This window comes from Manacus candei, unplaced genomic scaffold, assembly GCF_025592945.1.
Source record: "Manacus candei isolate 608988 ecotype Guabito, Panama unplaced genomic scaffold, ASM2559294v1 h1tg000003l, whole genome shotgun sequence".
NCBI classification, from domain to species: Eukaryota; Metazoa; Chordata; class Aves; order Passeriformes; family Pipridae; genus Manacus; species Manacus candei.
The window spans coordinates 2,314,584-2,542,316 of NW_026138051.1; the positions used below are offsets into that span (position 1 = coordinate 2,314,584).

Below are 227,733 nucleotides of genomic sequence, written 5' to 3' on the forward strand. Positions count from 1 at the left end.
GGTGGGGGAAGCTTGAATAGTTTAACAAGTACAAATGAAGAATTTGTAAGTGTCTTGTACAGAGCTGATGATCAGAGGCAGCAGGATTATGTCTTGAGAAGCACTTATTCTAACTAAACCCTGATCCTTTTTCTCAATGTGTATTGCAGACTGGGAAAGTGTAAATGAAGTCAGAAAGATGACATAACAGGTCTAGGGAAAGATCTTTGGCCTTACAGTAGACTTCCAGGCCTAGATTTAACATGACCATGGCCTCAGGCAGACATTTGCTGAGGATCATAACTCGTTCATCTGTTAAAATGTCCTTCAGTACTGGCCAGTGAGTAAGTTTCTCCTCAAACAGCAGGGTGGGTGTTGTCAGGGTGATGTAATGTTCACCTTCCTTAGATAAGAAACAGAACATGAGCTTTACAGCCAAAGATTTGCACACAGGTAACCATTTGTGTTGGTGTGTATATAATGTTTTCTTAGTTATCTTAATTAAATGTGCAGCTTGGAGTGAGGGAGAGCACAAACTTCAAGTTCCATGTGACAGCACTGCAACTCTTAAAAAGTATGGGAGATGCACAGGTAGGTATGAGTACTGTCCCAAGGAGGTAAAGTTGTTCTGTTCTGAAACCTTCAGATCAGAAGGGATGGAGATTTTACCAAATTTCCTTCCCCAAATTAAAAAACTCCGATACTTTTTAATTACTGAGCCCATTTGTAGGTAGGTTGTGGCTGACTTGTGCTATTAGAGCAAGTGTGTCTGCCTTTAACAAATGGGTGTATTAAATCAAAACACTCTTCTCCCTGCCCGGGATAGTCATGGATGTAGCACCAGGCAGCTGTGGGGAGGGTGTCCCTTCACTGAAGCGTGGGCCGGGAGGAAAACCAGCCCTAGAAGGGTGAATGGCAGAGAGCCAAGTTCCTGCAGTGTCCTCCAGGTCTGGGAGTGGTGCAGGGATGCTCATCCCTTAGCTCAGGTGAGTTCAGCTCCAGCAGCACCAGCCATGCTGTGAAGGGCTCATGCTGTCTTGAGCTCCCTGTTGCAGTGGAGGTGGTTCTTCAGCCTGTCCTGGAGAGCTGCTGGGGTGAGCATGGAGCTATGCAGGGTGCTCTGGAGGTAGAAAGCAAGTCATTACTTCCCCAGGAGAAAATCCCATCCGAATCATTGGCTGTGCTTTTGCAGTTGGAGACCTGGAAGAGCAGGACAGAGCTCCAGCAGCTCCCTGTGCCACGGGCACAGCTGGAGTGTGGCTGCAAGTGTGACAATGCTGATACTGGTGCCAGTAGCCACCTTGTGTCTGTCTGCTGCCTGCTGTTAATGCAGCAGGAGCAGGGAACACATCCATCAGAAGTCCTGTATCCCTGCCCAGCTCATCTTCCTGGGGAGCTGACACTAAGGCATAGGGTGGGAGCTGGGCTTACCAAGTCTGCCTTGCAAGGAGCAGGACTTGTCCACTGCTGGGAGCACGATGAGACATGTCTCAAAATAATTGTCATGGGCAGCTCCCTCCGGCCTTGCTGGTGTAAAGATAACTCCTTATTTCTTGGAGTCGGTGTTTCTATGATCTAGAGAAAGCAGCACCTTTCCTTGCTGCTACTGGGCAAGGGGGAAACAGTGCTAACAACCAGCCCTTCCCTAAATTGCTAAGAGCAGCAAAATGCATGGGAGGAATGAACCCTGCTATAAGACAACAGCTCCAGTATGCTGCTGCCTTCTTGGGGCTCTCTGCTCCTGCCCTGATGGATGTGAGGGGTCGTGGCAGGAGGCTGGGGTTTAAAATGAACAGAAGAAAGTGAACTGGCCCTGCAGAGTGGCTCACAGCCTGGCAGGGGTGGCTGGCTGCTGTGGTGTCCTGCAGGCAGAGAGGTCAGGAGGCTGAAAACACCTCCCTGATCAGAGAAAACCTCCTGCCTCCTTCCTGTACAGAGGAAAAGGCATTCCTGGAAATGGCCATTGGGGAGGCTATATCTGAGCTCTGGCAGCCTTGTTCTGTGTGAGATTTAAAACCCGTCTAAAATGGCTGGCAGTCAGTCTGTGCTGTTTCAGGTCAGGGCTGTTTCCCCCCATCTGTTGATGTCTCAGTTCTTTAGTTATAAATTATTGAAAGCAGAAATGCCAAAACACGTAAGAAAGAAGCTGGTTGTGCGGTTACAGGAGGCTTTGCTAATTTGTCAGGGGGAAAAGCTCTTGCTGGGATATAAGCTCCTTTCTTGTTCTTTGTGCAAGATGGGTTTTAACAGCTCCCCAGCAGCAGCCCCACCTCTCTCCTGCTGGCAACGCACAGGGTTGGCTTTAAAGCTGCTCTGGCCGTGGTTTGTGGGAGTGTGGTGGTGCCTGCGTGGCCGTGACTGGTTTGAGGAAGGGGGAGATCCCTTTTCCCTGCCTGCATGGCCACCGTGGTGGCTTTGTGCCCAAACAAAGACCCGGGATTTCCAAAGTGCTGCAGCATGGAGGGGATGCACCACATTGCCCAGGGGCTGTGCCTCGGCTGTGGGGGGTGATCAGGTTTTTGGGTGCAGCTGGTGCTGGCGAGGGGCTGTGCACAGGGAGGATGGGCATCAGGTTCTTTTGCACTCGCTGCCTGCCAGGGACAAAAGCTACAGCAGACTGCAGCATCCATAAAGGAGAAGCGTGTGGAGAACAGGCAGGGAAAGAGGGGGAAGCTGAGGGGAAGGTGTGCACAGCCGGAGAGTAAACACGCAGTAAAACACTTGTCTGACTATTTGCATAAAGGCAGAAAGGATTTCCTGCACTCATTTTGAAACTGCATGGGTGGTTTTTTGCTTGCTGGCTGTGCAGGGAAAATGAGCCTTTTCTCAGCTTGGGCTGGGCTGTGTGATGCAGGCTCTGCAGGGTGGGTTTACAGGATGCTCCTGGCTTTGTGGTACTCCCCAAACCTGGCCCTGCCAGGGGCTGCACCACCAAATCAGAACAGCTCTGGGAGCAGCCTGGCCTGGGGCTTCATCAGTGGCTTCTTCCTCCCTCCCCTGGGGGACAGGGAGTGGAGGCAGTTTGCTGTCCAGACTTCTCTCAGAGGAGCAACCTGGCCTTAGATCTTGGCCTTTGCCTTTTCAGCATTTGCCAGCTCTTGGTGTTTCTTGAATTCAGAGCCAGTTTTCTGGCTGGAGCAAGGAGGTGCCTCAGGGCTTGCGGCAAAGGGCCACCTCCGGCCGTGACCTGCTGTCACTGGAAGGCACCAGGCCCTCCTGCCAAGACGGCAGCCGTCTTGCTAAAGAACACAAAGCAAGTGTTTCCTCCGGATTGCTAGGGATTTGCTCTGCAAAATCTCCAGTAAGTCCTGAGAGAAACCCAGGCTTGGGAGGAGGTGGAGGTGAGAGCTGCTGCTGCAGAACAGCTGCTACCTGTGGTGCTCTATAAGAGATTCCTGCATGCCACGACACCAGGGTGGATACACCAGGATCTCTGTAGAAGGGTTTTGGCAAACCTCATATGCAGTCAAGATGCTTTTTCCATCCCTTCATTCCTCTTCCCCTCATTTCCTTCAATACCTACAGGACCCTACTGCCAGGCTTCCTAGCCCTCCAACCACTTTCCATCCTGGTGGCCAGGTGCCCCCAGGCTGCTGCTACCCTTCCTGCTGGGATGACATACGCTGCCTGCACTGACTCTTGGCTTTTTCCCACCAAAGGTATTTTTTCCACATGCACTCCAGCCCATCTGCACTGTCCTGACTGCTTCCCAGGCTTCCTGCACCCCTTGCCTTGCTGTGGTCAAGCAAGACCTTATGAGCAGGGTCAGCTTCTTGCCCACCCGTGCTGCTTCTTCTGCAACCCGATCTCCCCAGGAAATGCCATGGCCGTAAGGTGGGCACAGTGGCCGAGCATCTCTCACAAGTGTGAGAATATGGTGCTGATTTTAGCCCAAGAGTGTGCTTTCTTAACAATTCTGCTTCAGCAGCGGGTGCATCCCTGGGCACAGCTGCCTCCATTGCTGCGGGGCACCTGCTTCTGGGGCTGGGACAGTGGGTCACTCGGCCCCACAGGGACCAGCCTGCTGCCTCCAGAGCTGGCAACCTGGCGTGGGGAGCAGGGATGGCTGCAGGGCCTGTTGTGATGCTGGGGGGCACTGCAGGGTGCAGCTGGGTGTTCGTGCTTGCAGTGTGTGTGCACCAGTGTTGTGTGGGTGTGAGGGGTGTGCAGGGCACAGGGTGGGTGTGCACAGGGTAGGTGTGCAGGGGCTGCATTAGGGGCATGTGTACATGGAAGGGGGGTATGCGCAGGGTGGGTGTGAGGGGCTGGGTGTGGGCAGGCTGTGTGTGCAGGAGTGAGTGTGTACAGTCTGGGTGTGCAAGGCTGTGTGCGCATAGGACAGGCGTGTGCAGGGCTGGGTGGGCATAAGGGGCGTCCTGTGTGTCTGTGTGTGTGCAAGAAGCAGCAGGCGCCGTGTCCGTGTGTGTGAGGGGCTGTGTGCCCCGTGTCCGTGTGTGTCCCCATATCTGTGAGGGACTTTGTGCCCCATGTCAGTGTGCGTATCTTTGAGGGGCTGTGTGCCCCGTGTCCGTGTCTGTGAGGGGCTGTGTGCCCCGTGTCCGTGTCTGTGAGGGGCTGTGTGCCCCGTGTCCGTGTCTGTGAGGGGCTGTGTGCCCCGTGTCCGTGTCTGTGAGGGGCTGTGTGCCCCGTGTCCGTGTCTGTGAGGGGCTGTGTGCCCCGTGTCCGTCTGTGTGAGGGGCTGTGTGCCCCGTGTCCGTGTCTGTGAGGGGCTGTGTGCCCCGTGTCCGTGTCTGTGAGGGGCTGTGTGCCCCGTGTCCGTGCCCCTGTCCCGGGTGCCCCCCTCACACCCTCACTCTCTGCCCCCCTCACGCGCTCCCTCCCTCCCCTCAGCCCCTCTCGCGCCCCCGCCGCGGGGCACGGCGGGAGCGGCCGCCCCCTGGCGGCCCGCGCTTCCCGGCAGGCGCGGCGGGCGGGCAGCCAATGGGCGCGCGGGCTGGGCGGGGCCGAGGTATATAAGGCACCGCCCCTCACGGCGCGCGCCCCAGTCACACCTGGACGCGCAAAGAGTCGGACCGCCACCGGCAGCACATCGCACCCTCCGCACCGCGCCCTCCGCACCGCAGGTACGGGCTGTGCCGCGGGAGGGGCCACGCGCAGCACCGCTGCTGCAAGGAGGGGCTCGCCGGGGCGCCCAGGGGTGGGGGCGGCGGGTGCCCGGGGGGACGTGGCTGCCTGGCGCGGGAAGATTCCCCTCCGCGGGTGCGGGGATGGGGAGCGCTCCCCCGGCGGGTGCGGGCACTGGGGGCCGTCCCGCACGGCTGCTCCTGGCCCCGGGAGCGGCGCGGTGCTCGGGGCGGCGGCCGCCCCGCCCTGCGCTATTGTCCGCGGCGGGGCCGGGGGGGCCGCGCCGCCTTTGTCTGCCCGACCCCTGACTGCGGCGGGGGGTCTCGCAGGCAAAATGTGCGACAAGCCAGACCTCTCGGAGGTGGAGAAATTCGACAAGAAGAAGCTGAAGAAAACCAACACGGAGGAGAAGAACACGCTGCCCTCCAAGGAGAGTGAGTGCGGGGCCGGGGGCTGGCGGGGCAGTGCCCTCGGGGGCCGGTCCGCCCTTTCGAGGGCCAGGGGCGATTGGGGCAGCGGGGTTCTGAGTCGGAGGAAGGCACTGGCAGAGGTGTGTGCAGCCCGGGCACCGGGCATGGGCACACGGGGAGGGCTGTTGCTCCTAGCTGATGCCTCAGGGCATGGCTTTCCCGAGGACGGATGCAGACAAGTGCCCATCTTTGATCTCATGTTCGTGGGTATCTCATCACCTTCTAAGTCGAGCGTTCACCTACCCCACTTGGGGTCAAATTATAAAACTGGGTGCCAGGGCCTGAGTGAATCCTCTGAAACCTTCTCCAGTGGGTACTTCCACAATAAAAAAAAAAAGCACCAGAGACTAACTAACGGCCTTCTATTCTCTTGCAGCTATTGAGCAGGAGAAGGAATGTGTGAAGTCTTCCTAGAGAGAGATTGCCTGGCAGGAAGAGCGACTACTCCAATTATTTTGCTTTAAAATGAATCATGTGGGTTTTTTTAAATTTACATCATGTACATGTGTAGAAGACAGCTATATCACTTAACACACTGTCCCACCCTTCTGGCAGCCTTGGCAGGGCAGGGACAAAGCGTGGTTCTCTCAGTCCATCAGTAGCCTGACCCGATGCCATCTCTGCTGCTGAGCTGGCTCCTGTGACAGCACTAATCCTGCTCTGGTGCAGTGAGGAGATGAGCAAGGGCCATGGAGGCTTCTGGAGATGGACCCCTTCTGCCTGGGGGAGTGGGGACCCTTTCTGGCCTGGCCTCACCTCTGGCCTGGGTCTGTCTTGCATATTCTTCACTGACAGTGTTCTGTAGCCTCACTCACAGTTTTTTGTCTTCCTTGGGGGAAAAAATGAGAAGTTTATTATAAAATAAAAAAATGTAATGACTTACCTATGGCTTGTGGCTTATTCCCTGGCAAAGAGTCTGGCTGTAGCCTGGCTTGCCCTGGAGGGTGGGGAGGTCTCTGCCTGCTGCTGCAGCAGTGCTGGCAGTTTTGTGTTGCTCAGAGGAATGGTGGGTTGGTTCCCTACATAGTGAATCCAGCTTGGTGTTTGCCTGGGTCTCTGTTCCTGGTGGCCTGGGGGAACTGGGAGTACTGCTGGTGTGACCAGGGCCACTGTGCTCCACCACCAGAGTGGTTTCTTCTTATGGTAGAGGTTTAACTGGGCCTCACTGCACATGTGAAGGCTGAGCCTCCTGCTTTGAAAACCTTGGTGTCCCCTGCCTAAAACCATTGTGGAGCTGGGCTGGCTCCTCATCAGCACTGCTGGAGGTGCTGGCAGGGGGGATGCTGGCCTGAGTCCTGCTGCTGTGGTGGCCAGGCCACCTCTGCCCACCCAGAGCTCTCCCCTCACTGCCTGGGCACAGCCCTTCTCTTCCCCTTGAGCCAATCTCTGCCCCTGCCCTTGATGGAAGGAGGTTTTTGCAGCCCTGTAAAGATGGGGTTTAATGCAGTAAGTGCCTTGGGTACCCTCTGTGTTGATCCCAGCCCTGCCTTACAGGTGTGGAGATCCCTGGGTCCTGCAGTTGCCCTCCAGCACAGTGTGGGTGAGCTCTGACAGTGCCTCCAGGTCTATGCTGAGGCTTCCTGGCTGCTGCCAGGATTTCCTCACCTCCACCTGGCCTGCAGGGTCACTGAATGCACCAGGCCAGTTATGGAGAAAGTGGAGGCAGACTGGCCTAAACTTGCCAACTAACAGTTTTGGCCAATGTCCTTAGTGAGCCTGGTCAGCTGGGACAAACACGGGCTGTTGTGCCTGTCTGGACACGGTGCCTATCTGCCTACTGCCTCCACCCACGCTGCCTGCCAAGGACTGCAAATAACCTGCCTGTGTGCTTGCCACTGCCTTCACCCCTTAAAAAGTAGACTCGAAGGAGCTGCAGGTAAGAGGTTGATGTTTGTGTGCACACAGGGCAGTGTGCAGGGTTTTCTGTGGGGTGAGGGCAGTGGGAAGTGATGCTGAGGCCCAACTGGGGCTGCTGCTATGTTGGGCTGAGCACTGGGAAATCCAGCATGTGGGTGGCTGTCTCCCTTCCCCTTCAGCACCTTGATGTTGCTAAGACAGAACCCTATCCTGGACATGGGAATCCTTTTCTCAGTGCCACCTGCCAGGACAGGGGTGGCAACAGCTGCTCATCATCCCAGCAGGGCTTGTGTCCTTGTTTAGGGGTGGTTTCTCTCACCAGGCTGGGGCAGGCAGGCAAAGCCAGCCTGAACCCTTTCCCTGTCCCTGAGTGCCTGAGCTGAACCAAGAGGTGGATGGAAACAAGAAGTGACATCGCTGACTCCTCAGTGGCTGCCCACAGCACCCTGGCTGCTCCCGACACCGCCCCAGTGCCCCTCCCTGCTGCATGCTGCAACGGGCCCCTCTGCAGGCATGGAAAAGCACCAGGGTGCTTATCTCTCCCTGAGTCACATGGACTTCTGCAAGGCCACAGCAGGAGTGCCCCATCCCTGGCACTGCTGTGCTCACAAAAGCCTCCCCATCATCCTGTGCTGCACACACAGGCAGCAGAGACTGCCCAAGGGTGCTGGGCACCCCCTTCCTATGGGGACAACTGGTTTCCCAGCCAGGGCAAGGGCTGTGGCTCCCCTGCAGTTGCTCTAAATGGGAGGGTGGCTGGTGCCAGCAGCTGGTGATGCTCCAAGCCTATGGAAGTGGCCCACAGGACCCCTGTGCATCCCAGGAAGCTGCAGGGTGAGGATAGGGTTGTTGGTGCACTCGGGTTTGTGTTCTTTTTCACTGTGGCCACCCCAGGGATGCAGCAATACTGATTTAGACATGGGGTCAAATGCTGGCACAGCCAGGTCTATACCCTGAGGAAGCCACCCCAGGGGCTGGCAGTCCCAGCCCAAAGCAGGGAATCAGTTGGAGCTGGGGGCAGCTTCCCAGCCCCAGCACACACATCTCAGTGGGTTGTGTGGCCAATGTGGCTGAGTCCGCCTAAAATGAGGGCACCCACGTCCCTGCCAGAATGGTGCACAGGGAAGCACCAGACACCGCCCATATTCTGTGTCCTCTGGTCTGAGGGTAAAGAGTTAGGCATTTTGAAACCCAGCACCCAAAATGTTGCCAGCAGAGGATGAGCCAGCAAGGGGAGAACATTACAGAAAAGCTCTTTATATCAACACTTTCCCTCCCTACCCCAGACCTTCCCTTTTTTACGTCAGCCCACAGCTGCCAGTGGTGTGGGTGGCCAGGACAGCTGCCAGACTCTTGTCCCCTAGAAATGTGGTGGCTTCAGCAGCTTGGGCTGCCCCAGCAGCCACCCACGCACAGAGGATGCCATCCTGGGAACTGGACATTCCTGGCAGGGCTCGATGCCCCTCCCCTCACTGGGCAGCAGGTGAGTTACTTGTGTCAGCCCCTCTTGGCAATGCCAGGATAGATCCATGGGGCCCATCCTGTTGCTCCTGTGGGCAGTTTCCTCCTACGCTCCATCAGGTGGTGAGCTGTGGCCCCACTGCAGAGGAGGGAGGAGAAGGCTGAGTCACTGGCAGGAGGAATTTGGGCAAATACCTGGTGATCAGCAGCACGGGGTGAATTCAGATCAGAGGTGAATTCAGATCAGGGCTTGTGGCTGGGATGGGTGTCTGCCCCTGCCACTGCTCCATCCCCTCTGACTCAGCCAGGAGAGGATTTGGACCCACATACCCCTGTGTGGAGAATCATAACCCCATCTCTGGCAGGAGGTCCCTGACTCAGCCTGTGCGTGGCCCTGCACTGGGAACCCCAGTGCTCCAGTGCTCCCTGAGCAGCTGCAGCACCCTCCTCACCTCCCACAGCACCACCCTGGTTTGCAGCTCAGATCACCCTGGGCAGAGGAGGCTTTTGCTGCAGAAAGTGGTGAGAGCCAAGGGGCTTCAGTGACCAGGGCTTGGGGCACTCCTGGATGGCAGGAAATTGCCAACCACAGCCCCACGCTGTGGTCAGAGTGCAAGCAAACCCCACCTTGTAAGGTGTGTGTTTGTCACCAGAACAAGCAAGATAAGGTGAAGCCAGGCTGCATGGCCAGGTGAGGCAGATCCTGCCCACCCCTCACTCCCTGCACCCCTGGGGAAAACATGTCACCACTTCTGCATCACTCGGCTCAGCCTTTCCCTGCCAGGTCTCTGCTGTTTGTGTGGACACATTGCCAAACACAGAGCTCAAACCACCCTGTGGTGGCAGGGGTGGAGAGGGGAGGCAAGGGCCAACAATCCCGAGCTGCCAGGGAAAACCTCTGCTGGGAGTGACTGGGGAGGATATGTATGTGCATAGGGATAGTTGTATGTTTGGCTGTGAAAGAGGAAAGCAGAAGAGAATGAGCACTAGTGGGGAAATGAAAGTGTTGTGTGGGGTACTGACCACGGACCTTCGGCGAAGGAGTTGATGGCAGGCCACCGTGGGGTGTGAGAGTTGTGTGTCATGGGGACACTTGGTGACATGGAGGAGGAGGAACAGACAAGCTGTCCCCATCCTGTGGAGGGGAGCAGCACTGTGCTGGAGAGCCCCACAGCCATGGGGAGGGAAAGCTGCTGTCTCTGACCATCACAGTGAGCTGGGCACCTCAGGACACCTGCACTGGGAAGTTGGCCCACGGGCTCTGCGGTGGCCAGCACAGGCAGGCTGCCACACTCAGCACACCCCGACGCCTTCCCCAGCAGCAGAGAAGTTATTGCTGCTCTTTAAATAATGCCCAGGAGGTCAGGTTTACCAGCAGAAGCTTATTCATCCCCTGCCAGGGAGGGCTCAGCCGGAGCAATGATGAACCCAGAGCACTCAGAGCTTCCTGCTCAGGATCAGGCTTCTGCCAGCACCCAAGCCTAAACAAAGCTGGGAAGTTATGCACTGAGCCCCCCTGCACCCCCCTCACTCCTGCATTTGCCGGGGTTGTTGCTGGCACGGGGCACAGGTGGGAGCAGCCCTGCTGGATGCCTTCGCTGGGCGGCACACGCGCTGCTGGCGCCGGGGGATGCCGAGCCCTTCGGGGGCTCCCACCCGCTCCTGAGAGCGGCTGGAACTCATCGCTCATTTCTGAGCCCCCCCCAGTTGCATTCTGCAGATTCCCGCGGGCCCCAGGGGCCGTGCCCAGAGCTGCGGGAGCATGTGCTCCTGCAGGAACACGGCTCCGGTGTCGTGCGGCAGCGCCCGCACTTGCACCGGAGCTGGGGCAGCTGATGGAGCAGAGGAGTGCTTTATTTTAGGAAGCAGCTGCCTCACACAGGAGACATTGTTTATCATCTTTCTTGCCCCTGGTGTTTTATTACAAAGGATTATGGCATGAAAAGCCATTTTGTTTCCCTGTTCCCAGTGCATAGCTCTATCTCCGTGATTTATTCCTCTCCACAGGAAACAGCTGGGATATGGCAGCCTGGGAAGCCGGGGGGAGACAAAGGTGGGGGCTCAAACCCATGGGGTTGATGGCAGTAGGGATGCACCCAGTGCCCAAGCCATGGCACAGCTGGCTGGGGTTTGCCAGGAGGACCTGACACTGCTCATGCTCCTGTGTGACATGAGGAGACCTCGAGGGGTGGAAAAACAAAACCCAAGCCCTTCTGTGTGGGTGTCACCTCTAAGGCAATGTCACCTCACTCCATCTGGACAAGGCAGAGGTTGGTGTCCTCTCCTCAGGGACACTGCTGTCCCAAAGCCTGTATGCCCCACAGCCAATGCTGGTGTCACCCTGCAGTGTCAGAGCCCCAAACCTGCTCGAATGAACCCGTGCAGGAATGTCCAACTGCTCACAGGGAACTTGGAGGCAGGCTGGGCACGGACAGCATGGTGCAGGGTATGGGCTGGGCTGGGCGCAGGGTACAAGTTGGGGGGTCAGCTTGGGAATATGGTCCTTTGCTGCTTCACCCAGAATCACCAACAGGCAGGATGGAGGCACCTCCAGAGCAGCAGCAGGAGCAGTTTCCCTCTGTCCCTCTGTCCAGGCACTTTCCTCACCAAGAGGCAGCCCGGGTGCCATATGCCCCTCTGTCCCCCTCCTCCGTCCCTGCTGCCATGTGCCTTTGCTGTGAGTCCCAGAGCAGAGCCCATGGCAGCGCAGGTCGAACTCCCCTCCATGCAGCCGTCAGCTGGTGCCTGCCAGACGCCTCTGTGGCTTTCCAGGAACCAGCTCAGGAGCCATGGGCAGCAGATAAACATGTTGCAACAGATGCCTCATGATGTGTCCTGAAGCCCCAGCCTGCTTGTGTACCTACATCAGGGTAGAACTATGTCTGGTGCTTCCTCCTATGGTGCTACCTGCTCTGCCGCCTTGTCATCCGACATTGTCCCTGATAACTGGCCGAGGGGAAGAGCAGGGGGTGGACAAGCAGGCGAGGACAGAGGCTGTGGCAGTGGTGAGTGGCTGGGCCGCTGAGAGGCCTGCGGTTGCACTGATGGTCAGACAAGCCCCTGCTTGCAGTGTTGTGTCTCAGAGAGGCAGCTCTGCAGCCCAGGCATGTGCCCCTCCCTGCTGCCTCAGACCAGCTCACAGGAACTGCACAGGTCACTTCTCTAGGGCATGTTGAGCTGTGTGGGGTGGAGGGGGATGCATCAGGGGGTTTTCTCCAGCTTTGCTCCAGCTGTGGAGTTCCTTCTTGGGGAGGTAAATGGGTGGTGAAGTGCTTGTCAACCACTGCTCAGAGCTGTGGGCTTGGGGAAAACGGGGGCTGCCAAGGCAGAGGGTGGCAGGGCTGTTCATGGGGTCTGTGTGCTGGGGAGTGTTGAGAGCAGATGCCATGGGCAGGAGCTGCTGCTGGGCATAGCCCTTGGAGAAGCAGCTGTGGAGCCTTGCACCGGGGCTGGAACAAAGGCAGAGACCCAAGCCCCAGCTGCAGGGCAGGACGTGGGATGAATTAATCGGGGCATGAGCTGGCAGTGCTGTGTGACCATGGGCTGGCAGTTGCTCGAAGCTGGATCAGGGCTCCTTCACCTTGGCACCAGCATTCTCCCATTTGCCATAACACCCAGAGCTGAGAGTGAGAGCCAGGTGATGGCTGCAGCTGAGCTCTGGGGAGTAAAACCTCTCCTGCTGCAGGATCCCAGCACCCTGCAGCGTCCCTGCCCTGCTGCCCCATGCAGCCCCCACAGCCCTTGTACTCCCCACCCAGCACGTCTCCTGGCTCACAACCCCACTTCCAGAGAAATCCCTCTGCCCAGGGGTGCCCAGGACCCACAGGCGAGGTCCCATCCAGTGCCAGCTTTCTGTGCTCACAATGCAGTGCCCAGATAAGCCCGTTCCTTAGCCTGTGCTAAGTGTGCTATAGCTGTAGTATTTACTAAGCAGGCAGCTCCTGTCAGGCCACAGTTTGTTGGCTGCACTGCTTATCTCTTTGCTTTGCTGGGCTTGGGAACATGTTAGTACAAAACACTGCTCTGTGCTTTGCCCTGCACACTGATGGCCTTGCTCTGCTGGGGGAGCTGTCTCGTGGAGTGGATGAGGGAATACATCTCCCTCTCCCTAGCTGGGACTGGTGTGGGTGGCTTTATTGTGCAGGCTCCTGAGGTCCCTGCTCACCACTATGTGAGCTGTTTAATACTACTGATTACCACTGCAGCTATTTGTGGCCACAATTTGCAGTATTTTCAGGCATCTCCTCTCAGGTGTGAGGGTAAGGTATTAATTCAAGGAAGGTCTTGTGAACTACTCAGGAAAGTGGACCACCACAAGTGAAGGCACCCAGCATGTGAGAGAATTAACTGGTGCTGCAGAGTCATGTATAGTGATCTAGACAATCATGAGGTCTCCAAAGATCCAGAGGATGACCTGTGCACATGAACTGTGTGGAGGAAGGTGATTCAGAGTGCACTAGTGTTGTTCTAACAGCTTGGCAGTGATGGATACAGTGGATACACCAGCTGTGGAGACAGTATCTTCTTGGCTCCAGAACTTCAGAGAAATATCTATCCCTTCTCATCCCTATAGGCCAGTGCCTTGGCTGTCAGGGGCACCCCAAGAAGTCAGTCCCTTCCTGCCCTGGCCAGAGGGAAAGAGAGCCTCAGGTGCATGCTATGTGGTGTACTCTACAGGTTCTCCCTGCCTGACCAGGGGAGGACAATAGAGAGTGGAATGGGGAACCCACCTTGGAGCTGGAAGCCCATGTATGAGATTTGAGAGGGAAGAGAGCTGTTAAGAGGACACCCAAGAAGGCTTTCAGCATAGTTACTCTAGAGATACAAGAAGGCAACCATCTTTTGGAGCAACCACTATGTGTACTTAATCCCTACTTCCAGGGAAGCAGCCAGACATCACCCGCTGATGGGAAGTAGACAATAAATCCTTTGCAGTCTTTTGCTTCTACATGCGGCTTTTGCTTTATTAAACTGCCTTTGTCTTGACCCACAGGTTTTTTCTGTCTGCTATGTCCTGTCCTGCTGAGGAGGGGAATGATAGAGCAGCTTGGTGGGCATCAGAGTCAGTCCACCACAGATGCCAAACAGGTTGTTGCCCAGCTCAGCAAGGTAACCAGGCTGCAGAAGCACTGGGAGTCAAACCAGACCAGGCACATCCCTGCTCAGATGGGCAAGTTAGTCCCCAACAGCTGCAAGTGCCCAAGGATTAACCTGGAGATACATGGGGGCCCCTCAGGCAAGGGCACAGTCAGCTGGGGTCACTGGCCCTGCGGTGTCCTTGGCTGTGCTGCCCTCCCCAAACCCTGCAGGCAGCATCCCCTGAGGATTTGGTGTCTGCCAGCCCTTAGGGGGCTGGTCCAGGGTGTCAGGGAATGGCTGCAGAGCACCGTGCCCCAGTTGCCTTAGCAGAATCTGCTGTGGTGGCTCTTTCTTCCTCAGGAGGTGTCTCACCCCTTACATGCTAAATCAGGTCTCTAATTAATAAGTACTGGCAAATAACAGGATTAAACGGCTGCCAGGCAAAGGGAGCTGGCAGGGGCAAGTGTGCCATGCTCAGAGGCTCACCCTAGCAATGCATGGTCCTGTCAGGGCTGGCATGGGGACCCGGACTGGTTCAGAGAAAGCCCCAGCACGTGGTGCAGCCTGGGTCTGTCCCTTGTATTAGCAACATCCTGAGCTTCTGGCTCTGATGCTGGTGTGTATATTGGTGCCCCAAATACAGGTCCCAGGAGCACCCCCCTTTTACCCAGGCTCCCCTGATCCCAGGCTGGCAACATGGGTCCTCATCCTGGCCACCCCCTGCTTACCTCCCTAGGCTTGCCTTGTCCCCCTTCTCCTCTGACAGATCGAGGCTGGTATTAATATAATCCCTGGCTTAATTTAAATCCTCCTCCCATCTCATGCTTTTCCAGGGGGGAGGAGGGAATCAGTGCACTCCTGTGGCATTCACTTGGCCCTGGAGCTGGTGCTGGGTTTAGACAGCCAAAAGCTCTGGGTGTCCGTGCAAAGGGTCCCTGCTCTTGTCCCCCTGGGGAAGATGTCTGGGGGACAAAGTGAGATGTGTCCCCAAGTTTCGGAGGTGTATCTCAGGGGGCACCAGGCACTGGCAGGCAGAAGAGTTGACAATGCCTGCCAGGAGGAACCACACAAGTGGCTCCTGCTCCCCAAAACCCTTCTGCGGCCACCTCGAAGTCTGGTTTCACCCTCCCTCTCCTATCTCCCCTCACTGTTTGGCCCAGGCTGGGGTGACCTTGTCAGTATTTTTTCCCTTCAGCTCTCTGTGATGTTTGTATTTGCTGCTCTTCCCAGGAAACCTCTTTCTTTAAGACATTCTTGCTCCTGGTCCTGCTTGGCAATGGGGAGGGTGGAAGAAGTCGCACTCCTTTGGGCAGCTGTCACCGAAGTGACAAAGGGGGGACATGCGGGATTGTGAGGGGTGATGGGGGGCACTGAGGGGGCACAGGCAGAACATGTGGGTACTGTGCGGGGAGGGACAGGGGCAGGCAGTGAGGGGGCATGGGGGGACATGCTGGGACTGTGAGAGGAGTGACAGGGCACTGACGGATACAGGGGGCACAGCGGGCACTGTGAGGGCACTGATGGATACAGGGGGCACAGTGGGCACTGTGAGGGCACTGATGGATACAGGGGGCACAGTGGGCACTGTGAGGGCACTGTGAGGGCAGTGCCGGGGGGCACAGTGGACACTGTGAGGGCAGAGCCCAGCCGGGCGCTGAGGGTCCGGGGGGCGGGGCCTGGCGGGTCGAGGGGCGGGTCCAGGGGCGGGTCCCGGCCCCGCCCCGCCCCGCCCCGCCCGCGGCCGGCGGCGGGAGGCGCGTGCGCGGCGCAGGCGCGGGGCTGAGCGGCACCTGCGCCCCGCGGGCCGGGCGGGCGGAGGGCGCTGAGGGTGAGTGAGGGCAGGGCAGGGGAGCGGGGATGGACGGCGGGGATGGACAGACAGCCGCCCCTCTGCCCCCGCCGGGGGGCCCCTCGCGGGTACCGCTCCGCGGGCACCTCCCCTGGTCGCTCCCGTGGGACCCGCCGGGGGGTCTCGCCTCCGCCCAGCCGGGGCCTGGGGAGCGGGGAGGGGGGAGAGAGTCCTGCATGCCTGCCCTGCTGGTGTTCCCTGTGTTGTTACCTGCACACAGGTGCTGGCGGCCCTGCTGCAGTGGGGGTCAGCCGCTGGAATAGCTCACAGCGGGGCAGCCGAGGATGTGCTGGCGGTGTCACGGCTGTGTCATGGTTTCCACCGCCCCGCTGACCTGCGGGCTCCGGAGCGGCCCGGCATCACCTACTGGTCGTTCTTAAAACGAGTCACTTGCTAACAAACCATCTCTAAACAGAAAATGTGCTCTGGGCTGATGGCCTGTGGCCGGACCATCTTCAACCCGCCCTCAGCAAGGTTTGGGAAAGGAGCAAGAATGTTGAGCAGCTCACCTGCCCAGGGGAAGGTTCCCCCAAGCCAGCGGCCCCAGGGAACTGTGCTGCACGTCCTGTTTGTCTCTTGTGACATTTGCATTTTGTTCTTTGCTTTAGGACTGCTGGACCGTGCACTGCTACACAGATGTCCCATCAAGTTAGCTCAGCTATGCTTGGGTTTGGGCTGTTTCTGTGCAGGGAAGTGAAATTGGTGAGCCTTTTGTGCAGAAAGTGCAGAAATTCGCTAGAAGCAGAAGTTTCTGCTTTTGGCTTTGTGGTTACCACACTGTTTGGAAGGGGTGCAGAATCAAAGTTGAACAGGACTCCCCACAATTAGTGCAGAGAGTGGGGTTTGGCCTGGACAGAGTAGGAGTGCTGTTCTGGGCTCCTGCTTTGGTGGGTTGGAGGTGTCATCAGTAAGCAACACTTCTCATCCACACCCTTCCCGGGAATGTTGGTAGCAGGTGTAAGCAAGGTCCCAGGCTGTTGCCAGCTGGCTCACTCTCCTGGATAGCAGGTTCAGGTGCATGTTCCATCCTTAAATCAGATTGCAGAGTGTGTGAGTAGGCAGGCCAAGCAGATCACAGCTATCAATGTGCCCTGGATTGAGGGGAGGCACAGAGTGCACAGCCTGTGCCCTTCGGTTTATTCTGTTCTTATTTTGGGTGTAGCATCTACATGGTACTGGCTCTGCCCTGTCCAGGTGTGGGCTCTGTGTGGGCTCTGTCCCATTTCACTTAGGGCAAGGGAAACTCCTTGGTGCTTTGTTCTTGCCTGTTTTACTCCAGCTATCAATCAGTACTGCTCTTGCAGCTTCCTAGAGCTCTGCTATTGTTCTTCCATCCTGGATCAGCATCACAAACAAAGACACCGAGGGCAGCTCTGGCAACCTGGATGACTGATGTTTGTTTTTTAGTGACTGTTACACTGGAGGAAAGTGTTCCCTGGACACTCCCAGAGACAACTGTATCACCAGAGCAGGTACAGTACAACAGCCAAACAAACCTCTTATTCCATGTCAGGCCTGTAGAGCATCCCTGGGAGGGGGAGGATGCGTTGGCACTTGGCCTAGAGGCTGCTGACTAAGGAGCCTGTGGTGTCGGGGTTGTTGCAGTGTAAACTTGCACCTGAGCCCGAGCAAACTGGGCTGTGACAAGCATTGCCAGCCAGGAGCAGCAGAGCAGCTGGTCCCTGTGCCTGGGAAACCCCTTCTGAGCCGCGGGATCACGCGCAGCTCCGCTGGTGAGTCAGCATCCTCAGGGTGATCCAGAGCTGGCCTGACGAATCACTTGCATTGATACAGACCTGCACATTTGTTACATCCCTCCAGTGGAGCAAGTCAGATAGGAGAAATTATTTAGCTGGTGATGGTACAGTGGGAAGGAAGGCCTGGTGATAGGCACCCCTGGTGATTTTGTTGTTCTTGTGATAGCCTGAGGATGCAGGCCAGGAGAGATGTTTAACTAGTGATGATCTGTTTAGAAAAACTGGACAAGCTTATAGATGCAGAGTTTTCACTAAAATTAGTATAATTGATACTAAATTGTCAACATTGTTCTCATCTTGCACTTGCAATGGTGACCCACTGAATCCATTTTGGACCTGATGGAGGACTCATGTGCCTGAAAGCTCGTCCAGTCCCCAGCTGTAATCTCTCTAGTAAGAGAGATTAGAATAATAAGATCTCTCTCTAAAAAGAGAGATCACCTCCTATATAGGAGATTACCTCCTATATACAAAACTTGTTCAGAGATGGGGATTAAAATGCCATATTCTGTTCTTCTGTATGTGTCTTTCTGCAGAATCCACAAGTCAAATAGGTGTTTTGTACTGTTTCTGAACCCTGCAGATTGCCTTGGGACCCCCCCCTCCGTCCTGCTGCAATGAGTGGGAAGTCCTTGCTCCTGAAGGTCATTCTCCTCGGGGATGGTGGAGTTGGGAAGAGCTCCCTCATGAACCGCTACGTCACCAACAAGTTTGACTCGCAGGCGTTCCACACGATCGGGGTGGAGTTCCTGAACCGGGACCTGGAGGTGGACGGGCGTTTTGTGACCCTCCAGATCTGGGACACGGCGGGACAGGAGCGGTTCAAGAGCCTGCGGACACCCTTTTACCGGGGGGCAGATTGCTGCCTGCTGACCTTCAGCGTGGACGACCGGCAGAGCTTCGAGAACCTCAGTAACTGGCAGAAGGAGTTTGTCTATTACGCTGACGTGAAGGACCCCGAACACTTCCCATTTGTAGTCCTGGGCAACAAAATAGACAAACTGGAGAGACAGGTGAGCACGGAGGAGGCCCGGGCCTGGTGCATGGAGAACGGTAACTATCCGTACCTGGAGACTAGTGCCAAGGACGACACCAATGTGACAGTGGCCTTTGAGGAAGCTGTGCGACAGGTGCTGGCGGTGGAGGAGCAGCTGGAGCACTGCATGCTGGGCCACACCATTGACCTGCACTCCAGCTCCAAATCGGGGTCTTCCTGTTGTTAAGAGTGGCTGCTGCTTCGGGAACACTGCCGGAGCCAGCGGCTGGATGGGAACACGCGTGGGCAGCCCTGGGGCACTCTGAGGAGAGTGGCCACGAGGACAATAAGTGGTTTGTGCTCACTGGGGAGTTGCAACCTCACCGTCTGAATCCTGCCTGGAGTTCTCAGGCACAGAGCATGTATCCGCAGGAGGGAGCTGTTTAACAGAGCATGTGAGCGTAGTCTTGCTTCCATCTCTGCCTGTTTTAGCAGGTTTAAAGGACTGGGTTAAAGTCCTTTAAATTCACTAAAGACAGTAGTGATCTGTTCTGTACCAAGAACTGCCTGCAAAGAGCAAAGCTGAGAGCACTCTGAAGTATTTTATTCCTGAACTCAAAAAAAATACTAGACCCACTCATGACCATACTGCCAAAGGAAAGCCTGCTCAGCATCCTGAAAAAACTTGTTGTAAAGACTCTGGCCCATGTGACTGTGAAAAAGCCAAATACTGGAGAGGCTGGGGTGTGTGTATCTGTTGTTTGGGATAAGTGCATTGTGTCCTGAGACTGACTTGTGATGAGAATTGTTAGAGCTCTGATCTGGGGCAATATATGAAGGAGAGGTGGGCCTGTGTTTGAATGTGACAGCATTGTTTCTTTGTAGCTGCCTATTTCTGGTCTGTTTTTCCTCACCTTTTTTTGTCTTGTGTGAGTGTTATTTTTTGTTATTTATGTCTGTTGTTGTTTAATATATGTTTCCTTGTCTCTTGTGGAGGCTCAACACCAGATCTCACTTCTCATACCTTGAAGCCCTGGGTGAAAAATACTGTTGTGGACACTCACCAGGTCATGTCGAAGTGTTTGGAGCTACTCAGGAGATCTGCAGTGTGAAACTTCAGCTGGTTTCTGTCACAAGTAATCGCTGTGCTCAGATGATGTGCTCTGGCAGACCAGATGGTAGGTGGGTGGGCTGTCTCTTAGGTGTGCAGGTGGTTGGGGGACTCAGGCATGGTCAGCTGTTAAATCCCCTCTCTGTCTGGTGCCAGTGACCACTGTGCCTCATTAGCTGATGGATCCACGTCTTCAGTTGCTCCAGCACGGATGTTCCCATCTGAATGCTGCAACATGGAACCATTCAGTGTATCCTCTGTTGTGTCAGGTGCAGTGCTGCTGAGCACAGTTAACCCATGCCATTCCCTCATGGGAAATCCAGTGTGTGTTGTCTGTAATTCCTATGACAGACTTCACTGAGAGAAGACACTGAGAGTGTCTGGTCAGTTAACTGGCTGCTGTGTTCAGTCCAAAGGGGAGAGAGCTGCACCAGTTCCACCTCTGTTCAAGGTGGCTGAAAAATGGGGATGGGGGCCCAAAGTACCTTCTAGAAAGGATGCCAGGCTCCTGCCCCCTGATAGGTGTTAGTTCCAGGCTATCTGTATAGCAAAGAGATGAGTGCTTGCTGACTGCAGCCTTTGCCACTCAAACCTCATGTCCTGCAACTTCCCCTGCAAACGTTTGGCCAAAGCTGTGACTGCCCATGGGCACGTAGGAGCCCACTCTGGGCACGTAAACACCAGCTGCTGAGTATGATTCCCAGTCTGATGAGCTGCTGAATGGTAAGTTTTGCAGCTCAGATCAAGCAGTGATGCTGTGCTTTGGAGCAGGGCAATCTCTGCCCTGTGCCAGCAGCTTGCTGCCATCACGGTGCAGTCTCTGAGCATGCAGAGCATGAGCATTCCCCTGTTTCCTCTGGGGGAGCCCGGGGTGATTCTGCCTTTCTCTGCAGGCCAACTGTGCATGGAAGGGGCTGGAGAATTAATGCAAAGTTCTTTAGAGGGATCTGATTTCTGAACGGGGCTGAACACTCGTATTCATGGGGAGTGAATGCTATCTGAGCAGCCCTTGCAACCTCTGGAAAAATAGGTTTAAGGAGAAGGTTCTGTTGGTGCAAGAGATTTTTATAGGATGTTATTGTTTATTTACCTGTGTCTGACTTCCCCAGGCCTCTAGATTTTTCTTCAGTTAACATTGCTTGATATTTCCTTCAAGATCCCAGCCTCTGACCTGCAGTTCCAGTTTCCACCTCTGAACAGCCCCGTTCCCCTGGAGCTGGTTTCTGCAGGGGCCCAGGGTTGGAACAGGCTCCAGTCCTTTTGTGCTGGCTGACCCTGCCAGGGGGGCTGATGAGGAGCCAGGAGACGTTTTCTTTTCATAAGTTTCCTAAAGAGCAGAGGTGTTCAAAAGGGGGGGATATCACAGCTCTGCCAGGCTGGGACCACTCAGAGGCGGCAGCATCGGCTCCCACTGCTGTGCCAGGGACATGCACATCTCCTGGATGGCTTGGACACCTTTCCCTGCTCATCCCTTTGCTTTCTAGCCTGGGGCTCCCTCTGCCTGTCACTGCACTGTGCTTGCTGTCCACTGTCCCCAGGGCTGGGCCTCTGCAAACAGCATTGGGCTCCATTTGCTGGTGGCAGGGGGCATTTTTTACCATGCACTGTTTGTGCCAGGGCTGAAGGATGGACCTTCTGTAAAGCTGAGGTCTCTCCCTGCCTGTCCATCAGCAGGGCAGGGCAGCAGGACAAGGTGAGCTCTTGTGCATGAATGGGGAAAAATTTGGGGCTCCTGATGAGGGTTTGTAGCCAGACCATACCTCCAGGCATCCCTGGTACCTCCCCCTGGAGGTCCCAAACCCACCTCCCAAGCCCAGAGCACAGTGCCACATTATAAGGGAAGCAGTGTAAGGTTTTCCCTCAGCTCCTATCCAGCAGACCTCGGGTCTCACCTCCTCCTGCCTTAACAGCAGCTGCTGAGAGCATCTCCAAGGTACCCAGCACAGATCTCCTGCTCCAGGAGTTCCTACAACTGTGGGAACCTGTTGCCAGCTCAAGTTTTAAAAATCCTGATGGCTGTTAGACACACTGTAGAAAAAGAAACCAAAAAAAACCTCCCTGCTAATGCCAGGCTGGGATATGCTCTTTTCTAGCATCTCTTCCCAGGGAGGACATGCACATCCCAGCAGAGACCTGCCTTTGGGTTTTATCAGGAAGAGACTACCTGCTTGGTTTATTCTGTTCTCCTGAGGGATGTGGTTGGTTACAGCACTTGGCAGAGAGAAGTCACTAAGGGATCAGGGATCAGAGGGGTTGGTTATTCCTTAGTGTGCCTAACTAGACCAGGAGCTGAAGGAGTAGAACTCACGAGCTGAATCCAATGAGCACTCTTTTCAAGAGTGTATCAGAAAACACTTTCATAACAGAAACCTTCCACATTGCTTCCTTCTGTCACTACATTTTAAATTCTCAGCCTGGGCTCTCAGCAGCAAGCCCGGTTACTTTCCTTTGAGTTCTTCCTGTGATCTTGGAACTGATCCCTCAGGCTCCAGGGGGTTGTAACAAGGCATGATTTCCATAGGATGCCAAGAAGGAAATCAGCATATGGGGACTGTTCTTGTCCGCTGTCCTGCCAGGATGGCTGCTTATTTTGGGAGGCTTTCTCTGTGTTTGCAGAGCCTGTGCCTGCTGTTTCTTTTGGCAGAACCTTTTAGTTTATTTTCCTCACGGGTCTTGCCTGTCCATGATTCCAGGAGGTAGTGAAGGGTCCAAAGTCCTTGGAAATCATGCTTTTAAAATGTGGGCTGGAGTATCTGAGGGCCTCCAGCCCCTTAATTTGGCCATTTCAAAAGAGAGCTGAAAACAGACAGTGAACAGGATCCGGAGGGAGATGATTCTGGCCTTGGAAGCATCACAGGGTTTGGGTGAGGCTGTTCCACTCCTGGAACAGAGAAGCTGTGGGTGCCTCATTCCTGGAAGTGCCTGGATGGAGCTCTGAGCAGCCTGGTCTAGTGGAAGCTGTCCCTGCCTGTGGCAGGGGAGTTGGGACCAGGTGATCTTTAAGTTCCCCTCCAACCCAGGCAGTTCTACCATTCTATGATTCTATGACTTCCCACCAGCTATTCCCTCCTGGTATTCAGGCAATTCCCTGGTATAGCCAGACTGTACCCAGAGATGGAGAGAAAGCAGCTGGGTGCCTGAGAAGTGGCAGGTGAGGACTTCCTCCAGGGCAGGGAGGTGACAGTACCACACCATGGTTCTGGCAGGCAGGACTGCTTGCCTGGCACAGCTCACCCCTCAGCCCTTTCCCTGCCTGAACTGAAGTCAGGACCAGGCTGGGGGAGCTGCCCTGAGGAGCAACCTGAGTGTGCCCTGCCCTGGCTGCTGTGCCCGCTGTGCCCTCTGCCAAGTGTCAGTGCAGGTGGAAGGATGCAGGGCTGAGCCAGGGCAGCCCTGGGTTTGCCTCCAGCACTGCCCCCTTTCCCTGAGCCTTCCTGCTCATCCCACACCACCTTTCCAGGGCTGAGCCCAAGCCCTTGCTAAGAGGGCAAGACAGGAGACAGTACCTGCCTGTGTGGCCTCAGAGGAATGTGCTCTGTGGTCAGGGCTAGGAATGGCTGTGGCTGGATGTCCAGAGTAGCTTTTATGTACTGTTCCCATGCTGAGAGCTGTGCAGGACCGAGCCCATTGTAGAGAAAGGCTCTGGAGGGAGCCGCCGGTGGTGTTTCTGGTGTGTCCCGGTGGGCTCCCGAGGCTCAAGGGAGGGGTCCCCGGGGAGCACTGTCAGCCGGCGCGGTGGCCGGGCAGGGCAGGGAGGGGGATCGGGGCCGCGGGGGGAACAGGGGCTCGCCCCCGCCTTGTCCCCTGCCTGGGCAGCCGCCGCTGCGTCCGGCGGCCGCGGGGAGGAGCCGCAGGACCGGGGATGCGGGGCCGCGGGACGGGAGATGCGGGGGCGGCCGGCAGGAGCATCAACCCGGCGGCCCTTCGCCCCTGAGGAGGGCTGGGGACCCATGGTCATCACCAACACCCTCCCCTTCTCTCCCCTTTCCTCTCCTCTCCCAGGGGCGCGCAGGGCCATCTCCCGGAGCGGCCGGGCACAGGATGGAGGGGTGGGAGTCACCTTGCCCTTTTGCCAGCAAGGCAGCCCATGGGACCTCCTCCAGGGTCCCCTTCTCTGGTCCAGCCTTTGTGGGAGCAAAGTGCAGCCACAGTTCAGCCACTAGACTCCTCCTGGGAATTCTCCTGATGGGCTTTACAGAGATGTGCTTTGGTACGAATCAGAGTTTATTTATTCCCTGTCTTTTCTCAGCACTGCGTGCCCAGGAAAGGAGCTGTGAGGGCAGGACCCATGTGCCCAGGGTGGGTGGCAGCCGGGCACAGCCAAGGGCACACCTGAGGAGGCTGCATGTGTCCTTCAGCCGCCGGACTCGCCCGGTGCCCTGGCCATGCTTTCACACACCTCCTCGAACTGCTGTCCCCAGCCCTCACCACGGCCGGGGTGGGCACCAGTCTCCGCCAGGGGAAAGAGATGGTGTTTTGTTCCCCAGCTCGCTCCTGCCCAGTGGCTGATTGTGTACACACAGGGCCCTTTCAGCATGAGGAGAGGAGGGTGGTGGCATCTGGGAACGCCGGGAACAAAGGGCCCCGTTGATGCTGGCTGCAGCCCCACGGGTTTCTGTGAGCTGGGGCAAGGCTGAGGTGCAGGCACAGCTGTGCCACTGAGCTGGGGCAGCAGCAACCCATGAGCTAAACCTCTCCTGACCAGGATGCATGGGAAACTGCTGCCTGCCTGCAGGGGGCTGAAGCCAAGGGAGAGAGGGAAGGGTGGGATTTGGGCTTGAGTCCCACTTAGGAAGAGCAGCGAAGGTCCTGGCCGTGGGTAAGGATCAGCCTGACAGCTCCCAGCCCACTCTGCTGCTCCTGGGCACACAGCCATGTGCCTGAAATCTGCCTTTCAGACAGACCTGCTGCAAACTGGAGTGGTCCAGGGGTCTTAGCGTGGGGCTGGGAGCATCCTTCTGTGGCCTCTCTCCCTGCACAGCTCCTGGAGAGAATTTCCAAGAGAAGCAACATCTGAATCAATAATTTTTGAGCAGCTGCTGTGGAAACATGCACCTAAGAGCAGCATGATTCTGATCGGGGCAGAAAGGCAGCAGCCATCCCAGGCACCAGCACACTGTTAACAATCCTGCAGCAAGAGGCTGGACACATAGGGCCCTGTGACAGTCCAGTGTGCCCTTGTGCTTAACCAGGACCATCCCACTCCACACAAGACTCTCTACAAGTGAGGGAATTGCACACTCTGTGTGGCTCTGGACACGCTTGTCCCGAACGTGTTGCAGCTTGAGCCGTGCAGGTTGATTTTGCTGTGGTTGTGCTGTAGCTGCTGCGTAAGGAGACATGACAGAGGCTGTCACCATGTGGGCTGAGTATTAAAGGGCAGCAGCACATCACCAAACACAATCAAGCAGCTGCTACAAGACACCAGATTTCCTCTGGGTGGCTGGAAGAGAAATAGAGGTTTTAAGGGCTCCCCAGCTGGGAACAAAGATTTTGAAGTCAGGGTTATGAACCTCATAACTGGAGCGAGTTGATTAACTCCTGAAGGGACTGCTGGCCAGCAGTGGGGCTGAAAAGTGCTGCTCCTCTGAGCCCTTCTCCTCTGCAGCCTCCCCTTCTCCGCTTGGTTTTTTTTTTGGCTGTGGACAGGGTGGGGTTGGAAAAGCCAGCACAACAAACGGACAGGCAGACGTATACCTTGTTCAGAATGTTCTTAATTTTAATTTATTTTCTTTAATTTTTATAAAATACATCTTGTAAGATAAGTCTCTAAAAACTTGCTCCTTTTTATTGCTTGTTAACAAGTTGAAATTCTAGATCAGAAATGAAGGAAACACTTTCAGTCGATTAACTCTTTTTGCCCGTGTGTTTGTCTGTGTGTGTGTGTGCGTGTGTGTGTGCGTGTGTGGGGTCTGGGGCCAAGAGTGGGAAGGAGGATCTGGTTATTTTTTGTTAAATGGATATCAAATAAAACCCCAGCAAACCCCAAGAGAGATAGCGTTGATGTGAATTTCCAGATCTTGACTGGTTTCTCCCCACCCTGCCACCCCGTCCTGGCATCTCCCCCCTCCCCATCCCATGTGCGTTGGTAGCCTGGCCAACCTATTTCAGCATTCCCGGCGGCAAGGATCTTTCAAATTCACTGCTCAGCAGATCTGCCTCTTTATCCTTGCCCCTGCTGAAACCAGCACTTAAAAAATATATCACAATAATACAGACACAGGAAAAAAAAAAAAAAAGAAATCCATGCAAGATGGAGCTACAGTCTGCCACTGAAAGTAGTTTCTCCAATAAATAAACACAAAGATTAGCATTAAGGAGAGGCAGGGAAGAGCAAATCAAAATACCAGTTGTTGGGGGAGGACTGGAAGCAGCATTTTGGCAGGTCTGGCTGGAGCCATGCTACCCAGCCAGAGGGCTTTCCTCCAGCTGGAGAACAGTCGTGGAGGAGAGGCCACCTCCACCAAACCCCTTGCCCTGCTGCCCCACTCCATGGGGAAAGACTGACCTGGCACCAGAAAGGATCTGGATTGCAGAGACTGGCTGTGTTTCTGCCCCAAACCACCACCTTTCCTTCCCTCCTCAATTCCTCCACGGGTTTCACCTGGAAGCGAGATGCCGCCAGTCCCTCCCACCCTGGCAGTCACCAGGCAGCTGTGCTGACTTGTAGGAAAAGAGGGTGAGGGGACGAAGGGGACAGAGCGAGGGACGGTTACATCTGACGTGGGTGAGAAGCAGAGGAAGCTCTCCGGCACAGTGGAGGTTAGAGAAGCAGACATCACCCCAGAGAAGAGCACCATTGTGAAGGGCCGAGAGCGTGCGGCGAGGGCAGGGCAGGGCAGGGCACGCGGTCCTGAGGGTTACCCCCTGCCTACGGAGGGATGGCTCTGGCTCTACACTCCCAGGGCTTGCTGCAGAGATGTCCCCTCTCAGTCAAACCTATTTGCTGCCTCTCTGCTGCCTGGAGGGTAAAGCCAAGAGTACCCCTTTGTCTACAGAGACACCAAACTCCTTTAGGCTTTAATAGGGGCAGCTGGGTTAGGGCTTTATCGGCATTGGGGTCAGCACTCTCTTCTCCACACTGGGAAGATCCTTGCCCTGAACTCCCTTTGCCTTGGCTGCAGCAGGCAATTTAGGTTAAATTCATCTCTCTCTGCTAAGGAAAAAAAAAAATCCTTCTCTTATTCTCCATCCATGGGTGGTGACAGCAGACAGCTCCAGGAGAGTCTCTAGCAATGGTACCAGGACTGGGCCAACTTCCTTTTCTCTCTGGGTAGCCTCTTGCTACTCACGGAGCAACCTACATGGATTTCTTCCTCCCAGGAGCATGAAGGCGTTTGCTCATCCCTAGGCAACAATCAGGACACTGGAGTAAGTCCCTCCTCTTCTCTGGCTGGTTTTGACGGGCTTGGCTCTAGAGCGAACCGGTTACGGATGAGCAAAGAGAGAAAAGTGCATGAAGAGGTGTCCATTGGTGGGAAGCTCTCCTTCCTGGTCACGCTCAGCACGATGGATGCGAGGGAGGAAGAGGAGGGGAGTCATCAGCGAAGGCAGAGTTAAGGCAGGAGACCTGGTGTCAGGTGGCTGCAGTGTTAAAGCCTCGGGGTTAGAGAAAAGAAGGGCGCTTGGTCTGTGCTCCGCCGCGCGGGCTAGAACTTGGTGCCTCGGCCCATCAGCTTGAGGACTGCGAAGTTGTAGGTGGCGGCGATGATGAAGGTGAGCTGTGGGTGGGAAGAGAGTGATCGAGGGGGTGTCCCCCAGCCCCACACCCCAACAGGGCAGCGCCCTGCAGAGCCCCATGGCCCCACTGCACCATCAGGACACTGCAGTGTCCTTTCACCGGTGTAAAGCGAGAGGAGAGCTGGGGAAAGGCAGGGGATTCAGTGCATTGGCAGCAGGACATCTCCTTGTAGCTCTCCTAAAGCCTCTCCAGATCCCCTCCAGCAGCCACCTCCACCTTCTTATGGCCTCAGTTCACCATCTGCACTTACGTGCCAGAAAATGACACGAGCACAGGCTCTGTCCCATCCATGCCCACCACCTCTGCTGTCCTTTGCCCCCACTTCCGTGCCAGGCGGATGAGAACGGCTGGGCAAGGGGAGCACTGACTCACCAGTGAGACCAGCGTGGCAGCTGCCCCCACAAAGGCTGCGATGAAGAGGTGGAAAGTCATCTGGAACTGCAAGGGAAGAGAGGAGTGAGCTCCCAGGGTCCCATGTGCTGCCTGGGCAGGCCAGGGGAACTGAGGGCAACACACATGGAACGGCAGGAACCACTTACCTCACTGGTCTTGCAGATGGAGAGCAGGTTGGTGCCACACACCTTGCCAGGGAAAGCATTCCAGGGGAGGACACCTGGAGAGATGTGGGAGCCAGGTGAGCTGGGCACAGCTGCCAGCTGGCTTCCTTGCTCAGCTTCCCACAGCCACGTGTGTCATGCACACCCTGGTGTTTCAGGGCTCTTTAGCACTTGCCCTGCTTTATCCCAGCCTACTGTGCCTGGGTCCTCTCCTCCATCCCCTCTCCTCTGCCCTGAGCCCTAGCTCCTGGGTGGTGAACCCAGCACTCACCGTACATCCTGGCATCGGCACACAGGGTGCCAATGCTGGCCGTGGTCTTGGTGGGGTTGGCAATGGACTGGCAGGTGGTCCAAGTGTTAAAATAGATGTAGACGGGCACCGCAGAGCAGGCGAAGACCAGGAGCCAGATGATGGTCAGGACGTAGGTAATGCCCACAAACTGCAAGGGGCAGGACAAACCGGGGCAGAGCCGTGGTTACCGAGGGTCCAGGGACATGGACAGGGGAGCGCGAGGTTCCCCAGGCAGGGGAGGGTGTGGGGCAGGTGTGGGACTGCGATGCTGCTGCATCCAGCTCTGCCAAACCCAGCGTGTCCCCAGGCAGCCAGCACAGGGCAGCAGCCCCAGCCGGGAGCTCCTGTGGCTCATGGGGACAGTGCCAGTCCCGGATCCATGCCCAGCTACGTGTGCATGGGGGTGACCAGCGGCAGCAGGATGGCTGCCACTTTCGGTGGGGGGAGGGATAACCGTGGCCACGGCCAAGCAGGGTTTGGTCCCTGCGGGGGGGCAGCTGCAAAACTGCCTTGGCATGTCAGTGCAGCTCTCCTGCCCTCCCTCCATGGTGCCACCCCAACCAGCCCCCGAGGGAACCACAACCATGCCCCTCCGCTCCCCCAGGCCACAAGGTCCCTTTGCCAGCACTTTGTCATGGTTCCCAAGCTCAGCGGAGAGGACGATCCCAGGGGCATGAGGTGCCACAGAGCTTTGGGCTGCCAAGCACTGCAGGGACGCTCATGGCTCTCCCTGCCAATGCTTCAGCATGAAGCGATTTGACTAAACGGGGCCATTTGGGCTGCTTTGGTCCCCAGGGGCCACGGCAGGCCTGGGGGAGGGCGACCGGGCTGCGCTTCCCTTTGGGATACCCCAAAACCCGGACGGCCCCAGTCTCCTGCCCTTTGGCCACGCCGAGCGTGGCGAACCCGCTGGGGCGCGCGAAGGGGTGTCAAACCCCGGTTAAGATCACCTTGTCAGGATGTCCTAGCCACTTTCCCAAACACTGACACACCCGCTGCCACGAGTGAGCTCGCTGGGGGCCTCGCGCTCCCCTCCCTTTCGGGCCCCCAGTTACCGTAGCGCTGAGGCCCTTGCCGCAGATGGTGGTCCTGTAGTCCCCAAAGATTTGCCGGACGGCGCCGGTAGTGTAGAAGCCTTCGGCCAGCAGCAGGGATCCATAGAGGAAGAAGAAGGAGGCTGTGCCATAGATGAAGTACTGAAAACCATGGATGCTGCCAGGGAGAGGAGTGGGCAGGGATGTTCAGGTGATGGAGAGCTCAGCCCTGCGTGGCCACCGTGACTTACCCCTCCCCACGCCGCCCCAGGGGGACCGAAACGGAGGACGGAGCTACAAGAGGAGCAAGCTGGGGCAAAGCTGTGGCGAGCAAGGCTGTAGGCTGCCACCAACTCCCTCATACCCTCCATACCTACCCAGTGCAGAGGTCCAGCTCTACCCAGGGCACCTAGCGAGGGTCAGATAAAAATGGCATGAAGTGAAAACAAGTGGCCACTGAACCCTGCCATGGAGCTGTGGCACCGGCACGTGGCAAAGGCAGCTTGGGGTCTCCATGTCACTTGGTGACACCATTGCCCTGGCCAGCCCAGCTGGACCCCCCGTGCTGGCAAAGAACAAGACAAAGACACGAGGGGCTCCGGTGTGAGGGAGATGCCCTGCAGCAGGGTACTTACATGTCGATGAGATACTCATAGTCCTGGAAGTTTTTGGAGAAGTAGGTCTCGATGAGCTGCTCAGTGCCTGTGAGGGCTTCGTGCCCACAGCCACAAAACAGCGCTACCCCAAAGAAGCACAAGCCAGTGGCAACCAGTGAAGCAAAGGGTGCCCCGATGAGACATCTGGCACAGCACTCCAGTAAACCTATGGAGAAAAGAAGGGAGGTGGGACGAGACTGCCGGGATGAGGATTGCTTGGAGCCTACAGCTCAGGGGCAGGCAAGCTCAGGGGCAGAAGGGTGCCTGGCAGGAAGAGGGAAGCACATTAAAGGAAAGCCCAGAAATGATTCCTCATGGTGCTGGGGAGCCAAACCCAGCAGGTTCCCTGAGAGCTCTTTAAGTAGCACGCAGGAGCCCACCCAAGGGTGCCTGGGGATGGGGGTGATGGCAGCGTGGGGCTGTGAGAGGCCAAGGAGAGCCAGCCATGCAGACCCATGAGAAATGAGATGGAAATAGAGCGTGATACAGTGTAATGCCAGTGGGACCTGGCAAACAAGCTGCTAATGGGCTCCCCACTGCCGGCACAGCCCAGCGGCCATGCCAGCTGCCTGCAACATTCTTTTGCCATCAGAGATGGAGGGGAGCCCAGCACCTCCACAGAGGCAAACCCCAGTGGAGATCCAGCAATGTGGCACAGTCTGGGACAGCCCAGCAGGAGCCAGCATGCACCCCGAGCTCTCCAGGATTCCAGGTGGCACACTGGGCTGCACTTGTCCCCTCGCCTGGCACCCTGCGGGCAGCCGGGGCTGCAGCAGCCCCTTTGTGTGGGCAGATGTGCTTATAGAGAGGAGCTGTGACAGTTCCCTGAATGACAGCACTTGTGTAATAGATTTAGTCCTCCAGGAGCTGTGTGTGGGGAGGGAAAGCGAGGACACATGCCAGCGTGCTGCTTGGATTGCCTAAATGTTTTTCTTCAGCAGTGGGGCCACGGGCACCTGCTCCTCCTGCACATCAGGGCTCTAACATGCAGGAGGGTTAGCTCAGATTCCCAGTGGGCTGGGTTTGGAGTGCTCAGCCAGCCACTGCCCTGCCTGCTTTGGGGACAGGCAGCCAGGTGGGTTTGCAGCTACTGGCATCTGGGTCCAGAGCATCAGTTTGGCCTCAGCTAAGCTGGGACAACCTGCTGCCCTGGCTGTGGGCAGGGAAGCTACTCCCCTTCCCCAAGATGTAGGCTTTGGCACCCCACTGCCCAGGGCACAGTGGCTGCCTGTGCACATCCCATCTGGCCATAGCATTTCTGCCTTGAATGCCAAGAAGGCACCCACGCCAAACCCACGCTCCCTCCACGAATCCCACAGTGCTTATCTCCTCCCTCAGAGGACAAGGAAGCCATGGGGTCCTGGCCAGCAGCGTTGTCCCCTCCCCACTGGGAGCAAGGTTGCGCAGTGGCACCGAGGACAATGGGGGATTGTCCTGGCACTGCCACCCCAGGGGCTGCCCCATGCCAAGAGCAAACAGGGAACAAAGGCAGCGCTATAGGGGAGTGCTGGGACCCCTCCCTCTTGTTTGCCTTGGATGAAGCAGCTCCAGGGGGGGCCTCACTCAGCCTGGCCAGAGCTGCTCCTAAACCTCTCTGGGACCCACAGGGACGGCCCTGTGCACCCAGCGGGGTGCTGGGCCAAGCCTGCCTTTCCTACTTTTATTTTTAGCCACCTGGGGAGTGGTATGGCAGGTGCCTGTGCTGGGGCACAGGGAACGGCTCCATTCCCAGGAGACTGCGAGTCCCGGGATGCAGCAGTGCCCGACAGGCTCTTGCCACAGCCCTTTGGGCTTTGGGAAGCTGCACTGGGGATGCCTAGGGAGGGCAAAGGAGGAGAGAAAGAGCCCTTGTGCCGCACAGTCCTGAGTCTTGTACACAGGCTCAGCTGCTGCCAGCACCAAACAATGTGCTGCAGGCAGGAGGAGGAGGCAGCGTGCCAGGAGCACAAGGCACCCCTGGGAACAGGGCAGCCCCAATGTCCCGGGGTACGCTGGTGAGTATTAGCTCTGCTGTATCAGTAGGGAAACTGAGGCACAAGGAGTGTCTCCGTTTTCCCGAGGCTGCTGGCATACAAGTGGCACAAGCTGTGACAGGTCTCAGGGCCCTGCCTGGACCTCCCAGCTCCTGCCAACCCCCAGGCAGGACCTCTCATCTCTCCAACCCATGAGCTGAGGGCTTGGGTGGGACAAGCTGTGGGAATGGCATCTGTCCCCACAGACAGCTCATGAGCACACGGGGGACAGAAAACTGCTTTGGGAAAGAAAGAAAACGCCATCCCTGCCACGCCAAGGCATCCCCCCTGAGCAGCTCCTATGGCCAGCATGGCCACACCGGGGTCACCAGGACCTCACTGGTGCCAGAGGAAAGTTTCAGAGGGCTTGGCTCAGGGATAGGGTCCCCAGGGGCCCCCAGTGACAGCCCCTCGGGTGGCTGCCACCCTCACCCCATACTCACCCATGGTGCTGGACTTGGTGAACTGCCCCGACCGCCCGCTCGGCTGCTTCGGTGCTGTCTGCGGAGCCCTCGCCTGCCTGGCGGTCCCACGCCCTGAATTCCCCCCTCTGGGTGCCTGTCCCGCTCTCCAGCAAAGAAAAGGGCTCTCTGAGTGACAGCCACCCCCCTTAAAGGGACCGGACCCCGCCCTCCCCCGGCCCCCCCAGCACCCCTTGGCTGCCAGCTCCCGGGTGCCCGGCGGCTGCCTGGGCACAGCTGCCCCATGGCCCCCTCAGGGCTCTTGGGGGAAAAGGCTTTTGCAAAAGAAAATGAGAAGTTTGGGTGCAAGGGGGAGTGGTGAGGGTGTCCCCCCTCCTCGGTGGCTCTGGGGATGCCCCCCCCGCCCACTGGTCTGTGCTTGTCCCAGCTGCCCACTGTGGCAGTGTGGGAGACCAGCCCCCCAGGACAGCAGTGATGCCCCTCTGTCACCTCCCTGACCAGTGGGGAATAAGGGTTCTCTGTCCCAGAGACCTGCTTCCATCTTTGGGGGCTCCAGACTGGGAGCTTTCCCCTTTTTGGCAGGAATCCCACAGCTACTGTCCCCAGCCCCATGACCCCAACTGGGGAACAGCACTCGGGTGGGCACAGCCATGGGGTCCCCGTGGCTTCAGGGCTGTAGCAGGTGGATCCTGGTGCCTTGGGTGCCCCATGTCCCAGGGGCACCCCAGTTCCCAAGGGTGCCCCCCGCTCCCCTGTGTGCAGCTGTGGAGCCAGTACAGGGCCAGGGAAGCCTGCAGAGGGCAACCGGCCCCTTCCCGGCAGGCACAGGGTGGACAAAGCCCCGCTGTGTCCCTCAATGCCCCACTTTGTGCCAGGCAGCGAGGTGGCAGGGCCTGGCTGTCCCCAGGGCTGGGGACACTGGTGGGCTGTGGCAATCTAGGAACCAGGGTGGGCACCCTGTGGGGACCCCTGTCCCTTCCCTGCCCACCCAAACAGCCACCCCTCGGCTGGCCCACAGGTGGGTTGGGGGGAAAACACCACTTGGGCCTCTGTGCAAAAGCTGCTGGGGCTTCATGGTGGCCAGCTGCACCCTACACCAGGGGGACACAGCACCTGACTCCCCCAACACCACTCCCTGCCTCAGTTTCCCTTTGCAAGGCAGGATGGCAGAGGGAATCCTGGCATCCCCAACCAACTGTGGGATGGGAAGGGCTGAGGAGGGACAATAGAGCAGGGAGAGCCTCTGACACCTTGGGCACATCCCTTGGCCCTCAAGGTGGCACCCAGGTGGCCTGGTAGTGATGTCACCTGACCATGAGCACCTTGTAATGGCCATGGGAAGGTGACAGCCTTGCAACAACCCTTTGGAAATAACCATAACCTCTCTAGCCACTGGAAACCAGCAGGACCCAGCCTGAATCCCAGGGCAGTGAGAGGGACCCTTGGGCACCAGGAGGAAAAAATATGACATGAAACTCCCTCATAAATATAACAAATAAAATATAACATCATAGAAAAAGAATAAATTATGACATTGGGGAAAAACATACAAGCCCTTTTCTTTCTCTTCATAGAAATTCCAGTCCTGCTGACTCTGCCATTCCTGAACAACCTGGAAGAAAGTGGCAGCTTTAGTCCACTGGGCAGAAAGTGAGCAACTAAGAGAAACTGTGATTTCTGCACGAAGTGGCTTCAGTTCTTGGTTATTGGGCACTTTTCGTCAGCAAGGGTTTCCCTCCCGAGACAGAAAACCCTTGGCCCTGCCACGGGCATCACCTGCTGGCAGCAGGGACAAGCCACCTCCTGGCAATGCTCCACGGATGCTCCAGAGCAGAGCTGCAAAACAGGGAAAAGGGGGAAATCCCCTCCCTGGATTTCTAAGGCTTGAGGGAGAAGAAAATGTGCAGGAAAGTGGTTGGAGTTGCCTTTCCTCTGCCAGCAGGGTGGGAACCCTGCACTAGGCAGCTGGGGGGGCAGCCAACAGCGCACCCCAAACACTGCCCCGTGCCCACACAACAGGGACCAGAGCTCTGGGGGTACCCGTGGCCACGGGGGTGTTGGAAAGGCCTTCTTGCACCCCTTTCCCTTTGCATTTCAGCAGGAGAGCCTGTGAGATGCTCTGCTGCAAACCCTCAGTGCACAACCTCGCACTTCCCCGTGCTTGGAGCAATCCCGCAGCTCAGCCCCTTCCCGGGGGACGCCCCAGGGGGAGTGTGTGGCTGCAGGGAGCCTGCCAGCCCTCATCAAAATTTTCTTGTTGGCTCGTCCCTGCCAGAGAAAACACTGCTGGTTCTCAGGTGGGGAAGGGAGGATGCATCCCTGTTTGCCAGCCAGGAGAGGGACATTCCAGGCTGGTAAAAATAAACATGCTTATAGATCAATGCGGATCACCTTGTGATTTGTTCTGACCCTCGGGCAGTGGCCAATTATGTCCAAAACTGCCCCATCTCCCCCCAGAGCAATTAAGGGCTTAGCTACCTGCCCTCACAGTAGACCCTGGGACAGCCACGGTGCCCTTTGTGAGGTGTCACCTGGGGGCTGACATGGACAAAGCTTGGAGAAGGTTTTCCTTCCCCAGCCACACAAAATCTGCACTGAGACACTGCAATGGGCTGCACCAAAATGAAGTATTGAGAGGAACACACACACACATCTCTAAATACAACCCCCTGTGTGGAAAGGCCTCTCTGGAATGTTTGTGTGGTTCTCTCTTTGGTCCTCTCCACCACTGCAGCTCAGACTCAGGCTTTCCCTGGGCCATGGGGAAAGCAAGCTTGGGGCTGTGGGGACAAACAGGTGACATCAATGGCAAAGGGAGAGGCACAGGCACCACTGATCCATGCCACTGGATCTTTTAGGGCAAAGAAGTGAGATGGGAAAAGCAAGGAGCAGAATGTGGGGCAGGACAGAGGACCAAAGCATCCTCCCTGTCCCAATCCCCATAGGCAACCACCTCATCCGTAATCACTGCTGACTGTCACACTTGTCCCATCACTCTGATGGCACAGAAGAGCCTCCTGCTTGTCCTGGCCCCCCTGGCACACACTGGGCATGGGGGTGACCCTCCCTGGGGTGAGCCAGGAGGTGTCAGGGAGACCAGTTGCAGAGGGGCCAGCTAGGAGAAGGGGGTTTCCTGCAGTTTCAGGGAGGATTTGTTTTCCCCACTAATTAATTTCTTTGCTTACGATCCCACAGGCTCGTTTTCTGCACTCCCCAGGGCATGGGGCTGGGTTTTCAAAGATGCACAGTGGCCAAAATCAGCGTGTGCTGACTCTGCAGAACAAGGAAAGCGCCTCCACCCCGATCCCCCAAAATGCAGGCACAGCCCCAGGACACCCAAGAGGCACCAGCAAATGGCACGTGCTGTGCCCTTATCCATTATACATCTGTCAGCAGGAGAAATCCCAGTGTATCTTGTCACAGCTGAGAACCTTGCTGCTATTTTTAGGCAACTGCTCCCCCGGTCAGGCTGAATTTCTCATTCTCTGATGCTGATTTTAACTGTCCTTCTTCACCCAGCTCACTGCCCTGGTTCACCCATCAGCAGGGTAAAAACACCTCAGCTGGGGAACCTGAGACCTGTCCTGGCTCTGCTCTCCCCAGCAGCCAGGGATTCTCCTGCCGTGCAAAATCTCCTGTTTTCCCAGGCAGCCCCATCCAACCCAAGAAGAGATGATGTCGAGAATGAGTGTTTTAAGGTCACTTCAAGAATTTCTCGGATCATAGTGTGACCTGGGAGGGCCCTGGTGACCATGGGAACGTTGTGGCAGCACTGGCAGCATCTGTCCAGCTGCCCCCTCCCAGGGGTGCCAAGGACTCCCACCAGAGCCAGCCCTGCTCCCACTGCCCAGGCCTGGCTGTACTCACTGTCCTATTTGTATTCCTGGGCTGCTGCAAGGCTGCAAAATGTGCTAATAAAAATTAAATTAAAAAAAAAAAAAGAGGCTGGTAGAGGATGTCAGAGGACAGGGGAGGCATGCTGAAGGACAGACAGACAGGCCAGTGTTGCAGGATAACAGAAGAAGGGCAGGGGCTGTTCAGGAGAGGAGCAGCTAAAACCCTTGTGAGGCTCAGCCAAGGGCTGGGCAAAGGGTACCAGCCTTGAGTGTGGGGTTTGGCAGCAGTGAGACCCTGCACCCTGAGGCCTCCAGGGATGCTCCAGGGCTCTCAGGACCCCCAGTAAGCAGGGTTGAAGGCAATGCAACACTCTGCTGAATAATCTGGAGGCAGAGCCCTCCTCTCTGGCACCAGCACTCACCTCCTGTCTGCATCTGTTGCTGGAGTTTACCTGGCACCACAGAGGGAGGTGCTGGCCAGCTGGGATGACACCCGAGATGAGCTCACCTCTAACCCAGTCATCCTTTAGAGGTGATGAGCAGATATCTGTGCTCTGTTTTGGTGTGCCTGGATGATGATGCAGGAGCCTGGTTTTTTAAAGGTACCAAGTTTTTAAATTTGGAAGATCTCCTCGTGCAGCCCACACACCCTGTCCAGACTCACTGGGTGGCAGGGGGGCCACCAGCTCTCCAGCCGTGCTTGGGGTAGGTTGTCTGGCATCCCAGAGGTGACACATGCAGGAGCCCTGCAGCCACCCTGCTGCCTCCACATCTCCCACAGGCTGTGCTGCCCAGGTGGGCGCAGGGGTGCAGTCTGTGCCTGTGCCAGGGAGAAATCAGGGGCTCAGGCAGCTGCTGGCAGCAGAACCCAGGGCCCAGCTGATGTGAGAGGCAGCCCAGGCACTGGAAGGCTTGCTGCCTGCCTGCTGCTCCTTTTACCCACCAAACATCCCCGTTATTTACTGCAGAAATTAGGGATAATACAATGGTCTAAATGACTTTCTTATTATGGTTTCTAATTTCCCCCCAAAATTCCCAGCAAGCTTCCAAGTGCAGTGAGCCCCTCAGACTAATTACAGGTTTGTGGAGAAGGTGATTTCCCCTGGCTGCTTTTCCAGCAGATTTGCCTTTCACATCCACTGCTTTTCTCCTTGATTTTCTGGAGGGTAAACAGATGCCTCACTCTGATGTTCTCAGAGCTGTTCATTACCCTCTCACTCTGCCATTCACAGGGTCATATTCTTGAACTGTTCTCATTTACTTTTCAGAAAAATCTTGGAAGGGAAACACAAATGTCATTCCACCTCCTTGGAGTGGGTGGTATATGAGAACAGCAAATACAGCCCAGGATCACTGTTTCTATGTGCCCCTGTGAAGCTGGAGTGGGCTCTGTAAAGAAGGGTGGAGGCAGTGCCAAGGATCACACCGGGCTCCTCATGGCACCATCCTCTGCAGCCACATGACCAACACCAAGGGAGTGGCACTCAGCATGCTGTCCCCTCCCAGACATGGCTTCACTGGCACGGTGACATCTACCAGCTCCATAGGATGAAGGTGCCTTCATGTCAGCTCCACAGACTGACTCCCACAGCCAAGACTCCCCCTGGAACTGCAGCTGGCTGACCTGCTGCTGTTTGCCTCTCTGCAGCAGTGGGAGGATTTGCCATCTAATTAAATCCTCCATCTCCACCACAGTGGCCATGTTGGGGTTGGAGGGGGAAGCAGCAGTGGCAAAGAGCAGGGGATGCAGGGCAGGGGGTCTGGTTTCTTTTTCCTTCTCCCCTGTGCTTCCTGCCAGATGCTGCAGATGTGTAATGCTTTCTTTTCTAAACTTATCCCTCCTGGGGGTCTTCAGCTGAAGGAAAAAAAAAGAAACCCCACCCTGAGGCAGACAGCCTATAGATAAAACCCCACAATCTGCTCCCAGTGATCTTCTTCTGCCTTCCTGCTTGGAGGCTGCTGGGGCTGAGGGCAGGAGAGCTGTGGGAGCCAGAGCAGGGAATGGAGCTCATCAAACCCCAGCACTTCTGCCGCAGGGAGAGATGAACATCACCATGGCAACTGTGACCAAGGATGCACAGAGCTGGGTACCCCAAAGGGGGAGGAGACTTGGGGACCACACTGACACTGTCCCTGCTTCCCCACTTGCCACTCCTTAGCCCGGCACTGGCTGAGGCATCGATTCAGCCCAGCAGCTCCTCTCCTGCCCACGCTCAGGAAGGGCAAAGAGCTGCAGGGGTGAGGGGACTAGGGCAGGCAGAGGTTAGGGGTGGGGTCTTGCACTGTCAAAATTCAGTATTTTTTCCGGAGTCACTGGAAAGGCTGGAGGCAATCAGAGCAGGGGTCGGGTCGGCGTCTTGGGGAAGCGAGGTGCCCACTGAGGGTTTTGGAATTTGTACCAAGCTTTGCTGCTGTCCCAAAGAGTCTTGCTTGACACTTATCTAAATTAAATCTCCCTGTTCATCCTGCCTGCTTGCCAAGGTCACAGGATCAGTCAGTACCATTGCTCCAGCCTTCCCTCCGTCTGCAGTTCCCTCCGTGCTTGTTGCTCTGTCTGCAAATACAATTCACATAGTTTGCCCAAAGCAGAGAACCATCAGTGCCTGGAAATACAAGATCAGCAGCCCATGGGCAGGAACAGGCAAGTTAGGACCATCCAGGCCATGTCTTCAGGCCAAGATGGCAGTCCCCTGCTCAGACATGATGGGAAGGATGTACACAAAATATTTCCTTGAGAACTTGCTATAAAATATCAGAAATACGTTAGACACATGAGGATAAGCACCTACTGATGACTGGGTGGTTTTGAAGAACAAGCTCTTTTCTTAGGTAGCTTTCAGGAGAGCGACACCTGAAACATGTCCCAGGCTGCAGAGAGGGCAGGTCCAGGATGCTGGGCTCAGACAGCCTTTGTGCAGGAGCTGATCAACTCAACAGAGCACAGCAGAGCTCCCCAGGGCAGCACACGGCCACCAGCTGCTGCTGCAGCATGTCCTTGTCCCTCTCAGCTGCCCTCCAACTCCCTCCTGGCACAGCATCTGGCCCTGATGGCATCTGCACTCTGCTTCTGTCACAGCAGTCCCCGTAGGCACAAAATACCCGCTGGCTGCATGATGGCACAGGGGTCTGAATCTTTATTGGACCACCCCGAAAAGTCCTGTCACAGATGCAGACAGGGACCCAGGGCCAGACCCTGCATCCCTCATCACCCAGCTCTGAGTGGTTTCCTTGCAGCAGAGTGGAGCAGGAGCTGTCCCCCCGTGTCCAGGAGGGCTGTGAACCTGGATGGGGCTGGCACAGCTGGATCCTGTCATGCTGGGATTGCCTCCAAGCCTAGGAGAGCCTTGGAACCCAATCCCCTCCAGCCACCCCCTCATGTGTCCCAAATCCAGCTCTCCAGTAACTTGGGTACACAGGGACAGGTAAAGGCCCTCTCAGCCCAACAGCGTACCCCACAGCTGGAAGGAGGGTCTGGGGGCACATTTCCTCAGCACATCCAGCCACAGAGATGGGCTGAGCTCCTCAAACCTCTCTGCACCTCGTTAGGAAAGTGAGCCCTGCTGCAACATCCCATCCCCAGGCTGGTCCCCAGATGGGCCAGGCTCACTCCAAGAAGCACCCAGATGAGCCAGAGTGACCCTCTGGGATCAGCAAGGGACCCAGTGCTGGGTTGAAATACAGCTCAGAGAGGTCACTGAGGGTGCTTTGGCCCCTCTCAGTATTTGGGGGATGGCTGGCTGAGCGGTTGCATCTGGCACAGCCCTGGAGAGAGGTGCCAAGTCATGTCGGAGTGAGAGGAGAGAAGAGGTGACCTCTGTGCCTGGTTGCTCAGGGATCAGGAGGGCCAGCCCATGGCCACTGGCAGGGCCACTCCAGCCCTTGGCCAGCTGCCCTTGGCCAGTGGCACAGCACAGCACATCCCTTCACAGCCGCTGCACGCAGAGCCCACCCCGTGCTGCACCAACATCGGGGTATTTTTAGCCTGGAAAAGCGCCACAAAATCATAGAGCAACATTAGCTGGAGTTGGGACCGATGTCTCCGTTCACCTTGCAATCCCCTCTGGGTCACCCTGCCCAGCTTGGCGAGGCAGTGGGTCCTGCTGGCACTGCTGCAGAAGCACTGAGCACCCATCAGGCTCCCCAGTGCCACCTGTCCCCTCCTCCCATGCCATGGTGGCATCTTCCCCCAAGAGCTGCCCCAAATTCCCCCAGCAACCCATGAAATTCCAGAGCCACTGAAGGGTACATCCTGCCCTGTCCCTCTGGTGGCTACACCCAACCCAGTGCCCGTTTCCCCTGCTGAGATGTGTGTGGGGGGGTTGGGGCTCTCTGCCCATGCTCTGCTGCCAGTGGGGCCTCAGTCCCCCCACCAAAGCACCACCACAGTTATTCATCCCTTAGTCACGCATTTATTGCTATGAGATGATTTCTGCTCCTGCTGGGAAAGGAAAGCACCCACAGTCTATTATACAGCTTCTCCAGGGAAAGACGGGGACCAGCATGACACTGGAAAACCAGAGGAATGTGACATTGCAGGAGAGCACAGTACCCACACTGCGCTCACGCCACGGGGAGCCGCGGGCTGAGGGCAATGCACAGCCACCCATGAGAGTGTGTTCTGTCCAGCATTCATTTCACACCCCATTAAACACCTCAAAATGTTTGCTTTGGGGGACTCCATCACCATGTCCGCCCCAGGGCTGAGGGGCATATGGGGTTTTCCTATTTGTTTTGCTGTTTCCCTTAGAAACAGTTATGAGACTCTGCCTGCTTTCCCTTCCTTTCACTGATCAGGGGATTAAAAAAGGAAAGGACAGATGACATAGCCCTAAACTGAAGGCACAGAGGCCTTGAATCTTTCACAAGGAGCGCTTTGGTCCCCAGGGCTCATTAAGCATTTAAGCAATTGGTCCAGAGAAGAAGCACACAGCAGCACTTGCACGCTGGCTGGCTGGCAGAGCCCTCTGCACTCAGCAGCTCTGTTTCACACCTTGGTTTCTGCAAAAGAAAATCCAGTCCTGGGGCAAAAGAGACAGGAGGATGTCCAAAGGTGACTGGGTTGGCTGGGAGCCTTGGGAGAGGGGAAGGAAAGCAGGAGAAAATTAGGAGACAGGATGGAGGTACCTGCTGTGTGGTGCTCTCCAATTACAATAAGTAGAATCTCCCAGAGCATCTGCCTCTGCGCCTGATGAATTGCAGAGTTGTTGTCCTGTCCTGTCCTGTCCTATCCTATCCTGTGCCAGCCCTTCACTGGGTCTGGGGCTGAAAGTTGCAGAACAAGTGATGCCCCCAAAATGGGAGCTTCCTCTAAGATGCTATCAAACTCTCCCCAGAGCCCCCTGCCCTCCAAGCCTGCTGGGGGGGAGCTGGAACAGGTCAGTTAAAACCCACCACAAACCTGTGCTCACCTGAGGCTTCTGTCCCTCCTGATGCATCAGCTTTTCCTGGCTCCAGAGCAAAGGCAAATCTCTGTGGTCACTCCAAAGGACAGGCCAAGAAGCAGCATGGGCAGCAGTGTCCTGGCCCCTGGCATGATGCTGCTGCTGGGGGAGCCCAGAAAGGAGCAAAGTGTGCTCCTTTGCCCTCTGTCCTCCCTCTCACTCACCCCTCAACACAAGTGGCACAAAATAGATCTTATAGGTACCTGTTCATCCCAAAATTGAGCTTAAGCACCTCAACCTTTTCTCTGGAAAAAACCTCAAACCCCAGAGGAGTTGAATCACTCAACCCCTTATAACTGTCTTGTCTGCAAATGCACTACAGGGTTTAATTTATCAGGCAGGATTAAATATATAGATGTGGCAGTGCAGGTCTGAGCAGCAGAGAGGGGTTGGGACACAGGCAGTGTGGATTGGCACAGCCCTTCTCCAGGCTCTGGAGCAAGGCAGATTTGAGGCAGGTAAGTATCTGTTCCCAGGGAAACAGTTTGATGTGGGCAGTGGGGAGAACGGGGAAAAAAGGTATCACGCTTGTCTCCCTGTCTCAGCAACCCCAGTCTCTGTTGCCTGCATCTGCCCCTCTAGCAGAGCCTGGCACTGTGACAGGGACAGCACCGGGGCAGGGACGCAGGGAAGTCCAGGTCTGGGGTCTGCACCAGGCTGGCAGCTGCTGCCCACACCCTGAGTCAGGGTGTCCCATGTCCCTTGCCTGGTCTTGCTGCCTCTGGGAGGAACAGCCACAGGACAACCTGGTGGTGGATGCCTGTCTCCAGGAGCCCAGCGCTGACAGCTGCCTGCTGCAGGCATCTCTGCTGCTTACAGAAGACTCACCTCACGCTCTGATTTGAGGAACATGGGAAGAAACCTATTCTTGTCACTCCCAAAAATCCCCTGGCCAGAATGAGGCGCAGTGCCTGAGATCCCCTGGGCACAGCTGGGCTCTGCTTTTGCAGCTCCTGCTCCATCCCCCCAACCCAGCCAGCAACAAATCAGCACTGCCTTCGCCCGCCTGATGGGATCCTTGCTGCCTTCCTTTTCTTAAAGCTTATTTTCAGCATTGCTTCACTCCTCTCAGTGCAAGCTGCCTGCAAAGCTTCAAGGTGGGCAGGAGGGCTATGGCTGCACCTTTTCCCACAGTCCTATGCATCAAGGAACCACATTGGCTTCACCGGCTTCTCCAAGGGTGTTGTTGTCTCTGCCCCAGGGCTCTGCTGACCGCAGTATGCGTGGCTTGTGGCTGGTTATCTTGAGAGCCCATGCTCATGCTCACCTGCCCCACTGGCTCCACAGCCACTCTGAGCACTCCCAGGCCCCTTGGCTGATGCAGGCACACCGTGCCAGTGCCTCAGTTTCCCCAGAGAGCAGAGAGAATGCACTGGCTCCCCTCCTCCCGACAGTGTCAGGTCCATTTAGCTCGGGCAGTCTGTGGGAGAGGAGCTGTCACACACTGCGTGCTTGCTCTGCGCCCCGGGGCTCCAGATTGTTCCTTGCGCCTCCCAGCACCGTGGCCCCGTAAACATTAATATCAACAGTAATCAGAGGAGACTTCTCCCAGCTCCTGGTGCTGGGAGAGCCAGGGAGTGGAGATGAGGGCTCCTGCACGCTGCCTTGCAGCCAAATGCCTGCTGCCCACAAGGCACCCCAAGCTCAGCCTTGCACAGCCAGCCCTCACTCCTGTTGCCTCCCTACAGCAAATCCATTGGGGAGCTCTCAAAATCCTGTGCAGCCCCTCACTTGCCATGGGGAGAGCGGGCACAGGGGCACAATGCTCTCCTCCTCCTCCACTGAGATCCTCCTCTGTGGACCCCTGCAGCAGCGGTTGTATAACAGCTCCGAGCCATTATCAAGCTGCAATTAATATAAATAAACAAGATGAGCCAGCCACAGTAGAGTGAACAGAAACCTGACTGACATATCCTCCGGGAATCATTTATTCTGGACTTTTATATTTTTTAAATACTATTTATTTCCTTGCAAATTAATCACAGATTGCCTAGGACCACAGGCTTGGTTGGGTGACCCCAGGGGACAGGGCAAAGGCAGCCGAGCAGCCCGAGTCCCAGCCCTGCCTCTGCCGCCCAGGTTAACAAGCAGCTCCCCTCTCTCTGCCTTGGTTTTCTTCTCCCTGGCAGCCGCTGCAGCTCCCGCACCACGCTGACATGATTGCCCATCTTATGTTCTGCCTCTGCCGAGGGACACGACTGTACATGTGCTGAGCCCCTGGGAAAGGCAAGCGCGGGGTCCCGGGGGGAGGGCTGAGCCCCCCGGCCTCTGGGGCCCCTGCCTGCCCACGGGCCGGCCCTGAGCTGCGGCTCCGAGGCCAGGTGGAAGGATTTAGAAGCCCGGGTTTTCCCAGCCGCTCCCTTCCATCCGACGGGCAGTACCTCTGGGACATCCCTCATCCCCTGCACAGCCCTCGATCCCAGCACATCCCTCAGCGCGGCACGTCCGCCGATCCCAGCGCGCTTCTCGTCCTCGGAGCGTCCCTCGCACAGCCATTAGCCCTGCCACATCCCCAAACCCCACCGCATCCCTCGACCCCGGCACGCCCGCACATCCCCCAGCCCCGACACCGGTGCGCCCCTTCCCAAATCCCAAAGGGATCCCTCCCGCCCCGCCCGAGGAGCCCCCACGGAGTTCCCGGAGAGCCTGGGCAGGGCGGCCGCGGCCCCGAGGGGACGAGGAGGAGGCGGGCACGGGGCCGGGAGCCCCCCACCGCCGCTCCCGCCTCCTCCCGCCGCGGCGGGCGAGGCTCCGCCCGGCTCCCGGGGCCCGCAGCCGCCCGGCGCCCACCCCGCGGCGGGCGCCCGGACTATGAGGAGCGGGACCGGGCGGGGGGCGGCGGCAGCGGCGGCGGCGGCCCCGGTGCGGCGGGAGCGGGAGCGGGAGCGGGGACGGCTCCGCCGCCGGCCGGGTCATGCCCGTGCGCCCGGGGCGGCGGGGCTGCGGGCTGCGGCGGGATGGGCGCGCTCCGGGCCGGTGCCCTCGCCTTCCTCCTCCTCCTCCTCCTCGGCTGCCTCCTGCCCCGGCGCGGCCCGCTCAGGTGAGCGCACGGCGCGGGTGCTCGGGTGCTGGCGGGGCTGCGGGGACCGGGGCTCTCCGTGCCGCTCCCTCGGCACCCCCAACCCCCGGGAGCCACGATTCCCCTCTGGGACCTGGGTATCATCCCCTCCCAGTTAGATAGATCTCTCCTGCGGGACCTGGGCATCCCCTCCCTGACCCGGAGGAGCCTCGGGACCCGTACCCCGACCCCCGATCCAGACCTCCCTCCAGAGCATGATCTCCCCAGCCAGAACGCTCTCAGCCCCTATCTGGACCTCCCCACGGGCCACTGGAGCTTCCCCAAATCTGGTCTCGCCCCCCTATTCCCCAGGACTCTGACCCAGCATCCTGGAGGACCCAACAGACCTTTTCCCTCAAGGCCCCCTACACACACAGCCAGGCTCTCTGCCTCTCCCCAGCAGCCCCTGCCCCAGTGCTGGGTCCCTGTACGTCCCCCTGGCCCCGGGCCAGCTGGGGAGTCTTGTCCCAGTGGGAGAAAGGGTGAGCTGAGCCAGGTGATAGTCCAGGCAGCTCCTTCTCTGGTGCTGCAAAGAAGCCCCTGCTATGTCCAGACCCTCTCCTGGCTCATGGTGTATGGGGGGAGGAGAGCTCAGGACAGTCCCTGACCCAGCCCCTGGTCACTTGGCCCAGTGGGTGGGTGCCCCACGTCCCATGGGTGCAGGAACAACCACTGGCCCATTTGGGTGGAAAATCTAAAGCCCCTATGTGCCTTTTTCCATCTCTGTCCACCTTGGGTGCTGTCTGGGATGGAGTGGGATGCAGGGGAAAGTGGGCCAGGCAGGGGGGTTTTGGGGGGCCGCAGTGCTCCTGGGCTGAGCCTGCTCCCTGCCCCCACTGTCCCTCCCACCACCCGGCCAGTGGCTGGAGCAGCACGGCAGGGGAGGGAACCGCAACATTTGTGGCAGGGAGGGGGGAAATGGTATTGCTTCACATGCAGAAACTGCTTCTCTGCGGGGGGGGGGGCATTTTTAGGCAGACCATTTTAGCGTTTTCCAGCCCTACCACCCACTCGCTCCCCAGAGGTGCTGAGCTCCCTGCAGCACCTGGATCCTGTGGCAGAGGCCCCAAGGGCAGGCAGTGCCAGTGGTTTACAGCAATGGGGCAGGGAGGGGCCTGACTTAAATCCTTTCTACCCTGGCCTCTTGGAGTCCTCCTCCCCAAGGCACCACACCTTGCTATTGCAGCTCCTGGATGGGGAATTTCTCCAAGCGTTTTGCTCTTGGTCAGGACACATCTCAGGTACTCTCTGCTGCTCTTCAATTAAGGAGATATCCAGCCCTACTAGAAAAGATGCACATAAGCCCCTCTAGGATGAATCTCACTCCCTTGAGAAGGGGTAGGAATGAGCAGGTAGGAAGAAGAACCCCAGGGTTCCCAGCTCCCAACATCATCCTCTTCTTGTGGTAATGGTGTTGTAGCTTCAACCAGAAGAGAGACTCACCTGGGCATGGACCTGGTGGAGTTACAAGGCAGCATGCAGCAGCACCAGCAACATGCTCAAAGCTAATTCTGTGTCCAGAGATCCCTGGCTAATTCCTCTCCATCACAGCCACATGCCTGGCAATGTGGTGAGCGAACATCTCTAGCATTGTTCCTTGAAATTATCATTACAGACTGACGGAAGGAGAGAAGCTGGCAGGCTAAGATGCATTCACAAAAATATCCCCTCTAAAGTCAGCTTAAATAAATCTCCATCATCGTTGGGAGCGCTGCGTGGGAGAGCTCCTGTCAGCACGGCTGGTGAGGAGGTGGGCTTTGCTGCTCCTCTCCTGCCGCGTCACCTTCGCCCCTGACGAGGTGTCACAACCTCAGCTGTGCTCCAGACACCTCCTCGCTCACACCAGGCCAGCCCTCGGCTCAGGCAGGGCTGTTGTGTCCCCCAAGTCCCCAGGCCATGACTCTGTGCAAGGCAGGGTACGATTGTTTGCTCAGCAGCTCCAGCTGGAGATGGTGATGAAGCCTGGGAAGGAGCCTCCCTGCTTTCCTTCTCCAGCACCAGCACAGAGCACAAGGAATGGCCTGCTGTGCCCTGTCCCCACTGCAGCCCTGGAGCAGGGAGGCACCTGGCCCCCACACCATGCCAAGGGATATATGACACTCAGACTGTGGCAGGTGAGGGGAAAAGCCACCGGGATCAGAGCAGAAGGAAGGGGCCCCGGGATCAGCGCGTGGACTTGGCAATGGAGTGGATGCAGTGCAGGCATCCCACGGGGTGCCAAGGTGTGCCTGCAGACCCCCGGTGCTGGCAGGCAGATAACCCACCTCCTTTGCCCCACAGGCTGGTCTCAGGGTGGGAGGAGATTAAAGCTGCTTCCCGAAGCTCACCCCAGCCCATGTCACCCTCTGATTTCCTGGACAAGCTTATGGGACGAACATCAGGGTACGATGCCCGAATTCGACCCAACTTCAAAGGTAAGAGAGGATGTGAGGGTCCCAAACCTGGCAGCAATCCATGCTCATGGCTGCCCAAATCCAGGGAATGGGCTCTGGGGGCAGGACCCTGACCCACATTCCTCTGTCTCAGCACCCTTCCCAGAGTCCCGGCTGCTCCTGCCGTCACGGCTGCCCGCTTTGTCTGACAGCACGGGCAGCTCAGTGCTTGCAGGGCACACTGGGGTTCACCCCAATACCCCCCGGGGGTGGCCCCAGCAGGCAGGGGGACGCTCGTGTGCCCTGATCCACACAGCACACGCAGGAGCTGTGTCCCCGCGTGTGCCTGCGCAGTGCCTGTGTCTCCGCAGCCAGCGGCAAGAGGAGGCTTCATGCTGTTTTCCAGGTCCACCCGTCAACGTGACGTGCAACATCTTCATCAATAGCTTTGGCTCCGTCACCGAGACCACCATGGTGAGGGTTTTGCCAGGGTTTGCACGGGCTCCTCCCCCAGTGCCTCGGGGCTGGCTGTGGCTGTGCCCAGGAGCGTGTGGGTCCCAGTGCCCAAGCCCATGGCCGTGCTTACAGTGATCCTTTGACAGGGGCCCTTCCCTAGCACCAAGGTGGGGACATGCAAAGCCATAGCACATGGCTGTGAATTTTATGGGAGTCAGTTAACCCAAGCTTGGCTGTGTGGGTCACATTCCCTGTTCCTGAGCTGGGAGAAAGACCCCCAGGAGGTCACAGTGAGGCAGCTGTAGGCAGCTTCCTGCCATCCCCAGCCTCCTTGGGTACACGAGGAACTCCTCTATGGAAGCCCTAGGGCTAAAAATTCACCTTTTGTGCTTCTGCAAAGCCTTAATACCATCAACCATCACATCAACACGGCCACAGAGTCATATGCAGAGTGCTGCAAGCTGCAGTTACTGGTCTTCCTCCTTTTCCTCCTCCTTCTCCTCTCAGCTGCTGTGGCTTTGGCTTTTTTAATTTCTCCTGGCTGCCAACAGCATGGAAAGGCTCCAGAGCTGCCCCTGCCCCATGCACAATTAGTAGCAGGCAGGAGGCAACTGCAGGGCTGAGCCTCAGTGGGGGGAGCCCCTTCCACCTCCTTCTCCATCCCTTCTTCCTCCCCCTTCCTGGGCACCGGGGTGTGCTCCCAGCTGACGGGGTACCCTCTGTCCCAGGACTACCGGGTGAACGTGTTCCTGCGGCAGCAGTGGAACGACCCCCGCCTGGCCTACCGCGAGTACCCCGACGACTCCCTCGACCTCGACCCCTCCATGCTCGACTCCATCTGGAAGCCAGACCTGTTCTTTGCCAACGAGAAAGGGGCCAATTTCCACGAGGTCACCACCGACAACAAGCTGCTGCGCATCTTCAAGAATGGCAATGTGCTCTACAGCATCAGGTAGAACCTTCTCCTCTGGTGCGGTGCCTGAGAGGGGAGGCAAGGCCTTTCATGGAGCAGCTTTTCCCTATTCACTGCCCCAACCCCCTCCTTCCCTCTGCCTCCTTCAGGCTGACACTGATCCTGTCCTGCCCCATGGACCTCAAGAACTTCCCCATGGACATCCAGACATGCACCATGCAGCTGGAGAGCTGTGAGTACCTAGGGGGGTTCAAGCTGTGCTTCTTCCCCCCATTTCATCCCATCCCAAAAGCTGGCATCTGCCCTCTCCTGAGGGAGGTGAGCAGGAAAGAACAGTTGTTCAGGGTGGGGTTGAATAGGGTGCATGTCCCTCCCCATCCCATGGCTCCCTACATCCCCTCCAGTTGGCTACACCATGAACGACCTCATCTTTGAGTGGCTGGAGGAGCAGGAGGCTGTGCAGGTGGCAGAGGGCTTGACACTCCCACAGTTCATCCTCAGGGATGAGAAGGACCTGGGCTATTGCACCAAGTACTACAACACAGGTGAGCACCCCAGGATCCTGCTGCCACCCCCTCCTCCTAGCCCAGGAGTCCCTCTCACCCATCAGGGCTGTCTTTCCCCACAGGCAAGTTCACCTGCATTGAGGTGAAGTTCCACCTGGAGAGGCAGATGGGTTACTACCTGATCCAGATGTACATCCCCAGCCTGCTCATTGTCATCCTCTCCTGGGTCTCCTTCTGGATCAACATGGATGCGGCGCCAGCCCGAGTGGGCTTGGGCATCACCACGGTGCTCACCATGACCACACAGAGCGCTGGCTCCCGGGCCTCCCTGCCCAAGGTCAGTGCTGCCTCCGTGCTGGGCTCCCCTGCTGCAGCCTGCCCGGGTACCGGGGTGCCACTGCCACCCCCCAGTGCTCCAGGAGCAGGGAGAGCCTTTCAGAGGCTTGGCTGGGACACCACCTGTGCTGAGGAGGAACACGGTGCTGCTTGGCTGGGCGAGCTCTGGCCCATGTGTCCAAGCTGGGAGGGCTCCTGTGGCTGTTGGCAGCAGGATGAAGCTGGGGGGGGGGAGGGATGACTAGCTAGGCAGGGGCCAGTGGGTGCCTGAGCCCCCTCTCCCCCTGGCAGGTGTCCTACGTGAAGGCCATTGACATCTGGATGGCCGTGTGCCTGCTCTTCGTCTTTGCTGCCCTGTTGGAATACGCAGCCGTCAACTTTGTCTCCCGCCAGCACAAGGAGTTCATGCGCCTGCGCCGCCGCCAGCGCCGCCAGAGGATGGTGAGTCCCCCCACCACCACTCTCACTGACATCTGTCCATCCTCAGCCCCTGAGGGGACACCCCAGGGCTGCAGGGCCACTTTCCAGCAGCCCCCAGCGCAGGGCTCGGCGCTGGGCTGTGTTCATTGCCCATGGCTTGTGGCCGGCTCCTCTGGCACACCAGGGACCCCCTGCCTGCCTGAGCAGCACAGGGCACAGCACCCTTGGATGCCCCAGGCCTTGCTTAGGGTGCTGCCTTCTCCTGCAGGGATGCCCTCAGGCTCTGCTTCCTCTCAAAAAGTAGAAAAACAAACAGTGAGGATGGGGGGAAAACAACCTTACCTGCAGCCCCAAACCTGGGCTCCTTGCTGTGCCTCAGTGGTGACGAGGGCTCACTGCTGTGTCAGGGTGCTGAGGCACCAAGGGGACCTGGTGGCACCAAGGGACAGGCCTGGGCTGCAGATGTGGAGAGGCAGGGTCCCTCACTCATGGAAATGGTCCTCCCCTCCATCAGCCCACCGACACAGGCCTGCTTGGGGCGGGCATGTGGCTGCCCCACTCTCATTTCCTTGCCATAAACACACCGCGAGGCACCACATCTCCACAGAAAACATGAGTACATGTACACACCACACGGGCTGACAGTGCCCTATGCAACCAAATCCTGTGCTGAAGACAGATCCCGGTGCCAGGGCACTGCTGGAGGGGGGGTCTTCCCCCACACAGACCCCCGTGTCCCCACTGTCCCCCAGAGCCGCTGCCGCGGGGCCGGGGTAGGGCCATGGGTCACCTGCTGTCCTGTTTCTGTTTGGTGCACACTGCTGGATGCCAAAAGGGCCTGAGCAGCGGGACGGCCAGCCTGGAGTCCCTGCAGCAGCTGAGCAGCCGGCACAGCAGCGAGCACACCTACGCGACGCTCTCGCAGCTCTCCAGCTCCCGGGTAAAGCACGACCCCCCTGGCAGCCCCTCCGTGCAGCGCAGCTCACCCTCCCCTCCCCAAAACAAGCCCCCCAGGAGCTGGCCCCAGGGGAGCCACAAGGGCCCGTGGAAGAAGCAGACCAGTGATTTGCAAAGAGTATGTGCCCATAGGATGGAGCTGCCGCTCCCTGGGCTCAAAAGAGTTTTGAGAGAGGGATGGGAATGGAGCAGATCTCCCTTGTAGACACCCCCGTTCTGTGCCTCAGTTTCTCCTTCTGTAAAACAGTCCCCTTTGCTGAGGACTGAGTGATGCTGAGGCAGACTGATGGCTGCTCCTGGGCTGCTGCCCCAGGCCATGCCCACTCCTCTGACAGGGTGAGGGCTCTCTCTGCCTGCCCGGCTGCCTCGGTGCAGGCAGGTTTGAGGCAGTCGGGGCTGCCCGCAGTCACTCCAGCAGCTGCTCAGGGCACACGGGCACTGTGCAGCTTGAGGCATAGGGAGGAGCGTGGGGCAGGACAGGCTCCCAGGATGGTGGGGAGGTGCAGAAGCTCCAGGGAGATCAGGCCTGGTTGTCCTTACCTCCCCTCCACCTTCAGCAACCTCTGGACACCAGGAGAGGCTTCCTGGCTGTCCCCAGCACGGTCCTGTGCTCCCTGCCTTTCACAGCCCCTGAGCACCGACCCCTGGAGATCAACACCCACCTAGCCAGGGAAGGGAGCGGGGGGGTTCTGTAGAACCCAGAGGCATCCGATGGCTTAGGACAGACCTCCCCGAGGTGGAGGCTGCAGAGCCACTCCGGGGTGCTGCTGACATGGCACTGGGTGCAGCCAGGAGCACCTCGGGGTGCTCCTCTGACAGAGACCGGAGCAGAGCCCCACTGCACACAGCTCCTGTGCCTGACAAAGCAAATCTCTCCCACAGACCACCCAAATCCATGCCCAGGAGCTCCCCGCACCCAGCCTTGGCCCCCAGTAAGCACCCTGGGGCTGCCCCAGCCCAGAGGGACCCTCCAGCAGGAAGGACCAGTCTGCCGTGTCCTGGGGGAGTAGCTGCTGGCCCCCAGGGCACACGGGGCTCCCCCCGCCTGGGCAGCCACGAGCACTCAGCCTGGGGCAGGGAAATAAAACTCCGCTGCAAATAAGAACTAATCTCAGCAATTTGAGCCGCTGCTGCTGGTCCTACTGAAAAATCTTGCTTAGCCTGTGGATTGCTGAGTTAAATAAGGATAGCAGGGGACAAACTCTCTGCATGAGAGCCCCCGTGCCAGCCGAGCGCCTGCACGGGCTGAGCTCAGCGAGCAGGGCTGCTCTCCGTGTCCTGGAGGGCAGTGCCGGTTGCAGATGGCGTTTGAGATCCAGCACTGAGGCTGCGGGTGGGCACGGCACAGGGAGAGGCACTGGCCCTGGGAGAAGGGACCCTCCACGGCCAGATACAGCACCGGCAGGGCAAAGGGGAGAGGAACCATGGAGACCAAATGAGTCCAAATGAGCCCAGGGACTCAGTAAAACATCAGATGTGCAGCCTGTGCTTGCACATGCCTGTCCCTCACCAAATCTTTGCGCACACAACCCTCTCCAAGGATAACAGAGCAGGACAAGGCACGTGGCTAACAGTGCACAGCTGTTGGTGGGGAGGAGTGCAGGCACTGCTGTGAGGGACTGTGAGGCAAGCAAGGCTGTGCCCTGAACAGTGGCAGTGGGCTGTGACTGGAGATTTTCACGGCATTTTTGCAGCCTTGATCGTGGGGATTCAGCTCTGTGGGCACATTGCCCTCTCTGCAGCCCCCTGCCAGCATGGCAGGAGACAGGCTGAGCAAGGGCAGAGAGCTCAGCAAGGAGACAAGCTCTCTCTCAGCCTCCCTCCTCTGCTGCACCAGTCAGCCCCCACCAAGCAGACATGGGGAGAAACGAGTGTCTGGGCCCTTGGAAAGACTGGGGGGCCCTGCAAGCCCTGGTGGTAGCCAGGCTCCTGCATCCCTGCCTGGCTCTGCCCCAGCAAGATGCCTGTCCCCTCCTGTTCACCACCACAGGCACGCTTCCACCCCGCAGCAAACACAGCTGCCACAGCAGTGCCTGCACCCCTGAGACCCCTGCACCCCAGTGCACCCTGCACCCCCATGTGCCCATCCTCCCCCTCCCACCAGCTCACCCTCATGCCCAAGAGCTGGGCTTCTCAAGCCCCCGAGCTGGAGCTGGGAGGAGGCTGGGGGGATCTGTGTCAGGCTGGCAGGGTCAGGGTTGCCTTTGGATGCACCCCTAAAACGTGCTGGCTGGGAAGGCCATGGGTCAGCACTCACCCCCATCCCTGTGCACACCACTGCTGGTCCCGTGCTCCTGCCTGCATGGTTCAGGCTCTCCGAAAAAGCACCCAACCTCACACCAGGCACTCATCACCCAGCACCACAGGGTGGGTAGGACACGCAGACACAAGCAGCTGCTCACCCTGCAGCACCAGCACCCGTGGGTGCCCTGGCTGACAGCCTTTCCCTTCGCCAGGAGGAAGAGCTTGTCCGCGAGAGCCGCTTCTACCTGCGAGGCTACGGGCTGGGCCACTGCCTGCAGCCCAAGGACGGGGCTGGGGAGGGCCCCAGCATGTACAGCCCCGCTCCAGCCACTCCAGCCACGCTGCTGCGGGAGGGGGAGGCCCTCCACAGGCGCTACATCGACCGGGCCAAGCGCATCGACACCATCTCCCGAGCCGTCTTCCCCTTCACCTTCCTGGTCTTCAATATCTTCTACTGGGTCGTTTACAAAGTGCTGCGCTCAGAGGACATCCACCTGGTGCCCTGAGGCCTGGAAAAGTACGACTGCCTGTCTGTCTGACCCTCTGCAGTGTGCCCGGGCAACACAAGCTCAGCCAGAACTGTATTTGCCTCTGTCCCGGAGCAGCGGCTCAGCTGGGCTGGGCCTCAGAGCCTGGACACGTGGCAGCCCATTCCCCACTGGATCCCAGGGCACCAAGTGGGGGGATCAACAACTGCAGGTCCCCACAGTCAGCTGGAGAGAGGGACCCTTCCTACTTCCTGCATGGTGTCACCCCCAGGTACCCAGGGATGCTCATCTGCTGGGGAAGCCCCAGGTACCCAGGGATGCTGTGCCGTCAGGGCACAGGGGAACAAATACTACCCAGGAATGCAGTGCTGGATGGCAGAGGGGAGCCCCTGGTACTCTGGCATGCTGCACAGACAGTGGCCAAAGAACATCAACTTCCAGAAAAATACTCTCCCCCTCCACACCTACCCAGTTAGGCTGTGGCTTCTCCAGGCTGCATCATGGAGCTGAGGGCCATGAGCAGTGAGGGGAGAGGCTGCAGTTCTCTCCTCTAGTCTAGAGCTCGGTTGCAGGAAAGGCTGGACTGTATGGGGTGCTGGCTACGGCCCCATAGCCCCCAGCCCAGCAATGGACAGGGCCCCTCCAGCCCCCCTCCAGCTCCAACGCACAGCAAAGCAATGGATCAGGGATGCTTCCCTCCCTGCACAGCTCAGAACTGCCCATGGTGCCCTCGGCTGCAGGCAGGACTGTGGCAGGGGCACTGGACAGGAGGCTCTGTTTGCTCCAAGGCAGTGCCAGCTCTGAGGCAGGCAGCAGGCAAGCCCAGTCCTGCTGACGGTGAGGGGGCACAGATGGCCACTGCAGTTGCAGATGGCAGTCACTGGGCACTGGGGAGCCAGCACTGCACTATCAGCCGGGTAGGGCCCACAGCCCATCTTCCAAGGGAGTTTTTCAGGATGAAAGCAGTGGGGACAGCTTGGCTGATCCTTTTGGGTGAGCAGAGTGAGTGGTGGCATCCCCAGACTGCTGCGTTCCCACAGCACCACAGTGCCAGCAGAGAGCCGGAGGTAGAAACCAGCCTGTTCCCCAGCCTGGCACCTGAGTGCAGCATCCCCTGGGCATGTTCACCCCTGCTACCCCTCCTGGACAGGAAAGCAACTGAAACCTCGACAGGACAAGCTCAGCAAGACTTCCAGCCCTCCAGACCTGAATACCCTCCATGCTTAGCAGGAAATAAAAGCAGTAGGTAACATTTACATAGGTCCTACAGAGAGAAACATGTTGATGCTCTCCTTTTCCTCTGCCCACAGTCAGCCTGGGGGGGCTTGCAGCCCATCCCCTCCATGGCATGGGAGCCAGCGAAGGCCCAGAGTCTTCCAGGTAGGGCAGGATGGAAACAGGATTTTCCCCTTTCCCTAAAGGCTGTGGTGCCCCCATGACCTACCTGTCATGGCAGAATGGACCCTGCAGGGCAGGGGGATATGGGCAGGAGGCCAGCACTGCCTTCTGAAGCCAAACCCAGGAAGAAACCCCTGCTATGACCCCTGGCCTGGCTCCTCAGGCAGGAATCACCCTTTCCCTCACAGGACCGGGAGCATCGCCCTGCCCCACCCAGCCCCCTGAACCCCATAGAGTCCTCAGCCACGTGCACCCATTTCACAGACTGGGCAAGCAGAGAACTGGCCCCAGGCCACGCCACGAGAGGACTGAGGGACCCACGAGGACAGGCTGGGTCAACTCCATCCCATCACCACCTCTGTGCATGCCTCCCCCACCGTGGGCTTCCCTGTGGGGCCCCACCCCGTGTCCAGGCTGGACTCGGGGAGTCCCTGTTTGGAGGCCCTGTTTGGAGGCAGAGGAAGGGGTGTCCCTCAGCTCCCCAGCACCCAAGGCAGTGCCAAATGGGGAGGTACCAGAGTCTGAGCAGCACCCACAGGCACTGGGCAGCCACGCCAACCTCCAGCAGTGGTGGGTTTTTAAACAGCATCGATCTTCCTACACAAATAAAGCTTTCTGGGGTTTTCAGTGGTGTGCTGGTGATTTGTCTCTGCCAAGAACCCTGCAGCCAGCTCCTGCTCCCAGCGGGGCCCCAGTGTGTGGGGGGAACAAGGGCAAAACCACCCTGTGGGGACAGGAGCCCTGACCTGCCATTAGTCACAGATGTCATTACCTCCACGGGTGATTTTTCTGACATCATGTTTATCTCCCCCATGGGAAACGCCAGCAGGGATGGGCAGGAGCCCCCCACAAGCTCCCAGTCCCAAGCCCTATCACTCTCCCTCCCCACCCAGCTTTGCGGGGTGCTCCCCACGGTCACCCCAGCCCCTTTCCACCCCATCCAGGCTTGGCCAGAAGACAGGACCCAGGATGAGGCAGAGCTGGGGACAGGGGGGCTCTGGCTCTGCGGTGGAGCTCAGACACCCGAGCATGTGCAGCCTCCCGATGGATAAACCTCCCTGCCCGGCCCCTCGGCCCCTCCGGGCTGCTCGCTGGGCCGGCGCCAGCCTTACAGAGCTGCCAGCTGTGCTGGGGGGCTTACGCCAGCCCTGCAGTGCCACCCGGGGCCAGGGCTTTTGTCCCCAGCTGGTGCATGGGCGGGCAGAGCCCGCAGCTGAGGGCTGAGCGCCCAAGCAAACATCAATCTCCCTCTGTCCTCCCAGCCAAGTTTCACAGACCAGCTCTGTTGGTACCTCGCAGCCCCATCGCCCGCCCGGCCCCACCGAGGCCGTCGGAGGCAGGGAGGAGAGAAAGCAAACTGCACCCGCGCTGGTTGGGTCCGGGGGCTGTTCTTTAGAGGGGACAAACGAAACTTCCCCGGGGTCTTGATCTCGTCCCCACCTAGTTTGGACTGGGAGCTGCTGGGACACCCACACAGCTGCAGGGCTGTCCCTGCCCTCCAGCACTCAGCTCCTCACACCCTGGGGACAGCAGCAGCACCCGGGCTGGGGTGCTGAGCCCCATGTGCTCCCACAGGTCACAGCGTGGCCAGGGGCCAGCCCAGGTGGCTCCATCCCCCAGCAAAGCCCACAGCCTTTGGACAGAGTCAGTTTTCCATTCTCCACCCAAGGCTGTGCACTGGAGGGTGCATCCCAGCCACCACAGGAGGCAGCTCTGGGCACAGGACCAACAGCCAGGGCTGAGTTAATTACTGGTTTAAAAGGAAGTTAATGAAGTTAACACCAGGTTAATGGGGCTCCCATTAACAGCAAAATGAGCATCATCAGCACTGGCAGCTTCCCGACAGCCTGCCAACAGCATGCCCAGGGCCAGGAGCACACACGAGTTTGGGGCAGCCCTTGCCAGCCCCAAGGGCTCCTTGGAGGCCTTCTGTGGGTCCAAGGAAAAGTGCCCTCGGCTGGGCACTGCAGTGGCATGCCAGCCAGGCCCCTGCTCTGCCAACCACAGAGGGCCTGATCCTGCTGGAACTGAGCTCTGCTGCTCTCCATGGGCAACATCAGGCTGCTTAATCTTCCCTTGTTCCCCCTCTCCTTCACTCATCCACAGCCTGGAGCTCCCTTGGGGCAACACCAGCTTCCAGAGGTTTAGCCAACCATCCTGTCTGGATGCAGCAATGCCTGCAGGACAACATGTCCCACAGTGATTAGGACTCTGGGTTTGGAGCTAGGGGAGTGCAATGCATAAGGAACAGGTAACAGCTCTGCTGGGGCTCTGAGCAACCCCTGCACATTGCCTGGGTACAGAATTGTTTTTTTAAAGAAAATACCAAGCTCCAAAGTCAGCCAGGCAGTTCTGAGCAGGCCAGGGCTGCCCCTTACAAGCAGGGAAACGGACACAAGAGGAAAGCACCAGGAGCTGCCGCTGGGATGGGCTGTGCCAGGGGCACAGGGCCCTTGCAGGACCACAGACCCACAGGGACAGGAACCCTCCATCACAGGGAAGGTCCAGGCACAGGGTGCTCTGGCAGTGTGGCTGTTCCAGCACCCCAGCCCTCAGCACAGCGCTGCCAGTGATGCCCCCATGACAGAGGAATCCCAGTGTACCCCTCTGCCACCTAAGCTGTGGCAACACCACTGCCTGTCACCCCCACCAGGGCCCTGCCAAACCCCACACCACCACGGCCACATCCACCCCACCCCCAGCACAGCTTTGGGACCAGCCTGCACCGCTCTGGGCACACCAGCCAGCCCACAGGGCACCCTACAGCTCCCCAGCCCAAGGGGTGTAGTGTGCCAGGTGCTCCTGGGGACAACAGGACAAGCAACAGGAAGCAACAGCGAGGGAGGGCTGGAACCTGGAGGCAGGCAGGGATCAGCCCTGCAGCTCTCCTGAGCCCTGGGAATACGGGATAACAGCCCAACTCCAGACTGCCGTTTTGCACAAGAGAAAACAAAGCCATGAGGTTTTCCAGCCCCTAGAGTGCCTTGTTTTGTCCAACTTTGAGAAATCTCTGCGCTTCAGCTCCCCAAGGGGCAGGGGGAGGACCAAGCACTGGAACAAGGAGTGATTATCAACCCACAGGCTCTGAAGGGCTTTTGTTCCCTGGATGTGCCAGAGCAGGGATCGGAGGACACCTAGCGAGATGCCTGGATGGCCCCAGCACCAGAGGCACCCGCAGCCCAGGGCCATGACCCACAGCCCTGCAGTGCTCCCATCCTGCTCTCCTCCTCCTGCTGTGCTGGGGGCCACCACAAGAGCTCCAGGGGGCTGCAGGGGCTGGTCCAGCCTTGGGGAGAAGCACAGGGGAGAAGAACTGGTGTTATGAGGGTGGTAGTGACAGAGGGGAAGAGCACAGGGGATAAGGTGCTCGAAAAAGGAAGGCTCTGTCAGGAGCTGCTCACAGAGGTTTTGAGGCAGGGCTGAAAGACCAGAGCCAAAACCAAGTCCTGGGCCCGCGGGGTACAACCCCCCTTCCCCAGGACCCTGTGCTGACACACAGAGCACACACAGACCCACCACCCTGTGCTTGGGACAGCCCCCAGTGCCCCCAGACCCTGGGGCAGCTCCAGCACTGCTGAGCCCAGGCACAGGGACACACAGCTGCAGGACCAGGCCTGGCAGCAGGGATGAGGCACACACAGAATCACAGAACCATTTAGGTTGGAAAAGACCTCTGAGACCATCGAGTCCAAACAGCGACTGAACACCACCGTGTCAACCAGACCATGGCACCAAGTGCCACATCCAGTCTTCCCTTAAACACCTCCAGGAACGGTGACTCCACCACCTCCCTGGGCAGCCCATTCCAATGTCTAATCACCCTTTCTGTGATTAAATTCTTCCTAATCTCCAACCTAAACCTCCACTAGTGCAGCTTAAGACTATGTCCAGTTGTCCCTTGTTCCCTGGGAGCAGAGCCTGACCCCACCCAGCTCCCCCCTCCTGTCAGGGAGTTGCTGAGAGCCAGGGTGTTCCCCCTGAGCCTCCTTTTCTCCAGGCTGAGCCCCCCAGCTCCCTCAGCCGCTCCTGGTGCTCCAGCTCCATTGCCCTTCTCTGGACTTGCTCCAGCCCCTCAATGTCCTTCGTGAATCGAACTGGACACAGGATTTGAGGTGTGGCCTCACCAGTGTCCAGTTCTGGGCCCCTCAGTTCAGGAAGGATATCGAGGTGCTGGAGCAGGTCCAGAGAAGAGCAACAAGGTTGGTGAAGGGACTTGAGCACAGTTCCTATGAGGAGAGGCTGAGGGAGCTGGGGGGGCTCAGCCTGGAGAGGAGGAGGCTCAGGGGAGACCTCATCACTCTCTACAGCTCCCTGACAGGAGGGGGGAGCCAGGTGGGTGTCAGTCTCTTCTGCCAGGCAACCAGCAGGAGGACAAGAGGGCACGATCTTAAGCTCTGAGAGGTTTAGGTTGGATAACAGGAAGAAATTTTGTACCGATCAGACACTGGAATGGGCTGCCCAGGGAGGCGGTGGATTCTCCATCCCTGGAGGTTTTTTAAGATGAGACTGGATGTGGCACATTAGTGCCACGGCCTGGGAACCACGGCGGGGTTGGACCTGGCGATCTCGGAGGTCTTTTCCAGCCCGGCTGATCCAACGATCCCACGATCCCGCGACGCGGGCCCCGCCACGTGCCTCGCGCGCCCCTCACGTGACGCGGCCCTCACGTGACCCTCCCGCGGGAGGGCGGGCCCTCCGGCAGCGCCGCGTCCGGCGATTGGCTGCGCGGACAGGGCCAGCTCGCCGGCGATTGGCTGCCCGTGGCTGTCCGTCAAGGCGGCGGCACGATGGCGCCGCGCTGGGTGGCGGGGGTGATGGCGGTGGCCGCGGTGATGGCGGGGCTGGTGATGGCGCTGGACAACGGGCTGGCCCGGACACCGCCCATGGGGTGGCTGCACTGGGAGCGCTTCCTCTGCGGCACCGACTGTGCCGACCATCCGAGTCGCTGCGTCAGGTACGGCGGGCCGCGGGGCGGGGATACCCCAGGGGAGAGCCCAGGGGTAGCGCAGGTACCGGCGCGGGCACGGATGTGCCCGCGCCGGTACCTGCGCTACCCCTGGGCTCTCCCCGGCGCTGTGGCCCTGGCAGAGGGTGTGGGTAGAGACAAACTCGCTGGCAGGAATGCGGCTGCCACATTGCCCGCTCTCTGCCCAGCGAGCAGCTGTTCGTGGAGATGGCGGACAGGATGGCGGCCGAGGGCTGGAGGGACGCCGGCTACGAGTTCCTCTGCATCGACGACTGCTGGATGGCCCCGACGCGCGACGGGCAGGGCAGGCTGCGGGCGGACCCGGAGCGGTTCCCCGGAGGGATCCGCCGGCTGGCCGACTACGTGAGTGCCACCCGCAGGGAGGGAGGGGTGAGGGGCACTGCCATCACCACCCCCTGAGCTAAACCCCTGCCCTGCCACAGTGGGGTTTTCTTAGAATCATAGAATCGTAGAATCACCTGGGTTGGAAGGGACCTCTGAGATCATCAAGTCCAACCCTTGATCCACTACTGCCGTGGTTCCCAGACCATGGCACTAAGTGCCACATCCAGTCTCATCTTAGAAACCTCCAGGGATGGAGAATCTACCACTTCCCTGGGTAGCCCATTCCAATGCCTGATTACCCTTTCTGTAAAGAATTTCTTCCTAATATCTAACCTAAACCTCCCCTGGCACAGCTTAAGACCATGTCCTCTTGTCTTACTGATCGCTGCCTGAGAGAAGAGACCAACCTCCACCTGGCTACACCCTCCTGTCAGGGAGTTGCAGAGAGTGATGAGGTCTCCCCTGAGCCTCCTCTTCTCCAGGCTGAGCCCCCCCCAGCTCCCTCAGCCTCTCCTGATAGGACTTTTGCTCAGGTCCCTTCCCCAGCCTTGTTGCTCTTCTCTGGACCTGCTCCAGCCCCTCAATATCCTTCCTGAACTGAGGGACCCAGAACTGGACACAGCACTTGAGGTGTGGCCTCACCAGCGCTGAGTCAGGGGAAGAATCACTTCCCTGCTCCTGCTGCCACACTGTTCCTGATCCAGGCCAGGATCCATTGGCCTTCTCGGCCACCTGGGCACACTGCTGGCTCATATTCAGCTTCCTGTCCAACGTTCAGCTTCCCCTGCCTCGCCCTCGTGCCCCATGCCCAGGTCTTTTTTCTGCCCTGCAAGTGCAGGTGCACTCCAAGGGTCTGAAGCTGGGGATCTACAGCGACGTGGGGAGCAAGACCTGTGCTGGCTTCCCTGGCAGCTACGGCCACTACGAGCTGGATGCCCAGACCTTTGCCTCCTGGGGCGTGGACCTGCTCAAGTTTGATGGCTGCAACTCTGGCTCGCTGGAGCAGCTGGCAGAAGGTAGGCACGGGCTCCAGGCAGCCATTCCCATGGGTGGGAATGCTCTGCAGGCAGCAGCAATCCCCAAGCCCAGCATGGGGTTCCAGGAAGTTGCTTTTCCCTGAGCATACCCATTTTAAGGGATTTGCTCATAGAAGCAACTGTGAGGCTCTGTTCCCAAGGTCATGAGTGTTGCTGGCCCCAGTGTTTTTACCTGCTCAGTCTCCTGGAGCTCTCCCAAGAGCACAGCTTGGGAAAGGAGCTTTCTCACAGCAGAGCCCGGATCACGTTGAGCACAGACACATCAGCTGCATGCTCTGGGGGATGGCTGTGCAGGCTGCTCCTCAGCTCTTAACAGAGCAGAGGCTTTGCCCTCCTGCAGTGCCTTTACTGGAGAGCTCAGAGCATTTCACACACTTACCCCTCAATCCCCGTGGCGAGGCCGTGTCAACGTGAATCAGCCTGAAGCAAGAACAGGTTGTGTCAGCCATGAAAAGGGCAGCTGTGAGGGCTTTTAACAGATGAAAATGAAGGGAATTATGGCATAATAATCCTACCGGGGTTTTCATTTTAAAGCACACCGGTATAAATATCACTTCAAAAGTTATTTGCACACGGGCTGGCAAGGCAGCAGCTGAAAGCTCAGTAGCTCCCTGTTCTGAGGGGGGTTGGCTACAGACTCTTCGGAAGCACAAGCAAATCCCACTGCCACAGGAGCAGATTTGTGGGAAGAACACTGTAACTTGGAAGGCATTTTTCTCTTGCCTGGGCTCTGGCTGCTGGCACAGTCAGCACCACAGCATTTGGCAGCAGGAGTCCTGTCTCTGCCTGGCAGGGAGAACCTGCCCAAGTGACAATCCCATCGAAGCCAGATGGTGGGGCATATGCCAGCTGCCACAGACAGGAGCACAGCTCAGCACCCTGAGTGACAGCTGAGCTGAAAGCTTCTGTTGGATCATATGTGTAGCCCAGATACAATCCAGTTGTACTGAAGCAGTTCCAGAGGAGAGAGCAGACTTTTCATTCCCTCTCTGCCAATTAGAAGGGACTTAACAGGGCTGTCTGGGGACAAGGACAGGAAAAACTAGTGCTTTTGCATTCCTGCCCAGTCCATATGGTGCAACTGCCTCATGAGAACATATTCCTGCAACATTACCCAGCAAAGCTGCACTGCTTGATAGATACTGACTGGTATCTAGATCCTGGGTATCTAGAGGAAAAAGTGCCTCATAGTAAAGCTTTCAGCCTCTTCCCATGGCTGTATGTATGAAGGGATCAGCAGTCTTGGGAGCAATAAGCCTGCCCAAGCAAAGCTGTGAAGCAGCTCACCTGTCCTTGGGAGGCAGGAGGGTGGCTGCAGACTGTGAGCTCCCCTGTCCTCCCTGTGGTGTCTCAGCCATGATAATGTGTTCAGCCTTGATTCTGTGAGAGTTGAGCTGAAACCTGAACCTGTGACATTGGATTAGTTCTGCAGAGACTTTGACCCCCAAGGAGGTTGTGTAACCTCTGCCTTGCTTTAGGTTACAGGCGCATGTCTCTGGCCCTGAACAAGACTGGAAGGAGCATTGTGTACGCCTGTGAGTGGCCTTTCTACTTGAGGCCCATGCAGCAGGTAGGAGCTGTTTCTCAAGGCTTATCCTGGGGCTAAAAGTGGGAAGAACAGAAAAACATTAAGACTTCAAAACAGCATCCTGAGAAATTCTGTTCTGGCAGAGACCAAGGCTGTAAGATGGAGGAAAAAGACTTTTTCCTCTAGAACCCTGAACTATACCTGAGGTGAGTCACTGCTCTGCTGAAACAGATTCAGTAGGATCCTGCAGCATGAAGGCACAGCCCAGCTGGAGCATGCCAGAGAAAACACAGCAGCATCCATCTGCTTTTGGCTCCAAGGAACCAAGCAGCAAACCTCTGGCAGTGCAGACACACAGTCTCAGTGTCACTCCTCCTGGACACAGAGTGCTGCAGACCTGGCCTTACAGTTACCTCTGTTCAGTGGCACATTTCTGCCAGCCAGGGTCCGTGACACACACGTTGCCCTCAGCTGGCTTCCCCTGTGCCATTCCCTCCCACTGGAATTAAATGTTATTACTCAGCAAAGGGTGTAGACCCAAGAAATGGCAGTAAGTAATGGGATTTTACAGTTTAATTCCACTGGCCCTGTCATGCCCTCAGTAAAATTGTGCTGAAAGGAATTTTCTAACAGAGCTGGTGGCCACAACTGTTCTCCCAAGGGAAGCAGTTGTGTTGGGACATGGCAGACTGGAGTCACTGGGCACAAAGCTTCCTAGGGAATCAACATGCACCAGACCATCCACATAGCTGGTGATGGAAGGTGTTATCCTAGTACTCCCCCAAATTACCCCTGATCCATTTAGCCTTGTTTACACTCTTGTTGTACAGCCAGGCTCTCTGGCTAATCACACTCATTGTTTTGGCAGCCCAATTACACAGAGATCAAACAGTATTGCAATTACTGGAGGAACTTTTATGATGTCTATGATTCCTGGAACAGCATCAAGAGTATCTTAGAATGGACAGCTCTTCACCAGGACAGCATTGTGAAGATAGCTGGGCCGGGAGGCTGGAATGATCCTGACATGGCAAGTACAGCAACACCCACCTCTGCTGAAGCATCAGCAAAAATTCCTTCCCTCAGCTGTAGGATGGGAAGGGAGGGAACTAGGGGAGAAACACTGAGGGGAAGAGGTCTGATGGGACCCTATGATGAGGATCTTGATGAGAGGATCCTGGCTGGAAAGGGGAAGAGAACTGCAGGTACAGACAGTACCCAGGAAGCACCGTCTCTGTGTAATGCAGCCTCCACAAACAGCACCAGTTCAAAACAAGTGTGGCACTGGGGGAGTCTCCAAAGTGCTGATGTCCCACCAGAAGGAAAACCCCTGGGTGCCAGCATTGCAAGGAAGGAATACCTTAAACACTGCCTAGCCACTTACAGAGCCGCCTTTACTTCCATCAGTGGCTCATTCTAAATTGCCTCACTAGTCATGCCTTGTTTTTCCCTACCAGCTGGTCCTGCTCCTGGCACTCAGCCTATCTAGCCACACTCCAGAGAGGGGGCCCACCCTCAGCATCCTGTCATTTCCCAGTGCTTGGGTTGGTGGCCCAGTTTCTGCTCTGCAGGAAGCGTTACCAGGCGCTTTTTGTTTACCTGTCACAGCTGGTGATTGGAAACTTCGGGCTGAGCTGGGACCAGTCGGTGACTCAGATGGCCATGTGGGCCATCATGGCAGCTCCCCTCTTCATGTCCAACGACCTGCGGCACATCAGTCCCGAGGCCAAGTGTCTGCTCCAGAACAAGGAGGTGATCGCCATCAACCAGGACCCGCTGGGCAGGCAGGGATACCAGATCCTCAAGGTACAGCAGGACTGGGCTGGGGGTGCAGTGCGGGGCACAGGCAGCCAGCCAGCCCCTCAGAAAGGGGACACAGGAGGAGGGACAGAGGTGCTCAGGGTTTGGGGACAGGAGCCCAGTGAGCCTGTTTGTTCCCAGCAGGCATGACCATCGCTCCGGCCTCCCCTGAGCCCCAGGTTTGTTTTCTCCTTGGCAGGACAAGACCTTTGAGCTGTGGGAGCGGCCCCTGTCTGGCCGAGCCTACGCTGTGGCAGTGCTGAACCAGCAGGAGATTGGAGGACCCCAGAACTTCACCTTCTCCCTCACCTTCCTCGGCAATGGGCTGGCCTGCAACCCAGCGTGCTCCATGCGCCAGGTCCTGCCAGCCAGCAGGGACTGGGGTGTTTACAGCTGGACCTCCTTCCTGAGTGTGGAGGTGAACCCCACAGGCACCGTGCTGCTCAAAGTCCTGGCACTATAGCAGGCAATCTTCTCCTAAGCCTTAGACTCTGTCTGAACTCCTTGAGGAACTCCTTGTGGCAGGAGTCTCCTTCCTCCAAGCAGGTGCCTTTGTTCTCTCCTCAGGTGTTCATTGCTTGAACACTCAGCCTAATGTGGCAAATACCCATCACCAGAGGGAACAAAGAGAGGGGCACTGCTCTGCTGTTTACCTTTTCTCTGGCATCTCACCCAGCTCCTTCTCCAAGGGGCTGGCAGGGCTCCAGCAGGGCAGCAACTCCTGTTTCTGCCCACTGACACTACCATGCAAGAACAGGCAAGGGATACACCTGCAGCATCCTACAGCTCACCTTGAGCATTTCAGGGACAAAAGGGAAACATCCTGGCCACCTTGCTCTCTTTTCCAGACCAGGGCACACGGTCCAAGAAAAGCTGCTCCTACCCCACTAAAGAAACCCAACACTCTCCTCAGAGCATGGATATTCACTTTCTGACAACTGAGAGACTGGCCTAAATCATTGCACTTAGCAACTTCCTTGACAGCTACTTGCTTAGTATAAATAGGATTAAGTAGCATGCTGCAGGACTCAGCTTTTGAGAGTTTTTCCTCACACCAGAAATCTTCCTCTCACCAGTGGCTGTCACTTCCCTCTCTGCCCTTCATGTGGCCACTGGAGTTCCCTTCCTCAGTGAGCTGCCTTCCAGAAACAACTGTGTGCTTGCTTCCAGAGCTGGCAGCAGCCTTTGAATGTCACAGGTCCTTCCAGGACAGGAGATGGATCATCACTTATGCAGCCATGCATGTACAAGTACGTTCTCTTCTGACCACTACACAATCAGGATTTCTTAATTTGTTTTTCTGTGATTAAGCACTTTGATTAAAAGTCCCTCTAAAAGGCTAAGCTTTTTCTTACTTCTGCTGGAGGACAGCATGGTGTCTGAATTAAATCAGGTTTTAGAAGACAGGCCAGTTTGTTCCAGTCACATAAGGTTTTGTGAAAGGACTGCCAGAAACTGCACTCAGTGAAGCTGACAAGCCACAGCCATACAGTCCATCTCACAGGCCAAAGCCACTGCTGCCTACAGAACTTTGAAAATGCCCATCACATCAGTCTATACTGAACAAGGAAAAACAGATTCTGTGACAGTTCAGTAACCACGTGTCTCGGTCACTGCGAAGGTCTGAAGAGGCATTTCTCCATCCTCCAGCTGCATTTTCACTAAAAGAAAGTTGCTCTCAGAAGAGAGAGCTCAGCCTGGCGTTCCCAGCACCTGCTGACAGCGGATTCCCTACTTACAGGGAGCTGCTGCTTCACAGGGATTATCCTGTACAAGGGAAGGCTGTCCTGCAACCTACCACACTCCTGAGGTTGATGCCTATTTGAAACTTCAAATCTCTAAGCCACCACAGCACCTCATTAGGCACCTGCCTAATGGTGCACTGGCTGCTCCAAAGCCTTTGCTCCTTAGGGCAGTACAGCTGTTCCCTGTTTGCATAAAGGGGCCTCCAGCCAAGTGCAGGGGCTGTTCAGGTTACTTTGGTCCCCACTGTGGTGGAAACATTGCTGGCTGCAGCAAATCTCACCTGCCTCTTACAAGGTAACACAGCAGTAAGGAGATCCCAGCTACTGTGAGGGATTTTTCAAAAGCCTTCAGGTTTCAAACTGTTCTCTTAGTAAGCAGTCCTGCAAGCCAACACCTTCCCTGCCAGGCTGATGTACTCACAATTCCCACCCCATCAACATGAGGAAACACATAAAAACAAGCAATGGCTCACTCTAAATACTTTAATATGGTCCATGGTGCTGAGTAGGATGATGCTCAGAACTGGATCACCTGGCCCTGTAAGAAGCAAGAGACACAGTCAGTTTACTCACCACTGAGTACTGCCCCCCCTTTCTCAGCCACTCAGAGCACACAAACCCACCTTTCTCTTCTTGTCTCCTCCCAGTTCAAAGTGCTTGCACCTCTTAATTGCCAGCATCCTCTTGGACCTGCAGTTGGGCTCCACACACTCCAGCCTCAGCACAATCTTCTTGGTGGTCTTGGCCTGGGAGGAGGAGCAGAGTGTTGTAATGAACCAAACATCCCCAAGCAGACAAACTGCTGCTCTCACAAAACCTTGTTACCTGCACTCCTGAAGGCTCAGCAGTTTGTTCTCCTAAAGTGTAAAGAGAAACTGCCAACAGATGCTCCCTCCATTGAAAACAAGAAGGCACTTAAGGATCAGCAAGGGAATACAGTGGATCTGTATCTTTACAATAAAGGACAGTGGCAAAAGCATTCAGTGGGCAGGGCTGGTCTCTGCAGGGATCAGCCCTGCTGGAAAAAGTTTGTGCCAGGGAACACAGGAACAGGCACTTGTACACTGTGGGAGAACAGACTGGCAGTGCTCAGGAGAAGCCCAGCAGAGGACTGGACAAAAGGAACACCTGGAAGCAAAATGACTGACAAACTTTCTCTGGAAGGAGCAGTGACACAATGGGCTCAATGCAGACCCACAGCTCCTGGAAGCAAGATGAAACCCAAAAAAGACTGCAGTGGGAAGAATTCAAAGCTATGAGGGTGCTGTAGCAGCTGGACAGGGCTGCAGCCACCAGCTAAAAACCTCAGCCAATCATCCATACAATGCTGACTGGGAAAAAACAGAAATGGGGATGGCAATGTACTGGTGCAGAGTGCCAAGAGTGCAGCTGCTTGGTGCACCCTGCTTGCAGAAGCACTTTCTGAGAGGTCTCCCCACTTCCTGGCACAAATTCAACTTGAAAACCTGCTGCCTCATTTTTTTTCTTCCTGCTGGAAGAGTTCCTGTACATCTCCAGCAGGACACCAGGGCTTTCCAGCACCGAGCTCTAGGAGCACAACTAAACGGTTCACACAAAACAAGTAATTGACCCACTGGGTTTTGCTTCCCTGCTGCAAAACACTACAGTTTTTTTTCTGCTCCAGCTCCCTGGCAGGAACTCACAGATGCACTGAGGGAAAACATGCTGCAAGACTGCAGTGCCAGGTACCCACACTGAAGAGGAAGGGTGACAGCAGCAGGTTTCTGCAGCTCGTGAGTAACAGGATGCACTGCTGCCCTTCCACTGCTGCTCTGGGGCTCTCAGGAAAGGCCCAGCACAGCAGCTCTCATTCCCTGGCTCAGCAGTACAGATTTCCCTGGAGACAGCAGGCTGTGAGAAAATGATGCTGTGTTCTGCAGTACTTCCAGGAGCTGCACACACTTGGCTCCCATCCCCTTGTCAGTGAATGCAGCCTCACAAACCCAGCAAAAAGTTTCAGTGATAAACTACTGGCACTTCCAAGGACATTAGGAAAGCAAGCAGAAGGCTCCTTTCCTTTTGCCATACCCTCCCCTTGGGCAAGCAATGAAGAAAACACTCCTTTCTTTGCAAGTATCCTTCCCAGCAAGACCCCACTCCCCTGCAGAACCTGCTCTGCAAACACCCCTACAAATGAGGGATAGTGGAAGGTGTTCTTGCCCATGACAGGGACACTGGAACAAGGTGATCTTTAAGGTCCCTTCCCACCCAAACCATTCCACGAGTCTGTGCTGTGGAGGGGGAGCTTGCACTGCCAGCATGGAGCTGCCCTAACACAGGGCAGGGCACAAGGCTGAGGAATCCTCCTCCAGCTGGGCACCTGGGCTGCCAGGGAAGTCTCCTGTCCTTGTCCCAGGAGCAGCACTCACTCACCTTTTTACGGAAGATGGGCTTTGTCTGGCCCCCATATCCACTCTGCTTCCGATCGTAGCGCCTCTTCCCTGTGGGAAGAGATGGCCCTGGTCAGGCAACAACTCAGGAGGTGCTTCCTAAATCCCACCAGGTTAGGATCCAGCCTGCCCCTGCACAGCCCACCAGCACCAATGTCCCCTCCTCAGCCCACGGCCCCCACCCTCATGCTGTCCCCAAGAGTGGACCCTTCCCCTCGCTGTGCAAAGCCAACAGACACAGGAGGTCGAGGGACCCGATTTATTCAGAGTTCTGCTGGCTGGTAAATCCTCAAAGCCAACACACGAAGGGCCAAAATCAGGAGCATATTTATACATTTTGTTCAGGTGATACTTGCATCATTAACCCACATCACTTCTGGCTGAGCTGCCACCGGGTTCACTTTCTCTCGCCTCGATCTGAGGGTCCCGCTCCTTTTCAACTCCCAGCCCGTGCTCAGTGGGCAGGGCCCTCCCTCGGGGCGGGCAGCCTGGGCTCCAGAGCTGTGCCTCCACATCAGAATGAGCCAAGTTCACCCAGAGCACACCATCTCTATAAACATTTCTACACCTCGACCGCCCCAAACTGGTTTGGACATGTCATTACTCTTTTTATTCCTTTAGTTCCACATCCTTTGGCTCAATCTGTTCTTTTCCCCCCACAGACACACACCCGCTCCCAACCCACCCCCCTCGCGCAGGGCAGCACCGCCGGGGCCGTGCCCGTCCCTACCCTGGGCGTACAGCGAGTCCTTCCCCTTCTTGTACTGCGTGACCTTGTGCGGCTGGTGCTTCCCGCACTTCTTGCAGTAGGTCCGGCGGGTTTTCGGCACGTTCACCTGGGGCGGAGAAAACTCGGTCAGGGGCGCGGGACACACCACAACCCACACCACACGACCTGACGCATCCCGCTCCAAGGCCCCGCGCCCGCCCTGCCCCACCCCACGCCCTGCGCCGCCATCGCGGGCCTGCGGCGCCCCCGCGCCCGCCTGGACGCCGGCAAAGCAGCCGGCGGGGCGGATGGAGCCTGTCCCGGCCCGTCCCTGGGGCGGATGGCGCTGGATGGAGCCCGGCCCGGCCCCGCACTCACCATCTTGGCGGCGGCGGCAGCCCAAAAAGAAGGCCTGGCCCGGAAGCGGAAGCAGTTGGGAGGGGGGGGAACCATAGAGAGGAGGCGGCAGGGAGGGCACAGGGCGTGAGCGCCCCCTGCCGCTCGGAGGAGAGCAGGGCGGCAGGTTGAGGAGGTCGAGGGATGCGGGGGGTGTTGGGGCTGGGGGGTGACTGGGATTGGGGTCTGTGACCATGCGGGGTGTTGGGGGTGACTGAGGTGTGGGTCCGCAGCTGGGCAGGGTGACTGACAAGGGTCTGTGGCTGTAGGAGATGCTGGAATAAGGGTCCGTGGGATCTGTGGGATGCAGGTGATGTCCAGCTGTTAAAAGATAAATTACGTGTTGGTAGAGTTGCCTTGCTAAGGTTTAGGGCTTGACAGGACTCAGCGATCTCAGACCCAGGGGGAGGTTAACAAAGCTTGGGGAGAAGGGTGTGCGATAGTGGACACAAAGAATGCAGAATTTATGGACCACAAGGACACCTGGCAGAACTCCCAAGATAAGGAAAAAACTAATAAAGCTGACTCAGCAACTGTGCTGGAATAGGTTCTGATGGGGTAACAGGTAATTCTGGCAGGGGGAGATCACAGCCGCCAACTCACAGACCACGAACCCAAAAGAAGGGAAAGACTGAGCATGTGGACTAATTAGCATAAGAAGCGAGTGAATCATTAACCAATAGAAGATAGAATATTAATTAATAAGAGAACGATGTAACTTGTAGCCAATAAAGCTCAATGCCTTCATTTGCTAAAATGTTTATAAACAGTGAAAAGTTTTGCAAGTCACTGTGCCGGCTTTGTGGATTTGCCACCTGGCCCCCCTGTCTGCTCAGAACTGTAAATAAACCACATATCTCAGCTCTGTGTGGGGATCAGCCTTGTGCACAGAGGGTGAAAGAACCCGTCTGGGGACAACATGGGGACAGGCAGCCCAGAGGAGCCTGGCACTGCCCACAGCCCGGGGCAGGCTCTGGCCATGGCTGGTGGCCCAGTACCCCCAGGGTGGTATCCCCATTGCCTGCAGGAGGAAACACAGATGCTGCCTTTGAGTCAGAAACCAGAAAAAGGGGAACTGAAAGGGTGGGGTTGGCCGGCCCCGTCCTTCCTCCCTCCCTGCACGGCAGGCCCGCCATCCCTCCCCGCTCCCGCCGCCACAGCCACCCCAACCCGAACCCGCCGGGGTGGGCGCGGGGCAGCGGCGGCACCGGAGCCCGGCTGGCCAGAGCGGCAGGAGGGCTGGTGAGTGCACCGGGGCATGCCGGGAGCACCAGGGTGACGGTGTCCCGGGAGCCGGCAGGGCCTTGTTGGTGTGGCCGTGGCAGAGCCGTGGCGGCGGGAGGCTCCATGTGCCCATCCCGGCGGCCTCGCACCTCTGTTGGCCTCCTCGCGGTGCTGGGGGTGGGAGAGCCGTGCTGGGCACAGGCCGTGTGGTGCTGAGGTGCGGGCGAGCCGAGCTGGGAAGGCTCGGCCTTGTCCCCACGGCCCGAGTGGTTCCGAGCAGGCGGCATCTGACCCCGGGCACGGGCCGGGGGGCTGGAGGGTGCCGCAGGGCAGGGGGTGCAGTGCTGTGGGGGTGCCGGGGGCTGCAGGGCGCACCGGAGCAGGGGGGCACGGCAGTACATGGGTGTCAGGGGCCCCAGGAGTGCTCCAGAGCAGCGGGTTGGGGTGCTGACAGTGCCTGTGGCCATTCCTTGCTTGTGCTTTTGGCAGCGGGCACTGCTGGGGTGCAGCTCTGTGTTTGTTCACCCATCTCTCTTGCGCGGGAGGTTTCCTCCTCTGTCCCTCCCACCCGCCGATTTTGACACCCTCCAGGCTCAGCCTGAAACATGGGGGCTGTGAAGTGTGTCATTCCCAGACACCCTGTCACCCTTCTCTCTTGTCCCGAGCGTGCCAGCCGCCCTCCAGCCCCCCATCCACCAGTGGCTCAGCTCCTTGGCAGGAATCGGGCAGGGGGCAGGGTTTGCCTGTGCAGGGGTGGCCCCGGGACCGTGGTGGAGGGGCCAGCAGTGAGTGCCAGGCTGGGGGTGGTCTCAGAGCACGCTTGGCTGAGGTGTGAGCGTGGCAGGAAGTCCCATTAGCTGGGGGGGCACAGGACATGTTTCCACCCACCCACTCACCACCTCAGCTGTCTGAGAACACAGTGATGGCTGAGGGGGTGAGTCCCATGGGGCACCCACCACCCCAAAGGACAGGCAGGGACAGAGCAGGTCTGGCCCACCTCTGAGCCTCCCACAGAGGAGACGAGCTGTGGGGAGCAGGGGAGAAAAACAGCTTCTCCCAGTTTGACCTCCAAAGCAGGAGAAAAAAGGGAACAAGGTGTAGGTGAAGGGGAAGCAGGGAGTGTAGGTGGTCAGGGCAGGAGACATGGAGCAGGGCTCCAGGGGATCACAGTTCAGCAGTGGCTCCACAGAGTTCACTCAACAGCTCCCCATTAGGTCCAGACTGGAGTCAGGTGTTGGTCACAGCCCACAGCTCCAGCCACAGGGCTCTGGGGGCTGCTGGAACCGTCTGGATGTCACAGGTCCTGGGAACAGCATGGAGGGACAGAGTGAGATGGGGGCTTCTTCAAGAGGTGGGCTGGGATGATTTACAACCTCTGAAGGCAGAGCAGCAGTGGGATGCAGGGCTCTCATCTGAGCCGTTTCCTGCCCCAGCCTGCCCTGGAGAGGCTCAGGACAGCTTTGCTGAGGAGGGTTTGGGGAGGATTTAACCCCTCTGGCTGCTAGCCAAAGGCAGCTCTTGAAGTCTGGCCTCCAACAAGTGCTGCTCACAGGGGAGGAAAGGGGATTGAGCATTGTTCTTGCACTCCTGCAGGGTCCATGGACACAGAGGTGAAGGATGACTTTAGGGCTACTCCGTGCTCTTGACAGCCCAGCACGTGACTATTGAGGGCCAGGACCTACCCAGCACATTTTAGGGATTGGCCTCCCGTGACCACCCCTTGTGTGCTGCCAAGTCAGCACGTCCCCAGCACAGAGTGCCTGCGGTGGGGCAGGAGGAAACGGCCCACGCAAGTGCACATGCACAGTGCTGGAGGGGAGGAGGCGCCTGCGGGGTGTCACTGCTCAGGCTCCACGCTCCTCCCCGGGGATATGCTGCTCACAGCTTCCCAGTCTCCCTCCCTCTCCAGTTGTCCATCCCTCTGCACACCCTTCGAGCCTCTCCAGCGTCCAGCAGGAGCAGAAGCCATTCGGGTGGTGGCTTGGTCTGCAGCCTACTGTGGGACAGGGGCCAGGAGAGGTCACACCGCAAATAACCCACACTGACCTGCCCACACCCCTCTGCAGCCGGTTCTCCCCGCCACGGGGGTCCCAGCGACCCTGCCTGCCCTTTGGGCAGGGAGAAGAGAGCACCTGAGGGAGGTCCAGCAGTTTTTGGGCTGAGCAAGTGCCCTGTCAGTGTTGTCTTGCCCACAGCAACCCCACGAGCACAGTGCGGAGGAGGCCGGGGGGTGACATGGCCAGTGTCCTCCTGGAGAGCATCTTCCTGAAGCGCTCGCAGCAGAAAAAGAAAACTTCTCCCCTCAACTTCAAGAAGCGCCTGTTCCTGCTGACAGAGAGCAAGCTGTCCTACTACGAGTATGACTTTGAGCGAGGGGTGAGTCTGCAGCCACAGGGACTGTGCCTTGGCAGTGCCCAGGGGTCTCCAGCACCCAGCCCAAGGGGTAGTTGGATGGGGACATGGGTTTGGTGACCGTTTGAGCCAAGCCTGTCTCTTGCAGCGCCGGGGCAGTAAGAAGGGCTCTGTGGACATTGAGAAGATCACCTGTGTGGAGATGGTGGCACCTGAGAACAACCCTCCCCCCGAGCGGCAGGTCCCGGTGAGGAGGGTCCCGGCGTTCCCGGCATCTGTCCCCCTGTCCCCTTGCTGGGAGAATAGGGAGAGTTACCCTTCCCTGGGGTGGTGGCAGTGGGGAACAGCCCTGCTTTGCATGGGGCGCTCTGCCCATACCATTCCAGGGGGTCCAGCTTGATGCAGAGCAGGGGGATGCCAAAGGCTGTGGGTCGCAGGGGAGGTGCCAGCAGCCAAGCACGGGATGCCAATGTCCACCTCTGCCTCTCTCTTCCAGAGAAAAGGAGAGGATTACAACAACATGGAGCAGATCTCAATCATCGAACGGTTCCCCTACCCCTTCCAGGTGAGTCCTCACTGCACCCCCTTTGCTGGGCCGTGCAGGGTGCTGGGGGGAGGACCCCAGAGGGACCTGGGGTCAAACATGGCATCACTGCCCCAGTGCCAACTGTCACTCAGCTGTTTGGGGACACCCTGCTGCTGCCCTTACTGCACAGGGCAGCCAGGTGAGCTGCTTTGAGCCGAGGCAGATCTATTTAAGGAGACTGCTTAGATGGAAACCTGCTTCTGAGCTCTGTCCTGCTCCTCTCGGTCCCCTGGCTGATGCTGGAGGGATGCTATCTGCCGGCTGCTTGCTCAGCCCCAGCCCAGCTGCCTGCCCTGCTGGCACCCAGTGCGGCCCCCAGCACACCGAAAGTCAGAGAAGGAAGTGGAAAAATCTCAGGGGAGGGGGCTTATTTATAACCTCTTTGTCACGGTCCCAAGAGCAGCATGCAGGGCCAGCAGGCACCAGCACGGGCTTGCCCTGCACCAGCTGCTCGGGGTGGCCACGAGCCCTGGCTCCCCCCGTGAGCCCCGTGGCCCGGGGTGCTGAGGTGTGGGGTCCTGCAGGTGGTCTATGACGAAGGGCCCCTCTACATCTTCTCCCCAACTGAGGAGCTGCGCAAACGCTGGATCCATCAGCTGAAGAGCGGTGAGTCTGGGGGCTCTGCAGCTCCCTTGGAAAGCAAACACAGGCACTCAGCTGTGCCTGGGCCTGACCCAGAGCATCAGGCTTCCAGGGGCTTGCTGGCTCATGGTTATGTATTCCCATGCCCGTGGAGGAGGGAGCTGCTCCTGCCCCGACGGGGTGGACACTCACCTCTGTCACCCTCTAACTTCTGCAGCACCTCACCTAGCTCGGCTGAGGCTTCTTGTCCTCTCACAAACCTGCTCCAAAGTAGCTCAGGCAGGCTCAGAAATGATTGGGGGCAAGAGGAAACAGCAGATGTGGCCACAAAGCTGTACTGCCTTGCAAGGGGAGGGTTGGGTGCTTTAGGAAACAGGGACAACAAGCCTGCTGGGAACCAGGGAATGTCTTTCCCAACCCATCCAGAGCCTTGCTCAGAGCTAATGCTCAGCTGTGTTGGTGCTGCCTTGCCAAGCTGAGAGTGTTGAAGCAGCATTGCCAAGGGGCTTGGATCAGCCCAAATCTGCTGGAGCTGCCTGTATGTGTGTCTTGCGGGCGTGCGTGTGTATCTTTCTGTGGCTTTGTGCTGGTGGGGTGAGATTAGCTGCCTGAATTGACACAGGGAAGTTGGCTCCAGCGAGGCGGAAGAGCAGGCTGATAACAGGGAAGTCAGTTATCTCACAAGAGCCCTGACAGGCAGCCAGCCCTCTCCCCACTTCCCTGCTCTGGGAGGAGGATTGAAGCCAGTGTAAAATCCACTGGCAGCTGAAGTCAGTGTAAAATCCACAGGGAAAAGGGGAGAGAAAATGCTGGCCTTTTGCTGCTGGGATGTCCTCATCCAGAAAAGGGGCTCTCTCTACCCCGTGGAGCTGCTGTGGGCCAGCCCTGTGCTGCCTTGGTGTTTAGGCACATCCAGTCGTCCCTCTAGACTGGGGAGAAGTATGAAGAAGCTGTTTGGTGCCTGCCTGGCAAGGGAGTGGTGTCCTAGCAAGGGAAGTCTCCAAGCAGGCAGGATATGGTAGCAGTGCCCTCCTCTCCCCATGACAATCCAGGCACAGCACTGGCCTTCCTCTCCACTTCTCAAAAATAGGGCTCAAAAGAGCTGTGAACCATAGGCCTGGGGGGTTGCTGGATATTTCAGCTGGCAGGAGGGCCAGTCCCAGCAGGACTCCCTTTGCAGAGCTGCTCAAGAGCTTTGATCAAATCTGAGAGGCAAGCCTGGCCCTTCCTGCACTGGGGGCTTTGTGGCACAGGGATCGACTCACAGCCACAGCTCTGGAACGAGGGACACGAGCTGAGGGAAACCTGGGCAGCAGGGCCACAGGGGACTGTGTCAGTAACACAGCTAAGGGTGGAATGATTTAATAGGGCTGCCTGTCTGCATTCAGGGAGGAGAGAGGTCTCCACAGGAGGCTGGGGACACAGCCTTGGGTCACACGCATCTCCCCTCCTCTGCCACAGTGATTCGGTACAACAGCGACCTGGTTCAGAAGTATCACCCCTGCTTCTGGATCGATGGCCAGTACCTGTGCTGCTCCCAGACTGCCAAGAATGCCATGGGCTGCCAAATTCTGGAGAGCAGGAATGGCAGTAAGACACTGGGCACCCTCCCATTGCCTCATTCCCCCCCCTCGGGGACCACCACAGCACAGTCCTGGGGATCTCTTCTCACCTTAGTCCCTCCTCTGTTCCGAAGGTTTGAAAACTGGGCGGTCGCATCGCAAGACAAAGAAGCCTCTTCCCCCAACTCCTGAGGAGGACCAGGTAAGGGCCAGCCTCAGCATGTGGGTTGGCTCCAAGGTGTTTGAGAAAAGGTCTGCCTGGTAAAAGCCAACATGTCCAATGACTGCTTAGAGATGTACAGGACTCAGCTCTGGGGACCGATGGCAAGGTGGTGTCCTAAGGAGAAGGAGCTCGAAGCAGGGGGTGGAACTCAAAGGCCTGTAGGAAAGTCAAATGATCTCAACTCTGAGGTTCCCTGGGGCAGCTGGGAGGATAAAGCCCTCATGTAGGCTGGAGGAGTCATGGGTTAAGCCAAAACGTAGGGAGAAAACACTTACCTTTTGTGAAGGCATGAAGAAATATTGTGATAAAAAGTGATGAAGGAGACATGTGGGAGCTGAGACAAATGCTGCACTGAGCTGGCCTGAGCCCAGTGCCCTGCCAGGGCTGGGGAGGGTCTCTCCCGGTGCCCTGCCAGCCTCACCACGTCCCACACTCCCCCTCTCTGTGGGAAGATGGTGATGAAGCCTCTGCCTCGTGAGCCGGCCCCCAGCACAGCGGGCGAGATGAAGAAGGTGGTGGCCCTCTACAACTACCAGCCGATGAACGCGCAGGACCTGCAGCTGCAGAAGGGAGAGGAGTACTTCATCCTGGAGGAGAGCCACCTGCCCTGGTGGAAAGCTCTAGACAAGAACGGGTAAGAGCTCCCACTGCCCTGGCACTCGGCCTGGTGCCCAGGCACTGGTGGGCAAACACATCCCTGCCTGCCCACCTGTGGCCTCCCCAGGGAGGAGGGTGAGGGAGGCTGAAGCAGGCTGGGCTATCAGCCCTGCCCAGACATGAACAAAGATGGGGTTGCATCAAGGTTTTTAAGCCCATTTCTACTCAGCCTCCCTGGACAGGAACACCCCATCCCCTTGGCCTCCTCCATCAGTGTGTAACCAGCCCCTTTTCTCCTACAGGAGGGAAGGATACATCCCCAGCAACTACGTCACTGAAACCAGCAATTCCCTGGAGATCTTTGAGTAAGAGAAGGCACAGGGGCCTGGCAAGTTGCACTTGGTTGGAGACTTTTCCATTCAGTTTTTCCATTCAGCTTTCCATTCAGTTCTGCTAACCCAGCCTGGCTGGGTCGCTCTCCCTCTCGCACACCCTTTGGAAGCCTCCAGCCCCGTGGCAGCCCCATGGTGCTCTCTGCACCACCTCTCCTGGCTGGGCCAGGGTCAGACTGGGCTGGGGACAATGGTGGCTGGGATTTCCCTGATGGCTGTGTCCCTGTTTCAGGTGGTACTCAAAGAATATCACTCGGAGCCAAGCAGAGCAACTGCTGAAACAGGAGGTAAGTGTTGCCTCCTGAGCCTGGGTCTGTTCTACACACCAGCCCTCCATGGGCTGTTCTCACATTGTGCCCAGCATGGGACCAAGCCTGGCTTGTGCTGGGAGGGAGTATTGCCCCAACAGCCCCACGAACCATCTCTATCCTAACATGACCTCCTCTGAGCAGTCACTTCAGGAGGTGGCCCCACAGGCAGAGACTGGATTTAGGAATCCTCTGACTCACTGCACCTTCTCCAGCCATGCTGTGATCTTCACTCACTTCAAGTCTTGCCTGTTACAGTCACACCTCCCAACAACCACCCAGTGGCCTTTCCCCCTTCTGTTTTAGGGTAAGGAAGGGGGCTTCATCGTCCGAGACTCCACCAGCAAGACAGGGAAATACACTGTCTCTGTCTATGCCAAGTCCTCTGTGTAAGTGGATCTCACAACAGCTTGCTCCTCCCTCAGAGGGCTCCCCCAGGCAACCCTCACCCTCTGCCTGTCCTCCCCATGCCACTGACCCTACATACTCTCTCTCCAGAGACCCCCAGGGTACGATCCGCCACTACGTGGTGTGCTGCACCCCCCAGAACCAGTATTACCTGGCAGAAAAGCACCTGTTCAACAGCATCCCAGAGCTCATCACGTACCACCAGCACAATTCTGCAGGTCAGTGTTAGGGAGACACAGTGAAGCCAGCAGTGCTTTTACTGACACCACGGTACCCTCACCTTCCTGTGCTGAAGGCAGGAGGCTCGTGTTCCCTGTTGGAATGTGGCAGGTAAACCTAGTGTGGCAATCCACATTTTTGTTTTTCAGGGCTCATATCCAGACTGAAGTACCCCGTGTCCCAGCACCAGAAAAGTGCTCCTTCCACAGCTGGCCTTGGCTATGGTAAGCCAGCCTGGGCTGGCTGCAGGGTCTGTCCCTACTGGCAGCAATTTTCCAGGGCTGGGATCCTGGCTGTTCCATGGCAGCAGGGCTCATAGCATTCCCAGGAATCACTTCTCTACACTCCCTTGCCCTCTGGTGACAGTACTGACCAAGAGACCCCACAATCTACCTTGCTCCCCATCCCATGGAGGAACAGGTCTCAGATTCTTCTGTGGATGTTTTTGTGGATGGTTTTTCAGGGAGCAAAAGCTCGTGAGCTTTTCTTGGCCATGCTAGACCAGATGACTGGGAGCACCCTGTGGAGAGGTCACCTGCAGCCACATTATGCTCACACTCTGTCCTAGGGTCATGGGAGATCGACCCCAAGGATCTGACCTTCCTGAAGGAACTCGGCACGGGGCAGTTTGGAGTGGTGAAGTACGGGAAGTGGAGGGGCCAGTACGACGTCGCCATCAAGATGATCAGGGAGGGCTCCATGTCAGAGGATGAGTTTATAGACGAAGCCAAAGTCATGATGTAAGTGGTGAGCACAGTGCAGGTCAGTGCTGGGCACACCTTGGCAGAGTGGCTGCACTCCTGGGTGGTGTCAGGGACAGTCCTGGGCAGTGCCACACTCTGCAAAATGCATCTGAGACTTTGTGCTGATTCCTTAGTGAGTTTTTCCACTGTCAGCTGGATCTGGAGCACCTTCCCTTCCCAAACTCTCTTTATTCACAGGTGCTTCCTTTGCTGCTTGGCCTTCTAGATGCTCAGAATTGCCTTGTCCCCAACACAGGAACCTGTCTCATGAGAAGCTGGTGCAGCTCTACGGGGTCTGCACTAAGCAGCGTCCCATCTTCATCATCACGGAGTACATGGCCAACGGCTGCCTCCTGAACTTCCTGAGGGAAACTCGGCAGCGGTTCCAGCCTGCCGAGCTGCTGGAGATGTGCAAGGATGTCTGTGAAGCTATGGAGTACCTGGAATCCAAGCAGTTCCTGCACCGAGACCTGGTAGGGCTGTGGCTGAAGGGCACACGTCCAGCTCAGCAACAGCCACAGCGTGTCCTGGACAGGGTCCAGATAGTTCATCAATACGAGGAGAGGCAGCTCTGCAGCCTCCTCTGCAGAACACCTCTCTAAGCTTCCCTGCCCACCCATGGGTGGGATGCTCTGCAGTCCCTTCCCTGCAGGCAGGAAGAGATTGCAGAAAGGGCAGGACTAGATAGTTTTCCAGATGTGAAATGCATCTGTGGCTGGGGCAGGGTTTGTGTTCGGTAGCACAGGCATCACTGGCTCAGACATGAAAAGAGACCTCCTCTCGACCCCCATGAAAAGCTGGGCCTGCAGTTTGTCAGGCTTTGGGCTAGCATTGCCAACTGGCCATCCTGCCATACCTGATCTCCTGGTGCTGCTTTGTTCAGGGAAAATCCCACGAGGGAAGTCACTCCTCCACAGATAAACAGGATGCTTGGAGGCCTCTTTTGCTCTCTTGGCTGATGACTTTGTAGCTTGCCCCCACCCAGGTGAACTTAAAGGACAAAGTGAAGTGTTAAGTGGGTGGGCATGAGACGAAGTTCAGCTGGTACAGGGGGATGGGAGAGGCAATATCAGGTAGGAGTAATTGCCTCTATCTCTCTGTCCACAGGCTGCTCGAAACTGTTTGGTGAATGACCAAGGAATTGTGAAAGTATCAGATTTTGGTCTTTCCAGGTCTGGTAGACATGTCTGTGTCACTTTTTTGTCTCAATCCCCCATCTCCTCCTTCAGTCTAGTCTTCACTTTAGTCTTTGCTCCCAACATCCTCCAGCTCTGCTTTCCCATTGTCTTCTCCTGTCTTTCTGTTTCATCTGCCCGGCTCAAGCTTCTGCCTCTTCACTTTCCACTGTCCCTTTCTTACTCACCCCAGCCCTTTCCCCCTCCTCTTTGCATCCTCTTTCCCCCACCTCTAGTCTCCTGGCTGCAGCTTTCTCCCCACATCCCCTTTTTGCTGTGCCTCTGTGCCACCCTATCCCTTCCCCAATCTTCACTAGCACACACTTGTTTGCAAAGGGAGATTTTTGCCTGCTGAAACCCGTGCTGACTGAAACCCCTGGTCACTCTGAGAGCTGCCCATTCCTTTCGGGCTTGGTGGGTTGCATGGAGGAGTGAAATGGGAAAACCAAGGCAGGCACCCTGATCCATTTATCTGCTGCAGGTACGTTCTAGATGACGAGTATACAAGCTCCATGGGGTCCAAGTTTCCAGTGCGGTGGTCTCCTCCTGAGGTGCTTCTGTACAGCAAGTTCAGCAGCAAGTCTGACGTCTGGTCCTTTGGTAAGAGCATGGAATTAATGACTTGGAGGTTGGGAAGAGCACCCCAACAGCAGCGAACCCCCCCTGCAAACCAGGGTCAGGCACAGGCGCTCCCACACCACAAGCTCTCCCTGCCATTCCCTCCAACAGGCGTTCTGATGTGGGAAGTTTACTCCCTGGGGAAGATGCCTTACGAGAGGTTTAACAACAGCGAGACAACGGAGCACGTCATCCAAGGCCTGCGCCTGTACCGGCCACAGGCGGCCTCGGAGCGGGTCTACGCCATCATGTACAGCTGCTGGCACGAGGTGAGTGGATCCCACCCCCAGAGACCCCCTCCAGCCGCCCCAGTGGGTGACGGGGCTCCCCGGGGGCTCCCCAGGGTGCAGGGGCAGACCCAGTTCCATCACTGCTCCCCTCTCGCCCGGCAGAAGGCTGAGGAGCGCCCCACCTTCACCGCGCTGCTGGGCAGCATCCTGGACATCGCCGACGAGGAGTGCTGACCGCGGGCACCGCCCGCAAAGCCCTGCCCAGCGCTGGCACTGCCCGCCCGGACAGACCCGTGTGCCAGGCAGCACCGCGGCACTGCTGTCACGGACACGGCATGGGGGGACCTGGGGCCCAGGGGAGTCCAGGGATACCCATGGAACTCTATCACTGCCCCAGAGCTCCATCACCGCCTTGGAGCTCCATAACATGCCCAGAACTCAATCGCCACCCTGGAACTCCATCACCGCCTTGGAACTCTATCACATCCCCAGAACTCCATCACCACTCTGGAACTCCATCACCGCCTTGGAACTCCCATCACCACCCTGGAGCTCCATCACTGCCCCAGAGCTCCATCACATCCCTGGAGCTCCACTACATCCCCAGAGCTCCATCACACCCCCAGACCTCTGTCACATCCCTGGAGCTCCATCACATCTCCAGAACTCTGGCACCGCCCTGGAGCTCAATCACATCCCCAGAGCTCCATCGCACCCCCGGAGCTCCATCACCCCTGGAGCCCCATGCCGTCCCCGGAGCCCCATCCCACTCTCCCCCCGCTCATGGACAATAAACTCCCCCATCCCGTCGGGGCTGCGCGGGTCCTCCCGGCCGGCAGGGGGCGCGCGCGGCGCGGGGCGCAGGCGCGGCGCGGGCGGAAGGGGCGGGCGCGGCACCGGCGGCACGTGAAGGTCGCGGCGCGGCGGCACCGGGAGGGACCGGGGGGACACCGCGGGGACAGCGAGGGGCTCCAGGGCCGCCATGGACTCGCCGTCCGGCGCCGGGCTGGGCGGCGCCGACCCGCAGCTCCAGCGCTTCATCGAGGTGGAGACGCAGAAGCAGCGCTTCCAGCAGCTGGTGCACCAGATGACCGAGCTGTGCTGGGTACGGGCGGGGCGCGGGCGGCTCCGGGGACACGGCCGAGCTGGTGGGGCAGAAGGGCTGGGAGGCCGCGCAGAGCTGTGTCGCCGGGGGGAGGAGGGGGAGGCTGATGGGGACACAATGGAACCGCCGTGGGAGCGGTCCCGGGCCCGGTGAGCGCAGGGAGAGAGGGAGCGGGGGAGAGGGGATTGTCAGATGCGCCCGAGAGGATGAGGATCCCGGGGCGATGGGGACTCCCGAGGAGATGAGGATCTGAGAGGATGGAGACCCCCAGGGGATGAGGATCCCGAGGGGATGGGGACCCCGAGGGGATGGGGACCCCGAGGGGATGAGGATCCCGAGGGGATGAGGATCCCGAGCAGGGGGGTGACACCATCTCGTCCGAGGGCTGGCAATGCCCGGGGGCACGGCCCCGGTGCAGGGGGGGCAGGGGGTGTCAGGGTCGGGCTTCGGTGCCCCCGGGACCAACAGGAGGTCCTGTGTGCAGGAGAAGTGCATGGACAAGCCGGGCCCGAAGCTGGACAGCCGGGCCGAGACGTGCTTCGTGAACTGCGTGGAGCGTTTCATCGACACCAGCCAGTTCATCCTGAACCGGCTGGAGCAGACACAGAAGTCCAAGTCGGCCTTCTCGGAGAGCCTGTCCGACTGAGCTGGACCCAGCCCCTGCCAGGCCGGGCCTGGCCCAGGCCCACTCCTCCCGAAGGAGCCAGGATCAGCTCAGGGGGTTAGGATTTAATTAAATGCCATCTCGGGGAAGCTGCAGCCAGATGAGAGCCCACAACAGAGACACGGACGCTCCACGCCGGGGTGATGTGGCACTCCCAGTGGCTGCCTTTGTGCTGGGACCCTGCACTTGGGACGTGCCCCCTCGGCTGAGGAGAGGGGTGGTGATGCTCATTCCATGGGTGTTTCCAGTGCTGATGTGAAGCTGGGCTCTGGGTGAGGCCAGCCTGTGGTTGCTGCCTTAAACAGTGCTGCAGAGACCAGCCCTCCTGGGTACGTGCTGACATCCCCCCGGGCACCATCCCAGGCTGGGACAGGCACCTGAGCCAGAAGAGCTCCCTGGGAACAGTGATCATCCCAGGCAGTGTCACCGCTGGAAAATACTGTCAGGCTTCCGTAGGTAAATCATTCATATGCCCAAGTGACCAATTTTCACACTGCAGCACAACTCTGTCGATGCTGACTTGCTCCATTAACTGCTTTCCCTGGGTAAATGTAATAAATAATAACTGGGTCAATTTTTAACATGAGATTCTCCTTTGTTCAGGTAGATCACGGCTGAGAATGGAAAATCTGGCCTTCTTGTCACTCCCCCTCCATCCCAGTGATCCTGTTTGTTGTAAAATTAATAGGAAGAGGGCATAATTGTCTTTGGCTAGAAGGGTTTTTTTCTGAATTGTGACTTGTTGCTGAATTAATTTGGTCCCATGAATCAAACCTGTTTCTGGGAGAGTCTGTGGCCTTCCCCCTTCTTCCCTAAAGGTTTAACAGCTCCTGCTGACCTGTAGTTTCTTTAGAGAGACTGAAAGCAGGAAATAACTAACCAGCTGCTTTATCACCTCGTGCACTTTTACCTGTGGAGGTCGCTGGTGGGAGGCCCATGGGTGTGTCTTCTGGACCTCTGCCCCCAGGACACAAAGAGGAGCTTCTAACTGGAAAAACAACCAACAACTGATCCGCTCTCTGGGAAGGCAGTGTGGCTCTGGGAAGCCTGGAGTGACACTGACAGTGGCCTGGAGCTCTGCACAGGAGCCTGGTCAAGCAGTTCTGCACACATCCCATTGCAGGAGGGGCTGGACAGCACCTGTGAGTGGCTTGTGGCCAGCAAGCCTTCCTGGGAACAAATTCAGGATGTGTTAAACAGCTGTGCTGATATAAACCCACATCAGTGAGGACACAGCTGTCTGGTTATCTTTCAGAAACTTACCTCAATAGCTAAGGACTAGGTTCCCAGAGCAAGTGGTTCCCTCTCCTGTCCTAACTTGAATTTCTCTGGAGCATTCGCAGAGTTCTTCCTACCCCTGTGATTCTTCACACCTTTCAGCTGGCCCAGCTCTCGGTACAAATGTATCACTCACCACTTGAGGAACTGAACAGATCAGTTTTTAATAGAATACAGTAAGCAGGTGCTTCATCAACCTGCACAGCAGATGTTGCATGAAGAGGTTGGTCCCTCTGAAGAGCCACAGCAGCATGTGGCAGCACCACTGAAGATTCCCAGTTTGGGCTGTATTCTGTTCTTGGATGTGAATCTGTAAATAAATTCTAGCAGAGTGAGCAAAACAAGTACTTGACAGAGGAATCTTTAATTACTATTCTGTGTGTGTCACCTTTCAAGCCAGACATCCATCTTCTCTCTGTGTAACCTTAGCACCATGTTAGATCATTTTGTAGCTGTTAATCCTGTTTTTAAAAAATGCTACAAGGCCTCCCCAGAGGTGTGGTCTGCCATGCAGGGTTAGCACTGTGTTAGTGCTGCAGGTCTCTGCACAGCCAGGTTCTGGGTCCTGATGAGGGCAGATCAATTCTTCATGTAAAAGAACAGCGAAGAAGCACAGGATCCAAGGAACTGGGCGCTTCCCAGGGCTCCTGTCTGGAGCCACAGGAGGCTGCTGGCTCTGCCAGACTCCTGTCAGTGGCACAGCACCCATGTGGCACCTGGGACAGGCAGAGGGTGACTGCCAGGTCCTGCTAGTGCAGCAGCAGCTGAGGCAGCATGTTCAGCCTTGGCAGTGGGAGCAGAAAGCCAGAGTTCACAGGCATCCTCACACGCTTTCACTTCTCCTCCTCCTCTGCGCTCTGAGAACCTTTGTCCTCTGAGGGCAGCAGAGGCTGGTGCTGACAGGACTGGTGTCTGTCTGCACTGCTCCATGGGGGATGCAGGTCTGCCCTGCCTGGCTGCAGGAAGAGGGGCAGGAGGCTGGGGGTGAAGGGCATGTCCCTGAAGGCGTGCAGGAGGAAGATGCCAGACACGATGGTGAGGAAGCCGCTGATGGAGCCGACGACGTTGTCCAGCACCATGTGCTGCCACTCCTTGAAGAGGATGGTGGAGCACGTCATGACTGCTGTGGTGAACAGCACGTAGTAAACGGGTGTGACCACAGATGTGTTGAAAATGTCCAAGGCTTTGTTCAGGTAGTTGATCTGGATGCTGATGCAGATCACCAGGCACACCAGGAGCACCCAGCCCAGTGGCTCTTTCAGGACTGGCTTCCCAGAAAACAGTTCTTTGAGGGCAATGCCCAGGCCTTTGACGCAGGATACAGACAGTGAGCCAATGGCAGAGCAGACCAAAACATAAACCAGCACGTTGCTCTGTCCATAACGGGGTCCAGCCACAAAGATAAGCAGAAGGGAGCTCACCAGGACACAAACAGCAAATGCAATGAACCCTTGGGGAAAGAATGAAAGAGCTCTGTCAGAACACAGTGACAGATGTAACTGGACAGCAAGCAGAGACAGAGGACGGGGTAACTGCCCCATCAGTCTGTCTTTTTGGCCTCCATCTGAAAGGAATGGGGTTGGGAAGCCTGAGCAAAGCTGCAGAGCCAGCAGCAGCTCTTAACAGTGCAATCACAAGTCAGGCTGTCAGATATAGCCCATGCTGGTAGTGGCAGGGGCACAGCCAGGCTCCAGGGCACTAGCAGTGGTGGGAGGCTTGTTCTGCAGGAGGCCCAGGAGGGTGGCAGAAGGCTTGGGAAGCCCTGGCTGAACTCTGGAGACTGTGGTGTGATAAAAAGGAAAGTGCCACGTAACAGGAGTGCGAGGCCCTGCCAGAGTGTTCCTTCTAATGAGCAGCAGCATCTACCTGTTACTCTGCTTTGCTCTTCTGCCTGTGCTTCCTTCCTCCATCTCTTGTGGCTTATTCTGCCATTTGTGCTATTGCCCACATCAAAGTCTTGCAACTTGATTTACCCTCTGACATAAGCACCAAGACTACCTGATCTTGGATGTAACTCATTGATTTCATTCATCTTTGCCTGAAGGTCGTGCTCTGCCTTCCCTCAGCCACACCACTGCCACCCTTGTGTCCAGGAATTCCCTCTCCTATCCTGGCACTGCCACAGGCCAATCCCTTCTGCTGACAGCTGCACCTAATTCCCCTGTTCTTCAATTTTTGCATCTATACCTCATAGACAGTAAAAAAAAAAGCCCACTTGGTAACTGCTAATGATTCCAGTTGTGTCTGCAGGACAAGAAACACCTCCATTACCATTTAGTTCAGTCCTTACTAATCTAGCCAAGTTGTGTCCCACCTTCTACTGTCAGTTTTGAGCCTGAAGGTGACAGGACCCCTTTTATTTTAGTACCTGGATCTTTCAGCTTCTCTGCCATTGACTCCAGGCTGGAAACCTCTTGTTCCTGTGGAGCGTGGATCACCATCACAGTGGAGCCCAGGATACTCAGGATGCAGCCAATCTTCCCATGAACATTCAGCTGCTCATTGAGGAAGGTGGAAGACAGAACTGCACTGAAAGATAGTAAGAAAAAACCCACTCAAAACTAATTAAGGCAAGAGATGGGAGTACCTGAGGGAAGAGAGGAAGGAAAGCAGAGCACCTGCTTTCGTCCCTCACTAGGTGAGGTGAGGGAGTTTCTGAGGCTGCTTACCTAACAAGGACACTTAGAGCACCCAGTGGAGTTACCAGTGTTGCAGGGGCAAAGGCATAGGCAGCAAAATTTGCAGCTTCTCCAACTCCCACTGCAAGAGAAATTCTGTTGGGTGAGCATCGAAGTAGGAGCAATTCACCATAATACAAGTTTGAGTCTGGTCAGAAAAGCCTGTTTCCACCTGAGCATCCTATGTTTCTCTGAGGTATGTCATACAACCAGGAAAGAACAGCACCAGCAAGAACAACCAGAAGCCCCACACACGTTCTCTTGGGAAGGGAAGGCTCAGTGTTATGCATGGTGATCCTTGGTCACATGTGCCTATACAGCAAGCAGCAACCACGGGAAACTATTGCCACAACAGCCACAAAGCTGAAAGGAGTTTGTATTTCTAAGAGGTGTTCTTCTCCTGGAACTGCTTTAACAGCTTTTTAAAGGGTAAATCAAGTACAGTTGGTTCTTAACATTGAAAGGTGTAAAGCGGAGCTGCTGAAATTGCTGTAGCATCAAACAGTGCTGGATGTTCTGTTATCACAACATTCTCTGTGCAGGCCACTTCAGAAGCACTCAACCCAACCCAGCTAGACCAGCTCCTCAGGTCCTGCTTAGCAGAGAAACCTGGTAATGCACGAGACTTAAGGATATTTTAGAGTTAAAATTAGATCAGCATCATCCTCAGACACTTGGATAAAAATCAAGCAAACAATGACCATCATAACAAAACATGAAAGTGACTAGAAACAACCATAAACACTCTTAAAAGAGAAGGCTGTGGGGTGGCCTAATTGTGGCCTTCCAGTACCCGAAGAGAACTGGAGACTGTTTACAAGGGCATGTAGTGACAGGATAGGGGGGAATGGCTTCCAACTGGCAGAGAGCAGGTTTACATTAGATATCAGGGAGAAATCCTTTACTGTGAGGGAGTGTCCAAGGCCAGGTGGGACGGGGCTTGGAGCAGCCTGGGCTAGTGGAAGGTGTCCCTGCTCGTGGTCCTTAGGGTCCCTTCCACGATCCATTCTGTCACAAGCGTGTCTCACCGCGGGGTGAGCGCGGTACTTACTGCACAGCAGCCCTGCCCACCAGAGCCATTCCCGCAGGTACGCGTGCCCTCCTTGCCCTGAGTGCGGAGGAAAGAGAAACAGGAAGCCTCAGATGAAGCGACACGGACGAAGCGACACGCGAGGCTCGCAGGTCGCGATGCCCGGAGCCGCCGTACCTGCCCTGGCGCGGCCGCGGCGGCACAGCCGGAGCAGCCCCTTCTTCTTGAGGACGAAGCTGCCGCCGATGAAGGCGCTGGAGGCCAGGGCCAGCCCCAGCCCCAGGCCGAACCCGGCCCCCATGGCCCCGGCGCCTTCCCCGGCGGGGCGGGGAGCGGGGAGCGGCCGGGATGGAGCGGAAGGGGCGGGCACCGGGCTCGGCTTCCGCGGGGACGGGGACGGGCTCGGGGCCGCGGCGGCGGCGGGGTGAGCGCGTCTCGTGTGCCGAGCTGGAGGAGGAGGGATGAGCAAGGGCAAGGACGATGCCCCGCACGAGCTCGAGAGCCAGTTCGTGCTGCGGCTGCCGCCGGTGAGAGCCCGCTCGGTCCCGGCGCGGGTCACGGCGAGCTCAGCCCCGTTTGCCCGGCGAGCGCCGCGTCTGGGGGGGCTTGGCGAGTCAGCGATGGGATCTGCGGGTCCGGCCAGGGACGTGGAAGCAGGCTGGAGGCTCTGGGACCGGGGTAGCCCGCTCCCAGTCTTCTGGACGGGTTTTCCACGGCCTCCCTTGGAGAGGAGCTCCTGCCACACAGAGCAGGAGGCTCGGGAGATAACCGAGAGGTTTAGGTTGTGGAGACTTAGCAAGTGCTGGCTCTGCGGTTGCTGTGGCTGTAAGCGGTCTTGATGATATTGGTTAGGTTGCTTGAAGCTGAGAGTCTGTCTTCGGTGGTGCCCAGCGACAGGACGAGGAGCAATGGCCATAAAACAAAGCACAAGAAGTTCCACCTCAACGTGAGGAAGAACTTCTTTGCATTGAGGGTGGCAGAGCACTGGAACAGGCTGCCCCAGGAGGTCGTGGAGACATGTCTCTCTGGAGACATTTCAAACCCACCTGGGTGCCTTCCTGTGTCACCTGCTCCAGGTGACCCTAGGAGATTGGACTGGATGATCTCCAGAGGTCCCTTCCAACCCCAACCATTCTGGGATTCTGTGACTGTCCTGCTGAGACCACAAGGGCTTGGTGCAGGGAGCTGTAGCTTCCCCAGCTCTACGTTGCTCTGGCAGGTGTGTCTGTCAGGGCCCTCACACCACTGTGTCATGCCAGGGCTATGGAGAGCACCAGGAGCAGCAGAGTCACAGGACTGACGTGGTGTTGGGAGGAGGGTGCACAGTTGTCATCGTGGCTCTTGCAGTTGCCATTCTGCGTGGGGCTGGCAGGTGTTTAAAGCTGGGTGGGTTGTGCAGAAGCCTTTGGGGATTCTTGGAGGAAGCACACCCTCTCCTGAAGTAAGTGTGTCCAACCTTGCCAGGAATATGCCTCCACTGTGCGGCGAGCGGTCCAGTCCGGGAATGTCAACCTGAAGGACAGGCTCACCATTGAGCTGCACGGTGAGTGAGCAGCACCAAGGCATCTTAAACCTCCTCTGGCTGTCCGCAGGTGAAGCTGTGCCACTTGCATGTGTTGTCCTCTGGCATTTCTGTGCCTGGGGATGTATTCCCTGCTGTGGCTGTTTAGCCACAGCACTGACCTGTTCCCGTGGCTCTCCACAGCGGATGGGCGCCACGGGATTGTCCGTGTGGACCGGGTGCCACTGGCAGCCAAGCTGGTGGATCTGCCCTGCATCATCGAGAGCTTAAAAACCATCGACAAGAAAACCTTCTACAAGACAGCAGATATTTGCCAGGTATGGGCTGTCCTTCTCGCCTGCCCCAACAGCTTAATTCCTTGCTCCCCTCCCCAGGAGAACCTTTGCACACTCTGGCATCTGGACATCCAGTATAACATGGCCAATTTCTGTATTCTCACAGTATTAGCAGTTTAAAATTCCCCATTCCGCTTGGTGTTTAGAAACCTCGTTTCTGGAGCATGAAATACGGTTGTCCTTGTGACAGCTTACCTGCTGCTGTGTCCAGCTGAGCTGGGTGTGAAACTGTGTTTCCCACACCCTGTGCCCCTGAATCCCTTTGGCTCACAACATTCAGTGGGCAGATGCTGTTCCTTCACATCCTCGTGTCCTTGCCTTACGATAAACCTTTGCATTTCTGTGGGGATTCCAGATGCTTGTTTGCACCGTGGATGGTGATCTCTACCCCCCTTTGGAAGAGCAGACTGTGAGCACTGACCCCAAGGCAAACAAGAAGAAGGACAAGGACAGAGAGAAGAAATTCATATGGAACCATGGCAGTGAGTAAAGACTGTGCCAAACCCCTCCAAACTCCTCCACCTCAATACCCCACGTCTGTGCAGGGTACTCACAGCTGCCAGGTACTGGCTGTGCTGCTGCTCCATTTCCAGGGCTCTCTCTGCTGCTGAAGGGTCTCCTCCCTTCTGACATGCACTCCCCTCACTGGGCCATCTGCCTGATACATGCAATCTGTTTCCTCTGTCACAGTCACTCTTCCCCTGAAAAACGTGCGGAAGAGGCGATTCCGGAAGACAGCTAAGAAGAAGGTGAGTTGCTTCTCACACAGATGCAGATGCAATACCCAAGGGATGAGAAGGCAGAGACATTAGAGCTGTAACTGTCTATTGGTCCAGAAAACAGGGGATCTCTTAACGTTCCTGCACATGTTTTCTTGCCTGAGATGAGGGTGAAGGGAGGGTAGTAAATTTAAACACTTCTTTGAGTGCTTCCTCCACGTTTTCCAAGATGCTCCTGAGGGGCATCATTCCTGCTGGACTTCATTCCTGTGGCTGCCTTGCAGCACATCTCCTCCTGCTCATAGAGAGGAAAGGAAGGGAGACTCTCATGGAAATGAGGCTTCACTCATTCCTGCTTTCCCGATCTTCTCCCTCTGCCTGGCCCTTTCCCTTCCCCAACAGGCAGTGCTACAAATAGTACAGCTGTCACTTCAGCAGGGGGAGTGACAACAGATGGAGCTCAGAGACTGTCTCTGTGCATATGCACAAGCCAGGCAAGGTGTTGGGGAGATGCAGCACCCTGAGGCTGGGAAGACTTGTTCTTCTCTCCTTTGCAGTTTCTGAGAACAGGATGGAGTGTGATTTTGCATGACATTTGGGAAACAAATTACTTGAGATGTTCTTATAGCCCACAGGAGAGAGATCACAGCAGTAAGATTCCTGATTAATTTAAAAGTGAAAAAGTAAACCATCTTTTGAGTGAGATCAGAAGGAGTTGAGCTGACCATCAACACCTCAAGGACTTTCTGCATACACATGGACAGTCTTATTTCATAAGTAGTATGAGCAGAAAAACAAGAGCACACAACCCACCAAGGAGCTCTGTACAGAAAAAAGAGGGATTGTTTTAGGGGGGTGCACAAATTACTTCTTGGTTGAGCATAAACAAATGCTGAGCAGAAAACTCTTAAGAGAAGAGAGCCTTGAAACAGGGCTCTGTCCAGAGGTGGAGGGTTGGGGTTGACCCGCACCAGCAACATGCACGAGGCATTTAACAGTGTCTCTGTTCTCTTTCCCCTCTCTGGCCCAGTATATTGAGTCTCCTGATGTGGAAAAAGAGGTGAAGCGTCTCCTGAGCACCGATGCCGAAGCTGTCAGTGTCCGTATCCTTTCAGTGGGGAAAAAGCTCAAGAGTGGGACAGGACACTGTGTGACCTGGGGGTTCTGGAAAGGACAGACAGGTTGAGCTCTGCGTGGGTGGGGGAGACTGGGAGATAAGTGCACAAGAGGCACTGAATTTTGGGAGCCTCATCTTTGCCATGTTCAAAGCTTATTGTTTCCTCATGATGATCTTTCTTGTTGTGCTGAGCAGGAACTGTAATAACAGCAGAGGAGAAGTCATCAAAAAAAGGAGTCTGGGGTGTTTCATCCTGGGTATCCTTAGCTACAAGGCCAGACTTGCTGAAGGGACAGTGATCTCCTGCAGTTTTTAGCATTCTTCCATCATACCACATCTTCCACATTCCTCTTTTTCCCTTGACTCACCTGTTCCTGCTGTCAGGCTGGGAAGTCATTGCTGAAGATGAAACAAAAGAAGTGGACAACCATGGTTCACTCACCAGCCTGGACATCTCTTCCCCAGGGATGTCGGGACACAAGCAAGGCCACGGCTCCTCAGGTGCAGTGGGGAGGGCTCTTGTTTTCTTCCCACCTACTAAGTAATGTGGTCCCTGGCAGGCAGAGGGTGCTGGGAGGTCATCAGCTGTGTTTTAACTCTTTTTCCCCCACCTAGAACACGATGAACTGCGGGAGATATTTAATGATATCAGCAGCAGCAGCGAGGATGAAGATGAGAGGGATCATCATGACGACGAAGACCTGAACATCATGGACACTGAGGAAGACTTGGAGAGACAGCTGCAGGACAAGCTGAATGAGTCTGATGGGCAGCAGCAGGAGAATGAGGGGTCCAACCAGATTGGTGAGTGGGTGGCAGAGCACAGCAGAATTGTTGGGATGCCAGGCAGGCTGCACTGCCCAGCTCTGCTGCTGCTCTGGGTGTGAGCTCACTCTCCCTTCCAGCCATAGGGATCCAGAAACAGATTGACAACCTGAAAAGTAAACTCCAGGAAACTCAAGACAGGAGGAAGCGCCAGGAGGATCTCATCATGAAAGTGGAGAACCTGGCCCTCAAGGTGAGAGCTCTTCTGGGGTCTCTTTGAGTCCTCTGCTTAGCACTGGCTTGCCGTTAGATCCAGCAGACTGATTTAGCTGCTGCCCTGGAAAAGCCAGGGGCCTTTGCATGCTGGATTAAAAATAGTTGTGGTGTGGTCATACACACTCCAGCATTTCCCTGTGGAAGCAAAGCAGTCTGTGGAACTGGAGGAGATAAGGGGGTGTCAGTGCAGCTTGGGGCTTGCTGCACTACTTGACATGTGCCAGCACCCATTCAGTTGAGATCACATTGGTAACTGTGCTCTGGCATGTTTGTCTCTCTAGACCCGTCTCCAGGCTGTCCTGGATGAGTTCAAGCAACAGGAAGAGCGAGAGAAACAGCAGGTGAGGAAGCTCCCACAGTGGAGTGGAAAGTACTGGGGCACAATGCGGTTCTAGGCTTGGCCTCTGACAAAGTTTCCCCAATCCTGTACCACACCAGCTGCTGAGAACTCCAGTTTTACAGGTCAGGTGGGGTTGTACCTCACCTGTAGTTGCATGGAGTTTCCTGAGGCACGAGGAGATACAGGGGGTGGGTTGACTGCAGCCTTCCTTCTCAAGGAGCAGTGAGCCAAAACATGTCCAGTCAGCAGTCTAAAGCTGCCAGGATTGCTGACACACAGACCCACTGGCATCCATGTACCAGAAAGGCAGTGGCTGTAGACTCTTGGCAGATTTCCTGCCTGGGCAGCTTTGTTCCAGCCAGGTACCAAGGCAGGAGGTTCTTTCTCCCAAGTTCTGTTCCAGAGGTGCCCAGGCACAGCTCTGGGCAACACACAGGCAGAGCAGCCACTGGCACGGGTAGAAGATCTGCAGGAACACAGAAATGCTGAGGCTGGGGCTGCCCAGAGTCCCAGCCATGCCTGACTGTAATCCTCTCTCCCTCTTCCCAGATGGCATCCCTGCAGGAGCAGCTGGAGTCCCTCATGGAGAAATGAGGAGTGGGCTTGGGTCTTTGTAACTGTGAGCAGAGCTGAAAGTGGTGGTCACCTGCTGTGCTGAAGTCTTTGCTTTACTCACACACTTCTGCTGCCAGAAGTGCTGCTGGGCAGGGCTAGAGGTTCCATGTCCAGAGCTGCTTCCACATCCATTGTGCTGGGTTTGGCTGGTGGAGCTGAAGAACTGGACTGTGCCTGTGAGAGCAGCTAAAGCACCGGATTTACTGTAAATACTCACTGATCTCCCTGGGACAGCACAGTGTTGGTTTCTGCATCTTATTGAATCTTGGGCTCGATGGGCTGTGGCCTGGTAGGAGCTTGTTCTTGTGTTTGAGGAAACTCTAAGCAAACTCTAATAAAGTACCATTTCCAACCCTGCTCTGTTCCTGTGTGGTCTCTCGAGGGTCTGGCTACACACAGCCCCTGGCAGGGAGCTGTTCCTGGGCACCTCTGGGGCACTGCTGGGCTCCTTCCTCAAAATGCTCTGTGTGGGGCTGGGTCAAAAGTGACTGTGCGCCATCACTCTGGGGGAGGAACGAGGGCCTCCTGGACAGGGAGTTTCTGTAATTCCTCACAGACTAGGCAGGCAAATCCCAGATTAACCTGACAGGGTGGGAAGAGGATTAGAACGGTGGTTACAGGAGGCAACGGAGGACACCGGGGGCTTCAGCAAGTGTGTGCTACGGCGGGACACCCCTCTCGCAACCCAAAGGGCAAGGGAAAGGGAGAAGGCTTCCAAGCACTGCCCCCTGCACGGAAAGGAAAAGGTCAGCAGCAGCCCTGGGAGATGACAGCTGTGTCCAGATAGCCAAGAAAGAGAGATAAGCCTGAGGAAGACGTGGAGCTCAAGAAGGGCGAGAGCGTGCTCGCGTGCACGTGCCTGTGAGCTGCTCCTGGGGGCTGGCAGGAGCAGCCATGGAGGAAACCTACCTTCTGAACGTGGAAGGGGTCAAAAAGAAGATTCTGCATGGAGGCCATGGGGAGCTGCCAAAGTTGCAGGATGGGAGCAAGGTAAATTGTCTTTGTTTGTTTTTCCCCCAAGGTCCTGGGAGAGGGAGTGGGTCTGACACCACCAGTCCTGCCCATTACAGTTTGCAAGCTGAGCTCCAGGTCTGGAGTACAGCGAGATCCCTCACAAGAGAGTGTAGGAAGGGCTGGTTTGGGCACAGGCCGCCACACTGCCCACGGCCTTACCTTGCACTGGGCCTGGGACACCTCCTCCCTCTGTCCTGGTGCCATTAGAGCTCAGCAGCCCCTGTGAGTCGCTGAAATTTGCCTTTCCTGCCTTTCCTCCTCAAGCAGGAGTGAGGTGGGCCAGTGGGTTGTTCTTGGGAGATTTCCCAGACCCTGGGTATGGGCAGATCACTCTGGTTTCCACCAGGTCCTGATGCATACTGCAAGAGCACCCTCTGTACTGGGCTCTCCATAGGGGGATCCATAGGGAGCAGCATAGATGGATGTTAAGATGCTCCATCATCTGCCTGCTCTCTTCGGACAAGTGGGCAGCAGTCACAACCTCCTGCTGCAGGGGGAGAGCTGCCAGTCAAACCAGCACATTGCTGGGAGCAGGCTTGACCCCACAGCTCAGGTCATTGGGACTGCCAAGGGGACTGAACACTGGGCTTTCTCCGGGGCAGTTCACCTTCCACTTCCAGACGCTGAAGGACAACTTTGAGCGGACGGTGATCGATGACAGCCGGGAAGCTGGAATGCCCATGGAGATCATCGTGGGCAAGATGTTCAAGCTGGAGATATGGGAGACGCTGCTCAGCTCCATGAGAATTGGGGAGGTGGCAGAGTTCTGGTGCGACATCATTGTGAGTGAGGGGCCCATTTCCCTCCTTCCTGCAGAGCCAGGGCACAGGACCGTGCATCCCACAGGTGCTCCAGCTTTGTCTGGTGCAAGCACAGGGGGCACAGGTGTCACTTAGCCACAGGTCACCAGGGGGGCTGCCCCAGAGGAAGGGGCACAGACTGTGCCCATGCACTGAGTGGAGTGCTCCCCCTCCTTGCAGCACACAGGCATGTATGCCCTGGTCTCCAGGGGCATGCGGAGGATCACAGAGGGACGGGACCCCCTGGAAGGGCAGAAGCACCGCTGTGGCATGGGCAACATGTTTGACTACCACAGCACGGGCTATGCTGACCTGGACGAGCTGCAGCGGACGCCGCAGCCCCTCATCTTCATCATGGAGCTGTTCCGGGTAAGGGGGATGGAGGGATGGCTGCCAGAGCGGGAACGCCCGGACAGGCAGCTCAACTCCTCCCGCCCATACAGGTGGAGGAGCCCTCAGCATACAAGCGTGACACCTGGGCCATGAACAAGGAGGAGAAGCTGGCAGCAGTGCCTGTGCTGCACAGCGAGGGCAATCGCCTCGTCCTCCGCAGGGAGTTCGCGCAGGCGGCCGCCAAGTACCAGGAGGCTGTGATCTGCCTGAGGAACCTGCAGGCCAAGGTGAGCCTCCTGACAACCCTGCCTGGGTCGTGCCTCAGAGCGCTTCCCTGTGGGCCTTGGGTGCCTGGGAGGGGATGGCCACAGCCCCGAAGCACCCAGTGTTTCTCCCCGGGGCAGGAGAAGCCATGGGAGGATGACTGGCTGAAGCTGGAGAGCCTGGTCACACCCCTGGTGCTCAACTACTGCCAGTGCCAGCTGGAGCTCGGCGAGTACTACGAGGTGCTGGAGCACACGACAGAGCTTCTCCAGAAGCACAATGGTACCTGTGCCCTGCATCCCACCCCCCTGCTCCCAGGGACTCTGTCCTCTGATGCCCCATCTGTGGCAGTGCTCATCCCATGCCCCTCTCCCTGTGATAGTACCTATGTCACCTGGATCCCCACATCCACTGCAGAACCCAGTTTCCCCTGCCTGTGACAGTGCCCACGACCCTCGTTTCCCCTGCCCACAATGGCACCTCTAGGTCCCACCACCACCACCACCACCACACCACTTTTCCCCTTTCCAAGATGATTCCTGCACCCCCTGTGCCCTGCTGCCCAGGTCTCCCTGCCCTCCCTTACAGGTGTGTTCACCCCACATCCCCCTGCTCCTCGTGCCTCACGTCCCTTGGTTCCCAGGGCCTCTCCAGCTCCCTTGGCTGGTGGCCCTGAGCTGCAGGACCCCCACTGGGGGCTCTTCTCTCCCGGCAGACAATGCCAAGGCCTATTTCAAGCGGGCAAAGGCTCATGCTGCAGTCTGGAACGAGCGGGAGGCGCGGGAGGACTTTATGCGCGTGGCTCACCTTGACCCCTCCATGGCGGCTGCCGTGAAGAAGGAGCTGAAGCAGCTGGGGGAGAGGATGAGGAAGAAGCACGTGGAGGATCGGAAGCGCTACCAGGGGCTCTTCCAGTCGCCCCAGGGTCGGCGGGCCAGCAAGGGGAGGGAGAGCAGGGAGGCGGGTGACGGGGCACCTCAGGGGGAGGTTGGGGTTCAGGAGAGCCCTGGACAGGGGGAGGGGGATGGAGGGACCCAAGGAACAGAACAACCAGGGGCTGCCCAAGCAGAACAAGGGACCCCCAGGGCTGAGGGTGAAGGGGTGGCACCAGAAGGAGAAGCAGCTCAGGGACAGCCTGCAGGGGCAGAGGTGGAAGCAAGGGATCAGACAGGACTGGGGGAAGACATAAAGCTGGGCACCTGTGGGGTGAAGCCAGAGAGCCTGGGAACAGAGGAGGAAGATGAGAGAGAGGAGGAGGGAGAAGAGGAAGAAGAAAAGGAAGAAGAAAAGGAAGAAGAAAAGGAAGAAGAAAAGGAAGAAGAAAAGGAAGAAGAAAAGGAAGAAGAAAAGGAAGAAGAAAAGGAAGAAGAAAAGGAAGAAGAAAAGGAAGAAGAAAAGGAAGAAGAAAAGGAAGAAGAAAAGGAAGAAGAAAAGGAAGAAGAAAAGGAAGAAGAAAAGGAAGAAGAAAAGGAAGAAGAAAAGGAAGAAGAAAAGGAAGAAGAAAAGGAAGAAGAAAAGGAAGAAGAAAAGGAAGAAGAAAAGGAAGAAGAAAAGGAAGAAGAAAAGGAAGAAGAAAAGGAAGAAGAAAAGGAAGAAGAAAAGGAAGAAGAAAAGGAAGAAGAAAAGGAAGAAGAAAAAGAGATGGAGGAGGAGAAGGTAGAGAGGGGGGCAGAGGAGGAAGATGAAAAATTGGAGGAAGAGGAGGTGGAGAAGGTGGAAGAAAAGGAAGAAAAAGAGGAGAGGCAGGAGAAGGGAGAGAGAGGGGCAAAAGAGGAAGATGAGAAATTGCAAGAGGGAGAGGAGATGGAAAAGGAAAAAGAAAAGGAGGGAAAAGGGGAGAGAGAGGAGCAGAAGGTAGCAAAGGGAAAAGTGGAGGAGAACAAAGAGGAAGAGAGTCTATCAGCAGAGATGGAAAGGCTGGGTGTGGGGCAATGTGGAGCATCAGGGGGGACAGAGGCAGCAGAGATTGAGCAGGAGCTGGAGCAAGGAGCCAGTGGGACAGAGGAAGCTGGCACAGGGAGTGCAGCTCAGTCTCAGCCAGACAGAGCCCCAGAGCCGGGGCCTCCCAGTGAGGGGCTGGAGCCAGCTGAGGGGTCCCCAGAGATGGAGGACATGGAGGATGAGACACCTGGAGAGGCTCTGGAAGAGGCAAGCTGCAGGGAGCAGCGAGCAGGCAGCAGATGAGAAAATGCTGGGTAAGGGAATATCCCCCCATAGAGCTTCACCTCTGGGGCAGCCAGAGAAGGGGGCAGTGGGCAGTGCAGTGATGAGCAAGGCCACTTACCCCTGCATGGGGGAAAGGCTGCTAGAGCACTGACAAGGAGACACAGCACAGGCAGCAGGGCTTCTGTGCCCTGAGAGGGAGCCCTGGGGCTCGGTCTGACCCAGCAGCGACAAGGGAACAATGCTGTCCTAACCCTGCCATCACTGAGCCCACTGTCCCTGCAGTGCCCTCTGCACCCCTGCCCCGACTCATGGGCTCCAGCGCCTTTCAGCTGGGCGCCACGGAGCTTTGCTGGCTGAGAAATAAAAGCTCTTCCCTGGCACCATGTGCTGGAGTTGTTCCTGGACGTGACCGGCTTCCCTGATCACAGACCACACCTCCTGCCTTGCCCTGGAGCCCGTGGCACAGGGATGGGGCAGTTCGTGCTATTCCTGAAAGAGGCAGTTAAGGAGGTTGCATTTAAGCACCCACACCCATTTAAGCTCCTGAATCTCTCCTGTGTGAGAGTGTCCCCAAACTTCCCTGCAGTGGCACCATATCAGGACTTTGCCCAGCACCGCCAGCCCTTCCAGACAGGGGTGGAGCAGGTCCAGCTAAAAAAGTATCAGTCCTGTCCAGGCTTTACCATCAGTCTGGGCTGCACCCTGTACAGTGGGGAGGGCCTGAGAGCCCCCAGCCTTACCCTGAGCAGCTCCTCACCTGAACTCCTCGCTGGGCACAGTGAACATGGGCAGCACTCAGGGCAGAGGCACCCGGACACCTCTGGACACTGAAGATTTAATGCAGCTCCAGAAGGAAAGCATGGAAGGAGAGGACTGCCTTGCCTGCCCAGCATCCCACTGCTGTCCCACATCCTTCCCAGGGCTGAAGGGTTTCCTACAGCAAAAGTTCCTGGGTGAGAAAGAGGGACTGTCCCCACACAGGTCCTGTCCCAGCCCCCAGGCTGCCACATGGCTCTGGACAGACCTTGCTATGAGAGGACCAAGAGGGTGGTTGGGGGACACACCTGTGTCTGGGGAACCTGGAGCCCTGCTCTCAGCTTCTTTTCTGCCTCAAGTGGTGTTGACAGCCAGGGTGACAGTGCAGGCTGTGTCCCAGCAGCCCTGCAGGAGCTGTGCCAGGGTGGCACAGCAATGGGAGCTGACTCAGACGAGATGCATGGATAGAAGAGGCCAGAGCACTCATCCAGGTCTCAGTATAAATACAAATTTATTCTCTTTCCAGAGCAGAGATGGCACAAAGCAGTGAGGACAGCAGCACCACAGTACATGGTTACCAGAGCATTAGCCAGCCTGCTCCCATCCCATATCCCAGCTCCCAGACACAGCCCAAGTGTCCAACCTGATCACCTCTGCTCCCCACACCTGGCACTGGGACATGCAGCTCTGCCCCCTTTTTCTTCTCCAGCTCCCCCCAGGCTGGATACTTCTCACCTCATTCTCAGGCCAAACCTCTCTCCTCCCCACACTGCTATTGGGATAACAGAGGGGTCCAGCCAGGTCTCAGGGGCTGGCCTGTGGTCCCTCTCACCATGCTGACACACAGCATGCCCAAAGCCAGCCTAACACCAACACCACTGCTACTGCCCTCCTGCTGCTCACCCGGCTGTGAGAGGGGACAGCGAGGACAGCAACCCACGCCACTGCCAGCAGACACTGTACACAACACACTGAACACATGGGCATAAAGGCTCACACCACCTCACCCCTGGTGTGGGCACTGTTCTCGTCTCTGCCAGCACACTGAAGCCAACTGCACAGCCCTGGGCCTGAGCACACTGCCCTGGTCCCAGCTTCCCTGAAAACAGCTCACCAATGCATCCCATCCCAGCCAGCAACAACAGCCCTGTCTCTGTCCTGGCACCAGAGCACCGGAGCCACCTCAGCCCCCATTCTCAGTCACCCCACAGCACCTGACTCTGCCTCTTTCTCGACATAACACAGCCAGACAGCCAGTCTGAGGGAGCTTTTGGGACCAGGAGCCATCCCCACCCCCGAGCTGCCCTGCCAGCCTGCACAATAGCCCCCCTCCACTGACCCACAGGACTCACCTGCTTCCAACAGGGGCCTTCAGCCCCCCAGCTCAGCTCAAAGGCAGGGACAGCAGCCAGGCAGCTGCTCCCTGGGGGCAGAAAGGAGGTGCCCTACCTGTCCTGCTGTGCACCTGCATCAGACCAACCCCAGGGCTGGAGTATGGCTGGAGAAACCCCTTCCTGCGGGAGCTGAGGCTCCCCAAGGATGGAGCTGGGTCTGTGCAGGACAGGCTCTCTGTGCCACGGCAAAGGCACAGATCCCCAGGAAACCAGGTGGGATGGAGAGCCTGCTGCAGGTCCAGCCCTCCGAGAGCTCCCCTCGCAGCAGCCCTGCTGCAACACCAGCAACAGGGAAGGTGCTGGTTCCCAGGGGAGCAGAAGTTGGGCTGGTCTGAAAGTGAAGGGCAGCTACATTTCCAGTATTAGAATTTAATGGAGTGAGTCCATGAGAGTGTTTAAGTACAGAATATATAAATAATATATAGAAATATATGCACATTAAATGGTAAGGCTCTGTTATAAAGACCCTCTCAATATAAGGCTACTAGCTGGGTTGAAGCTCTAACATGGACTCATCCCTACTCCATAAACCTCACAGACTCTCTCCAGGTGGTACGTGCCTGGCTGGCTGCAGAACCTTGGGTGGCAGAACCATAAGGCTGGCAGCTGGATGCTGTTATAAAGAGTTACTTTAAAAACTGAGTGACTCCAGGAGTGTTTTGGTGCCCATAAACCCAGAGGCTTCTGGGCAAAAATGAAGAATGGGAGACTGAGCTCTGCATCCCCCTCAGTGCTGCAGGCAAAGGCAGCAACCCCTGGGTGCCAGGGGAGACAGGCAGTTTTCATGGCTTCAGTTCTTTCTTCCAAACCACTCCACCCAGGCTCGGACACTGTGGCCAAGTGACCAAGTCAGCCTCCTGGGAAGCCCACAGTCCCACTCCTGCACGGCCTATGTTCCCCTGAGATCTTCTGGAGCTGGCAAGCATCCTGCACAACCTGCTCGGAGGGAGTCTGTGCAAGGCCTGCTGCAGCACAGGGAGCATGGCAGGGAGAGGAGGGGGAGGAAAGCAGCCAGGTAACTGGTTAGGAAAAGCCTCTGGCTCACAGGAGGTGTTAGATAAGGGAGGTCATACCTGAAAGAGAAATAGACAGGTCAGGAAAATAGGACCCAGAGCCACCTGCTTAAAGGAGGCTGCTGCAGAGCCAGCAGGATCCTGCTCGGGGATGGCAGGAAGAGGGCAAGAGTCTGCACGGGCAGACCACCACCTCGTGTTAGTGCTGGCACCAAGCTGTCTCCCCCAGGTGAAAGACCAAGTGCTGCTCCTGCACTGGAGCACAAGAGGGAACGAACGAGCAGAATGACCAACACCCAAACCCACTGGGTGAGTGGAGTGCCTTCCACACACACATCCCCCAGTCTCCAACCCTGCTGGGAAGAGCTGTCCATGAGCAGTCAGGAGAGCTTGCATCATCACTTCCATCTCACCAGGTAACTGGGGCCTCAACCTCTCCTGGAGGGGTCTGGGCAGGGAGGAAGCCAGGAGGTGGCTCAAAGTGGTCACTACAGGCTGGATCCTGGCAGGTCTGTCCATCTTCACGGTGGGGAGCCCCGCAGGGTGCAGGGTTTTCAGCAGGGCAGGAGACTGCCTTACACCTCATCTGGGGGCATCTAGTTGGTCCATACTCTTGGCAGCTCTGATGGCCTCTCCTTGCAGGTGTGAAACCTCCTCCTCCTCCTCCTCCTCTCTGCTCCCAGGCCACGCACCAGTCCCAGCAGCGCTGCAGCAGCAGAGCTCTTGGCTGTAAGCACTGGGGGTCATCAGCTGTCGCAGGGAAGCTGGGATCGGGGCAGGGCTCTGTGGGGAAAACCTCATCTGAGGGAGCAGCAAGAAGCGAGAGAGGAGGATTTCACTCAAGTACCTCGAGAATTGGGGAAGGCGCTCCGCAGCTTCTCCATTATGTCTTCCAGGCACATGCTGACTTCCTGGGTTTTGGCTTCCACCTCATCTGCAGTGGAAAAGAAGGCAGGAGGGTGTAAGCTGGCTCTCTGGACAGCCACCTCACTGCCAGTACTCTGGCAGGGTGCAAGCAGCGTCCCCCAGCATCGGACCAAGGGAACAGGGCCAGGAGCTCAGCCCAAACCCAATCCTCACCTGCAGCTTCGGTGTCAGGGGTGTTGTGCTCTTTCTCCTTTGCCTGGCTGCCCTCAGACTGATGTGGAGATGAAGCCAAGGAGGATGCTGCTGAGCCATTGCCATCTGACTCTGCTGGAGGCTGGAGTGAGAAAGGAGGTTGTTATAGTCCCCTGTCTTTTTCTTCCCCCAATTGTGACCATCCCTTTCTGCCATTGTCACAGCTCTGATATGGCAAAGCCCGCCCCAAGGTCCCAGATCCTTGCTCTGAGCACACCTGCAGCAGCAGCTCCCTCAGCCTGTGCAGCTGGGACTCCAGCTGCTTGTTGTGGTCCTCCAGGATCTGCATGCGGGTCTCCAGGCGGCTCTTGTGCTGCCGGAGGATTCGCGCTTCCGCCAGGAGCTCGTCGTTGTGTGGGTCTTGCACTGACTCAGGGGAGCCTGTAGCCAAGGTTGGAGACTCCACTGCCTCATCATGCTGCCACTTCAAACGCCTCAGCTCTCCCTGGAGGATCCTGTAAGACAATCCCTGTCAGCATCACCACGCTCCTTCCCAGGGAGTGCTGGAAACACCCGGTAGCTGCACACGGGGGATGGCCCACGACTCGGAGACAAACCTTTGCTGCTTCTGAAGCTTGAGGATCAGGATGCTCCTCTGCAGGGCAGCCTGTCTGCGGCTCTGCCCCACTCGGGGAGTTCACAAACACATATGCAAATGCTTCCCAAGAGGTTGAAAACAAGGGCAGGGAAAGCATCACCTCCTCTTGAGCTGATCTGCCCTGCCTAGAACCTCACCTCATGTGGTCCAGAGCAGCAGCACCACCACTGTTCTCAAGGGGCTCAGGGACATGAAATACAGAGTGCCCTGAGCTCAACTCAACCAGTTTGTGGTTCAGGAAGGGAACAGCTTCTGGGGATGTGGGAAGGAACATTTTGGGGAACGGAGTTATTTCCCTTCCTTGTAGTGCACACCCTCACTGAGCGCTCCTATGTGTTAGCCTGGACACCCTCCAAACCAGCCCACTCAACATCTCCAATCCCCACCTACAGATCCAGCAGCTATTCCCTTGCTCCACTCAGTTTCCCCTCCTTAGGCTATAAGCCCCACTTTCAGAGTTGCCTGTGCCTCTACCTGTTTTCATCCTCTAAGTGGGCCAGGATTCGCTCCAGCTCTCCCTTGTCATCCATGTTGAGGCTTCCTGGAACCTGCTGGCTGCCCCCAGGTTCTCTGTCAGTGATGGGGCTGGAATGGCGTAGCAGATACTGGTCCTCATCCCTGTTACAGCAAGGGCAGAAAGAGCTTAGTGAAGAACATCAGTCTGATGGGATTTGTGTGCCCCCGGGGAAGGACAGCCTGCAGGGAGGTGGTTTCATGTGGGGGAGCTCATTCTGGTTGCTCCAGGCCTAGAGCTCAGAAGTGGCTCAGCATCCCTGGCTAGCTGGGGGTGCCCAAGAGCCTCTTACTCAAAGGGACTGGGAAGGAAAGCATTTCTGTGCCCTGGCTAAGCATGGATGGAACCATAGGAGCTCTGACTCATCAGGAGGTGAGAGGGGAAAGGAGGCAGAACTCACAGGCTGTCATCAGGGGACAGGCTATCATTGAAGAAGGAACAGTTCTGGCTTTCCATCTCTGCAAGCCTAGAGGAAAGAGGAAAAGGTTGAGATATGTCAGGTGCATGGTCTTTACTGCCAGGTTTGCCTGGCCCTGCCTGAGGTGCAGCATGCTGGGAAGGGTGGAAGGGGCTGCAAGCAGCAAGAGCTCACCATACATCTGCCCCCAAACCCCTCCACACCCATGGAAGTCATGCTCCATGCCCTGGTGTGACAGCAGTGCCCAGTGGTGGTACCTGCTGGCAAAGTGCTCGATCCGGGAGTGTGTGTCGGCGTGTGGCAGCATTGGGGAGGAGGCTGGTCTGGAAGAGAGGCACACTGGTCAGTAAGGCTTTGGAGAGGCTGCCCTGATCTCAACTGGGCTGAGAAGAGCCAGGGACAGGCTGGAGAGGGAGACTGATATCTCTGTTCCTTCAAGAACCAGGTGCTGTATCACCCCCGGAGCGAGTGCCCCCTCCAGCCCGCCCATGGGAGCTCTGTCTCACAGCTGAAATGCTCCTTCTATCCATGGAGCCCACCTGTCAGGCTGGGTCAAAAGACACAGCCCAGGGCACAGCCAACTCACGTCTCAGAGAAATCAGCCTCGAGTACAGACTGGACAGGCAGGTAACCCCTCTGTGGGTGCTTGCTGAAGTACTGCTTGGACCGAAACTTGTTCTTCAGCGTTGTGGCAAAGTCTCTCATGTTCTCACTGGACGTGGTCTGCAGAGACACAAACATTACAAAAGTGCTGCTTAATGAAAAGTGGGGCAGCACAGGTCAGCTCTTACAGTAGAGAAGTCCCCTCAGACTGGGGACAAGCTCCACAGAGGAAGAGGCGCTAAGGGCACATGGAAGGAAGATCTGTCAGGCTTACATGGGGTCTGGCACAAGCCAAGCTGGGCACTGGTTGGGGCTGTGCATCCCTCTCACCGTGAGCCCCAGAATAACAGGGACACAGGCAACTCTCAGCATGCAGAGGGATAAAAAACTATACAAGGGATTCACTTCTCGTGTTGTACCAGCCTAAACATCACAAGGCTGCTGCTGCCAGTGCAGACCTGCTCTGAGCCAGGACTCTGCCAGCCCTGCCCAGCTCCATACCGGGGTGTAGTACTCCATGATGGGGTAGTGCAGCTTGTTGCCCTTGCTGGCTCTGCCGGTGAGGAAGCAAGTCTGGCAGATATCCACATTGAACTGCTTCAGGCTCCGATACCTGGAGAGGCCAAGAGGTCATAGGGAGGCAGTGGAAGTCAGTAAAAACAGGCAAGTTTGAAGCCCAAGAAGAGGTCAGCAGGAGGGCACAGAGGTGGCCTGTGTTGCTCTCACATCCCAGTGACCCACAGTGCTGATGGCTGAAGTCCCAGAAAAGCATCCTGCTCTTTCCCCTTAGCTGACCACGGGTCTGCCCTGCCCAAAACACTGCTGGCTGCAGAGCTGTAGGTTCCCCCAACAGCACAGAACAAACTCAGCTCACTCCTGCAGGACACCATGCCCTCCCCTTGGGGGCCCAGGTCCCGTATCACAACCCTACCTGAAGCCCTTGATGGGGCACTGCCGGCAGACGGAGCACTTGGTCTGGTGCTTCACCTGCTCGGCCATGGTGACCCGGTGCAGCACAGCCAGCCACACCATGGACTGCGGTTCCAGGTTGGCCCACTCCAGGAACTGGGACGCCTCGATGGCAGGCTTCCCGTTGCTCTGGGGAAGGCAGAGGAAGGGGCTGCTCAGAGCCAGGACCCAGCCGTGGGGGATGCAGGTCCCTCTGCACCCCTGTGAGCCTGTCCCCAGCACGGTTGCTGCAGAGGGACGGCGTGGCCATGGCTGTGGCCCTGCACTCACGAAGCGGAAGCAGCTGCGGATGCTGGGCTCCACGTTGCTGCCCCCAAACGCTGCCACCTCCCCGAGCTGCCGTGGGACCTGGATGGCCTCGTGGAGCAGGACACCGAGGTGCCGCTGGTCACACAGTCCCCCAGCGTTGGCCACTTGGCTGAAGAGATCTGCGGGCAGGAGAGACACAGCCTGGCTGATATCCAGCTGATCCCACACCCTGGGCAGGAGACAGGCATGGGGAGCAGTGGTGGGTCACACCAGGGGCCCCACTGACCATCTCCAGCAGACAGCTCAAATAAGAGAAAATAACCTTTACCCTTATCCTTCCAGCTCTCAATAACCAGGGGTTTAGCATCTTCTTGGTACAGAGGTTACACACCTCATTTCTTTAACAGCCACAGTAGCCTGTCCTCTATGAATTGACCCAATCCCTTTATTTAATCCCTTGGTGCTTCCTATGCCACCTCCTCCACAATATTCCATGGCAGAGTACCAGGGCTAAAATGCAGCGAGGAGAGCAGCTCCCTTTGATTCGTCTGAAACCCACTTCCCCAACATGCATCCCCGGGTTTTTCCCCTTCTGGGAAGTATTGGATAACTGTTGCCTGTGTGTCTTTTCTGCTCTGTTCCTTACAGTGCCATGCAAGCAAGAACGCTGCAGCACTAGTCAGTTTGCAAAAAAACCTCCTCCTAATTTAGGTGGCGTAGGCCCAGGGAGGGAGGGAGAGGTGGCGATGCAAGCAGCTTAGTCACTGCAGGAAAGATGTTTCTTTTCTCTTCCTGGGCAAAGAAGGTCTTAACCAGAAAACAGAAGCACTCCTGGTTTCCCAGGTTACTCCACACCGTTTTCTGGGGTAGGGAGACAAGAGACTCACACTGAAACTTCTCCTTGACCTCTGTCCCACACAGACACGCAATGCCTGTCTTGAAGGAGAGAGCCCTCATCTTCCCGCTGCGGCCACTGCAAGGAGAGATATTGCACAGGTTTGAAAATGCTTTGGAGGTTGGGTTTGTTTTTTTTTTTCAGGGGGGTCAGCAAGGCAAGCACACACCAGGCAGCCCCCTCACTAACAGCCAGAGCGTTTCTGGGAGCACTCCCAGCCAGAGGAGCAGCACAGAGGTCTCCTTCCAAGCGTGGCAGCCCCACAGCTCAGGGTGGTCCTGGGGGAGCTGTACCTGTCAAAGACGTTCAGCAGCCAGTTGAGGCTCATGTCCACGCAGAGGGGCACGTTCACCAGGATGCCCCGCTCCTCCTCCAGCCGCTCGTAGAGGGCGGTCAGGCAGTGGATCACCTCCACCACGTCCATCGCCCGGTCGCTGGGCTGCAGGTCGTGCTCGTTGAAGATTTCCAAGGCTGTGGCCAGGGTCACCATGTCCACTGCACAGAAAGCACAGGCAGAGGGAAAGAGGGGAAAACGGGGCAGGTGAGAACCAAGAGGGGAGAGGTGCAGCCCTGCCCTGACCTGGGGCAGTGTGAGTCCCACAGCAGCGGGAAAGATGCTGGCAGGATGGGCACAGCTCCTAGAATTTCTCTTCTGTTTGTAAACCTCTCCCAAAATACTACATCTCCACCTTGAGCCACCATTCTCTGTGACCTTCCTTCCTCATTGATGTGTCCACCCATGGAAGGCTCTGTGCAGAGCCCTGTGCACCCAGAGCCAAGCTCTCAGCACGTGCCATGTCCCTGTGGAGCTGGTGTAGGGAGGTGAGGGGGCACAGAGCTTCACAGACCCTACCAGCAGCTGCCCAGGGGTGGATCAGTCCTGTCTCCAGCTCTGACAGGGTGTAGGAGTTAAGGCACAAACCCAAAACAGGGCTAGGACAGCATGAGCTACCCTGACTGACCTGCTTTCAGATCTCTGTGGCTGCAGGTTGTATGTGCTACTGTGTTTAGCAGCCAGTAATCTTTCTTTCCAGAAAGTCTTTCCATTTCCGAGACCACTTATGATCTCAGAGCCCATTGCCACACTCTGACTTCATTCTGTGGAAAAATCCTCCCTTCTTCTGTCAAAACTGCTAGACTTGCAGTTCTGGGTACCCCCAGTCCACATACCAGTGAGAATTGCTCCTGCTCATCCTCATGTCCACACTGCCCACAACTGCACATGGCTCTGATCTGTCCCCCACTGCCTCTTTCCTACATGGCCACTCCACCAAACTCCTTGCCATGGGGAAGCTGTCTTGACAACTTCCTTGCCCTTTTCTCAGGTGTGTCTTGAATAAGGAGCATTTATTCAAGTCATTTCTGGGCTGGAGAGGAGGAGCCAACACAGCACGTAAGATGCAAAAGATGCACAACCAAAGATGCCCAAGTAGCATGTGGAAGAGCTCTGCTTTGTTCTTTGCCCTTTTTCTGACCACACCCTGTGTTTCTGTAGCTGCTGCTGCATGGACACCTTTACAGGATGGCAAAAGACAACTGCTGCTTTGCTCCATTTGTGCTACACCAGCCCCAAATGTCCCCAGATATGGCACAGCCTGCTCACCACAACGTCAGGAAAATACTCCACAGCCAGGGTTCAACTCCCTTGGGAATCCAACCTCCTCTCACCCTCACTCTTTGCCTTCTTCCAGGCCTTTCCCAAGATGTCAAGGAGCACGGGACCCCACTGTACCTCTTCCCTGTCAGGAACAATTAATTCAGGAAAAACCCCCTCATCTTGCTGCTGGGTAATTTTGACAGAGACTTAGGTGAGAGGCCCTGTCAAAAGCTCTAAGCAGCCAAGGATGCTGCATCTATCAGATTCCCCTCTGCCTGTTTGCCAACTCCCCCGGAAACTCCTCAGCAGTTTCCGAGGAGCACCTCCCTCTGGGAGAGCTGGGCATTGTGTTGAGCTCCTATGGCATTATATTCACCTGGCTATTAATCCCCCAGCTTTTACCAACAGCGTAGACTTCAAGTTTATTGGCTCCCTTCCTCCTCTTCAAGCAGTGAAGCCCTCTCTGCCCCTACCAGTGTGGTTGGTTTCTGCTCTCTGGTACATCCATGACTTCTCTGTGCTCGATCTGAGCTACTTGGTGAGCCCCTGTGTGATCCCACAGCTTTGTAAATCTGAGCTGGACCACTTTGTACTCAAATCCCTTGGACTAACACCTACCTCTGACATATTTCCACCCTAAGCCTGTAAAGAAAGGCACTGACACAGACTGGTGAATTTGCTCGGCTTTCCAGCCATGGGCTGCTCTTCCTGGTTTCTCGACTCAGCTCCCTGCCCCCTGGTGCCTCCTGCCTTTGATGTGCTGATAAAAGCTTGTGTTAGTTTAATGCCTCCACAGGGGGAGAGGCAGCAGGAGGAAACCCTTCCCACACTCACATCGAAGGGCCTTTTGCACCCGCCGTAGTTTCATGGCCGTCCGATACGCCGAGAACTTGATGTTGTTCAAATCCGCTGCAATAACACAGGAAAGGGAGAATGAAACCACGGTGCAACATCCTTATCTCCAGGGCAGGAAGCAGCAGTTGCAGTTCCCAGGCACCAGCCCCACCAGCAGAAGCAGACTACGTGCAGGAGGATGAGGAGCAGAATCTGGCAGGGAGTCACTTGGGGACCCTGTGCCAGAGGTGGGAGGGCGGCCTGGGGGGATCTCACATGCACCCCATGCTGCAAAAAGGTGGATACTACTTGAGTGGTTGTGTGACAGCCTCCTTACCCAGCGTCTGGTACAACTCTGTCATCTTTGGGTGGTCCCAGCATGTCGTCTGGGCCTGGTGGCTGGAAGAGAAACAGATGGAAATCAAGAGTCAAGCTGGCACTCAAGCAGCTGCCATGAGAGATTATGAAATGACCTGGTTGGTGCTGGGAGTGGAAACTGGGGCTGTTGCACCCCTCTGAGCACATTCCCCAGGACAGCAGCATGGAAGATGCCCACAGAAGGATGCCTTCACTTGCTACCAGCTCCCTCCCTTTCCAGACAGCGTTCCCTCTCATCTGGGAACCTCTGTAAGCAGGGAAAGCCAGGCTCTGCCAGGCTGGGGGCAACACATCTCACTGGTTGTCAGTGCTTAAATCATTCTTCTCACTGTCCCCCACCCCTAACTGGTCCCCAATTCCTGTTCCCACCAGACCAGAGAAGGCTGTGACTGGGAGCACACTCACTTGATGTAGTATGGCACTTTGTTGGGGGAAATGGCTCGTTCCCAGGGGACTTGGACAGAGGCTGCAGGGAGAGAGACGTGTCAGATCAACATCAAACACTCCTCCAAGCTGTTTCTGATGTCAGCCCAGTAGGACTGTGCCAACAGGTGGGTGCCTCTGAAGAGGCTCTGCCTTCCCAAATCACCAACTGGAGGTGTTGGTGCAGGCAAGGGGATGCTGCTCATAAGAAACACAAGACTGCTGGTCTTGTTAGAGACATCTTGTCTCTTGAGACAGGGGCTCTCTATCTGGTTGAGCTCATAACTCAGGAACAGACACTTCCTGATGCTTTTGATGATGCCTGAGGCAACACTGTGGACACCAGTGGGCAGAGCTCATACCAGGTGGGATTTGGGTGCACACACACAGCACTACTTGTCATGGCCAGGCTCAGGCACCCAAAGCATCAGCTGTTTCCATTACTCCCACTCTGTGCAGTATCTTGGGAAGATAAGGACACATCCCATAACAGTTATGTCCCATCCTATGTTTGTTATCTAGAGGATGGAAGCCCTTTTGTGGCCCTCGGTTATATTTTCCCTTTTCACAGGCAGCTTATCAATCCCTGCAACTGGAAAAGTCATTCCTTCTTTCAGATAGGAGTATCTGGTCTGCAGAGAAACACAGGCCAACAAATCCCACCGACATCTGGAGACCCTGCAGGGCTCAACCTTTCCAAGAACAGGCTCTGGAGCACAACCTGCTGCCCATCCTTGGCAGGTCTGCCAGCCAGCAGCTCTGCTCTGTAGAAACAGCATCTCTCTGCCTCACCACATGAATGAAAACCACCTTAACACGCACATTTTTAGCCTCCAAATGACTAACACGGGATATGATGACTGCCTTTTTCTGCCATCTGTTGTCTTGGCCACCCAGTCTCTGAGGTTGACACAGCCCCAGTATCACCTGGGAGATGCTGCTGTGAGTGTCACAGCTCTGTGCTCACGTCACACCCTTGATCCCACCGGGTGAGGCAGCACAGTGCTAACATTGGGAGATGCCTCCTGCTTTGGTTCCTGTGTATCAGGCACCGGCCTGGGCCATTTTGCAGCCGTGTGTGTGGCCCTGGGCTCAGGAACAGGACTTTGCACCCAATTCTCCTGTGCCACAGCCCACACCACTGTGCAGAGGCAGCCTCAAGGCAGGAAGCCAGGAGGACCCGCTCACGTACAGGACAGGAAGTGCTGGGAGCCTGGTCCGAAGTCCCGGTGGGCATCTTGGAGCTGCTTCAGGCGTTCGTTTATGGAGGCCTGGAGAAGTGGACAGAATAATTCAATGGCAATCCATCAGGCAGCTCCTGAAGACCCATTCAGGAAAGCTTATGGGTGGACTCAGACATGCCCCAGCACACAGGTCCTCTTCCTTCCTCTCCTAATTGGGTTTTGCATCCCCCAGTCTGCTGAGCCCTCTACACCTCCTCCCCCAGGGTGAGGCAGCACAGGGTACGTCTTCATGTGCATGTACACATCACCTGTATCCACAGTTTCACAGACATCCAAGCAGCCACAGCTGGTACTGACACTTCCCAACTCCCTCCACCCATCAGACCCTGATTCTCCTCAGCATTTTTTGTTCCTCCCATTGCCTTTTCCTGATCAAGACCTCTACAGATTTACCAGCTACTTTCCTCACACTGAACTGATCTCTCATCCACTAGGAACACCAGCTGTAGCATCCCTTCTATGCCAAGCCTTACTTTATCATCCTTGGAGCTCAGCAGTGGCGACCCCTCCCCACCATCCTCCCGCCCATGGTTTACTTGCAGTGCTTGGTGCTGACTCCTTCCCACCTGCAGCTGTTTCCAGCGCGTGTTGATCTGCTCCAGGGTACGGGAATTCTCCATGCACAGGTGGACATCTGAGATGGCAAGCTGGTGTGCAAGATCATTGACCACTTTCACCCCATCCTTCATAGGGGAGAGCTCCTCTTTGAACAGCTGGAATCCCATGCCCAGGGAAACAGGCACAGAGCAGGGGAAGGAGAAGAAGCAGGTGAGTGGTCACAACTTGGATCTGATTCCTCTGCTACAAGCTCAGGGTGGGCCAGTGGCTGCCAAGCCACTGCTGAGTAACCCTCCCACAGGATACCTTAGCAAGGGAAAAAAACACACAGACCAAAGCAACCAGGCTGCAGATTACTCAAATCTCCTGAGAAGTGGGATGGGGACAATGAATCATCTGTGCTGAGCCACTGTACCTGTGTAAGGCCATGACAAGGTACTCAGCACAGCCAGTTGCTCAGGACACTGTGGGCCAAAAATACCCTCACAAAGTGAGTGAGCTGTGGGAGGGAGGATTTGGCCCCTGAGATCCCAGGTAACGAGGCTGCATTGGACTGAGCAGTCCAGGAGGGCAGCACTGTCCTCCTGGGAAGCAGCATTTCTCACTTCTGGGGCCAAGGCTGGAGCCTTCTCAGAGCCTAAAGTACCTTGGTTGACTGGATGTGCTCTGGCAGGGAGTCAATGAAGAGGTCCCCGATGGGCTCCCAGGTTTCACGCACGCTTTCAGCCTGGTCCAGGGTCGTGCTGAGCTCCTCCATGGCCCCTTTAATCTCGATCAGCTGCTCCAGCGTTCGCTCGATGTGGCGGTGCTGGTCCACACAGCGGGCCGTGAGCTTCTCCCACAGCTCACTGGCCACGTTCGCCTGCTTCCAGACAAAGCGGCTGATGTTCTGGATCCGGTGCCGAGGAGAGACATCTGTGAGGGCAAAGCAGAAGGGGAACAGAGAGCAAAAATGAGACCCCAGCCCAGAGGAGAGCGGGGCAAGAGATGGAGGGAGGACAGGGAAATGGAAGATTAAAAAATCCAGGGAAAACTGGAAAGAGGGAGGGAAAACAAATAATAATAGTATCATCTCTGCACTAGCTCCCCTAGGCATCCAGCCTGCCCCCAGACTCGTGCCCACTGCTCCTCACAGGGAGAAGCCCTGCTGCCCTTTAAAACCCTGACCCAGAGCACATCTGATGCTGTCTAACGAGCTTCTGCCTTCACCAGGGACAGTGACACTGCCCTGTGCCAGTCTGACCTTCAGCCAAAGGACTGGGAGCAGCCTGAGGCACGGTGGTGTGAGGCAGAGCACTGATGTGCCTCCTTGTGCCAACCACCTGCACTCCACTCTTTCCATGCCAGCCTGGGAGGAGCTGTGCTATGAGAGAACGAGGAAGGGGGAGCTCCACAGACCTTTGCTTTCCAAAGTTGGTTCTTCTAATTCCTCAAATGGATGCTGGGAAAGGAAAGCCTGTGCTGACTCCAGGACAGAGTAAATGTATGGTCCCCGAGACTTCACTTCTTCCATGAACGCCTGGAGAGCAGAGCACAGAGATGAGACAGCAGGCTGAGACAGAAAATTGTGCCCTGCTGCCCCCTTGCCAAAAGCAGCAGTTATTTATTCACCCCAGGGCCCAAATCACACTGGAGACACAGAAGTTAACATTAAGAGAAATATTTTTGCTGTTCAGGGAAGGAATGACCCCCTACCAGAAGGTGGCCCCTGCAGAGGTTTGGCCTGCAGCTTTGCTGGAGTGGGGAGGCAGAACAGCCAGCCCAGAAGGGTGTGTTGAGCCAGGGCTGCAAAAGGGGAACTGCTTTATTTATGGTGCTTTCACAGGCACTACTGGAGACACTCCTCACTCACACAGTGAGAGCATGGCCACGCAAACAGTCCTTCCAGCAGCTGTTCAGCAACAGGTCTAGCTGCTGCAGGAGCAAGGAGAGGAACAGCAGGATGCCTCAAAGCAGCACATCTACCAAGGAAGACTTCAGAGGCACACTGGTTTAAGATGTCCTCTCCTCCCCTCCAACTGCAGTTCCCACACCAGTGCTGTCTGCTGGATGGGCTGTTTGAGCACCAGGGAAGTGGCTCCAGCAGGGATGAGGGGTAGCAACAATAAACAGTTCATTTCTGTTTTCAAGGTAAAAACAACTGTAATCCAACAGCCACTGGCAGGGAGAAGAAAATTCTCTGATCAGGGGAGCAGGAAAATCTGATCCGTCTGGGTTTACCCCAGTTTCAGGTATGACGAAAATGTGTTACTGCAGGAATCACTCGTGTCCCAACCACCGGGTTGCCCTTAGACCAACCAGCTTTCTCAAGCCCCAGGATCCCAAAAGCAGAGGCCAGTGAGAGGCAATTCCCTCCAGTCACCCTCATCTCATCCCAGCAGAGAACAGTGGCAGGGGAGGTGCAAGGGGACGTACCGCGTGCGTCTCCTTCTCCTGCTGCACCAGGAGGACGTCGCCCCGCAGGGGCAGCTGTGCTGAGAGCTCCTCATCCTTCTGCCCCAGCCAGTCTATGATCTCCTGGAGAGGCACCTGCAGCTTCCCACTGTGGTCAGAAAAGGCCTCCAGCCGAGCCCTGGCAGGAGAGCAAGGACAGTGAGTTGGCAGTCAGACAGACAGGAGAGGAGCAGGTTCCCTGGAGAGGGGAGGCACAGCACCATGGTGGGGTGGGGACCCCCAGGACCCCACCAGTGAGTGTCAGCACACCTTAATATGGGCTGGGCATGACCCTCAGGCAGCATAGATGTTACACTGCCAGGTGGGGTGAAGCATGGAGGCACTGGGGAGAGGAAACCCTGAAGCTGTTCCTCACTCTGGAGCCCAGAGCAGAGGACAGAGTCACTCTGTGTTCACCTGTGGGTCAGAACTGTGCTCTGGCTAGCACGGGGGGCTTGGGTTGGCATTTACATGTCTGGGCAGCTTCCAGGAGCCTTGGATTAAGGCAGGACACAATTAACACGCCCCAGTTAAGCTCTCTGTCATGCTGGCTGTGGAGCTGCAACCTCTGACAGTCTGGAAGGCATGTTCCCCTCAGTGGAAGTGCAAAGGGCTGTCGGCAAAGGGACAAGCACGGAGTGTGTGGGGGCAAAAAGAGACCAGCTGCAGAGATGGCAGAGGATAGAGGGAGCAGCAGAAAGCAAGGAGAAGTGAAGGAGGGGAGGGAGGAGAGGACGGGATAGGTGGAAACAGAGGGGATGCTTTTCAGCATAAGGAGAAATATTCAGAAGTCTGTGGACAGGAGGGAGAACTGAGCCAAGGTCACTGTGAATTCATGTGGCTCATCAAGCGAAAAAGTTCCAAAGCCTCCTGACAAGCACAAGCAGCAGGCAAGGCTGGAAGGCCAGGCTTGCTCCAGGCAGGGATTCTTACCGAAGGCTGTGGGATTTTTTTTTTATCTCGTTCCAGCAAAGATTCATCTCCAGAGGGGCCTGGGGCCCGGCAGCACTGCTTGGAGCCTGGGGGGTTACACACGAAGGTCCTGCACCATCCTGCGAGGCTTCAACCTGGGCAGAAACAGAACCATGCTGCATCCAGACATCACTGCCCAGGGCTTTGGGCACCTGCCTGGGGGCACCTACCCCACCCTGTCCTGACCCTGACTCATTTTTCAACTCACAAAGGGGTTGCCCTGCTCCTTGAGTGGTCTCTCAGCAGCTCCCAGGAAGCCCATGGTTGTGCCCGGAGGAAGGATGCAGCGCCAGTTCCAGCAGAACTAAGAGCAAAGGTTGAAGGAAGGGTTTACTGCACATCTCCTGCTCTCCTCAGTTATCCAGCAATGAGCTTAGCTCACTGCTAGCTGTTAAATCGGAGCTGGTCCTTACGTGTCACAGTCCCTGCAGGGCTAATGATGATTTTTCCCATGCTATACAGGGCTTCTGTGCTTTGAGAGGAGACTGGTCCTTCTGTTCCTAAGGAGCAAGGGGATCTGCCAATCTCCTTTATGTCATCCCCAAGACTGGGAGTTGCCACCTGCTCCTCTACAGAAGCTCAAGGATATTCCCTGCCTGCACAGCAAATCTGGGAAGCCGTTTCTCCTCCACAGATGCTGCTTCTCCTCCACACCTCTCCAGAGGGAGCAGTAGTGGGAAGGGTGCTCCAAAAAGCCATGGAGAAGGTGATAGCAAATCCTAATCCAGCCCCTCGAAGGAAGCACACTTTGCACTGCGCCACTCAGCTGGGAAAATGGGCTGCTGATCCCTGGACAACAAATCCTCGGTGGAATCCTCTCCTAAGCCTTGAGCACTGTGCCCTATCCCTGCTCACAGTGGCAGTGAAGACACAGTTGCACTTGCTGGTGATGATACACACCAGCAGGACTAGAAGCACCTCACATAGGGCTCAGTGAGTGAGGGTTTTCTCCAAAAAATATCATTCCCTGTGCAAAACACACGGACACATTTCCACAAGTGAGACAACGATGGGTTCTGTCAGAGAAACGGCAGCGTTTCGATCGAATGCTACTCCGATATTGGAGTTCATTTGGGATAATCAGCCCCAGGTGGTTAATCAGCCATAATTAATTGTGTTAGCGCTTTCTAAACAGAGCATACAACAGGAACTCCTCTGCCAGACAAGGGCAGCTGCCTCTGGGGGAAAGCAGCAGCTCTTCCGAGGGGAATGTGTAGCTACTTGTCAGTTGTCCTGTCCGAGGGCTCACAGAGGTGTCGAGAGGAGAGATCCAGCCAAGCCGAGGAAAACAAGGGGCAGAACTAAAATCACCAGACAAGGAATTTGGCTGCACAGCTAAAAATACCCCCTCCACACCAGTTCTCAGAGAGAAATCAAATGATTGCCAGGACTGGTGCTAAGTTTGATTCATCCAAAAACATCTAACAGGCTGTTCTCTGCCTCCCCATCCTGCCACTCTAGGAACACCAAGAAAACAGAGAAAACCATCACCCACAGAGTTCACAGGATTCTTGAGGCCATGAATAATAATCCACTCAAGCTAAAACTGCTGCTTGCACATAGAAAAATCAATACTCTGCATGTGCAGATCCTTACAGCACTGAAGTAGGTCAGTCCCACAGCAGTGCCAGGGAATGCTCCAGCCCTCCCCTCTATCCCAGGAGATACCAAAGGAGGGGAGCAGCTCTACCCAGGTGTGAGGGCAACTGCAACACAGCTGTGCAGATCACACAGTCCTTCCAGCTTTGTTTAAGAAATTAAAAGCCCACCAAGCCTGTGACTCACAGACCAAGCCCAGCAGATAAGCCCATGGCACTGACCAAGCAGAGTGCAGGTGCTGAACATCTGCTTCCCCAGGACAAAGCCCAGTACAGCACAATACAGTGCTTGCCCTCTGAGCATCCCCTAAGCACCCTTTCCCCAGACCCCCAGCAGCAGCAGCAGCCTGGACCCACATTCCCCCTCCACCCCTGAAGAGCTTTATTTTCGGGTGCAGAACACTCACGCAGGCTCTGGCAAGTGCATCTACCTGTGCTCAGCCACAGATCCGCTGCAGGGCCCCCCAGCTTCTCCAAAGGAACCAGCATTGCCCCCCAGCCCTCCGGGTGCCACAGGCAGCACCCAGGAGGGCAGCAGGGAAGCACTGGATGCCCAGCAGAGCAGGATGCCCCGAGCACTGACCCCCCAGGAATGTGCAGGGGGGCGGCAGTGCCTCACAGCCAGCCTCAATCCCAGCTTTGTCCAGTGGCATTCCAGCAGCCACCAACCTGCCTTAACCTCGTGGCTGCCCTTAAAGCACAAAGGGGGTAGAGATCTGCCTGCTATAGGGCAACCCCCCCGTGGGAAATCAGGTGTGTGCAGAGTCACTGGTGCCAGCACCGGGGAACAACCCTCCCTGCAAGGGCATGGGCTGGGATGGGGTGACCAGCAGAGACTTTACCCTCAGATGCTGGAGCACATGCAGAGCACACAGGAGTATTTGCCAGGAAAGAGATTTATCCAGGAAATGGTCCCAGCAAGCTTTGGTTATCCAGAAGGTAAACAGTCACGTTCTTGAGACCTAATCCCACAAAACAAAAGATGCCCTCCTTGTCCCCCACATGCTCCAGGACAAAGATGCCCCCCCCATGCCCCAGCACAGTGATGGGTGCCAGCACAGATGTTCCTGCCAGTCTGGACTGGGTGCAAATTGTTTCTTTTTGCCAGAAGGCTCTGGGCTGGCTTCCTATGTCCCCCACAGTCCTGCTGCCCAGAATTGTTTCCATGCTCTCTTCCACCTACAAGGAGGGAAAGAAAAGCTCCCTGTATCTCTCCCTCCCTTCCCCTCCTTCCCTGCCTGCACATCTGACTGCTGCTGTCCCTCTCTCCGGGACCAGCACAGCACCTCCTCTCTCCTCTCACCACCTCTCAGGCCCAAGAGATGCAAGACCAGCTCCCAGGCAGAGGAGGGGGCTTCATTTGCTCTTTATTAACCACTCATGCACTGGCTGGGCAGCAGCACCATAACAGCCACCCTGGAGCCAATAAGCCCTGACTCAGCTACCAAGAGGCTGCCCCACTGCCTCATTCTTGCATCCTGGAGCCTCTCCAGAGACAGCTCTGCCTTCTTCCCTCAGATCCAGGCTCTCTGGGGCAGGATGGGGCCAGGCTGATGGTCATCACAGCAGGGAGGAGCCTCAGCATCAGCCTTTGCCTTCCATGTTTGTAGAACAATGAAACAGGAAAAGGCAAAGCTGGGACCTCATTTGTCCTGGGAAGAACACTGCCAGCACCCAAGGGAAACTTTGGCACTGTCCATCAGTCTCCAGTCAGCTGAGAGGTACCCTGGGGCCAACAGCTACAGGTAAAGTGGGAGCCGTGCTCTGGCAGAGCTGAGGCAGCATTTCCCCACTCTAAAGGTGCTAAACCAGCTCATGACAGCTCAGTGCAGAGCACAGGCAGCTCTGCAGACAGTTGCCAGCACACCTTTCTGTTCTTCACTCCTGCCATTTGCCCAGGGATCCCCAGAGACCTTCCTTCCCTCCAGTGAGGAGCCTGGTCTGTCGGCTCAGAGACCCTGGGGAAGGAGGAGGGAAACCAACAGTGGGAGCACACTCTCTGTTCCTCAAGATAACTAGACTGGAAAGAGGTCAGACTCCTCCTCTGCCTTACAGCATTCACCAAGGGCTCATTTCCAGCCTCTTCTCTGCAACCAGGAAGGTTAGAAATCTGCATTTTCAGCCAAAGCTGACATTCTTCCAAGTTTCCAGGAAAAAAACCAACCAAATACGTAAGAGCTGTTAACAGCAGCCTCTCGCTCTTTATTTTGGAAGAAGCTTGAAATGCAGCTCTGCAGGTTGTCCCTCTTCCTCTACTTTGGGCAGCACTTCACAGCTGGAACGCTCAAGGAGAGCTCACGCTCCCGTTAAGTGCAAGCCCACAGGAGACTGGGGCTGACAGCTTCCCCTGCCACAGGAACAGAGGCCCTGGTTTGCCCCACACAAACTTGCAGCCATGAGAAAGGCTCCCAGAGCCAGCTCTTACCTGAGACAGCGGGGGGGCAGTGCTGCTGTGCTGCGCCTGGCCTGGGACGTGCCACTCAGGACACCGTGGGAGGACATAGAGCCATTCCTGCATCACCAGGGGCTGCATCAGAACTGATGTTCATGGGGGTGGAGGCAACTCTGGGCACGAGCACCTGAAAAGCAGCATTAGAGTCCCTGGGTCAGCTTGCACCTCCTCGTGGAGCTGAGCCCCTTCCCAGCTGCCTGGAGCGCTGCTTTTGCGGCAGCTGGAGACTAAAAGGAAGCAATTTTTTTATTTAATATACTTCTCCTAATGTTGCAATATTATTTCACCTAAATGTCCAACTCTTTTTTTTTTTTGCACCTGATTATGCAATTTGCTGTATTGATACTCTGTTAGTAAGCCCCACAGAATATTATGCATTTTTTAAAAGGGTTGGGTTTTTTGAACTACACAAGATGTCTATGGTTTCAGAAAAGATGGAAGAGAGGATCTCACTGTTATTACCTCTCTTCTAGTTTTGGTTGGGTTAGAGTTAATTTTCTCCCTAGTGGGTGGTACAGTGCTATGGTTTTTAATCCCAGTCAACAAATTATGTTTAGATATAATAGACATATCCCCATAATAGACAATATTTCCAAACATATTATTTTTTCTTTTATGTTCAGAAGGCAAATTGCCTAGACACTCAGCCTCATGCATCTCATACACACATCTCAGACTATCAGCTACAACTCCTTATGAGATTTTACTCATTACAAGTTCTAAAATTCCCTTTTTTGTTATGTCCGTTTTTTTGAATGGTATGACCTGCAAAGCCAGTTAGCAGTGGCCCCTTGACTATTCTGCAGATTGAAAATACAACCTCTGGTCACAATGCTGCTGGTTTTTGTTGTTTGGACTCTGAATAAAATAAGCTAAAATAGTGATTTATCTCACTGCCAGCATCATCTCAGCTCTACAGAAAGCCATAAGAAATAAAGCTCAGAGAAGGCAGTATTTACCTGAATCTGACACTCCTGCAACTGGAGCAAAGTCCCACAACTCTACCTTCGACCAGTGGCAGCACCATGAGAGGAGCTGAGCACCAACATGTTCCCAGCTGGATGGAGACCTCACATACAAAATCTGTGACCACCACACAGGGTGTTCACCCAGCCCAGACTCAGCACATGGTCAGATGAGCAAATCAAGAGTGATCAAAACTGCCTGTGATGGGTCCACAGTGCTGTGCTACCTCCTGTCCAACCCACTGCCTAACTCAGTGATTGCTTTCCTGCTTCTAGAAGGTAACAATCCCCTGCCCCAGCAGCCAGACCTCATGTCTAAGTGGAGATGAGGTGGCTTCCAGGCACAGACAGAACACTGATGGAAGAAGGTTGTTGGGTCCTTCACACCCAGCTCAGTTGGACAGCTGAGAATCCTCCTGCTTGGCCCTGCAGGGCAGGAGCAGGCAGCACATCCTGCACTGCCAGCAATCCCTCTGGACAGACAGGTGAGGAGAAAGCCCTCCAGCCCTGGCACACACTGCCCATCTCTCACACTTTCACATCCCTCACTCTTCCTGCCTGAGCTTTCACTGCCTCTCTCCCCTCCATTACACACATTAAAAGAACAGATTATCCTGTTATGATTTTTTTTTAATCTCTTAGCAGTTTTTTACAGCCATAATTCTCTCCCTTTCCAGCAGAACAGCTTGTGCTGAGCTCTCCAACATGCCAGCAATCCAAGGTCTTGTCCTCTCTCCCTCCTGCCCATTTGCACCAATAAACGCTACAGGCTGTGCATCACAACACCCTCATCCAGCTCCTCTCCTCATGCAGGCAGGAGATTATGAGGACACATTAATAATTACAAAAACCAGGGTCTTCAAAGCCCCCCAGCCCCTTGGGGCAAATTCCCCTCATTCAACTCCAAGGGTTTAGTGGGTGATTTCTGCCAGCAGGTAACACCACACCCTGTTCCTCCAGTGCTTGTGCTGTATGGGCTCTGTTCCTCTAAATGACCTCTGGGTGACAGTCAGCATAGCAGAGACACAATTTTCAAGGCGTGAAAAGTTATTTTGCCTCAAAGCCTAACACAGGAATGCCTTTGAGCTCTTCCCCACGACTGGGAAATCCGTGGCTTTTGCCAGTGAGGTTCTGTGTCATCTCATTGCAGGTGCCATCCTGAGGCCTCAGTTCTTCTGTGGCCCATTGCAATGAAGTTGCAGTGATGGTAATGTTTCAGCTGCTCTTTGCCACTCTGCAATAACAAAGAAAAAGCCCAGAGGTGGAGAACCCACAGTAATGTGGAACTAACTGACCTGCACAGCAGCCAGCACAAAGGAGGACACTCAGTGGGAGAGAGAGACAACCAGACAGAGAGGCACGTCTGCAAGCAAACCAGCAGCTTCATACAACCCCTTGCCAAATTCCCTGCTGTTACAGGAACCAGGAGAGCAGAAATGCTCTTGATCTGCTGGAGAGGGCAAGGAGTGAAACCTTTTCCACTGGTGTGTCTCACCTGATCCTCACTGGAGGATCCTTACCCAAAGGTCAGGTTGGTCCTCAGAAGGATCAGGTGCAGCCTCATTATATGATACTCTTTTGCATCCTCCCACATTAAAAGCACCCAACACTTGCCTCTGCTCTCAGCCCACCTTAAGAAACGAAGCATTAGATGTTTCACAGTGCTGTGTTAGGGCTTCCAAACATTTTAGTAACCAAACCACCACTATTTAGCCTAGCTGAGACCATGATCCTTTAGTTGAAAAATAAGAAAGCCCAAAATCCTGACACTGCATTTCAGCAATTGAATGCTTGGGCGCTAGAGTGTATTAAAACCAAAATAATTGCCTTTTTCCTCTTCCTGCAGGAACTGTACCTGTTACAAATTCAGCACTGGAGAGCCTGCCTCACTCCCTGCTTTACAGGCAGTCTGGCAAAGGCAGCTGGAATGGCCTTTGCTCAGCCAGTTCTGTTTCAGCTCTACCACACAACTCACTGCTCTGCTCAGGGATCTCTGTTCTCCTCGTGCATTACAGCAACCCTGGCTGGCTGGAGAGGCTGTGTCCCATCTCCTGCAGCATCTCCTCTCCATCCCAGCCCACAGGAAGGTGACAGCCTGCCACTGGTGCATGTGCTGCAGTATAATTCTGCAATTTTGCTGCATTTGTTTAAAATCCTCCTGACACAAACCCATATCCAAAATCTCCCAAACATCAGGGGAATTCACGCTGTAGCTTAAGGTAACCCCAGGATTAGGAACCTGACACAGAAGATAGAGTCTAACGTCAGATGTTGAATTTCTGGCTCTCTACTACATTTAACAGCAGCAAATACAGCATATAAGTCAAGAGGTCTCTTGATCACCAGGCTTATGCTTTGAATTGCTAATTTCCTCCAAAACATTCTTTCTGGGTGGAAACTTTCCACTTCAGATCTTGGCCTATAAGGAAAAAAATATGGGAAAATTTTGAGGCAAGGCAGCTCAGCCTTTATCCCATGAGGGGGATGGAAATACAAACATGTTCCCTGCTGCTGGAAATGTTAATGATTTTGTTGTTGTTTAACTTACTGTACAAGAGAAGTAATAACATTTCAGCTCAGCATGCTCAGTGTCCTTTAAGGGGGAAGGTGGGAGGCTTGTGGATATTTCAGAGTTCAGCTCCCGTGTGGATGCTAACAAAGGGAGCATTCCCAGGCTGTCAGACAGCAGGACTCCCTGGACTGCCTAATAGCACATCCTGTTTCAGCAAAAGTTGTTTTTCTGCACATGTAAGTAAATAGTTTAAGCCTGAGATCAAGGGCCAGACGACCTACTTCCCAAGGCCCCACTGGTCAGGGTTTGGTGAGAGAGGAGGAAGAGAAATCTTTCTCCCACTGGGACCAACATACAAACAACACAACTTCCTCTTAGAGTGTGGGTCCTTAATTTCCATCTCTTTACAAACCAGGAATAGATACCCAAACACACTCCCTAAAAAAAAAAAATAATAATAATAAAAAAAAAAATCCCAAAATTCTCCTGGTTCTTACATGCTCCTGTGTACAACAAAAGGGAAAAAAGACTATCAGCTGTCTTTCACATAGCCAGGTATTTTCAACCCCATCATCCAAGGGCTAAAAATCCCAGGTGCCAAAGAACCTGGTCCCCTTTATTAATTAGAATGAAGGGTCCTTGGATTAATCACCTGTCCTTAAGAAGTAACATAAAATCTTTGCTGTGTCTGGAAGTGAGTGGCACAAAAGATGTCTTAATCACTGAGGGTGGGGGAAGTGGGGACTGTCCCATCTAATGAGCTGCTTTCTTAAATGACCACTTAGCCTTTTAACTCATAGCCAAAATGTTATTTTAATTCAAAGGATAAGCAGGTGCCACACGTCTTAATAAAGAAGCAGCATCTCTTCTGCTGGCTCAGTCACTCTCCATCTTCCCAAGCAACAGAACATGCACGTTCACACAAAATCTCAAGCTGAAAAATTTCACCAGTTCATTTTGCACTGGGAAACTGTGATGATGATGTCTCCACCTAACCAGGTGAGTGTGGGTGTGTGCCTACAACACAGCCATGCAGAACCGACTACCCCTCTCTCTGCTTAAAAATATCTTACGGGAATTTATTTAGGAAGACTGAAATCTGAATTTCTTTCACACATCATTTCAGAGTCCCAGCTGGGTTTTAAGTTGCTCTCTCCAAAGCTCACTTTTCCTAGAAATTCTTCCCATCTCTTCTCCTCCTTTGATTAAAGGATAATGACTCGAGCACCCAGAGGACCCAGCTCTGAGCCAACAGCCCTGTTGTACTGGTGAAAAAAATTGTCACTGACCTGACAGACAAAGGGAACAGGAAAAGGGGAAGGAGCAACCTCACAAAAGGGATGGGGAGGGGGCAAGAATTTGCCTAATGATTGAAAGAAGGTTGCACCAGCCATAAAAATTGAAAACACTTCTTCAGAAACTTGGCTCCTGTAGCCCTGAAACCTGCCAACTTACACCCACTAAAAATCTCAAGTCTTGTCTTTCTCCTCTAAGCGCCTGAACTTTCCCTTCCCTGCTGTTGGAGGCAGGAACCAAGACTTGCTGCACTGTGAAAAGCACAGCCCCCATTGCCACACTGTGTCACTGATCAACAACAGTGGGAAGAGCACACTCCCCGCCCGGGGATGGCTCAGGTGATGCTGCACTGGCTTCTGCCTTCCCTGGCACTTTGTTTCTCATTCTCAGTATAAAACCGGCACCAATTTCTCTAAATTGAATATTACACCTTTCCCCCAGGGTTGTCTTTATGATAAACTCCCAGTCGAAGCACCAGGTTCTCTGGCCTTCTGAGGCCATGAATTTTATGAGCAGGTTGTATGCCCCATGAAATCACATTTCCTCTCTCTACTTGAGATGTATCAGTGACCTTATTCTCGTGCTAAGGGAAACAACAGAGGAAAATGGGATGGAACTATTTTGTCTCAATTCTGAAAAGATCAGTTTCACCTTTATACACCTGTGAAAATGAGGGGTTTTAAGACTGAACATTTTCTGGTCAGTATGTCTTGCTTCATGAGACTTAAAATTCCTTTTTTATGCTTTTATTATGGGCATGCAAGCTAAAGGGGAAGCCTTGAATAGATTTCTCAAAATGTGATTATATTCAGAAATTCACCGTATGTCTCCAGAACTCAGGGCTTTTGTTTGAACCTATTCATTTAATCCCTTCCCTATCTCACTTTGTTTAGTTTTGCAAAGAGCCACTCCAGCCTGAGCCCCCATTCACAGTTACAGTCCTGGCCAATTTTAGTGAGCAGCAGAGACAAGGTCCCCCTCTCAGCTTCTTCAGCTGAGAAAGAGGACCTGAACAGAGCATCACATCACAGCACCCACTCCAACACCTTCCCATCCCAGCACTCCAGGCACCCACGTTCCCGGACACAGTGCTGCAAAATGAGATAGTTTGAAATTGCATGGTTGCAGTCTAGTCCCTGTCCAGAGTGCCATCTCCAGAGCCCTGCCTGGACAACTCCCACAGCAGCAGAGAAGGCAGCTTTCAGCACAGGGGAGAATGTGAGATGGCACCAGAGCCACGGCAGGCACACAAGCTACACACAAGTGCCAGGAAAACAGGAACCCTCCTGGCACAACTGAACCTGGTAGCTGGGACCTCACACAGCTTCCTCAACAAGGGTACTCTGGTCAGACAGGAAAGGCCATTACAGAGAATAACCAAACAATAACTCTCAGGGGTCCAGACAGGTTGGTGACAGCCGCAGGAAGGAAGGTGAGGAGGACCTTGGATTAGGGCAGAAGGAAAATGGACTGACAAAAATTTGACTCGACTTTTTTTTCCCCGACACTAAAAACCAAAATCCAAACAAACATTGGTTTCTCCCAGAGACAGAGTGGCATTTAGAAGTGTGGGAGTAATTGCTCCACACCCCTGTCACTGCACATGGCCAGTCTCAGTGTTGAAACCCCACAAACACAATGCTGCCAGTTCCACCAGCTGGGATGCTGTGCCAGAGGGAAGACTGAAGGGAACAGGCTGGACTGGGGACTCATAATAATCTGTGGCACTAAGTCTTGACAAACCACAGCCCAGGCTACCCTGTCTGGCATGGAGAGGGAGGCAGAGTGCTGAGCCCTGGGGAGCAAGAAAGGTCCCGAGCTTCCTGCAGGCAGTTCTGCAGTCGGTCAGGGCTGCCTGCATCAAAGGGACAGTCAGTGGTGGCAAGAGAAGACCTTGAGAGGGGAGGAGGAGGAACAACGAGTGAAAGGGAGTGGGGAGAAGCTGGGGGAGGGGAGGGTGGACACATAAAGGAGCAAGGCTGGACTGTGTAAGGTAATGAATGAAAAGGGCAGAGCTGGGACTATAGTCTGATCCTTGCCTACTACTCTAGAAATATTTGGGTCCCTGCCTTGTCCTGCTGTCTAACCCTCCCAAGAAGATGCTGGAAGGCCACCATGCACCCTGCCTAGAGCAGTCCTTCAGCTCAGGCAGAAACACTGCCAGGGTAAATAAGCCTTCAGTGTGCAGAGCACCAAAGCCGGTGAAGCCGGGATGCCGGCTACTATTGTTTGCTCTGGGAATCCGCATCTCTAACTGGTCTCCAGTTTCTCCCTTGTGGAAATGGTCTTGGCCACCTCTCTTGCTCCCACCCTGACACCCTTCTCTTCTTCTCTACAAGTTTCCTCACCCGCACAGGCATGGGCAGTGTTGCTGTGATGGGATCTACACACGCCCAAGGAGCGCATTCCCGAGGTTAACCATCTGTCCATATTTTCCCCCTTTTCCAGCCCAGCCAGGATCTGAGCGCGAAACAAATTTTTGTCATGGCCTACCTTCCGAGTCCACCAGGTCTGAGGCGCAGGGGCAGCGGCCACCGGGCTTCGGGAGCGGGGAGAGGGGCTGTCTGTGTGAATCAGCAGAGGAGCCCCGGTGACAGGGATTCATGCTGGGGCTGAGCACTGCTGCACACGCCTGCCTCTCCTCCTCCACCGCCCCGGCTGCTGTGTTGCTATGCAATCACATCACCAGGAACAGCATCTCCCCGAGCCTCCGAAGAGATACCCTTGACTCGGCAAAACACGGGAGGAACAAGGACGATCCCACCAAGTACCCGGCCCTTTGGAGATCTCGGCCAGCAATCGATCCGGAGGGAGGGGAGGGAGAAGAGTGGGGATGGAAAGACAGACACGCACGGGAGGAGGAGACAAAATACACACGGAGAGGGAGAAAGAAAAGGGAGGAGGGGAGATGAGGAGATGTACGAACGCAAAAAGCGCTGTGGTCTGACCTCTGGAGAGCTGACACGGGCTGCCGGGCTCAGACATGCTGCCCGCTGCTTGCCGACATCTCCCACCGCCTCCCAGGGCTGGCAGCTCTCATTTTAGGTTGGATATGGCCCTGCCTGTGCTGGAAAATGCCAGACACATTCACCTCCTTTCTTAACCACAATTTGGGTATCTGGCATAAGATTTAATAACTTAAAAATAGCCCATTTCAAAAATCAAAGTTAGAGAGGAAAAAAAAATAGCATAACCACTTCATTTTATGCTTCCTATTCTTCTTAGAAAAGAAAATTAAGTAAAGGAAGAGACGATTCTCCAAGCTGGGGTGGGGAGATTTTTTAAATGTCAGGGTATCTTGTCTCAGCTCACAAGACACAGAAGTACTTGAGCTGCTAAATTGGCTGAGGACACAAGCAGACACAGAGTTGGGATTTTGGTTCATAGATAACAGTTTACAGTTCTTCAGATCATTCCTCCCAAGGATTTCAAGCTACTCAAATTGCCACTGATGTTATTCTCATATAACACAAGAAGAAACAGAATTAAATTACTTGGTTAGAAAGAGAATTCCAACCTGATGCTAGCCTTGTGTTTTAACCACTAGACTTTCTCAGCCTCTCCATGGGAAAATTATAACTTAGGAAACACTATTTTCCTGATCCTTGTCAGAAAAACCTTTAATGAGCCTCAGTGTTTTTTTCCCCGAGTTGACAGATTAAAGTTGTTAATTTTCTACTCATACATTCATGTTAAACAGAAATATCAGAGCTGTTTATGAACGTTGTCCATTTTCCATTCCCCACCTCAGGTGAACCCCAAAATGCAGGTTCACTTGGCTCGTTCAGACCCAGCAAATGGACATGTAACAGCTTCACAATCCCACCACACTCCTGAAAATCACTTCTGGCCAAGCCACCTCTCTCTCAGCTGTGGAAATCACAACTGGTAAACTCTTTGCAGAGCCACAAGGCTTCCCATGGGCAGGGGAACAGTGGTCAGGAAATGCTGCTGCACAGAGTGACTGTGCCCAACCTGCCTCAGTTGCCCAGTGCTGTGCCCAGCGTGGTGTGGGGGGCACTACCCTTGAGCCAGTTTTGGTACCTGAAGAGCAAAACTTTCTGATGCCACACCACTGCTGGGAGGTGGATGTGAACGGACCAAAAAGCTTTTCTAGGTCACCAACTGAAACCTGGAGAAGGCAGTAAAAATGTAGTTGGTCTTCAGTAAAATACATTTGAAAGAGTCCTCAAAAAAACAGTGAGCTCCTCTTGATGGGACCAGCTGGAACCTGCAGCAGGTGTGTGGCTGACCCTGAGGAACTTCTTCCTTCATCCTGGGTAGATGAAGTCAGGAGCAGAGCCCATCAGCACACAGTGAGGCAAGATGCACAGAGAACTCATGCAACTACACTGAAAGGAGATTTTTAAATAGCAACCTCTTTATAGCTGGTCCTGAAAGGAGCAACACTGAATACTTCAAGTACCAACCCAAAAATATGTACCCACTCCACACACCTTCTGCTTTTAAAAGCCATTTCAATAGCTGCTGCTTCCACAACAGCTGTACCAATGCAACAAAACTCAGTCTGAAAAGCTGTATTTAGACCAAAAAAATAGATATGGATAGGAAGACAAAAATGAGCAGAGACTCTGCTGGGCTATTTTTGTTCATACATACAAACACACAAATAATAAGTCCTGGGTTAAGTAAGGAGAGCAAGGGGGAAAATAACAGAGTGGTGGAAGGGCTATCCAGGCAACTCCAAAGACACCATTCTCCAGAGAGACATGGCCAAATCCAGTGGCAGGATGTATCTGTCACCACCAACATCTAAAAGGGACGTGACAACATGGATAAACATATCAAGCCAAGTTGCACAGGCACACAAGACAGACATCAGCACAGAGGCATTAACAGACAGCATGAACCACAAAAACAAGGTGCTTTGCAGTACATGCATCCTAAATTATTGATGGTTTAAGGATAGCAAAATGCAGCAGGAAAAAACCAAAATCTCTTGTGTCAGTTTAGTTTAAATTGTGAGACAAACCAGAATCTCTGGTGAGAGAGCTGCTTCCATGGCTGGGAACGCCCTCCCAGGTCCCCCCATACTGTTCTAAGGATATAACTAGGGCATAAGGATATAACAGGGAATTCAGAACTCTAAGGGAATCAGGGAGACAAACTCAGATTTGTCCTAATCACAGTTTTCACATAAACACTATAACTTTTTTAAGTGTATGAGAAGGTTTTTGAGATGAGATGCTAAATTTGGTGTGCTTTGGGTTCTGAAGAGAGCTTAATCCTAAAAAGTCTCCCAAGGAACTCCAAGAGCCCAGCTTCCAAAAGATACAGTGGTACCTATCACATGCCTTTGCCTAACAAAACATTTCAGACGTTTTATGTTTTATTAAATCGTAAATATGTACCTTTTTAGGATGTTCCCCATCAGGGACATCTCTATATGCACCATGCTAAACATAGTATACAAACATAAAAACATAAACCAGTGTATCAACACAAAAATTAAAGCCAGGTTTTACAAGGCATGAACATGAAAGTGACCTATATACATATATATACTGACAGTGGTTTTAGTTTGAAAATTTTAAAAAGCTAGAAGTAAGGGCTGTCTCTGGTCTCACCCTGAGATATCTACTACATTCTTTTTATGCAAAGTCATTATTAATCACTTGTAAGCTGGAACATCCATAACACTAAATATTTTGCATCACCAACCAATAAAAACATTAACTAAAATTCTGGCATTCCCATTTTCAATGCAACACCTCAGGTTTCAACACAATTAAAGGCTATTACTTTTACTTTTTTGCTTCCCATAAGTTCCCACCAATTAACTTTCTCTTCTAAAATAGTCCTTGTCACAGGGAATTGGTTCCCAAAATGCACACTCTTTCTTCCCTCCTTTGAAACATCTCCTGAAACAGAAGGATCACCTTCCCTCTTGTACTGAAGAGGAAATGCTGTTACCATCCCTTGGAAATTTTGCTACGTTCTTTCCTTTTCTGAGTAAAGCTCAGATTTACCAATTTATCCCAATAGAAGTATTTTAGAGGATGATGCTTTGCCCAGGAACACAGAATGTAGACTGGGCAAGGTAGATTACAATTTACCAGTGTGGAATAAGTTCTCAAAAATGCCTCCTATGGAGCACTGCCAGGAACACACACGGGGAATGCAAAGTGAAGAAAGGCTTCAGGGAGCAGGAGGCAGCAGCAGCAAGGAAGGCAGTAGGTCAGAGCACGATCACAGAACTGTATCCAACTGATTTTTGCCTTGCACAGAGCACAGCAGCATTTTGTCAAGGGACCTCTGATGAAGAACCCACCTGGCATTCCCAACAGAGAAGCAGGTGGAGCCTTATTAGATTAATTCCTGAACTAGTGCTGGAGAAGCTGTTGGAGGCTGTGAAGTTCCTGCATGCAGAAAGAAAGTCATTGATATCCTAACAGCCTCCAAACCCCAAATGCCTACACCAAAGAAAAGAGTTAAACATTGACTAAGAATATATATGGAAGCAAATCCTTGCTAAAAGGAGAATATAGGAAGAGACCAAAAGGAAGAACACTTTCTCTAGAGCCATACACCCACAGTGTTCTTGTGGATCCAGCTGCTAGAGAAGAGTTTGGTGAAAGGCTTTTGAGCCAAGACAAGGTCCCTTATGGCTTGAAGAAATCCTGTTCCTCCCCAAGAGCCTGCAAATTCCCATTTTCCTGAGCCACAGGGCTCCCTCATCTGGATCCCTTAATTGAGTAACAGACAGGACTCTCACACAGCTGTCCATATCCAAGCAGCTTTGATGCAGGATCATTGATCTCAGTAGTTATGCTGTGCCCACCTGTGAAGGAAAAGCCAAAAGGAACAGATCTTGCACAAAGGGACAGACCTGCCCATCAATTCCAGTACATTAGTCAGGCCAGCAGGCCTGTGAGCACAGCACAAAGAGCCTCTCTTCAACAAGCAGGAACAAAACTAGAATTAGGGCCCTAAATTCAGCTTGAGAAGAACTTAAGAATAGTTGACTGGATATTGTTCCTTTGTTTGTTTGTTTGTTTGTTTAAACAACTGATGTCAAATAAAAAACTGCCCCTCCTTTGCTGGCATCAATAAGCACTAAAATCTTCCCAGAACAGATTCTACCCTGCTGAAAGCATTTAGAAAAACAGCAGGATGCTTTCTAAATGCACGGTACCTGGGGTTAGAGAGAAGAATGGGCAGAGAAGTGATACAAGCAGACAGCTGACATGCACTCAGAAACAGAATGAATCCCCCTTTTCATTTGCTCCTGAACAGGCTTTGAAACACTTCCCCCCTGAATGAGAAATGGGGGCCATAGGGGAGAGGGGAAATCTTGTCAGAGCAGCAAGCACCAAAAAGGAAGGAGTGGGTGTGAAAAGAGTGTTAAAGAATTTGGGGGAGAGATGGAGAAAGATGGAGAAAGAAAAGAAGAAGGAGAAAATGGTAGAAAAGAAAGCAAAACTATGCAGGAGAAAGGTTAAGACAGACAGGCAGCTTTCAGAGACTGTTTCGTTCTTCAAGAGCTGTCACCACATTTACAATGTGCTTTCCATCCCCTTCCTTATTTACTGGGCTGTGTACACAAAGGAGCAGAAAGCAAATCACACAGGAGCTGCTGAAGATTCACTTCGACATAGAACAGAGGTGCCCTTAGAGAAAGGAAACTGCTTAGTGATCCGTGTACAACCGACCATGAAGGCCTGGAGACTCCAGAGAGAGGGCTGGGAGAAAACCTGCAGAGAGCAGCCTCCTTCTGCAGAGATCACACACAAGACTCACAGGCAGCACAGACACTGGAGGAGAGCAAGTCAAACTGCACAGGGATACAGCTGCATATGAAAATATACCTGTACATAAGAAGCTTATCCCTGAGTTCTTTAAAGGAAGAGCCCAAATGATTCAGGCAGAGAATAAAATTTTTCCAAGTATCTGAGGCAATTTGCAGCCTAAATCCAGTGCCTGAAGCTCAGGAGCTCAGCCACATTAGTGAGTGAAATATCCCATCACCTACAGCCTGGACTGGAACAGCCCATTCTGTGTCACATTTCTGGCAGGTACCACAGCTTGCCTGGTGCATGTTCACTCATCAAGCTGTAGAAAGGGATCGTGTCTGAGCCTACAGATTTCTAAATGCTGTCAAGGTTAAAACAGTATTTAGAGTCTGTGTAAGCACCTGCAGCTTTTTTTTTTTTTTTGGAAGATCAACTGTTTCACTTTCCACATTTGTGCAGGACTGTAGCGAGCCTGAAAATGGAGATTATGGCACTTTTAAAAAAAATCTTACCCTCTGTTATGCAGACTTTTTACTCCTACAAGACAGGAAACTGAGAGGCAGAGAGGCATCCTCACAAGATACACACCTTACCAAACATTATATGTAATTCAACACCTCCCTTGCCAACTATAATTACTCGGGAGTTACTTGGACAGGTCTAACAGATAAAGTTCTCAGGAATCCGGTGCTGAAAACCACGTCACCAAATGCTAAGAAAGACATAAAAGGCATTCTCAGTCAAAAACAAGGTTTGGTGAAATCAAACCTCGATCGGATCATAATAATTCCTTTTCTTTTAAAAAGCACAGCAGTGAGGGAAATCTATCAATACAACATACATTATCTTTCCTAGAAGAAAATACTTGAGGACTTTGTTCTTTTAAGATATTCCTCTTCCAGAGCAATCTTGTTACTAATATCTGCTGTTTTCCACCCAGACTGGATGCATCCTCTGACTAAAAAGCACATGAGGAGCTCCCTCACGCACTCTCAGGAGCCACAGAGCTACAAATAAAATTGGTCCAGCGTGTATTATTAATGACAAGTTATCAGAGGATCTAGGACAACAGGCAGACAGGAGTTTCACTGTGCTGTGACTGTAGAGAAAATGAATCCTTTGCCAGGTCAGAGCCCTCAGTTTCCCTTATTCTTGTCTCCTGTGTGCAAAGATTTGTGATAAGCCATTTTGTCACAGCAGCCAGGGGGAGATTACCCTGCCCTGAAGGGCTTATAACTGAGCTTTGACTAAAAGACAAAGGGAACCAAGTGAGGAGACACTGGGTAGAGGTACAAAAATCTTAAACATTACATAAAAAAGGCAAAAGTGAATTTTATTTTGGTACCAACTAAATGTTGTCAGGAGAGTTCAGGAGCACATATATTGGCAGTTGTTAGAGCTGCGGTACAAGCCTCATAGATTCAATTTTCTGAGTGGTTACAGCTGTACCACCTTCTAAATCCTTGGGTCCTGATTTATTCATGGCATTAGGAATGCAAAATGCAAGCAGAGGGAAGTAGGCCAACAAAAGAATAGAAAGCAGGGATACAGAGGAACCAGTTTCTTCATTTCAGCTGAAAACAGGTTGAAATTATTAACTCTTTCAGAGCAAGCTCTCTCTGAAATGCATCAGACTCTGTTGCCCTAAGATGCACAAATGAGTCTCTCATCCCAAAATAAAATAATGATTAACAGAAACCCAAAACAAACATGGCTTCAGAAAAAAGAATTCAGATTAACTGTAGCCCAAGGTATTTGTATTTTCAGATGCATAATGTTCAGGCCAACGTGTCTGACAGGGAGGGGTTAATGGCTTCAGTTGTGTGAACTGGGGACCAGATGTTCAGCTGGTGCAACTCAACAGAGATCCATTAGAAATTAGTGGAGCTGGGCCTACTTAGCCCAGATAGGATTTCAAGGTACAGGGCCAGAATCCTATCTAATACCCTGATTTCACTCAGATTTTTCCGAAGGGAAAGGCCTCACTTTTTGAAAGCATCTGAACAGGCTACTAGTAACGCTAGAGGATGTGGTTAAATTGAAACAACCACTGCCATGGCCTGCTTGTAATATTACAAAACCCCTACACCAAAAGCCTGTAGAAGCCTCCTGACAAGGAAGGACAGACAGAAAGTGGAGCTTCTCAACAACTTTTTGTCATGGGGAGACAGGACACAAAACAGCATTCCCAGCCAACAGCAGAAATTTGGATCTCGAAACATCATCCTCTAGAAAGAAAACACACACTCAAGAGCAGACCCAAGTCATATGAAATAATACACTTTCCTTCTAGTGAATTGTGTGGAATATAATATCACTCCTTCAGAGGAAGCTTGCAGGCCTAACCTAAACCTCAATATTCTGTGGGGTGCTGGTTGACAACATGTGACCCTTAAACGAACTTTTCAGCCTGCATTGTTTCTATCATATAGTACCACAACGCAATTCTTCTACAATTTCAGTGTCTACATCCACTGACACCTTACAATGGGCAGAAACAGGCACTGGAGGTGAGTCACTCATTTGTCACTTACCAGGAAATGAATGGGTCTTGACTATCTCCAGTTTTGTGCTCTGAGCAGATGCTGTGGTCAGCCAAGTCCTTGAGCACATGCTTGTGATGGGAAATGGTTTATAAGATTTACCATGATGATTAAACTGCAAAGAGCAAGCAGGAAACAAAACCAAAACCAAACCAAATCAACAAAAAACCCACAAAACAAAACAAACAAACAAAAAACCAAAAACAAACCACCAGAAAACAGAAAAGGTACAGTAGCATCATTCCTCCCTAAAAAGGTCATTCTTCCATTCAAGTGCAATGCTAATGAAGTTAGATATTTATAAGAAAAATGTCCAAATGTCAAAAATAACAAGAGATGTCACAGCACACGGAGAAGCTAAAAGTCCTCTCAAGTGCCCAACGATACCAGACACACCATTGCTGCATGGCAAGGATTTTAAACAGCCATTTTGACCAACAAAGCTGACATTAAAGGAAAGTTATCTGTCCTATTACTGTAATTCTGCAGCTATAAGTGTCCAGTCTGCACACTTGAATGACAAAACTGTGCACAGTCTGCTTAAATTCTTTCATAGCACAGGGTATAATAAAAGACCTGTGATGTAACAAGTCTCCCATGACATGATCTTGTGTTTTCTCAACCAAACACTAACATCAAGGGAAAACTTATCTGAGGGATAAGGGACCAACAACTACCTAATACTCAGTATATCCTGAAGGATTCTGCTGTAAGCTCCTTTAAATACATTTACATACATCACACACACTCTTAAGAATCTAAGCATCTCTCACAAGTGAAATGAAGCCTCTGGCAGCACCTGCCAGTCTGACAGGAATGCCAGTGCTCTGCTCCTTCCACAAACTTCAAACAGCACCCAGGCAACATGAAGCCTTGTCTTCCTGGCTAATGCTTCTTTGGGATGCTCTGTACCTGCTCCTTTCCCCCCTGACTGAGCCTGCCATACACAGAACTGTGAGTGGGTCCATGTCTTCATCTGTTTTCTAGCCTTATTCCTATAGAGAATCCCAGTACAACAGTGTGGAAGTACAAGTCTGGTCAGTATGTTAAGGACAAAAGCTAAGGAATAAGCTGTCTTTGGGGAATGCAGAGCACAGGCTTTCCAGCATAAGTGGAAATAGCATTTCTAACACCTTTCTGAAGGCAGCTTCACAGAAAAATTATAAAACTCATTATATGTTAGGGTCATGTCTTGAAACATATCCACTTGGAAGAATTTGTAATATGTAAAGCGTCCCCTGTTAAGAAAATATAATCAGGATATTGAAGATCTGTTCCTCTTGACAAAAATTAGCAGGCAGCACTTACACTATCTGGAATAACACAGATGGATGAGAAAGGGCGTATTAACAGACCATCAGTTTGAGCTGAGAACTGTGTTACTCAACCACAGTCTGATTTTGAGAGGATGAAGGAACCAAACGCATCTTTAGTGGCTCTGGGGTCACTCTCAGGACTGATTCCTTTACTACAAATTCACAAACTACAGATTCACAATGCAAAATTCAGTATACTCTGACCCAACTTTCAAGTGGTTACAACCTTGTTTTACCACAGTAAAATAACATTCACTCAAATTCTGGAAACCTCAGTACAGCTTCTCCCAACTGCCATTCAGTGTTAAAATGAAATGACAGGAGACAATACTTTTTGTAGCAGAGTTTATTTAAATTGGCACGTTGGAAACATTTGACATATTATAAATTATATATATACGTACATGTATAATACACAACACCTACAGAGCTAAAAACACAAAAAGGAAAGCTACATTTGCACTTACCAATAGAAAATGGTGAACTGGTGGCAATATTGTACAAGTTCTCAAACCATCAACAAACCATCAACTGAGCACTGAATTTTCCAGCTGCATTAGAACATCATTATAAGCAATGTTGGCAAAAAGTCCATTCTGGAAGCTTCAAAATGAAAATGAATTTCAGGAAGGTCAGTTTGTTCAGCCTGCTAGAAGACAGCACACACGTGGTACAACAGGGAATTGGGAAACACACGTTGCTCCAATCCAACACGTAGACAGTACCCCTAAAGGCTGAGTTACCTGATCCTGAGGAAGGCAAATCAGGTCAGAGATCAACATTACTCATAGATGAAGCAGCAACTGCTCACTGCAGTTTTGAGATGGAAAATGTCTGATTCTCGAGGAGATACTCCAACAGAGAGAAACTGGGATGATAAATGTGGATGGGACATAACATACAGCTCACCGACTTCACACCAGAGTTCAGCAGGGACAAGAGGCAGCCTAAGCATTCCTTCTGTGTCTTCACTTTCATAAAATAAATGTCACTACAAGAGTAATTGCTCTGTTTCTTTCCCCTCAGGAAGTAACCAGTGGCACAGTCCTTTAGATTCTGCTAATCTGTTCCAGAGGACAGAAGAGCTCCAGTGAGTCCCAGGGTCACGCCTCCACATTCTCCGCTTTTCTGCGAGAGGCCTGGGAAACACGATTGATGCTGCTCTCAATGAAGACCTTCAGGCCCTCCAAACCTTGTGCATAGAGATATTCCAGATACCAGTCCCACCTCTTCCCCTGCAAAACCAGAAAGGATAGTCAGATGTGCAGGACAAAGTTTTGTCTCTTTCTTAGATCAGTTTGAAAAGCTCTGTAAACATTGCCTTCCACAGTCTGACAACATCCCCGTGCCATTTGACAACGTCCCCGTGCCGTTTGACAACACCCGTAAATGCCCCTGTTCAGCTGTGGGTACCTTCTGTTCCCAAATGCCCAGACTTACACAACACACATTCTTAGCTTGAACATGACAAATCGTGATTTTTTTTTTTTTTTTTACTATTGAAAATGTTTACAAATCCCAGTTCTGAAAAGAGTAGAGTCTGTTGGATCAACAGGGAAGATGTCAGGAATTAAATGAATGTGGATATTAAAGCATTCCTTCCATCACTAGTGGTGATTTCTCCAGATCAAGTTTTAAGTACCCTGTGATACAGGAAAGGAAACCAATTGCCACTGTATTGCTCAGTAGAGGATTCCTGCTCAAAGCTGTAACAAAGCTACATACCTGTCTCAGAAATTTAAAATTAAGTTCATTGATAATAGAAATTCTGCTCCAAGTGCACCAAGAATGTAACTTTTTTTGGAGCCTGCAGAGAACAATAAACAGCTTTGTGCTGATACTGCACTGAGTCATGAAGGAAAAAAAAGTCTCAGCCCACTAGCCACAGATGGGCAGATACATAACTTCACGGGTGTTGATGCCCTCTTGTTTGGCCCTGTTAAGAGACTGAATCAAAGCCTACAGCTGGAATTTTTCCCTTTCAAAATTTTTATAGAGCATTTGTGAAATTGGTGAATATTATCACCTCATCCTCTTCTACATACCTGCTGGAAATTGCCTGCTTTCACTTCACTAAAACAAGAAATCTTACCTTAATTAATTTGAAGTTCAAGGTGGTATCCTCCGGACAAATCTTGAGGAGAAGGAATAAAATAATATCAAGTCAGATAAAAAGCATGTCCAGCGTTGCTGGGTCTCTGCTTAGGTGTGCAAAGGAGTTCAGAGATTTTTAATCATGCTTCAGAAGGGCCTTCCAGCATCATACTCTGTCCCTAAGTGGCAAGGTAACATCTAGACCCTCTTGCCCTGTGCTGCAGCACTACTGGACAGCAACAGGGAATATTTGTAGGTATCCTTAACCACTGTCTCTCATGAGTGCAAAAGCTTCCCCTTCAAAACATTAAAAAGGTAATTCCCAACAATGAGAAAGAGCAAGAGAAGAGAACCTAGTGACACTCAGACTACTGCTTGTGTTCCCTGAGTGTGCTGCAGAGCAGTGCCCTCTGGTGCTCAGCACCACAGTGCTGAGGAAAATGTGACCCTGCCCCTAAGTAATATTTTCTCCTGCCTTAAAACACATTTGTGACCACTGCTAGGCAAAATATTTCTTAGTTTTGCAGTAGGAAAAATGCAAAGTTTCTCCACCAGAAGGTTTTGGGGGTTGGAGGTTGGTGTTTGGGTTTTTTTTAGGGTTTGTTTTTTTAGTGTGCAAAGCCTCCAAAGAAGAATCAGGAAGCTGTGTCAGGGGAGGTTTAGGCTGGATCTCAGGAAAAGGTTCTTCCCCCAGAGGGTGGTTGGGCACTGGAACAGCTCCCCAGGGCAGTGGTCATGGCCCCAAGGGTGCCAAGGAGCATTTGGAAAACACTCTCAGGCACATGGTGGGATTCTTGGGGCTGTGCTGTGCAGGGCCAGGAGTGGGACTCGATGATCCTTGTGGGTCCCTTCCAACACAGGATATTCTGTGATTCTAGGAAGCCTCAGAACAAAAATTATGTGAGCAAAGGATATGAGAAAGACCAAGGAAAAGAAGTTGTGTATAAGAAAAATAAAATAGCCTCCTCTGGCAGAGGCAAAGTTGGGGTTTAATCAGCAGTAAGAGACAAACTAGCCCGATTCAGGACACTGAGCACTGTGCAGTGTTCCTAACCAGCATTCTTTGCTTCAACTCTACCCTCAGATATCCTTTGCTTCATTCCAGGAGTCACACCTACGCAGGCCTTGAGCCTGCCAGGGTTTCTCACAACAAAATGGCATCTTTATGCACCCCCTGAATAGCCTATAAGACCTGATTTTTTGGAGCAGGGCACACATCTCAGAACAACAGCTCTGGTAAGCTGCTCCCCCCACTCTTCAGCAGCTGCACTGAACACATGATGGCACCCCTAATTCAAGGCAACTACTGGCAGAACTCACACCAGACAATACAAGATTATCATATTACCTGAAGTAGTTACTTGCATTTCTGTTTTAATAAGCCATTCTTAAAAGCTACCACAAGAGCCAGAATGCACTGCTAAGAAGTTCAATGAACAGCTGTATACAACTTAACTATGTATTTCTTGACTTCCTGCAGTTTAAATACTTAGGTCACGCTCCCTATTTTGTGGGGCAGGATGCACTACTGGGAAGCTTTTACTGAATTGTCATTTATTTCACTGATTAGCTATTTTAGTTCTACCTTCAAAATGATCCTAAGCACAAATTCATATCCAAAACTGCTACATTCATGCTTTCATACCACACAGACTATTCAGATTGTGCCACTGATCTGACACAAACACAGAATGCCACAGCAGCTTTTGAAAGCTCAGTTGGCTCCACAAGTCAGCCAGGACACCAAGAGACACTGCTCTAGAGAAGCTGTCAAGACAGAACATTTGGTGCCTTCAAAGGCCCAAATCTCAGCCTATACCATTACCTGCTTCAGGAAGTTGACAGAATAGCCCAGCATGGCTGGGTGGTAGACAATGTTAAAGCTGGTTTTAAAATCCTTCACTAGAGTTTTGTTCAGCAGCTCCTCATCCATACGAAGACCTTGAGGATGAGTATCCTTCTGGAACACAGTGGATGTCCACAGGCAGCCCACCATAGCTGTTATGTACTGGTTGTACTCTCTGTATGTCTCGTTACTGAACTTGAACTGCAGTATTTTCTGAGGGACAAAACAAATCAGTGAACAGCATCCTCAAAGCAGCTGTGTGTTCCCTCAGTCCTTAAAAGAATGCCACTAATACACCTCCCCTCCATTCAACCCAATTCCTTGCTAAGGTCTGTTCTAGCACACAACAGATGTGTCCACAATACCTTTTTACTCTCCTCATTTTCTTTTGCAGCCACCAAGTTGGTTCGATACCTAAAAAAAAATTAAAAAAAAACCCCAAAACAAACATAAGAGAAAGTTGGGAGCCTGTAAATTTTTACATGCCTCTACTCAAAAAAGCTGGAGGAACGTATTAAGAAAATTTATTCCTGACATGAGAGAGATCAAACTTTATTGGTAAAAAAAAGAGAGACATGAAAGAGAATTCAAAGGGACTTTATCAGTTGGCATAGGCCCACTCTTTCTAGGTAGAGTAGGGACACATCTGATAATATTAATCTCTTAAATGATTCAGACATGATTGGTTTCCCTGGGACAGTCACTTTCATAAAGGCAACATGCAAGAATGGACATTCAGCCTTAAAATCAGCAGAAAAACTCAGTGTGTTTTTAAGAAGGCAGACTTTCATTCACTAAGCAAAGAAACAGAAGCCACTGGAAGTAATGCAACTTGACAGTTGTTCTATATAATAAGCACTAGCTCCTCTTATTTCCTCAAGACCATCCTGTCATGTTAATTACCCTGCAGATTCCTTAGAGAAAAAGCCACATGGAAAGCCCTGCACCAGCTGTCAGCTATTGGCTACTCTTCTCCTCAGATGCAGCCACTGGAAGTAACAAGGCCACAAACCACAGCCTTGGTGAATCCTGCAGAGCACTAAGCAGTGCTGTCTTTGGACTTGCCAGCAGCACAAGGCAGTCCCAAATTGCCACAGAGTCTGGAGGTGGCAGAAGGGCTTCCTACTCAGCACATGACAGAATTTGTAAGGAAAAGCTCAAGTTTAGTGGTCAAAGAATAGGAGTAAGAAGTTGTAGTTACTACTTGTGATTCCAGCTGGCTGGCTTAAGTTCTCTGAAAACAATATGGGAACTTCTTCCTCTCCACATATCAAAGATACAGAAATAATTCTGGGAAAGAAGTCAGAATCCTGCTATTTTGGGTAACAGACTGTAAAAAAAAAAAAAAGAAGAATAGTAACTACAGCTATAAAATCCTGAATCATGAAAGCTGGGCACGAGCAGAACTTTCACCTTTGCCTTGCATCGTAAGAAAAAGTAGATTTCAGATTTTACACTAAAGTAATTTCATTTCCAGAAAATTGAAAGAGAAGACAAGGAGACTTGCTGTAGTACCTGTACATAATGTAGCAGAGCTGATTCAAGGTGACAGAATCCATGCTGAGCAGTGCTGGGTAGAAAACCCCAGCAGGAGGCAATATCAACAAAGGCAGGTTGTACTTCAGGTACATGTCACACACCTGCAGGAATGAAGCACATCTGGGCTGACTGTTACTGCCAAAGTAACAGTCATTTGGACTATTCTTGCTTTTAACCACAAAGTTCTGTAAATTATAATGAGGAAGGTGTTTTTATGCTCTAGCTTAAAGAAATACAAACAGCCTTGGAGAATTTCAAAAGAAAGGCAAAATGATTGGGATACACACAGTCTCATAGAAATCCAGGATGAAGATGAGCAATAATGTGGAATTCTTTTCCAAACGCAGTCCAACAGTAGACAGCCGTCCAACAAAGTGGATCAGGTCAGCCACCACGGTCACTAGTCCAGAAAGGGTGGTATTCCTGCAGCAATGACACAACACAACATTAGTACTACACCTGTTTGCAAAGGGCAACGTGGAAAAGTGGTAAAAAGAAACTGAAGTTTGTGCTTTGCCCCACCCAACACTCAGCAACAGACACTTGTTCTTCAGTACAGCCAGTAACATTGTTATCAACACCATTACAAACATGACCCAGCCGTCAGCCTCAGGAGGATTTTGAATTCTGGGCATTTCAACTTTCAGTGTCAACAGAAGTACTTTTAAAGACAAAGAACAAGACTGACAAGGCAGCTTACAATATAGCAGAATCATAACAGTGTTATTAACCTTCTAGCTGGTCTTCATGCTGGGTGATAGAGCTAGAATATATATCCAAATGCACTGGTGAGCAATGCAAACAATATGGTTTTCATTTTTTATGACAAACTTACAAAGAATGAAACTCTGGATCCATATCAATCACATTGCAATTTAACCAGTTCTCCAGCAGCTCCTTCAGGCTCTCAAGGACACTGCACTGCAAGAGGCAAAAAGAAATCAGGCTGATAACGATTTATGTAAGCAAGTAGTACTAAATAAAAAACACCATGACAACTGACATATACAAGGAAAGGTACCAAGAGTTTCTCAGGACCAACAGGAGCAGTGAGATAATTGCACATCCCCTAGAACTAAATGTATGTGTTACAGAGTTTTTCCTGGAGAATGCAAAGTTTCAAACACCAAGTTAAAATTACAATAAAAGAAACAATTATCTTGTGTACTGCCAGTTCCTTTTACTTCCAATGTCCTAGTCAAAAAAGAAGATATCTTTAAGGCACTCATACTCCTAAAGAAGTTAAGCTGTAAGTATGTATTTTACCCTCATTTGGGCACAGACTTCCCCAAAAGAACTTTCTTATACAATCCCTTAGTCTGCTACACCCAACACAAGTGCAGAGAGCAGTATTAACTAGAAGTAAACAACCATTGTATTCACTCAAATTACCTTAAAGTAAAGGGATGATGTGAAAAAGAGCTGTGCCAGGGGACCATAGAGATATGACTTAATTTCTGAAACAAATGAGAAAGCAGTATGATACTGGTGAACAAATTCTATCCCCCAGGATATCCCTGGTGTCCAACCTCACCCAAAGGATCTGCAACACATACCAGGGGAACTGCTGAGGGGGATCCAACTCACAAGTTTGAGGATTTCTGGTCGGCAGCAGGAGCCATCCCAGAGAGGAAGGCTCTTATACAGGAACTCTTCACAGGCAGGAAATCCCTCCTACAAAGCAGAAGAGGAACATTCAGAAACTCACCTCATATGCCTGCACCTTGCCATGCTCACTTCACCCTGAAGGAAAAAGAGAGGCTGACACCTCCTTCCTGCCATACAATTTGCCAGGACATCCAAATTATCATTCTCAAATTATTTTTCCTGCAGAAAACAAGGCCATTTCCAGAATATTGACTTTCCATAGGTATAGGTATTTTTATTACTTGAGACACTGTCACTCCTCAGAAATATTACAGGAAACTGGTAAGTGTCAGAAGTTCTTTAAGGGAAGGCTTTGTGAAACCCTTGGTTGCCACAAAACATGCACTTACCTGCAAAAAACATTCTGCCTTGTAGATAGTTTCCAGGAAGCTCTTGAATTCTGTTTCATTTGTGTTATCAACTACACACCAGGTACATTCTAAACAGGAGGGAATATTGTATTGGAATACAAGCACAACAAGAAAAAACACAATTTCAGTTCTCTTCCAGTATTTGCTTTAACATCATTTGATTGTCACTACAAATCTGAATAGCAAAGTACCATTACTGAAAAATGAGAGCCCTCAGACATCCTTTACCTCCCTAGCATGGCAAGATAATACTGAGTTTCTTACCTTCCTGGAGCATCTGGCCCATCCAATAGTACAGCCTCAGGTAAATAGATTCATCTCTGACACAATTCATGTAGTGAAGTAATAAAGGGTTTGTTAGCACTGAACCCATCTGGGAAGGAAACTGCAAGAGAAAGCAAAGAAAAGAAAAGAATTATTCAGTACTTACATCAGCAAACTGCCAGAGAATCTCCTTCTATCAGAGCTGTCCAATCCTTTTACCAGCAACAAGACCATCTCCAGAACTCATCACCCTCAGTTGGGTCAGATGCTGTGTTAGAACCAGGTAGCCCACACATTATTCACACATAAACAAGGAATAAAGGAATATCCTTTGATCTCTCAAAACATTCATTCAGCTTTTCAAGACCTTCTTGAAGCTCACCTCTAGACGGTGGATATTTTGTAGGAGCTGAGGAAAGGTCTGCAGCTGCTCCACTGGAAAAGTCTCATCTGTACTGAACAAATCACAGTACTTTTCCGTGCCCACTTCTGAATTCCTTGCACTGCTCGCAGGTAGAACCAACTGAGTATTCCATTTCTGTAGAAAATGCATAGCAATGACTCTGCTTTCAATGCAATTGAGTGCACTCATGAACAGGGTTCCCAGAAAGACCCTGTTTTACAAAAAAACGTATCCAGGTTTTCATTATAGTGGGAATGCTGCATTTCTGAATAGGTACTCCCACCCTTCCCAGCACTGAAATAAAGCCAGACTCCCATTATTTACCAATATTCATAATGAAAAATGCTGCTTGGTACCTTCTAGGATCTACCTTAGGCCCATAACATACCCTCTTTCGTGACTGAGGTTGAGCTGTGCCTAAAAACACTGCCTGGGTCAGGGGAGTGCTTCCCTGGTTTCTTTGCCTTACTGCATTCATTGCTGCTTTCCATGGGCCCTCTGAATTCTTGAAGTAAGTCTGGAAACAGAAATCAGACATCTGTGCAAGAAGCCAAACTAAGACAAAGCAACAGAAAGATCAGTTTCTATTCTGATAAACAGCATCACAGTGATGTAGAGACAACCTCCTTGACAGATTTTCACAGCACAGAACTCTTATCACTCCTCAGTTTCATCACATTTTGACTACAGTTCAACTGTAGTGGGCTTTTATTTCCTTCTGAAATTATGTTCTTTTTCAAAAGGGATAAAACACTTCTGTCTTATAATCTTCATTCAAATCAATCATCAATTCATAGATTAAATCTCAAGTATACATTATACTAATTTTACTCAGTGAAGAGGAAATAGAATTAATTTTCACCACTAAATCGTGCTCTAGCTTAAATGCAAAGCTCAGTACAAACACTATCATAAGTACTGGTTCCAAATAGACTAAATCTAATTCCTTACCTTTGTTTTTGTGGGAAGAGTTATGGTCACCAGTTCTGGACAGAAGAGTTTGTAAAGTGATAGTAGAGCCTGCAGGTGAGGTTGCATTCCCTGTCAAATAGCAGAACAAGAGGGAAAATGTGGGGTATGTTTTTTATACAGAAACTCAATGCTGTACTTTAGAAGAAAAAAACCCAGTGATGAGTAAAAGCTAAATTTCTAGAGCTACATATCAGTGAGTAAGCACAGATGAATAACTGAAAATGAAAAAACAGAAACTGTGTCAATGAAACACCATAGGAAGGGGATTGAAGAAAGAGCATAACTAAAAAAAAGTAATTTATTAATCAAAACTATGAAAAATAGTCTTTCTGCTGTCTAAAAAACATGTTACAGCACGTTTTCTTACAAAAAAGAGTAAGACCCTCTACAATCTTATATTTTTCAGTCATTTTTGATACCACTTGCAAAAGGAAGATGAATACAAAATTAAGGACTGCAATAGATAAATGAAGCTGCCCTTTGCTTCAGAGATTTCACCACACCTGGCTCTAAAACAAAGAGCTTTGTGCATATCATTGCAAGAGTTCACAAAACACACGTGAAAATTAGGGATGCACATGCAAGAGAGACGAGCTTTGATGTTACAAAGACTACAACCTACAATTCCAAGTCCAGTCACTCTTCTCCATCCTGTAAGGGTATTAGTCTTACAAAGTGCATTATTAACCACAGTTCAAACTCTGCAAGAGTTGAAATAAACTCACCATTTTTGCTTGGAGGTCAAGCAGTCTCCTAACCCGAAAAGGTTTGACTGGAAATACAATCAATAATATAAAGAATTTAAAAAACACTGTATCAGACATCTGAGCAAAAATGCAGTATCACTTTTATCATGAAGTCATGACAAAGCCAACAGAACCAATCACTCTTATTTCTAGGCTAACAGACAGGTTTCTAGTTCAGAAAGCGTTACATAAATTTTTGCCTGAACTATCACTCGTGCTTCCTTGCCTTAAAAGCACTATATTGGCTTACCAGTGCAGTGGCTGCATTGGAAGAAAAGGCAGTACCAGCAAACAGAATCAGAAACAAAATGGAATTCCAGCTCTTACAGCTGAGAGACTCACCATTTTCTTTCCTGGTCAGCAGGTAGAGCACGTGGCAGACGTAGGGGCACTGCAAAGCAAAGGCAGCAATGAACCCTCCTGCTGCTGAGGGACACACAGAAATCACACAGGCTTCACAGGACACTGTTGTGTCACTCCACTGGCTGCCTCAAGCCATCCCTGCAGCCCCCCCAGGGCAGAGAACACCTCTCTTCCCTTAGGAAGCAGCCTGGTTTTTACAGTCTCTTATGTCCCTTTCATTTGGAAACTTTATCTGGCAGTAACCAAGCTATTCAATAAGCTTGGATGGTGTCTTTTGGAAGATGGTCTAGAAATTTCAAGAGTCAGAGGTAAAAGTACAATGATACTTTCAAAAAGAAAGGCACTTTTGAACCAACATACTGTTTTAGAGCTTCTATTTACAATTGAGGCTGTAAAAGAGCTTTAAATTAGTTTCACACCAACTCTTGGTGCACTTCTCAACTGACCCATCATGCCTCAAAATGCTATTTTAAACCGTAGGAACTTGAATCCAGTTTTATGAAAAGATTATAACTAAAGTTAACCTAAAACCATTAACAACTTTACAAACTATATAACTCAGAATTTGGGGGACTTAACCACAAAATATCCTAAACTGAAAGCATATTAACAGTTTCATATCTAACATGAATGCCAAGATCATTTCAATATGCACTGAATCCAAACATTTCAAAATTCCAGTACCTGAATTTTACAGTTGCCATATAGCAGAAATTTCCTGAATGCTTGTTCTCATTTAAGTTACATTTCAATTCAATTAAATAGAACATCACCCTTAAATAAACACTGCTCTAAAAGTTTGGTTTTTATTTCTTTTTGCCCAAGGTATACAAGCCAGTTTCTTCCCAGGAGCAGGAGACTTTACCTGCTGTTGTCTGACAATCCCACAGACTGCAGCACCACAGTTAATCTTGGGAATTTAGACAGAATATATCCCCAACCTCTGTGTGACACAGAATAGCAATTCTTGTTTAAACAGTCAGACCACAGCAATCCTACAGTACTTCCCTGTTTAGGTATCTAAATTACCCAGCAACCTTATAATGCAAATAAAAAAAAAAAAAAAAAAAAAAAAGAGAAAAGTTCTAGCCATTAGAAAATTTTCTCTAAACAACCAGACTAATTCCAGCCTTAATACACTAATGAACACTTGGTTTTATTTTGTCAATTCCATATGTTCTTCAGCTCTCCTTACCAGCTTCTCATCTTGCAGGAAGAAGAAGAAGAAACCATAGAGGGCATTAACTTGTTCCTTGTGATCAATGAAGTCAAACACTGTGATCAGCCACCTTAAAAAAAGCAACTGCAGACAGGAAAAAAGCCATTATTACCTTAAGTGATGGGCAAAAGCAAAGAAAAGTAGTCAGTAGCCAACTCCAGAGACACAATCAGTAAGGATACAAACCACTCACAAGGACAACCAGGGAGTTTCAGAAGAACAACAGCTCAGAGATAATTCAGCTGTGGAAGAAAGCCTGCCAAGGGTGTCCTCTTGCAGCCCTCCTGGGAAACAGGCACACTCCAACACCTTGTTGAAGTGCCTGTACACCAATGCATGAAGTATGGGAAACAAACACTTCTGAATATGTGTTGTCCCCTCACCAAGGAGGATTGAGGTGCTGGAAGGCATCCACAGCAGAGTAACAAAGCTGGGGAAGGGTCTGGAGCACAAATCTTAAGAGGAGCAGCTGAGGGAGCTGGGGGAGCTCAGCCTGGAGAAAAGGGAGCTCAGGGATGACCTTATTGCACTCTACAACACCCTGGAAGGAGGCTGAAGTGAGGTAGGAGTCAGTCTCTTCTCCCAAGCAACAAGTGATAGGACAGGAAGAAACAGCATCAAGTTGTGCCAGGGGAGGCTTAGACTGGGTATTAGGAAAAACTTCTGCACCAAAAGGGTGGCCAAGCACTGGCACAGGATACCAAAGGAAGTGGTTGAACTACCATCCCTAGAGGTATTTAAAAGATGTTCAGGTGTGGCACTTAGGACCACTGTTTCATGGTGGTCCAACACATGGTTGGACTCTATGGCCTTAAAAATCTTTTCTAACCTCAATGATTTTACGATGGAAATAAATTCTGTGGTTCCATGATGTAAACCTTTGAGCAGACTATGTGAACACCAAAACAAACTTTTGCTAACGTTAAGCCACGTTGTCATGACCAAGGTACACATAACCTAAGGGATACCTTGCTGAAGTTGAAGAATGCCTCACACAGCAGAAGTACTTCACAGAAATGGTGGTGGAGAAACCATTCCTGAGGACTTCATAGATTCAAGCCAAGCAGGAACTGTGCAACTTTCCACTCACACTTATAAAATGTTTCTTGGTTCCTGCTGCTGTTCCAGCAATGGGTGTCTCTGCCATTCTTGGTAAATGACAGTATCTTGTGTAAGACCATGTACGTTAAACCCTCGGGATTTTTGCTCCCTGAAAATAACCTGGTCTTATCATTCCTGTGCAGAAGCAATAACTATTGTCAGCACTTACTAAGTTACCTGGATGCTGCCTGAGGATTTATTGGTACAGAGCCAAGACACAGCTGTAACCACAGAATTTTCTGGTATTACTGAGGCTGGGATCAGGCTCTTCAATAAACGAGTATTCACTGTGTCAGCTGAAAAACAAACAGTTTCAAATAAGATGGTGCTCCTGAACCAAGTTCCTAGATGTGGTTTTGCAGCTTAGGTCAAAATTCCCTCTGGACAAAATTATTCAGAGCTTCATTGCTCAAAGTAACAGTGTACAAGAACCTGGTAAGGATTTACCAATACCTCAAAAAATTATGAGAAATATTTCTCCCAACTTAACCAAAAAAAAAAAAAAATATTGAGTATTTTAGTATTGAAATAGTCTTCAGACTCCCAGCAAGACAACCAAAAGTAACACAGATTCTGTTAACATTAAACAACCAATGCCTTCAGCAAAAGGGTATGGGACTGTCAGCCAAAGATCAGCAGACCTGGAGATGAGCTGATCATTTTAAACGAAGAGAAGCACTAAACTACTTGCATAATGGGGAAAGAATTCTGTGTGCTCCCCTTGTGCTGGAGGGAGGCAGAAGTTTAGGGTTTTTTCCAATTAATATTTCATTATTTAGAAGTATAAATGGTGAACAACATTTCTAAGAAAGCAGCACGAGGGCTGCACTGACTGCTGAATTGACTGTGGGGATGACAACCTAATTTTAGCAACTTTCACTAACACAACTATGTGTTAGTTTGTTTAGTTATTTTGATCTTGGGGAAACGAAACCTACACAAACAATTACAGCAAAGAAAAAACACAATGCTTGGTGAGGGCACTATTCAGGCCTTTCAGAAACCTGCAATTATGAACAAAGGAAAAAAATTTAAAACAAAATCTGTAACAAGCCATAATATTTAACTGGGCACCACTCCCCCGGAGTAAGAACTGAGGTTAGTTTTTTACACCAAGGCATGCCAGAAAAATTAATTTTACACTACAGTACCCAACAAGACAGCCACCACAAACACATTATCTGAAGCAGGTTTGATTGGAGGGGAAGGAGACATTCACAGAAGATACACCAGCAACACATAAAGGTTTTACCAAATTTGCCACTGAGCACCACGTTCAACAGTATCTCAAAACTTTCAGGGGGCAGCCCATGTTGCAGGGCAATGCTTTCCACAGCAGCCAAGTGTTTCTGCAGAGCACTGTTGTTTCTCAGGGAAACACGGCCTTGAACTAGGAAAAACAAATGAGACAAACACAGGATGTAACAACTTCCAAAATGAAAACGAACTTTAAGCTTCTCTGAACTGCCCCTACGTATACTCCTTTTTCTTTACACAGTAATAAGAGGGGGAAGAACTTTCAAGACATTAAAGAAACATTTACATAGCTCAGGGATTAAAGAGGAAATACAGAAGTAAAATTAGATTATTTTAAAATTATTATTTTTATTAAGAAAGACAGAGAGGGACTTTTTACAAGAGCATGTAGTGACAGGACAAGGGGGAATAGATACAAAGTGACAGAAAGTAGACTTAGAGTAGGTATTAGGAAACAATTGTTTACTGTGAGGGTGGTGAGGCCCTGGCACATGTTTCCCAGAGAAGCTGTGGATGACCTATCCATGGAAGTGTCCAAAGCCAGGTTGGACAGGGCTTGGAGCAACCTGGGACAGTGGAAGGTGTCCCTGCCCATGGCAGGAGTTTGGTCCCTTCCAACCCAAACCATTCCATGATTCTATGATATTCCTTTTTTTTTACATAGTAGTGACAGAAAGCTTTTAATACATTAAAAAAATATTACATAGCTCAGGCATCGAAGAGAAAAACCAGATGTAAAATAGATTATTTTTATATGATTATAATTCTTTTTATTAAGAATGTAATTATTATGTTTTCAGTCTTAGAGAGCCAACCTTAAAAGTGCTCTTACCTTTCTCAAAGTAGCTCAAAGCTTTCTCCAGGGAGACTTCCTGGCTGTCGTTTTTCCCACCGACATCGTTTTTCTGATTGATGTCATTTTTCTGACCTCCAGGAGGCTGATGATTCTGGGAACTTTTTTCAGGGTCAGTTCTCCCTCTTTTTCGCCACGCAGAGAGATCAGTTTGGCTTTTATGGTCAACCTCCAGAGGCCGCTTTGGGGTCCTAGAACTCCGTATTTGATTCATCTTTTCAGTCTCCCAGCTGAGACTGGAGAATTTTCCTCATTTGTCACGAGATCCAGTCCTTCACTAGGCAAGAAAAGAGATCAACCTCCAACAGCTGAAGAACATCAGAGAGCTGGTTCCCTGCAAGAAAAGAAACATTTATTTTCCTGACAAAGAGATTTTAGAGGCATCCTGCATAACACTAGACTGAATGCAGCAGAAATAATTTAGAGCTGACTGCCCTCCAACAGGTCAGACAATATACTCAGAAGATGCACTGACGACAGTGTATCAAAACTTTATTCTTTCTTACATTAGAAAAAGGAAGAAAAAAATCCACAAGGCAAAAAATTAACACAAGCTCCTTTCAATTTAAAAACGACCTGATAAAATTTTAGATAGCGTTGTGAGCCAAAAAATTAACATAACCAGAAAGATGGAATAACACAACCAACAGTTTTCTCCTCAGTTTACTTTGTGCATTTTTATTTTCCTTACTTGTATTGTGCATGTCAGTGTCATCAGTCAACAAGCCATGATCCCCTGCAGGGTTGTGTACAGATTTTAAAGGATAATAACAACACTTATCTTTCTATTTCGCAAACACTGGATTCTTCTGCAGCCTTTCTACCGAGCAGCTAGGGTTGGAAAACGTCCCTCGCCCTCCTCCCCACCTGCACCATCGCCCCTCCCTCAGCCACCACCGCGACTCCCCGGGACACTCGGGCCTCCCGGAGCATCCTCCGAGGGGAAGGAGGGAGCCCAGCCCGGCCTGACCAGCCCCGGCCACGGCCCCTCCCGCTGCCCTGGGCACTGACCACCGCTGGCACGGCCACTGACCCTCGCTCCGGCACTGCCCCCCCGTTGCCCCGGGCATTGTGTCCCCCCGGGCATTGTTCCCCCCGGCACTGACCCCCTCACGCTCCTCCCGCCTCTCCAACCGTCTCGCCGTTCAAACCTGGCGGCCGCCACACCGCGCGTGCGCAGCGCCCACCACCGCCCCGCCTTTTACGCATGCGCATTGGGCGGGAATGAGGCGGCGCTTCTGCCCTTCCTGCCCGCCCCCCCCCCCGGCGGTTCTGAGCATGCGCGGTCCGTGCCCGGCGGGAGGGGGCCCTGAAGGGCGGGAAATCCCCGTGAGGGGAAGTGCGGCCCGTCCTGGGGTGTCCCCTCGTCCATGGGGGTGCAAAGTTTAACCCTAAACCCGCATCTTAAAAAAGAGTTGGGCGGGGAAAAGGCACATATAAAGCGAGTGCGGAGGTGATCCAGTAACCCCGAGACTCTAAGCAGTGATGCCTGGATGAGGCTGGCCGGGAAATGAAATTATGGACTCGGAGATAAAAACATGGAAAAAAAAAAGAGGAAAAAAAAAGAGAAAAGAGTAAATTAGCATCGAGGTCTTACAAAAGGAGTGGAGCAGTTCTTATCGAGCACAGATGGCTGACAGCATCCAAAAATAGCTTGTTTCTGCTGGGGGGCAGTGATGGAGGTCAGGCCGCCACAGAGAAATACAGAATTCCTGCTGCTGGGCTGCAGGGAGAGTCCCGGCTCCCTCCGTAACAAAGACCACGCAGCCACTGCTGCGGGTCAGTCGCTCATTTCGCTGCAAATGTGTAAAGAGGGGACGTATTTTAGTAGGCTTTGCTCCATGGGATGATGTATTATTGGGGCGTCCGTACAGGCTTCGATGAGGAATGTCACAAAATATAAACACAATACTTGTTCCCAAAGGTTTGCTGAGCTGGATGTTCAGTGAGAGGTGACTGGAGAAAGAGCTGCAGCAGCTCAATTGTGAGGACTTTGTGTAGGAAATACACATCATGGGGTGGTTTTGAGTTGGTTTTGAGCTAAAATGTGATGAACAACCCCAGTCAGGGCATGGCAGATAAAGTGTCTTTAGGGGAGTAAAGCAAATTCTGTATCTATTTGGGATGACCTTGAGGTAGTCTGTGAGGATGAGATTGTCTAGCAGAGGTGGCCTCTTGGTTCCTTTGCTCAGGGTGCACATCTGATAAGAGAAATTTAGTCCCTCCGGGGCTCTGAGAGAAGGCTTTTTCAGCATGCATATATATATGTATGCATATGGGGCTGCATCTGCTTCAGCAGCAAACTCGAGAACTGCATGTGAACATCCCTCATCAATTTTTATACAGATACAACGTTAACAGTTTACTGGAGTTACCTTTCCTCAGGGCCACATTACACTGTAGCAAAATTTATCTGAGACTGTTTCATTAAAATATCCAAATGTCTCCTTTAAGTATCTGTTATTTATAATATGTAGCCAAATAGTGCTCAGCTGCCTTCAGCAAAGCATCGCCTTCTCTCTCTCACAAATTGCCTGAAATGATTCTGCCCATTTTAGGTGCAGTGTTTGACCACAGGGAGGTGTTTTCAGACCAGTCTCTCAAAAAAAGAAATTTGTTTCTGTAAAGACATTTTTCTCCAAATTTCAAAAAGTTTATTTTCATGAATAATTAAAAAAAAAATAAGGAAAAACTGAAAACAGACAAACATTAGGAAAACCAGACAAATTCAGAGGTAACACATGCTCCTTATGACACTCTAAGATTTCAGATACAACACAGGGATTCAGGCTCTGGTAACAGTTCTCCCAGCTCACCGAGGCTGTATGTGGGATGAGCAATGAGGTACCTGGAATTGTTCAGACCCTCATCTACCAGCAATAAACAACAATTCTATAAAGTCACAGTAGCTGTGGAAAAAAGGTTTTTTCTTGCGAGGAAATGGGGAGCACGATGCTATTTGCTGACATCGGACAGATATTTTGGAGTTCTTTGGGCAGTTCTGCTCCCCATCCCCTCTCCAGGGATCATTACTCTCTGCCAAGAAGGATAAAGAGATGCCATTGCCTCGTGTGAAGCAGGCAAAATATTACTGTTATCAGGCCACTGTCCCAGTTTTAGAGCCTCTACATGGAAATCAAGGAAGATGCAAACAGAGCATCTCATGTTTTCCCTGGATAACCAGTCCAAAGAAAGGACTGGGCACGGAGGCAGCAAAAGCGAAGGGATCCCTCTCTCCAACACAAGCAACTGCACTTTTATGGACAGTAGGGTCCCTTTTGCCCCTTGACTATGGAAAAGGAAATGCAGGTGTGTGGGTGGGGCTGCACAGGCCAGCACAGGGACACTGGTGATGTCCTGCCCAGCTGCTGTTCCAGACTGCCAGGCAGCAGCATCCAGGCCAGGTCTGGGGCTCGGGGCTGGTCTCAGAGACTAATCTCCCCACTGCAGCAGTGCCAGGGCAGCCTGACTGCCCGCCCAAATCTCTGCCCAGGGTCTCAGGCTGGTTTTGCAGCTCCTGCTGCGGCCGGCACTGCTCCAGCCAGGTTGCTGACTGCCTCCAAGCTGTCCCCGGGAAAGCTGGCTTGTGTTTTTCTACATTACAGGGCAGCAGCAAAAGCAAGACTACAGTGTAGACATACCTTGTATCTCTCAGACCCCAAGTGCAACTTTATTTAGACAGACAAAAAAAAAAAAACGCAAATAGGTTTAAAATAAAAACCAAATTTTTCCGGGTGATTTTGGAGAGAGCTGCCTCGAGGGTCCGTGTTTCTCACATGCACTCAACTAGGATACCTTCATCTTGCCTTTCTCGGGAGCTGCTTCGTGGATGAGTGGCTGCTCATCCCCGTTCACCGACAGCATCCTCTTCTCGGGCGGCAGCTCCTCGGGCTGGCGGGCGATGAGCAGGCGGCAGGTGAGCAGGATCCCAAACACCAGGGCGTGGGCGTAGCGCTTGAGGGGGTCCCCCACGAGCTGGTGGAAGAAGAGCACAGCCAGCACGAGGAGGAGCAGGAGAAAGTTGGCCACGTCTTTGGGGCGACCAGGCACCAGTGTCATGACAATGCCACACGCCACTTCCAGGGCGCCGATGGTCTTGCGGAGGAGGATGGAGCTGACTCCCATCTTCTTCAGCATGGGCAGGGCCCGCACGTAGCTTTTGTAGGCTCGTTTCTGAAATCAAGCAGTCATAGGGTATGACACCAGCATGTGAGAAAATGAAGGCCAAGGTGACTTCCATTGAAAGAGACTGATGTGTAATATGACCCAAAGATGGCTTCAAACATCACAGACCCCTCTGGTGCAATACCCAATCTGTAAAGCTTCTGTTGGGGGGATATTAAACTATCAACCTGCAATTCCCCCTTTATAAGCTGTTGTCTCCTTGCTGGAAAACAGTCCCGCAACACAGCACCCCTCTTTGGAACTATGACCAGCCCAGATGAAATCTGAAGTTATGACTCCTAGAATTAGCAGTGCAGAAACATGTTGTTATAAAAAGGAACCTCTAAGAGTAGCTTGTCCTATAAAACTCAATAACACACCCAGCAAAGCCAAGGCACACCAAGTGCATAAAAAAGTCTCTTTTTACCTCAAAGCAATTTACTATATCCCAGTGTTTATGAGCAGTGCAATCTTCATGTGGGACTACGTATCAAAGCTGAGATTCACCAGCCCTATCCTGTGCTTTATGATCCTTTCTTCCCTCAGGTGGAAGCAAGCTGACATTTGACATTGTTTGCTCCCTGCTTTATGCTGGATTTAGAAGCAGTGTAAGTTGCAAGACTCAGCTTGCTTACACAGCTGCCTCACTTTTTTTGGAAAAAGACAACCTCTGTCCTTACACAGGTTCAGGTTCTTACATTTGAACATTAGGTGCTTGTGGGCTTATTGTTTTGTTTAGGGGCTCTTTATTATTTTGTTTGTTTATTTTGCAATCAAGTATTTCCTTTTTCTATATATATTGTAATAAAGCTCTGAGTCATCACTGAAATTATTTCCACTTACACTTGGGTATACTATCCCTGCAGGTATTCTTGGTGTTGTGTTCTCTGCTTTCTAATCAGGGAGAGGAAAATGGAAACCAAATCTCAGGTGCAGGGTTGCTCTGCTCTCACAGGCACTGATAAATTGTGCATCTACTTCCCTATGATTTTGGAAAACTGCATTATGGGCACACAGAACTTCCTCACTTCTCTGTAGATTTTGATGCTTCCTTCTGGGAGGATCTGACACTTCATGTGTGGTTTAAAAATATACAGTGTTGTCAGTTTGGCTACAAAATAATCTAAAATTAAGTATGCATTGGAAGGATGAATTTTAAACCATCAATGACTAAAACCTCAGAACAGAGTATTTTTAAACAGTTGTAAAAAAATACAGCTTTTTTAAGAAATGTACCATAAGCATGTCCCAGAGTATTTTAATAGGCAAACTACTGTGTTCTTTGCTGAATGAAAAACTGCAAGTTTGGTGCTGTAGGTAGGTAACAGAGGTTCTCTATTTGCTGGGGGCAAAGAGCCATCCCTACGGATTAGCAAGGTCAGGTTTTCACTGTCTCCATGGCATGACAGACCACCAGGGTATGCAGCACAGCAAAGGCAGGAGAGCCTAACGAGCCATGAATATGTGACAATATGGACAAGATGGGCTATGAAGAATAATGGTGCTGTTGAATATCTGCTTTCTCCTTATAAAACCAGTGATCTTTCCTACCTGCAGGCCTGACTCTTGGTAAAGCAGAAAGGGACAGAGAAGCAGAATATTTTATAAAGCAAGCATTTTGCAATGCTTCTAAAGTCTGTGCCTCTTTTTTTCTGTTGCAAAAGCTTAAGGGCTTTGTTTTCTGGGTGTTTTATCTCAGTCTCTCGCTCATGAGTTACTTCTTGGGGATTCTCCTCTGTGAGATGCTGATGCTGGGCTGCAGACAAGGCACTGCAATTCAGATGTTATTTGAGAGCTAAGGAAAAGCAGCAGCTGGGCAGGTAGAGCAAAGGGAGAGAACAGAATGTGCTGGAAACTTCCAGCACTATTTTTATAGGGACACAAAAATTATACCAATGCTTTTCAACTACTGCAATAAATAATGGGGAAAAGGGAGGGGGGCAGGAGAATAAATAAACGTAGACAAGGAAGCAAAATGTGGCAGCCAGTCCCTCACCTGCCTGCAGCTCTCAGCTGGCAAAGCTCTGCAGCAGGGCTGGGCCTGAGCAGAGAGGAGCATCAACCAGCTCACCAGGTGAGAAATGCACACACTGACTTCTCCGTCCTCTCCTCACCCCTTTCCTGTTAGGCAAGAGGAGGAGAGGATCGTTTCCCTGGCTAAGAAGAATAATGAGATGACTATTAATAATATCTCCCCCTGCCAGCTAAGAATCTCAAAGCATTTCACAATCATGAATTAATCCCAGCACAAGTCTCGTGAGGTAGAGACAGTCAGTGTCTTTAAATCCTTGCTTTAAAGCACAGAATCGTGAGGATGGACAGCTGGCTGCCAAAGCAGGCATCTGCTTTTCCTACCCCCCACCCAGGGGGTAGGTTTTCTCCCAGGGATCAGCTGTCCCTGCCTGCTGCATGTCTGGTGCCTCTACAGACCTTGCTTTTAGGGACCCTTGTGCCGCCACCTTCTGCAGGCATCAGTGTGCTGTGCTACCCCGTCCTCCTTGCCTCCCCTCCCCATCCTTATCCACAGAGGTTTCTCCAGGGACAGGGCCGCTAGGATATCTTGGGCACTGCGTATTATTGGCTTTTCTCCATGTCTATCAAATGAGGAGACAGAAAAGCTTCTCCCCTCGCCTGCCCATCGCCCGGGGCTCCAGGGCAGGCCCCCTCTGTGTACCCCACTGCTCCCGCTGCAGGGTGGAAGGGAGAGAGCCCTGGTGCCCCCCCCTACTCCGTGCTGCCGCCGCCCGACTCACCATCTCGTTGTAGGCATCTCTGCTGAGCCGAGGGGTCAGTTTGATGGTCCCCATAAAGACGAAGAAGAGCCCCAGGGCCACCGAGAGGGCGACGATGGTGATAGTCCTGGGAGATGCCATAGAGCTGCAGGGATCCGGTCCTAGCGAGGCCTTCTGGCTCTGGCTGCCAGCCCGGGTGGGAGGGAGTCCGTCACCATTGAAGGCTGTAGGGATAAAGCTGCAGAGGCAGGAGGATGACAGCGGGAGGGAATTCAGCCTCCTCCACTCGGCAACCCCTGGGTCCTAATGCCCTGCAGCCGGAGCCAGGCAGCTCCAGCACCTGGAGCGCTCCTGCCAGCAAGTCATCCTATGTTTCCTTGTATGTTCCATAAATCGCCCACAGAAAGCCAAAACTGAGCCAGTTCTAGGGATGTGGGACTGCAGCCAAAGGCAGAGCACAGTTGCTCACTAGTGGGAAAACAAGGACATGTTAGGAGAGGGCACAGGAATGACGTGCTGTGGAGGAAAAGCGTCCAGGGGTCTCTTGTACATAGACAGCTCTCAGTTCCAGGTATCCAGATGCTCATACACAGCAAACAACATATTGCTTCATGTATTTGCACCAGGAAAGCAGAAGAGATGTCTTGTCCCTGTGGTTCTCCTGGAACCAGATGCCCAAAAGGGAAGGTGAGGCCACTTGTGTCGCCCACCTCCACTGCACATAAAAGCTGTCCTGTATAAGTTCAGCTCTCCAGAGGCTACTGTAAAGGTTTTCTGATCCTCTGTTACTTTCTGATTTAAAGTCATTCTCTCTCTCCTGCAATTTGCAACAAATTTCCTTTTGATCAAATCATAGCCAGGCTAGGCAGAAATCTATTCAGATCTTGCAGCAAGAAACCAAGGTATAATTACACAAAACAGAACTGCTGGAATACTGCATCCTTTGGTATAAAACGAAAGCAAGAGGTTGTAACAGTGTGCAAGAATCTTACACTCATGGGACACTGGTGTAATAAGTCTCAAGTCCTAAATGCATCTATTTTAAGCCCCCATGGCTTGAGAACTGCTGGTTGTTACTATTCCAAGCTCAGGTTTCATTAGGACTGGAATTAAAGTCTGAAAAATACAGGCAGCTCTCCCTGTTTCCTTAGGAGTTTATCAGGCTTGATTCAAAACTTCATGGAATTTACAAAATGCAAGGGAACTGCTCACTCACACCTCCCTCCCCATTACAGCAGCTACATCTCTGGAAGAGCTGGAGAGAACTTCACATAACACTGTGCTTCACAGTGAGCAGGACAGGACAGGTACAAAACACAAGAAATCCTTTTAATTAGCTATTGCAGAACATCCTGAGGAGGAAAAACGTTGCTGCTGACATTTTCATAGGGCACTTCATATTTAGGTACGTGTTAGTGGAGAAGAGGAGGCAGTTGTGAAAGGAGAGACATTGAAATCTGTTCTCTTTTCATTTTATTTTACAGAAAAATCTCATTGCCTCCAACTTATCCACGTGACTGACAGTGATTCAATATTGGGTTTGGAAGCTTGTACAGGAATATTTCCCTGACCCCCAGAAGTCAACATATTCCCATTGAAGCATGAGGATTTCTAGCTCCTACGGTTTCTTCATAGCCAGTTCAATATCAACTTGAAAAAGCCCTGGAATATCCTTGAAGCAGGCACAGAACTAATGGCATGGCAGTATTAGAAAATGCAGTGGATTTTACTGCATGTATTCACATATTGATGGTAGAAACCCCCAATACCAGGTGTTATGGAACCTTTCCTGTCTGACCCTTCAGATGCCACTCCTGGGGTCACATTCACATCAGCCCAGAATGTCACTGCTGGGACCAAAGTCCCTTTGCATCAGTGGTTCCAGTGAACCCACAGATGCCTTAACTCCCTACACACTCCACTGACAGAGTCAGACAAGTTTCCTTCACTGGATCGACCCCAGTTTCCCATAGCAGAGCTTCCAGACATCTGGATCCTTTAAGTATTTTAACTGTGGCACAGCAACATAACAACAGCTGGAGCTGGTGCCTCCAGGAAGGGCCCCAATAAAGGAATCCTTGGGCTTTCATACCCTTACACCCTAAATCTCCTGGCCCTTGCACAACAGTTCTGACCAATGGAAAATTAGGGTCTGGGGTCTTCTCATTGTTCATTGACTTCTGCAGAGTGTCTGGGTGAGGAGCCACCCACCCTATGGTCTTTGTGTTCCTTGCCTGGGGCTCCAGCAATTTTCCACCACTCAGGGCACAATTTGCAGCTTGAACACCAAGTTGGGCACACTCCTCAACACAGGGAGAGTGTATTTTTCAGGCTGTTTTAACCAGCAGCCCAAGAACAAGTTTGCAGGGGAAGGAAGGGTGATGAAATGCTACAGAGAACCTTTTCACCTCAGAAATCCAAGTGGTTCCTTAAAGAACAGTGTTGCTAGGCAACCCCAAGTAAGAGAAAAAGCAAAATTATTTATTTTTATACAACCTATCCAGAAAATAAGTTAAAATCCTAACTCCATTGACTCGTGTCTCCAGCACAGTAGGAGGTTGCTTCCCAAGCTCTCACAGCTGGCATACTTGCCTCCCTGTCAGCGGGTGAACAGCAGCACCAGCTCACAATGAACAGTATGAGGAAACAGGTCAAAAGGAATTGCCAACACGGGGGCAAACGGCTCTCCTGTCAGCTTCTTCCGTGGGTCAGGTGGGCAGCACAGCCTGTGGAAAGCAAAGAGCAACTTTCAGACCAGTAACAGAACCATTCCCACCATTATTGGCAGCACAATAGCACAGAAGATCCACCGAGGGGGTATTGTTTGTTTGGCTAATGTCCCTCAGAGTCTGCAGCTGACACTGGCTGAGGTGTGGGACCACCAATACTGAATCCTAAACCAGCTCTGAAAACCTCAGGGACAAGCTGAACAGCCAGTGGCAAGTTTAAAGCTCCCTTTCTCGCAAGCCATCCCAGCTGAAAGACACTTAATACCCTTAAGAAGCAATTTTCAGTTTTGCACTACCTTCATGGTCACCTGCAGACAGATTTATCACCTGCAAACAGGCCTACCCCAGATAAAGCCCCATGATTAACCCTAAGCAGGTGACTAATCCCCTTGGCTTCACTTTGTTGGCTAGGGCTCAACCTTCCTGCAGTGATCCCCGTGGATTCTGTATCCCACATCCAGATGTGTTCTTTTGTTGGGGAAGCTTGCACAATGCCATTATAACATGTTTGCATTGTTTTCTACTCCTCACTGATGCAATAATGCATCCTGCTGTATGTAAAATCCAAAGAATACCCCCCTACCTTAAACCAGCGAGTGCAGCTTGCAGGGAAACCCAAAGTAACACAGAGGCATAAACCCCTCCTGCCCATGCACTTAGTCCTGCATCTCACCTGCAGAACTCACCCAGCAAAATTTAACCACTACAAAAACCTTCCCAAGCCTTGTCTGGACATAATAGGGTCTGTCACTAAGGTCAGTGGAGGGGAGGAGAGTGCTCACTCAAGGAAGTTCCTCATGGCTTCACCCTCTGGCTTGCAGGAGATGTAGAGCAGCCTGCGGATGGTCCTGCAATTCCGGATGGCCCGCACGACCCTGTAATCTGCAAAAACACACCCTGCTTTCCCAGTGACCCAGGAGGAATGACTGCACACAGAGCCTCACAGAACTGCCCTGAACTGTCGAAAATACAGGGGAAAAAGAGACACATATTTTGCCATGTTCTGTCTCAGACCCATGCTGCTGATAGCTTAGCACATTAAGCAGGGTAGAGCAGCGGGAGAAATCCCTCTGCTTCCCAGAGGGATGAAGGGTGAGAGAAAAATCGTTACTAAATTAAGATGAAAATAAAAAAATAAATAGCATATTTTCTCACGTAGGCCAGCCCGAGATGGGTTCACCACAGCAACAAGCGGCCGGGCATCCTCCCACGACGCCAGGAGCTGTGGTAACACGGCCTCTGCCTTCCCACTGTGAAACTCACAGTTTGAGATCCCTGGGAAGCAAAAAGAACAGAGTCCCACCAAGTGTTAGGTATAACATGAACCACCCTTTGCTGTGTTAGGGTCCCCCCCCACTCACTTACTACTTCTGATTTTTCAGCAGTTAGTTTGAAACTTTCTGCCACGGCGAGTTTGAACTCACCGTTGAACACTGCATTCCACTTAGCATCCTCTATTGCCTTCTCCACCACCTCGACACCAATGACCTTGGACACCTGGTGAGCCAGAGAGAGACCAATTGTGCCTGGAAACATGGGACACAGAAATACTCTGTACATTCATGCTGAAGAAACAGGCCTTTACATAGCAAGGATCAGTTCTGGCACCAGCAAAGCACCAGCCCTGGGAGCTGGGCTCACACGGCCACTGCTCACCTGTTCCACAGCAGATGTCCAGGAGGACAGTGTCCCCAGTAGTCTGACAGAGCTTCCCAACTGCCTGGTACAGAACTTCTGCTCCAGCCGTGTTCACTTGGAAAAAGGCATCTGGAGAGATGCGAAACTTCAGGCCGAGCAGTTCTTCAAAGATGTGAGGTTCCCCGTGGAGCAGCTGGTAGGGAGACTGCTCGTGGGAGCAGCGTGTCATGGTGCTGGCAGACCACACAAAAAACAGCTCTTAGAAAGCAGCAGAGAGCTGGTTGCCATTCCCAGGGTGCTCGTGGGCAGGGGAGGATGGTTTTCTCCCCAGGCAACCTCTATTTTGTGGGAGCCTCTCAACAAGATCAAGAATTTTGATTCTTTGTAAGGGATCTGTGACTTGCACAGCCTAGATTTCATTAAAAGGATCAAAATGACCTAGCAGAAGGCAGCAGTCCTCGGGTCTATTCCCCAGTTTTGCTTCTAGTATGATTTACTGTCCTGGAAAAGTCACTGTAGGCTTTTTCTTTAGTATACCAGGCTCATAACTCCCATGAGGTAGAGCTACAGTGTATTCAAGTATTACAGGTTTGGGAAAAAAAAGATGGGGCCATTTTAAAGCCATATCTTTATGTGGGATCCAAACATCTGTCATTCTCTTCAAGCACTCCTTGAAGTGATAGAATTTGAATTTGATCAGAGAAGGGGGAGAAAAAGGAGGTGGCTTTGTTTCCACTCATTCCCTGTGCCAAGACACATACCTCTCTTGGAAATAAAGTGAAGTCAAGGCACAGACTGCTCCAGGTCCACACGTGAAGAACTCCTTGAGCAGTGCTTTCTGAGTAGCCAGTGCCTCCTGTTAAGAGCAAGAAAGGAAAACTTGCTGTTTGGGTAACCTGATTAGACACCTTTTCCCAGGGATACCCCCAGAAGGCTCAGGTGAGCCGGGTATCTGATGTGCCTCTTGCCATGGGCTCTGTCCTGCACATACTCACCTGGCCCAGCTCCTGGGGGTGGAAGGTGATGATGGCCATGGTGTGGCCACGGCTGGTGGTACGAACCACGAGCTCCCGCCAGTGTCCACCTTCATGGAAGAGGATGCAGGAGTCCAGGGGAGAACGAGAGATGAACTCTTCATAGCACTGAGGGGAGGGGAAAGGGCATTTGTAGTACCACAAAGACAACTGCCCTGGTCTTAACCCCCAAGACAGGCAGCCCTTCCACCAGCATGATCTGGTTTCTCTGCTTTCAATAGACTGGGTGAAAGCTCTTTCCAGGCTCTTGAAAGACAAAACATTTTAACAATTTCAATTTGCAATTCTTATGTGTTTTAATAGATTGGCAGGAATTCGTTCTCATTTGATTAATTTCATTCTTTGGAACAGTTTAGAGGCTGCAACATTAAGATGCAAGTTTTAAAAAAGTACTTTTCCATCAACCAGAGTCAGGCATGAAACTTTTCAGACCATGAAAATGAACTTGAAAACACGGAGTAACTAAAATTACAATGTTTTCCCAAACAAGAGTTATTGCAGTCCCTCTATTCCACAGTCTGGGGACAGACATGACTTATTTATTTACCTGGGCTACTTTGTTGTGTTTTGAGGGCATGTTCTTCATGTGGTTGGCTTTCACACAGACAATATTTCTTGCTGGAGAGAGATGGAGAGGTATTTAATTGTTCTGTTTCAGGGCACAATAAACCACTGAACCATCTAAACATGATAAACTTTGGAGAGGCCTTTCCCCTGAATTCTCCCATTGTACAAATTTAAAAAAAAGAAGAAAACAGAAAAAATTGGTATCCAAGTGCTCCTTGCAAGGAGCACAGTGCTCACATCTTCACTGCACAACACCAAACTGCCTCATGCACTCCAAATGCTTCAACACTGCTCTGCTGCCTATGGAAGTGCACACCCCTCCATGTTCTTCCTGCTCAGCACAGGCTCCTGGAGCATGCCAAAAACGTGGGAACAGCATCATTAAGAATAACAAAGCTAAATCCTGAAGGGGCTGATACCCCATCCATTGTCCTTCCTGTTGTATTTTGCAAATTAGGAGCTGGTATTTCTTAAGAAGCGAATGAACTGAGGTGTTAAAATTGCTGCCCTGGTTTGGTGGTTGGCATCCCCCAGGATTCAGGCTTCTAACTCGAGAGGAGCTTTCAGGCAGAGCCTTGCCCCAGCCCAGCTCATGCCAGCAGTTTTCTACTGAGTTTCTTGTCCTGCACTGACCTTTGCCAGTTCCCACATACAACCCCACAGTTTTGGGGTTCCCATCTGGTCCTCGGTTCACAGAGAAAGTAGATTTGTTTCGGTAGCCATTAATGACGGGCTGAGGGAGAAAAGAAGAAAAAATAAAGCCTTAGATTAAAAGTAATGGAGGAAAGCCAAAACCCTGCCCTGTTCTGTTGGCAACATGGGAAGATACATGTGAATGTGCAAAACACAGAAATGGAGGTTGTGCATGAGAACCCCAGTACTTCCCCTGGGGAGGAAGAAATGGCTCTCTGTGACAGAAAGGTGACAGGTTTATCAGGGAAGCCTTGGACACAAAAAAAAGGGTTCCTAAGCACTGGGCTTATTTCACTCTCAGGCAATCACAGGCTGCAAAGCAGAAGCTAGCAGGGACTGCCACAGACACACTCTCTGCAAGCAAATAATGCCCACCATGAGACTCTTCAGTTGTTGAGTGAGAGGCTGTGAGTGGCTGAGAGGGGAGAGCATTCCCACAGGATACTCACAGAAGGGACTACAGGCTGGAGAGGACAGCAGAGCCCACCAGGTTTCTGTGCATCTATGCCCAGCTCCTCAAGACGAGATGCCAGTGTCTGCAAAATCTTCCTCTGGCTTTCATACTTCACCTGTAGAGGAGTTCTAAGCCAGAAACACTCTCACAGGACCACATGACACTGGGCAGCTCTTCATCACCCACCCCTGGGAAGTCCAACAGGAGGAAATACTGCAAGTGAAAATATAGCCCCAGAGGAACTCTGCCCTTTTCATTACCAAAGCTGCTTGGGGCAACAGGAAGAGGGAAAAATCCCATGTCCATGGTCCCCAAGAGCTGACCTTGGAGCACTTGGTCCAACCTAAAGCCCCAGTGAACCAGCTGTCCCACAGAGAACAGGATCACTAGGCAAGTGCCCATCCTCTGTACCATAAGGAACCTCCCAGTTCTATCCTTCACCATAACAAGGATTAAAGCAGCAGTAAATGGGGTCTGAAGAGTTTACAGCATTAAGATGATGAGGGCTATTGCTTAAGGGGATAGGAGAGGCAGTTGGGGCAACACAGCAAAGAAAAATCTGCGTAAGCACATCTTACCTGCAGCTGCTCTTGGTAGGGAAGTCTCCACAGTGGAGTCACTGCATTTGCTAACCTGGAAAGCACAACATCATGGCAGTGCCCAGAGATACTCCCCCCTGATACCCATGGCATAACATCCCTGACAGCTACTTCATGGGCAGGACTTTCTGGTGACAGAGTTGGCTGTGAACACCCAAACTCCCAGTGAACCAGAGAGAAATGCACAGTTTGTGTGGAGCAGGCAGGGAATTTCAAGCTGCCCACCCTTGCTGACCCACACAGCAGTTGTTTAGAGAAAAACCTCAGAACTTGCCACTACTTTTATCTGAGGCAGAACAAGTAAGAACAAAACACATCAAAGCTGATTTAAAAAAAAAAAAGGCAGAGTAAGGGGTGAGGTGGACGTGGTTCAATCATAACTGCTGACTCACTGAGCCCATGGAGAAAGTCACCCCACAGCTGGATAAGTTGCTGGTATTGGTTACTGGGATTTTTGGAGCTGCTTCCAAAAGCACCCAGTGCCAACTACTTTCAGACAGAGAACTGCAAATCAAACGGACTATCACTTTTTGCTTGCCACTGTAGCAACCCGTCTGCTCCTTTCCTCTTAAACCTTTCCATTTGTCTTTTCCATTATTCCTATCCCCAAGCCAAACTCGCGGGAAAAAACAGCTGAGTCCTGGCCCTTCTATTTCTACTGGGAAGAGCTGCAGGAGGGTAAAACCCCAAACCCACCGCTCTCACTTGTCGCTTCGGAGGAGCGTTCGGTCATTTTGGGAAAGCCGTACCTCTCCTCCCAGGACGGATCTGGCAGGCTGCAGCCCTCCCTGGCCTTTTTCTTCCCTTTCCCCTTTGTTGCTGTCCCCAGGCTGCGGTCCGGGCCGAGCAGGGCGAGCGGCGGCGGGCGGAGGTGCCAGCGCGGGGGTCTCAACAGGCAGCACAGAGCCATGGTGGGGGGCGAGGGGCCTCACCCGTGTGCCGGTGGGACACGGGTGGGACAGTGCCCGTGTCACAGCAACCACGTGGCTGTGCTGAGCTCTCTCGGGACACGCTGAAAGCGGAGTGCCCCCCGCCACCGAGCCTGTCCGGCAGAACGTGTCACCTCAGCTGGCGGGGTGGGTGCAGGTGGGTACGTGTGCTCACACGTGTAGGGACGTCAGGACAGCGGGAACAGCCCCTCTCCCAGGCCGTGCCTCCTGTGGATGGTCGTGGAAAAGCAGGAAGCGGGCAAGCACACGTGATCTCACATGCCCGCTTAACCCTCTCGGGCACCAAATATTTTCGGCGCTGCTGGGGGTTTCCCGAGTCAGGCGTGGTTTATCTATTTAGGGACTCCAAGAGTTCTCTTATCCCTTTGGCCTCACCTAAAATTCCTGCACCCACACATCCTTCGGCCAGGAGGCTCCCCCACCCACTTGGTACCACTTGGGTCAACCTTTCTTGTTTGAGCCTGGCTGCTGCGGCCCCATCTGGGGGCTTCAGAGCCCGTCGCCATCCCGGTCCCCATCCCGACCCCGTCCCAGGCCCCATCCCCGTCCCGCTTCCGATTCCGGGGCGGCGGGACAGGAGGGCGGGTCCGCCCAGCCGCCAGGGGGCGCAATCGCCGCTCAGCCCCGCTGCGCACCCGGGGCGGGGCCCGCCGGGCAGAATCACGCCCTTGATAGGCGTGGCCCGTATTAACCACGCCCATTAAGGGCGGGGACGAAGCCTTTAGCACTGTCTGCAGTGGCCGCGCCCCCTCCCCGCCTCCTCCAGGCCCCGCCCCTCTGTTACGCGACAGCGGCGCGGGCGCTGATTGGGCGGCGGCGCGGGGCGGGGCGGCGCGTCAGTTCCGCGGCGGAGCGGGCGATGCTGGCGGCGGGCGGCGGCTCCGGCCCCGCCGGGCCGGGCGGCTCCGGGCCGGGGCTCGGCGGCGACGGCGACTTCCTATCTCGGTACCGGCTGGTGTCGGCCAAGCTGCGGCGGCGGTTCCTGCGCAAGCCCAACGTGGCGGAGGCGGCGGAGCAGTTCGCGGCGCTGGCGCGGGAGCTGCGCGCCCAGGAGAGCCTGCCCTACGCCGCCTGGTGCCAGCTGGCCGTGGCGCGCTGCGCGCAGAGCCTGTTCCACGGCCCCGCCGAGGCGGCCGCGCTGGCCGAGGCCGCGCGGCTCTTCCTGCGGCAGGAGCGGGACCTGCGGCAGCGCCTGGGGCTGCGCGGCGGCTTCGGCGAGCACGTGTCGGCGGCGCAGAGCTGCGGGGCCTTCGCCGCCCGCCTGCACCTGGAGCGCGGGCAGCCCGCGCTGGCGGCCGGGCCGTGCCTGGAGCTGGCGGCCGCGCTCCGCGACACGGGCCAGCCCGCCCGCGCCGCCGCGCCCCTGCAGCGGGCGGCGGAGCTGCTGGGGGCCGCCCGGCTGCCGCTGCAGGCCCTGCGCTGCCTGGCCGAGCGCGCGTCCTGCCTTCTGCTCGCCCGCGACTACGCCGGGGCGCTGGCGGCGCTGACGCGGGCACAGGCGCTGGCCGGGGCCGGGCTCGGCGGGGCGGGAGCCGGGGCTGCTCCTGGAGGTGCCTTCCTGGACGTGCTGGCGCGCTGCGAGGTGTCGCGGGTGCTGCTGTTGCTGCTGCTGCAGCCGCCGCCGGCCAAGCTGCTGCCCGAGCACGCCCGCACGCTGGAGCAGTACTGCTGGGAGGCGCCCGACGGCGGGGCGAGCACCACCGGCAGCGCGGGCGGCCCCGGGGCGGGCGGGCTACCGCCGGCCGCCAGCTACCTGCCGGCAGAACTGTTCCTGCTGCTGCAGTCGGCCGTGCTGGCATGCCAGGAGAAGGACGTGGAGGCGCTGAAGGCACTGCAGGCAGAGCTGTGGCCGCTGCTGAGCGCCGAGCAGAACCACCTGCTTCACCTGGTGCTGCAGGAGATGCTGAGCCCCGCCGGGCAGGGGCTCTGAGCACCTACAGGGTCTGCTCGGACCGGTCACTTCAACACAGACTGTCCCGCTATTTATTTTTAATACCGACTCTGTAATGCACTCAAGCCATGGTTGATGAGCAGATGTGTTCACCTTGTGTCATAGTAAACTGCTCACTGTATGTACTGGATGTTGTCCTGCTTGGAAAAAGTGTAATCCCAAAGCAGAAGGGCCGGTTCGGGGCAGAACAAGGCTGTGCATTAAAGGACTGGCTGCAGTTTGTGTGTGTTGGAGGATTTGGGGATCTGGGGATCAAATGTTGCTGGAGTTGTTTTTTTAAAGAAAACAAAAGAGCCCACACAAAACACAAACAAACAAAACCCCAACAAAAACACAAAAAAAGGAGATTTTAATTTTTTCCCCTCCTGAAAACAATAGATGCCGCAGCCAACATGAGGCTGTGCATTTTGTGGGTGGGTGAAGGGAGTTTGTCGTTGACCAGCAAGTCTGGGGACTGATGGTGGTGGCCTGAGGTCAATCTCTGTGTAACAGCTGGTAACCCAAATAACTGAGCCTGCACAGTGGCAACTCCACTGTGGCTGAGGGAATTTGAGAATTAAAGTAATGGTGGAGGGCGAAAAGGATGAATGGACTGCTAGCTTATTTCTTTTCTGGTGCTGTCTCTGTCTGCCGGGGAAACAAAGTAAAAATCTGTGTGGCAAAAAGTACATAGGAACAGCACAAGTCCTGTGAGTCCTATGAGGAGAGGCTGTGGGAGCTCGGGTGGTTTAGCCTGGAGAAGAGGAGGCTCAGGGGAGACCTCATCACTCTCTACAACTCCCTGTAAGGAGGCTGTAGCCAGGTAGGGGGTGGTCTCTTCTCCCAGGCAGCTGTCAGTAAGAGGGCACAGTCTTAAGCCCTGCCATGGGAGGTTTAGGTTGAATATTAGGAAAAAATTTTTTACAGAGAGCGTGATCGGACACTGGAATGCACTGCCCAGGGAGGTGGTGGATTCACCGTCCTTGAAGGTTTTTAAGATGAGACTGGATGTGACACTTAGTGCCATCATCTGGTAGCCAGGGCGGTGTTGGATCGAGGGTTGGACTTGACGATCTCGGAGGTCTTTTCCAACACGGTCGATTCTATGACCCTCTCTTTTTAAATTCGGACAGACGAAACTGTTACTAGAATTGTATCTAGTTGAGTAGCAGTGGTGAATGGCAGCGGCGGGGGCGCCGGGCGGGGATGCTCCTGCCGGGCGGGGATGCTTCTCCCCGCCGGGGCGGTGGAAGGGGCGCGGCGAGCGGCGAGCGGCGGGCGGGGCCGGTGACGCGGGGCCGGTGACGCGGGGCCGGTGACGCGGGGCCGGTGACGCGGGATCGATGACGCGGGGCCCGCCGGGACGGGGCGGCCGTTCCGGTGCGTGCGGCGGGGACACCACGCGGCCATGGCGGATGGGGACGGTGCGCAGCGGTGGGGACCGGCGGGGGGCTCCGGGCGGACACGGGGGGGAAGGGTCTGCGGGCGATTTTGCCCCCTCCCCTCGCCGTTCCCCCTTTCCCCTCCCGGGCCTGCCCCGCTCCCCGCGCTCACTCCCGGCGTGTCGCTCCCGCAGGTTCCAGCGTGAAGAGGAAGAAGAAGAAGGAGAAGCGGGCGCTCACCGATGAGGATGTTGCGGTGAGCGGCGGGGGCGGGGGTCTGCCCGGGCCGGGTTCGGGGTGCCGAGAGGGTCTCCCCCAGACCCATCCGTGGGGACGCGGTGGGATGGTTGATGGGGAGGGTGGGTAAGGCTGGGATGGGATGGGTTTCTCCCGGGCCGTTCCCGCAGGGAGCGCGGCCGCCCCACGTGGATGCGGCAGCGGAGCCTCCCGGGCCACGTGGAGGCGGCGGGAGCGCGGCCCGCCGGCTTTTCCCGCTCTGATCCCGGTGAACTCCGCCCCCCCGCAGGACATCCAGCACACGGAGGACTTTCTCATCAAGCCCGAGTCCCGAGTGCCCCAGCTGGACACGTCGCAGTGGCCCTTGCTGCTAAAGGTACGGCGGGTTCTGCTCGGCCTCGTGGTCCGTCCCTACTCCCGCTCCTTTTGTCCTCTGCCCGTGGAGGTGCACTGCTGCTTTGTGTAACCCCACTGCATGCAGAAATCGTGTTATCGAGTCTGACCAGCAGTATCATTTTCATGCCTGTTTTACAAGTGTACCGTGCCAGATTTCTTGAGCTTTTTATTTGGGTCTGACCATAGCTTGTGATGTGTATATAGACTCCCAAGTTGCTTGTGCTGAGTTTCTGGGGCATACTGGATTTATCCTCTGTTGTAAAGATGTGTGTTCTGCTGCTTTCCCATCTATTTCGGCGCAAGATTCGTTTGTTTCTTTTTCTGTGAAACATTGTGGTTTCATTGTTGGGTGTGTTTGATTTTGGAAGCGGCCCTGACATTTACGAATCAGATCTTGTGTGCCTGGGGGAGATGTATTGTAGGAAAGCAATGCTAAAACCAGGGTGAGCTCAAGAAGATTTGTAATTTCTGCTTCTGGTTGGATTTTGTAGAACTTTGACAAGTTAAATGTGAGGACAGCACACTACACACCTCTTCCTTCCGGTGCTAATCCTCTGAAGAGAGAGATTTCTGATTATGTTAGGTGAGTGCAATAAGGGCCATAGTAGTTTATTTTTCTTTCACAGTTAATACCTTCAAAACATTTTCTGTCTGGGTTTCTCTTGTACCTTTCTGCTTGACTCAGGGCCTTGCCAGTAATCAGTGAACATCTAATGTGAAGTTTGCTTTTTTTCTGGGGCTGTGGCTGGTCTATGGATGAACATGCAAACACCTGAGGAACTCTCTGGGGTCTTTGGAAAAGTCCTTTGGCCTGCTAGGCTTTGAGACTGCTTGGAGTTTGGTGTCTTTTAAGTACAGAGCAGTCAGGGGAGAAGAGAACTCCTTGACCATGGAATATATCACCTGTTGTGCATGGAGCAGCTCAGTGTGTGCACTCTTGCTGTGTTTGCCCCAATGCTTAACCCCTGCTCTCTGCCATCTTGCACTACAGGTCTGGCTTTATTAACCTCGACAAACCTTCCAATCCATCCTCTCATGAGGTGGTTGCGTGGATCCGGCGCATCCTCCGAGTGGAGAAGACCGGACACAGTGGCACTCTGGATCCTAAGGTGACTGGGTGCCTCATTGTGTGCATTGAGAGGGCAACACGCCTGGTCAAATCTCAGCAGAGCGCAGGTATGTTTGTTGCCCAGGCCATTTACAGTGACTGGGGACGTGTGAAGTGCTTTTGGAGACAAAGTGGAGATTCCCAGTACTGAAAGGGCTGATTTTGGCCTTCAGTGCCTTGAATTCAAGGGTTGCATGTCACTCTGAGCCACTGAGGACACATCCATGCTGTCACAAGTGATTTTTGGTTGCTCCTCTGGGGCTTGTACTGTTTTAAGTCAGCGAAAACACTTCTGACAAGGTTTTATGTGCTAATTGAACTTACAGCCTCAGCCTCTTACCAGTCCAGTGAAAAAAAAATTGGTGAAGAAATAAATGTAGCTTAGGTTTATTTCCCTGGAAGAATAACCGGCTCCAGAATAAACTGTGCATGCTTCCTAGGAGAGGTGGTTGTTAAGATTTCAGGGCCCTGGGGACACGTGGCTTTGAGGGAGTGTGGACCTGGAGGTCAACATTAAATGCAAGTGGCCGCTCCTGACTGCTCTTGTCATTCTTTCAGGCAAAGAGTATGTGGGAATTGTTCGGCTGCACAATGCAATTGAGAGTGAGGCTCAGCTGGCCAGGGTAAGTCTCCCGTGCTCTCAGCCATGCTGACACCTGGCATGCAAAGTGTTGGGCACTGGTGGGAGATGAGGGGGCAGGAATGGAGCTCAGGTGTGCTGTGTGTGTGAGGTGATGACGCAGTTTATCCATTCTCTGAGTGCAGTGGTGCTGCCCTCCTGCAGCACCCTGGTTCCTGTTCTAGGGCCTGGGTGCTGCACAGCCTCCAGACATCCTGCAGTCTCCCAGTGTCCTGCTGGGGGCTGGTGTGATGTGTGGCTGGCTGCCTGCAGGAGGGGAGCAGTGCTGGCAGGGCTGGAGCCCCTCTTTGGGGGGCTCCATCCTCACTGGGACGAGGGATGGTGTCTGATCACATGCTGCCACCTGATGGGAAAAGCCTGGCTGTGCTCACTGGCAGCTGGGGTGGCATCTTGAGCACATCACAGGTTTGGATTGGCTTTATTAAATATGACATCACCAAATTATGATGAACCTTGTGTTTTCTTATGGGAATGGTCATGGTTGCTGGAGACTCCAAGGTACTCCTACCTTTGGGCACAGGTGTGAGCTATTGCTTCTCCTTCCTCCCTCAGGCAGTAGAAACTCTGACAGGCGCATTGTTTCAGCGACCACCCCTCATTGCTGCTGTCAAACGACAACTGAGAGTCAGAACCATCTATGAGAGCAAGCTGGTGGAGTATGATCCTGAGAAAAGATTAGGTAAAACAGGGCTTTCCTGCCTTCTTCCTCTTAAGCTGGTAGCTGATAAAATTTTCTGTGAAATGGGCTGCTTTGTATTCTTGGCAGATATCTTAAGACCTAAATTCTCCCCACTGTCAAGCAGTAAGTGCTTCATGCGTTGTTTTTGTGTGCTGAGAAGCAAATCCCATCTGTTTCTTGTACTGCTGCATCCTTCATGGAAGAGCCAAATGATGTCAATTAGATGGCACTAGCTCTCAGGGCAAAGATGACCTTCATCTATCACCCCATTCTGATGGCTCTGTGAAGGATTGGAAATACGGCTTCTCTTAAAGGATGTGGTTCATTTCTAGATGACAGCTTTAAATACTCCTCTGTCATCCATTCCAGGTATCTTCTGGGTGAGCTGTGAAGCAGGCACGTACATCAGGACTCTGTGTGTCCACCTGGGGTTACTGCTGGGTGTGGGGGGCCAGATGCAAGAGCTCCGCAGAGTCCGCTCGGGCGTCCTGGGAGAGAAGGTAGAGTGGCAGCTCTCACTGTGACCAGCCCCCTTGAAATGGTCAGAATTGCGAAGGATTTCTTGGAGCTGTGTGAGTTTTACAGTGTTAGGAGGAGGTTTAGGCACGTGTCTGCTGGGAGGAGTTTTGTGAAAAGCCCCTGAAAAGTGGGAGCTCTTTCCATAGGTGGTCTGTAACCAAAGTGTTGAGTTCAGTTCAGGATGTTGCTCCTGTTCTGGTAATTAAACTTTGGGACAGCGAGTGACTGGGAAGTGCACCGTGGTGACTGAAGGTTTGTTTTATGTCACCTGTGTTTCTCAGCCTACAAACCACACATTCCACAAGTTCAGGAGTGTGAGCTGTCAGCTTGGCATTGGCACAGCCCAGGGAATGTGTTCCATTGGAAGGAGCCTGGGAGATGGAGCCTCCTGTGATTTTGAACGCTTGTACAGTCTTTTCAGTCAGATCATAGATAGATCCTCCAGAACTAATTTCTCTCTTTGCAAAGCTGCAGTATCAAAATGGAAGTGCTTCCCCACCCCTCTGTGCTCTTAGCACAGCTGTAATCACTAGCAGTCATTTCTGAATTCCAAGTGTTGGGTGCTTACAACTGCTTCAGGATTTATTCCATGTCACAGTTGGAAGAGCTGGTTAATTTAGACTGTCTAGAAGTCCCAGGAAGTTACATTAGGTCATATTTTAGAGTTTCCTATGGACAGACCTTGTACACTAGATCCAAGATTAGGAAGGTTGAAGTCTGGTAGCCCAAGTCAGGCTGCCCTCAAGCTCCAGATGGAAAGTACTCTTGCTTCTTTTAGAATGCATTTTAATGCTTGAGTTGGGCATCTGTTGTTCACTCCCTTCAGCACGTTTGCTGTTGGACTTTAGCTGCTTTTTTGTGTATGTGTTGGTTTTTCAAGTTGGTGGCTGGTGAGAGAGTTTAGATGGGTTGTGTCTTGGCAGGACAACATGGTGACCATGCACGACGTGCTGGATGCACAGTGGCAGTACGACAACAACAAGGATGAGAGCTACCTGAGGAGAGTCGTCCTGCCCCTGGAGAAGCTGCTGACTTCACACAAGAGGCTCGTCATGAAAGACAGTGCGGTGAGTTCCTGAGGCAGGGCCAGCTGACAGTGCACAGCATCCTCTTGACTTGTACAGATTTAATATGGGGAACCAGGAGCCGTGTGACGTCCAGTGCTGTCCTGATTGTGACTTGTGTAGAACCCAGTGAGAGCCACTGCCAGATCAGCAGTGAGATGCAAGAGCCAAGAATTAAGTGACAGAATCTACTCTCCTCACTTGGGGAGGACACTGATGGTTATGAGAGATCTGCCTCACCCACTGTGATAGATGCTTTACTGGCTTCTTCCAAAGCTCCCAAGTTTTACGTAGTGGACAAAAATAAATAGGGGTATTATTGCTGGGATGGTAATGGCAATGAGAAGCTAAAAATTAGAGGCACTCGTTGCCTTATTTTTACTCTTCTAAGAGCTTTAAGCCCTCCTGTTCTCTACATTTTCAGGTTAATGCCATTTGCTATGGAGCCAAGATCATGCTGCCTGGTGTTCTGAGGTATGAAGATGGTATTGAGCTTAATCAGGAGATTGTTGTCATCACCACGAAAGGAGAAGCTATCTGCCTAGGTATGAAACTCCTCATTCTTCTTGTGCCCAGCTAACTGCAGAAATACCAGGCTGTGTGACAGTGGAATGAGTCCCCATACAGAGAAGGTTTGATTAGTGCTTCCTAATGGGGACTGTGGGCCCAAGGCACTTGGTGTTAAGACACAGTCAGTCCTGGGCAGGGTGTGAAGGGTTCTTGAGCTGTGTGTGGTGCTCAGGTGTGCTGTGTGTGTGAGGTGATGACGCAGTTTATCCATTCTCTGAGTGCAGTGGTGCTGCCCTCCTGCAGCACCCGGGTTCCTGTTCTAGGGCCTGGGTGCTGCGCAGCCTCCAGACATCCTGCAGTCTCCCAGTGTCCTGCTGGGGGCTGCTGTGATGTGTGGCTGGCTGCCTGCAGGAGGGGAGCAGTGCTGGCAGGGCTGGAGCCCCTCTTTGGGGGGCTCCATCCTCACTGGGACGAGGGATGGTGTCTGATCACACGCTGCCACCTGGCACATGACACTACCTGAGCAGATCGGGGCAAAGGGACTCCAGCAACTCTCACCTTTTGTGCAGTGACTTCAAAGGGTGCCCTTTAAAGGGCCTTCAGAGAAGCTGTGCAGGTGACAGGTGCTGACACGCAGTGATGGTGCTCAGTGCTGCATGGCCCCATGCTCTGTCCAGACCCATGGGATTGAGGAGCCTTGGGAGCTCTAACACAGCCAGGCCATTCAACCCTGCTCTTTGTACTGCCTGCACTCTGGTCATCTTGGGGTCCTGGGGAGAAAAACATAGATTATTGGTAGGATTAGTCTCCTCTAGCTTGGTTCTGCAAGACTTTGGGAGCTGGCAAAGGACCAGCTCTGTTCCTTCCTGTGGTGATGTGGTTCCTTGAGATGCCTGGGAGTGGTGTTGTTAATCCATGGCTGGCACACTTGCTGCCTTCGAGCAGGGCAGCTTGTGGAAGTGTTAGTCCAGAACCTGCTTCCAGTGAGTCTTTGGGGTGAGACAGCCCTGGTGGGGGGTGTTGGTCCTCTTTGTGCTGATAGTCTTGTTATTAAAAAGTTAATGGCCTCCCTGCCTGCTTCTGCAGCCGTTGCCTTGATGACCACAGCAGTCATTTCTACCTGTGACCATGGCATAGTAGCAAAGATCAAGAGAGTGATCATGGAGAGAGACACATATCCCCGAAAATGGGGTCTGGGCCCCAAGGTGAGTGGTGTGGGGGTGCAGTCTGTCCCAGTGCAGTGGTGGGAGCCCAGCTGGTGGAATGTGGGACTCTGGGGTCCCCCTTGGGCAGAGCTGTGCCTGTGTCTTCTTCAGGGATTTCCTGTAATTCTGCAGCCTTCTGGAGCCATGGGGGTGGCACTTCCTGGTGCCAGGGAGTGATGGGAGCAAGGCTTGCCCTCCCAACAGAGCCTAGGCAGTTCTGCTCCAGGCCCACCTGGGGCCACTGCAGGTGTTAAGGAATGGGCTCCTTGGGTCTGTACAGCACCAGCCCTCCTCTGGTAAAGAGCCAAATGATGTGAAGTGGATGGCATTAGCACTCTGTGCAAAGATGACCCTCATCTATCACCCCATGCTGATGGCTCTGGAGGGGCTGGGCAAGGAGCTGCTTTTTTTCCTTTTGGTGCAGCTGCAACACTGTTTAAATGCAAACTGTCTTGTGAGACACTAAATTGTGCCTGAAGAACAGGAAGGGTGGGAACGTCCATTGGCTCCTTATTTACTAATGAAGATGCCTCTGGTCTGAGATTTAGGCTGCTGTGCAGGGCATGTTTTGTGTGATTTATTAGAAGGTCCTTGGAAAAGCGTTAAGCACACTGTAGTTGTTGGCTTGGCTTGTTCCTGGATTACCTTCTCTTAGGCTGAGTGGCTGAAGCCCCAGGGAGGATCTTTCTTACCTGGAGCTGCAGTTTGACTTGTTGCACTTTGCTCTCAGGCCAGTCAGAAGAAGATGATGATCCAGAAGGGTCTGCTGGACAAGCATGGAAAGCCCAACGAGAACACACCAGATTCCTGGAAGAAGGAGTATGTGGATTACAGGTGGGTACAGGGTGTGTGGCTCCCTCGTGGTGTTCAGAGGGGAGCACTGTGCAGCAAGGGCAGGGTTGGGTGCTGCTGTTTGATCGTGGAACACGTTAGGCTTGGCCCAGGGCTGTTGGCTGTCCTGACCTGTGTGGTGCAGTTGCATTTCTTGCAGATGTTGTGTCGGAAGGAAAGTGCCCGAGCAGACAGTTATCCCTTTTTAGCCTGTCTTGTGGTTCTAGAGGGAGTCAGTCTGCTAAATTAATGGGAAAGGCCTTGCTGTTGCCCAGCCCAGCTGGCCCTGGTGCAGGCTGCAGGTCTTCCCCACACCAGCTTCCCCACCCAGCTCCTGGGGTGGGTTGTGGAGCCCTTGTGAGGGTTTGTACGTGTGCAGAGCAGCGTGAGGCAGCAACTGTCCTGTTCAGCCTGGGCATCTTTCCTTGCAGGGATTCTTCCAAGAAAGAAGCAGCTGCTGATCACCGACCTGTGTCAGAGCTGGAGAGGGCTTCAAAAGTGAGTATCCTTAGTGCTCTCTGGCTGTAGCGTTTTTGGGCCCTGATGAAGAATAGATATGCACCACTTCCTTTAGGCAGCTTGTATTGGGTGATGGATTGTGTGCTGCTTGTTTCACAGGGTGTTCCATGTTGTGGGAGCCTAGACCCTCCACATGTGCAGTGGCCCACAAGCTGGCTGTAAGGTGACCTCCTGAAGGCCTTACCCTCCCTGGGTGTTTGTTTCTGGGATTCTGTGCTTTGAGTGCAGAGAACCTTCTTGGAGACTACAGACAGTTGCAGAAAGGTCCATGCAAGAGTTGCATCTAAAATTCCCTAAGTCAGGGCTTTTGCATGCCTCGGAAAAGGTGAAGCAGTGTTTTACATAAATATTTGGGATACAGGAAACCTTGAGAAGTACAGGGTGCAATACTGGCAGAAGCAAACCCTGGACAGCATATGCTGGAGGGGCCACTGACAGTCTGCAGGTCACCCTGCCTGCCCAAAGCATTGTTAACTGAAGTTGGATTGAATCAGGCAAAATACTGCAGTGGGCTTGCAAACAGTTTTCCCCTCACCTGAGCTCCGTTGGAAGGTGTTGGTGTGTCTGACAACGTGTCCCCCAACAGAGGAAGCGAGAGTCGGAGAGTGAAGGTGATGAAGCTGTGACCCCCCCGTCCCCTGCCACCCCTCCACCAGAGGAGCTGAGCAAAAAGGAAAAGAAAAAGAAGAAGAAAGAGAAGAAGGCCAAAGAGGCAGCTGAGAGCGGGGGAGAGCAAATAGAAGTGGTATGTAATGGGTGCTGCCCTGGTGTGGTCTAAACGTGGGGGAGGTTGCTGTGTGTCCCAAATACCTCCAAGATAAACACATCAGCATCCTGCTGTGCATGTCCACAAAGTACCAGGCTCCCAGAGCAGAGAAAGATGTTTTACAGAGGTGCATTTGTAGACTGAAATGGCTGTTGGGAGATAGGGCAGGTGAGGCTTGTGGGAGTGGATGTGCAGTGGGGCGGGGATGGGGTGAGCAGCCCTGGGACAGTTGATGGGTTCCTGCCAGGCCACCTCTGTGCTCTGGTGCCCTGTCGTGGGCCCTGGGGGGAGGATGGTGCTGGCATTCAGTCTGTGCTTGAGTGCTTTTATGGTGGTGAAGGAGCATTGTGGCAATGGGGAGCCTGCAGTGCTTCTGGAGTGGGGCTGTTCCTCCTGGAATGAGCAGTGAGGGATTCCTTTTTGATTTCTTCCTGACCTTTCCAACCTCTCCACAGATCAGTGAGACCAGCACCAAGAAGAAAAAGAAAAAGAAACAAAAGGAGGTCGAAGAGAGCTCGGAGTAAGCAACTGGATCTGTCCAAAGCAGGCAACCTCATCATTAAGGAAGGAGGAATCTGAGGCCTTGGGAAGAGGAGGACTGGCTGTGTTGGCAGAGGGGCCAGCAAGCTCCAGGTTCTTTTCTGCTGTATATGAGTGAGCAGGTGTGTTTGCCCAGGATGCGCCCTGCTCAGGTGCCCCTCTTCATCCTGTTTTAAGGGTTGCCAGAGGAGTGGGGTGCCTGGCTGTCCCTGCACTGGGTTGATCTCTAAAACTGAGCACTGTGATGCCAATAGAAGTGATATCTTCAGGGAAGCTGTAGCTTCTAGCTCTTACTTGGTGTCTGTTTTCACCCAGAGGGTGGAATAATCTTTCTCCCCCTTCTAGTACTGCCTCTTCCTTTTCTTCCAAGGCTGAAGCTGTTACCTGACAGTTACATGAATGTATTGGTGCCTGTAGGACTGGCTTTGTCACAGCCCATCTGAATGGGTTTGGATGGGGACAGTCAGATCGGTTATTGAAAAGGCTCTGCTTTGTTTTTAACTTGGCCACATGCTTGGCTCGACCTACATGAAATGAAATAGTCCACCCAGATATTCTTCAATACCTTCTTTTTTCTTTTTACCTTTTTCACAAAAGGTAAACGTTAAAACGTTTGGCTTGACCTACATGAAATGAAATAGTCCACCCAGATATTCTTCAGTACCTTCTTTTTTCTTTTTACCTGTTTCACAAAAGGTAAACGTTAAAACGTTTACTTCCTCCTTTTTGCTGTATTGCCCAGGGATATGCTTGTTGCTTGTCAGCTGATCCCCAAACCCAGTGCCCTTGCCAGGGTGTACCTCTTGCTGGCTCTTTGCTCCTCTCTACCCACTTGTTGGATTGCAACTGCAGGGCTTTGGGCTGCCTTTCCTGGTTTTGATGCCCAGTGTGCTCTGAAGGCTAAAAGTGGGGATGTTGCTGGGGGACAGAGGGTGACCAGGGGGTGACTGGCCTGTGTGCTTTTCTAAAGGGCTGCTGGGACTGGAGTCCTTGTCAGGAAAAGCTTGGTCAGAGGCAGCTCTGCAAGGGGCATTGGGTGTTGGGCTTAAGCAGTTTCAGAAAGACTTTTCCTAATTTCCTTATCTGGGGGTCAAAGGTCTCTCTGTCACAGGGGTAGTGTGCCAGGATTTTAGCTCATTTTAAATGGGGAAGGATCCAGGCTGCTTTGTTCTGAGATTCATCCCCGCAGAGATTCTGTGACTTTTAACCTCATTCATTGCTTTTATCTTAACTGTCTATCCTCCCCTCCATAGCTGGAGATAAATTCAGGCAGTGGGGACAGCAGCTGGTGGCTATCAGAACCTGAGCAGGAAAAAAAAAATTAAAAAGGTCCATTTTTATGTCCTCTTTTTTACATAAAAAATAAAAGTCCTGTTTTTAACCATGTGATTTTGTCGCTCATCTGGCTCCTCTTAAGAGGTCAGTGGTCTGTTCATGGGGAGGGGAGGCAGCTTCCCACGTGCAGAGAAATGGTCATGATGGTGTGGACCATCTCTACAGGGGTCTTGTCATTGTTCAGGACTTTGGAGGTGCCATGGGGCCACCCTCCACTTTGGCAAAAGCCACCTGGGGCACGTGCCTGGAAGCTGGGTGTTCTCTCTGGTCCTTTGCCTGTGCTGCTGTGAAGCTGCTGGAGAGGTCTCATGGTGCCTGGAGGGACTGTTTGGTCCTGGCCTGCCTCATCTTGAGTGTGTTTTAGGGTCAGGGAGGTGGGAACAGAGCACCAGCCACGAGCAGGTGCCCAGCCTAAGAGGTAAAACACCAGCCATGGCAATGTTTCAGCACACATTTATTGCTGCTCATTGTTTCCCTGCAGTGGATCAGAACGAAGGTCCCTATTGCACATAGATTTTATTTTTGGCATTCTTAAAAAAAAAAAAAAATTGCACAAGACTTTTTAACCACCTTCCCCTTGCCCCTATAGCTGAACACACAAATGAGATTTTCACCTACATGATGGCTGTGGTTTGCCCAGGAGGCACAGTGATACTTCCCAGACGTGGTGTGGGGGGGCTTGTGCATCAGTGCACTCCTGCAGGAGGAACCCCCTGGTGAGGATGGCTTTCATGTTTGCATACAGAGTGCGAGACACCCTAGACTGGAAAACATGCCTGGATGATCTTTGTAGAGACTTTTCTACTGCATGCAACAGATACTTGTGGCTGGATGTAATTTACCCATTGAACAGTCCCTCTGGGGTTTGGTCTGTGGGACTTGCTCAGCTGCTGCTGAGTTTCTCTGGCCAGGCTGTAACAATCCAAGCTGCACGGTGAGAATTTCAATAGAGTGAGTTTTTACACCTATGGTTGCACAGGGTGAATCAGAAAACCCCAGCCTTGGAACACAGGGTGAGGCCTGCCTGGGGGTGGGTGCTCCACGCCACATCCATCAAATCCATGCCTGCCTTTTTCTACTCTTCCCTGTTTGTGAGAGGAAACCCTTGGCTGTAGGTTGTCTGTGTGAGGTCTCCTAAGCTGTGGGGCTTCCTTGAAGCCTCGTGGACACCAGGCAAGGGTCTGGGTTGTTTGTGTGCACTCCTGCAATGTCAGAAGACATCTGCCTGGAAAGCCCCTGTCCTGCCACTTCCCTTGGGACTGGTGCAGAGAAGATCAGGTGGATGCTACAGCAGGACTGTGCTTTCCCTTGCCTGGTGAGGCAGGGAGCTGTGCTCTGAGCTAACGGGGTGCCCTGGGCTCTGCTGTAGCCACTGACTTACCCTGCAGTGCCATGGGAGGTGGCTGTCCCCCAGGCAGCCCCTGTCCTGCGTTCCTTCCCCCAGGAGAGGAGATGTGGGCACCCTCTGTGTGTGTGTGTGTCAACCAATTGAGACGATGTCCATGGAGCAGCAGAGGAAGGGAGTTGTGCTGGGCTGTGTGTGGACCGGGGGAAGCAGAGGAGGGTTCTCCCCATGGCTGCAGGATGGTTGATGGGAAGCGGATGGGGCTGGATGCCCTCTCAGTAGACCCAGGAGACAGGCACCCACTGTGGAGAGCTGCAGGCCTGCTCAAAGGCTTCCTGCAGCAGCTGGAGGCTTTCTTCCACCCCGTTGTTGACCAGGGAGAGGTCGAAGTAGTGTGCGTACCGGCTCCGGATGCTCTCCGAGTCCTTCCGGAGCTGCTGCAGAGCCTCGGACTGCAAGAAACAGGAGAGGAATTTCACAGCCCATCCCAACTGGGAAACCCCCACCAAAACAAGAACTGTAGCTGGGAAGTACCAGAGCAAAGAGCATCGTTGCAGCTCATCTGACAGGCCAGGATCTCTGAGTTTCTCTAGCTGAACTCCCATGCAATGCTGTGAGCACCAGGTCACCTGCTGGAGCGAGGCCAAACCTGCTTGGTCTCCTGTTTACCTTTAAAAAGTTCTGTGGCAGCTGCCAGGGAGAATTCAGGAGCAGCAGGGTGCTCAGGGCTGTGCTGGGCAGTGTAGCCAGCTCAAGGCCTCAGGCTGTGTTGGAAGCAGAATCCCTGCAGGATGCTCCCTTCCCACTGGCTTTTCAACAGAACAGCACCAGCTGGCAGAGCTTTACCAGCCTCTCTCTACTGGTTTTGGCTGGTTTTTAGTGCTTTATTTTGATAGTAAAAGCAAAGCTGCCTGCCCCCTCCTGCCTGAATAGTAGGGGCATCCCAGGAGTGTACCCCTGCAGGCAGCTCTGCCCCCAACAATGAATTCCAGGCAATTTCTACATATTTCCCTAATGGATCTTGAAAGACAGGCAGCTTCTGTGCCTGGGGAGCAGGGGGAGAGCTTGGGGTGCAGTGCTCGCTGAGCTCTGCTGTGTGCAGATATTAACAGACCTAAACAGATATTATTAGATTATAATATTACTTATGGTATATCTATTATATAATTGTATGCATTAAGATATTAAATAGACCTAGACAGATATTAATAGACCTAAACATAATATTAGATTATATTACTAGTTACTATATCTAGTACATAATTATTATTAATAGATTAAAAGGACCTCAACAGATACTAATAGACCTAAATCAGACCAAGTCAATGTCTTTCCCTTTTCTGTTAGGCCACTTTGGTATGAATCACAGCACTGACACCTTTAGTGGTCAGCACTAAAACCATATTACAGATGTAAGATTTGCAATACCACACCTTCCCTGAAGGCACAGCAGGTTTCTGTCTTGAAGGTGTTCAGTTCAACACTGACAAACTTTAAATGTAATTAACAATTACCCCGGGGGGGGGAAAAAAGGAGATAACTTCTTAGCTACTTTCATCTTGAAAGAGTTACTGAAAATATTTATCTATCCTTAGAAAATTAATTTTTTCTATGTTATGGATGAAGCTGGCAGCTCTTGGGGGTGGAGGGGGGAGAGCAATGAGCAGTTTGCCTGGTCATGTGAGCTTTCCTGGGTCACATTAATGCTGCTGCATCCCTCTGGTAAGAGTGAGCCGAGCTGCAGGGTTATAAATAGTGCCTGGCAGCAGGGCTGGCCCTGCCTACTGCAGCAGGATGTAATTCCTCTGGCTGGAGGCAGCAGTGGGTGACAGCACGAGGTGAGGGCAGCAGGCCCTCTCTGCTCTGAGACTTGCCCACCTTTCCCCCTTCCTGCTGCATCTGGCTGTGCAACCCTCTGCAAGTTGATGTGCCTCCAAATACCTGCACAATCCTCGTTCTGAAGGATGCATAAACACCCTCCCTGCAACCTGTACCTTAAGCTTTAGGAACCCAAATTTAATAGGAAGGGATAGGTGGCCTTGGCTGCCTGTGAGTCCAGGAGGAGCACAGCTCTGGGTTTCCATTGTGCCATCACTTCCCACCTCCCTGCCAGGCTGGGCAGGGTAGGCAGCACTGCTCCCTGCATCTAAGGGGCTTCCTGGGAAGTGGCAGCCTGTGACTTCCAGCCTCATGCTTGGCACTGAGTGAGTTAACTGCGGTATCATTGTTGCTTTCATCCTAACGTTAAAGAGATCAGCATCTTAATGAGGCAAAGAATGAAAGCAGCCTTTGTTTGTGTGTCCATTTGCATAGCTGATGGGAGGATAAATCATCCTGCCCCTGTGCTGGGCTGTGCTCCCCACTAAGTGTTAGAGGCTGATTATGCTGTAGGGGTGATGGTTGCTGGGGAGTGTCAGTCAGAGACAGGGAGTCTATGGCTGCAGGAATTCCTGTTTCTCAGGTCTGAGTTCTCCTGGACCACCAAAATCTAAGCAGACAGAAAGGATCTGATGTGGAGCAGGGAGAGCCCTGGGTTGCTGTTGCTTGCCACAGGCTGGTAAGCTCAGCTGGAGGGGGACAGGAGGGGGACAGCCTTGGCACCCTCTGCCACTCACCTCCTCTGCCTTGTCTGTTGGGGCAATGAAGACAATGAACGGGGAGAGCTCGGCTGTGCGCACGATCTTGAGGGTCTGTGGAGAGAGGGGTGTAGTTACCAGGGCGTGCCCTTCCCCAGGGTGGGAGCAAGCACAGCCAAGGCTGCTGTCCCCCACTCCCCATGCTGCCCACACCAGCCTGGCTGGGGCCCTGCTGTCACAGGCAGGTGTGTGTCACAGCCAGTGAATGCCCTCTCTGGGAAGGGAAATGCCACCCCAGGACTCGCTGGCTTTTTCCTTTGGGAAGGGCAGGTGGACAGTGCACCAGGGAAGGCAGGGACGGTCACAGCCAGCACAAAGGGAGTTCAATCTGTGGCAGCCCCTGTCCTGCCCACCCCTTCCCCTGCTCCCTACCTGGGGCTCAATGTCCAAAATAGCGACTTTGTCCTGCTGGTGGATCTTGTGCACTGTTTCAAACTTGGTGCCAAACATGTTTCCCTGGTAGCTTCCAAACTCCAAGAACTCATTGGCTGAGATGTCCCGGGTCATCTCCTCAGTGGAGACAAAGTAGTAGTCCTTCCCATCCACCTCATTCTTCTTCTGGGGGCGTGTGGTGTCTGGGGAGGGAGGGAGGGAGAGGTGAGTGCTGGCCACCAGAAGGACTAGGGAGTGGAGCAGGCATGGAGGCCCTGCATACCTCAAGACTAGGCTGTACTAATCCCTTTTTACTACTTGGGACAAGAATGGAACTCAGCCAGCCCAAGGACAGACACTGAGATGAGAAGACTGACTGAGGTGTCTCAGCAGAGTGGGTGGCAGCAGCCCTGCAGTGCCCCGTGTGGGAGCCCCTGACTTCAGGGGCTTGGTGGTGCTGGAGAAACATCTCCCACCTCCCATCTGCTCTCAGAAGGTCCTGGATCAAAGAGGTGAGAGGAAGTGCATCCTGTGCTGTGCCCTGGGTACTTACATGGGGGTGGATACATGAACTTGTCCGGGTTGTTGCTGAGCAGAGCGTTCTTGATGTGGCTACGGCCCACGCCACTGGCCCCTGGATGGACAGAGAGATGGACACGAGCTGGGCTCAGAGCAGCTTCCACAGCTCTGGCTCTGAGGAAAGGTGCAGAGCTTGGCCTGGGCCCAGGATGTGCTTTCTAAGCTGGTCTGTGGTGTCTTCCAGCCCTGGAAGAGTCTCTCCCTGCCCTGGGGATGCTCACCTCTAGCCCCAGCTGGAGGCAGGGCTGCTGCCCACTGAGCAGCCAGCACAGCTGGACATGGTGGGCTGCCCATCCCTGTGGAGCCCACCACCAAGAGCTCAGTTCCTGCAGCGTGGGAGTCCTTGCTTTGGTGCAGCTGTGCAGACCAGAGCTGCTTTTAATAAAGATTTTCCATGAAGATGCGTAGGAGCTGCAAACTCCTGAATTAACTCCAGCTCAGCATTGCAGTGCAGATGCCAGACCATGCACAATGCTGCATGGAGGAGGTCAGCTGCAGGCAGAAGAAATGCTCCCCAGACCTCACTAGGTTTTGAAGGGCCGTGCTGCCCCAGCCCCTGGTTCCCCTGGGACCCACCACACAGCCCCTGTGCTGCAGAGGATGCCTGGGACAGGACCTACCAATGAGCACCAGAGTCTTCCTCTTGAAGGCAGGCAGCCTCACCACCTCCTCATATGAAACAACATCCAGCTGGTCAAAAACTGGGAGGGAGGAGAAATAAGACATGGAATGGTCAGAGCTGGGTTGGCCACAGAAGCAGGACCTTGTGCATGTCAGACCAAAGCCAGGTCCTTGGGCAGAGTGGACAGAGTGGTCAGGATTGGGCTGGGAGCTCACCCATGTTTGGCTGCTTGGGGAAAAGGCAGCAGCCTCAACAGCAAGCACCATGTGAGGGGCAGAGTGGGCACTGGGGAGCTGGACCAGCAGCTGCTAAAGAAGAAGCCAGGGCTGCTTTTGCTCAGGACAGCAGGACCTGGGAGCAGGGTGGAGAGGCAGCAGGATGCTGCAGGGAGCTTGTTGCTGGGGAAGCTTTATTTATCTTGGTGATTTACAGCCTTGTTTGTGGCTAGTTGGAGCTGCAGGCCGGGCTAGGAGCCAGCATGTCCTCAGGCACCCACCCTTGCCAGCTCAGGGCATTTGCACGGGTGACTCAGGGTCAGTTCCCTGCCCCACCAGGGATACAATTTGGCAGCTGAGCAGCAGCACAGCCACTGCCTGCCCTGTGTTCAGCAGGCTGTGGTGTTTGAGGCCCAGGAGCCTGACCTCACAAAGTCAGGAGTGCCAGGGATTGTAAACACAGGAGAGCACAGGAGCTTGGTGCTGAGCCAGCCCTGGCCTCATGGACTACATGGGGACACAGCTGTGGCCACCTGAGGGGCATGAAAACTAAGGAAGGGACTCAAAAAAGCTGACAGCTGTGGGGTATCCTTCTGAGGTTCCACTGCCAAGACAGCTGGGCTGTTTGGTTGACTTCCACAGAGGACAGAGGCAGTAGTGATGCCATCCCCCAGGGCTGGGGATGGAGCCCATTGCCCTGCTCACACTTACTTGAGCTGTGCTTGGCCAGGTATTTATCTTTGCACTTCTTCTTCTTCCCAAAGGGGCTACAGCTTGGGGATTCACTCTGACTGGGCTGGGTGACACTCGCCACGCGCCTGCCAAGAGAGGAGACACCACCACGGCCCAGCTGTCACCCCAGCCCTGGGGAAGCAGCAGGACTGTCCCTCAGACATGCAAAGGCTAGAGGAGCAGGTCGGCTGCTGGGACAGGCAAAGGCTCACCCTGCAGCAGATGAAGGGGACATCTGCCTCCTTGTCCCAGCAGTGACACTGGTGTTACCCATCACAGTCAAACTCCTGATAGCACACGGTCACTGTTCCCACCTCCACTCCAAGATCCAGCCCCTCTGGTCAAATCCAGGCACCTACCACTCCTGCAGCTCTGGAGAAGGGATGAGTCCTGCTGACTCGGTGCAGGAGCCCTCCACCCGGCCCTGCCACCAGTTGCTGTCATCCTTGTTTATGATCTGAATCACATCACCGATCTGAAACTTCAGTCCTGCTTCCTTGCAGGGGATCAGGTTGTCTTTTTTGGGGTCGTAGTCAAACTGTGCCCTCATGAACATCTGCAAAAAAGAGAGCAGACCAGAGTCAGCATGGCCCTGAATTTGGTCGTGTCCAGCTCCTGCCTCCACCTTGCACTCCCCAACGGTGACTGCAGAGATGGCTCCAGGCACAAGGTCCCTGCTCCAGGAGGGACCACAGCCCCTGCTGCTTTCCAGGCCCCACAAGGCTAGGTGGGGAGAAAGGAGAAGCACAAAGCTTTGAAGGAAGCTCTTGAGCACAAAATTGCAGTGAGATGTGCTGGGGGGTGGATGAGGGAGGGAGAAGGATGGCATCTTGGCCCTACTGGGAGGCGGTGACAGGGCTCTAGGCAGGTCTACATGTCCACAGCTGGTGTTCAAACCCTGCCATGGAGCCTCCCTGCAGTGCCCCAGGTGCTGCACAGTGCTGGTGAGCCGAGCCAGCTGCAGAGGAGCCATGGTGCACAACTGGGGTCTGCAGTGGGGCAAGCACAGAGGAGACATCACAATGGTGCACCCTGCAATAGGATGTCCTGGGGACCCCTGGGAAGGCCATGGCTCAATCCCCAGCTACTCTGTGCTGGCCTTTTCCCAGAACTGGGCATTCTCTGTGTGCCATGAGGCTTTCAGGAAGACAAAGCTGCAGTGCTGAATCCATCCCTGCCTTGATCTGTCCTGGTCCCTTCAGCATCAGCTACTCTTGCAAAGTTACATTCATCACAGCTGCAACTGGAAACAAGCTGTTGCTGCTTCCCAGGCCACCATGCACCCTCCTGAGGGAAGCCCTGGGGACCAAGAAGGTGTGAGAAAGTGAGACTTTCCCTGTCCCTTCTGCTTGCTCAGCTCTTTGGGAGCGAACCTGCAGCTCCTACTCCCATTGGGGCACCCCACCCCACTGCCTTCCCCTGGCCTCAAGCCCCCCTGAAGCCAGCAGGCAGACAGACATCCCTGGGCTCTTGCTGCCTCCAAGCATCTTTGCAAGGTCAGGAGAAAAATGGCATGTGGTTTTCCCACATGGACATTGTTTTCCAGGGAGGCTGTTTGGGAAGAAAAGGCTCAGAGAGCAGCAGAATAGATGAGAGTCACCTACCCCACAAGAAGGGCAAACCACACGTGTCCCCAGTGTGTTCTGCATTGCCCCTTGCTCTTTGGTGCCTGGATGAGTTGTTTCTTGAGTGAAATGCTGCTGCAGCAGCAATTTGTCTCTGGCCAGCACACCCAGGAAGACCAGGACTGTCTCAGGACTAGGGTTGGGGCAAAAGCCAGGCAGGGTATGGCAGATGAGGAGTGAAAGGCAGGGTTTAGGGAACCCTGAGCACAACCCTAGCAAGTTATTTATCCCAGAAACGCAGCGTGTAGTAAGGGGGCAAAGGGTATCCCATGGAGTGATGCCAGTCCTGTCCTCAGATGTCACAGGCAAGGCCTGGAAAGTCCTCCTCCCTGAGTAGAGTAGACCATGCTGTCCTTGTTCCACACTAAAACGATTTCCCACAGTATATCATCCTGCAGCAGTGTCTCTGGAGGCACAGAACCATCACAACACAATGGTTCCCTTTCACTGCCAGGAGAGAGCATATGGATCAAGCTGTGGCATGAAATCTCTCACAATGGAAAACAGTAAGAGTGGAATCTCCTCTCAAGATGAGGACTGATGCTTACTTTGCAAGCACTCCCTGGCACCAGGAAACTGCTCATCCACACGAACACACAAGGACTGCACAGGTACCTGCCTGGAGCTCTCTGCTCCCCACTGGTACCCCAAGATAGACAGAGCCAGGCCAGCCTTCAGGTGAACCAGCAACTCTGTGCTTTTCCTCAGAAATAGCTTTTCCCCTGGCACTGAGTTGCCCTGGCCAACTGGAGCTGGCTGGGTCAGGCCAGGGAGGACAGATGGACAGCAGGGAAGGGAACACAGGGGCCAGTGTTTAATAAACACATGTGCAAGGCTGGTTGAGCTGGACTGGGGACGGCATGGGCTGAGCAAGAAACAGAATTTTTACTTGCCACCACATTCAGAAACTTCAGCTTCTCTGGATAAAGAATGACATGGGCTCCCTCAGCCCATCCCAGCACCATCCAGCTCACACTCTTCTCCCACTCCTGCCTGTCCATGCCAGGGGGGCTGCACTGGGGTTGGCTCCTGCACCCAGAGACAGGACAGCATCCCAGCTACCATGCACTGGAGTCTCAGCAGAGGACCCAGCCCTCCCCACTACTCTATTTCAGCCACAGCAGGACTTCAAAGCCAAAGCCAGGCAGTTGTCTGTCCCCTACCACAGCACAGCCCCCAGCCCAGCAGGCACAAGGAGCTGCTTTCCTTCCCCCCACTGCTTCCTGCCTCCCACTCACTGTGTACAGACCTGCTGGAGGCATCCGGGCCACGACACCCTCCTGGGGCTGTGGCAGCAGGGAGCACAGGACCTGGTGCTGCCCCTGGAGGGGCTGCTGTGTCCCCCCGTCACGGGGACACGGCTCTAACAGTCACAGCTTTGGAGAAGACTCTCACATGCTCCCTGGTGTGCACGTGCTGCTGCTCTCCCATCCCCAAACACTGCACACTGCATCCCAGGCCCACGTTTCTACATGCACATCAGGTAAATACACCCACACAGGGCCAAAATCTGCTCCTTCATAGCAATGTAAGCACAGGATATGTCCCTTAAGCTTCCAGCAGCTCATTCAGGCTGACAAGGCAGCCATCCCCTTGTCCTGGTAGCCGTGGCTCTGCACAGCTCCCTCCCCAGCACGGGTTCCACCCTGCCCCACCCTGTGTCCCAGCACTGCCCACAGCTCTGGAGGCTGCACTTACCTGGAGAGCAGGGAGGCGGCTTTGTTGGTTGGGAATGACTTTTAATGAGACCATCCCCTTGGTTTCTTTCTAGTGAACAAAGGAAGGGGAGAAAGAAGAGTTGGAGGTGGTGGTGTCTGGAGACAGCTCAACAGCACCAACCTGTGCAGGGAGGTGCTGAGTGCCAGGACCTGCAAAGGCAAAGCTCCTGGGTGCTCCCTGCCATGCTGTGATGCTGGGGGACACCACAGCCTGGTTAGGAACAGCTCTGCTGGGGCTGGCCTAAGAGCTGTGGCAGCACAGCTTTGCCATACTTATCCCATTCCCATGGAGTGACACCAGCACCTCCACAAGGGTCTGGCTGTGGGCACTGCTAAGCACCACCAGAATGAACATGGAGATCTGCACCAGCTCTGGCCTGGCTGCCCCAGTGAGAAGCCTGGGACAGAGGCTGCTTCCACCAGGTCCCCTCCATCTGTTCCCTCCATGCTGGCCTCTTGCTCTGGCCCTTCTGGTGACATTAAAGGCACAGCACTCTCTTGCCTGCCGCAGGCATTGTTGCCTCACATGTGTCACAAGACCTACAAGGCCCCGTGGAGATAATCAAATGTGGAGGCTTGGCGGGGCCTCCTGGGCCAACCTCCCTTCTTGAGAGGAAAAGATAAACTCCTCCTTGGTCCCGCTGTCTGGGGCAGGGACATCCTGCCATCAGACAGGAGAGGACTGTGGCACTGCAGCAGGGCCAGGCCTCCTGCTTGGGCTGCTGGTGGTTGTCCTCAGCACCACCACCTCCTCCCTCCAACCAGGTCCCACATGTTGGACACGGATCGGGATGGCCCCCATGTGAACCCAAGGCAAGCCTGAGGCCCTGTCCAAAGCTGTCTCTAGCAAGGGCCTGGCAGGATCACCACGACCTCAGCAGCAGGCAAATGGCACCAAGATGACATGCATGTGTGGCCCAGGTCTGCAAGAGCAGCCAGGCCTTGGGCTGGAGTTGCACACCAGCCTTGGCAAACAGAGGTGGCTTCCATGGTGGTTTTCCAAGCCCCACACACATCAGCACACGTCAAGGACCCAGCCAACAACCGCTGCTGCTGCTCTCAGAAGGCCAGAAACAAGCAGCAAGCACAGACACCACCGAGGCTGCATGCAGTGTGGTTTCTGCCACATCACAAAGCTGCAGGCAGCTGTGTGCTGGCTCTGGTATGTAGGAGGGGGTGAATGCTCACAGCATGCAGGCCAAAGGGGTCCTTCCCAAGAACAGCCCTGTCAAACACAAATACCTACCAGCATCTTCTGCAGCTGGTCAACTGAGTGGTTGCTCGCACTCTGCCCATTGATTTCTATGATTTCATCACCCACGTGAAGGGAGCCTGTCAGCAATGTGAGAAACATGAAAGTGCAGAAAAGGGACAAGAGCTGCTCACCAAACCCAAACAGCACAGCTCCACCAGCCCTCCAACCCCCTGGGCAAGTTGTGGCCAGGACACTGCAGTGTTTGCCTGGCCAGTGCTTCTGGAGCCACACATGTCACCCAAGCACATGGGACTAAGGGGCAAGGGGAATGAATTCTTCCCCCTCCACCCAAGACACACACTTAGCCAGCCTGAAGGTCATCAGGTAGCTTTCCACTATGTGTCCTTCAGTGTTTTAGACTGGTCAAAGCACCTGCTTCAGTTACTCAAATCCAGCTCCAAGTACCTCACCTAAGCCAATGACAACCTCCTCACAGGGCCCTTAACACAAGCATTCCTGACTGTGTGTGTTTTCAGTTTATATACCCAGGCAGATTACAGCCTCAGATATACTGCTATAAATCAGGCTCCAGGAGTGTTATTGGAATGGTTCCTGTCATACTTTGGCAGCAGTATGCGCAGACTTCCCACTTGGATCCAAGGCTGGAAAAGAGGCCTTTTCTAAGCAGAGAACATTTCATTTCCATTCCTCCTTGGCCAGACCCAAACCCAGAAAATAGCACCTATTTATTTCTTTTGGCACCTTCTTTTGGCCTGCAGAGCCAATCTACAGCATGCCCATCCCACCTGTGCACTTCAGGAATGGGAAGAGCTTCCATCTCTCCTTACAGTGACCCCATCATGAGACAGACAGTCTCTAGTTCCTTTTTGGGAGAGCCCTTCCCCCAATCCCTTATTTATGCCCAAAGCCTCCAGTATATTAACATGACAACCATGCAGAGAGATCAGTGAGTTCCTGACACATCCCTAGCGGAGGAATAGGCACAGATGTCCATGACACAGGGGAAAGCCAGCAGTGCTGAGGACCTGCCTTATTGCTACATGGAAAGAAACCACCTGCAGACGTGCACCCCATGCACTGCTTCTACAGAGGCCTTATTACCTTGTCTGTGAATCATTCCCCCGTGGAAGATCCTGGCCACCATGCAGCTCTGCTTGTCGTTTTGCTTCAGGGTGATTCCCTGGAAGACAGGAAAATCCATGACTGCTCGCTGCAGGGGAGAGCTCCCCAGCCCTCAGCAAAGTCCTCTCCAGGCCCATGTCCACGGTGGGCTGCGCAGTGGCTGGGGGAAGACCCTGCCTAGCCAGCTCATGCTGCTGCAGCTCCTCTTGGCACAAGCATCACCATCCTCTGACGGGGCTCACTCCGGGTCCCCAGGCCGGAGGCAGCATCCGGCACCTTTTTCACGTGGCCGAGGTCTCCAGTGATCTGCTTCCCACAAGGCCAGCCCACTGGCACAGCTCAACCTGCCCCTCCACCCCCCTGGGGGCCATCAAGCTTTGGAATCTTGCCAGTTCTCACCATGGGCTCCTCCGTGACCTTCTCGAACTGGACAAGGCGTATCTTCCGCACCTCGCGGCTGCTGCCGTGGGAGGGGCTGCCCAGGGCTGAGCCGTTGGTATAAATGTCCTCGGTCATGGTGTTTGGGGACTGAGTCATGGCCTGTCGGGGCAAAACAAAGACCATGGTTTAGGGGGCTCCACCTGAGTGCAGCCTGGGAATGCTGCATCCTTGCTGTGGGGCTGAGCTGCTCAGCCGTGTTCGGGTGCCTGTGGCACGCGTGGGGCACAGGGGAGGAGATGAATGGGCTGGAGGAGAGGACAGGAAGAGTGAGAAAAGAAAAAGAGCAGAAGAGCTTCACCCTTGAAGATGTGGATGTGGGCTTAATCTGCAGTTTTCCAGCTTGGGAAAGGCAGGAGGTAAGAAAACTTTGGAAAAGCTACAGGTAGCAGAAGCCAGGAGAGTCCACAGCTGATCATCTTCTGAAGCAACGAGTCACAAACATTCCTTGTGTCGCAGCAATACTTGGCCCACAAGCAGCTTGTTGCAGAGCATAAAGCCCAGGACAGCTTCCCCAAGTGAACAGAGCAGTCTGGGACTCACCCCTGAGAACTGGAGCCAGGCTTTGCTGCTGCTCAGTTCACAAGTTCAACCTTTCCTCACCTACATCAGTGGGCAACCAACATGGTGCAGAGCCACATACACAGGCACTGAAGGCAGCCAGAAACATCTCATTTCCCTTCCCAACTCCCAACTACAGGTCCTTTCATGCTGGTTTGCATTGGGAAGCTAAGCAGGGGCTTTCAGTCATAAGGAAACCTCTGTTCTTGGTTTCCAGCAGGTGCTGGCACCAAGGCAGGTGGAGAGTGCACAGGGTCCCAGGCAGAGAACTCCAAACCCACCCTGCCATGCAGCAGGGATCCTGCCAAGTGAGCTTCTCTCTCCCAGCCTGAGAAAGCCTGAGGCAGTCAGTCCTGTTCAATCCCTCAGGCATGCTGGGCAAAGTCTCTGCACAGCTCATAGATGTCCCTGTTTGGCCCCAAGTGCAGTGGACTTCCCTCAGGCCTCTCCCATATCAGTGCTGGCCCAGCAAAACCCATCTGCAGCTTCTCCCCACTCCGTCAGCATGCTCAAATTCCCACATCAGCAGTGTGGGTGTTTTATACCCACAATGTAAAACAAGGAACCCTCCTGGCTGGCCTTGCTGCCCAGTCTGCAGCCTGCACCCCCCTTCCAGCAGTGCCTGAGCTGGGAGCCACGGCCAGCAAACCTGCAGGGACACCCAGTAAGGTCCTCACTGGCTTCAGTCCTGCATCAGCACCATAGCCTGCCATGCCCAGCCAGGCAGAGCCAACACCTCGCCCACCACATCCTGACTTGCCAACCGAGCATCAAGGCCAGAAGCTCCATGCCAGGAGCTGGGGAATGGCAGCCTGACCCCACTGCCCCAGCTCATTCTGACCCACCACAGACACCCAGCCTGGAGCAGAGGAGAAGCTGCAGCCCCATCCTGCCAAGGGGGGAGACAGATCTGGTCAGGCCATGGGAAGGTTCGTGTGGATGTAACCAAGGTGAAGAGCAGCTGCTGCTGGGCTGCAGCCACGGCACTAAACCACAAAAAAATTAGCTTTGGTACAGATGTGCTGGAATTCTGCTGGGCTGAGGCAATGATCCAGCTCTGTGCAATGGCAGAAAGCAGGGAAGAAGCCAAAGGAAGGTGCAGCAGAGTCAGAACTACCTGGGACAGCGGCAGAGATGCTGGCAGAGACGGATGGACCAGCACGGAGGCACAGTCACTGTCACAGCCTCCATGAAAGGGCACTGGTGGGGCTGGGTCAGGATGGGAAGGGCTCAGGGAGCTGTGTGCCCTTGATGAAGCAATAGGGAAGACACGTAATTTATTTTTAAGCCAACTCCTTCTAACAGTGCCAACCAATCTCCCACTCAGAGGAAAAAGACAACCACATGAGCTCCTGCTGCCAGTGGCTTAAACATGGAGAAGAAGGCTAAATCCCAGCCCAGAGCAGCACCCAGGCCAAGGACTCACGGGGGAGAAGGAAGAGCAACTTGTGGCCCCCCAGACAGGCTCACCAGCCCTAGCAGGGCACACTGCTACCATACCATTGGAAGGGCAGAGGAACAGATCCAGCAGTGAGTGCCTAGAGCTGTCCCTCAGCTCTCTGCCAGCTGTCCCACCTCCGTCAAGCCAGCATGTGCAAGGAGAAACAGGAGGACGAGGACCTTCTCTGACCCTACCCAAGGCCAAAGTGCCCATGAGGTGTTTGGAGTCAGCACAGATCACACTTATCTTGGTCATGCCTTGGGAAAGTCTTAGACCATGCAATTCCTGTTTCCAAACCTCTAGGCTCAGCAGAGCCCAATGACCCAGGACACAGCACAGTCTGCCACCAGCACTGGGAGTTCTCATCCCCACCACCCCAGTCAGCTGAGCCTCCTGGCCCCGACCTTTGCTTTTTGCTGAGAGTTGGAGAAAACACTCAGCCCTCGATGCTGACACAGCACCAGTGTCACCCTAGTGACTCCCTGAGAACAAGCCTTGTCACCAGAGACTCGCTGCTGTGCCTGGGGATGGTCACCAGTCACCTGATGGCAGCTCTGAACTCAAAAAGGTCCTCCAGCAACTCTCTCTGCCCCAGAACCATGCTGGGGTGGTATGGGCTTCTGCTGATGACATGGGGCAGCCAGTGGATGGGGATGGGAAAATGCCTGATTGATGAGGACAACGAGGACAACGAGGACCCACAGAGTGGCAGATTCCAGCCCTGACATTGGGCACTCAGCAAACAGAATCAGGAGACGTGTGTGGCTCTCATGCTCCCTGCACATGAGCTGGCTGGCTGGATCTCCAACCCTGCACTCTCCTGGCAGCTGCCACACTCTTGGCTGACTTGGCCCAGCATGGTCTGTGACCTCAAGAGCCTTTTGAGTGACGCTGGTGGCTGGCCAGACTCTGCTACTTGTGCATTGCTCCACAGGAAACATCCGTGGGTGCTGCTCAGAGCCGGCTCTGCAGCCACAGCCCTGGGCTCAGGCACTGCTGGGCCAGCCTTGGGGCAGACCTGGGGCAAGGATGTTGGGGGGCTGGGCTGTGCAATAGGGGTGCTGGGCAGCCCAGCACCCAGCAGCCCTAGGTGTGCCTTGCAGCTGGCACCCTGCACAAATCCTGCTCCAGGTGGCAATGCACAGAGGAGCCACCAGCTCTGTGGGTCAAAAAAGTGCACCCCAGCTCCCTGCCTGCATTTTCTTTAAGACCTCGTATTTCTGTCCTCTGTCTCAATGTGGAGGGAAGTGTTCCAGTTCCTTGGGCAGCCTTTACCAACAAGGAACACAGTGAGGACCCCAGGGCTTGGCATCCTGTCCCCCAGTGGGGTCAGCACTGTCTGCCAGGGTTGCTCCTGCTGCTGCACTGGTTCCACCAGGCTGCACACCATGGGCAAATCAAACATTAACTGGGCAGCTTGTTTGCAGGAGGCTGAAGCAGCACTTGGGGAAAGCAGCACTGTAGTGCAAAGGGCACGTTCAGAGGTTTGGTTCCTGGGCTCTCCTTGCTGCTCTAACCAAGAGACTTGGTACCAGGTAGCCTTGGAATAACAGGGCTGCCTGGAAAGTACATGAAGGAAAATGCTGACTTTGCCAAGTAGGGCCTCAAAGCAGAGCAGTTGGGATGCAAGAAGGATGCCTGGAGCCAGGTTTCTCTGGGACTGCCCTCCTGGCTGGCAGGGAGACACGCTCTGCTGTCCACAGTGAGCAAAAAAATCCAAGCTCCCTCCATCCATCATCACCCCTCACATTATAATCACCCTGGATGCGTGCAGGGAGGTTGGGGCACTGCTTGGTGCAAAGATGTCCTGACCCAGCAATCTCTCCTCCCATCCTCCAGTGCTCCAGCCTTGCCTCCCCACCACCCAGCAGATGTGTGCATCTCAGTCTCAGCACAGCTTAAAAAAACCACAGCAATGGGTAAAAAAAGCAAAGTAGCAAAAAAATTGAGTTGCTTTAGGGCTACTCCAGCAGGCTGGGGAGCAACAGCCACGTGGACATTTAGAAGTAATTGATTCTGCCAGGAGCTACTGACTTCTCAGGTCTGCCAGCACAACCACAGGAACAACTTCATCTAAAACCCCCTCTAGTAATATGACTGAGGTTAAAAAAAAAAATCAAACTAACAAACATTTAAACCAAACAAGATTAAATTGCTGACACTGGGAAAAGGTCTGGCAACACCAACAGGTCTCTGTAGTAAGGGGAATAGAGAAATAAGAGGGATACAAAACAGTCATGGCAGCCAGAAGGTGCCAGCTCTGCATGCCCTCACACTGACTCCAAATCACAGAGTGCTGCAATGGAGGTGGGCCAGATTTTCAAGGAAGCACAGTAAATTTTGCTGAGGCACCATCTTCTCACCAGAAAGGCTGAGACAGCCTTCCAGATGTGTTTGTGAAACCGGTCACCTCCAAGAGACAGTCAGTGAAACCACAACACTGACAGAAGGAGGAGCTGCCCAGCCACTCCATCCCCACCTTCCTGAACAAGCCCTGCAAAACAGCTTTTCCCCTGTAGCTGTTACAGTCAGCAATCTGACAAAACACATTTGAGATAAAGAAGTTGGAACCAGCCCTCTCCACTTCACTGCTCATAGGCAGAAGTTTAGCTCGGCTTCCAAGCGAGTTTTATCTGTGGTTAATTCAGGATTTGGTCCCTGAGGACCGTGGCCTCAGTCTGCTTTGGAGTTGGTGCTGGTTGGAACTGCTGCCCAGAGGGAAGTGTAGTGTTCCCTCTGCACCCTCAAGCTCAGCATTCTCTACAAGTACCCTTCTTTTCTCCACCAGATTCCCAAAGGTCACATTTGCTGCCCATTTTACAGCTGGGGAACTGAGTCACAGATGATAAGGGGAAAAGCCCAAGATCACCCTGCCAACCAGGGACACAGCTGGGAATAAAGTCCACACCTTTTTGGTAAGTGTGTATTTGCCAATCAGGAGATAAGGAAAAGACATGCAGGCAGATGAGGCTCAAGAGAAGAGGCTTTGGCTTGTTTCCTAGCAATACCATGGCTTCCACTTGCCATGTTTTGCATGCCCTGCCACCACACGAGAAACACAGGGCGGCACCTCCCAACACGTGGCTCTATCAGAGAAAATGGAGAAGAGAAACCTTCCGGTCACCCTGTTTGACTCCAGCACCCTTCCCAAGAGCTGCTGCTGGGCAATATCTTGGTGTCCCACAGAGGGCCCTCAGCCACAGTGGGCCAGCACCGTCTCTGCACACACTCGACATGGAGAGGAGCATGGGAGCGACCGGCAAGCTCAGGACATGGTACCCTGTTGGGAGCCAGCCCTGTGGAGCTCCTTTTAAGAGGCCTCAGGCAGACCTCAGTTCACCATCTCTCTCTTTATCCCCACCGCAACACCAGTGAGCTGTAGGGCAGCTCCGACATTTTCCATGCCCTGCTGCCATTGGCAATTTATCCTGGCTTTGCCTGCAGCCAGGCAGGTCCTCTGCTTGGATCTTGCAGGCAGAGGGATGGGAGAGCTCCTCTCAGCAGCTGCCTGGTCCAGACACTTAGCTTTAAATTCTTTTTCCTATTTTTTTTTCAAAGCACCCTGCCAAGGTTGAACCACAGAAAGCAGACAAGCCATTGGTGTGAGACAGACCTGACAAGCCTTTTTTGCATGCTTTAGTGTCCAACAGGATGGGCCAAGGACAGCACTTTTTCCACCCTGCTCTCAGAGGCTCCCCACAGTTGCAAGGAAACCTCAGCCCAGGCACATTATGCCATGGCTCCAACAGAGACGTCTGCTCAAAGCTGGGAGAAAGTACCAGCTGTTTAGCACTGGGAACTGTTGACCTTCTCCTGGCTGCACCCAAGCTACCCCATATGACACCAGCTGAGGAAGGAGCCCTCCCAGCAGAACCAAGACGGCTGTTGCAGCCTGCTCCCCTTCTGTTGGAGGTGGGGTGCATGCGACCACCGGCTCACTCCCTGGCCAGGGTAGGTGTGAGAAAGGCTGGTTGCATCCTTCTTCTCTGGGGCAGAGACCCACCACCCTCCTCCAGCCCCTGCTGTGGACCTGGAGGTTTCTGAGCAGCTGAATCAGCTCATGTGACAGGCAGTTCCAGTTCAGACCAGCTATAACTTTGCAGCAAAACAAGCACAATCTCTTCCGTGGCAGGATGCTGGAGCCTTCCTCCCCTGTACCCGGCTCCTTCTTCCCTGCCTGGCTACGCTGTGCCGGCCACGCCGGCTGACCATTCCCCGTGTCACCCCGCGTCCCCCAGCGAGCATCCCCGCTCCTGGGGCGCTGGGGACCACCAACGCCACACGCAGGGCACGCACCTGGATACCCACGGCGGGGTCTCTGCCTTTGGGGCCACGCGTGTGCGGGAGGGACGGGGAGGCGCGGGACCCCCGGGGGATCCCCGCCGGGCCTGAGTTGGGCGCGGGGTGCTGGGCTGAGGGCCCGCAGAGAAGAGGGGAGCGCCGGGGGTCCCTGTGCGGGGATGGGGGCGGCGGGAGGGAGAGGCGCGGGGTGCCGGGGGCGCATCGGGCCGCTCACCTCGGGCTTGGGCCGGTTCTGCAGGAGGTGCTCCAGGTAGAGGTCGGACAGCGCCGTCCTCATGCTGCTGCTGCCGCCGCCGGCGCTGCGCCCCGACTTGAGAGTCATCGCGGCGGCCGGTCCGGCTGGCCCCGGCACGGCGGAACGGAGCGGCCCGGCCCGGCCGCGGCTCCAGCAGGGCCGCCCGCAGCTCCGCCCGTGTGCGGCGGGGGCCGGCGGGCGGGCGGGGCCGGGGGCGGGCCGGGCGCGGGAGCGGGGGCTCGGGGCCGGCGCTGGCAGGGTCGCGGCACGGCGTGCCCGCACCCCCGGCTGCCGCCCGGCCCCGCCTCGCTGCCCGCCCGCGGGCTTTTCCCCCGTGGAAGTGTCCCCCCCTCGCGTCCGTGCCGTGCCAACCCCCGGCCCGGGTCAGCCCCTGGTCGTGCCCAAGCACTCGCAGGGCTCTCAGCCTGCCCCGGGGGTGCTGACAAGTCTGGACGCTGGTGGGACCCTGCTGGGGAGGGGGTGGCAGCGCCCCTCACCCCAAAACCAGGGCGGGAGGCTGGGGCTGAGAAAGGCTTTGTTCTTCGCACGGCCAGAGCAGAGGCACGGCACGGGCAGCACCTCTCCAAAGGAGCCCTGGTGCATACCTGGCTCTCCCAAACCGACGGTCATCACTGGGCTCTGCCAGTGTGCAGAGCCCAGGGTACCTCCTGGAGACCCGGGGATTTCTCTGTGCTGCAGAAAGGACAGCCCTATTCTCCTTGCACTGTTCTGGGTCTTCCACCTACTTGTGCACCTGAGACTTGAATGGCTCGGATGGCAAATCCCTGGCCTTGCATGGGTCAGATAGCAAATCCCTGCATTTGTGAGCTATGCACAGTGGGAAGGGCTGTTTCAAAATTTGTGCTCTCACTAATAAGTCTTACTGATGTCCGAGTCTGGGTGAAGTCAGAGATTTATTTGGGGATGGGAAGTTAATTCTGCTGGAATATTCTTTAACTTAATCATTGAAAGGATTATTCACACCATCCCTGGGATCCTGGAAATCTAGAGGTTGTTGTGTCAGCTGACAATGGTGGCAGTCTTCTTTGCTTCCTTATCCTCCAGCTCAAACCAGCTCTGCAGCCTCCTTTTACTTAACTAGGTAAAAGTTCAGCATATCTGGGTGGAAATCCACAGCTTGTGGTCTAAATCTTCATCAAACTTAGCTCCTGATGCTAAGCAAGTTCTATATCAGTAGTGTACCAAATCACACAATAGGCTTGCAGTGGTGGTAGATAAGGGGAGTCAGGAGCAGAAGAAAGACAGATAAGAGGACCACATTTTGCAGCTGTGCATGGTGGAACCTGTGGCCCAGACTTTGTCTACAAGGTTCCCTGGAAAGCTTGTAAAGTCATATTAGGATGAGAAAATAATGGACTAGGTCAGGGGGCTAGAAAAGTCACAGGGTGCCTGACTGCATTCAGGTCCAATAGATGTGCCCACTAGGCTGGAAGATGCTGCTTGGAGCCTCATCTCTCCTACCCCTGGCCAGCTGACCAAGAAGTGCCTGTAGAGCACTTTGTAGCATCCTTACCCAGCACTGAGGCAGCCTGGGAGGAGGAGAGGGGAAGCATGGACACACAGTGGGATAGGTGGGGCATGGCTTTGAAACGTGCTTCCCTGAGCACATCCTGGGGGCAGGACACCTTGGCACCAGGCTTCTCTTGCACTCATGGGCTGGAAACAGGCTGGTAGCAATGTGGAGTAGGAGGCAACAGATAGAGACAGCCCTGCAGTTAATCATGGAACACATAGTAGGAGGGAGAAATGTGACAAGAGACATCTGACAGAGAGAAAAAGGAAGTCCAAGTCTTCATTCTCTCTTGGTTACATATGGGGAATACGTATGTACAAATATATGAATACATATACACATATGTAACATATGTGCTTGCCCAAATTTGCTTTGCTCCCTATCAGCCATAGTCCCCGCTCAGGTGCTCTCTTCAAAATGTTGCTGCCTGTTTCTCTTATGTGCTGGCAACTTCCTCTCAGAATGGTGCCCACCTGCACAGCTGCAATACCTGCACACATCCCCCACCTCTGGCTCAGGTGAGGGCTGCACACAAGAGCTCTCCATCCAGCATGAGAGGAGGCAGATGCAGAAACTTCCATGGCCCATGGCTTATCTGGCTGGGGCTCAGCACTGAAACACCTCACACATTTTGGATGGCAAAATAGTGTCTGCTCGGGCTATAATAGAAAGAGATAGCCAGGATGTGTTTTGTCTTCCTGGAGACACCAGAAAGCTGTGTCATCACCAGATCACCCAGCCCAGGCAGATGTAACAGCTGACCCCTGAAAGAGAATAAGATCCCCAGGGTCTGGGAGGATTTGACCAGGCAGCCCCCACTGCAGCAGGGCTCTCTGTGGGATGGAGATTAGGTAGGGCACCTCCTGGCCCAGTGGCAGAGGGCTTCGTGCTGGTCCAGCCCTCCCCCTGCACAGAAACGTATGTGGCTGGGGGAGGATGTGATGCATTTCAAATTTGCATCGTGCTGTGAGGAAAGAGCGTCTGGTCTCCCTTCCCCATGAGATAAATGTCAAGACATCCTTACAGTAATAGATGCCAGAATTTGGCAGGCTCTGACATATCTGCCTGCCTGCCCACAGTCCTCTCCCAGGGCTCTTGCTCAGCACAGCCCCTTTGCTGCTTCCTGGCTGGCTGGAGAACATCCAGAACTGTCCAGGACTGGTTGGTGAAGGCTGCTCTGTCACCTGCAGAGATTTCTGCCGTGTTTCCTCTTTGAGAATTATGCAGAGAGGGGCTCTGGTGCACACAGCTTTTCCTCTGATCTAACCCTGTGTCACTGGACAAATGTGCCACAACACGGCAGCCTGTTTCTGGTGGCAGGGTGAGCCTGAGCATCCACTGGTGTGGACCCTGAGGGGTATTTGTGCTTCAGCTGGTCAGGCCCAGCCTGGCCATGGGCAGAGGGTGCAGATGTCTGCTCCTATCCAAGGGTATCAGCCTTGGAATATGGGGGACTGGGCCAGATCCTTAGCAAGTGTGTGTGGGTCTCTGCCTACAGTCCAGCTGCTGTTTGGGTCTGAGATGATGTCTCTGCTCTGTTTTCTCTGCCATCAGGGTCTTCCATGTGCCTGGGGTGGTGGCCCAGTGACTGCAGCCAGCTGTCCTTGGCCACTGTGCTCAGGAGAGATGGAAATGCCTTGGAGCTGAAGAAGGTGGTCTTGAGAAGGGCCTGAGGTGGCAGGTTTTGTCCTTCCAGGCTGAAGGCTACTCTGCCTCAGGCAGGGATGTTCCCCTTTGAGAAGCTTATGGCTCCAATCCCTCTCTTCAGGCCAGCACTTGCCAGGCAGCCTCTTCTCACCTCTGTGCCTGGTTATTGTCAGAATGCAATTAAGCCAAAGGGTGATTGCATTTCCTGCTTGGGCTGTAATGTAATCACTGCCAGGGCCACAGCAAAGGCTCCATGTACAGCAATGTGGAACCTGGAAGATACATGAGGCTTTTTCAGGTTGCTTTATTTGAGACACCAGCTTCTGATCTCCACTGGGTGTGGGTTCCCAGACATATCACATCCCTGGGGTGATCTGCAGCGTGTGTCCCTACTTATTCCAAACACAAGCCATGGATGGGAGCATCTGTGTTCCCCACAGCCAGCCCGGTGCAGCTGATGGCAGGCTGGGTGGGCCAGAGCAGCCATTCCTCACACAACCACCCTGATTCATGGCACAGCTGTGGTGTCCCCACCACAACCATCGTCTGTGCTGCTGACAGAGCTCTTCTGGGAGCTCTGCAGGCCACATCTCATCCAGGTGTGAGCAGAGAGCACCTGATTCTGATCAGATGCCCTGGAAATTCCCAAGGCAGTCACTGGCTGATGCTGGGCTGGTGCACCTATCCTGCCCTTCCCACTGTGATGGCAGCCAGCACCCAGCTGACCCCTGCCATTCTCAAGAGCCCCCTCATAACCCTGTTTCCCACCCACATCAGCTGCCAGAAGTTTTGCAGGGCCACCCATCTCCCTGTCACAGAGGGAGGACTTACAGCACTAGGGGTGAGTTGGTGCAGGTTCTGGGGAGCCAGCAGTGATAGCGACACTGCCACTGCTGTGGAAGAGAAATGTGCTGCCCAACAGGCACAACCCCACACCTTCTCCACAGCCCATCAGGTGCTCTGTGCCTCTGTGGGGTGGCCATTTTTGTGGAGGGTCCCCACCCCACAAGAGACATGAGGCAGGAGCCAGTATCCCCCTTCTCACTGTCATTCCTGGGAGGGGAAACCTCTGCCACTGTGTGGGGCAGGTCCCAGGGAGGGGGAGAGCCACCAGCAGTGGGCAGATGGCTCTGGCCCGTGGCACACTGTGCTGGGGATTATGTCAAGGTGGCAGCTCATCCACCAGTCAATGTCCCACCTGGGTCTCTGGGAGATACAGGCACCCACAGAACTCCTTGCTCAAGGCAGCAACAGACAGCAGGGTGATGGCAGCCAGTCACAGCAGCAAGGGGCATTACGGAAAGGACAGGAAGGGAAGTGGAGGGCCAAAGCCCAGTGCTGAGTCAGGTTAAGCAAGCTCTGCCTCCCTCAAGCCACTGATCTCCACCGATTGTGAAATGGGTGCTGGCGCCTGGAGGAGGGCCTCCTCCCCCAGCCTCCCCCAGTCCTTATCTCTGCTGCTTCCTCCTCCTCCTCCAGGACTGTGCCCGGAGCAGCAGGAACTTGTGCAAAACGAAGCTGAGAAGCTCTGGGGCTAATTAATTACTAGCTGCTGGTAGTGTTGACTGAGCCCCCAGAGACTCCAAGGCTGGAGCAGAGGAGCAAATGCAGGGAGATACTGGAAAATTACTATTTAATTCTTTAGCATTACATCTGAGTATATGGCATCTGGCAGATGAGAGACAGGAAAAGGCAGATAATGAGCCAGCCACTGTGAAGCTCTGCAGCACTTCTCTTCCCCAGCAGCAGGGGCGGCCATCCAGGACCCTGGAGGGCTGGCTCCAGCCCTGGTGAGTTCAGTGTCTGTTGGGATGTGAGTCCCTGGGCTGGCACTGCCCATGCCTGGCCCCGCAGCCGTCAGTACTCCTGCTGAGTGTCACAGCCAAGGAATTCTATTCGCAGGGCAATGTGGTTGTGCCACTGCCGGGGGTGTATCCTCACATAGCGGGCAAAGAGGGGCGGCTCCAGGGTGTTCGTCACTGTGCTTGTATAGTCTTGGTTTGCCTTGAAAATCTGGAGAGGAGAGAGAAACCAGGGATGTGCTTTCCTCTACTGGAATAGCAAGGACGTGATCAAACACCCCTTGGAATGCTTTAAGGGAGGAAAAAGCACAGCCTGGTTCAGTGCTCTTGAGAAAAGGTCATGTTTGGTGCCAAGGTCTGTGCTTGCTGCTTCAGAAATGGCAATGGAGTAGCTCTACCTACCTTCTCCTTGCCATCTTGCAGGACTGGGCTCCAGTGCTTGCCGTTCTGGCTGATGGAGACAGCAAACTCCTTCACAAACATGTGGGTGAAGACAGCTTTGGCACCTTGGGTTGTGATTGCAGTCACCTTCTTGGTTACTTCAAAGTCCACTTGCAGCCACTCTCTGGGGCTGTTGCTCTGGGGAAGGACAGAGTGCCTTCAACCCTTCAGCAGCAATGAGAAAGACACACTCATTGCAGCAGAAGCTGAGCTGGCCCTGCATATAGCCCTGAGCTCCACCTGCCCCACCAGGCATCTGGTTGGAGCTGCTGGGTGCTAAATCAATGTGGCAACTCTCCTGCTTGTGAGTGGGCAGCTTGCACGGTGCACGTGGCTCTACACACTTCCCACACAGCCCTGACTAGGAGAGGCTGCAAGCACCCATCCTGCCAGCTGGGATCCCAGCTGCCTGCCTGGGTGTCTCCTTGCATGGGCTACCTTTGGCATCCACGCGTTGACCCTCCCCTGGAGGTTCAGGCGGGCCAGGGAGGGTGACCAGCTGGAGAAGGCGTTGGAGCTGTAGGAGGATGCGGAGATGCGCTGGTCAGGGATCCCTCTGCTCTCCATTCCTAAGGGCATGGAGCAGCCTGGAAGAGAGTAGCAATGCTGGTCAGGGGTATAACAGACCCATCATAGAGATGCCTTCTGCCTGCTCACTGCTCCAACTGCCCTCCATGCACCTTCCCTGGTTACAGATTCTCCTGTGCTTTGCTGCAGTGCCGTGGTCCCTGCACTGCTTAGGGCCCCTGTGTGCAGCATGGCTCTGGCCACTAGTCCCACCTTCTTTTCTCCCTGGAGATTTTATCTAGGAGGAATGTTTGTTGCATAAGGAGACACTAGGAGAACCTGTTTCCAGGGAAAGAACAAGAATACCTGGAAGGTAGACACCCTGCACCGGCGTGATCAGGTGTGCCTGGGTACAGGTGATTCAGAGCAGGCTGGCAGGTTTGGGGCATGGGGTGACAGCACAGCCACTGCTGCTTTTAGCTGCTGCAGAGTCCCGCTGTGTGCAAAGCCAAAGAAAGCATGCCAGAGCACCACTGCTGACCAGAGCAATCTCGCCTTGAAGTGGCAAAACCAGAGGAAAAGCAAATAGCATCTGTCCCTGCTTGTTCCCTGCTCCCCCAGACTGAGGCAGCAGCTCCCCAGCTATCAGCTTAGCTGCTGCTGGAAGTTTCTGATGCTTCAGGAAAAAGTGATGGTGAGAGCTGGCCCCAGGCTCTCCCTCTGAAATTGCTATCTCCAAGACCATAATGAGATTTTCCAGCTTTGTTCCCTCAACATCTCAACAACATCTCCAGTCTCCTCTTCCCCCTCCACAACTGCCTGGGAGTCCCGAAGCACACAGAGCTGGCACCCAGCACCCCATCAGATCAGCCCCCAGCTTTGGTGCTTGGTGTCTGGAGGTGGGACGTACTGTTGAGGTCGCAGCCGACGAGCTCCATGCGCAGCGTGGCGCGGACGGTGGAGTGAGTGGGGTTAACGCGGATGTACCTGGCCACGATCGGGGGGTTGAAGCGGTTCTCTTTCACTCCAGTTGCATCCACATTTGCAAGGAATCTCTGCAGGTAAAGGGATGAGGAGGATTGTCGTACCAGTGGAAAGAGAGCTAGGCAGGACAAGGGTTTCTGGGGAGAAGAACAATCCTGTCTGGCGCTCCTGTGTCTTATCACCGTCCTTACAGGGAACGGCAGCTCAGGGAAATGACCTGAGTTGTGATTCAGGCTAGAGAAGTGTGAGTGGGCCAAATCGGGGTGAGCCACTGAGAAAGAAGAGGAGGATGATAAACTTAGGGTCTGTAAAAAGGAACTTGGTTTTATATTTTCACCCAACGAAGGGGAGAAAAAGAAGGAAAAAAGCCAGTCCTGGAACATTTGAACCTGGGAAAAGTTTTAGGCACAGCTGGTGTACACAATGAAAGCTTTTCTGGATATTCTTGTTCTCCCAATGGAATGATCAGCTTATACATATTAAGGTTGTGTTTTTTTCTAATGTCTACTGATTCTCCAAATCATCTACACAATGTTTTTAGAAAGCCAAATTTGCCTTTAAGGTTGAAAAAGGTATTCAGGCAGAATCTTATGCCTATGCTCTAAGTAACATGCAACATAATATTAAGCAGTGGATCCCAGAGTTACCTGGGATCACGGAAAGAGATAGTTTAGACAATTTAAAATGAGACAGAAAGTCCTTTGCAGATCTCTGATCTGCAATCCAGTTACCAGGCACTGAATGTTCTCTGTTCCTGCCCTAACCTCAGGGGCTCAGGAGATCTCTGCCCCGTGTAGAAAGCTCCCTAGTCCTCATCATCCCAGGGCCCCATTCTGGGAGGACACCCTCCTCAAGACCCATTCACTTACCATTTGGGTGCTGGTGGTATTTCCCTTGTATGCCTTCCACCGTTGCCCATCAAGGCTGTAGTAGACAACAAACTGGGAGACGTAGAAGCTGGAGAACTTTTGTCGGGCCCCTTGGGTTTTTATGGCGTGAATAACCATGACATGCAAAAGGTCCACCTGGGAATGAAAAGTCAGGCATTCACTTCTGGTGGCAAACCCAAGCCATGTTCAGGCAATGGACTATAAACCTGTGATGTTGCTTCCTCCTGACATAACTGAGCACTGGTTATGAAACCAATTAAAACACTCATTCATAAGGGCACAAGTCAGACAACAGCTGGGAGAGGGCAGGGGGGAGCTGTTTGGACAGGTGAGCTGTTCTCACTTGGTCCTTGGGGGATTTTTGCACAACCCAGTGATGCAGCTGGGCCACCAAGTGGTCCTTTTGCTGCACCGAGGATGGATATAGGGCCAGGCCAGCAGCAACCATGACCAGACTAACTGCCATTAGGGTCTCAGTGCACCCCTCCCAAAGGGAGGGGGAAACAATAGGATGTAGTTGGGGAAACGCTGGCCATCCGTATGAGTCCTGCACAGTGCATCAGCCACGAGCATGCCCTTGTAATGCCCCCGGTGGTGCCTCCAGACACAGGGCCCCTCTCACCTGGATCGAGGCGTTGCTGCGGTCGGTGCTCCAGGCGTTGATGGAGCCAGTGTTACCCAGCCTGGCCAGGTGAGGAGCCCACTGCCCTGCAAGGAGAGAGCACAGACATGAGGGCACTTGGAGCTGCCAAGTCCACCCGCAGGATTGAGTCTGAGGATCACCTCAGGGTTTAGTAGCCATCTACAGGGTGGCAGAGCACTGATTCGATGGGCCAGACATGTGGGAAGGCACCTCCATGTCCTGAGCTGACATGGGCATGGATGGAGGAAGGACTCTACTGGACACCCAGTGTAGCAGAACTTTGGGCAGGCAAGCACATGAGCTGTGTTGGCTGAAGCTGCCCTGACCTCACCTGTCTTCCTTGCAGGTACTCACCGTACTGCCCCGACGCTGTGATCTGAGAGTCTGCAATGCGGCCTGAAGCCAGACCAAGGGCGTCCCGACAGTCTGCAGTGAACAGGGGAGGGCGAAAAACAGGGAGAGCTGATTAGATAACGAGGCTTTTGAAGGAAGAGCCTAGGCTGAGTAGCAGCCTCCAGGCTCAGGGAGGTTTTCAAGCCTCCAGGAGCTCACGGGCTTGTTTGTCTCACAACATTTCAGATGCCTCCACATCCATCCCTGCATTGTAGGGGTGCTGAAAGTTCTTGCTGCTGACCCCCATGTCAGCAGCAGAGAGTTCCCAGCATCAGCCACAGCGGCCTCTTGCCAAACTCCCACCCCTGAGTCCATGACCTCTCATTCCCACATCCTAATGTCCCAGCAGTGCAGACAAGTGTCTCTTCTTTATACCCAAGTCTTGCTCCCAGGCCTTTTTGTTGCTAGGCAGTGTCTTTTAAAAACAAATATCACGTTGCTAAAGGAAAGTCTACCTGACACCCCTCTCTCTGTGTGTCTCTCTTCTGGTCTGCTGAGCACAGGGATGTTTGTCTCTTATAATAATCATTATTATTAGCGACTTGTCACATCCTGGCATCTCCACTGTGTGTCAAATGCTCCTGGGGAAAACGTGAATTCAACATCTTAAGCAGATTTTTAACTTATGGCAACATTTTTTGGCTGACATTTAATACTCTTTTAGAAACAGGAGAGAGACTGTCACTGTGTGATAAAATACTACTCTCACACCGCCACTTCCCCCAGTGCTTACTCATGGTGAGTTAGAAACATGTTGTTCTGGGGTGGAATCAGAGGTTTCCTGTGGATTTTGCAGTTGCTCCTTGGGCTGTTTCTATCAGATCAACCTGTGGTCAGGCAGTGTTGCTTGCTGCCTCCTGTCATCACTCTGTGCCTCAGTTTACCTCCTGACATATGGTTAGGCAGCTGGGCACCGTACCTGACTGACAGTGTGGACATCCACTAGCTTGGTTAAGTGCATTTTACAGGGGACCTAAATATTTGCAGGCTGGTCTCCCAGCCCTCCCCTCAGGTGTGCCCCTGACTCTGTGCTCTCTGCTGGGCTGTGCAGGGTGGCAAGGACTGAGGTGGTGACTTTCTTTCAGAGTGAAAAGTCAGAAGATCCCACTTGGGTCACCCCAGGAGACAGGCTGAGAGATCTGGGGGAGGGAGCTCAAACACATGCTGGCTGTGGCAGCAGGTAGTCAGGGCTCAAGGGGGATCACTCACTCGAGTCATACACGAGGAAGAGGGCACTCATCCCAGCTTGCTGGTGCTCTCCCACTTTGCACTCTACCCGCCAGATCCCAGCATGTGAGGGCCACATCTCCACTGTCCCGAAGACACCTGGTCAGGAACGGAGAACAGAGCAGAGGGGACTTACTGGCTGTAGTGGAGTGCCACAGTGCCAAGTGCAGTGCAAACACAAAGCCAGACTTCCAGAACCAGTCCCCCTCCTTAGCATCCCCCCTTGCAGGCTTGGCACTTCCTTAGGGCACGGACACGAAGCCCTGGCAGGTGGGGGGTGCACAGTGCCTGCACTGCTTCTCACCAGGATAAAGGTTGTAGACTCCCATGCGATACTCCTGCCTGGTCCTGATGCTGAACAGCTGCCCATGGAAGTGGACAGAGTGGATATCCTCAGTGCTGCCCATGTTCAGGAGGTGCCATCGGACCCGCTGCTGCTGAGCCATCACCAGCCCGGGCAGTGTGTCGCTCACGTAGCCGTTGATGGCTGGGAAAGGCAGTGGTCAGGAGTGGCTCAAGGCTCTGGGGCTTTTCCATCCCAATATAGATTATGGGATGAAAAGGGCAAGGGCGAGATCCTCACCGTGGAAGGAATGGTTTCTCTTAAAGTCAGGGCTGTCCTGCTGGACGTGGCAGGGAGGGAGGCAGTTCCTCTCCACGTTCTCTGGGAAGTACCAGCTTTTGGTCTCGTCGAAGATGGTGAAGAGCAGGGAGAACTCCTGCACAGCCAACTGCCGCCTGAAGATGAGGCTCAGCACCCCACGGCGGCAGATGATCAGGGGCCCAATGAGGCCTGAGTGCAGGTCCTTCTCCTGCCAGGGAGACGGGAAATAGGAGTTTGTCTCAGAGACTGGCCTGGCTTGGCTCCCACTCTGAGGCATGTGCAGGGTGGGAAGGACATGCTGGGTTCCCTGGGGCATCCCCACTCTGCCCTGAGCTAGGAAAGGCTGAGAAGTGTTTGAATGTGCTTTTGAGAGACATGGTGTCTGTCTGTCCAACTGTCCCATAGTCCCTACTAGACTAACACTGGACCAGGGGCCAAATCCAGGCAGATTTGGCAGAGGGATAAGGAGTTGCAGAATGATAGTTCTCTACAAGTTTCATAAGATGGTACAACTGGGAAGAGAAAGCACCAGCATGTATTCATCACTGCGTTAGACACCTGAGAACCTACACAGCCATAGGCTGCTTTCAGCACAGCCCTAAAGGAAATGTCTCAACCACACAGCCAGGACCCAGGAGTGCTGCCCATCTGTCCTTCCTGGGATGCCCCATGGAGCAGGCTTCCACCTACCAGGTCCACATTGGAGAAGTAAGCCCAGGCCTTGCAGTCGAACTCCTGCATGGTGGGTGCCATCTGGGGCAGGACTTTCCAGGAGAACTTCCGGACCTCAGCAGGCTGTACCACCCCACCCTGCTGCTCTGTGCCCTGTGTCTCCTCGTAGGCTGTCAGTGTGGAGTGGAAGGAGAAGGGTCGTGAGGCCAGGTTCTTGAACGTGACCTGCACCGGAGGGAAGGCAAAGCAAAAGCAGTGTGGGAGGGGGCTGCATGCAGCCATGAGGGTGGCCTGGACCCTGGGGATGGGCCCAGCCAGATGATGGGAAGGAGGCAGCCAAGTCCCTGGTGCCCAGATCCCACCTGGTCCCCACACAGTGGCCAACCCCTGCTGAACTACAAGCTGTGGCTGTGTAGTGTGATCCCCACTGGAAAGCACATCCTGGTCATGCCAGCAGGATGAGGCCCTCTCCCTGCTCAGTGGGAGCAAGGTCAGCTACACCACTGTCTCTGGAGCCCAATGGTGCTGAATCCATCCTGATGAAGATTTTCCTGAGAACTGGGCAACTCCTCCAGGCACACAAGTCCTGAGCCCAGTGAAGAGCCTTCCACCTCTTTCTTAAGTGGGTGTTGAAGGACCTTTGGTGGTACAGGAAGCCCAAGTCTGCCCTCACATAGAGCACCTAAAAAAGCTGTACTGAGCCCTGCTTTCTGCAACCCCTTCACCCAAAAGACTCTGCATGGAGCCCAGGAGCTGCTCAGGCTTTGCTGTTGCAGAGACTGGGTCTGTCTCAGGTCCAGGGCTTTGCACCTGAACTCTGAGGTTCCTGCTAGCCCTCCAGCCACTGAGGTCCCTCTGAATGGTGGCATCTACATGCCAACAGCTCCAGCCCCTGGGCCCTGAAGATTAACCCGTGGGCATTGCAGAGCCTGCAGGCCCACCTCAGCACCCCCTCTGGCTGAGCACAGACAGCAATGGGGGTATTTGTGGTTTTGTAAGAAACAGGAACTTTCAATTCACCATGATGACATCTTCAACTTCTGCCCTGATGTATGGCCCAAGGATGCCCAGGTGTTCATCCAGCTCTCCCCGCTGCGCTGGCTGTGTGAAAGAATCATCCAGGTACTCCCGGAAAACCACCTTGCGGTACCTCCAGGAATTCTTCCTCCTGCTGCTCCAGGGGTCCCTGTTGGGGGAGGGCAGGTAAGTAAGTCAGGTGATACTGTCCCTGCAGGGCAGGGGTGATACAGAGCCATTCACAAGGAAGCTCAATGTTTCTGTTGTTCCAGAACTCCCCAGGGTGGAGGGGAGGTGCTGGGAGCATCCTCCCCCTGGGCTGCTTGGCTGGGTTGTACCCATATAGACCTGTGATCCTGCCTGCCAGCACATGCCAGCTCATGCATCAAGGCATGCCATGAAGTGCAGGAGGAAAACAGGAGGGATAATTACACTTACGCTGCTTTTAGGAAGTGCTGGGGTCTCTGGTTCCCATATTCCCACATCACCTCCACTGCTGCAATGAAGTATTGCCGCACCTCCCCCTGGAAGGAACGCGGGTCGTGCTCGTCTTCCTCGTAGATGTCAAAATCCTCCATAGTCTCCTCTGTGTCACTGTACTCATCATAGTCTGACTTGGCAGCCTTTGACCCTGAGGGGCTGGAATTGCTCCCGTTGTTCAGAGCTGGTTCCTCCCTATGTCCTGAGCTATGGTTCCTCTCCCCAGCTATGTTATTGCTTTCACCATCCTCCTTGGGCTCTCCTAGGCCCTGGGCCCCTCTCTTCCCTGCTTCTCTGAGGACATCTTCCCCATCGAGCACCTGGCATCGATGAGGACTGTCTTCGGCTGCTTTTTTGGCAGTGTCATTGTGAGGGGGATTACTTGGAGACAGCGAGCAGTTCTCTCTGAAGGCTGATTTTGTAGGCATTTCTTCTGGGGTTTGCCCAGACATTCTCTCAGGCACGTAGTCCTCTGTGGCATTGGCCTTGGTCTGCTGAGACTGAGGACTGAACTGACCCAGCTGCTCCACAGAGTTTGTCTCTTCCTCCATCCTGCTTCTCCCCTGAGCTTGCTCACTCCCAGGAGCGCCCCAGACCACAGCTCTGCCTGGCTGCAGCTCTGCCAAAGCTGGGCTCTGAAAGCCCCCCGTGTACTCTGCTGCCCCCAGGGAGACTGGGTCCCAATTAGAAGCCAGGTCTGCAGCCTCAGCAGCAACCTGCATTTCTGGGCTGCTTCCTGCCACGGTCACCTCAGTCCCCACTGCTCCTCCCGTGGGCAAGGAGCGTCCGCCACGCTGGACCCCTTCACTGCTGCTCTGTGCACCCCCATCTGTGCTTGGCCTCCCCTCAGGAGACATCTCATCAGCCTGCAGAGCATCCCTACCCGGGGGTAGCCTCCTCTCAACCATGTTGGATTTTTCTTCCAGGCTTTGCTGGGCCACCATCACCTCAGGCATAGTGTCACTTGATATCAGGGACCTCTTTTTGAAGCGAGTGCTGCAAAAAGGAGAATGAGGTCCACACACCTTTGGGGCTTTCTTATTCACTGCTGTCTCAGGGGTCTGGCTGGCCAGATCCTGCTCTGCTCTCTTAACATCGGAGAGGGGCTTCCTGCTGCTGGGCTGCCTGGTGTTGGGAAGACCCAGACCATGCACCAAGCCTCTGCTCCCCAGTGACCTGGCTGGTCGAGGTCTCCAGTCAGGGTCACTCATGCTTGTGGCTGGAGCTCTGTGTCCCAGAAACTGCTCACGGGTCTTTAAGAAACCGTTTGGGAATGGCCTTGTGTCATTGACCACAACATTCGATTGAGGAAAGGTAATACTGTCCTGCTCTGATAACTCCTTAGCAGCTGTATTATCCTGAAACACTTCCTCCAAAATTACTTCATCCCTCTCTTCTGTCATTATGTAGCTGGAAGGCTGAAGGTTATTGGTCTGTGCAAAAGTGGTGTCTAGAAGGCTTGTGCCTTTGGCAAGTTCACGGGCTTCTTGTTCTGTGCCACTTTCTGCAGGCAAGGAGTTACTCTCCTCTGTGAAGATTTCTTCTTGTACAGGTTTGTCTGAAAAAGAAGCATTTTTCTCTTCTAAGGATTCATAAAAGCGTTGTGAAATCACTTTGTCAGGTCTTTTTTCTAGCCTAGCATCTAGATCATTTGATGAATAATTGCTTTCTATGGTGTGACTGTGAGCTACAGCATGAGAAATCCTGTTATGTTCTGTCTCATATGAAGATGCAGAAGAATTTGTCAGTGTGGAGGAAAAGTTATGATCAATATTTGAAGCTGGTTCTGTAGTGATTGTCTCCTCTGAGTCGTATAGATTAAAGGATATTTTATCAACCCCTCTCAGCAACTTGTCCTCAGCACCCTGTGAAGACATGTCTTGAAGTCTCAGACTGTGCTCCAGGTCATTCTGGTGAAATGAGCTCCTGCTCTCTTGAAGAGGAGATTTGCTTGCGGCAATTGAGTCCCAGAGGCTTGTTGCATGAGCAGTTGTTTTTTGAGGCTCTGCTTCCAGGATCTCTCTCATACCACCAGGCTGGACCATCGTCCTTTTTACTGGCTCCTGCACCTCTGAGACTTTTGTCACCTTTGCTCCTGCCAGAGCATCTTCTGGAGCTGGCATGGCTTGGTGCAGCCATTGCTGACCTTCTTCTGAACTCACAGTACCATGGACCCTTCCACTGACACTCGCTAAGGGTTCTCCAGGTGGGGCAGCTCCAAATCCTTCACCCTGGCTGATGATTTTTGATGATTCTTCATCTTCCAGGAAGGACTCATAGGACACTGGCTCATAGTTTGTCTCTGAAGAAGACATGGAAATATCAGGGGGATTTGGCATCATTCCTAAAAATGTTGATGTGCCATTGGAAGAGGGATCAGAAGTCCTGCCACTGCTCAGGAGGGCCCCAGGTCTGGGTTCTGTCAAGCACAATCCTGTCTTCTCTGTCTCATTGCTGGAAGAGGTGATGTTGTTCAGTTGCTTGTTCACACATGGCCTGTGCCACCTCTTTGTTTCAGAGAAGCCCCTGGGTTGGAATTCAAAGGCCTCCTGCTCCTCATCTGCATACACATAATCCTCCTCTTCAGGGTATTGCTCATACTGGCACTTTGAGACCGTGAACTTGGCATGCATCCCTCGGTCTCTAAAATCAGGATTCAGGCACCCCAGTGTCCAGACACCTGTCTCAAGAGAGGACAAGAGGACACCATCAGCTCACCGCAGTGGGAAATCGGAAGAGGTGCCACCCCCATGCTGCTCCCTTGCTAGTGCAACCTGTATTTTCAAGCAGCCTCTGGTTCGTGGTAGTGATTTTGTGTTTTCATAGTCCCTAGAGTATCTTATAGCTGGACTCACAGCACCATCACCATAATCCACCCCCAAAGACATACCAGTGCTGTCAAATACACCCCTCTCCCAAACACAGTCACCATGTCTCTCCCACCGAAGGAGAGAGAAATGAGAGGCTGCCTCTTGCTCACTTCCCTGGTCGATGTGTTTGCTCCCTGCAGCAAGCAGGCACCCAGAGTGGGTGAGGTGTGTGATAACTGGGCTCTGACACTGGAGAGGGCTGAGCTGCTTCTCTGCTTCTGAGCAGCAGGCAAATACCAGAGCTCGAACGGATGCAATGCTTGGCTGGCTTTTAGAACACTTCCTGGGGTGTCTGACAGCTTGGCTCAGGGAGCAGTGCTCATGACCATCATATCAGTGTTTGCAATCACATGGTAAATCCTGTGTTTCCTCTGGGAGTGAAGGCACGGTTGACAGCACTGCTTTTGCAAACGCTAAGGATAAATGCTGAGTGGGGGGAAATGTAACTGAACTCTGAAGTAAATCTTTTCTAGGACTTCCCCATGGCTCTGATTTCTGTCCTTGCAAAGGTGTGGAGATAACTGCTGTGACCAGCAGCTGAACCCACAACCAGGACAGCACTGCCACTCCTCTTGACCTCTGAGCTGGGAGCCAAGGTTGCAAATGTCCACCGGGTTCAAGTTACTGCAGCCAGCCTTGGCATCATGGGTGACCTTAACACACCCTGTTGATGAAGTAAAACACAGTAATTTAATTTATTTAATTTAGACTTTGAAATATTTAGTCATTGCCTCTCACTTTGCTGTTCCAGGATGTTCCAGGGTTCCCTTTGCTCTCAGACCTCTCAAAATGCAATCAGGTACCAAAGAACTGGCTGGAGGTGCTCACTGATCTCTGCTGTGCTGGTTGATAGCACAGCCCATGGTTTATAGAATAGCCCATGTTACTAACCTGGCTTTTCCAAACTCATGAAGACTGTTTCTCCAGAAAATGGGAAGAGGGTAAGCACGTCCTCAAAGACCGTGTTGCGCTTGAATGTGTTTCCAGAGAAGAAGATGGAGAGGAAATCTGTCTGTGCCCCAACACTCAGGACATACCAATACATAACGTCATGCAGGCAGAGTTTTGGTTGGAGGTTGTCAAATACAAAGCCATTAATAGCTGAAAGAAGGCAGAGGTGAAACGTTACACAAGGACCCCATTCCCCCCATGGCTGCTGAGCTGCTGCATGTCCCCTGCTCATTCCCTGGGGCAGGGATGAGCCTCTGTCTGCTGGGGCTTTGCAGGGAGCCCCTGGCCCAGTACTCACTGTGCATCACATTGGAGGCATAAAACTGTGGGTCCTGGGTATCCACGTGGGCTGGGTCAGAGCAGAACCTCCTGATGTTCTCCTCCAAGTACCAGCTGTGGTTCTCATCAAAGACCGAAAACAGCACCAACCTCGTGTTGTCTGACATTATCTGGAAAGGGAGAGGGAAGAAACTATTCCTGGTCTGATCAGAGCACCCCCATGGCCCAGTGTAGCTGTCAGGTCTTAGCCTGGGTGCATGGGGAACAGTTTACCACTATTTCACAGGAGTTAAGGTCCAGGTTTGAGAAAAGGGGCATGCAAGGGAGGATGGGGAAGGCAGAGGAATTGGGACTGATGGTAGGGTTGAAGAGAACAGGACAGACAAATTTGGTTTTACCTGAATATTTCACTCACTGCATTTATTCCAGCCTTTCAGCCTGGCAGTTGAGGCAACAAAGGAAGGACCCACCTGATTTCCCCTCTGATCCATGGACTTCTTGAAGCAGATCAGGAGGGGCCCAATCAGGCCCGAGGCTGTGTCTCGGATGGGGTCGATGGAGCTGTAGTAGAACCGGGTGAGGCAGCGAGGATCTGCCTGCGTTGGCCCATCCTCAGGGGTGAGGCTCCAGCTGTAGGTGAACGACTGGCCAGGGGGGATAGGAATGTCCTTCACATCTTTGACTGGCAACACACAGAACCCAAGAGCAGATGAGTTAAGCCTGGGCTGCTCCTGCAAGGGGTGATCCCCTTTTTAGAAGAGGTCAGAAAGGCTTCCTGCCCGCACAAGTTGCATAGTGAGTCAACTGTGCCCGCTCCAGGATGGCACACTGACTGTATGGAAAGTTGATCTGGCCAAAGGAGACCCAGGGACTGGGGGAGGATGCAGAGGCACATGTCTTACCTTGAGAGGGTTTCCTGGCATAGTATGGCCTGACACTGGTGAGGCCATGAGGGTAGATGTTGTACGGTCGGCTTGCCAGGTTCCTGAACACTATCTGAAATGAGCACAGCCAGCAGGAATGTTTAATGATTTCTGAATGTTGTGAGCCCTTGAGGCTGCTCTTAGTGAGGGAGGGAAATGCTGGGCAGGGGTGCCCTGGGATGGGCTGCCTGCCAAGGATCAGCAGGGAGGAACACAGACGTGTCTGGCATCACAAAGTCAGAATAGAAGAAACTACTATTTCTCCGTGGTGAGTCTATACTGTCCATTTTTTGGAAGGTGATCATTTTAGAGAGGGTATGAAAATACCAGATTTATTAAAGAGAAAGTGTATGTCTTTAGTATTACTTTATATACAAGTCAGAAGAAACATAGGACCAGAAGAGGTCAATCCAGAAGGCCTCAGAGGACCAGGACACTAAATATGAACATCAGAAAACAGCTTTGAAGTACTCCCCACTTCACTGCATGAAGCCCTTCATTTATTTCTCTAAATAGCTCTGTCAGGGCTTTGCAACATGCCCACAACTGCACAGGGAACCTGAGGAAGGGAGTAGAAATGTGAAGATCATGGAAACCATCCCATTCCTCCTAGCAGAAAACAAGTCAAGTGATCAGTAAAGGCATTTGGGGAGGCACAAGTGACAGCCCCCAATACTGTAAAGTAACAAACAGATGGAGAAGAGTGGAGGATGAGAGGACACCCTTGCCTCAGAGGAAGATGCTGGGTCATGGATTAATTCACACAAATACTAAGACACCTGCAAGCAAAGGAACTGGGCCATATCCTGTGTATCTCTGCTGATCTTACTGAGAATATTTAGCTTTAGCTACCAGTAACATCTGCCTTTCTGGTGAGCTTTGGACATTACCAAACATGAGAAGGCACCCCAAGGACTTCTACCAGACATTAGCCACAAACCAGGTAGTAGTTCCAATTATAGGAACAGCACCAAGCTTTGAAGTTTCCCCTTGCAGTCCCTGTTGGTGGAAAGCAGTATGTCCCTTACCTTAAACTCATCTCCAACCTCTCCCTTAATGACAGGCCCCAGAATTCCCTTGTCAAGCTGATTTGACACCTTGCGCTTCTTGAAGGTTACATCTTCATACTCCACAAACACCACCTTCTTATACTTTGAACCGATGCGCTGAGGGCCGGGCTCCAGGTACAGGCTCGAGATGTTTCTGCAGGCAAAGGCAGAGAAAGAGCAAACAGCCACATGTGGGACACTGTCAGAAACAGAGCAAGGCCTTCCATCACTCAAGGACCCACACAGCTTTTCAGGGACAGTGGGGACACATGCCCGCTCTCACCTGTCCAGAGACACTGGCTTCACAGGGGCATAGTCCCAGTCCATCTCCTCAGCTGCAATGTAGTAAGTCCAGGTCACAGGCTTGTCTTTGGCAAAAGAGCGCACTTGGATCACATGAAAAGTTTCCTCCTCTTCTCCAAGGTAATAATCCATGTCCTCTGGCTCGTCTGACAGCATCCCCATCCTCAACAGGCGTTCCACAGGACACTCCTCCACCTTCACAAGGGCTTCCATGCCAGCTGGGTTCAGACAGGCCAGGCAGAAAGGGTCACATTGGTGCTACAGGCATGCATTCCCCAGGCTCTGCTTGGGAGAGATCCTCTCCACTACTGTCCCATAAAATGGGTCATCACATGGGTCAACTCCTGCCATCAGGTCATGGACCAGATTGCAGCTGGATATAGCACTGTGGAGCAGGAGGGGCCTTGGGGCTGCAGCACTGCACAGAACCCTGAGCCTGGGACATCCCCTGAACTTCTTTTCCCCCGAGCTCTTGTAGAATGAGGTTACCTTGCTGGTGGGACAGTATCTGGCAGAACATCCGAAACCAGCCAGCTGTTCCTGGCATGGTCTGGGCTGTGAGATATGTGGCAGGGGAGATTTCTAGGCTGCTGAGACGGTGGCCTCTCACCAGGAATGTGTGGCCTTCAAAGAAGATGGAGTGGACTTCTGGCCCAGAGCCCAACCCGATCACATGCCAGTGGACCTGCTTCTTGAGGCACAGTGTGAGACCTGCCAGCAGACAAGGAAAGCACCCAGGAGTCAGCACTGTCTTTACCCCTTGTTCCCACTCTTGGTGTCATGGACTCAGAGTCTGACACAGCTGACTAGAATCCCATGCCCTGCAAGGTGCTGGCTTCAAGCTGTTCACACATGAGCATGGACTGTCTGAGCAAAACAGAGGCACAAGTCTCATCAACCCTCCTGAGATAAGACTAGAGTGGGACACTTTGGCAAGGCCTTTGGGAGGTGTGCTCATAGGACCTCACAATAGGATGCAGTGGCAAAAGACATAGATGTGCTCTTTGACTCTATAAATAGGGAAACTGGGAACTGGAAAGGAGAATCATTTTTCTGATCACAACACTGGCAAAGCTGACACTAAAATATTGGATCTGGGGCAAGGCTCCAGCACATCCCCAGCAGTAGCTGAAATGCCACAAAGGGCAGAGAGAGGTCACCAGGATTATTTGAGAGCTGGAGAAAATTCCTTCCTCGGAGACACTCAGTGTGCTTAGGAAGAGCTCAGTGTGCTTAGGAAATGGGAAAGAATTTGACTACATTTTAAAAATATTTTCTTGGGGAGAAATTGATGTGTGCTGAAGGGCTCTGTAATCTAGCAGGAAAGTGAACAACAAGTTCCTGGAAGCTGAAGCCAAAAAAAGACAAATACAGAGTTAAGTACTTGTTTTTGGCACTGAGTGCAAAGGTGACTGGAACAGATCCCAGGGACCTGAGAGGAAACTGGGTGGAGGTTCCACCCTGAGGCCCTCAGCTCTCCATTTCCAGCTCTCCATCAGACACCTCTCAGGTCAGATCCCACATCCAGAGAGGGGTGTGCTGGGTGTGGAGGTGGATACCTTCTCCAGGGAAAACCCACTGTGCAGATACAGTAGCTGACAATGAGATCTACTCAGCTCTTAAGCTCCACGGATCCACAAGGACTGTTGTAGAAACAAGAGAAAATATCCTCAAGTTGCACCAGGGGAGGTTTATGTCAGACGTTAGGAAAAATGTCTTCACTGAAAGGGTTGTCAAACACTGGAACAGGCTGCCTAGGTATTTAAAAGCCTTGTATATGTTACAATTTATGGACATGGTTTAGTGGTAGACTCAGCATTGTTAGGTCCAATCTAAATGATTCTGTGGTTCTATTCCTGAAATCTCACAGGGGTTTTTTAGTGAGAGTTGAAATTTCCCCTCAGTGCTTCCTCCAGCCTTGTTCATGGGGCTACAAAAGATGAAACTCTTTGCTACCAGCACTACTCCTTGAGACCTCCAAAGAGGTGTGGCAACACAGACAGCTGGAAACAGCTCCTGCCCCACTGTAAAGGGGCAAGGCAGATCAAGGAGCTGAGATGTAATAGTCCCTCTGGGGTGAACACAGCCTAACAGATCCATCACCTGGAAATTTCTCACACCCTTTCACAAGCTGTCTCGAGGTTACAGACCTGGCTCCACCTTCCATGCCCTCCATCCCTGTCCCTGGCCACCAGGACTCACCAGGCAGTGAGCCATTGATGTAGCCATTGATGGTGTGCAGCTCTGTCCTGCTGTGAGCCTGGGGCTGAGGAGCTGCAGGGGAGCCGGGCTCAGAGTACCAGCTTTTCCCTGCGGAGAGAAGAGGATGCAGTCAGCTTTCACTTGAGAGCGTTTCAAAGAAAACTTCAAAGAGAAATGGCTCTGCATGGATACGGTGGTGAGCATTGCATGTGACAGGGCATAACCTCCCTGCAGCTTTAGCCTGTGTGATGAGAACAAGGTCAGGGCGTGGGATGGCAGAGCTGAGGAGGCTGCAAGCTCCCTACACCCGAGGAAGAGAAGGAATGGCAGGACTGCACTGGATGGGGGGCTCAAGCCCTTGGGAGGAGGTGTGGGTGCTGAGCAGCTGCGCTCACACCATGGCAAAGCAAACACCCCAGGCTGAATTCAGGGTCTGACACAGCCAGTCAGTCGTTACCTTCATCGAACACTGCGAAGAGCAGCACAAACTCGTTCTGCACGTCCTCATTCCCATCGCTCACCAGGGTCCCTGCGAGATGCAACGGGATGGATCAGGTCAGCAAGCACCATGCCTGCCTCCCCAGGGAATTCCCTTTGTGCCCTCCAAGAACTGGTAAATCGAGGCCAGGCTATGGTTTGCTTTTGTCTCACAACTGCCATAGCCCTGCTTCCAGCCTTGCTGTCCCCAAAAGCCCATGGTTGAGAGGCAGCTGCCCCTAGAAGGCATCAAATGGTCAGTTTGAACTGCCTTCCCTTTGACTTCACTCAGTGGAGAAACTGCTCCTGGTGAGTCAGTGGAACCTGCAGACAGTGCCCTGTGAGGAGGTGACTCGTGCCCACTCATTTCCAGTGACTACTGAGGGGTCTGGACAACTACCTACAGGATGTGTCTCAACCAGGGATGACCAGTCTTACTCCAGTCACACTTCTTGTGCCCAGCAAATAATAACAGTCAGGTTTTCATCACCTCCGTGTTTACTGAAGGAAGAAAGGAAGGAGAGCAGGCACAGGTACTGTGGAGCAGGCAGTGTCCCAGGTGTACTCCCCCTCTCCTACCTGATCCTGAACCCCAGCTAATACAAACTTGCCTCTAATTCTTCTGACAAAGCCCTGTGACCTGTCCCCATCCTTACACATTACGTGTGCTGCCCTTACCAGGTCGGCACACGAGCAGGGCTCCAATCAAACCAGAGTTGATGTCCTTCACACTGTTGGTGTTGGAGGAGTAGGAGTGGGTCAGGCACGCTGAGTCATCCTCTGTTGGACCCTGATTTTGCTGGATTTCCCAGATGTATGTGTGTGTCTTCCCAGGATCCACCCTGTCACCCTCCTTCTCTGTCTGGCTGGTCTCATCCTCATACCCTGCACCTAAAACCAAAGAAATGGCCAGATGTCACTGAAGGTTCATCCCCAACACACTATGGCTACAGAAATGTCTCTTCCTCCAACCCAGAGCACAGCCCCCCTCCACCCCAGCCCCTGGAGCCAGACTGACTCCCACAGGCAGTGGCTGTTTCAGGGCAGTGAGCAGAGCAATGCCAGAGATTCACTTGTTGGGCTGTGGATCCACCACCTGTCCTGATGCTGGACAGCACAGGTTGGCCCTAAGTATCCAATCTCAGGTTTAGCCTGTCTGTTACCTCTGTAACTGATACAGGTTTGCTCATCTCAGCTCATTTCTGGGCTGGGCTTGGTCATGTTGTTCCCCCAGGCTCTGTGACCATCTGTCCTCATAGAGGGACATGAATAGGAGGGTCAGGGAGGGACACACACCTGACAGAGCAGGAGGTGCTACACAAAGGCTTGCAGCACGTGGCCATTGCCCAACTCACCCTCCGATGCCTTCCAGTAGGAGACCCCGACGGCGTGGAGGTTGTAGGGGCGGGAGGCCAGGTTTTTAAACGTGATGACCACCGTGTCATAGACTTCTGCTCGGATGGTGGGGCCCAGCAGACCTGAAGGAAGGAAGACAAAAAGGTCAGGCAGCTCACAGCCTGCCATGAGCCCCAGAGAGTCCCGACTTTCCACCTGCACAGTTAGCGGCTGTCCCTCATGTAGCATGGCAGCATCGACTGCTCTGGCTCCAGCAAGGCTCTCTGCACCCACAGGAGCTCTGCCACACTGGGACTCTACCCAGGTGCTTCCCTAATCCTGGCTGAAGGGCTACCAGCACCCAAACCAGGATGAGTTTGGTCGCTGTTGGGGAGAGCGAGGGCTCACCATGCTGCTTCTTACCCATCCACGCTGGCTTGAGCTTGGGCTGTATGAACAAGGCATCGGGGTACTCCACAAACACAGCTTTCCTGTAGCGGGGAGGGACACCAGGTGTGGGGGGCCGTGGGCCTGCGTTCCCCAAAATGCTGCAGGAGGAAGGAAAAGCCAAGGCTGATTGCACAGCCCCATCCAGGGATGGGTAAGAGCCATCCTATTCCTCCCCTTCCCGCCAGCTTGCCTGTGTCGTGCCAGCCCCAGGGATTGCTCACCCTGTTGTGTCCTTTGGATTTCCTGACAATCCCCAGGTGTGATTGGAAGTGGTTTGCTCGGCTCAGGGGTGACAACATGGCAGTGACTCATGTCATGGTGTTAGTCATGATGGAAGAAGACACCGGGGCAACAGGCACAACGCTGTACCCAGCTGCAGCTGGGAGAGGGCACAGCAGCAGCAGCACTGCTGCCAGTCTCCTGCCTCAAGCCTTGTCCAGCTCTGTGCTTTCCAGCCAGCGACACACAGAGCACTGGAAGTGCTGCAATAGCAGTGCCACAGTGGCCTCTGCCATGCAGCCACCTCCCACCTCATCCCCTTCAGGTGTGGCTGACACATCACATCATATATAACTGTAACATGCCCCCCAGCTCCCCCCAGGAAACAGACTGTGTTGGGCTGCATGGCAGGTCGTGGCAGATTGCTCTGTGTCTGAGTAATGTCCACACATTCGTTTCTTTTCTGCCCAAACTGGGATTTACAGCCAGCCCCTGAAAAATAGGCTTCACAGCAGGAAGATAAAAGAGCTTTGAATGTATTTCACATCCCACTCATCTCTGCTGGCCACTTTCTATTTGTAAGCAGCTTAACAAATTCATTTTCCTGAAGGAATCCAGTACATTTATCAGGATAGCAAAGCCATGAATTTCTTCAAGGATTTGAGAGGCTGACTTATCAGCCTCAGGACCGAGACCATTTCCAGTAAGAACAGAGACTGCTTCCAGCCTTGTTTTGTTTGGAGCAAAAGCCAGGTGGTATTTTCTTCCCACTTAAGAAGCAGGGAGGGTTGCTCTCCTGCTCTGACTAAGCCTTCATTCCAGCAGCGTTTCCCTTTGTGACTCTTGCTGAAGAGGAAGGAGACAGAGTGATTCAAATTTAGGAAAAGTCAACACACACTCACTCTCACACCACTGGTTAGAAGCCACCTGCAGCCGGAGGGTGCTGTGGGGAGAGCAGGGTGCTCCCTTTCCAGGGGCAGAGCAGGATGGATGCCCGCAAAAACCACACACCCATCCAGCTCCTGCCTTTCCCACCACAGCTATAGCCCCACATTCAGGATGGCAGGAGGCCCCAAGCAGACACAGCCCCAGCGAGCACTGCCACTGCATTCAGCTGACTTTGCCTACAAACCATTATCATTCCTGGCTCGATGGCAGCAGGGTTCAGACCCAGCTTTGCTCTCCAGGGTGTCCCCACACTGGAGTTAGTTGTGCTGCAGGATTGCTGGCACTCAGCTGTCCACTGTCGGGAAGCTTTGCCTTAATCTCTAACTTGCAGAAAGCCCAGATTTGAAAATGCCTCCCTGAGACATGAGGGTCTGGTCCTGCTAATTCTGCAGTAAACAAGGCAGAAACTCTCTGGAGCCAGGGGGATTTTGCTGGCATGCAGGGACATGGCTGGGAGGAGACTCAGTGACAACAAAGTTCAGTGCTGGGTCCCAGCTGGCATGGCAGAGCCCACAGGGGATGAGGAGGCAGAGTTCAGCACAGGAACATCTGATCCAACTGCTTCTGGCCAGTCGTCTGCACTTGGGTTCCCTGTGACTTCCTTCCCAAAGGGCAGCTGAAGCTGAGGCAGGGAGATAAGTTTCTGGCTCCTTGGATCAGCATTGTTAGCCACACTATCTGTTCATCTCTTGGAGCTGGGGGACATCCTGCGCCGCCGAGGCGCTCAGGAATAGGCTGCTACGTGTCCACCAGCTCCAAGTCTGAGCTGAGATCCCCAGGGCTGTTGCAGGATGTGTTGGTTCTGGCTCCAACCCTGCTGAAAGGTCTGTGTTTGGGAGGAAGAGAAACTGAAATCATGGGGAAGGCATAAGCCCATTAGTTTGACAGAGCTTTCTACGAGCATGTCAGAGAAACCACTGCATACATACAAGGGTTTTGGAGGTCCTGCCTGGAGATGCACCTTTAGGAGTTTCCATGAGATGCTGGTACCATGAGGGAGAATGGGTGGAGCAGAAGATACCCCACACACAGCTCGGAGACAACCCAGCTCCAGTGGCAGCTCTGCTCCTGCCATGCTTTCCTGGCTCACTCCCAGGTCTCCCTTCTCCCCAGTCTGGCTGGTTTTCTGTGCCCTCCCCACATTTTGGGGAATTGGGCTGAGTCTACAGGGCCAGGGAAAAGGCTCTGTCATCCAGCTGGAAACAGCCATGAAGAGCAAGCCCTGGTTCCCACCATGGCTTCCCTAGGAGCCTGTGCTGCCCGGGAATACTCTGCCTCCCTGGTGTGGAACACACAGTCAAATCCCTCTGAGAAAGCCAAAGTTATCTTCCCCTGTTTTAGAGAAGGACAAGTGACCCCAGACTGCTGCCAATGCCCTGCTTATTCCCAGGCAGTCAGGTCCCCTGAGTCACTCCTGGGTCAGAAACAGTGCTCGAGTGCATCACTAAAGCCAGTGCTGAAATGGAAAGCCACAGGGCTGAATTACACTGTGAGTGAAGTCATCATCTCACCATAGTGTAATATCAGTGAAAGCAGGGTAGGGGGGATTAGTAAAGGGGGGGGGGGTTGTGTGCAATTTTCCTATTGAAGTAACCAATAGGGGGAAAACCAACATAACTTGAATACAGTGACTACAGTAGCTGGTCAGGCTGAGCTGGCTCATCCCTAGATCCTGGTTTCCAGTGCCTGACCACAGCTCACCCCTGCTCTAGCCAGTGTGGGTCTGAGAGGGGGCCATGGGCTGATGTTGCAGGGCAGAGGGAATGGGCACAGCTTGACCCACAGGGGATGTAACCATCCTGCTCCACTCCCCATGCTGAGCTCAGAACAGCCCGTTCACATCCACGTGTGTCCCGGCCAGCTGTGTCTCCAGACAACACCATCCTGATGCCTGAGCAATGCAACTGCCAGTTTTCCTTCCTTCTCCAAAGTAGATGGGCAAAACCACCATGCCTTCCTCCCTCTTATCACTGTGCACAAACACTGTTCTTTGCCCAAACACTACAAATTATTTTCAGTTCCTTAAGGAAAAATTTCAGCCCCAGCAACGTAATGTACACAGAGATGTAAATAACTAAATCTGGATTTTACCACGGGCAGGCACAATCAAAAGCCTTTGCTGCTCTGAGGGGGGCACAGCCAACCTTCCTCTGCAGTCCCCGGGCAGGGAGGCACAGGTCCCCATCTCCCCTCACATTTCCCAAAGCTCTCATGATGCAGAGCAGAAGAGAAAGCACAGGCTGGAACACCAGCTCTTGTTTCCTAACACGGCCTTTAAAGGGTCACAGGCAAATGGCATTAATATAAAGCAATGCAGAACAGCAGTGCAGAGCGAGTATTACCTCTCTCTCTTCTTTCTCAATTCCACCAGTCCCCCCTCTGGGGTTGCACATAGTGACTCCCCATCACACCACCCCTTCCCAGCTGTACCAGCAGCTCAGTGCACCCACCTTGCCAAGTTCCCCCCATGTACCTGCCTGGACCCAAGCTCGTAGTGCAGTCCAAGCCAGGCTGGGAGAACACCCAGAGCAGAGTTCTAGAGTTGCAATAGAAAGAGCTTTACCCTGCAGGCGCTTGCAGCACGGACAGCAGGTTGCTGTGTGTGTAGTCCCAGGCGGTTTCCACTGCAGCAATGTAGTATCTTCTGACTTTGCTGGTGCCCTCCTCAACCAGGCAGAGGAGCAGGAGGCTGCACAGGGCTCCTGCCAGCATCATGCCTCGTGGCTGGGAACTGCTCTGACTTCAGGAGGAAAAGTGAAAAGGAAGGAACGAGAAAGGAAAGAGGAGAGAAAAGCCTTTATCTTCACATCCAGCTGTTGTAATCCACAGGAGATGATGATTTAAAGCCAGCACCCACAGACTCACTCGGAGCAATGGAGAGTTTCTCAAAGATGTCAGGAGAGGAATCTCTTGAGCAGGTTAGTGCAAAGAGCAGTGTGTGAGTGATGGACTCTCCCACTTTTCCTCTGGCAGTGACAGGAGGAGAGGAAAAAACAAAAGGAAAGGGAGGGCAAGCACAGCGGTAAGTTCCGCTGCAGGACTCAGCTGGCTCCGTGTCCTGGCCTGTGTCTGGGAGCAAAATGAGGAAAGGGAGGGTTGCAGAGGAAGCAGAATTTAGGTGTGGTCTCTGCCTGGTCTCACCTTCTATGTCACCTCTGAGGAGAGTGGGTTGCCAGGGATGCACATACGCACGTACGTATGTGGGGTTATCCCTGTCCCCGGGATCCCTTCACCCCAGGCAGTGATGATTTAGCCACACAACCTCACTTCAAGCCACGTGGGAGGGAGAGGGTTGGGGTGATCCCAGGGAATCCCCTTCCCACCAGCTTCACCTCACATTTCTTCTCTCCTCCCAGGGTCCTGCAGCTCAGAGAAGCTGGCACTGAAATGTTTTTGCAAATTTCTTTCATTTTACTCACAAATTTTTAATACCTCTTTTTAAAAGCCCAGGAAATCCCCCTCCCCCCTCGATGCACACACGTGTGCTCAGGCACACGCACTGGCACATGGTTGTCCCTTGGCTCACGAAGGCAGGAAGATGAGGAGGAACGCCCCGGATGGTCCCAGCGTCCACTGGGAGAGTGAGGCGTGGAAACGTCCCATAAATCAAGTTGTGAGAGAGCAGGAGTGCACTAGGGGTGGTGACCCCTTTGGTGGCAGTCCCAGTTTGTGCAGAAGCATCCATGTGACAGGTCTTGGTGACTGGAAATGGAGAGAGACAGTGGAGGTAGGGGAGGGATGGGAGTTTTAGGGTCTCTGACATGAATCCTTAGCATGGGGCAGGTGGGACAGGTAGGGGATGGGACAGGAGACAGAAGCTGAGCCCCCCAGTCTGGGGCAATCCCAGCAGATGCAGAAACACATTCCCTGATGTCCCCCTGCCCCATGTAGCCTAGCATAGCCTGGGAACAACTTTGAGAATCCCAGTCCCACAAGCTCTCTGTGCAGGAGCAACCCATGTCCACAGCGAGCACACTCTGCCCCCCTCCCTCAGAAAGGCCAGTTCTCACCACCTCACTGGGGACACCCACTCTCTTCCCACCACTCTCCTTATGGCAGCCTCGGGCACAAGGGGGAAAACCATCCTGGGCATCTGTGTGTGGCCAGAGCTCCCACAGCAGCAGCGAGGTGAACTGGGGGGGAGCCCCTTCAGCCCACGCTAAAACCCAACCTTCCAAGAAGCTGCTCCCACTCCTTGTGCTCACCCAGGGGCTGGCAGAGAGAGCACCAGGACTCGGGGCAGAAAGTGCTTCCCCCACATCATCCACCCAGCTCCTGGGGAGGCAAAAAGCCAGCAAGAAACACATTTCCTCCAGTTCGAGCACCAGTGGTTGGCTCCATGCCCAGCCTGGGGATCCCTTTCTTAGTCATCAACAATCCACCCCACTCTTTTCAGCAAGCATTTTGGGACAAAACAAGTGGTGTGTCACACTTGGGGATGCCCCAGGGTGCTTGTCGTCACCTGCCCTGCGGCAGTGAACTAGAAGA

The 227,733-nt window shown here is 53.6% G+C and overlaps 19 protein-coding genes and 6 non-coding genes across 41 annotated transcripts; 16 read left to right on the forward strand and 9 right to left on the reverse strand.

Annotated features, from left to right (window-relative positions):
* Positions 1–4,949: 4,949 nt before the first annotated feature.
* Positions 4,950–6,416, forward strand: LOC127471377 (thymosin beta-15A homolog). Its single transcript, XM_051788216.1, has 3 exons — positions 4,950–5,063; positions 5,394–5,498; positions 5,911–6,416. The coding sequence occupies exons 2-3, from the start codon at positions 5,399–5,401 to the stop codon at positions 5,946–5,948; spliced, it is 138 nt and encodes a 45-aa protein (XP_051644176.1). The 5' UTR covers positions 4,950–5,063; positions 5,394–5,398; the 3' UTR covers positions 5,949–6,416.
* A 10,235-nt stretch (positions 6,417–16,651) lies between these two features.
* LOC127471307 (ras-related protein Rab-9B-like) lies at positions 16,652–19,374 on the forward strand. Its single transcript, XM_051788075.1, is given in 4 exon segments — positions 16,652–17,216; positions 17,218–17,252; positions 18,074–18,132; positions 18,135–19,374. Coding segments are annotated over 4 exon segments (771 nt in total). The 5' UTR covers positions 16,652–17,165; the 3' UTR covers positions 18,761–19,374.
* Positions 19,375–25,321: 5,947 nt separating this feature from the next.
* On the reverse strand, positions 25,322–32,494 carry PLP1 (proteolipid protein 1). Of its 2 annotated transcripts, none has more exons than XM_051788047.1 (7): positions 32,360–32,494; positions 29,884–30,070; positions 29,270–29,426; positions 28,194–28,362; positions 27,905–27,978; positions 27,738–27,803; positions 25,322–27,345 (listed from the first exon to the last, which is right to left on the reverse strand). In XM_051788047.1, the coding sequence occupies exons 1-7, from the start codon at positions 32,361–32,363 to the stop codon at positions 27,274–27,276; spliced, it is 729 nt and encodes a 242-aa protein (XP_051644007.1). In that variant the 5' UTR covers positions 32,364–32,494; the 3' UTR covers positions 25,322–27,273. The 2 variants fall into 2 exon arrangements, with proteins under 2 accessions (XP_051644007.1, XP_051644000.1); XM_051788040.1 differs by having other exon boundaries at positions 29,165–29,426.
* An 11,924-nt stretch (positions 32,495–44,418) lies between these two features.
* On the forward strand, positions 44,419–55,390 carry LOC127471151 (glycine receptor subunit alpha-4). Of its 4 annotated transcripts, XR_007904583.1 has the most exons (11): positions 44,419–44,655; positions 46,954–47,087; positions 47,452–47,519; positions 48,230–48,453; positions 48,564–48,646; positions 48,819–48,959; positions 49,043–49,257; positions 49,548–49,697; positions 50,512–50,616; positions 53,090–53,636; positions 53,673–55,390. XR_007904583.1 is itself a non-coding variant. In XM_051787788.1 (10 exons), the coding sequence occupies exons 1-10, from the start codon at positions 44,573–44,575 to the stop codon at positions 53,381–53,383; spliced, it is 1,497 nt and encodes a 498-aa protein (XP_051643748.1). In that variant the 5' UTR covers positions 44,419–44,572; the 3' UTR covers positions 53,384–55,390. The 4 variants fall into 4 exon arrangements, 3 of the variants coding, with proteins under 3 accessions (XP_051643748.1, XP_051643771.1, XP_051643762.1); XM_051787788.1 differs by having other exon boundaries at positions 53,090–55,390; XM_051787811.1 differs by lacking the exons at positions 53,090–53,636; positions 53,673–55,390 and adding an exon at positions 51,516–51,601.
* Positions 55,391–59,532: 4,142 nt separating this feature from the next.
* Positions 59,533–65,782, forward strand: GLA (galactosidase alpha). Its single transcript, XM_051787912.1, has 7 exons — positions 59,533–59,717; positions 59,918–60,092; positions 60,913–61,090; positions 62,590–62,681; positions 63,508–63,669; positions 64,248–64,445; positions 64,639–65,782. The coding sequence occupies exons 1-7, from the start codon at positions 59,551–59,553 to the stop codon at positions 64,900–64,902; spliced, it is 1,236 nt and encodes a 411-aa protein (XP_051643872.1). The 5' UTR covers positions 59,533–59,550; the 3' UTR covers positions 64,903–65,782.
* Positions 65,783–66,653: 871 nt separating this feature from the next.
* On the reverse strand, positions 66,654–69,780 carry RPL36A (ribosomal protein L36a). The gene is made up of 5 exons (XM_051788204.1): positions 69,683–69,780; positions 69,326–69,431; positions 68,579–68,646; positions 66,808–66,930; positions 66,654–66,722 (listed from the first exon to the last, which is right to left on the reverse strand). The coding sequence occupies exons 1-5, from the start codon at positions 69,755–69,757 to the stop codon at positions 66,702–66,704; spliced, it is 393 nt and encodes a 130-aa protein (XP_051644164.1). The 5' UTR covers positions 69,758–69,780; the 3' UTR covers positions 66,654–66,701.
* Positions 69,781–70,855: 1,075 nt separating this feature from the next.
* On the forward strand, positions 70,856–81,704 carry BTK (Bruton tyrosine kinase). The gene is made up of 19 exons (XM_051785195.1): positions 70,856–70,942; positions 73,120–73,300; positions 73,425–73,523; positions 73,773–73,841; positions 74,387–74,468; positions 75,906–76,034; positions 76,141–76,208; positions 76,682–76,863; positions 77,129–77,191; positions 77,451–77,505; positions 77,833–77,915; positions 78,025–78,152; positions 78,303–78,377; positions 78,722–78,893; positions 79,153–79,369; positions 80,004–80,068; positions 80,553–80,671; positions 80,801–80,958; positions 81,082–81,704. Exons 2-19 carry the CDS (start codon positions 73,160–73,162, stop codon positions 81,151–81,153), a joined length of 1,977 nt encoding a protein of 658 aa, XP_051641155.1. The 5' UTR covers positions 70,856–70,942; positions 73,120–73,159; the 3' UTR covers positions 81,154–81,704.
* A 108-nt stretch (positions 81,705–81,812) lies between these two features.
* Positions 81,813–83,269, forward strand: TIMM8A (translocase of inner mitochondrial membrane 8A). Its single transcript, XM_051785253.1, has 2 exons — positions 81,813–82,024; positions 82,509–83,269. Exons 1-2 carry the CDS (start codon positions 81,902–81,904, stop codon positions 82,668–82,670), a joined length of 285 nt encoding a protein of 94 aa, XP_051641213.1. The 5' UTR covers positions 81,813–81,901; the 3' UTR covers positions 82,671–83,269.
* Positions 83,270–84,105: 836 nt separating this feature from the next.
* Positions 84,106–88,080, reverse strand: LOC127470093 (magnesium transporter NIPA2-like). 3 transcript variants are annotated; one of them, XM_051785221.1, is made up of 5 exons: positions 87,852–88,080; positions 87,696–87,752; positions 86,636–86,726; positions 86,335–86,495; positions 84,106–85,416 (listed from the first exon to the last, which is right to left on the reverse strand). In XM_051785221.1, the coding sequence occupies exons 1-5, from the start codon at positions 87,973–87,975 to the stop codon at positions 84,800–84,802; spliced, it is 1,050 nt and encodes a 349-aa protein (XP_051641181.1). In that variant the 5' UTR covers positions 87,976–88,080; the 3' UTR covers positions 84,106–84,799. The 3 variants fall into 3 exon arrangements, with proteins under 3 accessions (XP_051641181.1, XP_051641200.1, XP_051641190.1); XM_051785240.1 differs by having other exon boundaries at positions 87,550–87,752; positions 87,852–87,928; XM_051785230.1 differs by lacking the exon at positions 87,696–87,752.
* Positions 88,044–93,719, forward strand: TAF7L (TATA-box binding protein associated factor 7 like). Its single transcript, XM_051785206.1, has 11 exons — positions 88,044–88,201; positions 89,139–89,217; positions 89,380–89,513; positions 89,887–90,013; positions 90,222–90,280; positions 91,281–91,353; positions 91,752–91,868; positions 91,983–92,171; positions 92,273–92,385; positions 92,690–92,749; positions 93,298–93,719. Exons 1-11 carry the CDS (start codon positions 88,136–88,138, stop codon positions 93,340–93,342), a joined length of 1,062 nt encoding a protein of 353 aa, XP_051641166.1. The 5' UTR covers positions 88,044–88,135; the 3' UTR covers positions 93,343–93,719.
* Positions 93,720–94,257: 538 nt separating this feature from the next.
* LOC127471400 (aryl-hydrocarbon-interacting protein-like 1) lies at positions 94,258–98,771 on the forward strand. The gene is made up of 7 exons (XM_051788265.1): positions 94,258–94,353; positions 94,980–95,159; positions 95,358–95,546; positions 95,621–95,797; positions 95,915–96,056; positions 96,490–96,738; positions 98,527–98,771. Exons 1-7 carry the CDS (start codon positions 94,258–94,260, stop codon positions 98,769–98,771), a joined length of 1,278 nt encoding a protein of 425 aa, XP_051644225.1.
* Positions 98,772–99,188: 417 nt separating this feature from the next.
* Positions 99,189–129,827, reverse strand: DRP2 (dystrophin related protein 2). Of its 4 annotated transcripts, none has more exons than XM_051785587.1 (24): positions 129,808–129,827; positions 118,931–119,084; positions 114,869–115,002; positions 113,918–114,074; positions 112,901–113,021; positions 112,149–112,417; positions 111,511–111,657; positions 110,893–110,971; positions 109,683–109,743; positions 109,237–109,298; positions 108,900–108,974; positions 106,762–106,963; positions 106,461–106,546; positions 105,595–105,752; positions 105,287–105,453; positions 104,857–104,968; positions 104,339–104,475; positions 104,010–104,075; positions 103,735–103,800; positions 103,295–103,438; positions 102,440–102,677; positions 102,184–102,304; positions 101,951–102,037; positions 99,189–101,830 (listed from the first exon to the last, which is right to left on the reverse strand). In XM_051785587.1, exons 2-24 carry the CDS (start codon positions 119,036–119,038, stop codon positions 101,700–101,702), a joined length of 2,928 nt encoding a protein of 975 aa, XP_051641547.1. In that variant the 5' UTR covers positions 119,039–119,084; positions 129,808–129,827; the 3' UTR covers positions 99,189–101,699. The 4 variants fall into 4 exon arrangements, with proteins under 4 accessions (XP_051641547.1, XP_051641553.1, XP_051641539.1 ...); XM_051785593.1 differs by lacking the exon at positions 129,808–129,827 and adding an exon at positions 126,224–126,669 and having other exon boundaries at positions 99,189–101,163; XM_051785579.1 differs by lacking the exon at positions 129,808–129,827 and adding an exon at positions 126,224–126,669.
* A 5,847-nt stretch (positions 129,828–135,674) lies between these two features.
* CENPI (centromere protein I) lies at positions 135,675–151,183 on the reverse strand. The gene is made up of 21 exons (XM_051785759.1): positions 151,125–151,183; positions 149,998–150,352; positions 149,161–149,298; positions 148,086–148,204; positions 146,784–146,891; positions 145,568–145,616; positions 145,205–145,251; positions 144,459–144,548; positions 143,896–144,024; positions 143,487–143,642; positions 143,105–143,225; positions 142,820–142,908; positions 142,379–142,496; positions 142,215–142,279; positions 141,658–141,743; positions 141,110–141,245; positions 140,799–140,923; positions 139,649–139,697; positions 139,263–139,496; positions 137,436–137,477; positions 135,675–136,578 (listed from the first exon to the last, which is right to left on the reverse strand). The coding sequence occupies exons 2-21, from the start codon at positions 150,230–150,232 to the stop codon at positions 136,447–136,449; spliced, it is 2,268 nt and encodes a 755-aa protein (XP_051641719.1). The 5' UTR covers positions 150,233–150,352; positions 151,125–151,183; the 3' UTR covers positions 135,675–136,446.
* Positions 151,184–153,656: 2,473 nt separating this feature from the next.
* On the reverse strand, positions 153,657–157,077 carry TMEM35A (transmembrane protein 35A). Its single transcript, XM_051793251.1, has 2 exons — positions 156,936–157,077; positions 153,657–154,191 (listed from the first exon to the last, which is right to left on the reverse strand). The coding sequence occupies exons 1-2, from the start codon at positions 157,053–157,055 to the stop codon at positions 153,805–153,807; spliced, it is 507 nt and encodes a 168-aa protein (XP_051649211.1). The 5' UTR covers positions 157,056–157,077; the 3' UTR covers positions 153,657–153,804.
* A 2,297-nt stretch (positions 157,078–159,374) lies between these two features.
* Positions 159,375–165,672, reverse strand: TRMT2B (tRNA methyltransferase 2 homolog B). The gene is made up of 12 exons (XM_051793201.1): positions 165,378–165,672; positions 164,608–164,662; positions 164,025–164,144; positions 163,516–163,615; positions 162,863–162,933; positions 162,277–162,423; positions 162,043–162,137; positions 161,300–161,514; positions 161,068–161,169; positions 160,799–160,918; positions 160,426–160,525; positions 159,375–159,640 (listed from the first exon to the last, which is right to left on the reverse strand). The coding sequence occupies exons 1-12, from the start codon at positions 165,536–165,538 to the stop codon at positions 159,514–159,516; spliced, it is 1,413 nt and encodes a 470-aa protein (XP_051649161.1). The 5' UTR covers positions 165,539–165,672; the 3' UTR covers positions 159,375–159,513.
* Positions 165,673–165,853: 181 nt separating this feature from the next.
* LOC127473529 (40-kDa huntingtin-associated protein-like) lies at positions 165,854–167,746 on the forward strand. The gene has a single exon (XM_051793237.1). It carries the CDS (start codon positions 166,438–166,440, stop codon positions 167,506–167,508), a length of 1,071 nt encoding a protein of 356 aa, XP_051649197.1. The 5' UTR covers positions 165,854–166,437; the 3' UTR covers positions 167,509–167,746.
* A 1,081-nt stretch (positions 167,747–168,827) lies between these two features.
* On the forward strand, positions 168,828–179,824 carry DKC1 (dyskerin pseudouridine synthase 1). Of its 5 annotated transcripts, XR_007905477.1 has the most exons (16): positions 168,837–168,942; positions 169,085–169,146; positions 169,417–169,503; positions 170,015–170,106; positions 170,515–170,699; positions 171,190–171,254; positions 171,824–171,950; positions 172,320–172,450; positions 173,393–173,536; positions 173,958–174,078; positions 175,130–175,248; positions 175,979–176,082; positions 176,511–176,577; positions 177,185–177,343; positions 177,820–178,501; positions 178,601–179,824. XR_007905477.1 is itself a non-coding variant. In XM_051793179.1 (15 exons), the coding sequence occupies exons 1-15, from the start codon at positions 168,917–168,919 to the stop codon at positions 177,886–177,888; spliced, it is 1,548 nt and encodes a 515-aa protein (XP_051649139.1). In that variant the 5' UTR covers positions 168,828–168,916; the 3' UTR covers positions 177,889–179,824. The 5 variants fall into 5 exon arrangements, 4 of the variants coding, with proteins under 4 accessions (XP_051649139.1, XP_051649130.1, XP_051649116.1 ...); XM_051793179.1 differs by having other exon boundaries at positions 168,828–168,932; positions 177,820–179,824; XM_051793170.1 differs by having other exon boundaries at positions 168,834–168,888; positions 177,820–179,824.
* On the forward strand, positions 171,358–171,604 carry LOC127473543 (small nucleolar RNA SNORD17). The gene has a single exon (XR_007905489.1). It is a non-coding gene; the product is annotated as a small nucleolar RNA SNORD17 (small nucleolar RNA).
* On the forward strand, positions 172,155–172,230 carry LOC127473553 (small nucleolar RNA SNORD83). The gene has a single exon (XR_007905492.1). It is a non-coding gene; the product is annotated as a small nucleolar RNA SNORD83 (small nucleolar RNA).
* LOC127473536 (small nucleolar RNA SNORA36 family) lies at positions 172,625–172,759 on the forward strand. The gene has a single exon (XR_007905484.1). It is a non-coding gene; the product is annotated as a small nucleolar RNA SNORA36 family (small nucleolar RNA).
* LOC127473540 (small nucleolar RNA SNORD17) lies at positions 174,289–174,535 on the forward strand. The gene has a single exon (XR_007905486.1). It is a non-coding gene; the product is annotated as a small nucleolar RNA SNORD17 (small nucleolar RNA).
* On the forward strand, positions 175,552–175,627 carry LOC127473547 (small nucleolar RNA SNORD83). Its single transcript, XR_007905491.1, has one exon. It is a non-coding gene; the product is annotated as a small nucleolar RNA SNORD83 (small nucleolar RNA).
* LOC127473537 (small nucleolar RNA SNORA56) lies at positions 176,265–176,396 on the forward strand. The gene has a single exon (XR_007905485.1). It is a non-coding gene; the product is annotated as a small nucleolar RNA SNORA56 (small nucleolar RNA).
* On the reverse strand, positions 179,677–198,597 carry MPP1 (MAGUK p55 scaffold protein 1). Of its 2 annotated transcripts, XM_051793213.1 has the most exons (12): positions 198,378–198,596; positions 191,821–191,961; positions 191,401–191,479; positions 190,330–190,415; positions 189,064–189,132; positions 186,100–186,296; positions 185,720–185,826; positions 184,792–184,872; positions 184,146–184,226; positions 183,593–183,795; positions 183,200–183,274; positions 179,677–181,036 (listed from the first exon to the last, which is right to left on the reverse strand). In XM_051793213.1, exons 1-12 carry the CDS (start codon positions 198,483–198,485, stop codon positions 180,860–180,862), a joined length of 1,404 nt encoding a protein of 467 aa, XP_051649173.1. In that variant the 5' UTR covers positions 198,486–198,596; the 3' UTR covers positions 179,677–180,859. The 2 variants fall into 2 exon arrangements, with proteins under 2 accessions (XP_051649173.1, XP_051649183.1); XM_051793223.1 differs by lacking the exon at positions 189,064–189,132 and having other exon boundaries at positions 198,378–198,597.
* Positions 198,598–203,195: 4,598 nt separating this feature from the next.
* On the reverse strand, positions 203,196–226,473 carry F8 (coagulation factor VIII). Of its 3 annotated transcripts, none has more exons than XM_051783277.1 (27): positions 226,387–226,473; positions 225,809–225,985; positions 222,052–222,176; positions 221,649–221,771; positions 220,972–221,184; positions 220,274–220,345; positions 219,817–219,924; positions 218,104–218,325; positions 217,595–217,832; positions 217,291–217,465; positions 216,242–216,335; positions 215,810–216,021; positions 215,359–215,509; positions 215,001–215,210; positions 211,198–213,919; positions 210,763–210,928; positions 209,761–209,967; positions 209,050–209,278; positions 208,771–208,953; positions 208,449–208,565; positions 207,201–207,272; positions 206,826–206,911; positions 206,183–206,338; positions 205,240–205,384; positions 204,261–204,409; positions 203,784–203,960; positions 203,196–203,592 (listed from the first exon to the last, which is right to left on the reverse strand). In XM_051783277.1, the coding sequence occupies exons 2-27, from the start codon at positions 225,958–225,960 to the stop codon at positions 203,437–203,439; spliced, it is 6,660 nt and encodes a 2,219-aa protein (XP_051639237.1). In that variant the 5' UTR covers positions 225,961–225,985; positions 226,387–226,473; the 3' UTR covers positions 203,196–203,436. The 3 variants fall into 3 exon arrangements, with proteins under 3 accessions (XP_051639237.1, XP_051639227.1, XP_051639217.1); XM_051783267.1 differs by lacking the exon at positions 226,387–226,473 and adding an exon at positions 226,111–226,305; XM_051783257.1 differs by lacking the exon at positions 226,387–226,473 and having other exon boundaries at positions 225,809–226,305.
* Between the last annotated feature and the right edge of the window lie 1,260 nt (positions 226,474–227,733).

Coding starts and splice junctions, on each gene's coding strand:
- CENPI (XM_051785759.1), bottom strand. CDS start 150,232: ATGAATCAAATACGGAGTTCTAGGACCCCAAAGCGGCCTCTGGAGGTT. Junction 142,909..143,104: donor GGGCCAGATGCTCCAGGAAG/GTAAGAAACTCA, acceptor CCTCCTGTTTAG/AATGTACCTGGTGTGTAGTT. Junction 136,579..137,435: donor TGAACTTCAAATTAATTAAG/GTAAGATTTCTT, acceptor CTGGTTTTGCAG/GGGAAGAGGTGGGACTGGTA.
- TAF7L (XM_051785206.1), top strand. CDS start 88,136: ATGAGCAAGGGCAAGGACGATGCCCCGCACGAGCTCGAGAGCCAGTTC. Junction 89,514..89,886: donor AGACAGCAGATATTTGCCAG/GTATGGGCTGTC, acceptor TGGGGATTCCAG/ATGCTTGTTTGCACCGTGGA. Junction 91,869..91,982: donor GCAAGGCCACGGCTCCTCAG/GTGCAGTGGGGA, acceptor TCCCCCACCTAG/AACACGATGAACTGCGGGAG.
- LOC127471151 (XM_051787788.1), top strand. CDS start 44,573: ATGGGCGCGCTCCGGGCCGGTGCCCTCGCCTTCCTCCTCCTCCTCCTC. Junction 47,088..47,451: donor AATTCGACCCAACTTCAAAG/GTAAGAGAGGAT, acceptor GCTGTTTTCCAG/GTCCACCCGTCAACGTGACG. Junction 49,258..49,547: donor CCCGGGCCTCCCTGCCCAAG/GTCAGTGCTGCC, acceptor TCCCCCTGGCAG/GTGTCCTACGTGAAGGCCAT.
- BTK (XM_051785195.1), top strand. CDS start 73,160: ATGGCCAGTGTCCTCCTGGAGAGCATCTTCCTGAAGCGCTCGCAGCAG. Junction 74,469..75,905: donor GATCCATCAGCTGAAGAGCG/GTGAGTCTGGGG, acceptor CCTCTGCCACAG/TGATTCGGTACAACAGCGAC. Junction 78,894..79,152: donor GACGAAGCCAAAGTCATGAT/GTAAGTGGTGAG, acceptor TCCCCAACACAG/GAACCTGTCTCATGAGAAGC.
- LOC127470093 (XM_051785221.1), bottom strand. CDS start 87,975: ATGGGGGCCGGGTTCGGCCTGGGGCTGGGGCTGGCCCTGGCCTCCAGC. Junction 86,496..86,635: donor GCTCTAAGTGTCCTTGTTAG/GTAAGCAGCCTC, acceptor ACTATCTTTCAG/TGCAGTTCTGTCTTCCACCT. Junction 85,417..86,334: donor AGAGAAGCTGAAAGATCCAG/GTACTAAAATAA, acceptor TCTTTCCCCAAG/GGTTCATTGCATTTGCTGTT.
- F8 (XM_051783277.1), bottom strand. CDS start 225,960: ATGATGCTGGCAGGAGCCCTGTGCAGCCTCCTGCTCCTCTGCCTGGTT. Junction 217,833..218,103: donor GATACTGTCCCACCAGCAAG/GTAACCTCATTC, acceptor GTCTGAACCCAG/CTGGCATGGAAGCCCTTGTG. Junction 209,968..210,762: donor AAGTTGAAGATGTCATCATG/GTGAATTGAAAG, acceptor CCTCCGGTGCAG/GTCACGTTCAAGAACCTGGC.
- GLA (XM_051787912.1), top strand. CDS start 59,551: ATGGCGCCGCGCTGGGTGGCGGGGGTGATGGCGGTGGCCGCGGTGATG. Junction 60,093..60,912: donor TCCGCCGGCTGGCCGACTAC/GTGAGTGCCACC, acceptor CTGCAAGTGCAG/GTGCACTCCAAGGGTCTGAA. Junction 62,682..63,507: donor ACTTGAGGCCCATGCAGCAG/GTAGGAGCTGTT, acceptor TTGTTTTGGCAG/CCCAATTACACAGAGATCAA.
- LOC127473529 (XM_051793237.1), top strand. CDS start 166,438: ATGCTGGCGGCGGGCGGCGGCTCCGGCCCCGCCGGGCCGGGCGGCTCC.
- RPL36A (XM_051788204.1), bottom strand. CDS start 69,757: ATGGTTCCCCCCCCTCCCAACTGCTTCCGCTTCCGGGCCAGGCCTTCT. Junction 66,931..68,578: donor AGCCCATCTTCCGTAAAAAG/GTGAGTGAGTGC, acceptor TCCTCCTCCCAG/GCCAAGACCACCAAGAAGAT. Junction 66,723..66,807: donor GAGGAGACAAGAAGAGAAAG/GTGGGTTTGTGT, acceptor TGCTTCTTACAG/GGCCAGGTGATCCAGTTCTG.
- TMEM35A (XM_051793251.1), bottom strand. CDS start 157,055: ATGGCATCTCCCAGGACTATCACCATCGTCGCCCTCTCGGTGGCCCTG. Junction 154,192..156,935: donor GAGATGCCTACAACGAGATG/GTGAGTCGGGCG, acceptor GCTTGATTTCAG/AAACGAGCCTACAAAAGCTA.
- TIMM8A (XM_051785253.1), top strand. CDS start 81,902: ATGGACTCGCCGTCCGGCGCCGGGCTGGGCGGCGCCGACCCGCAGCTC. Junction 82,025..82,508: donor AGATGACCGAGCTGTGCTGG/GTACGGGCGGGG, acceptor TCCTGTGTGCAG/GAGAAGTGCATGGACAAGCC.
- DRP2 (XM_051785587.1), bottom strand. CDS start 119,038: ATGCAGCCCCTGGTGATGCAGGAATGGCTCTATGTCCTCCCACGGTGT. Junction 104,476..104,856: donor TCATGGAGTACTACACCCCG/GTATGGAGCTGG, acceptor GTGTCTCTGCAG/ACCACGTCCAGTGAGAACAT. Junction 102,678..103,294: donor CACTTAGAGGATGAAAACAG/GTAGAGGCACAG, acceptor ATTGTCTTACAG/GATCCTCCAGGGAGAGCTGA.
- TRMT2B (XM_051793201.1), bottom strand. CDS start 165,538: ATGGCTCTGTGCTGCCTGTTGAGACCCCCGCGCTGGCACCTCCGCCCG. Junction 162,424..162,862: donor AACACAACAAAGTAGCCCAG/GTAAATAAATAA, acceptor CCCTCCCCTCAG/TGCTATGAAGAGTTCATCTC. Junction 160,526..160,798: donor CCCATCTCGGGCTGGCCTAC/GTGAGAAAATAT, acceptor GTGTTTTTGCAG/ATTACAGGGTCGTGCGGGCC.
- LOC127471400 (XM_051788265.1), top strand. CDS start 94,258: ATGGAGGAAACCTACCTTCTGAACGTGGAAGGGGTCAAAAAGAAGATT. Junction 95,798..95,914: donor TGAGGAACCTGCAGGCCAAG/GTGAGCCTCCTG, acceptor TCCCCGGGGCAG/GAGAAGCCATGGGAGGATGA. Junction 96,057..96,489: donor GCTTCTCCAGAAGCACAATG/GTACCTGTGCCC, acceptor CTCTCCCGGCAG/ACAATGCCAAGGCCTATTTC.
- MPP1 (XM_051793213.1), bottom strand. CDS start 198,485: ATGACTCTCAAGTCGGGGCGCAGCGCCGGCGGCGGCAGCAGCAGCATG. Junction 184,873..185,719: donor CCTGGCCAAGCACAGCTCAA/GTAAGTGTGAGC, acceptor CCTCCCTCCCAG/TTTTTGACCAGCTGGATGTT. Junction 181,037..183,199: donor CAACAGACAAGGCAGAGGAG/GTGAGTGGCAGA, acceptor TGTTTCTTGCAG/TCCGAGGCTCTGCAGCAGCT.
- LOC127471377 (XM_051788216.1), top strand. CDS start 5,399: ATGTGCGACAAGCCAGACCTCTCGGAGGTGGAGAAATTCGACAAGAAG. Junction 5,499..5,910: donor CACGCTGCCCTCCAAGGAGA/GTGAGTGCGGGG, acceptor ATTCTCTTGCAG/CTATTGAGCAGGAGAAGGAA.
- PLP1 (XM_051788040.1), bottom strand. Junction 28,363..29,164: donor GGCTAGGACATCCTGACAAG/GTGATCTTAACC, acceptor TGCCCCTTGCAG/TTTGTGGGCATTACCTACGT. Junction 27,346..27,737: donor CTGCCACGCTGGTCTCACTG/GTGAGTCAGTGC, acceptor TCCCACCCACAG/CTCACCTTCATCATCGCCGC.
- DKC1 (XM_051793156.1), top strand. CDS start 168,852: ATGACGCGGGGCCCGCCGGGACGGGGCGGCCGTTCCGGTGCGTGCGGC. Junction 168,943..169,084: donor GATGGGGACGGTGCGCAGCG/GTGGGGACCGGC, acceptor TCGCTCCCGCAG/GTTCCAGCGTGAAGAGGAAG. Junction 170,107..170,514: donor GAGATTTCTGATTATGTTAG/GTGAGTGCAATA, acceptor CTTGCACTACAG/GTCTGGCTTTATTAACCTCG.